The sequence below is a fragment of the Balaenoptera acutorostrata genome, chromosome 2, assembly GCF_949987535.1.
Source record: "Balaenoptera acutorostrata chromosome 2, mBalAcu1.1, whole genome shotgun sequence".
Classification (NCBI taxonomy): Eukaryota; Metazoa; Chordata; class Mammalia; order Artiodactyla; family Balaenopteridae; genus Balaenoptera; species Balaenoptera acutorostrata.
This window is the reverse complement of record NC_080065.1, coordinates 169001077-169229192: the sequence shown is the minus strand read 5'-3', so window position 1 is coordinate 169229192 and position 228116 is coordinate 169001077. Positions and strand designations below refer to the sequence as shown.

Genomic DNA, 228116 nt, shown 5'->3' with positions numbered 1-228116 from the left:
GGCCTGTGTGTTCCAGTAATGGTGGGGGTGGGGCAGGAGCCCCAACTCGTGAGGACCCCTGCTCAGACCAGCATCCTGGAGTGCAGGGAGGGAAGGAGAATGGGGGATCCATTACCACCCCCAGGGGCACCCAGGACCATCCCCCAGAGGGGAACAGAACCACCCCAAGATGACCAGTCACCTGAGAGTCCTGCAGCTTCGTGGTAGAGGCAAGCAGCTAGGAGCCCAGCACAGGTGCCCAAGGGTCGGCGCCCCTCCACCCTAACCAAACACGCGACTGGGGTGGGTTCTTTATCCCTGGTCACTCCTGGCAGCACCTGGCCTGCCTGGGTGTCCATGGCATCTTTACATGGGAGTGAGGGTCCCTGACACCCCATCCTGAGACCTTCACTTCCCAGGGACTAGGGACCCAGCCCCAAGGGGTGGGCAGGCAGGACAGGGGCAGGTGTTGTGGGTGGCACATGATGCTTCATGCCCCAGGATGGCTGCCCCCCATCCCCATGACTCCGGCGCGGGGACAAGGGTGAATGGGATGCTGGGCCCACCGAGGAGAGAAGGTGGGCTTCGCTTAACAGGGACCTAATGGGGAGCCAGAGAAGGCCATCTGGTAGGAGTCCTGGGGCCTCTCTTGGGAAGAGGCTGACCCACCAGGGTTAGGCAGTGGGGGAGCTGCTCTCTGCCCACCATCAGCCCCCGCTCCTGAGCCAGCACCAGGGCATTATGTTCCAGCCCGGTACCCGCAGCCTGGGGGCTAAGCCACATCCTCACCCCATCTATGCCCTCTACACCCAGACCTGTATCCTGTGGGAAAACCCAGGGTCTGAGCACAGACCAGTACCTGAGCTACCCAAAGTCTCAGTCAGCTCAGGCCACCAAAACAAAGACCACAGACTGGGGGACTTAAACACGGACATTTATTTTAGAGTTCTAGGGGCTGCAAGTTCGACATGAAGGTATTGGCAGGTTCCATGTTGGCTAACAGAATTTCTTTCTGGTAAACAGATGGTACATTCTCTCTGTGTCCCAACTTGGCGGAGAGAGTGAGCTCTGATGTCTCTTCCTCTTCTCATAAGGGCAATAATCCCACCATAGGGGCCAACCCCATAACTTCATCTAACCCCATTCATCATCCCCTTCCATCCCCCTCCCTGCCTGTGGTCCTCCACAGCTCACCCTCCTCTTCTGTCCTCCCTCCCTGACCTGTGATCCACCTCCATGCCTCAGCTGCTCTTAGGACCAGCCCGACTCCACTCTGCTTGCAGACAGATCCCAGGTCACCAGCTACAGCCAATGGACCCACACATCACTGTGCACTTGAAAGATGTCAGCTCTCCTGGGTGTTCTCCATCTCTGCAGAGAAGGTGCCTAGTGCCCAACCGATGTATTTTTCAACAATCCACATACTTGCTGCGCCTCATGGAAACTGCATCGTCCACCCTCATCATCCTTGGCAGGGAGAGTGGATAACATCACCCACCAGGTCATCTTGGACTATGAGTCACCCTCCTGTCAATCTGGGAGGACCACAGGCTTCAAGGGTCCTGGGCCCTATCTATCTTCTCTACCTGGCCTGAGACCCTTGTGCTAACATTCCCATGAGTAGAGTAAATGCAAAACCAAGTGGGTCCCCCAGGGTGTCTCAAATGTTATCATGTACAAGTCCTGTGTGATCATGTTAAAAGTCTGTGGTGGCAGTGCAATTGTGAAGATGAAGTTGTATATTCTGGGGAGAAAGAGGGTTTTATTTCCCTTCTGAATGTTTTAAATGCTTGACCACCTTGTGAATAACACAGATGAAGGAAATGCAAACTCCCATATGGAAAACAAACACACAATAACACTTTGCAGTGTTTCATATCAAGAGTTTATTGGATCTTCCCCAAAATGGTGTTTTTAAAATTTTACTGCAGAAAGACCTGAGGCTCAGAGAAGTTAGAATGATTTGCTTATGTTTATACAGTGACAGTGCTTATTAACCAAGTTTCTCCTGAGAATAAATGACAAACAGCCTGTAAGACCAGAGAGATGTAACAACTCAGTGTATCACCACAGCCTGCATAACATCCTGGAACAAAAAGGGGACATTAATGGGAAAGCTGATGAAATCCAAATAAAGTCTGGAGTTTGGTTTTGAAAAAATGTGTAAATGGTTAAAAATTCCTTGGCGGGGGGCTGGGGGTGGGGATGCAAAAGCAAAAAGTTTGAAGAGAGATGACCAGGTGAAAATTCTGCACGTATGTAGGTAGATAAGGGTTTTTAAATCATACTATTGCTTTTAGTGGAGAAACTTTGGAAAGAACCTAAATGCCCACCTATATTATAATGGATAAAGAAATGATTGTGTCATTGGGCAATGTGTGCTACACATCAGTTTAAAAAATGAACTGGAATTGTATCCACTGGGCTAACTCTAAAAAACATAATGTCAGTAAATAAATTAAGTAATCAAATGAAAAGAAAAAAACAATCCAAAGTCAGGAGCTCGCATTTCCCCAAGCCTCTGTTGGTTTCTGGTGTGCCCACCACCTCCCCTTGGCCACAAGAGGCTAAACCTACAGCTGGAAGCTGAGGGAGGGGGAGGAGGGGCAGGTGGAGGGTCAGAGAGGAGCTGAGGCCAGAGCTAAGCAGGGGAGAAGAATGTGCCAGAAACACAAGGGAGGGAGACCCTGCCAGGCAGGACAGCCTAGGTGAGGATCGCAGGACCTGCAGAGACCTCCCGGGGCCTTCGTCTGCCCACAGGACCTTTGGGACCCTGAGCTCAGAAGTGCAGACCCCGGAAACAGCTCCAGGATGTCCTCCCCATGGCAGGACTAGAAGGGGGCCCGGGGTTGAGGGGCCAGGAGGAAGAGAGGAACCCAAGGGATATCCTGGGCTGACTGCTGACCACCGGCTGTGCAGACCGGCAGCGGGAGAGGCTAGCGACCGGGCCTGGCTCTGCACAGGTGATGGCCTCGCTCATCAGGTGGAAGTGGGGGGCACCAAGAAGAGGGAGCTGGCTCTGGGCATACTGGACTGGACAGGCCTCTGGGAGAAGGCGTCTGTGGGCCCCCGGGGATGAGGAGAGCTGGCACTGTGAGAGGCAAGGCCAGAGCTCCAGGGGCAGCACATCCAGAGGAGAGAGACCAAAAGGGTGAGGGGCTTATCAGCACCCCATTCGTCTTCCCATCCACATGGTGGACTGTCTCCTTTTGGATCTGAGTGCACACCCCATGCCAAGGCTGGAATTGTCCTGGTCCCCACCTGGGGACCTCGTTCCAGGATGTGTGCCAGTCACCTCCAGGCCTGAGCTTAGCATCCCTGCCAGGACCACAGTGAGCCCCAAGATAGGGGACTGCTTTCTCCAGTCCAAGGACCCCAACTGCCCAGGGGCCAGGCCCACGGCAAGGTGGCTACAAAACCCAAGAGACAAGACAAGTGCTACTGAAAGGAGGTTATCGCAAAATTGCACCGTGTGCAGTGCAAGAAATGGTGAGGCCCAAACTTGGTTTCAAGAAAATGCTACACAAGAGACCACAGTTATTTGAAAGATGAAGCACCTGATTTCCTCAGCAACAGCCACAAAAGGTTGTCTCAGTGATTGATAGCTTTCCAAGATGTTAGGAGAACTGACAGCAGAGAAAACAATACAGTGGATCATGCTTGACATCATGGTCGGTGTAGGTAAGACTGGCTTTTAGTGGAGAAGCCTCGAGAATCACCAGGGAGTAAATACGTGCCCAGGGCAGGAACGGAGCCCACCATCACCCATGTTCCAAGGTCAGAAACCACAAAAGAACTGAGAAAAACATCCAGAAAACTCTCGGTAAATCGATAACTGTGGTTATCATTAGAAGTGGGGGAGTTTTAACTTGACGTACTTGTATATTATTTAAAATTTGAACACCAAGCATGTATTCCTTTGCAAGAAAAAGAAGTGAAAGACAGGACTTCCCTGGCAGTCTAGTGGTTAAGACTCTGCACTTCCACATCAGGGGGCAGGGTTCGATCCCTGGTCGGGGAACTGAGACCCCACATGCTGCGCAGTGTGGCAAAAAAAAAGAAAAAAAAAAAAGAAGTGAAAGACAAAAATGAGTTCCAGGAAACTGAGTGGCTGTGGGAGTTCCCTGGGGTGCAGGTCTCCTCACCCTCCCCTTACTGACAGCCCCCCCACAAAGGTGACTCAAGAGTAGAGCAGAGTGGACACTCCACCAAGACCACGCAAGAGACAAAGTCCAGCTGTCCCAGGGGATGGGAAATGCAGGTCCTAAATAAAGCTTTCTGTAAAGTGACACCGCAATGTTTTAATGGAAACACCAGCTTTCATTTCAACTAGGCTTAATACAGATATCCCACTTCAAAGTAAACTTTCTCCAGTAATATTTCAGGATCAAAATAAAATCTATTTGGAGCAAATAAAGTTGATTCTGCCCCCAGTAAAGTATTGACAATAGACACCAGACATGATAGATTGATAGTAAAGTCGTGATAGATATATAGTAAAGTATCGACGATAGATACCTAAAAAACTAAAATCATTTCCCTTATGTAAACAACCTAATTCAGTTTTTGAAAATAGAACCTTATTCACAATGTTATTAATGTGTGTTAATTTGCACCATAAAGATAAGAAGATCTCTGTTTTTTTCCGTATGTTGCCCTGGTCTGCTCCTCTCTGTAGTAATACACATCAGACTACTTCGTAACGTTCATACAACAACAATAAAATGTTATTACAGTGGAAAAGATCTCTGATTCCAATCCTCTCATTCTCCTAAACATAGTTCAAAACTGGGTTATCCTTTTTGTTTCCATTTCAAGACCGAAGCTTGGAACCTCCTCATTTTTATTTTTGGACGCCACTTTTTTTTTAAAAAATCATCCATTACAAACTTAGGCTGATTAATGCCAGAATTGAGAAATCTAAAGGAAATGCTACTTTCTCAAACAAAGTAAATTGTTTGCAAAATGACCAAATGAAATACAAGCTCACTTCTGTCACTATAAGATTGAATTGCAGGTGTTTGTAACAATGAAGGCTCCATGCCCATCAGGCAAAACAGAGGCCACGTCATTCAAATGCGTACATCCGGTCTACACCTGGGTACTTCTGGCCGAGGTTTAGAAGAAAAATGACATAATGCAGGGGTTATTCTGTGGTCAGAATTCTGCAAAGCTTTTATATGAAAGGAGAGACAGGGACAGATGTGGAACAGACACTCGAAGGCAGAGACGCTGGGAACCCTAATGCCCCAGGACAGACCCTTCTTAAGGAAGTGCACCTTGATTTTGCATCTGCTTCTCAGGTGCAGGCTATAAGCTCTTCTGCCCCACCAAGGCAATGCACACACATCTCTCAACACCAGTTATATACTGTCTTAGCTGAAGGCATTGGCAAAGGCCTTTTAAAATCACGCATATTTTCTGAATGCAGTCTTATATGTTTATCATCTCTAGCATATCACAAGTGTGCAGGAAAAGTGTTGGCTTAATTTTAAAATCCTACCTGAGCCAAACCCAAAGAAAGCAAAGTCACAGCCTCAGCCTCCCTCCTAAGATAGTCTGGTGGCCTCATGAGTGGAGAAATGGGCCTTCACCTGCAGGGGGGCCTGACCTTCAATCTCACTCTGAAGGCTGTCCCTCCCATGGGGAGTCAGCTGTTCCCACTCCCATTCGAACAGATGTGTGTTTGGGACAAGCAATTTGGTGGCTTTCTTCATTGGCAACCCAGGCAGGAACAAATTTAGAGATCCCTTTACTCCAGAAGGAATCTGAGAGAGCTCTGAGCCCACAGTGCAGACCTAATGGACTCTCAGAGGGGGCTGGTTTTAGACTAAATGTTGTTCCATCAATTAGGGGCAGCACAGCATGACACTGGCAGCTAAACCAGCTGCCACAGACTAAACGTTTGTGTCCCCCCAAAATTCATATGCTGAAATCTAACCTCCAGTGTGTTGATATTAGGAGGTGAGGCTTTTGGGAGGTGATTAGGTCATGAGGGTGGAGCCCTCAGGAATGCGATTAGTGTCCTTATGAAAGAGACCCCAGAGAGCTCCCTTGCCCCTTCCACCACAGGAGGACATAGTAAGAGGTTGGCTGCCTATAAACCAGGAAGCAAGCTCTCACGAGACACCAAAACTGCCAGGACTTTGATCTCAGACTTCCAGCCTCCAGAACTGTGAGAAATATATGTCTGTTGTTTATAAGCCACCCAGTCTATGGTATTTGGCTATAGCAACCCGAAATAAGACACCAACTACAGAAGCAGTTATTGGAAAGGCCACACCTGCATGCTCAAAATTGTAGTTTTCACATCCTCATGACAAAGAATTTCATAAAAAGATTCTTAATGGATTAAACAACTTTAATTTGGTAGACTCAGAGGCAATTGCTGAATCTTACTGAGAACCAAGTCCGCACAACACCAAGCCTCGTCACAGAGCTCACAGTCAGGTACTGGGCAGCTGGGTAGCTAAAACAGTTCAGGGTCTGTGGCATAATGAGAAATATATATCTGGTCTTTGTCCCTGGGTCCTGACACTGAGCTCCTATATCCCTTGGAATTTCCCAGGTGATAGGAGTGTCTTTTGTTCTAATGAGGTGACTCTTGGTGGGCTCCTGGATGGTTCCTGGATGGAGGCTGGTCACCAGAAAAATCAAGCCGTGATTAGAAGCTTGAAATCTTCAACCCCACTCCACCCCCATTCTCCAGAGAAGAAAGAGAGGCTGGAAATGGAGTTAATAATTGATCACACCTCCTTTGATCTCCTTTATTATATAATAAACCAGTAAAAATACATAGTGTTTCCTGAGTAGTTCTGTGAACCATTCTAGCAAATGACTGAACCTGAGAAGGGGGTCGTGGGAACCCTGATGTATAGCCAGTAGGTCAGAAGTGTGGGTGGCTCTGGACTTGTGATTGGCACCTGAAATGGGGGTGGCCTTGTGGGACTGAGCCCTTAACCTGTGGGGTCTGACGCTATCTCCAGGCAGTTAGTGTCAGAATTGAGTCAAATTGTTGGACATCCAGCTCGTATCCACTGAGAATGGGAGAATGGGTTGTAGTTGTTGGAAAACACCCCTGGATCCATCTACTTCTAAAATCTTAAGGGGCATTGTAATAGTAACAAGAAAACTTTACTGAGGATACACTTATTTAACACATGTGAAAAAATAATACCATAAAGTTACACGTATTGATCATGTTACTTGCACACCCACAGCCATCCTTCATATCCATTTAAAAATTCAAGTTAGTATTTCAAGATTTGATTCTGCTAACATCTGATAAAATGCTATCATACAATGGAATATTGTAAATGTTGAGCATTTGAAATAAATAGCTATTTTGCTTGCAAAATATTAGTCACCTGCAGAAATTACCTAGTGCGAAAAGGCTCTACCTCTCCCTGGGACCTCATGTCTCTGGAAGAATTCTTCTTGTGCCCTTTAAAAGATTTTGTAACCAAGACTAAAGAACCATCACAAATTTTTGCAAATAATGCTGGGAGGTTCATCGGCATCCACAGCTATGTTGAATGTCCATCCAATGTTGGAATGAGGCTGGTATTTCTCCAAAACAAGTCTACAAAGCCTAGTGGGGCTTCATAGAGAGAAGGCTCCTTTGTCATCTCCCATTTCTTACCCCATGATATTCACATCAATGCAAAACAATCCAATCGTCAGATGGCAGGGGTTTTAAGCCCCTTCCAACACCTTCAGGTTTGAGAACCACAGGCATCAGGCTTAGTTCAGAAACAAGGTTGAGAGGGTCCACTTCTGGGCTAGCAGCATGAGGAGCTCTGCAGACCCACTCCACAGCAAAACACGTATAACTGGTGAACACTAATAATAATAATAAAAAAATTATAATCTCAGAAAATTGTCCTCAGCACACACAGCAAAAGAAGAGATGTTGATTCAAGAAAATCTACTAAAACTTGGTAAGAATGATAAGAGTCTGAGGTGATTTACCCAAATGCCCCCCAGGTCTGCTTGACAGAACTCCACCTGGGGTGGGTATGGCCAAGAAGATGGGGGTCCCTCTCCCTTCAGCTCCTGATCAGGGGGTATGGTATCTTACCAAGAGGGCAGGCCACCAGCATTTCTCATTCCCTCCAGCTCCAAAGCTGAAGCAGCTAAATTCCTGGTGAGTGTGGCTGAGAGTTTGGGGGCACCCTTCCTCTATGCAGTGCCTACTCACTGAATGGAGGCATGGTAGACTGAACATATGGGGGTCCTGATTATCCCTACCCCAGATCACGCATAGAGCAGAGGTTCCACACCAGGAGAAGCATATCAAGAAGACCAGAGGCTGCCGCTGATCAGAGCATTGGCTCAGAGATTCTTCCCAGGGGAAAGGCAGTTCACAGAGGGCTCCAAAGCTTTCCACAAAGGAACTGACCTCATTTGAAACAGAGTGCAGGAATGTTCAAGCCTCAGGGTGCTCTTGAAAATAGTAGCTCCTCTTAATTAAGAGCAAAAAGCTAAACCAAGCCAGTTCACCAGAGAGAACCATGGAAAGAGACAGCTAAGAAGAACCTCCTGGGGTAAGAACAAACCTCAGAGACTGGCCTTAAAACTGAACACTAGCCAGAAGACTGTGCAGCAGTTTATGGGCATTGTTGAAAACAGCAGACCAGTTAGCCAACAATTAGTGGAGCCCAACAGCTGGGTGTGATATCAACCGAAACAGCTTAATGGAGGGATCAGGAAAGAGATAGTCAGAGAGCCCTCTGAAAATCCCTGCATCCCAGGGTGACTTTGCTTATGCTTAAATTGCACCCTCCGAGGAGTGACACCAAAGGCTTCACACTGCCGGGGAAATAGACTCACTAAAAGAGGCTAGCTGTATCACTAAGCAAATAAATATGCAAACAACTGCAAAAACAAGCCCAGAGAAAAAGTAGCGGAATCAGTATCCAGAGTTACCAAAATATATTACCTAAAACATCTGGCTTTCAACGAAAAAATTATGAGACATGCAAAGAACAGCAAAGTGACCCATACGCAGGAAAAGAAAAACAGACAACAGAAACTGTGAGAGGGACCAGATGTTGTACTTAACAAACAAAGTTTCACAGCAGCTATCATAACTGTTCAAAGAACTTAAGGAAGCCATGCTGAAAGAAGTAAAGGAAGGTTTCATGATGATGTCTCATTAAATAGAGAACAGCAGTAAAAAGATAGAAATTATAAAATGAAACACACACTAGAGGGGTCCAATGGTAGATGTCAATGGCAAAAGAAAGAATACATGAACTTGAAGATAGAGGCTGATCGAGATTATGCAATCCAAAAAACAGGGAGAATAAAGAATGAAGAAAAATAGACAATCTTAGAGAAATGTGGGACACCATTAAGTGCACTAATATACGCACAATAAAAACAACTCACCACATACAAGAGAAGCCCAATATGATTTACAGCTTATTTCTCATCAGAAACCATGACTGCTACAAGGCAGTGGAGATAGGTAGCAAAGAGCGGACTTCCTGGGTAAATCATTCTCTGCCGCCAAAACAGCGTATCAAACAAAACAGGATCTTAAAAAACGCCAAATCAGAACATTAAAGTAAATACAAGATGCTTGAAATTATGTTACTATTATTCAAATTAGTAACTATCATTAAAATTGATTTCAAATCCTGAGCAACGCTTTAGGCCACCTGCTGGGGGAATTGTAATGCTATTGGTTAAATTCTAGAAATTCTCTCATCAGTCCTGGCAGTGTTTTCACACTGTTCAAGAGGAATTCAGTTGTGATGACTAACTTGGGTGAAAGTCCAAAAATGATCCTGTACTTTGAGAGTTTCAGGAAGCAACACTGATATAAGAATTTTAAAAATTTAGGGACTTCCCTGGTAGCGCAGTGGTTAAACCCGCCTGCCAATGCAGGGGACAGGGGTTCAAGACCTGGTCCAGGAAGATCCCACATGCTGAGGAGCAACTAAGCCCATGCACCACAACTACTAAGCCTGTGCTCTAGAGCCCGCGAGCCACAACTACTGAAGCCCACGTGCCTAAAGCCCATGCTCCGCAACAAGAGAAGCCACCACAATGAGAAGCCCGCGCACTGCAATGAAGAGTAGCCCCCGCTCGCTGCAACTACAGAAAGCCCATGTGCAGCAACAGAGACCCAACGCAGCCAATAAATAAATAAATATAAATAAATAAATTTATTTATTTATTAAAAAAAGAATTTAAACAATTTAAAGTGATACAAGGATTTTAATAATATATCCTGTATCCACGAAAATAAATGTCAGGGAATGTATATGAAAAACATTTTTTTGGCCCAAAAGTATTTGCCAAACCTTTGAAAAGGCTTGTGGAATATCTTTTTGACGTGTCCAAGGAAAATGAACTTCTGGGTGCCCTTGTACTGGTGTCAGCAGTACAGTTGTGAGCCCTCCCTCCCTGTCTCATGGTTTAAAATTAGAGCCCATGGGGCTTGGGAGTCACCATGGAACTGCCTCCTGCCCCCAACAGCTGCCTTCCCTCCCTGCAAATGCTAATATTAGGGCTGTACAAATTCCTAGAGTAGAAATTAAGGGCCACAATTAACTGGGTGACTTAACTTGGCAATCTTGCCCTTTTATCATGGTTAGAAACTGGACCTTTTCACAGCCATGGCTTTGCTACAAAGTCACTCAGTTTCTTCAGCTCAACCCCCATATCTTTGGCCTTTCCAAAGAGCTTCAAGACTCCAACTTATTTTCTCCTGGGCGTTACATTCTGGGCATCAGTTCATATAACATCCTTGTCATCTCGGCCCAGGGCTGTGCTGGACATGCTCTGGACAAAGTCATTTCTAGGGCATAACACAAAGCTGTTCCAGGGCCTCCGTGTGGTCACTGTTGGACCTTCAATGGCCAGAGCCAAGGTTAACACATATAAAAGGGTCACAAGAACAGAGAAAGCTGTCCAAGCAAGAAACAGACCCTATTTTTCTAACCACTGACCCTTGGATGTGAGAGCTCAATTAGGAAGCTGTAGTAATCAAGACAAGACAGTGGCTCAAGAATAGAATAGAAGAAAAGAGAAGAATAGAGAGCCTGGAAACTGGCCTGCACACATTTAGACACTGAGATGTCCCTAACAGAGGACTGGGAAGAATTTTCTAGACAACCAGCTCTCCTCTGAAAAAAATGAAAGCGAGGGGCTTCCCTGGTGGCGCAGTGGTTGAGAATCCGCCTGCCAATGCAGGGGACATGGGTTCGAGCCCTGGTCTGGGAAGATCCCACATGCCGCGGAGCAACTAGGCCCGTGAGCCACAATTACTGAGCCTGTGCGTCTGGAGCCTGTGCTCCGCAACGAGAGAGGCCGCGACAGTGAGAGGCCCGCACACCGCGATGAAGAGTGGCCCCCGCTTGCCGCAACTAGAGAAAGCCCTTGCACAGAAACGAAGACCCAACACAGCCATAAATAAATTAAATAAATAAATAAATACATTTAAAAAAAAAAAAAAATGAAAGCGAGATCACTACTTTGCACCTATCATGGGATGAATGGTATCCCCAGAGAAAGATATGTCAAAGTCCTTACCCCCAGAATCTGTGCATGGGAGCTATTTAGAGGTAGAGTCTTTGCAGATGCAATCAAATCAAGAGGTCATTAGGATGGGCCCCAACCCAATAACTAGTATCCTTATAAGGGGAAATGTAGACACAGAGGCAAACATGCACTGAGGGAAGATGATGTAGGAACACAAAGGAAGAAGCCCTTGTGAAGACAAAGGCAGAGATTGTAGTGATACAGTCACAAGTCCAGACCTCCTGGGGCACCAGGAGCTGAAAGAGGCAGAAAGCATCCTTCCCTAGAGCCTCTGGAGGGAGCTTGACCCACTGACACTTTGATTTCGTACTTCACTAGGAGAATAAATTTCTGGTGTTTTAAAGCCACCCAATTTGTGGTAATTTATTACAGCAGCCCTAGGAAACTAATATAGTGTCATACACAAATTCAAGTGGATTAAACATGGAATTACCATATGACCCTTTAATTCCATTCCTAGGTATGTACTCAAGAAAACTGAAGCATGTCGACACAAAAACTTTCACAGCAACTATTCACAATAGCCAAAAAGTGGAAAAAACCCAAATGTCCATTAACTGATTAACTGATGAATGGATAAACAAAATGTGCTCTATCCTTACAATTGAATACTATTCAGTCATAAAAAGGAATAAAATACTGAAACATGTACAATGTGGATTAATTTTGAAAACATTATGCCCAGTTAGAGAAGGCAGACACAAAAGGCCATATACTATATGATTCCTTCATATGAAATGTTCAGAACAGGCAAATCCAGAGACAGAAAGTGGTTACCAGGGTCTGAGGGAGGAGAATGGGGAGTGACTGCGTAATGGGTAGAGTTTCCTTTTGAGGTGATGAAAATGTTTTTTGTTTTTTTTTTTAATTTATTTATTTATGGCTGTGTTGGGTCTTCGTTTCTGTGCGAGGGCTTTCTCCAGTTGTGGCAAGCGGGGGCCACTCTTCATTGCGGTGCACAGGCCTCACTATCGCGGCCTCTCTTGTTGCGGAGCACAGGCTCCAGACGCGCAGGCTCAGTAATTGTGGCTCATGGGCCCAGTTGCTCCGCGGCATGTGGGATCTTCCCAGACCAGGGCTCGAACCCCTGTCCCCTGCATTGGCAGGCAGATTCTCAACCACTGCGCCATGACGGAAGCCCCAAAATGTTTTGAATCTACATAAAGGTAATAGTTGTACAACACTGTGAATGTATTAAATGCCTCTAAATTGTATATTTTAAAATGGCTAACTTTATGTTATATGAATCTTACTTCAATTAAAAAAAATCAAGCTGAAATGAATTTAAAAACCTGACTAAAAGTCTCCACCCCAGCTCCACCATGTTGGGACTTGTGGGTCGTGTGCCGCTGCCTTGGCCTCTGAGGGCTTGCGGGGACTCAGCCCTTCAGCACCGCTACCTCAAGTCCGACTCTTACTGCGGGCCGCTTCGGCAGCGCTCCAGCCTGCCAGAGACTATGCTGCTGAAACATATCCATCGCCAAAGCAGGCGCCGCCACTGGGCGCGTCGTGGCGGTCATCGGTGCAGTGGTGGACGTCCAATTTGATGAGGGGCTGCCACGCATCCTAAATGTCCTGGAAATGCAAGGCAGGGAAACCAGGCTGGTTTTGGAGGTGGCCCAGCATTTGGGTGAGAGCACGGTAAGGACCATTGCCATAGATGGTACAGAAGGTTTGGTTAGAGGCCAGAAAGTCCTGGATTCTGCTGGACCAATCAAAATTCTTGTTGGCCCTGAGACCTTGCGTAGAATCATGAACATCATTGGAGAACCTATTGATGAGAGAGGTCCCATTGAAACCAAACAATTTGCTGCTGTTCATGCTGAGGCTCCTGAATTCATGGAGATGAGTGCTGAGCAGGAAATTCTTGCTACTGGTATCAAGGTTGTGGATCTGCTGCCTCCCTATGCCCAGGGTGGCAAAATTGGGCTCTTTGGTGGTGCTGGAGTTGGCAAGACAGTACTGATCATAGAGTTAATCAACAATGTTGCAAAAGCCCACAGTGGTTACTCTGTATTTGCTGGTGTTGGTAAGAGGACCCATGAGGGCAATGACTTATACCATGAAATGACTGAGTCTGGTGTTATCAACTTAAAAGATGCTACCTGCAAGGTCGGGCTGGTGTATGGTCAAATGAATGAACCGCCTGGTGCTCGGGCCCGGGTAGCTCTGACTGGTCTGACTGTAGCTGAATACTTCAGAGACCAAGAAGGTCAAGATGTATTGTTGTTTATTGATAACATCTTTTGCTTCACCCAGGCTGGCTCAGAGGTGTCTGCTTTATTAGGCAGAATCCCTTCTGCAGTGGGTTGTCAGCCTACCCTGGCCACTGACATGGGTACCATGTAGGAAAGAATCACCACCACCAAAAAGGGATCTATCCCCTCTGTACGGGCTATCTACGTGTCTGCTGATGGCTTGACTGACCCTGCCCCTGCCACTACCTTTGCCCATTTGGATGCTACCACTGTGCTGTCCCGTGCTATTGCTGAACTGGGCAGATATCTAGCTGTGAATCCTCTGGACTCCACCTCTCACATCATGGATCCCAACATTGTTGGCAATGAGCATTATGATGCTGCCTGTGGGGTGCAAAATATCCTACAGGACTACAGATCCCTCCAGGACATCATTGCCATCCCGGGTATGGATGAACTTTCTGAGGAAGACAAGTTAACTGTGTCCCGTGCATGGAAAATACAGCGTTTCTTGTCTCAGCCATTCCAGGAGGCTGAGGTCTTTACCGGTCATATGGGGAAGCTGGTACCCCTGAAGAAGGCCATCAAAGGATTCCAGCAGATTTTGGCAGGTGAATATGACCATCTCCCAGAACAGGCCTTCTATATGGTGGGACCCATTGAAGGAGATGTGGCAAAAGCTGATAAGCTGGCTGAGGAGCACTCGTGAGGGGGTCCTTTTGGCAAACTAAGTACTCATCCTCCGTGCTGTCCCTCTCCTTGCCCCTAATCCAAAAATCACAGTTTCCTCTGTAAGCCACATGAGAGCCTAGACTGAAGACATTGTGTTCTGTCTGAGGAGTATTTAAGGTTTACAATAAAATGTACATCCCTCAAAAAAAAAAAAAACCAACACATGAGAATTCCTTGGCGGTCCAGTGGTTAAGACTTGGCGCTTTCACTGCTGGGGCCTGGGTTTGATCCCTGGTCAGGGTGTTAAGATCCCGCAAGCTGTGTGGCGCAGCCAAAAAAAAAAAAAAACACAAAATTTTTAGAAGAAAATTGAGAACATATATATGTAAAAATTTCTTGAACAAAACGTAACACAACAGACATCCTAAAAGGAAAATAATTATTTTGACTACATTCAAATTCATGATGGGGAATTCCCTGGCAGTCTAGTGGTTAGGACTCCACACTTTCAGTGCAGTGGCCTGGGTTCAATCCCTGATCAGGGAACTAAGATCCTGCAAGCCATGCAGCATGGCCAAAATAATAACAATAAAATAAAATTCATGATGGCTGCCCAAAAGAAGATACCAAAAACAAACTTCAGAAAGGATGCCTGCCATATATGTGATTTGCAGGAATTCTTACACATGTGCGCTACAATACAGATACAAGGATGTTCAAGGTGGTACATGGCAGCAAAATATTGTCAACAAACTCAATTGCCAGGGGGGAGAATCAAATAAATTGCAGGACATACCTGGCGAACGCAGGATGCAGTCATAGAAAGAATGCAAGAGGTCCTCACCCACTGACATGGGAAGACACCAGTATCAGGGTTCTCTAGAGAGACAAAACCAACACGCACACATATATGCATCTGAGTTGGCAAACTGGAGACCCACGGGAGCCAATATTCCAGTCCAAGTCCAAGGACAGAAGACTGATGTCCAGCTCAAATAGTCAGACAAGAAGAGTTGCCTCTTCCTCCACCTGTTTGTTCTATTCAGGCCTTCAAATGATTGGATGAGGCCCACCCACACTGGGGAGGGCCATTTGCTTTATACAGTCCACCAATTCAAGGTTAACCTCATCCAGAAACACCCTCACAGACACTCCCAGAATCATGTTGGGCCAAATGTTTGGGCTCCCTGTGGCCTACTCAAGTTGACACATGAAATTAGCCTTCACAACACATGTACCCAGTGCAGAAATGTGAGTTGCGGAACATAGAGGACACAATTCCATTTAAGCTTGGAAAAGTACAACACAAAACACTGTGTGTGGGCACAAACATACAAATAAATCTATGTCTGTAAGTGCACAGAATTGTCTGAAAGTGAGCACAGATGGCTGATTATGGTGACTTTCAGGAGGGTGGAAGGGAGGACACAGGCTTTTCACTCTATGTGCTTCTGTGACATTAAATTGTATTCAACAGGCACACATCCCATTTGCAGTTAAAAAATAACAATAAGGTAAGTTTTAAAAGAGGAAAACAAAGCCAATGGGCTTTGCTCATGGAACTCCACAAGGGAGATCTTCCAGGAGATGCAGCCCTGGGCAGAGGGAGCCAAGCGTGACAAGGAGAGGGGGCCTGAACAGCAGAATCCTGGAGAACTCAGTCAGGAAGAGATGTTAGGAGGGCCAAAGCCAGGAGAAGACCCAGAGCTGCCTAAATTGGTGTTTTGTGTCCCAACTCTGAGCAGTGTGGACAGCATGCAGCCTGGCTCATGAGAACAAAGAAAACTTGTAACAACAGGAGAAGCAGCAGCCCCCCAAGTGTGCTGTGCAGGAGGCCGAGCCTGAGCAGGGCTGGGGTGAGGGTTAGGGTAAGAGCCATGGCCAGGCCAAGGTGAGGGCCACAGTGAGGGTCATGGTAAGGGTCAAGGTAAGGGCCATAGTGAGGGCCACAATGAGGGCCAAGGTGAGGGCTAAGGTGAGGGCCACAGTGATGGCCAAGGCAAGGGCTATGATGAAGATCAAGGTGAAAGCCAACTGATGGCTATGGTGAGGGTCACCAGGAGGGCCAAGGTGAAGGCCACAAGGCTGGTCCATCTGGGCTGATGGCAGAAGTAGCCTCATTGCAGTAGTGAGTGCCAGGCCTAGGGTTCAGGCATTCCCCTTCACCCTGCACTTTTCAACCTGCCTTCAGAGTTGTTTCTTTCAATGAAGTCTTAATCAGAGCTCAAATATAAAAAGCTGATCAGAGTAGAAATATTATAGTGCTGTGGTTCTCAAAGTGTGGTCCCACCAACTTGTGGGTCCCTGAAACCCTTTCAAGATACCTAGCAGTACGGACAGCTTCCATGTTGCCTCTTTCACTCTCACTCTCTCACCAGTGTGACATTGTCCCAAGGCTGCAGGACCCCAGAGCAGAGAATTCAGCTGTCCTGTATGAAGCTAGGTATTAGAGAGATTTACACACTAATAAATGCCACTCTTGTCTCTACATTTTGTTTTTTGTTGGTTTTAGAAAATACAGGGTTTTCCATTAAAAATATGTTATTTATATTAACATATAATGGGCTTATTATTATTTTAAATGAATTAATAAACATTTAAAATTTTCTCAGTTTTGATATCAATAGATTTATCACACAGGGACTAAAGCTCTTTGAGGTCTGTGGGAAAGTTTTTAGGAGTTAAAATAATTCTGAGGCTGAAAAGATCCCAGGGAATCCCTGATTGGTGCAGGACATAAGTCTAAAGCAACAGCACTAAACAAGAAAGAACACAATGGTTTTGAGCAACAGAGTTCAAGACTCACAGTTCATAAACTAATGGCTGTGGGTGCGAGTGTAGAAATAGACCCAGAGTTAACGTACATATGTGTGTGTATACATGCACACATGCATATACGTATTCTGGCCAAACAGAAAAGATTTGGGGGATGAATAACAACAAGAAAAATCTAAATAATGCTTTTCATTAGAAACACACCTAAAACATAAGGATATTAAAAAGTTCAAAGAAAAAGAACAGAAAAATACAGAAAAGGCAAATATTACCCAAAAGAAAACTGATGCAGCTATATTACCAGCAAACAAAATTGGCTTTGTGGGAAAATAGTAACTAAAGTTCAGAGGTCATTTGAAAAGGTTCAATTCAGCAGGCAGCCATAAACTTCAAAGGAAAGGCATAACATAGTTGATGTCCTCTGACCAGAATGTTAAAATTCAGCAACCATTCATTTAGATATCACCTCTAAATAACTCAAGGGCTAATAAATTTGCAATGGAAATTTTAAAATATTTAGAACCAAAATGTATCAAAAACATGGCCTGTCAAACCAATGGGATACTGTTGAGAAAGAAACAGCCTTAACAGCTTAGAGTAGAAGAAAAGAAAGGCCAAAATCTAAAAGTTAATCATCTAATTTCAGAAGCTAGGAAAAGAATCATCAAACCAACACAGAGAACATATAAGGAATGAAAGAATAATGATAAGAACAGAAATTAATGAATAAAGAGTAAAGAGAAACCAGAGAGGATAAATAAAACTACATGTTGCTTCCTTGACAAACCTTTGTCAAGACTGACCAAGAAAAGGAGATGGCACAAATAGCCCACATTAGGAATGAAACGATGGCAGAATTACAAACACTGCACAGATTGAAAAGATAAGAAGATTCAAACTGTATTACAAAGCTATAGTAATTGAAACAGCAATGGTACTGGCATTTTAAAAAAAGACCAGTGGAACAGAATCAAGAGCCCAGAAGTAAACTCTCACATCTGCAGTCAACTAATCTTTGACAAGAGCATCAAGAACACACAATAGAGAAAGGACAGTTTCTTCAATAAATGTGGTTGGGAAAACTGGACATCCACATGCAAAAGAATGAAAATGAACCACTATCTTACATCATACACAATAATTACCTCAAAATGGATTAAAGGCATAAATATAAGACCTGAAACCATAAAACTCCTAGAAGAAAGCATAGGAAAATGTCTCCTTGGTCTTAGCAATGATTTTTTGAGTGACACCTAAAGCACAAACAACAAAAGCAAAAACAAACAAGTGGGACTATATCAAACTAGAAACTGCTGTATAGCAAAGGAAACAATCAATAAATTGAAAAGACAACCTACAGAATGGGAGAAAATATTTATAAACCATATATCTGATAAGGGGTTAATATCCAAAATATATAATGAATTCACAACTCAATAGCAAAAAACCACAAACAATCTGATTAAAAACTGGCAAAGGACTTGAAGACATGTTTCCAAAGAAGACATACAGATGGCCAACAGATACATGTAAAGATGCTCAGCATCACTAATCACCACAAAAATATGAATCAAAACCACGAGATATCACCTCACACCTGTTAGAATGGCTACCATCCAACTACAAGAGATAACAAATGTTGGTGAGGATGTGGAGAAAAGGGAACCCCTGTGCACTGTTGACCAGAATGTAAATTGGTGCAGCACTGTAGAAAACAGTAGGGTGGACCCTCAAAAATTAAAAATAGAACTACCATATGATCCAGCACTTCCGCTACTGGGTATTTATCCAAAGGAAACAAAATCGACATCTCAAAGAGATATCTGCACCTCCATGTTCATTGCAGCATTATTCACAATAGCCAGGACATGGAAATTACCCAAGAGTCTACCGACTGATGAATGGATAAATAAATTTGTTATGCATATACAATGAAATACTATTCAGCCAAAAAGAAAGAAGGAAATCCCTCCATTTGTGACAAAATGAATGAAGCTGGAGGGCATCATGATACGTGAAATAAGTCAGAAAGAGAAAGACAAATACTGTATGGTATCACTTATATGTGGAATCTTAAAAAAAATTTTTTTTTAAGTTGAGCTCATAGTAACAGAGAATAGAACGGTGGTTGGTAGGTATTGTGGGGATGGAGGAAAAGGGGAGATACTGGTTAAAGTGTACAAATGTTCAGTTATAAGATTTTTTTTAATGAACAGCATGATTTTTTTAAAAAATAGGATATTTTCCAAAACTCATTGGATTGTGTATTTTAAATGGATGCAGTTTATTACATATCAACTATACTTTATTATAGATTATTTTTTAAAGCAGTATAATATTACGAACAATGTTATTACAACAATTTGAAAACTTAGATGTTATGGATAAATTCCTAGAAAACACAATCATCAATCATTTCAATTCATATCCCCCCAAAAATCAATAAACTTTAACAACCAGTCATGATTTTTTTAAAAACTTAGCAAACTAGGACTTCCAGTTATAAGAACTATCTTAACCTGAAAAGGGATATCTACCAAAAAATCTCAGCAACAATCAGACCAAGTGATAAAATCACAATGGCATCTCTCTTAAGATCAAAAATGGGGTGTGGTACCACATCTCTACCCAACTCAATCCATCATAGAAAGACATGGAAAAAGGTAGAGGTGTAGGGATTGCAAGAAAGAAACAAAATTCTCGTTCACCTCAGATTATATGATTGTCTACAGAAAAAGCCCCAAATCACTTACAGAAAAGACTCATTTGCAAATTTATTTCTATACATCTGTGAACAAAAATTTACATAAATGCAGTTTCACAAGGATACCATTTGCAACAGTATCAAAATTATTTTTAACAACACATGAATAAATTTAACGAAAGATATATAAGAACTTTAGGAAAATTATACAACTGTTGTGAAAGACATCAAAGTAGGACTAAACAAATGGAGAGATACATGATGTTCATGGATTTGAAAATTCAATAACACTAAGATGGCAGTTTCCCCAACTTGACCTACAAATTTAATGCAATGTTGAGCAAAATGCTATTGTGTGTGTGTGTGCACAAGTGTGTGTGAGCAGATTGTAAACAATCTGACTCTAAAATTCACATAAATAATCAAAGCGCCAAGAATAGCCAAGATGCTAGTAAAGCTGCAGGATGCAAAATCAACATACAGAAATTTGTTGCATTTCTATATACTAATAACAAACTATCTGAAAGAGAAATTAAGAACACAATTCCATGTACAATTGAACCAAAAAGAAAAAAATACCTGGAAATAAATTTAACCAACAAAGTGAAAGACCTGTACACTGAAAACAATAACTCACTGATGAAAACAAAGTTGAAGAAGACAACAAATAAATGGAAAGATAGTCCATGCTCACGGGTTGGAAAAAATAATATTATTAAAATACCCATACCCAAAGCAATCTATAGATTCAATGCAATCCCTATTTTTTTAAAAATCCAATGGAGTTTTTCACAGAAACAGAACAAACAATCCTAAAATTCGTATGGAACCCAAAAGACACCAAATAGCCAAAGCAATCTTTGAGAAAGAAGATCAAAGCTGGAGGCATCACACTCCCTGATTTCAAACTATAGTAAAAGCTATAGTAATCAAAACAGTAGGATAGGGCTTCCCTGGTGGCGCAGTGGTTGAGGGTCTGCCTGCCGATGCAGGGGACACGGGTTCGAGCCCTGCTCTGGGAGGATCTCACATGCCACGGAGCAACTGGGCCCGTGGGCCACAATTACTGAGCCTGCGCGTCTGGAGCCTGTGCTCCGCAACAAGAGGGGCCGCGATGGTGAGAGGCCCACGCACCGCGATGAAGAGTGGCCCCCGCTTGCCACAACTAGAGAAAGCCCTCGCACGGAAATGAAGACCCAACACAGCCATAAAAAAAATTAAAAAATAAAATAAAATAAAATAAAATAAATCAATAGGGGGAGAGGAATTCAGGTGAAAGGGGAAAAAAAACCTTTTAAAAAAAAAACAGTAGGATAAAGGCATAAAAACAGACACATAGATCAATGAAACTGTGTAGAGAGCCCAGGAATAATTAATTTATGACAAAGGAGCTGAGAATATACATGGGGAAAGGACAGTCTCTTTAGTAAATGGTGTTGGGAAAACTGGACAGCCACATGCAAAAGAATAAAACTGGACCACTGTCTTACACCATACACAGAAATTAACTCAAAATGGATTAAAGACATAAATATAAGACCTGAAACTCTTAGAATAAGACATAGGCAGTAAGCTCCTTGACACTGGATTTAGCAATGATTTTTTGGATTTGACACCAAAAGCAAAGGCAACAAAAGCAAGAATAGACAAGTGGGACGACATTGAACTAAAAAGTTTCTGCACAGCAAAGGAAACCATCAACAAAATGAAAAGGCAATCTACTGATTGGGAGAAAACATTTTCACATCATATATCTCATAAGGGATTAATATCCAAAATATATAAAGAACTCATACAACTCAATGGCAAAAACAAACAATCCAATTTAAAAGTGGGCAGAGGATCTAAATAGATATTTTTCCAAAGAAGACAGACAGATGACCAAAAAAACACATGAAAAGATGCTCAACATCACTAATCATTAGGGAAATACAAATCAAAACTACAGTGAGATATCACCTCTCACCTGTTAGAATGGCAATTATCAAAAAGACAAGAAATAACAAGTATTGGCAAAGATGTGGTGAAAACAGAATCCTTGTGCGCTGTTGGTGAGAATGTAAATCTGTGCAGTTGCTGTGGAAAACAGCATAGAGATTCCTCAAAAAATTAAAAATAGAACTACCATATATATGATCCAGCAATTCCACTTCTGGGTATTTATCTAAAGAAAATGAAAACTCCAACTCAAATATATATAATGCACCCTCATGTTCACTGCAGCATTATTCACAATAGCCAAGGTATGCAAACAACCTAAGTGTCCATCAACTGATGAATGGATAAAGAAAATGTGGTATTTATATACAATGGAATATTATTCAGCCATAAAAAAGAAAGAAATTTTACTGTTTGCAACAACATGGATAGACCCTGAGAGCATTATGCTAAGTGAGATAAGTCAGGCAGAGAAAGACAAATACTGCATGATCTCACTTATATGTGGAACCTAATTTTTAAAAAAAACAACAAGCTCATAGATACAGAGAACAGATTGGGAGTTGCCAGAGGTGGGGTGGGGGGGTGAAATAGGTGAAGGGAGTCAAAGTGTACAAACATCCAGTTATAAAATAAATAAGTCATGGGGCTATAATGTACACCATGTGACTATAGTTAATAATACTGTATTGCATATTTAAAAGTTACTAAGGAGGGACTTCCCTGGTGGCACAGTGGTTAAGAATCTGCCTGCCAATGCAGGGGACACGGGTTTGAGCCCTGGTCCGGGAAGATCCCACATGCCACAGAACAACTAAGCCCATGAGCCACAACTACTGAGCCTGTGCTCTAGAGCTCACAAGCCACAACTACTGAGCCCACATGCCTGGAGCCCGTGCTCTGCAACAAGAGAAGCCACCACAATGAGAAGCCCACGCACTGCAATGAAGAGTAGCCCCCGCTCGCTGCAACTAGAGAAAGCCCGCACACAGCAAAGAAGACCCAATGCAGCCAAACATTAATTAATTAATTAATTAATTAATTAATTAATTAAAATTTTAATAAATAAATAGAATTATCTGCTTAAAAAAAGTTGCTAAGGAAGTAGATCTTGAAAGTTCTCATTACAAGAAAAAATCTGTAACTATATATGGTGATGGATGTTAACTAGATTGTTGTAGTAATCATTTCACAATATATAAAAATATTGAATCATTATATTGTACACCTGAAACTAATATAATGTTGTATGTCAATTATACCTTAATTTAAAAAAAATAGCCAAGATGCTATCTCAAGGTCTTGGCTTGCTATAGAGACATATATGTTCTAAGAATTAACCTCAAGATGCAGTAATTAAGACAACATGGTACTAGCACAGGGATGGACAGATAGAACACTAGAATGTGTGGAGCAGAATGAAAAACCCAGAGACAGACCCACATGGGTAGACCTGTGGGGGTTACCAAGCACACTGTGGGTCAGTGGGAAAAGATGGATTGTTTGGTGAGCAGGGTTGGGACGACTGGTTACATAAACAGGAAAATATTAAAGTTAACCTCCACCTCACACCACACATCAACATCAATGCCAGGTAGATTAAAACCTAAGTGTGAAAAGTACAACAGCAGAAGTTTTAGAATCTGGTATAGGACAGCAACTTCATGACCTCAGAGTGGTGGGAATTTTTAAAGCAAGGTACGAAAAGCATGCACCCTAAAAAAAAATTGAGAAAAGTTAACTGTGTTAAAATTTAAAGCTTCTATCCTAAAAAGACATTTAAAAAGTGAGAATGTTCTGTATATGTCTATTAGGTTCATTTGTCCTAAGGTTCAAATCCAATGTTTCCTTGTTAATTTTCTGTCTGAATGATCTATCCATTGTTGAAAGTGTTGTTGTTGTTGTTATTATTATTATTATTATTATTATTATTATTATTATACAATTATTGTAATGTTGTCCATTTCTCCCTTCAGATCTGTTAGGATTTGCTTAATATATTTAGGTGCTCTGATGTTGGGTGTGTATATATTTATGATTGTATATATTCTTGATGAATTGACCACATTATCATTATAAAATGACCATCTTTGTCTCATTACCATTTTGGTTTAAAGTCTGTTTTATCTGATATAAGTATAGCTACCTGCTCTCATTTGGTTTCCATGGAGTATCTTTCCTGACCCCTTCACTTTCAGTCTGTGTGTGTGTGTGTGTGTGTGTCCTTACATCTAAAGTGAGTGTCTTATAGGCAGCATATAGTTGGGTCTCTTTTATATTCATTCAGCCACTCTATGCCTTTTGATTAGAGAATTTAATCTATTTACATTTAAAGTTTGTATTGATAGGTAAGGACTTACTGATGCCATCTTAATTGTTTTCTGGCTGTTTGTAGTTTCCTTGTTCCTTTCTTCCCATCTTACTATCTTCTTTTGTGAATTGATTTTCTATAGTAGTATGCTTAGATTCCTTTTTATTTATCTTTTGTGAATCAACTGTAGGTTTTGCTTTGTGGTTACACGAAGCTTATATAAAACATCTTTTAGATATAACGGTCTATTTTAAGCTGATAACAACACAATTTCATCCACATACAAAAGCTCTACCCTTTACTCCCCACACCACATTTTTTTTCTTGGTGTCACAATTTACTTTTTTTAATATTGTGTATCCATTAACAAATTGTTATAGCTACATCTATTTTTAACATTTCTGTCCTTTAACCTTTATTCTAGAGTTAAGTTGTTAATACAACACATTACAGCATTAGTGTATCCTAAATATGACTATATACTTACTTTCACCAATGTGTTTTACATTTTCATGTGTTCATGTTACAAATTAGAGGGAAAAAAAGAAAAAGAAAAAAAGGTTAGAGACGAGTCCCAAACTGAGAGAAAATATCTGCAAGGCATACAACTGATGATGAACTAGTATTCAAAATTCACACATAACACTTATAAAAACTAGGAGAAGATAAAGGCCCCCAGAGACAATGAACAAAGGATTGAGACACTGTACAGAAAAGAAACAATGGTGGTTGACTAGCAGAGGATGCACAATACCATTTCCAATTGGAGTATTAAATCAAGTTGAAGAAACACTGATTCTGATCCGTCAGCCCCCAACCCAGAACTCCCTTGTGGTAGGATGAACCTACCCTATAGATCCAAAATTTCCTGCATGCACTCCAGCACAGCACTTGTGGTGGGCTGCAGGAACAAAAACATATATTGTCGGGACCTCACTGGTGGTCCAGTGGTAAACAATCTGCCTTCCAATGCAGGGGAATGCGGGTTCAATCCCTGGTCAGGGAACTAAGAGCCCACATGCCATGGGGCAACTAAGCCCATGTGCCACAACTACTGAGCTCACGCACCTCAATTAGAGAGCCCACATGCCGCAACTACAGAGCCCACGCACTCTGGAGCCCACACACCACAACTAGAGAGAGAAAAGAAACCTGCACGCCACAACTAGAGAGAAGCCTGCGCAATGCAACAAAGAGCCACGTACCACAACAAAAGATACCAAGACCCTGCATATCACAACTACAACCCAACGCAGCCAAAATAAAAAATTAAAAAATTAAAAATAAACATATATTGTCTTTCTCTAATTACAGTTTCTAAACACTCTCCCTAAACTCCCCACAGTGGTAAGATCATAGACCCAGAGGCTGGCTATGTGTCCCCACCTGGGGGGTCAGGTCCATTCTAGGCGGATCATTTCCACTTCTCCTATGGAGGTGATGAAGGTCACATGGAATGCTGTCTAGGATTGTGTTGAAACCTGAATTTACACACCTGTGTTCATAGTAGCATTATTCACAATAGTCAAAAGGTGGAAGCAACCCACATGTCCATCCATGGATGAATGGATAAACAAATTGTGGTCCATCCATACAATGGTATGTTATTGAGCCTTAAAAAGGAAGGAAATTCTGACACGTGCTACAGCATGGATGAACCATGAAGACATTATGCTAAGTCAAATAAGCCAGTTACAAAAGGACAAATACTGAATGATTCCACTTACATGAGTGACTTAGAGGAGTCAAATTCATAGAGACAGAAAGTAGAAGGGTAGGTACTACAGGCTGGGGGGAATAGAGAGTTATTGTTTAACATGGACAGGTTTCAGTTTGGGAAGATGAAAAAGTTCTGCAGATGGATGGTGGTGAAGTTTACACCACAATGTAAATGTGGTTGACACTGGAATCTACACTTAAAAATGGTTTAAATGTTAATTGTTATGTTATATATATTTTACCACAATTTTTAAGTAAAAGTCTTTTTTAAAAAACTGAATTGCCATTTTTCATTGATTCCTAGAACAACTTCTTCCTGCTTTTCCAGCCTCCCTCTCCCACTGTCGTCCCCCTACCACCACGTCCCCATCCCCACCTTCGCCCACTCAGCCAGGTCAGCCGAGGATGTCTCCTGAAGGGATCCTACCTACTTGAGAGCTGACTCACAACTGGGTTCACTCCCCGACTGTTCCAGGGACTGGAAAACACCACTGAACCCTGCCCCTGCCCCTGCCCTTCCTCTCCTGCCCCCATCCCCCCCAACGCCCACCCCCCCCAATCCCCTCCTATCCTAAGTGTCCTCTCCTGCCTCCAAAATCCCACCCCTGCCACCCCAGGGCCCACCCCCTGCTCCCCAGGCAAGCCCCCATTCCCAAGTACCCGCCTGCACTGGCCCCACTCTCACCCCCATGGAGTAATGCAGTTCACTCTCTCCTGGTCCCTTACCCCACACCCAGGTTGCATCAGGGCAAAGTAAACACCAGAAGCAGCTGATGAAGAAACACGACTTCTGATATGGAGGGCGATAGGGAACAGTGGGGTCCAAGCTGCTTGGACCCCTTGGCCATGTCCACCAGTTACTTTTTGGTGACCTCCAGTCTGGTGGTGCCTATGGGGCCTCCCCCTCCCAGGCAGTGCATTCCTAGCAGAGCCCCTACCCTCCTCCCAGGTAGTCTGTTCTATGACAACTGGTGTACACATACTTGGGCTGCTCCCCAAGGGCCCCAAGGGCAGGGGGGACCTCAGAGGGGCAGCTGACAGCCTAAGCACCAAGAACAGACCAAAGCTCCACCCACTGCCCGAGCAAGCACCCTCAGGGCCCATGAGGGTGGGCACAGTGGAGCTATGTGTTCCACACCAACTTGGCAAGCAGGGGCATGGGGGCAAGACCTCGCCAGGGACACGTGATCAGGATGCAGGGACATCCCAGGAACTGTGGACCACACCTGGCCACAGCTACTGCCAGGCTGGCCCATGTGGTGTCATCTTCTTACTGAAAGCCAGTAAAACTGTGACCAGAGGGCATTGTTGGCAAAGATTCCCTAATGAGACCTTTAAAGCACTTTATTAGCACTTTAAGGACAGGAGCTCTGAGAACAGAAGATCCACCGTGGGGTGGGTGGACAGGCCCACCATGGCCACACAGAACTTTTGGGGCCAAGACTATCACCCTGCTTCACAGAACAGGTTAGTTCTCCCCAAAATGCTCTGTAGGGCTAATGCAATTCCTATCAGAACCCCAGCAAAATAGATATCAGCCAAAATCTTAAATTAACTAAAGCTAACTTAAGTCTAGAAACTATAACGGTTTGCAGAAGAGCTGCAGATCTGCAGATTTGTTCCCTGAAGCCAAATGCAGCCTGATGCTGATCTGTTGGCTGTCTCAATTCTCCAGTATCTTAGCCCTGCTTTGTGCCCCTTCCCACAACACACACACACACACACACACACACACACACACATACACACTGCCTTTCCAGAATGCTGTGACCTGCAGTCTGCTTAGTTCAACTATGCTTGTGCGTTCTTTTGCTCTCTCCCTCCCTCCCTCCCTCCCTCTCTCTCTCTCTCTCAGAACTTGGCATTTGCATCTGACTTGATTCTCCCCATAATGATTATATTTCAATGATGGCACTAGATCTGAATTTGCATCACTTGATCTCTGCCATTGGACAGAGCCTGGATGAATTACAAGGTTTGATGCTTGCTGTATTTGTACCCTTACCTACATTTTAAAAATCTACAAGTATTGGGGATTCCCTGGTGGTCCAGTGGTTAGGGCTCCATGCTTCCACTGCAGGGGGCATGGTTTCAATCCTTGGTCTGGGAACTAAGATCCCGCAAGCCACGTGGTGTGGCCAAAAAAATAAAAAATAAATTTAAAAAAATAGGGACTTTCCTAGTGGTGCAGTGGTTAAGAATCTGCCTGCCAGTGCAGGGGACATGGGTTCAATCCCTGGTCCAGGAAGATCTCACATGCCCCAGAGCAACTAAGCCTGGGCACCACAACTACTGAGCCTGCACTCTAGAGCCCGCATGCCACAACTATTGTGCCCATGTGCTACAACTACTGTAGCCCACGTGCTCTAGAGCCCACAAGTCACAACTAATGAGCCCGTGTGCTGCAACTACTGAGGCCCACGTGCCTAGAGCCCGTGCTCTGCAACAAGAGAAGCCACCACAGTGAGAAGCCTGTGCACTGCAACAAAGAATAGACCCCACCCACCACAACTAGAGAAAGCCCACACGCAGCAAGGAAGACCCAATGGAGCCAAAAAAAAAAAGCAAAACCAGCTGGGCTTACTTTCAGGAGACCCAGAGGGTTGTGGGAAATAGAGACTCCACTCTTAAAGGAAGAACATAAAATCTCACATGTGGACTTCCCTGGTGACAAGTGGTTTAGAATCCGCCTGCCAATGCAGGGGACACAGGTTCGAGCCCTGGTCTGGGAAGATCCCACATGCCGCGGAGCAACTAAGCCCATGTGCCACAACTACTGAGCCTGAGCTCTAGAGCCCGCAAGCCACAACTACTGAGCCCGCATGCTACAACTACTGAGGCCCGCGCACCTAGAGCCCGTGCTCTGCAACAAGAGAAGACACTGCAACGAGAAGCCCATGCACCACAATGAAGAGTAGCCCCCACTCTCTGCAACTAGAGAAAGCCTGCATACAGCAATGAAGATCCAACACAGCCAAATACAAACAAACAAACAAACAAAACAAAACAAAATAAACAGAGAATTCCCTGGAGGTCCAGGGGTTAGGACTCCACACTTTCACTGCCAAGGGCACAGGTTCGATCCCTGGTCTGGAAACTAAGATCCTGCAAGCCGTGTGGTGCAGCAAAAAAAACAAAAACAAACAACAAAAAAAAAATCTCAAATGCTCCAGGACCCAAGGCAGAAGCAGTCATTTGAAAGGAGCCTGGGTCACCTCACCTGCTGATCTTGGAAAGTCTCCTGGAGAGGCAGAAGGCAACTGGAGCTCACCTGGGGACACAGATAATGGAGGCACCCATTTCGGGGAGCTCCTTCTACCACAAGGACACTGGTGCTGGCAAGTGCCATCTTGGAGTCCTCCCTCTAACTCATTAGCACCAGGATCCAGCCCCCTCCACCAGGGGGTCAGCACCAATGCTGGGATGCCTCAGGCCAAGCAACTAGCTGGGCAGGAATATAGCACCATCCACTAGCAGGCAGGTGGTCTTAAGACCCCCTGAACCCACAGCTACCCTGGGACACAACCCTGCCCACCATAGGGTCCACTACCCGACCCCACACACCCCTGCAAAGGCAATAGCCCTGGGACTCCAAAGGCCCCCCAGTCAGAGACCACAGGACCCAGCTCCACTGACGAGTGGGTAGACACCAGCCCCAGGACCCCTTGGGCCCAAGTCCCGCCCACTAACTCCAGGACCCCTAAGGCCCTGCAGCCAGAAACCCTGGGACCTAGCTCCAACCACCAGTGAGCTGGCACTAGTCCCAGAACACCTGGGCTCCAGCTTCACCCACCAGAGGGATGGCACTAGCCCAAGGACCAGTCTCACACACCAGTGCGCAGACACCAGCCCCACAGCCTGCCGTGGCAGGACCCAGCCTAACCACCAACAGGCTGTAACTAGCCCCAGGAGCCCGTGGGCTCTGCCCTCACCCACCAGCAGACCAATACCAGCTCTAGTACACACTGGATCCATTAGCAAGCTGCCCAAGGATTTGGTTCCACCCACAAGCAGGCCGACTTAAGCTTCAGGACACCATGGACCCCATAGCCAGCTGTGTCAGGAACCAGCCCAGCCCACTAGCAGGACAACACAAGCTCCAAAACCACCAGCTCCCCGCAGCCAGAGACCCCAGGACCCAGCTCTGCCCTCCAGTGGGTTGGCACTAGCATCAGGACCCAGCTTTGTCCACCAATGGGCAGGCACCAACCCCAGGAACCCTCAAGCCCCAGCTCCACCCACCAGCAGGCAAAGACCAGCTCTAAGATACCCTGGACTCCTAAGCCAGCCACCCAGGATCCAACTGCATGCACCAACAGGTCAGCACCAGCTTTAGGACATTCCAGAGACTGCAGCCAGCCAAGTCAAGAAACAGCCCTACACACTGGCAGGCCAATACTAGATCCAGGAAACCTGACCCCAAAACCACCCACCCCAGAACCCAGCTGTACCTACCAGTGAGCCAGCACTAGCCTCAGAACCCTCTGGGGTTCCTCATCCAGCTGCCTGGAGACCAGGCTCTGCCAACCAGCAGCCAGCAGCCTCCTCACAGGCAGAGCCTGGCAACCAACCAGACTGGGGGCCAGCCACACTTACCAGACCACCCACACACAAGGGCCTGCCACAACAGAAGGACCCATGAAGGGGCACTCCTAGAGAATATAGCTCTGGTGACCAGAGGGGAGTGCACTGCTGGGTTGCATAGGATGTCTCCTACAAAGGGCCATGTATCCAAGGTCAGGAAACATAACCAACCTACCAGATACATCGAAATAAAAACAGCAAATTAGGCAAAATGAGGCAACAAAGGAACATGTTCCAAATGAAGGACCAAGATAAAATCCCAGAATAAGAACTAAGTGAAGTGGAGATAGGCAATCTACCCAAAAATGAGTTCAAGGTAATGATCACAAAAATGATCAAAGAACTCGGGAGAAGAATGGATGAAAAGAGTGAGAAGTTAGAAGTTTTTAACAAAGAGTTACAAAATATAAAGGACCAAACAGAGATGAAGAAAACAATAACTGAAATGAAAAATATACTAGAAGGAATCAACAGTAGATTAAACGATACAGAGGAACAGACAAGAGAGCTGGAAGATGAGTGGTGGAAATCACTAAAGCTGAAGAGAAAAAACAATAAAAAGAAATGAGGACAGTTTGAGAGACCTCTGAGACAACATCAAGCATACTAAACATTTGCCTTATAGGGGTCACAGAAGAAGAGAGAGAAAAGAGCAGAGAACATATTTGAAGACAATAGCTGAAAACTTCCCTAACCTGGAAAAGGAAACAGACATCCAGGTCCAGGAAGCACAAACAGTCCCAAACAGTATCAACCCAAAGAGAAGTACACCAAGACACACTGTAATTAAAACAGCAAAAGTTAAAGATAAAGAGAGACTATTAAAAGCAGCACGGAAAAAGCAACAAGTTATGTATAAGGAAACTCCAGGCTATTAGTTGACTTTTCAGCAGAAACTCTGCAGGCCAGAAGGGAGTAGTCCAATATATTTAAAGTGATGAAAGGGGAAAACCTACAACCAAGAATACTCTACCAGGCAAGGCTTTCATTCACATTTTATACAGAGATCAGAAGTTCTACAGATGAGCAAAAGCTAAAAGAGTTCAGCATCAACAAACCAGCTTTACAAAAAATGCTAAAGGGACTTCTCTAAATAAAAAAGAAAGGGCCACAACTAGAAACATGAGAATTGTGAAAGGAAAAACTCATTGGTAAAAGCAAATATAAAGTAACAAAATCAACCACGTATATTGGAATTCCCTGGTGGTCCAGTGGTTAGGACTCTGTGCTCTCACTGCCAAGGGCCCAGGTTCAATCCCTAGTCAGGGAACTAAGATCCTACAAGCCGTGCAGCATGGGAAAAAAATGTATAAAACTAGTATGAAGGTTAAAAGACAAAAGTAGTAAAATCATCTATACCCACAATAAGTAGTTAATGGGACACACAGAACAAAGAGGTATAAAATATGATGTCAAAAACAGTAATTGTGGGAGAGGGCAGTAAAAATGCAGGGTCTTTAGATTGCTGTATATAAACCTCATGGTAACCACAAACCAAAAATCAATAATAGATACACACACAAAAGAGAAAGGAATCCAAATATAACACTAAAGATAGTTATCAAATCCAAGGGAAGAGAACAAAAGAAGGAAGGAACAAAAAGAACTACAAAAACAACCTTCCCAAAAAATTAACAAAATGGTAATAAGTACATACCTAATTACTTTAAATGTAAATGGACTAAATGCTTCAATCAAAAGTCACAGGGTGGCTGATTGGATAGAAAAATAAGACTCATATATATGCTGCTTATAAGATACTCACTTCACAGCTAAATATACACACAGAATGAAAGTGAGGGAATGGAAAAAGGTATTCCATGCAAATCAAAATCAAAAGAAAGCCAAGATAGTAATACTTATATCAGACAAAATAGACTTTAAAACAAAGACTGTAACAGGAGACAAAGAAGGACATTACAGAATGATCAAGGGATCAATCCAAGAAAATATAATAATTATAAATATATATGCACCCAACATAGGAGCAACTAGACATAAAGCAAATATTAACAAACATAAAGGGAGAAATTGACAGTAACACAAAAATATTAAGGGACTATAACACCCAACTTACATAAATGGACAGATTATCCAGACAGAAAATCAATAAGGAAACACTAGCCTTAAGTGACACTTTAGACCAGATGAACTCAATAGACATATCTAGAACATTCCATCCAAAGGCAGCAGAATATACCTTCTCTTCAAGTGCAAAAGAAACATTCTCCAGGATAGATCACATGCTAGGCCACAAAAAAAGTCTCAGTAAACTTAAGATCACTGAAATCATATCAAGCATCTTTTCTGACCACAGTGCTATGAGACTAAAAATCAGCTATTAAAAAAACTGCAAAACAAACAAACAAAAAAATGTGGAGGCTAAACAATATGCTACTAAACAACCAATGGATCACTGAATAAATCAAAGATGAAATTAAAAAAATACCTGGAGACAAATGAAAACGAAAACACAGGGAGGGACCTTCAAGATGGCAGAATAGTAAGATGTGGGGCTTCCCTGATGGCGCAGTGGTTGAGGGTCTGCCTGCCAATGCAGTGGACACGGGTTCGAGCCCTGGTCTGGGAGGATCCCACATGCCATGGAGCAACTAGGCCCCTGAGCCACAATTACTGAGCCTGCGCTTCTGGAGCCTGTGCTCCGCAACAAGAGAGGCCATGATGATGAAAGGCCCGCGCACCACGATGAAGAGTGGCCCCCACTTGCCACAACTAGAGAAAGCCCTGGCACAAAAACGAAGACCCAACACAGCCATAAATTAATTAATTAATTAATTTAAAAAATTATATAAAAAAAAAGAAGAGTAAGATGTAGAGATCACCTTCCTCCCCACAAATACATCAAAAATACATCTACATGTGGGACAACTCCTACAGAACACCTACTGAACGCTGTCAGAAAACCTCAGACTTCCCAAAAGGCATGAAAATCCCCATGTACCTGGGTAGGGCAAAAGAAAAACAAAAAAACAGAGACAAAAGAATAGGGATGGGACATGCACCTCTGGGAGGGAGCTATGAGGGAGGAAATGTTTCCACACACTAGGACGCCCCTTCACTGGCGGAGATGGGGGGTGGGCACGGGGGAAGCTGCAGACCCTCAGAGGAGAGTGCAGCAACAGGGTTGCAGAAGGCAAGGCAGAGAGATTCCCACAGGATCAGTGCCGACCAGCACTCACCAGCCTGAGAGACTTGTCTGCTCACCTGCCGGGGTGAGTGGGGGCTGGGAGCTGAGGCTCGGGCTTCAGAGGTCAGATCCCAGGGAGAGGACTGGGGTTGGCTGTGTGAACACAGCCTGAAGGGGGCTAGTGTGCCACAGCTAGACAGAAGGGAGTCCAGGATAAAGGCTGGACCTGCCTAAGAGGCAAGAAACCATTGTTTCAGACTGTGAAAGGAGAAGGGGTTCCTTCCCCGTCTGCCCACAGAAGGCAGAGCACTGCCTAAATGAGCTCCAGAGATGGGTGTGAGCCATGGACCGCAGAGACATGTGTGAGCTGTGGACCCCAGAGACGGGCATGAAACACTAATGCTGCTTGGACCCCAGAGACAGGCATGAAACGTTAATGCTGCTGCTGCACGCACCAAGAATCCTGTGTGCAAGCACAGGTCACTATCCACACACACACATACACACACACACACCAGGAGCCTGTGAAGTCCACCAATGCCAGGGTCAACTTCCCCGGAAGAACACACAGCACGTCTCAGGCTGTTGCAATGCCACAACGGCCTCTGCCACCACAGGCTCACCCCACATTCCAATTATAACTACTGTACCCCTCCCTCCTCCCGGCCTGAATATGCAAGAGCGCCCTAATCAGCCGCTGCTTTAACTGCCTCCTGTCTGGGCGGGGAACAGATGCCTGAGGGAGAACTACACGCAGAGGTGGGGCCAAAACCAAAGTTGAACCCCAGGAGCTGTGTGAACAAAGAAGAGAAAGGGAAATTTCTCCGTGCAGCCTGAGGAGCAGCAGATTAAATCCCCACAATCAACTTGCTGTACCCTGCATCTGTGGAATACCTGAATAGACAACGAATCGTCCCAAAATTGAGGCGGTGGATTTTGGGAGCAACTGTAGACTTGGAGTTTGCTGTCTGCAACTGATTTGTTTCTGATTTTTGTTTATCTTAGTTCAGTTTTTAGCACTTGTTATCATTGGTGGATTTGTTTATTGGTTTGCTTGCTCTCTTTTTTTTATTATTTTTTTATTTTAATAATTTTATTTATTTATTTTTCTTTCTTTCTTTTTCCCTTTTCTCTGAGCCGTGTGGCTGACAGGGTCTTGGTGCTCCAGCTGGGAGTCAGGCCAGAGCCTCTGAGGTGGGAGAGCCGAGTTCAGGACTTTGGACCATCAGAGACCTCCTGGCCCCATGTAATATCAATCAGCGAGAGCTCTCCCAGAGATCTCTGTCTCAACGATAAGACCCAGCTCCCCACAATGGCCAGCAAACTCCAGTGCTGGATGCCCCATGCCAAACAACTGGCAAGACAGGGTCACAACCCCACCCATTAGCAGAGAGGCTGCCTAAAATCATACTAAGTTCACAGACACCCCAAAACACACCACTGGATGCGGCCCTGCCCAACAGAAAGACAATATCCAGTCCCACCTACCAGAACACAGGCACCAGTCCCCTCCACCAGGAAGCCTACACAAGCCACTGAAACAATCTTACCCACTGGGAGCAGACACCAAAAACAAAGGGAACTATGAACCTGCAGCCTGCGAAACGGAGACCCCGAACACAGCAAGTTAAGCAAAATGAGAAGACAGAGAAACACACAGCAGATGAAGGAGCTACAAGAACTAAAGAGCAAACAAACAATGATGAACAACAAAAAAAATGAAATTAAAAATTCTCTAGAAGGAATCAATAGCAGAATAACTGAAGCAGAACAACGGATAAGTGACCTGAAGATAAAATACTTGAAATATGCAGACATATTTGCATCACAAATCAAGCCTTGTTAAATTTAAGAAAATGGAAATTGTATCAAGTATCTTTTCCAACCACAATGCTATGAGACCAGATATCAATTACAGGGGAAAAAAACTGTAAAAAATACAAACACATGGAGGCTAAACAATATGCTACTAAATAACCCAGAGATCAATGAAGAAATCAAAGAGGAAATCAAAAAATACCTAGAAACAAATGACAAAAACATGACGACCCAAAACCTATGGGATGTAGCAAAAGCGCTTCTAAGAGGGAAGTTTATAGCAATACAATCCTACCTCAAGAAGCAAGAAACATCTCAAATAAACAACCTAACCTTACACCTAAAGCAATTACAGAAAGGAGAACCAAAAAACCCAAACGTTAGCAGAAGGAAAGCAACCATAAAGATCAGATCAGAAATAAATGAAAAAGAAATGAAGGAAATGATAGCAAAGATCAATAAAACTAAAAGCTGGTTCCTTGAGAAGATAAACAAAATTGATAAACCATTAGCCAGACTCATCAAGAAAAAAAGGGAGAAGACTCAAATCAATAGAATTAGAAATGAAAAAGGAGAAGTAACAACTGACACTGCAGAAATACAAAGGATCATGACAGATTACTACAAGCAACTATATGCCAATAAAATGGACAACCTGGAAGAAATGGACAAATTCTTAGAAAAGCACAACCTTCTGAGATTGAACCAGGAAGAAATAGAAAATATGAACAGACCAATCACAAGCACTGAAATTGAGACTGTGATTAAAAATCTTCCAACAAATAAAAGCTCAGGACCAGATGGCTTCACAGGCAAATTCTATCAAACATTTAGAAATGAGCTAACACCTATCTTTCTCAAGCTCTTCCAAAACATAGCAGAGGGAGGAACACTCCCAAACTCATTCTACAAGGCCACCATCACCCTGATACCAAAACCAGACAAAGATGTCACAAAGGGAGAAAATTACAAGCCAATATCACTGATGAACACAGATGCAAAAATCCTCAACAAAATACTAGCAAACAGAATCCAACAACAAATTAAAAGGATCATACACCATGATCAAGTGGGGTTTATCCCAGGAATGCAAGGATTCTTCAATATACGCAAATCAATCAATGTGATACACCATATTAACAAATTGAAGAATAAAAACCATATGATCATATTAATAGGTGCAGAAAAAGCTTTTGACAAAATTCAACATCGATTTATGATAAAAGCCCTCCATAAAGTAGGCATAAAGGGAACTTACCTCAACATAATAAAGGCCATATATGACAAACCCACAGCCAACATCATTCTCAATGGTGAAAAACTGGAACCACTTCCACTAAGATCAGGAACAAGACAAGGTTTCCCACTCTCACCACTATTATTCAACACAGTTTTGGAAGTTTTAGCCACAGCAATCAGAGAAGAAAGAGAAATAAAAGGAATCCAAATCGGAAAAGAAGAAGTAAAGCTGTCACTGTTTGCAGATGACATGATACTATACATAGAGAATCCTAAAGATACTATCAGAAAACTACTAGAGCTAATCAATGACTTTGGTAAAGTAGCAGGATACAAAATTAATGCACAGAAATCCCTTGCATTCATATATACTAATGATGAAAGATCTGAAAGAGAAATTAAGGAAACAGTCACATTTACCATTGCAACAAAAAGAATAAAATACCTAGGAATAAACCTACCTAAGGAGACAAAAGACCTGTATGCAGAAAACTATAAGACACTGATGAAAGAAATGAAAGATGATACAAACAGATGGAGAGATATACCATGTTCTTGGATTGGAAGAATCAACATTGTGAAAATGACTATACTACGCAAAGCAATCTACAGATTCAATACAATCCCTATCAAACTACCAATGGCATTTTTCACAGAACTAGAACAAAAAATTTCACAATTTATATGGAGCACAAAAGACTCTGAATAGCCAAAGCAATCTTGAGAAAGAAAAACAGAGCTGGAGGAATCAGGCTCCCTGACTTCAGACTATACTACAAAACTACAAAGTAATCAAGACAGTATGGTACTGGCACAAAAAGAGAAATATAGATCAATGGAACAGGATAGAAAGCCCAGAGATAAACCACGCACATATGATCACCTTATTGTTGATAAAGCAGGCAAGAATATACAATGGAGAAAAGACAGCCTCTTCAGTAAGTGGTGCTGGGAAAACTGGACAGCTACATGTAAATGAATGAAATTAGAACACTCCCTAACACCATACACAAAAATAAACTCAAAATGGATTAAAGACCTAAATGTAACGCCAGACACTATAAAACCCTTAGAGGAAAACATAGGCAAAACACTCCATGAGATAAATCACAGCAAGATCCTTTTTGATCCACGTCCTAGAGAAAGGGAAATAAAAACAAAAATAAACAAATGGGACCTAATGAAACTTAAACGCTTTTGCACAGCAAAGGAAACCATAAACAAGACAAAAAGACAACCCTCAGAATGGGAGAAAATATTTGCAAATGAAGCAACTGGCAAAGGATTAATCTCCAAAATATACAAGCAGCTCATGCAGCTTAATATCAGAAAAACAAACAACCCAATCCAAAAATGGGCTGAAGACCTAAAGAGACATTTCTCCAAAGAAGATATACAGATTGCCAACAAACACATGAAAGAATGCTCAACATCACTAATCATTAGAGAAATGCAAATCAAAACTACAATGAGATATCATCTCACACCGGTCAGAATGGCCATCATCAAAAAATCTAGAAACAATAAATGCTGGAGAGAGTGTGGAGAAAAGGGAACCCTCTTGCACTGTTGGTGGGAATGTAAATTGATACAGCCACTATGGAGAACAGTATGGAGGTTCCTTAAAAAACTAAAAATAGAACTACCATATGACCCAGCAAGTCCACTACTGGGCATGTACCCTGAAAAAACCATAATTCAAAAAGAGTCATGTACCACAATGTTCATTGCAGCACTATTTACTATAGCCAGGACATGGAAGCAACCTAAGTGTCCATGAACAGATAAATGGATAAAGAAGATGTGGCATATATATACAATGGAATATTACTCAGCCATAAAAAGAAACGAAATTGAGTTATTTGTAGTGAGGTGGATGGACTTAGAGTCTGTCATACAGAGTGAAATAAGTCAGAAAGAGGAAAACAAATATCATATCCTAACACATATATATGGAATCTAAAAAAAAAATGTTTTTGATGATCCTAGGGGCAGGACAGGAATAAAGATGCAGACATAGAGAATGCACTTGAGGACACACGGAGGGGGAAGGGTAAGCTGGGACGAAGTGAGAGAGTGGCATGGACATATATACCAAATGTAAAATAGATAGCTAGTGGGAAGCAGCTGCATAGCACAGGGAGATTAGCTCGGTGCTTTGTGACGACCTAGAGGGGTAGGAAAGGGAGGGTGGGAGGGAGACACAAGAGGGAGGGGATATGGGGATATATGTATACGTATAGCTGATTCACTTTGTTATACAACAGAAACTAACACAATATTGTAAAGCAATTATACTCCAATAAAGACGTTAAAAATATAAAAATAAAAAATAAAAAGCCTCCCCTCAAAAAAAAAAAAACCACAATGATCCAAAATCTATGGGATGCAGCAAAAACAGTTATAAGTGGGAAGTTTATAGCGATATAAGTCTACCTCAGGAAACAAGAAAAATCTCAAATAAACAACCTAACTTTACACGTAAAGGAACTAGAAAGACATAAAAAACCCAGAGTTAGTAGAAAGAAAGAAATCATAAATATCAGAGCAGAAATAAATGAAATAGAGACTAAAAAGCAATAGAAAAGATCAACAAAACTAAGAACTACTTCTTTGAAAAGATAAACAAAATTGATAAGCCTTTAGCAAGACTTAGCAAGGAAAAAGAGAGAGGACCCAAACTGATAAAATCAGATATGAAAAAGGAGAAGTTACCAACTGACACAACACAAATACAAAAGGCTCATAAGAGATTATTATAAACAAAAATACACCAATAAAATGGACAGCCTAGAAGAAAGGGACAAATCTTTGAAATGTATACTCTCCCAAGATTGCACTAGGAAGAAATACAAAATATGAACAGACCAATCTCCAGTAATGAAATTGAATCAATAATTTTTAAAAAAAAAACTCCCAAAAAACAAAAGTCTAGGAACAGATGGCATCACAGGTGAATTCTATCAAACATTTAAAGAAGAGTTAACACCTATCGCTCTGAAACTATTAGAAAAAATTGAAGAGGAAGGAGTGCTTCCAAACTCCTTCTTTTTTTTTTTTTTTTTTTTTTTTTTTTTTTAAAGTTTTACTTGATTTTTTTATTTATTTATTTATTTTATTCTTGGCTGTGTTGGGTCTTCGGTTCGTGCGAGGGCCCTCTCCAGTTGCGGCAAGCGGGGGCCACTCTTCATCGCGGTGCGGGGACCGCTCTTCATCGCGGTGCGCGGGCCTTTCTCTATCACGGCCCCTCCCGTCACGGGGCACAGGCTCCAGACGCGCAGGCTCAGCAACCGTGGCTCACGGGCCCAGCCGCTCCGCGGCATGCGGGATCCTCCCAGACCAGGGCTCGAACCCGTGTCCCCTGCATTAGCAGGCAGACTCCCAACCACTGCGCCACCAGGGAAGCCCCCCAAACTCCTTCTATGAGGCCAGTATCACTCTGATTCCAAAATCAGACAAAGATATCACACACAAAAAAAATTACAGGTCAATATCACTGATGAACACAGATTCAAAAATCCTCAACAAAATAATAGCAAACCAAATTCAACAATACATTAAAAGGATCATACACCATGATCAAGTGGGATTTACCCCAGGGATGCAAGGAAGTTTCAATATCTGCAAATCAATCAATGTCATACACCACATTAAAAAATTGAAGAATAAAAATCATACGATCATCTCAGTACATGCTGAAAAAGCTTCTGACAAAATTCAACATCCATTTATGATAAACACCCCACAAAATAGGTATAGAGGGAACATACCTCATCATAATAAAGGCCGTACATGATAAGCCAACAGGTAACATCATACTCAATGGTGAAAAGATAAAAGCATCTCCTGTAAGATCAGGAACAATACAAGGATGCCCTCTCTCACTGCTTTTATTGGAAGTTCTAGTAGTTGTGGCACCCAGGCTCAGTAGTTGTGGCTTGTGGGCTCTAGAGCACAGGCTCAGCAGTTGTGGCTCATGGACTTAGTTGCTCCATGGCAACTAATTCATCTGAGTGACTGTTTTTGTGCGAGTACCATACTGCTTTGATTATTATAACTTTATGACTAGTCTGAAGTCAGGGAGTGTGACACATCTAGCTCTGTTCTTCTTTCTTGTTTTGGCTATTCAAGGTCTTTTGTGTTTCCATACAAATTTTTAAATTAGTTGTTCTAGTATAGAACATAGTAGTAGCACATAGTAGTGGAAGTCCTAGCCAAGGCTCAAAAAAAGAAAGACAAGAAAAAAGAAATAAAAGGAATCCAAATTGGAAAGGAAGAAGTAAAACTGTCCCTGTTTGCAAATGACATGATATTATACATAGAATATCCTAAAGATGCCACCAAAAAAATACTAGAACTCATCAATGAATTTGGTAACGTTGCAGGTTACAAAATTAATATATAGAAATCAGTTGGGGACTTCCCTGGTGGTCCAGTGGTTAGGATTCTGTGCTTCCACTGCAGGGGACATAGGTTTGATCCCTGGTCGGGGAACTAAGATCCCACATGCCACATGGCATGTCCGAAAAATAGAAAAAAAACGAAAGAAATTGGGTTGCATTTCTATACATAACAATGAACTATATGAAAGAGAAATTAAGGAAACAATCCCATTTTCCATTGAATCAAAAAGAATAAAATATCTAGGAATCAAGCTACCTAAGGAGGTAAAAGACCCACACTGAGACAACTATAAGACACTGACGAAAGAAACTGAAGATGACACAAACCCATGTTCTTGGATTGGAAGAATTAATATTGTTAAGATGACCATACTACCCAAGATAGATTCAATGCAATCCCTATCAAAATTCCAATGGCGGGCTTTCCTGGTGGTGCATTGGTTGAGCATCTGCCTGCTAATGCAGGGGACACGGGTTCGAGCCCAGGTCTGGGAGGATCCCACATGCCACGGAGCAACTAGGCCCATGAGCCACAATTACTGAGCCTGCACGTCTGGAGCCTGTGTTCCGCAATAAGAGAGGCCGCAATAGTGAGAGGCCCGCGCACCGCGATGAAGAGTGGCCCCCGCTTGCCGCAACTAGAGAAAGCCCTCACACAGAAACGAAGACCCAACACAGCCATAAATAAATAAATAAATAAATAAATAAATAAGGATGATCAGTCATTATCAAAAGACAATCTATAAAATAAACCTCCAGATTTGCTGGTTTCTTTAGAAAAAAAAATTCCAATGGCATTTTTCACAGAACTAGAACAACTAATTTAAAATTTTGTATGGAAACACAAAAGACCTTGAATAGCCAAAACAAGAAAGAACAGAGCTAGAGGTGTCACACTCCCTGACTTCAGACTAGTCATAAAGTTATAATAATCAAAGCAGCATGGTACTTGCACAAAAACAGTCACTCAGATGAATTAGTTGCCATGGAGCAACTAAGTCCATGAGCCACAACTGCTGAGCCTGTGCTCTAGAGCCCGCAAGCCACAACTACTGAGCCTGGGTGCCACAACTACTGAAGCCTGTGAGCCTAGAGCTCTGCAACAAGAGAAGCCACTGCAACGAGAAGCCCACACACCACAACAAAGAGTAGCCCCACTTACAACAACTAGAGAAAGCCCACGCACAGCAACGAAGACCCAAGACTGCCAAAAATAAATTAATTAATTAATTAAAAAAGAATAGATACATGAATACGTATAACTGAATCACTTTGTTGTACACCTGAAACTAACACAACATTGTTAATCAACTATACTCCAATATATAATATTGGGTTGGCCAAAAAGTTCGTTTGGGTTTTTTCCATAATATCTTTCAAAAAAACCCAAATGAACTTTTTGGCCAACCCAATAAAAAGTTAAAAAAATGTTAGGTAATAAAGTAATAAAGAAGGTTTGATGAAAATAAAATAAAGACTCAATATTAAGATTTAAAAAAACAAAATGGACTAAAAACCTAAATGTAAGACCAGAAACCATAAATTCCTAGAAGAAATCATAGGCAGAACACTCTTTGACACAAATCATAGAAATTTTTTTTGTGATTTCTCTCTGAAGGCAAAGGAAACGAAAGCAAAAATAAACAAATGGGACCTAATTAAACTTGAAAGCTTTTGCACAGCAAAGGAAACCATTGACAAAACAAAAAGACAACCTACTGAATGGGAGAAGATATTTGCAAATGATATGACCCGTATGGGCTTAATACCCAAAACGTATAAAGAGCTCACACAACGCAATATCAAAAGAAAAACAAACACCCGATTGTAAAACGGGCAGAAGACCTGAATACACATTTTTCCAAAGAAAGCAATACAGATGGCCAACAGGTATATGAAGAGATACTCAACATCACTAATCATCAGAGAAATGTTAATCAAAACCACAATGAGATATCACCTCACACCTGTCAGAATGGCTATCATCAAAAAGATCACAAATAACAGATGTTGGTGAGGATGTGGAGAAAAGGGAACCCTTGTACACTGTTGGTGGGAATGTAAATTAGTGGCATCACTGTGGAAAACAGTATGGAGGTTCCTCAAAAAACTAAAAAGAGAACTACCATATGATCCAGCAATTCCACTCCTGGGTATATCCAAAGAAAATCAAAACCCTAATCTGAAAAGATACATGCACCCAATGTTCATAGCAGCATTATTTACAATAGCCAAGATAAGACAGCAACCTAAATGTCCATCAACGGATGAATGGATAAAGAAGATTTCATACATATATACAATGGAATATTACTCAGCCATAAAAAGAATAAATTTTTGCCATTTGCAACAATATGGATAGACCTGGAGGGTATTATATTTAGTGAAGTAAGTCAGAGAGAGAAAGACAAATACTGTATACTATCAGTTATATGTGAAATCAAAAAAATAAAGCAAATGAATATAACAAAAGAGAAACAGGTGCACAGATATGGAGAACAAACTAGTGGTTACCAGTGGGCAGAAGAAAGAGGGAGGGCAGAATACTAGTAGGGGGACTTCCCTGGTGGCACGTGGTTAAGAATCTGCCTGCCAATGCAGGGGACACGGGTTTGAGCCCTGGTCCGGGAAGATCCCACATACCACGGAGCAACTAAGCCCGTGCACCATAACTACCGAGCCTGCACTCTACAGCCTGTGAGCCACAACTACTGAGCCTGCACACCACAACTACTGAAGCCTGTGCACCCTAGAGCCCGTGCACTGGTAGAGCCTGGTACTGGTCCGTGACCTGTTAGAAATCAGGACACACAGCAGGAGGTGAGTGGCAAGCAAGCAAGCAAAGCTTCATCTGTATTTACAGCCACTCCCCATCACTCGCATTACCACCTGAGCTCTGCCTCCTGGCAGATCAGCAGGATCCTAGATTCCTAGATCCTAAATTCCTAGATTCTCATAGGAATGCAAGCCCTACTGTGAACTGCACATGCGAGGGATCTAGGTTGCACACTCCTTATGAGAATCTAATGCCTGATGATCTGAAGTGGAGTGAGACGGTGATGCTAGCGCTGGGGAGCAGCTGCAAATACAGATTATCATTAGCAGAGAGGTTTGACTGCACAGAGACCATAATAAATCAATTGCTTGCAGACTCATATCAAAACCCTATCAGTGGGACTTCCCTGGTGGCACAGTAGTTAAGAATCCACCTGCCAATGCAGGGGACACAGGTTAGATCCCTGGTCCGGGAAGATCCCACATGCCATGGAGCAACTAGGCCCGTGCACCACAACTACTGAGCCTGCACGCCACAACTACTGAAGCTCGCGCGCCATAGAGCCCGCGTGTTGAAACTACCAAGCCCACGCGCCGCAACTACTGAAGCCTGCACGCTCTAGGGCCTGCGTGCCGCAACTACTGAGCCTGCGTGCTGCAACTACTGAAGCCCGCGTGCCTAGAGCCCATGCTCTGCAACAAGAGAAGCCACTGCAATGAGAAGCCTGCGCACTGCAATGAAGAGTAGCCCCCACTCACCGCAACTAGAGAAAGCCTGCGCCCAGCAACGAAGACCCAACACAGCCTAAAATAAATTAAATTTTTTAAAAAAATTTCATCAAAAAAAAAAAACCCTATCAGTGAGTGGCAAGTGAAAACAAGCTCAGGGCTCCCACTGATTCTGCATTATGGTGAGTTCTTTAATTATTTCATTATATATTACAATGTAATAATAATAGAAATAAAGTGCACAATAAATGTAATGCACTTGAATCTTCCCAAAACCATCACCCCACCCCGGTCCGTGGAAAAATTGTCTTCCACGAAACCAGTCCCTGGTGCCAAAAATGTTGGGGACCACTGCTGTACAGCACAGGAAATACAGCCAATATTTTATAATAACTTTAAACGGAGTATAATCTATAGAAATTTTGAATCACTACGTTGTACACCTGAAACTAATATAATATTGTAAATCAACTATACCTCAGTGAAAAAAAATTTTAATAAAGTATACAGGAGGATGTGCATAGGTTATACACAAATACTACACCATTTCGTATAAGGAACTTGAGCATCCTTGGATTTTGGTATTCAAGGAGGTCCTGGAGTCAAGCCCCCCAGGACCAAGGGACAACTGTATTTCAAACCACATTCAATCCTCATTACCCTTGGTGTCTCTATTTTCAAATTCGCCTACTCCCTAAGTTTATTTGTGACCCCAAAATCAATACTCGAGGTGCTTTCGCAGTCCTTGCAGACATGCCCAGAGCAGTGAACACTCGACTCTCCCAATGCTCACGTTCCCAGCTGAGGTGGAACAAGGCGTGTACTCTGTCTTTGTGTCCCAGCTCTCAGACTGTAAACAAATGTCCTTTTCATAGTTGATTTATTACCACATTTTTTGAATTTTTGTACTTTTTGTGGATTTCACTGTTTAAAGTGGCCCCCAAGCATAGAGCTGAAGTGTTGTCTAGCGTTCCTGAGCACAAGAAGGCTGTGACATGCCTTATGGAGGAAATACATTAGATGGGCTTCATTCAGGTATAAGTTATAGTGCTGTTGGCCGTGAGTTTAATGTTAATGAACCAGCAATATATAGGTGTCTTTAAACAGAAATACATATCAAATAAAGGTATCTATTGATCAGTTGATAAAAATGTAACCAGAGGCTGGCGGGAACCTAACTCCATTCTTTCCACAGGAGCAGTGGTTCAATATTCACTAATTCAGCGTTTGCAGGGAAGTTATGGAATATAACTCCAGCAAACAATGAGAATCCACCACATCCGACAAAGGACTGGTATCGAAATATATACTCAACAGTAAAAATCAAACAACCCAATTAGAAAAGGGGCAAAATTCATGAAAAGACATGTCACCAAAGAGGATACATAGATGGCAAATAAGCACATGAAAGGAGGTTCAATACCATTAGCCATCAAGGAGACTCAAAGTAAAACTATCGTGAGATACCTCTGCATGCCTATCAGAAAATTATAAACAGTGAAAACCCCAAATGCCAACAAGGATGCAGAGAAACTGCATCTCTGGTACATTGCTGGTAGGAGTGTAAAGTGATATAGCCACTCTGGAAAAGTTGGCAGTTCCTTATAAAACTAAACATGAAACTAACATATGACCCAGCCATTGCTCTCCTGGGCATTTATCCCAGAGAAATAAAACTTGAGAAATAAAACATGAAACCGGTATATGAATGTTTATAGCAGCTTTATTTGTAATCACTCCAAACTGGAGACAACGCAAATGTCCTTGAACAGGTGGATGGTTGAACAGACTGTGGTAATTCATACCATGGAGTTGGACTGAGCCACAAAAAGGAATCAACTATTGACACAGCAGCAACCTGGACAGATCTCCAGGGAGTTATGCTGAGTGGAAAAAGTCAACACATAGAGGTTACTATAGGATGTCATTTACATAACATTTTTGAAACGACAGAATTTTAGAAATGAAGGATAGATTGGTGGTGACCAGGGGTTAGGGACAGGTCAATATGGGATAGAGGTGTTCTGTACCTTGACTCTAGTTGAGACAGAAGTCAACACGTGTACACAAATGAGCACAAAGAAAACGGTGAGATCTGAATAAGGCCAGTGGATGGTATCAGAGTCAATATCCTGGTGTGATATTGTAGCACATTTTTGCTAAAAGTTACCATGGGGAGGAACTGGGTAAAGGGTTCTGGCACCTCTCTGTATTATGTCTTACAATGGCAATGATCTCCGTAAAAATACCCATTAAACAAAACAGCCCAACACAAGGTGATGGGGTATCTGGAGCAGGTCAGGAGAGGCCGCACAAACTCAATCAAGGCCCTGGGCCAGGTGTATCTGCGAGCAGCCCTGTCCCCTGATGCTCCTGTGTCAGTCTGCACCCTCTCAGTGGTACCCCCTCTGTGCCCACGACCTCCAGGCCACCCCACACCCACCCCTACTGAACCCCTACCCCCATGAGGACAGCCACTGCAGCACCCCCCAAGTCCTACAAGTCCCGTGTGCTTTAAGATAAACCCAGTTCTGCCCACTCTGCTGGTACCCCCTCACCCATCACCCAGGGGCAGGGGCTCTCCTTCAACCCCCACTCTGCCCCAGGATAGTGCCAGGCCATGTGCAAACCCCTCGCGGGCTCTGCCTGATGTGGTCTCCTGTAATCCTGCCCCAAGATGCATTGGCCTCAACTATTTGAAGGATATTCCAGACACGCAGTAGTCTCAAGGCCTTTCCTTGCTGTGTCCTCTGTCTGGACACACTCAGCACATATGCCCCCCCAACCTCTATCCTTCATGTGCCCAGTCCCCCAATGTGCTCCATCCCCCCATGCACCCCAACCCTGTCCCATGCCCCCAGTGCACCCAGTCTCCGCATGCACCCCGACTTCACACATGCCCCATTCCTCCAATGCACCCTGACCTTGCTCTATCCCCCAAATGCTCCTAGTCTCCACATGCATGCCAACCCCACCCTCTCCTTGTCCCCCCAATGCTCCCTGACCCCACACACACTCCATCCCCCAATGTGCACCATCCCCACACTTGCTCTGTCCCCCCAACATGTCCCGACTCTGCACCCACCCTGTCCCTTAATTGCCCCAACCCTGCTCCATCTCCACCTGCACCCTAACCCCAAACAAGCCCAGTCCCCCCAATGCACTCCATACCTGCTCATGCCCCATCCTGCCAATGGCTTGGTCCCCGCCACATAACCCATCCCCACCAACAGACAGCCCATCCCCCCAATTCACCCCATCTCCGCACACACCCCATCCCATTCTCTGCTTTATTCTTGACCACAGAGCTACGGCAATCCAGTATATTTTGTATTTTACTTTTATGGTTTGTAGGCACTCAATAATTTGTTGAATGAATAGAGGAATGAATGAGTGAAATGTAGATCAGAACTCAGCAATCTCCAGATTTTTCATCAACAGGGTCCCTGCTCTCATTCATTCTCCTGACGAACTTCTTACTTTGAGAGATTTCTGAATAAAATTTATTCAGAAGTAATTCATTTTTCCCACAAACACTAAATGTGACCAAACTGAATCAATATCATTTGAAAAGAAACTGAAGACAAGGACACTGAGTTGGCTAAGTGCCCAGATCACAGAGAGTGCAAGGGGGCTCCCCCCAGGGTTGAAGAGTGGAATGCTCCCCCGGCTTCCCCTCAGCACAGCCAGGCATCTGCCCAAGATGTTTGAAATGTAAACACCAAATCTCCAGATGGAATTAGAAAGACTGACAGCACCAAATGTTGGCACGGACTAGCTGTTGGTGGGAGTGTAAAACGGACTGGTCACTGTGGGAGAATGCAGGCAGCTTCCTCCTATGTGTGGCCCACAGACCCCGCCCAAGGCGATGACTTGGGGAGTTGAAAGCCTGTGTCCACAAAGGGCTTGTTCGAGTGTGGGAATGAATGGAGATGGCCGGAGCAGAGAACGGACAGAGGCGATCTGCTCAGAGCTCGCTGCAGCAAGGGAGTGAGGGGCAGTCAGGGGTGGCCGAGCTTCCCTGTGGGAAAAGGGAAGGCCCTGGTGTGCCAACGGAGGCTGTGGGCCTGCGGAGCTGGAACGGCTGACGAGAAGTGGGGTGTCCCGTGGGACGGGTTAGGGAGCATATTTGGCTTTCTCTGGTTGGCTCCAAGTTGGAAGCAGGACAGAAGATAGGGAAGCATCAGTTATTGATCAAGTCCTGTGGTTTGGGGCTGATGGCTAATTGCAGGGGTTGTTGTTTGGCTGCCTGGACTGTTGCTAGAGATAGCAGGCTGACATCCTGCAAGTCTGACTATAACAGGCTGGCTACTGGAGATGGTGGGTTGGTTTCTCGGGCAGGTGGCCAGTGGTTGTAGGTCAGATTTCTATTTTTACAGATGGTCTGGTCATGGTTCGTATGCTCACTGCTGCTTTCCCCATAACAGCCCAAACTGCAAATATCCTGGTGGTCCCTCGATAGGAGGTGGAGAAGCTAACTGTGGTCTGTCCACTCAACCGGCACTACTCAGCAAAAAGAAGACTGCACCAGGGACACATGCATCATGGGGGAGGCTCAAAAATATGCAGAGAACAAAACCTCCCTTGGAAGTGCAGCATCATGTGATCCCACCGACATGAAGCTTTAGAGCAGGTTCAGCACATCTGTGATGGTTGGGGCATAAAGCCTGACTGGGAAGGGGCAGGAGAGAGCTACCACAATTGTATGCATTTTTCAGAATTCATCAAACAGCAGGATTTGTGCACTTCACCAAATGCTAATTTTACCTCCAAGAGGAAAAAAAAAAGAACCATAAATGATGTTGATGAAGGCGCTAGGGATGGGTGTGGCTGAGGTCGGCCACTTGCTTGGAAATGCATCAAAAATTAAGAAAGGCTAAGGGGTGGGGGGTGGCTAGAGGATTAGGGTGGGGGATTGATACCCAAAGGAAAAAGGACAGCAGAAGCTCATTGCAAATTGGGCATGTCCAAGGAGTGTTTACTGCAAAACTCTCACTTTCTAGGTGCTGGGAAAACTGCACAGCTACAGGTAAAAGAATGAAATTAGAACACTCCCTAACACCATACACAAAAATAAACTCAAAATGGATTAAAGACCTAAATGGAAGGCCAGACACTATCAAACTCTTAGAGGAAAACATAGGCAGAACATTCTATGACATAAATCACAGCAAGATCCTTTTTGACCCAGCTCCTAGACAAATGGAAATAAAAACAAAAATAAACAAATGGGACCTAAAGAAACTTAAAAGCTTTTGCACAGCAAAGGAAAACATAAACAAGACCAAAAGACAACCCTCAGAATGGGAGAAAATATTTGCAAATGAAGCAACTGCCAAAGGATTAATCTTCAAAATTTACAAGCAGCTCATGCAGCTCAATAACAAAAAAACAAACAACCCAATCCAAAAATGGGCTGAAGACCTAAATAGACATTTCTCCAAAGAAGATATACAGATTGCCAACAGACACATGAAAGAATGCTCAACATCATTAATCATTAGAGAAATGCAAATCAAAACTACAATGAGATATCATCTCACACCGGTCAGAATGGCCATCATCAAAAAATCTAGAAACAATAAATGCTGGAGAGGGTGTGGAGAAAAGGGAACAGTCTTGCACTGTTGGTGGGAATGTAAATTGATACAGCCACTATGGAGAACAGTATGGAGGTTCCTTAAAAAACTAAAAATAGAATTACCATACACCCCAGCAATCCCACTACTGGGCATATACACTGAGAAAACCACAATTCAAAAAGAGTCATGTACCAAAATGTTCATTGCAGCTCTATTTACAATAGCCAGGATATGGAAGCAACCTAAGTGTCCATCAACAGAGGAATGGATAAAGAACATGTGGCACATATATACAATGGAATATTCCTCAGCCATAAAAAGAAACAAAATTGAGTTATTTGTAGTGAGGTGGATGCACCTAGAGTCTGTCATACAGAGTGAAGTAAGTCAGAAAGAGAAAAACAAATACTGTATGCTAACACATATATATGGAATCTAAGAAAAAAAAAAAAAAAAGGTCATGAAGAACCTAGGGGTAAGACGGGAATAAAGACACAGACCTACTAGAGAATGGACTTGAGGATATGGGGAGCGGGAAGGGTAAGCTGGGACAAAGTGAGAGAGTGGCATGGACATATATACACTACCAAACGTAAATTAGATAGCTAGTGGGAAGCAGCCGCATAGCACAGGGAGATCAGCTCGGTGGTTTGTGACCACCTAGAGGGGTGGGATAGGGAGGGTGGGAGGGAGGGAGACGCAAGAGGGAAGAGATATGGGAACATATGTATATGTATAACTGATTCACTTTGTTATAAAGCGGAAACTAACACACCATTGTAAAGCAATTATACTCCAATAAAGATGTTTAAAAATAAATAAATAAAATTAAAAAAAATAAAAATAGAACTACCATACGACCCAACAATCCCACTACTGGGCATATACCCTGAGAAAACCATAATTCAAAAAGAGTCAGGGGCTTCCCTGGTGGCGCAGTGGTTGAGAATCCGCCTGCCAATGCAGGGGACACGGGTTCGAGCCCTGGTCTGGGAAGATCCCACATGCCGCGGAGCAACTGGGCCCGTGAGCCACAACTGCTAAGCCTGAGCGTCTGGAGCCTCTGCTCCGCAACAAGAGAGGCCGCGATAGTGAGAGGCCCGCGCACCGCGATGAAGAGTGGCCCCCACTCGCCGCAACTGGAGAAAGCCCTCGCACAGAAACGAAGACCCAACACAGCCAAAAATAAAAATAATAAATAAATAATAAATTAAAAAATGTAAAAAACAAAAACCAAAAAAAAAAAAAAAAAGAGTCATGTACCACAATGTTCATTGCAGCACTATTTACAATAGCCAGGACATGGAAGCAACCTAAGTGTCCATCATCGGATGAATGGATAAAGAAGATGTGGCACATATATACAATGGAATATTACTCAGCCATAAAAAGAAACGAAATTGAGTTATTTGTAGTGAGGTGGATGGACCTGGAGTCTGTCATACAGAGTGAAGTAGTCAGAAAGAGAAAAACAAATACCATATGCTAACACATACATATGGAATCGAAAAAAAAAAAAAAAAGGTTCTGAAGAACCTAGGGGCAGGACAGGAATAAAGACGCAGCTGTACAGAATGGACTTAAGGACACAGGGAGGAGGATGGGTAAGCTGGGACGAAGTGAGAGAGTGGCATGGACATATATACACTACCAAATGTAAAATAGATAGCTAGTGGGAAGCAGCCACATAGCACAGGGAGATCAGCTCGGTGCTTTGTGACCACCTAGAGGGGTCGGATAGGGAGGGTGGGAGGGAGATCCAAGAGGGAGGGGATATGGTGTTATGTGTATATGTATAGCTGATTCACTTTGTGATACAGCAGAAACTAACACACCATTGTAAAGCAATTATACTCCAATAAATATGTTAAAAAAAAAACCTCTCACTTTCTGTGTTAGATTTTTTCATAATAAAATGTTGGAGAAAGCATGTCTAAACATAAAAAGGGGAGGAGGGATCAGCGTCCACCAGCCTCCACTCAGATATGCTGGGGGCATCAGGTACAAGCTCTTGGTACAGGCCTCTTACAATGGGGTCTCCATCCCACTCAGTCTCAGCTTTCCCACTCGATAATTTTTCTCAAATCTATTTATAAATACTCCTGGAACCAGTGCCAAGAAAAGAACACAGCACAACTGGCTGAGTGCCACCCACTAGGTGTTTAGCATTCTGCCCATGCCCATAGTGAACCATTAAATCTGAAATACAAAGAGTCAAGGGGAAATCATCCCACAAGACGTATCTGGAAGATGTGTATCAAAACATTATCATCTAAAAAAGATAGAGAAAGCACAAAGAAAACATATCGAATGTCCATCTGTGGCCTAGTTGAGTGAACCAAGTGATATCCAAATACTGGAAGCCACAAAAAACATCCATGTTGATGACAGAGGGATAAGTGCTCATGAAATGTGGGGAAAAAAATACAGACGCAAAACTGACATATTAAACATAGAACGACCTCAACTACACAGAAGCAACACAGAGATAAACCCGGAAGAAAAAGGGACAAAGTAAATACATATTTTTAAATGAGAGCTTCTGGAAGATCAAGTTACCTGCAACACCAGGTGGAAAGGGGAGCATGGCAAGGAAACACAGCAGTACGGTGGGAAGAGAGGGTTTTTTTCCAGAAAAGGCTGGGCAAAAGGAGAGTGCAGACCTGGCCCCCCTGCCTCCCATGCAGCCCCCAGGATTCTCTTCCCACTCTTATTGCCCTGTTAATTAAAAATACTTGGTTTTGTTGCTCCTCTGCTTTTCAGTTTTTTACTTCTTTAATTTCTGTTTACTATTTACTTTGAGTCTATTATGTTGTTACTTTGCTAACTTCTTAAGTCAGAGGCACAACGGTTTAAACTTTTCATCTTTTTAAATAATATGACTAAAGCTATAAAGTTACCCCTAATATAAACCTACAACCAAATTTTGTTGTATTTTCATTGTCATTTCATTTCTAAGTAACTGATAATTTGTGATGACTCTTTTCTTTGACCCATGAGGTATTTGGATGTGATTTTCTTAACTTTCAAGTGATGAAGGATTTTTAGTTATCTTTTTATTGGTATCTTTTTAGGAAAAATTTGGTCAAAGGATATGATCTCTATGAAGCCAATTCTTTGAAAGTTGTGGAAACTTTAGGGTTGAGAACAAGGACATGTTCCATGTGTTTTTAATAGGAATGTGTACTCTTCAATCCCTGAGTGCAATGGTTGATAGATGCTTTAGGTCAAGCTTATTGATTCTGTTATTATCATCTTGTTTTAATGACTTGTTGATTTGCCAATTAACGAGAGAGGTTTCTGTGGTTTTTTTCTCTGACATCAAATATGTAGTGCCTTTTCCAACAACCAACTCTCCAATTCTCTGACTCCAACCAGGTGTCCAACAGTTCAACCCAATTCTGAGACTAAGTTCCTGAGTTAGCGATCAGACCCCACAGGTTCAAGGACTCAGCCCACAAGACGGCCCCCACTTCAAATGCCAATTGCCATGAGGTGCCCAGGCCACCAACACTTCTGTCCAGCTTGGCTACAAATTCAGAGGTTCCCATGACCCCCTCCTCAGATTCGATTAATTTGCTAGAGTGACTCAGAACTCAGGAAACACTTTACTTAGGTTTACTGGTTTATGACCTGAGTTCCGGATATAACTCAGAAACAGCCATATGGAAGAGATACATAGGGCAAGGTATGGGGGCTCAATTCATGGAGCGCACATGATCTCTCCAGGCACCACCCTTCCAGCACCTCCGAGGGCTCACTGGCCTGGAAGTTCATCAAATCTTGTTCCAGAGTTTTTATGGAGCTCAATCTCCAGACCCCCTCCCTCCCTGGAGGTTGGGGTGTGACTGAAAGTTCCCACCCTCTCATCACTTGGTCTTCATGGTGACTGGCCCCATTCTAAGGCCATCTATGGGCCCACCCTGTGCCACCGCATTGGCATAAACTCACTCCCAAATTAGGCATTATAAATATCAACTTTCAGGTTCAGCATTTTAGATTTATCCACATATTTACCTTCCCCCCCACCCACATTCATTCTAATCTTGCATTTCATATTCTCCCTTATGGGATTTCTTCTATGGGACTTTCCGTCTGCCTTAAAGTCATCCTTGAGAATATTTAAATTCTAAACTTTTTGTTTGTTTGTACAATTCTGCACCCAATTCCGATGTGTAGGTTCTCTCCCCACACCAGGCAAGTCTCCAATACCACCTGGGTATCCCACAATTCAACCCAATTCTGACACGATCTACCTGGAGATAGCATCAGAGCCCACAGGTTAAGGGCTCAGTCCCCCAAGACTGCCCCCTCACCACTTCAGACAGCAATCACAAGTCTACGTTATCACCTGTGCTTCTGACCAACTGGCTATAGATAGGTTTTTACAACCCTCCTTGGGTTCGACTAATTTGCTAGAGCGGCTCACAGAATAGAGAGAAACATTTTACTTAGTAGATTACTGGTTTACTATTAAAGGATATAACTCAGGAACAGCCAAATGGAAGAGATGCAAAGGGCAAGGTATGTGGGAAGGGGCATGGAACTTCCATGCCCTCTCTGGGCATGCCACTCTCCCCAAATCTCCGTGTATTCACTGACCTGGACACTCTTCAAACCCCATCTTTTTGGGGTTTTATGGAGGCTTCATTATAGAGGTATGATTGATTAAATCATTGGCTTTTGGTGACTGATTCAGGCTCCAGCCCCTCTCCCCTTCCCAGAGGTCAGCGAGTGGGATTGAAAGTTCTAACCCTCTAATCACATGGTTGATTCCTCTAGCAACCAGCCCCCATCCTTGAAGGCTTTCTAAAAGTCACCTCATTAACATAAAGTCTGGTGTGGTTGATAGGAGCTTGTTATAAATATTAACACACCTCTATCACTCTCATTACTTAGGAAATTCCAAGAATTTTAGGAGCTCTGTGCCAGGATTAAGGACAAGACCAAATACATATTTCTTACTGAAAATCACAATTATCTCAGATGAAAATGTCTTATTTCACCTCATTCATGAATGACAGCTTTGGGTATACAATTCTAGGCTGATAGTTATTTTTCTCTCAGTACATTGAAGGCATTACTCACTTTCCTTCTGGCTTCCCCTGTGGCTTTTGATAAACCAATTTTTTATTTTTAAGATTTTTCTCTCTATCTACTTTCAAGATCTTCCCTCTGTCTTTGGGATTATGGACTTTCATTAAGATGTGACGAGGTAGAGCTACAGACCCACTGGGTTTCCTGAGCCTAAGAAGTGACAACTTCCATCAATTCTGGAAAATTCTCAGCCATTATCTCTTTCCTCTGCCCCATGTTCTTTTCTCTCCTTCTGTAATTCCACTTAGATAACTATGTTATTATACTAAATCTTCTCTCCCTTCTCCCATCTCTTACTCTTTTTCATATTTCCCAATTCTTCAGAAAATACACCCATTGATTTTTTTTAAAGAAAATATTTTTATTTCTACAAGTTATCTTTGATCTGTTTATGACCTGTTTAATCGTCTTTATAGTCTCTTGCTTCTTACTAACATTTAAATGCCTTACTTTATTCCTTTAAAAATACTAAATATACTTATTGTATATGCCTGGTTACTCCAATATCTGAAAATTTGTAGGTTTGATTCTATGATTTTTCTGCTGACTCATGTTTCTTTTCGGGTTAAATTAGTGTTTCTGGGTTTTTTGGGTTTTTAACAACAAAGGTATATTCCTTAGAACTTATTCTCTGTGAAACTTGAGTTGGACAAGGGTTTGTAAAGAAAGGTTTACACTTGCATTTGCCAGGCTTCTAGAAATACTACCACCCAGTGCTACCTTTTTTTTTTTTTTTTAACTATGACATACTTTCTACAAACAAACTAAAGCAGATAGGAAAATCAGCAAAAACCTTCCCTAGTATCTGCACCAGTTCTCACAGTGATCAGTGTTTATGAAATAGGAAGCAAATGTAAAGATTAAACACTGACTGATCCCCCTCTGGGTCATGTGCACAAGAAGGCTGGCTTTAGAGCTCCTGAAAGTCAGTGCTTCCTGCAAGCTCCAGTGTTTCTGTGAAAACTGACTTGGTTGTCCAAGAAAAGAAGTACTTCTGTCATATGGCAGTCTTCTTTTAAAAGCACTGAGGTAAAACACAGAATGTGCATTTCTTTGGATCTAAACCAAATATTTTAAGGTCACAGTAACCTGGAGAACCCTGAAGACATTTACAGGACACATGATCTCCAAGCAGCATTTCACTCGGAAGCTGCCCACACTTAAAACACCATTGACCACCTCCTTTCTCATTTACTTTATGGCTGCCACATAAGGTCACATGTCGGCACAGAGGCTCATGCTCAGGCCAAGGGACTGATGTTCCATAAATACCACTGCCCAGAGAAGACACTTGGCTCCTGACTCTGGGCGTCCACAGAGGGTGAGAAGCCCTGAGTGGTTTTTTAATATACTATATTCTTTTAAAGATTTTTTTGTTTTTTGTTTTGGCTTCCCCGGGTCTCAGTTGCGGCACGTGGGATCTTCACTGCAGCATGCAAACTCTTAGCTGTGGCATGCACACGGGATCTAGTTCCCCGAACAGGGATTGAACCCAGGCCTCCTGCATTGGGAGTGCAGAGTCCTACCCACTGGACCACCAGGAAAGTCCCACCCTGAGCGCTTTTTAATTCACAGCACAGATAGTGGCAGCACCATCAGTACATGGGCCTCTGTGTCCTTTATTTATATGTCATGAAGACCTACTCCATTCTGGTCCAGTGGATGTCCTGCCTTCTTAATTTTGTTCACTCCAGGAGACTGAACCTCAGAATGGTGCTGCCCACCCAGCCTGACCACCTGCTCTCAGGTTGGGGGAATGGGAAGGGGTCAGAGCTGCCTGGCTGTGTCCTTCCCTGAGGGGAGCCTCGCCTCACTGGGCTGGCCAAGCCCTCAGAGCCCCCCATGTCTCAGTCACCTTCAATCTCCCAGTCCCTCTTTGTGCCCCATCTTCCCCTCAGGCTCCCAGTAGCTCCCCACCCCCCAGCTCCACTCTCCCCACCTCCTCCTGGAGTGACTCCTGGCTGCATCTGGCTGCAGGTTCTTGGAGGGGATACTGCTGCCACCCCAACAACAGGATGGCTCCTCTGTCACTCAGTCATCCCATCCCAGCTCTGTGGGCACTGCTCACACGCCTCACAGGGACAGGCCTGTCTGCCTTTTGCCCTGGGTCTGCAGACCACAGCTCAGAGTCACCAGGGCCCAATCTCCTCTGGACTCAGAGCTCCATCACTGTTCCAGGCCTCTGAGGCCTCTTCCCTTCTTGTCAGTCCAGCAAACTGAGAAACTCTGCTAAAATCTTTTATCTGGTGTGCACAGGGAAAGCATCTCAATGCATCTAGTTTACCCAAAACCAAGTCCCAGCACCTTCCACTCAAAATAAAAACACAGTGATCCAAAACCCATGGGATGCAGCAAAAGCAGTTCTAAGGGGTAAGTTTATAGGAATACAATCTTACCTCAGGAAACAAGAAAATAAAAAACCTAACCTTACACCTAAAGCAACTGGAGAAAGAAGAACAAACAAAACCCAGAGTTAGTAGAAGGAAGAAAATCATAAAGATAAGAGCAGAAATAAATGAAACAGAGACAAAGAAAACAATAGCAAAGATCAATGAAACTAAAAGCTGGTTCTTTGAGAAGATAAACAAAATAGATAAACCTTTAGCCAGACTCAACAAGAAAAAAAGGGAGAGGACTCAAATCGATAGCATTAGAAATGAAAATGGAGAAGTTACAATGGACACCACAGAAATACAAAGGATCCAAAGAGACTTGCAACTATACACCAATAAAATAGAAAACCTGGAAGAAATGGACAAATTCTTAGAAAGGTACAATCTCCCAAAAGTGAACCAGGAAGAAATATGAACAGACCAATCACAAGTTGAGAATCTGCCTGCCAATGCAGGGGACACGGGTTCGAGCCCTGGTCTGGGAAGATCCCACATGCCGCGGAGCACCTAGGCCCGTGAGCCACAACTACTGAGCCTGCGTGTCTGGAGACTGTGCTCCATAACGAGAGAGGCCACGATAGTGAGAGGCCCGCGCACCGCGATGAAGAGTGGTCCCCGCTTGCCGCAACTAGAGAAAGCCCTCGCACAGAAACGGAGACCCAACACAGCCATAAATAAATAAATAAATAAATAAATAAAGATATGTTCTAAAAAAAAAAAAAAAGGTACTGAATGAGGCTGGATTCAGCCCTTGAGCAGACAGCTAGAAGTCTTAGTTCCCCAGGTTGGTGGGGACTCCCTACTCCCATTTCCTTTCTCAGCCTACTGATTTAGGGTCAGGAAGAAGCATTCTCTAAGCCCTTTAGGAAGGGCCATACAATGAACAGGTGATGTTTTTGAGCCCTCCTAGGGTCTTTTCACCACTAGAAGAGCTTAAGTTTGCTGGAGAAGCTTAGCCAAGCACAAACATACATACTATGTACTATCAAAAAGCTGTATGTGCCCCCATTACCACTGGATGAGCTATGCAAACCCTTAAACACCTGAGAGCCTTGGCAGTCACCCCCACCCCTTGCAGCCAAGATCTCTCAGACTAGAAGAACCAATCATGACTTTGGAAAGCAGTGAGAAACCTCTAAGGGGACCTGTTTATTGGTACAGACATGCTTAATGCTTTCTCTCCATCAACCACTAATCCCTTTTTGGGGGAGTGAAATAATTTTATAAAGTGGCTGTCAGCTGAACACTGGATCCCTTACCTTGACATTATACCAAGTCCTGGACGATTCTTGGCTACAGCCTTTGTAGAAACTGGGGGAATCAAGAGATTTCCCTGTAAAGACATCATCTTTCACCTTTCTGCTGGACAGTAAATACTACAGTTTACAGTGCCTACCAGTTTAACGAAGGATTCAGCTACTCAATTCCTCTGCGAAACAGGTCTACATATATGCAGCTCAGTTACAACCTAGCAATAACTTCAGGGTAGAAGCTGGCTATCTCCCTACTTAAAACTTGCTTTCTCTGCTGAGGCCTTACCTCTCCCTACCTCCCAATTTCCCTCTTACACATGAGTTAATAATATCCTGATGGTTGGTTTGTAACCTCAGTAAGAATTAGAACTGATGTCATTTACTCATTTTGGAGAAAGAACTTGCCTTGAAGTCTTCTAACCTCTTTTGGTGAAGGTTTCCATTTAGGAAAAAAAGGTGCCCCTGCCTTTTTTGTATCTTATTGCTACACCAAATAAAAGTTGGGAATTCTAAGATCCCAATTCAGCTACTATCTAACCTAGGTAGGAAACTTGATTTTTACCCTTGAATGCTCTCTCCTGCCCCTCATGGATCCTTGGTCTTAATTATGATGGAAACATCTAATTCTTCCATTATTCCACGGCTTTTGCTGTGATTGTTCTGAGATTTCAGTTGAGACTTGTTTTAAAAGACATGGACAGCTAACTGGTTCATAATACATTGGAATAGCTGGATTCAAACTAGTAAGAATAAGCTGTACAGGAATTAGTGCTCAATATATATTGTATAAATTTGTTGAAATCTTAAAAAAAAAAGTACATATATACAATGGAATATTACTCGGCCATAAAAAAGAATGAAATAATGTCATTTGCAGCAACATGGATGGACCTAGAGATTGTCATACTGAGTGAAGTAAGTCAGACAGAGAAAGACAAATATCACATGATATCGCTTATACGCGGAATCTTAAAAAAAAATGGTACAAATGAACTTATTTACAAAACAGAAATAGAGTCACAGATGTAGAAAACAGACTTATGGTTACCAGGGTGGGAAGTGGTAGGGGGTGGGGGAGAGATAAATTGGGAGACTGGGATTGACATATACACACTACTATATATAAAATAGATAATAAGGACCTACTGTATAGTACAGGGAGCTCTCCTCAATACTATGTAATGACCTATATGGAAAAAGAATCTCTCAAAAAGGGTGGATGTATGTATAACTGACTGCTGTACAGCAGAAACTAACACAACATTGCAAATCAACTATACTACAATAAAAATTTTAAGTAAATAAATAAATAAACAAATAAAGAAAGTTAAGGGGAAAAAAAAAAAAAAAGAAACCAGAGTTTCACATGGGCCAATCGTGGGTCACACTTTAATAGCCACTCTGAGGCATCAGGTAGGACACCCAGTAAGCATGAGATTCACATTGCAGTGGGAAAATGGAGGTCAGTGGTTTAAGGTGGGGAAGTAAGTCATCCCCTTACTGTGAAGACATGACTACATCAGAAAACAGCAGCAAGTAAGCCAAGCAGAAACTCCTCTCTGCACCCTGGGCACTGCCGTCCCAGGGCAGCCACTCCTCCCCTGAGCTCGTGAGGGCTATGGTGGGGAGAGGGGGGCTGCCAATGCCATCGTGGGGCCGAAGCTGTGGAGATGTGCTACCCCGGCATAAAGTGGTATTGGGGCTCCCCCAGCTGGCACCCCTGAGCACAGAGGTACACTTGGGAGGGCTCAGGTGGGTGTGAGCAGTGCACGTGCCTCCACTCGCAGACGCCGCCACTCCACCTGGCCCCAGGAGATTCCCACCCTGAGACATGCCCCCAAGCCAACATGGTAAGACCATTCCCAGAGCCCACTTGCCCCTTCAGCCACCCCAGACACTGAGAAGCCTCCTTTCCAGGCCTGACCAAGCAGGCTCAGAGGGGTGCGGACAGCCCAGAGGCATCCTGGAGCATCCTGCCCTTGCCTGATGGATGAACTACCTCTAGATCTATATGGTTTGGAAATCTCATCCAGGGCCTGGTGGAAGCTGGGCCTCTGCTCAGCACAGAGGCAGGCGCAGGACTCACTTCTACCCGCCCTCAGTCCTCAGGAGGGCTCCTGATGCTCCAGTCGCAAAGCCACCAGGAGAGGACAGCCAGCCTGAGCGTAGGACCCTCCACAGGAAGCATGACGGGCTGGGAACACCTGGGCTGCAGCAGCATGCCCCACCATGCCTGCAGCTCTGGGAGGCCCACATATACTTGGGGACCCTCCCAGGGGGTGTTCTTTCAACTGGGCCACCCTAGGAAGTGGGGGCTGGCCTCCAGGGTGCAGCAGACAAACAGAGGCCCTGTACAGGGCTGCAGGGACATCCAGGGCTACTTAGTGGGTGTGGGCCACCAGTCTGGCACAGACGCAGTTAGGGCCACAAGGCCACTCGCAGAGGTTCTGATGTGGAGAGGACCCTTGATTTTCTCGGACCGCAACAGAGCCAGACCCACGTCCCCCAGGCCTGCCCTGTACTTGCCGGCTGCCTGCCCCGACTTGGTGAGCACAGAGGTGCCAGGGGCAATGCTGCCCACAGGGAGGGGGCCTGAGAGCTGTACTGGGAAGAGGCGCTTTCGGATGACACCCATGTGGTGGGTGCGAGCCGTCAGCTCCTGGCCGATGTAGCAGCCCTTGGTGAAGCTGATGCCATTCATGAAGGCCAGGTTAGACTCCAGCGGTAGGGCTACTCCTGGGGGCAGGTCGTGGACCCCCTCGGGAACGCCTGTAGAGGTAGGGAGAGGCTTGGTGAGATCTAAGGTGTCCTCCAGAGCTGGGGGCTCAACCAAGAGTGGCCGGGGGTACTGGCCTGTAGGAGTCCCACCATCTGACCCGCCACAATCCTCTGGGTCCCTCCTACACCCCGTTCTTGTCCCTCCCCATCCTCCAGGTCCCTACTCCAGCCCCCCACTCTGGTCCCTGGGTGAGCACCTTGGTCTGGCCCTCAGTACTACCCACTAAAGACGAAGACCCTACCCCTGACCCCAGATCTCTGCTCTCTCCCCTGGCTCCTCCCAGTGCCTGGGCTCACCACACAGTTTCCCCAGGGCTCTGTGTCACACCCCTCCGGTCCCTTCCCATCCCACCCTGTCCTTCCCCCCACATCCAGCACCACCCCCCTACCCCCGACCCTTCCCCAGGTCCAACCCCATGTCCATACCTTGCTGGTACCGGTGTCGGTGATAATCCTGGAGGTCCCCAAGACAGCCCCCGGGCACCAGGGCTGAGCCCTCATCCTGGGAGAGGAGCCGCCAGCCCATGCGAGCAGTCCGGGGATCACGGGTGAGGATGGTGGTGCACTCGGCCTTCTCCTGAAGCAGCACAGCCCTGCCGGCCTCCTCAGGGGCACAGGGCAGCACGGCCCACACGCGGAGCTCGGGGCATGGCTCCACGGTGACCCTCCGCCGGATCTTGTGCAGCACCAGGTGCCTCTGCAGCGCATCCAGCACTGAGCTGTCACACTCCAGGAGGAAAGTGGGCTGCTCGTGGGAGCCCTCAGGGAGCCTGCGGGGAGAGGAAGGGGTGCATGGGGGCGGGCAGGGCACACCGTGGGAAGTGCATGGAGTCAGGCCGCGGCCATACGTGGCTGTGCCTCCCAAGTGCACCTCGGTCCACCTAGTAAAGCTGCACAGCACAGCACGTGCTGGAGACCTCATGGCCACCACCCCTCCCTGCCCAGGGTGGAAACCCCAGGAAAGTCTGGCAGGTGGAGGAGAGGGCTTGGCCCAACAGGTGGGAAGCAGGGCCCTGGGACCACAGTGGTGTCCGGTGCGCAAGGTGAGGCGGAAAGGCACAGACGGCCACACTGAAGTCCAGGATTTGCCTCCTCCAGCCCTGAGAAGCCACTGAGAAGCCAAGGTTCCTAAGGCAGGGCGCACAATGGATCTCAGGAGGGATGTGGGCAGACAGGAAGAGCTGGGAGGACAGCAGACAGCTGACGCAGGTGAGATGCATGGTGAGGTCACACCCTGCCCATGCCCACCTCCCACCTCCCCTAGGGAAGCTCCGCAACCTGATCAGGGCGCCAGAACCATCCTAACCCTCACTTCAGGCAGCCCACATCCACTGGAATGACCCCAGATCCTGGTGTCATTGATGGATGGATGATGGGGCCCAGAGAGATGAGCACAGAGGAGAGGCCAGTGCACCCTCAGACATGGTGGAGGGACCCTAAATGGAGACATGCAGGACCCAGAGGAGTACATGGCTGGAGTCCTGGTTATAGATGTGGCTTGAGCAAGGACCCACAGCTGGATGGGAGCTGAGACACAGAAGCGGGTAAGACCTTCCAGGAGCACATATAAGAGAGAAAGGTCATCAGCTGGTACCCCAGACCCCTCTTCCAGAACCCATCAGCTGTGCCCCCAACCCCCTCCCCAGGCAGGAAAGGGTTAAGTGCTGCCCTGGAGCAGCCAGTCACCCCCCGAGGAAAGAGATACAGAAGCTTGCTTGGTGGGTTCACCTTACAGCACAAACGCTGTCATGTCCATGCACATAACTATCAGCCATGGGTCCAGTAAGGACAGGCACAAGCATGTGGAGAAAGCGGAACACCGCAGGCTGCAGCAGCAAGTCAGGTTAGCGCCTCACCTTCCAAACAGTCCTCAAAGAAGGTCAGAAATGAGATCAGCTGAGGGGTGGGAAAAGGATCATTTACAGACGGAATTAAAATGCCAGAAAAAAACAGAAGAGTTCAAAGGCGCTGCCTCAGATAACCACATGGAAAGAAGTTCAAAGTCACTTATCATGAAGCAAAGGCAAATTAAAATCATGATGAGATACCAGGGCACAACTATCAGAAATAAGAACATCCAAGGCAGTGAGGATGCAGAGAAGCTGGGTCATTCAGCCTTGCTGGTGGGCATGTAAATGGAACAGACATTCTGGAAAATGGTTTGCAGTCCTTTATGAAACTAAACATGCAGCTACCACACAACCCAGCCATTGTACTCCTGGGTATTTATCCTAGAAAACACCCCAGGTGTTCACATAAAACCTGTGCATGAACGTTAGAGGCAGTTTTATTCTTAACAGCCAAGAAATGAAACCAAAATATCCTTCAGTTGGTGAATGGTTAAACAAACTGTGGTCCATTCCCTCAATGGAATACTACTCAGCAGGGAAAAGGAACAGACTACTGATGAAGCCAAAGGGCATCAAGTGAGTGAAACCCAATCTCAGAAGACTCTGTTTGTACGATATTCCTGAAATGACACGATCATAAAGATGGAGAGTGAGCAGGGCTGAGGGGATGAGAAGGGCAGTATGCCCACAGAGGGCAGAAGGGAGCCTGATGGTAATGGAACAGCTCTGTCTTGATCGAGGTTACACAGCTGTGATCAAATCACAGCTGCATGCATGAGAGCACATGGAAATCTGGGAGAACCTGAGTGCGCCCTGTGGCTGGCCCATGTCCGTCCCCTGATTGTGACCCTGGACTATAGGAGGCAAGGTGATGCTACTGCAGGAACTGGGTGAAGGGTATATGGGACATCCCTGCTCATTTTTTTGTGGCTTCCTGTAAATCTATAATTATTTCGAAATAAAAAGTTAAAAAGAAAGAAGAAAAAGGAGCTGTCTCTGGAGAAGATTGGTCCATGCCGGTGAGAAGGAAGACAGCAGTCAGTCAATTTTCATCAAAAGCCTTTTAGGGCCTCCCTGGTGGCGCAGTGGTTGAGAATCTGCCTGCCAATGCAGGGGACACGGGTTCGAGCCCTGGTCTGGGAAGATCCCACATGCCCCGGAGCAACTAGGCCCGTGAGCCACAACTGCTGAGCCTGCGCGTCTGGAGCCTGTGCTCCGTAACAAGAGAGGCCGCGATAGTGAGAGGCCCGCGCACCGCGATGATGAGTGGCCCCCGCTTGCCACAACTAGAGGAAAGCCCTCGCACAGAAACGAAGACCCAACACAGCCAAAAATAAAATAATAAATAAATATAAATAAATTTTTTTTAAAAAGCCTTTTAATGTTATTAGGTTTTTTAACCATGGGCAGGTACATTTTTATTTTTTAAATCTCCGATAAAGGAAGCAGACAGAAACAGTATGAAATACTGGCAAGGGGAGGAATTGGGCATGGGTGGATAGAATGTGAGGTCGTAGGGGAGAGTAAACCTCGGAGGGAAGAGGGAGAGATGCGGGTAAAGCCATACCCAAGGAGGGAGGAGGCCCAGCATGGAGAGGGCCCCAAGAAGGGCTGGTGAAGGGACCACCAGGATGCCGGGGTAGACAGGCCCCCGGCTGATGCCCCCATCTCACTCATGCGGCGGATGTTCCACGGGATTCAAGACAAATTGGGTGGGGCAGGGCCAGGTTCTGGGCTCAGACACTTTCTGAGCTACCTGTGCAAATGGCCATGTGCCATTCAGCCCCTCAGGACCAACAAAGCTGCAATGCACCCCTGCTCCCCACCACCCCAAATCAGACGGCCTGCTGCCCCTGATGCAGCTGAGTAATGGGGGACAGGTCAGAAGAAGAAGGGGTGAAGTAGGGTGAGCCTATGCTCGGGGCAGCTTTCTTGGCCGGCATGGCCAGTGTGTGGGCTGGAGCACTCTCTGTGGGCCATCCTGGGCACTGCTGAGCGCTGAGAGCACCCCTGGGCCCAGCCCACTAGATGCAAGGAGGATCCACGCCTGAATGACAACCATAAATATCCCCAGACGTCGCAAAGTGCCCCTGAGTAGAGCTGCCAGATAAAACGCAGGATGTCCAGTCAAATTTGAATTTCAGAAAACAGTGAATAATGTCTTTAGTATATGTATTTCCCAAACACTGCATAGGTCACCTCCTAAAAAGTCACCCGTGTCTGTTTGAGATTTACCTGGGCAACCCACAATTTTATTTGCTATGCCTGGAAGCCCCTCCCAGGGGCACAACCGCAGCAGCAGGAAAAGGAAGGTCGAGGGGCACCTGCAGCCTCCCCAGCCGGCCTGGCGGGCAGGACTTGGATATAGCATGTGGTGGCAGTGCAATCCCAGGTGTCCATCCTCACCCACCCTCCTGCCCAGGAGGCAGGCTGTGTGAAAACCCAAAAAGGGAGGGTCAAGCCCACCTAACCCCTCACCCAGAACACCCAGAGTGCCCTCCTCCAGCAGCCCAATGCCCTGCACAGTACCTGACACCAAGGTACCCACCACCCCCATAAACACAGGGACCTCACTCCTCGAGTGCAGCCCTGGACCCAGCTCTGCCCAGGGCCAGGGTCTTCACACATAAACAGATCCCCTCAGGGGCACTGTAGGTACCAGGTCATGAGGCATGGGCAGGCATGGGGCACAAGGGGGCTAGCAGGTAAGGGGCACACAGGTGCACAGAGACCAGACCCAAATGCCTGTCAAGGAGTGGCGACACTCACCAGGGGCCTTGGGCTGCTGCAGGACTGGACATGGAGGACCCTGTCAGGCTGGCATGCTCCAAGTCGCCTAGGGGAACAGCCTACAGTGTGCCCATGGGGGACTGAGTACATGGAGCCCTACACGCTCCCCACGAGGCAGGAAGCAGACAATCCAGGGGCCCACAGAGCATGGCCGCAGCAGGAGGGCATTAGAGACGTGGGTTAAATGGAGGCTCAGTGGGGTTGCCATAGGAGCCGTGACGTCCTGGGCAGAGATGCACTAGCCCCACTTCCCGCCTTCCCTCTGCTGGGTACACACAGACCAGGAACCTGCCGAGACCAGACTCAGCATGGAGCCAGCTGAGATGAGCCAGGCATGGAGAGAAACAAGGGAGCAGTGGACCATCCGAATCCTCACCAGGCAACCTGGCGGGATGGCCCCCAGAGACACCCCCCCAGAAACCCGCAGACAGAGACTTCAGTGTGTCCTACAAAAGTCAGAGTAGCCCAGGACCAAAACCTGGAGCATCTCCTCTGCAGCCAGCACTTAAGGCCTCCATCATGAAGACAGAGGCCCAGGAAACAAACACATGGTCAGAATGAGGAAATATTTTCAAAACACAAAGCCTCAGCTGAGAGGATGAGGAGTCAAGCCACAGACTGGGAGAAAAGGTTTGAAAAGTCACATCTGACAAAGGACTGTCACTCAAAATATACAAAACCACTTAAAACTCAAATAAGGAAACAAACAACCTGATTAAAAATGGGCCAAAGACCTCAACAAACACCTCCCCAAAGACAGACAGGTGGCAAACAACATATGAAATGATGCTCCACGTCGTATGTCATCGGGGAAAAGCAAATTAAAAAAACAACAAGCTACCATTACACACCTATTAGAATGATCAAAATCCAGAACACTGACACCACCAAACGCTGGTGAGGTTATGGAGCAACGGAAAGCCTTCATTCATTGCTGGTGGGAATGCAAAATGGTACAGCCACTTTGGAAGATACTTTGGTGGTTTCCTACAAAACTACACATATTCTTACCTTACAATCCAGCAATCACACTCCCTGGTATTTACCTAAAGGAGATGAAGACTAACCGCCACACAGAGAAGCCTGTACACAGATGTTTATAGCACCTTTATTCATAATTGCAACAATATGGAAGCAACTGCTGAAGTCCTTCAGTAGATGGATACATAAACTGGTACATCCAAACAATGGACTATTATTCAACACTAAAATGAGCTATCAAGCCCTGAAAAGACATGGAGGACACTTAAATGTATATTACTAAGTGAAAGAAGTCAATCTGAAAAGGCTGCATACTCTAGACTATTATTCAACACTAAAATGAGCTATCAAGCCCTGAAAAGACATGGAGGACACAAATGTATATTACTAAGTGAAAGAAGTCAATCTGAAAAGGCTGCATACTCTATGATTCCAACTACGTGACATTCTGGAAAAAGTGAAACTATGGAGACAGTTCCAGGTCCAAAAAGATCCTTTCAGTGGTTGTGAGGAGTAAGGAGGAAGGGAGGGTTGAATAGGTAGAGCACAGAGGATATTTAGGGGCAGTGAAACTACCATATATATTATAATAGTACACACACATTATTAGACATTTGTCCAATTTGTCCAGCAACAGCAGTGAAACCTAATGTGAATTAAGGACTCTGAGTAATTTTGGTGTTAATGTAGGCTCGTCGATTGTAAATAACATACTACTTTGGAGGAGGAGGTTGATAACGGGGGAGACTATGCATGTGTGGGGGCAGAGAGTATATGAGAAGTCTCTGTACGTTCCCCTAAATTTTGCCATGAACCTAAAATTGGTCTAAAAAGTCTACTTTTTTTTTCTTTTTTTTTTTTTTGGCCATGCCACATGGCTTACAGGATCTCAGTTCCCTGACTAGAGATTGAACCCAGGCCACGTCAGTGAAAGTTCGGAATCCTAACCACTAGGCCACCAGGGAACTCCCTATAAAGTCTACTCTAAAAACAAAAAGCTTGTTGGTAGGAATGTAAAGTGATACAACTGCTATGGAGAACAGTTGGAGGTTCTGTAAAAAACTAAAAATAGAACTACCATATGACCCAGCAATCCCACTACTGGGCATGTACCCTGAGAAAACCATAATTCAAAAAGAGACATGCACCACAATGTTCACTGCAGCGCTATTTACAAGAGCCAGGACATGGAAGCAACCTAAATGTCCACTGACAGATGAATGGATAAAGAAGATGTGGCACATATATACAATAAAATATTACTCAGCCATAAAAAGAAACGAAATTGAGTTATCTGTAGTGAGGTGGATGGACCTAGAGTCTGTCATACAGAGTGAAGTAAGTCAGAAAGAGAAAAACAAATAATGTATGCTAACACATATATATGGAATCTTAAAAAAAAAAAAAAAAAAAAAAGGTCATGAAGAACCTAGGGGCAGGACGGGACGCAGACCTACTAGAGAATGGACTTGAGGACACAGGGAGGGGGAAGGGTAAGCTGGGACAAAGTGAGAGAGTGGCATGGACATATATACACTACCAAACGTAAAATAGATAGCTAGTGGGAAGCAGCTGCATAGCACAGGGAGATCAGCTCAGTGTTTTGTGACCACCTAGAGGGGTGGGATAGGGAGGGTGGGAGGGAGGGAGACGCAAGAGGGAAGAGATATGGGGATATTTGTATTTATACATTTATACATGTATAAAGCTGATTCACTTTGTTGTAAAGCAGAAACTAACACACCGTTGTAAAGCAATTATACTCCAATAAAGATGTTTAAAAATAAAAATAAATAAATAAATAAAATTGATTAGTTTGGGGAAAAAAAAACGAAATTGAGTTATTTGTAGTGAGGTGGATGGACCTAGAGTCTATCATACAGAGTGAAGTCAGAAAGAGAAAAATACCGTATGCTAACACATATATATGGAATCAAAAAGAATGGTACTGATGAACCTAGTGGCAGGGCAGGAATAAAGACGTAGACATAGAGAATGGACTTGAGAACATAGAGCGGGGATGGGGAAGCTGGGGCAAAGTGAGAGTAGCATCGACATATATACACTACCGAATGTAAAAATAGTTAGCTAGTGGGAAGCAGCAGCATAGCACAGGGAGATCAGCTCGGTGCTTTGCAATGACCTAGAGAGGTGGGATAAGGGTGGGAGGGAGGCTCAAGAGGGAGGGGATATGGGGATATACATATGCATATGGCTGATTCACTTTGTTGTACAACAGAAACTAACACAGTATTGTGAAGCAATTATACTCCAATAAAGATCTATTAAAAAAAACAAAAACAAAAAGCTAAAGCTTTGTCTGAGAGATGCTCCTACATCCGGACCAGGGTGCACTGAGGAAGGAATAACTCAAGGATGGGAAACTAGAAGCGTGACAGTTTAAATAAAAAATTCCACGGAGTTCCCTGGTGGTCTAGTGGTTAGGATTCCAGGCTTTCACTGCCGTGGCCTGAGTTCAATCCCCGGTCCGGGAACTGAACTCCCGCAAGCTGCACAGCATGGCCAAAAAAAAAAGAAAAATTCCAGAGAGGATGCAGAGAAAACACCAGGCAGAGAGCAAGCACGAAGAAAGCAGGAAGGTCCCAGGCTCCCAGGCGGGACAGCCAGTTGCCAGTGTGTCCCTCTCTTCAGAGAGGAGACTTCAGTGAGATCAGATGTAGGTAAAGGGCCAAGAGCAACCAGGAGGGGAAGGATCACATTCCATGAACTAACAGCAGGCATCAGACCAGAACAGAGGCATAGGGATGGGGTGGAAGGCCAGCAGGCTTGGCACCCTATGTCCCAGAGCAGAACTGCGAGAGATAAATCTGGACATTGTTTACCAAGCCCCCAGGTCCAAGAGCAGCCATCTGAGGGAGTGTTCTCATGTCTTCTCTCCTCTAACTGCTCAGGAGAAGTGGGGCCACTAACTCAGGTTGTCTCTTTCTGATGGAATGAAGACCCCACCCCACCCCTCAGGGCGGCACTCCCCACAAAGGACTTTGAGTTGGAATCTCAGAAGAGCACCTAGGGTCAGGGGGCGTCATCACAGTGCACTCCAATTCCCTCAGCACACAGAGAGCAAGTGGCACAGCGATACCCCATTCTCAGGAATTAACAGAGAGAGAAAAACAAACTCCTCTATAGGATAAATCAGGGTATACACAATGTGTGGAAAGAGCCACCACATACACGCTTGGTGACAAGAACTGCTGGCCCAGCAGCTAAGCAAAAATGCTTCAGACCTGAGGAAAAGTATGAAGAGAAAAAAAAACCCTAGAAACAAAAAAATTTTACACTGTAGAGTGACTCATGAGGATATAAATTCATTATAACAAGAATGCAGAAAGATGTAAAGGCAGACTGGAGACTCAAGTAAGAAAATTTGGGGACCAAAACAACATCATTACAACACTGATAGATTAACTGAAAATTCCTGACACAGAGGGTTTAAGATAATCAAAGAACGAAGTTTCTAAAAGAGATTAAAGCAACTACTGGGAAGGTAATAATTACATAAAACAGATAATGACAACAAACCTTTTCTGTAAAGAACCAGACTGTAAATAATTTAGGTTTGCGGCCACACGGTCTCTACCACATTATTATATTATTAATTATACTTTTGCCATTGGAAAATGAAAGTAGCCACACAGTATACAAACAAATGGGCATGCAGCATTCCAATCAAACTTCACTTATGAAAAGAGTGAGCTGGATCTGCCCAAGGGTCATACTCTACTGACCCCTGTTCCAGAGTCAAACAGCCCACCAAGTGCCCAGCAACATGACGTGAAAGAAGACTCAAAATACAACACATCGTCATAACACTTCAAGACATCAGGATGAAAAAGAGCCCCGAAGAGTGTCCAAAGAAAAAGCAGTCACACACAAAGGCTCACAAATAAAAAGGCACCAGGCTTCTTGATAGCAATGCCAGTTGTGGCTTCAATGTTTTCAGGGACGATTTTCAGCCTAGAGTTTTATGCCCAGCCAAGCTATCAGATGAAACCATTTGAAGGAGTCAAAGGTCCACCTGAAGTATCCTACCTCTCGACAAGCCACTAAAGAGCATACTCCTCCAGCAGGCAGGCACTGAGGAAGATGCAGACAAGAACCCACAATAGAAGAGGGACATTGGAGTTTCCAGGGCGGTTTCAGGCAGAGCAACGACCTGCAACTGCATGAGAGGTTCTAGAAGAACCAAGTCTGAGAAAGCTAAGCAAGTGAAAACCGAAAGCTCTATAGCTCTAAAGGCCACTGACTTGGCTTGTCCTGATAGTCATGATAAAATCAGCATAGACTCATGTAAAACACCAAACGCTAATAATCACTGAATACGGTGAGATTTTGGAGAGAAATGTGTGTACACTGGAGAACTCAGGAAGTAGTGGCACAAGCCAGTCGCGCAGAGGCTGCTCCCTGCAGTGTGGTTCCAGATGCCACGACCCCTTCTCCGTGCAGTGGGTCTGATCAGGATCAGAGGCCAGGCGCAGGGGCGCCCAGGCCCTCCCATGGGTGAATGTCGCTGGCCCATCCCTGGGTGCAGGCTCCAGCCCACCTAGGGCTGCCCTGCCCCGGTGCCCTCCCCCAGGTGCCCAACCCCAGCCCACCCTGTGTGCGGGTCCCCAAGTTCCCTACCCTGGGCGCGCCTCCCATCCTCAGGTGCCCTCCCCTGGAGGCCCACCTCGGCCCACCCTATGCACAGGTTCCCAGATGTCCCTTCCCCTGGATGCCCTGTCCTGCATGTCCTCTCCTGGATGTCCGTCCTGGGCCATTGGTAGTCCTCCCCTAGGTGCCCCGCCTCTGGGTGTCCTTAGTTCCGCCCCCTGTCCGCCCCTCCCCTGAGAGCCCTCCATGGGAGCCCATCCTCCAAACCTTCTCATGCCCGCTCCTGGGTGCCCTTCCCCTGGGTGATACCCCCTCCTCTACCCCGGTCCTCCAGAGCCTGTGCCCCAACCCGCTCTCACCCATAGAGAATGACGTCATAGAGGGTGCGTCCCTGGACATTGAGAAAGTGGGCGTAGCCCGAGCGCGCCGAAGTTGAAGCCTCGCCGGCCGCAGGACCTGGAAGCGGCAGCTCATTGGTCAGCAGACCCAGGAGAAAGGGCGCAGAGTCCGGCCCGCGCACGCGCACCAGGGCGCGCTCGCCCAGTAGGAAGCAGGTCCACGCCGCGCTGCCCGCGGGCTTACCACCCTGACAGCAGGAGCTGTGGGCCAGGCGAAGCCTCGGGGCAGCGCGCAGCCGCCAGCTCCAGGCCCGGCCGCCGCGCCCTGGAGCCGCACCCCTGAGCAGCGCTGCGGCCGCCATCTTGGGGAGGAGTGAGGCGGCGGGAAGGGGCGGCCCGGGCGGCGGCGCGGGCGGGCGCGCGCCACAACACCTTGGAGGCGGGCGAGCGGAGCGTGCGCGGGGGCGGAGGTGGGGGAGAGGGATGGAGGCGGTGCGGGCGGGCCCCAAAACAGCCCCTGGCGGCGGGCGGGCGAAGCGTGCGCGGGGGCGGGGTGTGCGCGAGCATGCGCGGGCTAGTGCCACAGCAATCCCAGGAGGCGGGCGAGCGTTGCTTGCTTGAGTGGCCAGGGTGAGGGTGGGCGGACCTTGCGCGGGGGCGAGGCCTCGGGCTGTCAGTCCCCCGCACACCTATCCTGAGCTGGCTTCTGCTCCTGCAGTTGGACTCCTCCTCGGGTCTCTGAGAAGTTTCTGCTTGCTTTATAGTGGTGAGGCGCTCATAACCTAAACTTTACCATCTTAACCATTTTTAGGTGCACATTTCAGGGGCATTAAGCGAGTTCACACTCTTTTGCAGCCATCCCCATCATCCAGAACTTTCTCATCTTCCCATACGGAAACTCCACCCCCATCAAACGCAGATCCCTGTCTACCTCCCCAGCCCCTGGGAACCCCATTCCACTCTGTCCCTATGAACCTGACTCCTCTGGGAAACTCATAGAAGTGGAGTCATGCAGTATTTGTCCTTTTGTGACTGGCTCGTGTCTACCAGGGTCCACCATGATGTAGCATGTGTCAGCGTTTTTAAGGGCTGAATGATATTCCATTGTATGTATATACCATATTTGGATTATCCATTCACCCACTGATGGACAGTTGTGTTGCTTCCACCCATTGGCTGTTTTGAATAATGCTGCTGTGAAGACGGGTGTACAACTTTGCTTTCAGTTCCTTTGTAGAACAGACACTCCTGTGTATCCTATACTCTCACACTACCCTTCACTTCTGATCACTAAATGTGTGTGTGGGGGGTTCCCCCACACCACACAATTCTGTGACACCAGCTAGGTGCCTTACAATTTAACTCAATTTTTAATCCATCTACCTGGAGATAGCATGAGATCCCATGAGACTGCCACACACACTCTCTCATACACTCACACTCTCCCCCCCCCCACTTCAGATGCAAGTCGAAGTCCAGGTTGTCACCTGTGCTTCTGACCAACCAGCTATATAGATCAGAGGTTCCAACAGCCCTCTCCTTGGGTTCAATTAATTTATTAGAGTGGCTCACAGAACTCAGAGAAACATTTTACCTACCAGATTACTGATTTGTTATGAAAGGATATAACTCAGGAACAGCCAGATGGAAGAGAGCAAAGAGCAAGGTATGTGGGAAGGGGCATGGAGCTTCCATGCGCTCTGAGCACACCACACTCTCCCCAAATCTCCATGTGTTCCCCAACCCAGAAGCTCTCCAAACCCAGTCCTTTTGGGATTTTACGGAGGCTTCGTTACCTAGATGTGATTGATTAAATTATTGGCCATTGGCTGTTGATTCAACCTCCAGCCCATCACTCCTCCCCAGAGGTCAAGGGGTGGGGCTGAAAGCTCTAACCCTCTAATCACACGGTTGTTTCTGGCAACCAGCCCCCGTCCTTAGGGGCTTTTCAAAAGTCACCTCATTAACATAAACTGGTTGACCAGAACTCCCTAGGGTTTTCCAGGCCCTTGGTCCCCTCCCAGTCGGCTTCCTGGTTGTGAGCAGCCAGGCCTGGAATGCAGTTCCACTGGCCTTTCATGGAAAAGGTCTTCCTCTGTTGGGCCTGTGTTCCTAGGGTGACCCAGCACCTCCCTGTCAGTCCTGTGAGGTCAGGGAGGAAACCATTCGAGGACAACATGGGGGGGGGGGGAGCTGCATTCCTCCAGCCTCACATCAGCCCATCCCTTGGCCAGCAGAAAACCTGCTTCCCACCAGCACAGCCTGTGGGAAGGGCCAGCAGGCTGACCCAGGGCCACCCGGAACCTTACCTGATGTTCCCAGTCCAGTGCCAAGCCCAGCCCACTTGGTCCAGCAGGGCCGCTGCTGCCACCTGGGGCTGTTTAAATGCAAATTAACTCAAATGAAGTCAAATGAAACTTTTAGCTCCTTACTGAATGGGCCACACTGAAATGTCCAGAGCCACACTCAGCTGGCGGCTGCCTCTTGAACAGAGCAGGCAACACCTCCCACCATTCTAGAGTCTGCCAACCAGCACTGCTTCAGGCTCCCTCCTCCAGGAAGGCTTCCCAGATCTCTGCACCAGCCTGGCCAGCCCGACAGCGGGGACCCCTGCATGTGGGCATGGCCTGGCTACTGCTCCTTCCCAGGTCCTCTCACTGCAGCTTCTCATGCCTACAGGTCTAGGTGGAGGGAACTGTGGACTGGCCTCAGGACGCTCCCAAGGAACCCCACTCATTGGCCTGGGTCCAGCTGGGGGCATAGGTTGCTGCTGGATCCCATCTGCATCTCCTCCCTCTGAGGCCATGGGCCCTGAAGCTGTCGGGAGGGGTGGGGATCTGAGAGCTGGAAAATCAGCAGACATGGGGGTCCCAGACCCTGTTTCCCAGCTGCTGCCAGGCCAGGGGTTGTTTCCTGTTATTCTCTCCTCATGGCCTCCTCCCTTCCCAAAGCCAGAAGAAGGAAGCTGCCCCCATTCTGGGCACCCCCCTCCCTGAAGCCCTCCACGATCTCCCTGAGCAGCCAGCGAGTTGGCTCCAGCCATGGAAACGGATGAGAATGAGACAAGGCCATTCGGTCTGATCCTTCTCCAGCCACTCCCCTGGCCTGGCCCTGCCCCTATACAGACCTGGGTGGGCCCCACACAGTCCGAGGACCCCACCAGGCAGTGAAGCAGGGATGGGGAGGCCGGGGCTCAACCCACCAGCCTGCTCCAGAGCACAGAAGATGGGGGGCGAGGGTCGATGGCTTTGCACCCCAGTTCAGCTCTCCAGCCTCATGGCCATACAGGCACTGAGAGGATTTTTTTAAGTAGTTAAGTGAGCATTAAGTGCCAAGTTTAGTGGCTGGGTTCCACCTCTGAGAGTTAACAGACTTGAGCATATTAGATACTATGTCATAGGTGGGAGATGGACACCCCGTTAGGGTATCGGGGCTCAGGCATGAGATCATGGTTATGGTGGTTCAGAACATCAAGAAATTGGTGTTAGAGGTAGGAACGTGTATGACACAGAGGTTGGCTCCCCTAGCCTGGGATGGCCAGTGACATCAGTTGGGAGGACATGACAGTAAATCCTAAGTCACTGAGGTGGATGGACCTAGAGTCTGTCGTACAGAGTGAAGTAAGTCAGAAAGAGAAAAAGAAATACTGTACGCTAACACATATATATGGAATCTAAGGGAAAAAAAAAAAGTCATGAAGAACCTAGGGGCAAGACGGGAATAAAGACACAGACCTACTAGAGAATGGACTTGAGGATACGGGGAGGGGGAAGGGTAAACTGACAAAGTGAGAGAGTGGCATGGACATATATACACTACCAAACGTAAAATAGATAGCTAGTGAGAAGCAGCCTCATAGCACAGGGAAATCAGCTTGGTGGTTTGTGACCACCTAGAGGGGTGGGATAGGGAGGGTGGGAGGGAGGGAGACGCAAGAGGGAAGAGATATGGGGATATATGTATATGTATAACTGATTCACTTTGTTATAAAGCAGAAACTAACACACCATTGTAAAGCAAATATACTCCAATAAAGATGTTAAAAAGAAAATCCTAAGTCACCCCCATCGAAAGCTCACAAAACATACAGGACCCCAGTGGTGCGTCCAGGCCCCTAAGTTCCTGAGACAGGAGGCTTATGCGTTAGGATCCCCTTCTGTGGTGACTGAGCTTTTAGTTAGGCATCTGCCTTCTAATATGGGTTGTATTGCATCCCCCCAAATTCACATTATGGAGCCCTAATGCCCAGGACCTCAGAATGGGACTGTATTTGGAGATGGGGTCTTTAAAGAGGTGATTAAGGTCAAATGAGGTCACTGGGGTGGGCCCTAATCCAATAGGACTGGTTTCCTTATAAGAAGAGGAGATGAGGACACAGACTCACACAAAGGGAAGACCATGCGAGGACACAGGGAGAAGACAGCTGTCTACACACCAAGGAGAGTGGCCTCAGGTGCTGACACCTTGGTCTCGGACTTCCAGTTTCCAGTACTATGAGAAATAGATGTCTGTTGTTTGAGCCCCCAGTCTACGGTATTTGTTACACAGGCTGAGCTGACTGAGATACCTCCCAGAATAGAGCCTCCATTTGCAGTTTTCCTCACAGCTGGGATGCCCTTTTAACAACCTCTGGCTGATGGGATGTTGATTAGTTAGGGTTCTCCAGAGAAAGAGAACCAATTCGATAGAGATTTATTATAAGGAATTGGCTCACTCAACTATGGAGGCTGAGGAGTCCCAAGGTCTGCCATCTACAAGCTAGAGACTCAGGAGAGTTCTAGCCTGAGTCTGAGCCTGAAGACAGGAGACCAGTGTGCTTGCTCAAACTGTCAGGCCGGAGTTCTCTCTTCACCTTTTTGTTCTACTCAAGCCTTCACCTGACTGGCCAAGGCCCACCCGCACTGGGGAGGGCCATCTGCTTTACTCAGTGTGCAGATTCAGTGTGAATCTCATCCAGAATCACCCTCATAGACACACCTAGAATCATGCTTGTTCTGGGCACCCCAGGGCCCAGTCAAGCTGACCCATAAATATAATCATCACTGGCAGTCTGGAGGGAGAATCACTTCTTCTTTGGGAACCTCAGTCTTTGTTCTTAAGGCCATCACCTGATTGGATGAGGGCAACCCACATTAGGGAGGATGGTCTGCTTTATCAAAGTCCACAGATTGTCAATGTTAATCTCATCTAAAAGCACACCTTCACCCCAACATCTAGATTGGTGTTGGACCAACCCACTGAGCATGGAGACTCACAGCTTGACCCACATCTGACTTCCATGTCACAGACACGCAGCAAATAGATTTCCCCAGGAGCCCCTGGGCAGTGTCCTGCTCCCACTGACGCAGCTGCCTCAAATTGTATCTAAACCAATTAGGAGTGGAGGGACTGAGATGATAGAAACTGGGCAGGCTAAATAGTATGGGGCGAATTATGGACCGATATCAGAACTGTGGTAAAAGAAGGGGGCAGTGGCTGCAGAGGCCCCAAGATCACGTGCCCCTGTGTGTGTGGGCGGGAGGGGTACTGAAGGGCTTCACACGTGGCTAGGGGGGCCAGCGGACCAAGGCCAACAGAGGCTCTCTATTCCACATGCCCTTAAAATTTGACACTGGCCCATTGAGAGGGATCCTGCAGGCCTGTGACTGCTGTGATGTGAAGCGATATGACTTTAGGGCTGGTGATAAGAGTCAGTTGGCCTTTGCTGGGTCCTCTTGGGCCGCCATGCTACAAGGAGGTGCAAACCACTTCGAAGGACCCCAGCATGAACCCCCAGCTCAATGAGTGAGGAAATCGTTGAGCCAGCCCTGGCCTCACCAGACACTCCCAGGCTGCAACTACACCAGGAGCCCAACCCGAGTTATAGAGGGTGAGATCCTAATGTTACTTTGTTCAGGAAGGGCCCAGAGAATGAGGTCCTGACCCCTTGAACTTGACCTAAAGCTCCCTCTCTGTGGATGGGGGGAGGCTTCCCGGGACACTGTCACAGTGAAATCCAGAATGTTCTTCCCCAAACACAAACCTGCCCAGGGTCTCCCTGTCTGCTGGCTTAAGGCTTCTTTTCAGGCAGATGCTGAGGGCCCATGCCCCACCTTCCACCCCTTGTGGGACCCTGTCACCATCAAGTGTGCCTCATGGCCTTGAGATGTGGGAGCACTGACCATCAGAATCGAGGCCAACCTCTGGGCCCTGCTCGGAGTGGACACCTGCCTTCCTCACCAGCCCTCTCCAGCCACTAGGGTGGTTCTGAACCCTAAAGTCTCCCACTATTCCCCACCTGGAATGCTCACTTATCTCCCTGAGGTCCTGATGTCCTCCAGGCCCTCTACTGGCTGCAGGAGGCTGCTCTCAGGGACACGGGAGGCAGGGAGGCTATGGAGGGGCCGCGGCAAGGGTGTCAGACAACAATAGTGCCTTGCAGATGTCCTTCACCAGCTCTGCCGCTCACTGCACCCAGTCACACTGATGGGAGCCAGGCACGGCTGGACAGCATGTTCCCCACCACAGAAACCCAGTATTCCTCATGACGACACTGCCAGGAGCACAGCCCCAAATGCAGGGATGCCAGTTCCATGGACTTTCTTCTCTTGGAGAGGCGAGTGGTGAGTCCCTGCTCTGGATCTGGATTGGCTTTCCTTCTGAGGCTCTGCTTCCAGCATTGACATCTGGGACTTCATGGGGGTGGGGCTTACCTGGGGGCAAGGCTCACCTTGGGGTGGGGCTCACCTGGAACCCGGGATCAGCCAGTCAGACCCCACAAAGGAAAGGGACTCAGCCTGCATTTGGCATCTGACCAGAGGCAGTCTGGGTTGGGGTTCACCCAGGCTTGGGGCTTGGCCCTGGGCCCCCAGGGAGGGTTTGCAATCTGGGAGAAGCTCTCAGGGCCTGCCTTGGGCCTGAGGGAAGCTGGGAGACAGTAGGGTGACTGAAGTCTATACCAAGGTGGCTCCTTGATGGCAGCAGCTGTTTCCCCAGCTGTGCTCACCTTTGCTCCCCACCAAAGCTACCACCGCAGGCTCTGGCCAGCATCTGGATAATGCCGGGGCCTGAGACAGGACTGCCCCTCTGTCCTTTGAGGTACCACCTTGGGTTCTAAGCATGCAGGCCTGGCTGTTCTTTGTTCTCATTCAGCCATATCCCTCCCCTCTGGGCCGAGCCTGTTGCCTGGCACAGAGTGTCACCAGTGTCTCCAAGGAGCTGCAGGGGCTCAACCTGGGCCTTGCTCCCCGGATGGCCCCTGCAAAGTGGTTTCCTCTCCCAGCCATCCTAGAGCTGAGCCATGTGTCCCCAGAGGCCAGCGGTGGACACGTACACACATGCATATATGTGTACTCACACATATGTGCACACACCACACTCCCACATACATACACAAGCACACACACACGTTCATGCGGACATTCATACACATACACATGTGGTTGTAAAGAAGAGTTAGTTTTATTTCACTCCCTTTGGAGGCTGTGTCTGAATTGGAGAGGGGGCTGGAGGGAAGAGGCTGTGGCGGGAGCCTCAGAGTGCCTTCCCCTAGCATGCGCAAAGCCGTAGCCCCTCACCACCATCCTGTTGGTCTGAGTGGCAAGGGGGGCCGATGTCGCTTCAGAACTTCAAGTATGTCCCAGAGGAAGGGGCCACGCCAGGCCAGCACAGGAGCTGGAGAGGGCATGGTCCCATCCACCCCGGGGCCCAAGCAGGGCCTGAGCCCCAGATCTGTCTGGGCAGGGAACAGGAAGCAGGGTGCAGGTCCACCTGGCACTCGAGGCAGCTCATGCTTGGGGCCTAGTGGGGGTGAGGCAGGAGGTGGTACAGACCAGGGCTGGGCGCAGGGGCCTCTGCCCACTGTGGTCTCTGTTTTCCCTTCTGTACAAGGAAGACCTGGCATTGCTTTCAGCTCTGCAAGAACCAGAACCTGGGCTAGAAGAGTGTGGGTGCTAGGAAAAGAGCCCCATTTGCTGGGCAGGGAGTGAGGACAAGCACAGTACTCCCCAAGACCCAGGCCAAGCACCCCTGGGCAGTTACACATGGGCTACTGCAGGGAAAGCGGGGCAGGAGGGGGTGGCGCTCTCTCCTGGAGGGTGGCCTTGTCCTGAGGTGGCCAGCTGGGTGGCTCTGGGAGGGTGGAAATGCCCCAGCCGCAGTCCCACCTACCCATCAGGGCTTATGGATCAGAGCTGGGGACCATTCGTGATTCCCAGGCCTACCTTCCCCACCCTATCCTGGATGAAGATGGGGCTCAGGCAGGGCGGGGCAGTGATGCAGAGCAGGCTGGTGCCCTCCGCCCCCTCCCGAGGGGGAGAGCAGCCACCTGAGGGGGAGGAGGAGGGCAGGTTGTGCTCTGCCCCTTAGGCGGTGTCCAGCCCCTAGACTTCCTCCAGAGCCCTCCACCTCGGCCCTGGTGAGGAGGGAGGAGGGACAGCAGCCAAGGCAGGCCTCAGATCCACACGGTGGTCTTACCCTCCCTGCTGCTGCTCCCACTGCCCTTCTCAGAGCCCATCCTGGGTTTGGCCCCTGGCCGGCCCTGGCCCCCGGCAGTGCCCCCCGACGTGGCACTGCCCGACCCGGAGGCAGGGGCGCCGGCCCTCGGGGGCCCCCGGGCGGTTGCTGGAAGGCCAGGGCCTGGTGGGCTGTCGAGGTCCCCAAGCGACCGCCGGTCCTGCAGCGCCTGCAGTGCCAGGTTGGCCAGGTCCTGATCGTGGGTGCGTGCGCGCTCAGCCGCGCGCACCACCAGGCTGTAGTCTGGCGGGCAGGCCAGGCCCGAAGGCGCGGCGGGCAGAGCACAGGGCTGCTGGCGAGGCATGGGGCCAGGGGTGGTGGGCAGGGGGCGGCGGCTGCGCACAGCGTCTTGCGCGCTGCCCAGGCCCAGGTGCGCCATCTCACAGAGGTTGAGCACCAGGCAGAGGCAGCTGACCACGTACATGACCAGCAGGAAGACTGTCTTCTCAGTGGGTCGTGACACGAAGCAGTCAACCACGTGCGGGCAGGGCTGGCGGCTGCACGCGAAGAAGGGCCGCACCTCGAAACCATACAGCAGGTACTGGCCCACCAGGAAGGCCACCTCGAAGGCGGCCCGCGCCACCAGCTGGGCGACGTACACACGCATTAGGCCCTCGCGCTGGATGCGCCGCCGCCCGTCATGCTGACCTGCCGGGCCTGGGACCCCAGTCGCCTTTGGGTCCCCTCCTGCGCCCTTGGCTGCACCCGCGTCCTCAGCCTCATCATCTTCGCCCAGGCCCTCGGCCGCCCCCGGCTCCTCGTCCTCTTCACCCAGGCCCAGCATGGGCTCCTCTTCGCCCAGGTCTGCGGGCTCGGGCCAGCCCGGGTGGGGCGGTGGGGGCAACGGCAGGGGTGCGCGGGGCGCGAGGCGGCCTGGTCGGCGGCGAGAGGCGCGGCGGCGCTCGTCCTGTGAGGCGCGGGCCAGGCGGTGCACGGCATAGCCCAGGTACATTACGGAGGGCGTGGAGATGACCACAATCTGGAAAACCCAGAAGCGCACGTGGGACAGGGGTGCAAAAGCGTCGTAGCAGACGTTGTCGCAGCCCGGCTGCCGCGTGTTGCACGTGAACTTGGTCTGCTCGTCGGAGTAGATGGACTCACCGCCTACCGCCGTGAGCACGATGCGGAAGACCACCAGCACCGTGAGCCATACCTTGCCCACGAACGTGGAGTGGTTGTGGATCTCTTCCAGCAGCCGCGTCAGGAAGCTCCAGCTCATGTTGGTCATAGGGGCGGGGGATGGGACCTGCAGGCCATGAGCAGGAGCTCAACCTGGGGCGAGGGTAATGGGGGCAAGGGCTGGTGGGTTGGGAGGGTGTAGAGTGGCACCTGGAGCCCCTCCAGGAGCGCCGCCCTCACCCAGGGTCCTGACCCTGCCCTAGGAGGGATCAGCAAGAGGCCGGGGCCTCTGCAGCCAGAGGATAGACCCTACAAGGACAGACGAGGGGTCGCCTTCTCTGGCTGAGCACATGCCCTGGCTCCCCCCAAAACCTGACTCTAGGTCCCTGTGGCCTGGAGCAGGGCCAGCCCTCCTGCCCTCCCCCAGCTCTCTAGGAAAGCCCGGCGCCGTGCAAGCTGTGCCCCTTACCCAGCCTCTGGGGACCTCACCCCAGGCCCTGAGAGCCACAGGGAGTCCACTGGGTGAGCTGCCTTCGTAGGGCCAACCAGAAAACGGACCAGCCTCACTCAGAGTCTGGGCCTCACCTCAGATGCCTGCTCCCACCTTGCAGCACCCGGGTTGCTGGATTCCTATTTCCAGCATGCCAGGGGCCCACCAGGGGCTGGGCCTGCAGCCTGCCTGGCCCCCCAGCTCCTCAGCCACTCCAGTCCCCCATCAGCTCACAGTTCCCCAGGCCCCTAGACCCAGTGGCCCTCAGCCCCCAGCCTCCTAGTCTAGCCTCCTCATCATCCCCTAATCCCATCCATCCCCAGACCAAACGGCTCTGTCAGCCTCCAGCCCCTGAAGCCCCCAGCCCCATCAGTTCCAGACTCCCCAACAGTGGGCCCCCCCTTCCTCCACATCCTGAACAGGGGCTCTGGTCCCTCTGTCTCCACAAAGGACCACTGCCATGCTCCTTTGCGCCCCCACCCCCACCCCCGCCACTGGTCCAGCTGTGCCAGGGGCTGAGGCCTATCCTCCAGGCTGCTCCTCCCTCTTGTTCCAGCACTCCCACGTCCTCTGCACATCCTGGCTGGGGGCGTGGGGTGAGCCCAGGTGTCCGTTCAGGGTGGCACCATGTGCAGCGAGGCCCACAGATACTGTAAGGCACACACACAACCACACTCGGGCACCTGGGACACTTGGAGACAGCCTTGTGGCCACTTCCCACGTCCCAGACCAGTGCTCCTTCTAGATCAGCTACCCCTGAGTGAGCCTGTATCTAGAAGGGGCTCAGTGGGCAGGACCACACACCCCTGTACCCCTGCACCTCTAGGGAGGGGGCTGCAGCCTCCTAATGCCCACCCTCCCTCCTCCACACCAGTACCTGCTCCTGGGTGGTTTGGAGGCAGAAGACCCTTGAGTACCTGATGCTTTTGGCCCCCTCCTTCTGGAACAGGCCTGGGAGGCAGCGTGGGCAGGTGTGGAATGGAACAACAGGGGCATTCAGGGCTCCGGGCCCTCTTTATGGAGCTGGGGCCTCTCCCGGGGCAGGGGGTGGGGGCAGGAAGAGGGGGCAGCCGGGGTTCCTGGGGAAGTGACCCTATTTCCTCACATCTGTGTGCAGCGCCCCTCTCATAGCCACACACATGCAAACACTCACAAGTGCACATGCAAATACGTTAACTCAGACACACATGTGCATACATATGTATACACACACTCACATGTGCAATGCACTCATGCACAGGCACACACATTTACAGGTACACAGACTGGCACATGCCCAGCCCTTCAGGGCCATCTTTGATATACCTCTGCCTCAAAGAGGAATGAGCATGAGGGTCTTGATGTCCTCAGCTGGCTGTGTTTCCTCAGCTCTAACTTCAGCTCTCTTTCAGGACCTGTCCCCAACCCTGACCTCAACAGTCCCACATCCCAAGAGGCTGAGGCCTATAGTCCCACCATGCAGGAACCCAGAAAAGGGATGGCAGAGCAGCCCCCACTTCTCTCCCCTCCAAGATGGAGCCCAGTGGAGAAATGGGAGGGAGGGTGGGGGCTGACCCCTTCTGCGTGGTATTTAACAACTGTCCCTCGGTGGAAAAGCCTTGGTGTAGTGTTTGCTGATTCCCGTGGCGTAAATGCTCCCACCAGGCCCATGACCAGCTCAAGGAGATACGCACGGGGGGCGGGGAGTGGGGGGTGGGGGCAGGGTTCTTGAGACCAGCTCTAGCATGGCACTGGGTGGACCCTGCCCTGGGGTGTGAAGGATGGCACTTTGCCCTGGGGGGCTGACTTGGGTGCAGTCAGAGCCGCCCCAGAGATGAGTCGTGTGGAGAAAAGAGGGTGCAGGCCCTGCAGGCTGTCAGCCGAAGGGGACAGCCTGGGCAGCAGGAAGGGTGAGTAAACCTCCTCTCTTCCTTCCCCCAGTGCCAGTGGGGGAGCTCAGGCACCCTCTGGGTGTGGAGCAGAGGCTCTGGCCCTCCAGACCCAAGGGCCCATGCCTGCGTGCTGCATACACGTGTGTGCAGGGCCTGTGTCACACACGCAGTCACGGCGAGGTCATTCCATGGTCAGGGGGCTGATGCTGACCAGCTACGGCCTGCAGGAGCCCAGGCCCTCAGTGCCATGCGCAGGGGTCCCCCAGATCCAGACTTCTGGTGCCAGCTGCTGGACCGGCACATGGATGCCAGCAGGCACAGCAAACCCCAGAAGACCAGACCCCAAAATTTCCCTCCAAAGCGGCTTCCTCTCAGATGGGCTTATCCTGGACGGCTCTCTGCCCAGCACCCTCTCCGCTTCATCAGCAAAAACCCTGAACCGGACTCCGCCGGGTCTTGCTGCTCCCTGGGCCTGCCTCGCTTCCGCTGAGCACCTTAGGAAGCCCATCGACCTGTGCTCCTGAGACTTCCCCTGACTTCGCAGTAAAATGCCAAGCGCACCTGGTCCCAACGCACCAGCACCCGCATTCCGCTCCCACATAGGCGGAAACCACCCCTGCAGGGGCTTCTGCTACGCGGCAGTCCCACGTGCGTCCACTCCCCGCCCACACTCCCGCTCCACCCCACCCCACGCTGAGCCCTGCCCCCTCGTCCTGTCTCTCCACCCGATTGCCTCTGAGGCCAGCCCACCACCCTGCTATTATAGATTGGTTTATAGATTGTTGCCCAAGGTAGAAAATGTATGAGACCCCACTGATACAAATGATACAATAACTAACTAAATGGGGGAGAAGGGAATTCTGAATAATTCATATAGTCACTGTGACCTCAAGGAGGGTGCTCTTCCAGAGAGCACAGCAAGGAGGGAGGGAGGAGTACAACCTGACAGACATCACCTCAGGCAGGTGGCCGAGGTCCCCACCTGCAGGGAGGAGCCAAGTTGAGAGCACAGACCTTGCTGCCCCGGAGGCTTCTTCCCAAACCCTCACCCCAGGTGATCATGAGATATATTGACACAAGTTCCAGGAGGGCCTTTTACAAACTACCTGACCTTCAAAATGCCAAGGGCATCAGTAACTAGGGAAGTCTGAGGGAGTCACCCCCAAGAGGGACCAAGGAGACACGAGGACAGTCACCCCTCCCCTTGGGGACCTTGGGACAGCAAAAGGACACATTGAAAAGTGAGGAATCTTTGGCTTATGGCAATGTATCAATATTGGTGCACCAGTTGTGACAAGCACATCACTGCAGAACTGGGTTTGGGGGCAAATGAGAACTCTCCCTGGTCTCTTTATAGCTTCTCTGTAAATCACAGGTGTTGTAAAATAAAAAACCTTATTTAAAATGGTTTCCTACTCCATCACTTCAAGTTCCCTCTCCCTGTCTTGTCCCATCTGGAACGTATTTCTCTGTGTCTGGAGGCTTCAAACACAGAGCTGGGAGTTTTGCTCATGACCTGTCCTGGGTCTGTGGGGTGCAAGAAGGACCCCAACACAGAGATGGGCCAGTGGGAGGCAAAGGCCAGGCCCATGGCTGCCCAGTGCTGATGGGAGGCAGCCAGTGGGAGCTTGGCTCTGGGCTGGGCCAGCAGGAGAGGAGGGTACGTGAGGGGGTGCTGGCCCCTCAGGGAACAAGGCCCTGGCATTTGCTGGGACCTTTGTTCAGAGGGAATCTCACCCAAAGCTACATGTTAGAGCAAGTGCGGGTGGGGGCCACTCAAGTGGGATCCAGGACGAGGTTTGGGGAGAAGGGGCCCAGGGGCACCTGGGTGTCAAGGTCTGGAAGGGGGCAGGCCTGGGGGTGTTCACTAAAGGGAGTGGGGTCGGGGGAGGGAGGGGTGACTGGTCAGGGTGCAGGGCACACATGGGGGATCCCCATGAAGTGGGCTAGGGTCATCTTCACCAAGAGTTGCCCAAGGAGGCACCCTATTGGGAGGAGGGTGGTAGGCAGGCACCACGGGCTCCAGTGGGCATCAGGATGACCTGTGCTGGGGTGAGCTGGGCCCTGCACACCTGGTTCTGGCACCAATGGAGTGGCTCCTGCAGGGGTGGGCAGCTGGGCTCTCCCCGCTTCAAGCCCCTTTCACCCCTGGGTCTGAACAAAGGTCCTGGGCTTGGGCGGGGGGTGGTCAGAGGCTGAGAACCAGAGATGCCCAGTGCCTCCTCCTGTAGTACAGTGAGGTCAGGGCCTGCCCAGCCATTTCCTTCCCATCCCTGGCCCAGCTTCCTCCCATGTGCCCCCTCTCATGGTGGGTGGACTTCCTTTGGCTGAGGTGGGGCTGCCTGGCTGCCCGCCCCCACTCCCCCCGGAGTGGAGTGCTCAGCTCACCCAGAGGACTGGTGGAACCCTTCCCTGGGAACCTGGGCATCTCAGGCAACCTCTTCCCCTTCCTGAGGACTCAGATTCCTGCATGCACCTGGCACTGGGTGGTCCCTCCTCTACATATGAGTACCTACAAGTAGCCCAAGGCGGACTCAGCCCTGGGAGACCTGAGGCCTTAGAGCAGGGACCAGGGCTGCTCCTGCAGTCCACCCACCTTCCAGGCTAAGGTCCCCCTCCTGCTGCTTGCCCATCCACCCACTGAAGTGCCCTGTGGGGGACAGTTCTTACTCAGAGAGTGGGGCTGCAGCACTTGCCTTGCTCAGGCCCCAGTGCTGTATGCCAGAAGAAATCTGATGTCTCTCCACCTCCACTAGCCCCCAGGCCTCCCAATGGTGGCCTCCCTCACAGCCTGGCCTTAGGATGCCCACAAAGTCTCCCCCTTGTCAGTTTCGTAGTGGTTCTGTGGGTTGTCTTCCATGTCCCTCCCTCCCTGTGCCCCTGTCCTGGATGCCCCAGTTGTGTCCTGCCTGAACCCCCTGGCCACTGAGAGGTGTGCACCCGCCCCCAACCCAAGTGCCCAAAACCCAGACCCCAGGCCTGGGGACCCTCTGCCACATCCATCCGCCCCCAGCAACTCCAGTGCACACCACAGCCTCCCACACAGTGTAGACACCAGCTAGTGGCCAGGTTCCCGTCCCAGTCCCCTACCCCCATTTCCCCTCCTGCAGGCACTCCAAGGTGGGGACACAGGCCCCACTGGGTTGGGTCCCAGGGAGCCTGGGGCTCTCAGCACAAAACCCGTATCCTCACAGGTCCTCAGGAACTTCCTGACCTGCTCCTGCCCACCTCAGAACTGACCATGTCTGGACTCCCTCCCTCTAACAAATGCATACCCACATACTTATACACGCATTTGCACGCCCACACACTTCATCCTCACGCTCAGGCACACACACAGGCACTGCTTTCTGCCTTGTACCGCTCAATGGCCTTCCTCTGGGAAGCTCCCTCCACAGCCAGAAGAGTGAGGTGTCCCCACTGCATGCTCAGTGCCCCCAATCACACAAACGCTCAGCAAATGCCAGTGGGATGATTCAATATCTGAGGCAATGGAGCCCTGCCTGGAAGCTCTGGGGAGAGTTGGTGTAAACCTGAGGTGGGAGGCCCCTGCTCCCTCCCAGGGTCTCTGGAGGTGCAGGTGCCTGGGCTGGTAACTGTTTCCCATGGTGACCTTTGGACATGGCACTCTGGGTCTGTGGAGGAACAAGGGGGCCCCCTCTCTGCTCTGCTCCAGCCTGGAATCCGGGAAGTGAGGGGCCTCCTGCAGGAGTGGAGGGTGTGGTGGGGACAGGCCTGGGGAGTGAGTCACGGTGGCGCAGCCTGGACGGCTCCTGCAGCCAGGCCAGGAACTGCTGCTACAGGGAGGCCTGGGCCGTAGAACCCTGGGCTTTGGCAGGGGGAGGTGTCAGGAGGAGCAAGGGTGTGAGGCTGAACCAGGACCCCTGCCCAAGCTCGGTGCCCCCTCAAGGACCTCCCCAGGCATTGCTGGCCAAGGGCAGGATGCTGTGCCCCTCGGACCCCATGGGGTGGCATTTTCAACCCCTCCTTCAACCCTCCACCCTGATGCGGCCCAAAACGCCGCGTTAAAGCCACTGCAGGCTCTGCCCCCACAGTGTGTGGCAGTGTCACTCTTTCGCTGCCCTGCATACCCCCTTCCTGCCCTGAACACCTGTTGTGTCCACCTGCTCCTCCAACAGCCGAGCATACCACAGGACCAGCTGCCGCCCCTCAGCCGTGCTGCCCCTTGTCGGGACCCCAGCCCAGTCCCGCTCCCCATTCTTGTCCAGCCACCCTGCACGCAATCCGCATCCAGACAACTCACATCTGTGGTGCAATGGGTGCCGCTCCTGGAGAACAGGAGTCTGTTCTGCTCTGCTAACCTCCAGGACCCAGGTCTGAGGACGCAGGACCTAGCAGGCGGCCACAAGGGTTTAGGAGGTGCCCCCGGCCACATAAAGGCTAAACCAAGAGCAGTGTGGACAGCAGGCAGGTGTACCAACTACCGCTTGTCTGCCCGTGTGGAAGAGGTGGGGCTCCCCAACCTCCCCCCAGGGCTGAATAGCCCAAGGCCCCAGCCTCTGGATACACTGCAGCTGCTTAGCTGGCAGGGGCTGGCCAGTCCCACATGGCCTGAGGGGTCCCAGCTGCCCGGGGGCCCACCCCCTTCCCCCCTTGCTCATCAGCTGGCCTGAGCAGCTTCTGGGGGAGGGCGAGGGGCAGACTTCTGCCTCTACCTCCTCCCACCCTTGAGTCTTACTGCAGCTGAATCACCACCCAGACTGATGGCCCTGTGAGGGCAGTGGGCCTGAGATGGACAGACACCCAGAATGGAGGGCCACCCAGCCAGGCTCAGCACCCGTTATCTCCTGGGGTTGGCTGTTCCAAGACAGTTGAGTCCAGGCCCCTGAGACCTTGGGCCCAGAGTGAAGAGGGTGCTGCTCAGCCCCAAAGCGCACCCCAAACCTGGTCCCCTGGTGGTACCCTACCTTCTCCAGGCCAGGAAACAAGTCCTTCTGAGCCCTTCCACCTGCTGGCCGTCTGGACACCAGCCCTCCTGAGGGTGTGCACCCGGCTAAGTCCAGGGCCCGACCCAGGGCCACCTCTCACCACCAAGCACAATGTGGGGGGAGGGCCTTGAAGGGCTCCATTGTTCCCCCTGAGGCTCGGGGTCTGAATCCCTGATTGTCCCTGGGGCTGGACGGGTCCCAGAGAGGGAACCAGTCTCTCCCAGGCTGTACAGTAGGTCAGGAGGCAGCCCAGCCCCATCTTACTTGCCCCCAGGCCTAGGGGCTGCCCAGCACCCCTCTGCCCACTGTCCGGTGTCCAGGCCCAGCTCTCGCCTGCCCTCCGCTGTGCATCTGGGCTTTTGGATGGAGCCCAGCCTTTCTATTTCTGCCCGGGCTCCCTGCCTCCTCCAGGTCTGCATCAACCATCTGTCTGGGTTCCACCGTAGGAGCATGGCCTGGGCATGGACCAGGGCTCAGGCGAGTGCCTCCTGTGCCTAGTACAACTCAGCTGCCCCGACTTCAGATGGGCAGCTTTTGGAGGTATCTTCTGAGACTCCACAGAGCCTGGAACCCTAACAGAGGCCCCCAAGTGTCTTTCCTGGGCTGGCCTCTACAGGAACATTAGGGCCGGCCAGACCCCCAGTGGGCCATGCACAAGGCCCCCAGATGCAGAGGTCCATCCTCTGTAGTCTCAGTCCCTCTTCAGGTATGCAATGTCTGTCCCTCTGCCACCATCAGCCCAGCTCAGGGACCAGGAGGAGTGGTTCATGCAGGATGAGCCCCCAGGACCTTCTGACCCCAGCCTCAATGGCAACTCAGAGAGACAGTGGGGGATGAGGCCCTGCACCCAGCTGGTGGGAGCCCTGGGCAAGTAGCATGCAGCAGCTCAGGAGCAGCCCTCTCTGGGGGCCGGCAGCCCAGAGCAGCAGCAGTCAGATGGATGCTGCTGCCCAAGGACCTCCAGGGGCTGGCCAGTTAGGGTGTGGCTGCCAAGAGCAGGGTGCGGAGGGGCGGGTCTGGAGTGGTGCACTGTGGCCCCACCCACCAGGGCCAGGAGCCAAGGGCTCAAGGACACTCTAACCCAGCAGTTCTTTATTTGGATGTTGGCCCAGCTTCCATGGGAGGGGGGTTGATAGGGTGGGGTGGGGAGGAAGCCTAGAAATGGACATGGGGAGAGGGGGTGAGAGAAAAGTCCTCCAGTCACAGTGGGGGAGTAAGGGAAGACAGGCAGCACCCCAAACCCTGGGTGCTAGCTGAGTTGAGCAGAGCCACCGCCGGAGACCCTGGCCTGCTGCAGGTGGGTGCCAGGCCCTAGGCCCCACCTGAGGAGTTATAGCCGGTGGACCTCCTCAGGAGTGACCAGTTGCTTGAGCCTTCTTTATTTCCTGCCGGGGAGAAAGGAAGAGAGGCTGGGAAAAGGAAGAGGGTCTCGCCCAGGGCCTGGGGCCGCCATATCACCTGTCCCAGCCTGTTTTCCCCGTTTGCCAGACAGAGGTCTGAGGCCCCACCTCCACCCCCAGCCCACCTCAGAGAGCGTCTCCTTCAGGACCCAGTAGGCCTTGTCCAGACTGTCGTTGACGATGATCAGGTCAAACAGGCCGGGCTCCTTGCCTGAGGGTGGGGGCAGGGTCAGTGGAGGCTGTGGTGACAGAGGTGGGGGTCCGGGGACCCTTCACGTGGACCACAGTGCTGGGTGATGGCTCCAGCCCTCCTCTGCTCCTTGCTGGATGGGACTGTTCTACTGTGGGGGTTGGAGAGGGTCCAGGGACACGGAGTGATAGGTGCCCACACTCACTGCTCTCCATGTCGGCCCGGGCAGCAGCCAGACGCTTAGCCAGGCTCTCCTCCGTCTCTGTGTTCCGCTGCCGCAGCCGCTGCTCCTGAGACGAAGTATGAAAGTCAGAAGGTCAGAGCCTCCAGGGTTGCCCCCCCGCCCTCCTCCCTCAGCCCCCACCAGGACATCCAGTGAGGGTGGCTGCACAAAGATGTAGATGGGCCGCAGGTCGGTCTTCTTGATGTTGCGCACGCCCTGCAGGTCCACATCCAGCACACAGATGCGGTTCATGGCCTGCACGGCCCGCACAGCTGCTTTGCTGGGGGATGATAGGAGGGGGGCTGCTCAGCTGTGGGCTCCTGAGGCCCTAGCAGCCCCCATGGCCTCGAAGAGCCTCAGTGCGACCATCACTGCCCATCCCTTGCTCTGGGCCTCTCTGGGGGTGCCCACAGGGGCCCAGCCTAACTGTGGCATCTGTTCCCTCTTTCTGGAAGTATTCCCTGAGCAACCCTTGCACGAGGGGGCCCTCTGCTGGTCTGCTGTAGTGGTAGGGAGGGGCACCTTCAGACCCTGGCCCAGGGCCTCTCCTTCTCCTGGCACCTGCTCCCAGGCCCCACACCACTCCATCACCCCAATCAGTCCCACCCACCAATCATGCCTCCAGAAGCTTCTGGCATCACCCCCTGGATCGTGCCCTCAGGCTAGCGATGGCGACCACCCTCCCATATCCTGCATGCTGGGGCCCTGCCTGGAGAGGGATGCCCTGGCTATGGCCCCCACAGCACTACACGGCACGCCCTTGGGCTTCCTCATCCCCTGGCCACCCTTTGCAGGCCTTGGCCCCTCACCCTAGGGTCACCACGTACCATGTGCTCCTCATCCACTGGGGGGACTGCCCCTCAGCGGGCATTGTGTGTCCCAACAGTGGCCAAATGACCCCACTTGGCAGCCCACTGCTCTTCCCATCTGCACCTGGGGCAGAGTATGCTGGGTCCTGTGGGGTCCTGGCCTCGCCCAGCTAGGTGGCTCAGGGACAGGCTATGCACAGAGGCATGCCTGGCCCTGCCTGCTTGTGTCAAGGCACTGCTTCCAGGCCTTGCAAGTCAGGTGTGAGGAGCCAGCAAAGACCCCGCTCTGGTGGGTTGTTGGGAGGGGCAGCCGCTGTTGTGCCAGGGACCCTCTCAGGCTACCCCACGGGTTGGAGGGGGGGGTGCACAGTGCAACCTGCCGACCCATGAGACCTAGGTCCTCCGAGTCCTCATTGCATACCAGTCCCTTGTGTGGCCCACTGTTCTCACAGCAGCCTGGCCAGGTAGACATAAGTAGGGCTGGGCCAGGAGCGGGTGGCCTAGAGAGCCCTGACTGTGGTTGCATCTTGACTCCTGGGGGGCTGGGTCCCTTGCCCCAACTGCCCAGACGGCCCATAGAAAGAAATCCCCCACCTGGGGCCCAGTCAAGGGGAGACCCCCTGCCCAGGGCCCACAGAGAGAGAGATACCCCTGCCTGGGCTGCCCACTCTAGGTTCCTGAGAGAACTGGAGGAAGGGAGGGCCCCAAGCATGGCCCACCTGGTCCCATACAAGTTCCCTGAGAACTCAGCATGCTCGATGAAGTCTCCGGCGGCAATGTCCCGCTGCATCACCTCCCTGGTCACAAAGTAGTAATCTGCAAAGGAGGAAGAGCTGATGGGGAGACTGAGGCCTCATGCATCACTCTGACAAATGGAGGGCTGCTCCAGTCCTGTGCTGGAGCACTGAGGCCAGCTGGCTGAGCTCACCTTTGCCGTTCTCCTCTCCTGGCCTCGGGTCCCTTGTGGTGTCTAGGAACAAGTACCAGTGACTGACTTGGGACACCTGGAGCCCCAGGCATCCCATCCCCAGGGCCTTGCCCACAGGGCCTGGCTCAGCCCATCTGAGGGTGTGGGAGAGGAGGCTCCAGGTTAGGGTCAGCAGTGCGGGGGCTTCCGCCCCACCATGTGGGAGTGTGGGGGGCTTCAGGGCATGTCAGCAGGGGTCCCCGCCCCCAGCTTCCTTGAGACCCTCCCCCACCTCCCCTGGGGCCTCACGGGACACGCTGAAGCCGAAGATACTGCTGTGTTCCTGCAGGAGTCTCTTCAGTAGGGTGCTCTTCCCAGCCCCTGAGGGTCCGCTCAGGACAACGGGCCTTGGTCCTGACATCCCTGTAGAGGGGTACAGGGGAGGCAAATATCAGGGGAGGCAAGCAAATTCCTTGCTCCCTATGGAAGTGGGCGAGGTGGCTGCAGTGCCCCCACCTCTGCCCCAAGTGAATTCACCCCAGAAATTGGGCAGAGTTGTGGGCAGTCACTCAGAGCCATGCTCAAACCCTGGCTATGCCTCCCTTTGGGCGTGCTACCTGGTAATACATGCACTGACCACAAATGTGTGGCCTCCCCAGTTGTCCACTCCTATCCCACCCTCAAGGAGCTCCTGGGATGGGCATGTCCGGGTCCCAATTCCTGTGTCTCCTGGCACCACACCCCAGAGGTGCCCTTGGTCAAGGTCAGTGGAACCCAAGCCCTGTTCTGGGAACTTCCACTGAAAAGCAAGGGGTTGACCCCAAACGACCACAGCTTCCTGATTCCCCTCTCTGATACCTGGGTCTCATGAAGCCAGCAGAAGAGCAATGGGTGCCACCCTTCCAGCTCATAGCACACGGCTCAGACACCTGCCACAGGTGAAAACGCCAAGGGCAGGAATAGTGGGGGAGCTCTGGAAGCATCAGCTTAGCCTGCTCTGTGCCCCTCGGATCATCCCAGCACCCTTCATACAGGACCTACCTTCTGCGTGGGGTGCGGCCTCCGTGCTCACCTTGGGGCTGCTCGGGATAAGCTGAGAGGAGAGTGGTAATCCTTGGCTGCTCCCCACCCTCTAAGCACTAAATCCCTCCCAGGGCAGCCAGCACCACCTGCTCAGCAGAGGGCAAAGGCCGCTCCTCACCCTAGAGATGCGCACTTGCCCACCCAGCCACGTGAGCAAGATGGGCTGAGGAAGGTCAGGTGCATCGGGAGCCTCAGAAGACAGGAATCGAGGCAGGCACTGAGTTAGGAGGCTGGGAGGCTGTGTGTTGCCCTGGTGGGAGACCCTGGGAGGGCGTGTGGTGAGCTGGCCTACCCCAGCAGGGCTCTGTCTGTGGGGTGCCTGGTAAGGTGTGGAGGAGCAGTTAGTGGCCAGCAGACCAGCGATGAGGCCCAGGAGGGACAGGCCACTCTGCTCGGGGATACCCAGTCATCTAGCACAGGGCAGCTCTCCAGCAGGGCCCCAGGTGGGCACTGCTTTCCTAATCCGCAATGAGGACAACCTGGGTAATCTGGCCAAAGCATAGCTAGCTATTCTGGGACCATCATGCCATATGCAAACACCCCGGAGAAGGAGTCGGGAAACAGATACGCTCCCCTGCTGCAGAGAGATAGAAGAAATGGACCCAGAGGAGCTCATCAATTATCTGTCACTTCTAAGTGGCCAGTTCTTAGTTCCTTTGTCTCTTCCAAGTTTCCTATTACAATAGTACACCGTTTTTATCTAGCAACGGTCCCATTGGACTCCCAACTCCTTTCTGGTGTCTTGACTTTCCCACCCAGACACAGTGCACCATACAAATGCCCACACGTGTGTGTGTCCGACTCCAAGCCCACTGCTGTTGCTGCCCAATAGAGCGCAGCCCCCTCCCTACCCTAAGGACTGGTGCATGGGAAGGTCTCATCTCTGGCTCACTGTTGGCCTTCACAAAGTTCCTTCCTTTGCAGAATGAACGTCCTGTGCGCAACCCAGCCCACCCCCCTGGGTCTGTCCTGACTTCTAGACAGTGAGTGACCAGGGTTGTGGGGAGAGCTATGTCGGGGTGGAGGAGCATAGGAGAACAGAGGAGATACCGGGGGCCAGTCGGTCCCCGAGCAAGGTTGCTGCTCCTAGAGGAGTCCTGGAAAGAGAAAGGCTATGGAGGCTGGGGTCTGCCACCACACTGCCTGGCCTCTGGACTGTGCCGAGTCACCACCGCACACACACTGCCTCCCCACCTTGCAAGCAGGGCAGCTGTGGTTGTTCAGCAGCAGAGGTCTTCCCAGGACCTGGCAGCATGTAGGCGCCACAGGAATGTGAGTTTCTCCAGGGCGGGGGCAACATCAAGTGGACACATGGCAATGCTCACAAGAGATGGACCAGAAAGCCTTCCTGGGCCTTGCTCACAGCAACAAACCCTCAACTCAGTGGATGCAGCTGGTGCCTTCTGGACCCAACTTGGGGTATCCACCTCCAGGGAGGGGAGGGCCCATCCTGCCTCTCTATGAAGAAGCCCCTCAGGAACACTATGCTCCTTTGCCATGTGTCCAACTTGAACAGGAGCCCCGCCCTCACATCCCACAGCCCCCAACTGTAAACCTGCCAGCAACACCCAGAGGCTACATGGTCTTGACCTGCCCTGTGCCTCCAGGCCAGCACACAGGCCCCTAACATGTTTCCCCGGCAGTTCCTGCCCTGTTCCCCATGCCTGCAATCATGGCCAGAGGTTGTGGTCATAAGCTCTAACATCTGGACACTGCAAACCTACACAGGGAAGACATGTCTTCAATCAGGACCAAACACTACACATGGAAGTCCCAACGCCTGAAACCCTGAAGGAGCACGTTGTGCACAAGTCTTACTCATCATCTTACCTCAAAACACTGGTTTCTATCTGGCTTTCTACGCCATGTCATGAACCCTGGGGGCATGGGCACGGCACCTGCATCCCACTGAGACCTCCCATCCCCCAGCCCAACAACCACTGGCAGTAAGCAGCAGGTATGTATGCACGCATGGGGACTGGCTGATGGCTGCAAAGTTCACTCCCTGCCTGGGTCCAAATCATCACCCTACCCTGCCAGCCCACTCCTCACAGGGTATCCTCCTGAGCCCCAACCTGCCCCTCAAGTCCAGGCCCCAGGCCTTCCCAGTGCTGGCCATCCATCGTGCCCTCCTTCAAAGGTCACACTATTGATGACAAGGGGAGGGGGCACCCACCTAGCACCATTGCCTTGAGGTGGGTGGGATCCAGAGTCCTTCCTCTTGTGGGGCTCTTCCCTGAGGTCAGTCACCTCCTCTTAGTACGAGGGCCCGAACCACAAAGACCACGTTGGAGTGGCCTAGCCCTGCAGAAGGCACGTGGGGAGTCGCTGGGTACTGGGCTCCACCCAGTGATCATGGTGATGAGAGTGCTCACTAAAGCCACCTTTGACAGGAGCACACTCAGTGTGGGACAGACCTCAAGGCCCCTCAGTCCCAGTGATCAAGTGTGCCAGATACCCCTGAGCCTGATTTTGGCCCCAGCAGCTGGTAGAACTGATTGGCAGTTAGGAATGTTCTGTATCCTCTACTCCTTGACTATTCCACAATTCTGAACCCCAGCTTCCTGGCAAGAAACTGGAAATTTCACAAGGACAGCAATAAGGATCAGGGATGCAATTTCTGTAGGAGTCGCTGGTGCAAGCCTGTGCATTCTGGAATGCTCTCTGCTGGAACCCCTCACAAGGAGCTCCTCAGGCAGCCCTGGAAGGCTTGCCTCGAGAAGCATTTCCTGCTCTCCTTCCTGCTTCCACCTGCCTTCCCGCCCTGTCCCAAGGGCTGGACATGGCCACCACCCCACTTCCCTCCCCACTCCTCCATGAGACACTAAGACAAGGTACAATCCTCTGAGGATACAGAGAAGGGAAGTCAAACCCCACCAGCCCTCTTGCAAAACACAAGCCACAAGACATGAGTTGATCTGGGTTAGGATAGCTGGTCATGCCCTATCCCCCAAACAGGCTGTGTGGGACAGGAGAACTACCCTGGCCTTGGCCTCAGGTGCTCCGTGTGTGGGACATGTCCTGGCCCAATGACCTTAAGAAACCATTTAACCTTCAAGAACCTGACTTGAAGTGGGAGAGCCACAACGCAGCCAGCGATTTTCTTCTCACTTCCTCTCCCAGCAGTGGGGTGAGACCATGCCTTCCCTGAGAGGAAGCTTGTCCTTCAAAAGTGTTGGCAAGAAGCCACACTATGGAGGACTCAGGCCTGTCGTGGCACTACACAGCTGCATCTGGATCTCTTTCCATCAAGGAGAAGAACGGGGATTCAGTCCCACATGAGATCCTCAGTTCTAGCCCTAAGGGAAGGCAGAGGGAGCATGAAAGGGAAAGGGGTCCAGGACATACAAATCATGGAGCAAGAAAAAGCCCAAGCCCTTCTGGTTGGGGCAGGGTTCACTCTCACAGAGAGGGGAACAAAGGTCAAGCACACCCAGGGTCAGCCAGGGACCAGGGGAAATCAAGGCCCAGCACGCACAGGATCAGAGAAGGACCCAGGGGGAACAGAGACCTGGTACACAGGTTCAGCCAGGGGTCAGAGCCCGACTGAAGGGCACCTGCCTCCATACCAGGGCCCCAGCAGCTCACCCTCTGTGCTTTCCCTTTTCTCCTTGAGGACTGGGGTCACTTCCTTCCACCCCCAACCACATCATAATACCTTCCTTCTTGCTCTTCCTCAAATCCTCTGAACGTGTTTCTTGGGCTATGCTAAATGTGACGCAAAAGATGGAGATCAACAGTTCAAGTGTTTAAAAAAAAAAAGTTTGGGTGTGGCTGAAGAAAAATGTACAACTTCAGAACTTGTAGAATCTGCTACTCAAATAAACTGTTGATCTTACCAGTTCCAGACAAAGGTCAAGGGCTGGATCAACGTGTTCTCAGAATCTAAAGGAAAGCCCAAGCAAACTGTACTTATCACAGGTGTGGCACCAACCCAGATCACAAGCTGGCCTGGTGTGTGCAGGCAAGTGTGTGGCATTCTCACAAGAAGAGGGCAGAGTGGGGGCTCACGTGGCAGGAAATTCAGCTTGTCAATGATAAGACAGGAAGCCACACCCAGCCCACATCCCTCCTGGTGGTGGAGGTGAAGGTTTTCCTGGGTCCCTCACAAGTCATGGTCTGGGAAGTGAAAGAGTGACAGAAAAGTCCAGAAAAGACCACATTTGGCCAGGCATGCTGCCAAGGGGCACTCACAGGGGACTCGTGCAAGGCCGACCATGAGAAGCACATCTTGGCCTCCCTCCTCCTGTCCCCGTGGGCCTCATCCCACACTGGCCAATCATCACCTGAGCTTCCACCTCCTCCACCGCTATCAAAAGACACTGATAACATGTGAGGTGGCACACCTCACTGTTCCTCCTCAAACCAGCATCTGGGTGGAGACTCACTCCCTCTCACTGCTCCCCAAAGAATGTCTAAAATCAGCAGATGGGCAGCTCCAGCAACCTAGACTTGAAGTGTCTTGCCCTGAGGGAAGCTGAACCCCAGCTACCATGCCCGCGAGGCAGGAAGGCCTGCCACCAACAACCTGCTCCTGCGTGGAATACCCATATCTGCAATGTCCAGCAGCGCTGGGCTGTGGTGCTGGCCAGGAGCCTGCAGCAGTCCCCGGGGCCCTCTTGGCTGGGAGTCCTTGGAGCAGTCAGCTCCGCCCACCTAGGACGCCGCTGCGTTTGCAATATTTGGGAACCAAACATAGCACCAAAGCTGGACCACCGGGAGGGTTTCCCAACTGTTATCTGTGCTGCTCCTCTTGAGCTCGGGGTACACTACATACTTCTACAGGCCGGGTGAGCTAATCGGGACTTCTGCGGCAACCTAAGGTCCTTCAAAACCCTGATCTCGCAGGGTTTTCGGCTCTGCTGTGTGGCCCACCTTGGAGAGGGGTGTCAGGCTGCTTCCCCTCTCTGCCCCTCCGCATCCTGCAGGGTCCACAATGGCATCCAGCATGAAGTCCTCAAGCTGCAGGGGTTTTACAAGCTGTTTGGAGCTTCCCGTGCCAGGAGAATTTCCTCCTACCTTTTGAGGACTGACACAGGGGAACCAGCTTTTAATTTGTCTAAGTAAAATAGTAACTACCAAAAGCAATGCTAAAACACAGACACACGGAATACAACTTCAAAGCGAAGGAAAGCCTCCCTGAATTTGCCTCCATGAGAAGACGCACTACCCTCTCTCCTCGTCTACCCCGCTTTGCTCGCCCCGAGACGGAACTCTGGGAACCACTGAGGACCGCCGAGGGCAATTTCGGTGGCTGGCGGGATGACAAAATTCACGAGCACAGCCTCAGGAGTCCCTCAGGCAGGTCCACGACACCGGCGCTCAGCACGGGCTCTGGCGGCCCCTCGCACGCAATCAGCGGCGGTTCCCGCCTCTTCTCCGCGGATTCATACAGCGACACGCGAGCCCGGGGCCGGACTCCCCAGGAAGGCCCTCCCGGGGCCTGCGCGCGCCCGGACCTCCGCCCCTCTGCGAGGGGCCGCCACTCACCGTCCGAGGGGACTCGGCGCAGGGCGGCCGCCGCCAGCCCGGCCAGCGGGCGCCGCAGCATGAAGGGCCGCCGCCACCGCCCGCGGGGACGTACGTCACAGAGCAGCGCCGCGCCGGCCCGGCCTCTCTCCGCCCCTCAGAGAAGCACTTCAGCGCGGCGCTGGACCCGCCTCAGCCAGCGGGCAAGTTGGTCGGAGCTGCGCCGGCCTCGCCCCGCCTTTCAAGGCCGTACGTCAGCGCCGCACGACGCTGCGCCCGCCGGATGACGTTATGGCGGTGCTGCAGGAGGACTGAAAGCTGCGTTTACAGTGATTGTGGATTGGGCTCTGGCCAGTCCCGCACCCGATTGGCCAGTGGCGGCCGGGCCGCTGGTCCTCGAGGCCGCTCCGGAGGCGGTGAGGGTGGCAAGTTGGTGCCGGAAAGGCGCCGCGTCGCGCGGGCTTGGAGGGCTTCCCCCAAGGGAGGGTCCGGGCCCCGCCGCAAGCCGCCCTCGAGGGCGAGAGAATGGGCGGGTATCGCTTGGGAGGTTTATAGCATTTCGTTGTCCTGCTGAGTCACGTCCTAAGGCGGAAGGAAGCCTGCAGATGCCCTGCCCTGACAGGGGATAGCGAGGCAAACCTTCTCATCTCGGCCGGGAGGGCTCTTTTCCTGGGGTCTGAATGTCTGATACATCAGGTCTTCTACATTTGAAACAACTGGTTTGTCACCGCGGAAACCTCAGTTTCCCTGGGACTCAAGGTTTAGTAAGCCGCGGCTGCCCTTTTGTAATCTTTACCTCGCTGGATTTTGTGAGAATGCAATGACCTTGGAAAACAAGGTATGAGCTAGTCTTCTCCGTTTACGTTGCATTCCATCCTCAGAGTGGCTTCCCTGACTCAGCAACCCACCAGGATGGGCCTGGGCCCTGCTGCAGACGTACTAAGTCAGAGTTTTGGGGAGTAGGACTGGGGCATCTCCAGGTCAAAAACGTTCCACAGGTGATTCTAATGCCAGGTCAGGGCTGGAAGCCTGATAGGTTACTGGGCAAGACTGGCACTGACCTGGTAATGTCTCGGAGACTGCTTTTTTTTTTTTTAGAAATTCACGTTCTTTTATTTATTTATTTATTTATTTATTTATGACTGTGTTGAGTCTTCGTTTCTGTGCGAGGGCTTTCTCTAGTTGCGGCAAGTGGGGACCACTCTTCATCGCGGTGCGCGGGCCTCTCACCATCGCGGCCTCTATTGTTGCGGAGCACAGGCTCCAGACGCGCAGGCTCAGTAATTGTGGCTCACGGGCCCAGTTGCTCCGCGGCATGTGGGATCCTCCCAGACCAGGGCTCGAACCCGTGTCCCCTGCATTGGCAGGCAGACTCCCAACCACTGCGCCACCAGGGAAGCCCTCGGAGACTGCTTTGTTCCTGGCTGGGATTTGGTGAGAATCAGTTAGGTGGTAAAGCCTGCCTTTTAAAAAGATCTCTCATTTCTTTGCCTAGCAGGTCACACACTGGGCCAGTGACTGACCCTGGGCCTTCACGTGCTGCAGGAGGAATGGTGGCCAAGGGCAGACTGCTTGGGTAAGCATGGACTTCCAGGCCTCTTGGGACTGCTGTAATGGGGCCACCCAAAGAATGCCAACTCAAGAGCCTTAGGCTCTGCTGCCTCAGGAAAACTTCCAGAGCCAGTGTGTTTATCTGGAGAATACATACAAGTACACGTTGAACCATATGTGTGGACACGTTAACGGTGTTGAAGGAGGAATGGAAGTGACTTGTGAGTACCTGGCACCAAACAGATGTGATGGTGGTCACTGTCCTATTCAGAGCCTGCGGGCCAGCCATGGAGAAGATCATGGCCTTCCTTCTCTTACCACCAGAACTGCCTCCCCGTCTGTGTGTTCCTCTCACTCCCTGGTCTCCCCCAAGTGAGCAGTATTGATGGAGGAGAAAATGAATGCAGGTTTTGAATTGTTTCTGTGGAATCTAGGGAGAGGGATGTGGCACCTGAAGCTGTGGGTTAGTATGAAGATGGAGAAGGGACTCTGGCTGCAGCGTTCCCAGGAGGGCCCTCATGCTGGAGAAGGTTCATGTTGGAACTGCAACTGCTGTTTGGTGGGAAAACATCCACTCTTTCTCCTCAAGGGTTGACTCCAGCCCCTTCCAGAAGCCTCCTGAGTCACCAACCCCAGGTTCTCCAGAGCGGCTGTGTCCTGGGCTCCCTGGTGCTGCTTAGGTACAGGCCCTGCCCAACTGACTGCAGGTTCCTCTGGTGCTGGAGTTTACCCACCACCTCCTTTCTCCAGTCTTGCACTTCTGGAGGCAGGGACTGGATTCATTTTGCCAAAATTTACGAGCACTTAGCTAGGGAGGGTCTGGGACTTGGTAGCAAATAAGATGCAGTTCTTGCCCCAGGCCATCAGACTAGTGGAGGAGATGGGCCCTCAGCCTGAGGTGTCAGCTGGGGAGTGCAGGGGGTGGTGGGAACCACAACCAAAGCAGAGGCTGCCGTACTGTGGCTGTGCATGGCCCATGTGCTCATGCTGGCTGCTTTGTGGAGAGAGAAGTCCTGAAAGTCTGGTGGGAGCTACTGACGTTATGTGAATATCAGGTTTTTAGAATCACTACCCGCAAAGCAGGGGAACTTAATTGGAATTGAAATGGGGACCAGGTGGGAGGCTGTTGGGAAGGTTTGCATTGATGTGACTGCCCATGCAGTGAGGGAGTTGGGAAAAGGCACATGGTGAGTGTGCAGGATGCCAGGAGAAGAAGGTCACTTCCAGAGTACCCGACAATTCCAGGAAATTCTGGCACTTGTTTGAACGCATTCTTCCTCAAACCTATGAGGAAACGGATGGACTGAGGCACAGCCTGGGGCTCTGAATTCAAGTTTGCATGAAAGCCAGCCTGGAAGGGACTTTGGGGTGGGGGGTCACAGGGAAAGGCTGGGACAGGGAAATCGAGGTCCCGAGTGGGTGAGACAAATGTAGGGTCACGTAGCTGGGTAGAGTGGGGCATGAAGAGTACCTAGCCCTTTCCTGTCACCTTGGAGCATGTGCTCTGCTGTGTGCGGGAGGGCTGAGCGCCCACCACACTCAGAAGCCAAGTGGACCAGGTGTCTCAGTCTGCTTGGGCTGACCTAGCAGAACACCACAGACCAGGCAGCTTATGAAAGCTGGAAGTCTGAGATTAGGGTGCCATCAGGGTTCTGGTGAAGTCTCTCTTCCTGGTTCAGAGATGGCTGCCTTCTTGCATATGGAGGAGAGAGTTAACTCTCTGGTCTCTTCCTCTTATAAGGGCACCAATCCTACTGGGGGGACCCCACCCTCACGACCTCATCTAATCCTAAACACCACCCAAAGGTCCCACCTCCTGACACCATCTCACGGGGGGTTAGGGCTTCGATGTGTGAATGGGGAAGGGGGCGTGGGATGGACTCAAATGGTCAGTCCACAGCACCAGCTTTGCAGTCCCCTGGAAGTCAGCTTCCCACTCAATGCTGTAGTCCAGCACCCTAGCCATGGGGCCAGGCCTCACCAGAGACACCCACCAGGGTCCTGGCTGTGGACTCTGTCCTCACCCATCTGAGAGCCTTGTGGGCTCACCCCTGCAGCCTCTTTCTGGATGTGGGGTGGAGCTACTCTGACCACGTCCTGCCCTGGTGCGGGTTGCTGTGTGCCCCCATAGGAGCTGGGCTGCGTGGCCACTCTGGTCCTGGCACCAACCGCTGACCAGCTCGTGTGTGTCTGCAGCCTGCTCTGGCAGCGTGTGGTACCAGGGGCTGCCCTTGAGAGCCACCGCCAACTGTATATGTCCTCCCGGCGGGCTGATTGCAACAGAGCCTCGCTCACTCGAGTGCACCGGCAGACCTACGCACGCCTCTACCCTGTGCTCCTGGTCAAGCAGGATGGTTCCACCATCCACATCCGCTACCGGGAGCCTCGACGGATGCTCACAGTAAGCTTCCTTCCCCGACACTCCCCTGGGGTGCAGGCCTTGGAGGACTTAGCCTGTAGAAACTGCTTCTCCAGGGGTTCATGGGGTCAGAACCCACCATCGCTGGACTGGGGAGGGAGGGCAAGTCATGGGTCAGAATTGTTTGAGGAGAGGGAGGAGGGTGACCTGGAGCTCACTCCACACACCAAGATGAGAAAGCAGTAGTGAGCTGTGTGTTCGAAAAAATATCACATCTTGGGAAAACAAGCAGAAAAAGTTTTTTAAAAAAGCTTCAAAGGGAGAGAAAACCCAACAGAACACATAAGACCTAAACTGTGTGGTAGATAACAAGGTGAAGTGGAGACCCTGGAGAACGTCCTGGTACCCTCCACCTGAGCCATGTACACATCCCTTCCTCCCCGCAGATGCCTGTGGACCTGGACTCTCTGTCCCCAGAGGAGAGACGTGCACGGTTCCGGAAACGAGAGGCCCAGGTCAAAGAGAAGGAGGAGGAGCCAGAGCTCGGTGACGACTTTGATGTGGAGCAGTACAAGCAGTTTTGGACCAAAAAGTGATGGTGCCTGGAAGCTGCTCTGACCGAGGGGGATGCTATGGAGCAGGGAGGGGCATGTGTCTTTAAACCATGTGTTCACGAAGCTGTGTCCATCTTGTCTTTCCTTTTCATGTGCCCTAGCCTGGAGGGTCTCTACAACTGAGCTGAACAGAGGGCTTAGAATCAGGTCAGTTTTGGTTTTAGGATGAGGTCCAAAGGGCATGTGATCCTTCAACAGTACCGACGTCATGGGTGCTCTTCCTACTGCAGGGAAGCCTGGCCACTGCTGTACCTGCCCCTCTGGGTCCTGGAGCCCCCTTGGTTCTAGCGCTGCCTTCAGCCTCAGGGCACCAGGGACTCTCCTGGGGGAGCACAGTGGCCACCAAGAGTAGGTGGGAGGAGCAGGGTGTCTGGGATCCAAGGACATCTGCACCTAGCCTACAGCTGGCCTGCCCTACCCCTCACCAGGGCTCCCTCAGCCCTACCCAGCACGCAGTGGGAAGGTGCTCCCCATCAAAGGGGCCAAAGGGACTGGCCGCTCCCCTTTGTTAACGCCACTGAGGTCTGCAGTGCATTGTAGCTACAATCTGCTAGGCCTTCCAGTTGACTGCTGCCTTTCTGCTCCAGGGGTTGGTTTTACCCTGGCAGCCTTCCTACAAGACCCAAGGGAGCAATTCCCAGCCTTTTTTAAAGCAGCTGACCCGGCCCAGGCCTGGGGCTGCTTCTCCTTAGGTCCTAGGGTTCAATCACAGGACCTTGGTTGTCAGGCTCCTTCTCATAAACCTGAGGGCCAGTTGTAGAGCACTGTCATATAGTAGATGGGGACGGCATTCTGTTCATGACCTGGGAGGCAGGAGCCAGCAGCCTGTGGGAGATGAACTCTGTACCTTATCTCTAGATCAGAAGGCCAACCCCTTCTGGTCCACTCACCACACCAGCACTGTGCAGCTGCACGGGGACATCCACTGCACTGCACCACCCCCCGGCCCCCACGGCGGCTGTCCACTCCAGGCCCTGCCAACCTTGCTTGCTCAAGGATGCCCCCGGCAGCCGTCAGGCAAGTGAGGGAGCCCCGAGAAAGCAGGTTCAGAGGAAGGCCAGGTGAAAGGCCTCTTCTCACTTAATTCCCTGCCAGCCCATCAGGTGAACTCACTGAGTAACCTGCAGGAGGGCAGTGTTTTGTGAAAGGACTAATACAAAGGGCATACAGAATAACACTCCTGACGCCTTGTAAATTCCTCAGAGAACGTTTGTTCACCCTACGGGTTCAATTCAGCAGGGGTTGGCTAATAGAGTGGCACCCCTCCACTCACTAGCACCGTTATCACTGAATCTAGTCTGGTTCGCTGTGGTGATAAACGGAACGCGCTTGCACTACGACTAGCTCAATTTACTTCGGATACTGAGCCATCACCTGACAGCAGCAATGACCGAAACGGTGCCGAATGAGAAGCGTCTGCCAACACTTTGTGGGTGACTGAGGCGTTCTCTGCGCTGTCTGGGGAACGAACGCGATGAGGTGTGCTTGAATGCTTCCTTGGGAACTGGACACAGCCGGTACCCCCGACGAGCGGTGCAGGCGCGACCTGACCTTGGCGGCTCCCTGTCTTTGAGGCAGCCTGCTACCTGATAGAAACCTCAAGCAGCTATAGCCGGGAAACTTAGTGCGGGTTTGCAGACGTCTCTTCAGTGCCTGCCCCTCTGCCGGCACAGCCAAGGGAACACGGCACACAATGGGAACAGTGACTCTGGGGCGTCACCCACATAACGTGACTTATAATAACGGCTGTCCTGTCATTGGGGTGCCCGGGTCCAGCCTCCGCACCTTTGCCAGTGCCACCGCTGGGGCCGCGGCAGTGCGCAAGCGCTCGGGGCCGGCACTGAGGGACAGGCGCGCCAGGGCGGGACACCTTCGGGAGGTGAGGGGGAACAGAGCGCAAGCGCACGGGTTTGGCGCGGGCGTGACGTCACAGCGTGCGACGCGTGAGTGGGAGCGGGGACCTGTGGGGCCTGGGTACCGGGAAGTCCGGAGGTAGAGGGCTGCCTGTTACCATGTTCGGCTCCAGCCGGGGCGGCGTGCGCGGCGGGCAGGACCAGTTCAGCTGGGAGGATGTGAAGACTGATAAGCAGAGGGAGAACTACCTGGGTGAGCGGGGCGCAGGGACCGGGGGCTCGTGGGCTGGGGGTGCGCCGACCCGCGGGCTGTGCCGAGCACTCGGCGTTCCGTTCCCCGCAGGCAACTCGCTGATGGCCCCGGTGGGCCGCTGGCAGAAGGGCCGTGACCTCACCTGGTACGCCAAGGACCGGGCGCACAGCGCGGGTCTGAGCCGGGAGCAGGAGCTGGCGGCTGTGAGGCAGGCGGAGCAGGAGGCGCTCATGGCAGCGCTGTGAGTGCGCCTTGAGAGCTTGGGCCGGGGTGGGGGTGGGGGGGCCGGGGGCGGGGAGGGTGTTGGTTTACCTCCGGGTGGGGGCGCGGCAGGGGCAGGGGCCGAGGCGAGGCCCGCAGCTCCCTGAAGTTCACGCGCGGCCCCCGCAGAGGCTACAAGAACGTAAGGAAGCAGCCCACCGGCCTGAGCAAGGAGGTGAGAGGTGGGCCCTCCTGGAGTGCGGGGGCGGGATTGGGAGGGGGCTGACCCCGCGCTGTGGTGAGCACTTGCATTTCCCCCCCCAACAGGACTTTGTCGAAGTCTGTAAGCGGGAAGGAGGTGACCCCGAGAAGGGAGTGGACCGGCTCCTGGGCCTGGGGAGCGCCAGGTGAGGGGCCGGAGGGTTTTTGGGGGCCCCAGAAATCGCGAGGGCGTGGCTCCTCGGGGCTCCGCACTGTCAGCCGCCCAGGTGGACGCTAGCACGGGTCGTCTGGGCGCACCACTTCTCTAGGGAGGCCTGGGGATGGGGGGCGGTCCTCGCCGTGGGTGTGTGTGTGGGGGGGGGTGTCTCACCATGGGGGGATCTCACCCACGTCCCCGTAGTGGCTCTGCAGGGCGAGTGGCGCTGTCCCGGGAAGACAAAGAGGCTGCTAAGCTGGGGCTTTCGGTGTTCACGGTAACTACCCCCAAACATCCTGGGATCCCATGGTGGGGTGGGGGGCGGTCTGAGTGTCTCTTCCTGTTGAGGGCCATGGGGGCAGACCGTCTCTCCTTGGGGATACCCTCCCAGCTTCTGGCTGGTTCTCGCCGGTCGGTATGCCGGGGCGCCCCGCACACCCCGAGTGGCTTTTCTCGGCAGCACCACCGCGTGGAGAGCAGTCGGACAGGGACCTCCCCGGCCTCGGCCAAAAAGAAGCCTCGGTCAGAGGAGAAGGTGGAGCCGGGGTAAGGCCTCCCAGGGCACAGAACTGTTTTCTCAGCATGTTGGCTGCTTCTCCAGTCAGTGAACTCCCCAGCTCCAGCCCCTTTCTTCTTTTGAGGAGCCTCTGGAGATCCTGAGCCCTGGGGCAGTCTCATGACTGCCTACCGACCCCCAGCAGGGTCAGGGGCCCTGGAGGAGGATGCTCAGACATGGGCCACTTGTGTGAGGGCCTGGGGAGCACAGGAGGGGGTCACCACCCGGCCCCAAGAGTGCAGGGGCATCCCAAAGGGAGGGCTGGAAGGAGCCATGAGATTGTCAGGTGCTGCCCTGCAGACCTTTCTGCCGTGGTTGGAATGTGTCTGTGATGCCCACCATGGTAGCCACTGGCCACACATGGTACTGAGGAGTTTCCTTTAGTGATTTGAGGTTGAAATGGCTACACATGGTCAGTGGCTACTGTGGTGGCCCCACCCCCGGCTAGACCCCCAAAACCCCAGAGGCTCCTGGCACTCCATATCACCTTTTGCAGCCCTGAAAGCCACAAGAAGAGCAGGAAAGAGAAGAAAAAGAAGAGGCGGCACAAGAAAGAGAAGAGGAGGAAAGAAAAGGAGCACGGGAGGGGGGCGGATTCCTCACAGCCCCCTGCTCCCATCCAGTAGGTACAGCTGCCTGGGGATGGAGACAGAGTGCTGGGCAGGCAGGGGCCCTCACGCCAGGTGTCCCCTGGTCTCCCTTAGGCATGACTCAGACTCCTCGACTTGCTGCAAGAGGAAGCACAGGCATGACAGTGACTGAGGCCCAGGGATCTGGAGGGCTGGCCTCTGGGGGTCACCCCAGGTCCCCAAAGAGGCTTAGTTGTGGCCAAGTATGGCTACTTCTATTCTTCTTTGTGTTGACTCATTCTTTGTACTTAAATAAACTTATTTTACGTGGAAAGTGTCTCATACTAAAGGGAAGGTTGTTGTCATGTGTCACAATAGAAAGTGATGTGTGAAAATGTGGTAAATCTCTTGAGTTCCAGCAAGACTACCTGCAAGCCCATTTGGAGGGGCACTGTCCTTTTGGAGGTGAGCATCCTGGGGTCCCATGTTGGCCTGGTCCCCTGCATCAACTTCAGGTGTACCAAGAGTCCTGGGTAATGTATGGCCAGCAGGGAGAGCAGAGGGGCCAAAGGGTGCTCAGCTGCAGGTAGGTGAGCATGCTAGAAGGGGCAGCCTGGGCATTTAGATCATGGGGAGCTGGACTTGGACTTGTACCTGGAGCCACCCTTGTCTCCCCAGGCCACCAAGGGACCTCTTAACCACTGTCTCACCCCCTCCCTCTTTGTGTGCTCCAACAGCACTGGCTCCCTCCACCCGGCCCCCCATCTCCAAGGCTGGGAGGCATACATACAACCTGGCCCTCCACAGAAAAAGTGAAAACTTAACGTCTTACAACCACATTGGAATAAAGACAAAACCCAGACTGGATTCATTATTGAGGTTCTTGTTTTGCTTCTGATTTTCAAAGAAATGAGAGCTAAAGGCAATTCTGTCTTCAGAGCACTCGGCACTGGTTTTCAACCTGTTAGAGCAGATCATTATTTATGGTGGGGCAGCCTGCCTCCTGGGGGAAAGGACAACTGGACCTTCGCCTGCCAAATGCCTGCACCCAGTGAGGGGAACGAGGGTGCCAAGAAGGGCTCCAAGTCAGAGGGACAACCCCTGCAAAAGTGGGACGGGGTCTGGCACAGGTGCACAAAGCACCCAGCCAGGCATAGGTAAATCACTGTGGCAGTGACGTGGAGCTTGGCCAGGGGTTCCCGCCCCTCCAGAGGATAAGCTGGCTGGCTTGGGGGGTACCACAGAGGGTGGATGCTGGGAAGGGTGGTGGGTTTCCTCCACATACCACCTGGCCCTAGCCTTTTGGGGATACTCCATATGGTGACCCTGCTGTCCCTTTCACAACCAAGCATTGCCAAGACTGGGACCAGGGGGCTGGACTGCCAGCATGAGACCAATGAGGTGGTCACCACAAGGGCACTGGGACATACCCACACCCACCCATGGGAAAGTGAAGCAGTGGGGGAGGGGGGGCAGGGAGACAAGGGTGGGGTGGCAAGGAAGGGATGGGCAGAGAGAGGGAACGGGGCAAGTCAGAGCAATGCTGCCCTCCCTAAGTGAGGAGGAAGCAGCTGTCCCTGCCCAGCTTCCAAGAGGCAGACTGTCAGTCAGGGGCACCCAAAAATGGGAGAGCCATGAAATAGTTAAGAGATTTTATTCTAATAGCTGTAATTACAGTGCTTGTTTGTCGAAATGAAAACTGAAAACAAGTATACAAAACAGTTGATTACTAATTGTGTATTGAAAGCAGTAAGAGGTTCCACGACACCAAATAAACCAGTTCTGAGGTTTTCCCCAAGATAAAGTTTAACAGCTCCAGCTTCTTCAGTGTTTATCAAAATACAAAAGAAAAAAGTAGAGGTTATCATTTTTCGATGGCAAATCTGACCCTTGCAGGCTGAGGGAGTGAAAGCACACGTAGACAGGGGCTCCGAGGGGCTGGGGCTCAAGGATGACCACCCGCGCTCCTGCTGGTGAGACCCCAGAGAGCCCGGAGCAGGCAAGCAAGGGGACTGCAGGGCTCCCGCTCAAACCAGAGCGTTCCAACCAAAGTGCCCATGCTGACCCAAGAAAAGGCTGGGGTTCCTCCAAGGGGCCTGAGAGCGGTGGCTGCAGCCTCCAGCCCATCTCCTGGGCAGCCACGTAAGCACAGATACAAGCACAAACGCTATGGGGTGTGGGATGACCCAAGACAGAGCAAATCACAGGGACCCTATTGTGACCATGCAGAATGGATCATAGCTGGTTCTGCCCCGTTTCACGTTCCCAACGGGAAACAGACCACTGGTGGACTGGACTCAGGCCATTACTGCAGAACCTACACTAGGCACATTTCTCCCTTCTGTGTGTTCAAGTGTTCTCCTTATCTTGTATTTGTAACTATTTTAAAAAATGCACTGAGTTTGGGTTAAAAACCAACCACCAAAATGGATCTCAACACAGATGTAAAGCCCAGAAGAGGAACATCGGGCTTTTCTGACACAGCAACTCCTGGATGACCCGTGTGCCTAAAATCCCTTCTCAGTACTGAACAGTGGGTTGATTTTCTTTTTACAATAAAAAAAGCTGAGTAATATTGCATAGGAGTACCAGAAACTGCCTCATTGGAAACAAAAACTATTTACATTAAATAAAAACCCAGTTGCAGGCTGCGTCTGCACATTTACAGCATGGTGAAGCACACTGTGACCGACCATGGAGACAGCTTCTGGCACTCACACCACAGGGGCACGTTTGCCACATGAGAGTAAAGCGAGGGTAGAAGGAGGGAGTGTGAGGGGAGGAGAGAGTACAGCTCACTTCTGGTTCCGGAGCTGATTGGACAGCCAGTCCAGTCCCTCATAGAGCCCGTCCCCGCTGGTGGCACAGGTGGCCTGAATGTACCAGTTCCTGTGGCGCAGAGAGTGCAGACCCAGCTTGTCCGTGATCTCAGCTGCATTCATGGCATTGGGGAGGTCCTAGGGGGGAGGGTAGCAAAGCGGGCGTGGGTCAAGGGGACTGCATGGAACCCTCTCCACCTGACCTGTGACCCCCGTCAGACCTCCATCGCTGAGAGGCTGGCTGCCTAACATGCACCCACCACCAGCACACAGGGTGGCTCAGTCATGCATACCTGTTTGTTAGCAAACACGAGCAGAACGGCGTCCCTGAGCTCGTCTTCTGCCAGCATCCTCATAAGCTCCTCTCGGGCCTCATTCACACGCTCTCTGTCATTGCTGTCGACCACGAAGATGAGACCTGCATAGGGAACAGTAAGCATTAGTGCAGGCACCCGGGACACCCCCAACCTCTCCCAAAGGCCACAGCCCCCCTCCTGAGGGGTTGTAATGGGGTGGCCCACCCTCACCTTGTGTGTTCTGGAAGTAGTGGCGCCACAGAGGCCGGATCTTGTCCTGGCCGCCCACGTCCCACACAGTGAAGCTGATGTTCTTGTATTCCACGGTTTCCACGTTGAAGCCTGGAGGAGACCCAGTGTGAGGCTCTCCCCAGGGCTACCACTACCCCCTAGCCTCCCGAGGCCCAGCCTCCTCACCTATAGTGGGAATGGTGGTCACGATTTCACCCAGCTTCAGTTTGTACAGGATGGTGGTCTTTCCCGCAGCATCTAGGCCCACCATGAGAATGCGCATTTCTTTTTTGCCAAAAAGGCCCTTGAAGAGGTTTGCAAAGATATTCCCCATGCTGTAGACTGGTGGGAGCAACACTGGCCAGAGAAACCTGCAGATACAAGGAGTCCTTGTGTCTCTTTCTGTGCTGCCCAGGGCCAGCAAAGAGGAGCAGCTCAGAGACAGACAGACTCACCCACAGACAGACAGATGGACATCCTATCTTTCCTGAAAACTCACAAGGCATAAGCTGATGAAATTCTGGTTCCTATCCAAAAGAAAAAAGAGTCCTGCCTGCCTGCCTCTTGAGCCCTGAAATCACCCTTAGAAGGGAGAGAATGGGAATCTTAGAACAGGGCTGACCGGATTTTGAAGCAGCTGCTGCCATTATCTCAGGAAGTGATGCCCAAGGCCTCAGGGTAACTTACCTCTAAGTCCTACAACCTGCCACTGCGGGGTGCAATGTCCAACATGCGTGGAGAGGTGTGGCTTTCAAATGAATGCTAGATTCTCCATAATCTAATACAGAGCTTTTCAAGGGGCCAGAAATAACCACTCCAAGGCCCTACCATGTCTCCCAACTGCTCCAAGTCTCAATGAAAAACAGTCCAATGTTAATAAGGCAACTAACACACAAGAAGCTAGGAGGGCCCATGGCAGAGACCAAAAGCCAACCTTTCCCAACACGCTGAGAGCTTAGCACACCCTGCAGGCAGGACCGGTGGAGTGAGAACACCTGGGCTCTAGGGCAGCACACCAGAGCATTCAGTCTAAGGGTGAGCCCACAGCAATGACCCTGGGGAGCCTGTCAGGGGACACTTTCCCAAGAGCTGTGGTCAGTGCTGTCCCAGAGAGGAGAAGGCCTGTGTGGTGCAGCAACATGCTTGTATGAGAACACATGTGCTGTGTTTGGGCTCCTGCCAGGCTCTCCTCACTCAGCAGCGCAGAAGCACTAGGATACCACTGAGCTGGCTGGACCCAAGGTCAGAGACCAGGCCCAGACACTCAGACCTGTAGGAAGGGACAAGTGACCGCAGCTGTGGGAGAGTGAGGCTCACGGAGGACGGGATCTCCTGTCCCAAAAGGCGCCCAAGGCACCAGAGCTGCCCAGGCCTGGCCTCTCCATGCTCAGTACTCGCCTCCTTCAACTGTTTTATTTCCAAACAAGGCCTTAGGAAAAAAATGGTCACTTTCTCAAATGCTTAGGAATCTGGACTTTAAAAAAAAAAAAATTAATTAATTAATGGTTGAGGTGGGTCTTTGTGGCTGTGTGCGGGCTTCTCACTTCGGTGGCTTCTCTTGTTGCAGAGCACGGGCTCTAGGCACGTGGGCTTCAGTAGTTGTGGCGCACAGGCTTAGCTGCTCCGCGGCATGTGGGATCTTCCTGGACCAGGGCTCGAACCCATGTCCCCTGCATTGGCAGGCAGATTCTTAACCACTGTGCCACCAGGGAAGCCAGAAATCTGGACTTTTGGCACTTAAGGTGAAGCCAAGCTGTGGGGAGCTGGGCAGCCTTCAACTGGGAAGAATTCTGTGTGAGTGTTGACAGAAAACCAAATGAACCACAGAGAACTTGTTCCAAGCAGGCAGGAGCTGCTTGCACCTGACCTCTGAGAGGGTGTTGGTGGAAGCCACTGTCAAGGCTTGGAAGGAGCCTTGCCCTGCATACCTGACCCCCCTAGAAGTAACAATGAGCTCCCCAGTCTTTGGACTTTGGATGGACACTGCTGCGGTCAGAGGCCAGACCCATGAAGGACACAGATATGGGCCTGCCACAGGCACGCCCCACTGCACCCCACCTGGGGGGCGGTGCCCCAGATCCCCACCATTCCTTATCACCTCTGATGACAGGCTCAGGTGGAGTCGCCAGGCCTCCACTGCAAGTTACTTTCTGCCTTAGTCATCAGTGAGTATTGAGTGACTAAGTCCATGTCCTGCTCCCTCATCCAACTTCCACCTTCTAGTTTTAGCACTCTGACATTTCCTGGCTGAATTATTGCCATGAGGACTGTCAAATGGTGATTGTCTATTGCGTCATTCCTTCCAGCTACTAGTTAGTTAGCATTCTGCTGCAAGGAACCACTTCTCCATATACTGATATAGTGTGAACTTGTGCATTCCTAGTTTACTCAGTAGGTCAGAATCACCACCCCACTGTGACTTAGATGCTCCAATGGTCCTAGAGGTGTCCAGTGGAGGCCCTTCCAGCAGGCTTCAGTGCACTTTCAACACTTTTTAATTCTTTTTGGTTTTTAATAATATTACCTAGTTATAAAATCAAAATTTAAAAATATCTTTACTATATTTCCTTTTCTGCAGACAGCCATTTTTCCTAAATATAAACGATGATAAATTATGGAAGACAGAATAAACTGAACACACATATTTATCTCAGCTTACTCCTGAAATTGTTACCAATAAAGAAATAAGTGATGACTGACTCAAAAGAGAAACGTGGGGGGAGGTGGAAAGAGGTGACAGAAGACAGCAAATTTTGGTGAGGTCTGACCCTGACGGAGTACTCATCCTCAGCTCCGCAGGAGAGCCAAGGGACCTTTTTGGAGCAACTGAACCAGGGGCCCTGACTCCGCTATCCAGGCAGAGGAGGGCATGGGGTGCGCTGTACTGGAAACAGACGGATACGGCAAAATCAACAGGGAGGCACACTGCCCTGCAGACCCTCACATGTAACCCAGAGGCCTCAAAGCAAGGACCTATGGATTCTTGCACCTGGAGGCCCTCAAACAGCCATGCCCCTATCTGCCTTTAAGAAGCCCCCAATGCAAGTGACTGAAACAAAGCATTTGGAGAGAAGACAGAAGACATTTAAAAAGAAAAAAACAATAAAAAACAAACAAAATCCCCAACCCACACACAGCCTTGGCATCAACATGGTGGGGACCTGGTGCCCACAAAACAAGAACAGGGCATTAGGACACAGAGAACAGCAAACCTCACAACCAAAGTGAAAAAAATCCACACACACACACACACACACACACACACACACAAGATTTAAAAAAGAGGAAACTGGGACTTCCCTGGTGGTCCAGTGGCTTAGGGCCCTGAGCTTCCAATGCAGGGGGCCCGGGTTCGATCCCTGATCAGGGAACTGGGTCCTGCGTGCAGCAACTAAGACCCAACGCAGCCAAATAAATAAATATTAAAAAAAAAAAAAAAAAAAAAGGCAGGGGGAAACGAGGAACAATTTAAAAGACCAACATCTACCTTGTGTATGGTGATGACTTTTTAGACACAACACCAAAGACATGATCCCATGAAAGAAATATCTGATAAACTGAGCTTCATTAAAATGACAAACTTCTGCTCTGTGAAAGACAAAACCAGACTGGGAGACTATATCTGCAAGAGATACATCTGATAAAGGACTGTCATCCAAAATATACAAAGACCACTTATAACTCAACAATAACAAATTTAAATTTAATTTTAAAATTTAAAAAATGGGCCAAAGATCTTAATGAAAACCTCATTAAAGATTTACAGAAGGCAAGTAAGCAATGAAAAGATGCTCATCATATGTCCTCAGAGAAATGCAACTTAAAACAATGAGCTATTACTGCACACCTATTAGAATGACCAAAAGCCAAAATCCAGAACACATGCTGGCAATGGCAAGAATGTGGAGCAACAGGAACTCTCCTTCATTACCCAAGGGAATGAATGCAAAATGGTACAGCTGTTCGGCAGTTTGGAGGTTTCTTACAAAACATACTCTGAACATATAATTCAGCAATCATCCTCCCAAAGGAGCTGAAAACTAACATCCACACAGACACCTGCACACTGATGTTTACAGAAGTTTTATTCATTCCAAAAAGTTTTATTCATTCCAAATTTTGCCACAATTTGGAAGCAACCATGATGTCTTTCAGTAGGTGAATGGATAAGCCTTGGTACATCCAAACAGTATAACATTATTCAACACTAAAAAGAAAGGCACTATCAAGACATGAAAAGACATGGAGGAGCATATATGTGCATTACTAAGTGAAAGAAGCCAATCTAAGAATACTACACACCTATGACTGCAACTATGTGACATTCTGGAAAAGGCAAAACTGTGGAGACAGTAAAAAGATCCTTTCAGTGGTTGTGAGGGGTTAGGTGGAAGGGAGGGATGAATAGGTGGAGCACAAAGGATTTTTAGGACAGTGAAACTATTCTGTGTGAAACTGCGATGGTAGATACGTGTCATGATGCATTTCTCCAAACCTACAGAACACACAGTATCAAGAGTGAACCCTAAGGTAAACTATGGGCTCTGGATGATGATATATCAATGTAGGTTCATCAACTGTAACAAATGCACCACTCTAGCGGGGGATATAGTGAGGAGGCTATGTAGGTATTGGAAATCTGCACGCCTTTCCCTCAATTAAGTGGTGAACCTCAAACTGTTCCCCCAAAAGAGAGACATAACCAGCACTTTCAATCTGTAATTCTGTATCAGCCAAAGGGCAGAACAGAGCTCAGAAATGCAAGGCTTCACACATGCCTTCTTCTCCAGGTTGCCACAGGCAGGGGGAGCCCCCAAGGTGATGGAGGGAGACACAGAGGCAGGCCTGAACAGCAGCCAGCCCGGGCTGCAGCAGGAAGGAGGAGAATTCCAGGAAAAGAGGAACAGTTACCTATGTGGTTTAAACGTGGGGTTTGGCAATTCTAGGGGAATTGGGAAAAACTAATGACAGGTACACAGAAAAAAACCCAAGGATGAAAATGCAAAGAAATCATTTAAGATTTCCTGAGGGAAACCATAAGCCAGTCACCACTTGACTCAGCAGTGAGCAATATTTACTCAGTCACGATACTTTGACTGTCATTGCTGGGTATTGGAAAGCTGAGGCCAGAACTTGTGGTCTCAAGGGCCAACCCTCACCGTCCAAAGCTGACACACTGAGAAACAGTATTAGCACACTATTTAGTACAGTGAGGCATGAAAGGGGCTATCCCTGGGAGGCAGGATGGAAGACTGCTGTTTGTTTATACTTGTTTTAGTGTTACGTTCCTACAAATTGACACAAAAGCCTGGACACTAAGGGGTGAAAAGGTTATGTGTACTCTCCCAACTCCCACATGGGACTGATGGAACATTCCAGGTAAACTGGGCCCAGCAGCAGGCCCACACCCGCATGTCAGCCTCAAAATGCAGTCAGTCACAGCCATGGCAGTCCAAGAGCCTCCTCCTCCTGTCACGCCCTTTTCACCACCCTCCCCTCCCCACCCCAGCGTGTCTGCCCACTCACCCCTGGCCTGCCTTGGCCGTGCAGTCTGCTGAGCCCTGATCATCAGTGTGGTCCCTGCCTTCCACACACAGTTTTTTAACTTACTCAAGTCCTGAAGCCCTAAAGGGGAAGTGGGCCATATATTTGGTGGCTGAACCTGGATGGGGATGAGCACAAACTCTAGGATTTAAGACGCTACACACAGCACTTGGTCTCTCCCACTATACAAGCATCTATCTATACCCGCCCTGCACCTGGTCCAGGGACCCTGGCAGCTCCTGACCTAACACAGTATCACAATGGAAAGGTTCCACAGTGACCACAAGAGTTGTTCCGTGGCCTCTCCACACAGGTTCTAACTTGTAGGATGCCCAGCCTAGGCCTATTTCACCCTTTCCTCCACCAGGATCCCTAGCACTAAGGTCAAAACCTGTTTTTCAGGTTCATGGTAATGATCGTGAGTATTTGTAAGCAGTGAAGACGCTGATTTTCTTAAAAGAGCACTTCCCTGCACCTACCTGAGTTTGCATCTTCGAGTTGGCTCATAAGAAGATGCAACAACAGCACGTCTCTTTCCTGAGACAGAAAGCTCTGAGCGGACACAGCCCCTTAAGAATGGTTTTTTCCTTTTTCTGGTTAGGACCAGAAACAACGATAGGGTGGCAGTTCAACATTATAGCAAAGAACAAGACACAACTGGCTGCCTACACTCCTGCATGCAAAGACCTACTAGGCTACAGGCCAAGGCCAACAAAAGGCCTCCCTGGGAAAGCCAGTGCAGGGAGGAAAAAACGTAGCATGAGTTTACACCCGTTCCACTCCAGTAAATGAATCCAGAGTGAGTGGTTTAGCTGCTGAAGAGAAATATATGTACCCACGACCTCTACCTGTGCCTGCTGCATCTCCTAACAAGCCTCAGAGGATTCAGGATAAGCAAGGGACAGCCCTCCCCTACAGAGCTGTGCAGCTTACTTCTGCAGAAGGAAAGTTTGTCACATTTTCTGAAACTGTTAGAGCTGGTTTACTTAACAAAATCTCTGTATCCATATCAAGATGACCCAAACTGTTGGGAATCAGTAGGAAGAATAAACCACTAACCTAGAGCATGTCTTGGGAAACAAAAATGTGACCCAGGGAGGCAAAAAACAAGGGTTTGGATTCTATTCTGTGCTTCAGATGTGATGGGCTGTTCTGGTCCCTCTGTAAATGAGAGATCACATGGATGAATCCCCTATTCAAATGAACAGCTAGGTGACATCAGAACTTTTTTCTTTTTGCTCTTTTTAAAAAAACTGAAGTTTATTAGGTGTAAATTACATATAGTAAAATGTACAGCTCAACAGTTCATAATGTCAGTTTTCATATCTAATTTGAGAAAAATTAACAAAGTGACGATCTTCCTGAGGAATTGATATACATTATAAAACATTTTCTTTAAGGGTTTCATTCATTCTTCAAGCAGTCAAATATGTGCTTAGATTATCAACCACTCAAAAGCCTAATTCATCCCTGACATGTAGGATTTAATTTTAAGGGGTGGGGGTCCTCTACTTTCATAGGCAATATGATCACATAATATAATCTGCTACAAACTGCTTTTTGTACATCAACTTGTAGCTCCACCCCATCAGCTAAATAAAGCCTTAAGTCATTACTCTATTAGTCCAACATTCCATTTCTGTAGCTCTAACATTTTTCTGCAATTGAGTAGAGCGTTACATGTTGTCACTTTTTCATAAAAATTATCATAAGAAGAATACTGAACGTGCCAATACTAGCGATAGGCAGATACATACACCTCACAGGCCTAACACAATTGTGATGAAGATAAGAATCAACAACACGCTCAGAAGGAAGAATATTCAGCCTGAGACACTCAAAGGATGTAATTAAGTTGACTGAACTTTTTTTTTCCTTTCAGTTTTATTCAGATATAACTGACATACTGTATTATTTTCAGGTGTACAAAATAATGACTTGGTATGTGAATATATTGTGAAATGATCACCACAAAAAGTCTAGTTAACTCCCATCACCTCACACAGTCACCCTTTTTTTCCTTGTGATGAGAACTTTTAAGATTTCCTCTCTAGCAACTTTCAAATATAAATACAGTACGGTAAACTACAGTCACCATACTGTACCTCATATTACAGGATTTATTTATCTTATGACCGGAAGTTTGTACCTTTTGACCACCTCCACCCATTTCATCTACCCTGATTCCCAACTTTCAATACAAAGAAGAAGAATAAATGAAAGAACATGCAAAAACATTCTAGAACTGTATAGTTCAGGTCTGCTTCTAAAGATGAATTCCAATGAGAGACTGTTTTTTGTTTTTCACAACAAAACTTTTAGGATGTTTTGCAGGAATCAATTAGGCACTAGACCTGGCCTCTACGCAGCAGTCCCGTTCCCAACACACCCCCCCCCCCCCAGAGGAGGATGAGTGCCAGAAATCCAGAGGCTAGTACACTAACCCTGGTCTCCAGATGCCCTGCAAGTTGCCTCCCAAAGCTGAAGGAAGGGGTTTCCGGTCAGGTCTGATTCTTAGGAGGAGCAACCAGTGAAATTCAATTTAGGTCCCTCTTGGCCAGCTTAAGATTCAAGGTGAAATCCTTAAAATGACAACAAGAAATGAGTTTCATTCATGAACGTAGCTCTTGGTCTATACTAACATGAATATCCAAGAGTCACTGTCCATTGTCTAATGGAAAAAGCATACCAACCACAAGGCAAGCGTGGAAACAGTGTAACTGCAATTAATCCTACTTAACCAATAACTACAAAATCCAAAGCATTTAACTGATGAATATATTTATTTATGTTTTGCAATTCTCCCTTATTCATAGTCTTAAAGTTTTACTTACTATTTTTTAACATAACTGTTCTCAAAGCCCATTACCAAAGATACTTACACTGACGTGAAATCTACAGATGGGAGCAAATAACCAGAGGGTCTACCCCAAATGAAAACAATATCCATGTAGGACCTCTGAACACAAATGTCACGTGGCCTCCAACTGGAGTGAAACAAAGAGTGGATTATACCCACAAGCTGAGGCCTCACTCGGATGCTACATCAGGAGCACCTCTCACAGTTCTGTGCATTCGTCCTGGTGGCAGACGCTGGCTGCTCCTTGGTATTTTCTTCTCCCAGATTTGTCCCTGGGCTCGAGGCCTTCCAGAGTAAACCTACATTCCTGGCCCCCTGTAGCTATGCAGGACCATCTGAGTATGCTAGCCCATGGGATGGGGCAACAGTGATGGAATGGCTTCCTGGTCCTGCAGACCTGGTGGTGGGCGCCTGGGCCCCCCACTGTGGTGGGTGGGGCCAGTGCCATGGACCCTAATGAGCACTTCTACTCCAGAAGTCAGGGCATATATACCCTCCATCTGACTCTAAACACACTTAAGTCTAAAGAAATTGTTACTGGAAAAAGAAATTAAAAGACTGAAAAAACAAAACCAAAAACAAATTTGCATCAACCTCACAACATTAAAATGTACAACAAATTAAACTGAAAATGGAGGAAACAAAGCAATTTATGACTAAAATGCAAAGCAGGATTAGAGAAACTACAGGCAACTCTAAACCACCCAGATACCCTGAAAAGTGTCGTACCACCAACTCCTTACTAATTCTGCACATCGGTGGTCCTTTGGAAATCAATTAGAATTGTATTTCAACCCATCCCAGTGGCAAACAGAGAACCATTGGTTTGGAACTCCTCAGCAAGTCACTCAGGCCCACATTCTGACCTTGGCTGTGCTCCCTGTCCCGTCTCCATACTGATTTTCTATGCCATGCCCACCAAACCCTTCACTCAACCTCTGAAGCCAAGTTCAGATGCCACCTTCCACCGGGAAGAGTCCTTTCCTTTTTATTGTTCTCAGCATACCCTCGACACGCTGTGGGGCTAACAGTCACCACACTCACGTAAGGAGTAGTTGTGTGATGAGCACAGCCCTGGGCACACATAAGCTCAACAGTACTCAATGAATCCAATTGACAGATGGTGAAACAGAAGTGGAACAGCGACAGTGCTCATCCTTCCAACCTCACCTCAATGGTAAATTAGTTCTGAGAGACTCTCAGCCAAGCAATGTCAAAGACTGATCCACAGTTACACTACAGCCCTCTCAGTGCAGCTAAAAGCTTCAACATGAGCATGGACACACACACACACACTCACACAGCTCCAGCTGCTGAAGTCTCAGTCCCCATGATCCTGACAGAAAGGGCAGGCACACCTGTCAAATAACACAGTCCTACGTTTCAGTTCCAGTAGTGAGAACAAGGAAGAGAAGGCAATTCAGGATTCTGATTTCTGTTGTGAAGTATATCACATTAATTTGTTTTGTCACTCTACTTCTTTAGTTATATGATCACCACAAACATGCTAAAGCCCCTATGGTTTCTGTTCTGGTGCCTTCTCAAGGAGGCCACCTGCACCCATGGTGCAGACATAGGACCCTCTCCTGGCACGAGGGTGGGGCTCTGGAGAAGCCAGTGTTGCTCAGACCCCTTTCCACACCCTTGAAGAAAAAGGGAACTGCAACCAACCATGAGCTGTCAGAGTGCCCAGTTCTTCCTCCTCAAACTTCTCAGAGTGGCAGGTGGCCCCCTGAGGCTTTTTCAGCACAAGGGGACTTTGTGATTACAATGATTAAACCAATCTCCAAAACTTGATTTTTGCCTGCAGAGAACTTTCATTTTGAAAACAAAATGTAAAAAAAACTACAGCCCCACCTCTTTTTCTGAGTGATGGGCTTCCCAGAGGACAAAGAATAGCAAAGTGCAGCAGTGGTTGAGAGCCTCTGTTAGATCCCCCTACCTCTGAAGCAAGCCCCCTGCCAGATCTGCCCTCCTGAGACCCTTGTTAGGAGCACCCAGAGGTGCACCAGCTCAGAGCACTCAGGGTAACCTCTGCCTCACTCTCCAAGCAGCTGGTCTTGCCTGGGAGGCCAATGTCCTTGTGGGAACTTCTCGTGTTTGGCCTGAACAGCCACAGCAACCTCTCAATAGGCCTCTTCTCACCTCTGCTCACATTTCAAACCCTGGGCAGCCCTGGACTCAGGGGAATTTCATTCATATACCTGCTCCTGCCATCCTCTGCCTAAAACCTCCCAGCAGTCCCCGTCACCCCCCTCAGGTGACCAGCAGTCCCATCGCACTCAGTGTCTTGCACTTTCACTCCCTAGTACTGCCCCTATCCAGCCACTCACTCCCAGATGAACGCAGTCCCCTACATGGGACCCCAGGTGAAGCTTCCTCTCACCTCCAGACTTCTCTCCTACTACCCCCTTAACACATGGGTCTCCCATCAAAATCTAATCCTCAAATATAAAGGACCCACTCTTTCCCACTTTAACCCTCTGCAACTTCCTCCCAGTTCTTCAGACCCAAACCCCGGAGACACTCACAATTCCTCTCTCTGTCCCTCTCATCCCCAAATGTGTTTACTTTACTGGCAAGTCCCATCACCTCTCCCTTTGAAAGGTGCTTCCCCATCACTATCCACCTGGTCCCGGCCACCTCATCTCTCCTCCGGCATTCCCAAAGCCTGTAGCTTCCACTCCGCAAGGTGTTCTCAATGCCAGCAAGAGGGGCCTGTTAGGAAAGGTCAGACTAAGTCAGGTTCCTTAAGAAGATCAGAGCCGACACCCCCATGGCATTTCGCAGCACCCCTGCAATCCAGAAAGGAAGCTAGCAGACAATACAACCAACATACACACCAGACTGCAAAAAACCCATGTTGCCCCAACTAAAATGTAACAGGGAAATGAAAGATGGTGTCATATAATATAAAACATGACCTTCAGTATTGGTCATGACTACACTATAAGTTCAAGGGAGGTAGTCAGAGAACCACCAAATGAAGACTGCCACAAATACACCAGCATCTCAGATACTGAGGGCCTGCTGTGTCCATGAAATGTCCCCCCACCCCCACCCCAGAAACAGAGAACAACTCTTGGTAAAGTTCTGTAAAGAACAAAATACAATCACCCTTAATTTACAAGGTAGTTTCTTTCCTGGAAAATTCAGAACATCTACTAAAACCAAACACACACACACACACACACACACACGTTGACTCTGTACATAAACAGAATTAGGTTTAAGATATAAACAGATTTTTCACCTACATGAAAGTCATGCAGAATGCATTCTTGCTGCTAAACGTACTAAATATCAGTATTGCCTCCCACCATTGAGAGAGCCCAAAATCCTCCCACAAGTTCCCAAAATACCCTTTCTGTGGGGCTACCCCTCCAAGGACCACTGGTACACACCAGCAGGCTTCTCTCCCCTCCTGTGCTCCTGGCGGGTCTCCAAAACCACTAAGTGCACTCCCACCTAGGCGCCTTTGCACTTACTGTCCCCCTGCCTGGGAGAAGCTTCTTGTCTCTCCCAAAGACCCACAGGACCCCCACTCCCTTACACCTCTCCTCAAATGGCACCTCCTCCCCTATCCTCCTGATAGGTCTGACTCAGCGCCCACTCCTTTTCCTGTGTCCTGTTGGCCTGCTTTTCCATTCCATTCACTGCCATGGCCCTGCGTCTCCACCCAGCCTTGTACTCTGCCAGTGAGGCCTCCTCTGCCCAGAGCTCACCCACCTTCCTCCACCCATCTCTCTATCTCCACCTGTCTTTCCCTACTGGCCACCTCCCTGGGCACCCAAGAGATTCACTGTCAAGAAGGAGAAAAGAATCATAAAAGAACATTTATCAGGGCCTTAAGTATGAAAAAGTAGAAAGATTAATCATACACATATGCTTTTCTGAAAAATTAGTCAGAAAAAAAAAAACCCTATCAACTCAATGATGAATTTCACACTGGTTTAAAAGTATACATGAGTGTGGTGGAATCTGAACATTCCTTTGACATTCCAGTGAGGAGGAAATCTGGGCTGTAGCGACACAGTTAACTACTCAGGGCAAACAGGTCCATCTCAGCAAAGTTCAATACCACAGGAGAGGTGTGTACACAATCTGCTTCCTAAACCTGCTCTCAGATACCTGCAACCAGTGACTAAAAATATATTTTCAGTGATCTCCCCAGGAATCTGCAAGATCTCATATCACTTTGACAAAAGAGAAATGCTAAAAGCTATAATTATTTTAAGCAAAGTTACATCACCAAAATTGACAAAAGATACAGTATTTTAAATATAAATTAATAGATTCAATCAGCTAGGAACTGCACGCTCATCTACAGATAATAGAATACTTCACAGGAAAACACACTCTTAACAGCAATTTTTAAAGACATCCTTTATTCTGAAACCTGTGATCAAAACACTGGCACATCTAACTTTGCCTTCGTTCCTACTCTTCACATATGAGTCTAGACAGAATCTTGAAATTGTTTTCTTGGCCATTTGTCCCTAAGTCAAACTGATAGGATACTTAAAAACTTCACGTTAAAAATTTCCAGGACCTCAGAGACCTAGTACTATTAAGCTTTCTGTTTAGCTCCCACATACATCACTGCAAAAATAATTTGATGTACAATACAAACTAAAAGATGCTGGCTATTTTACATATGACTTGCTCTTTGGAGACAAACTCTTCTAGCTTGCTAGCATCCCTCTGAGGAGCAAAACTTACTAAATTCTGATTAAACATTAATTAATGTTTCTAAAATATACTGTACATCTCTAACTTCTGAAAATGTGCATGGATCATAACTGGGGCTTCTGTTAATTTATGCTGTATACTAACAGTCACCCCTGTAGCCTCAGGTGTGTAAAAATGTTTGCCTCCTAAAGACAATCGCTCCCGATTGCTATGTGTGTAAAATCTGCCTGTCTTGTATGCTTTTTTCTGTCTCTTCTTTTTCAGTGAGTGATAAGTCTCACTCTTCCCTTTCTATGTGCTGATGACAGGCTGCCAAGCTCTTGTCTCCAATGTACGCAAAACCCAGGAAACATGGGTTTGTTAGGAACATGGAGGTTAGTCCCTGCAACAGATAGCTTCACCATTTCTTCCCACTCATATAAGGAAGCTTGGGTGAAAGAACTGGGTGAGGGCCTAACAGATTCTCCTAGGAATAAGGAGCTCTGATGTTTTTGTGTTAAATTCTGCCACATTTTTTCTAGCTAATCAGGCCATCTGATCCATCTGAGAATGTTGAACTACCTTCCAGAATAGTGATAGAGCTGTATAACTATAACAGATGCTATATTTTAAAGACTTTATAACAATCACAAGAGGATAAGAACCTAAGGATGAAGTACCCCCCTCACCCTGGCTCACACTCTGAAATTAACCCCACCCCCATTCTTTCACACTCACACATTCCCAAGCCCTCCTTTACCTGCCAGTAGGAAGTGTTACACCCAACCCACTACTAGGTCAAAAACGTTTCCAGAAGACCACTTCAGATGGTGCTGGGAAGACATCTCTAACACCATCCACACCAATGATGAGCAGACAGACCACAAAAGAGGTAAGTTCTTATTTAATGTTAAGATCCCAACTGAAAGGAATTTTTCATGTTTCTTTCCCAACCACCTCTGACAGATGTACATTTTATTTCCTTCATTCTCCTAATCCTACAAAGGTTGGAAGGTCAAAGGGGAGAATATCTATGGGACAATGTGTACAGAGACCAGTCATAAATGCTATGGCAAGCACAGGCTAGCTGGGTCTGAACACCAGCTCAGTAAGTGATCACAACCCTCAGGAAGGCTGCAGAAATGCTTGGGGAGCCTGAACTGTGATCAAGAGCAGATTTAAATTCATATATCTCAAGGCAACACTGAATTTGAAGAATCTGAAGGAAACTGATTTAACTCTCTCAAACCACGTTAATATACTATTTATGAACTTGCACAAAGGTTCTTCCCCTATGTTAGATTTATTCCTACAGCCATTCGACCCTGGAGATCACCTCAGTGGCTGATGGTCCATACTGAATTCTACTAAAGTAAACAGAAAAGTCCAGGTGTACCTTCCTGTAGTTTCAACCCCGTCTGATCTTTGGTAGAGGTGGCTTAGCAGGTTTGAACGCCCTTTTCACATTGTGCAAGAGGCAAAGCAAATAGCTAAACCACATGATTTAAAAACCAGAACTGTGAGAAGCAGAGAACCAGTTTTTGCTTTCTACTAACTTTCTTACAACGAGCAGACAGCATGTGAGTCAGCTATTATCCAAACCAACTATTGTAAATCTTTCTGTAGTAGCAATTTTGAATACCTGTATCTGGAGTTAACCCTCACGGGAAACAGCAGGTTTCTAATGCCCAAGTGACAAGGATTTGTTTAACAGGACATGCCCAGTGAAGAGGCACACTACGTTCTACCAGTTAACTAGAGAAAACCTTTACGGCACACTCTAACAAAGTGGCCAGATTTGTGGTAAACACATACACACTCAATTCCTCATAATTTTGGACCCAGCTAACAACACCATGCATTCAAAGTTCTTCCAGTTTTGGCTACTCTTGACAGTTTCTGAAAACTCCAAGGACGCCACACACAGCATGCGCCATGGCATCTCACACTCCTTCAGACACACACACACTGCCAGAAATGCAGGAGCAACCATGCAAACAGCCAGCAGAAAAAAACGCTGACCACTAGTTCTGAAACAAGAACTAGAGCTGACTACTCCAACACCACCTACATCAGCTACAACTACATCAACTACACAGCTCTCAACAGTGACTTCCGGGGCCACCCCAAATCGTCTGAATTGCCTCTGTCTCCTGCCAATGATTTCTTGTGCATTTTTGCTTGATTCATTTAAAACAGCAACTTGGTGTTTTGAGGAGCTCGGAAGTGCTCAGCTGATTAGCTAGTATTTTAAGGACTTTATAATTAATTGCCAAGCCTTATTAACAAAGCTACCGTTTTACCTCCCATAACCACTTGGACTGGGCAATAAGAAAGCTTTAGGACGCTCTGCTAGGGAGGCCGCCTCAACCCTGGACAGGTCGTTCCAAACGTAGGTTAAAGATTCACCAGCTCGGAAGTGTGTTCCAATCCATGCCAAAGGCACCCAGGAAGCAATCTTGGGGTTGCAGCAAGCTTGGATAAAGAGGCCCTACAGTGCCGCCAGCGCGTCCATCGGGGGCTTCCTTGGGCCGCAGGCACTCCCACTCAGACCCCAGCTCCACAGCACCCGCCCAGGAACCCGGACTCCGAATCCCGCCCCGCCTCGCCGGCTCCGTGCTCGGAACAGACAGGAATTGGGCTCAAACCCTGGCCATCGTGTGACCTTGGCCGCGTCCCGGGCTGCGGGCCTCAGTTTCCTGGTCCTCGCGACCCCGAGGCAGGAGGCCTCGCAGGCGGAGCAGGAAGCGAGACTTCCTGGAGAGCCCGCGTTGCGGGCCGGACTTCCGGGCGCCAGCCCCGGCGGCTCTGGGGGGCTTGGGGAGAGGGTTGCGCGACCGACCCCCTCCCCGGCCTCGACTCGGCTCCCGACCCAGCTCGGCCCCTACTCGACACCCATCCCAGCCTAGACCCCTGGCCCAGCACACAGCACCCACCCTGCCCTGCCCCGCCTCGGTCCCAGGCCCGGCCTCAAACCCCCAGACCGGCCCAGCCTCTCCTCAGCCCCCGGCCTCTATTCGACCCTGGCCCCTGCCGGGCCTCGGCTCCCCGCCTCTACCCACCTCACTTCGGCTCCCCGCCTCGACCCACGGCCCGGCCTCACCTCGCTCCTCGCCCGGCCCGGCCTCACCTTGGACCTGTCTCGGCTCTCACCGCCCCGGCCCAGCCTCACGCCGGGCCTCAACTCAGCCCCCGCCCCCGCCTCGGCCCGAGCCCAGCCTCACCCTCGGCGGCCGCGGCGCAGCTGCTGCTCGGAGGCAGGCGTTGGTTTCGCTCCCACAAGATGGCGGCTCTGACGGCGGCCACGTCAGTGCCTGCTGCCGCGGGGGACGCTGGGGAACGGGGCGGTCCCGCCCGCAGTCCCACCCACTCCCCCGCTGCGGCGTGCACACGCAGACTCCGGGCGGGCGGTGGGGATGAGACCGCGGACAAGCGCGGGGCTCAGGGACGACGCCTCTCTCACCGCTGCGCTTGCGCGCACCCCTCCTTCCCCCCGCCCCCAGCCTCCCTCTCCCTCAGCCCCGACAGAGTCCTCTTGCGTCTGCGCGCGCCTCCTCAGTGGTCGGCCGTGGAGGGAGCTCTCGCGTCCGTTTCGCAGATGCATTGGTTGAGTCCCGTGTGGGCCCTGCGGTCCCGGGGCGGCGGTGCCCAGGTGCCAGCTCCCCTCCCCAGCCTCAGCCCGGGTGACTGCAGTGACCCACGCAGCCCCGTGCGCGCCCGAGGAGCCGACCTGAAGAAGCAAGACCCAAGATCAAATAAAGCTGGCGTCTAGTAGCACGGACGGAGCAGGGAGCCAAGCTGGGCAGGGAACAGCGCTCCCCCGAGGTAGCCACCGAGGCGGGTTCCAGGTGACAGACGGGGGAGCCCTCTCCTCTGGGAAGCCTCCCTGAGCTGATCAGAAGGGAGAGGGGGCCTGTCGTGGTCCCTCTCCACGTTCTCCCGGCTGGGGGCCTGACTGTGGCCTCCCGCCAACCCCCAGTCCCGCACCATCCCTCCACCCCTGTGCTACTTGAACTCTCTCCCCCACTGTCCTCCTGCTGCTGTGAAGGGTCCCCAAATCAAGAGTCATTGGTGAGATTGCTGGGGGCCTCTTCCCCCAGTGCCTGCATGTTGTGGAGGGCGCAAAGCAGGCCATCACCTGGGTCTTGGCCCAGGGGCCTGCCTGGCAGAGAAAAGCCTTGAGGTGTTGTGCAGTATGCCGGCAGGCTCCTGTCATTTCTCTGCCCCTCCTCACCCACCCACTCCTCTTGGGCAGGGCCTCCTTACTGGGCTGGGGTGGCTAGGACCTCACCAGCCCTCCCCAGGGCTGCCTAGCCACCGCCCCCCCCCCCAGGCAGCCCTCCTGCCCCAAACACTGATGACCTCTTCTCCTGAGAGGCTGAGGGCCCTAGGCCCTGTGAGCCAGACCCTGCCAGTCCCGTCTCGAGACCCAGCTTCCCCCAGACCTCACTATCTACGGAAGAACTAGCCTGTGCTCTGCACCTCAGCTGCTGCACCCCCCCCCCCGCAATGCTGTAAACACATCACAATGCTCACTCAAAGTGCCCTCAGGGGTTTATATCTCCAGAGAGGGGCACAGAACCTTCTGGTGATGCTGGCTCTCTACCCCCAGAGAACTGACCCACAGCTGGACGGCTGCAAATGATTATTGTGTCCTCAGAGCTTCCTTTAAAAACAAAAAAACAGGGGGGCTTCCCTGGTGGCGCAGTGGTTGAGAATCTGCCTGCCAATGCAGGGAACACGGGTTCGAGCCCTGGTCTGGGAGGATCCCACATGCCGCGGAGCAACTGGGCCCGTGAGCCACAACTACTGAGCCTGCGCGTCTGGAGCTGGTGCTCCGCAACAAGAGAGGTCGTGATAGTGAGAGGCCCGCGCACCGCGATGAAGAGTGGCCCCCGCTCGCCGCAACTGGAGAAAGCCCTCGCACAGAAACGAAGACCCAACATAACCCCCCAAAATTAAATAAATAAATTTATAAAAAAAAAAAAAAAAAAAAAAAAAAAAAAAAAACAGGGGCTTCCCTGGTGGCACAGTGGTTGAGAATCTGCCTGCCAATGCAGGGGACACGGGTTCGAGCCCTGGTCTGGGAAGATCCCCCATGCCACAGAGCAGCTAGGCCCGTGAGCCACAGTTACTGAGCCTGCGCGTCTGGAGCCTGTGCTCCACAACAAGAGAGGCCGCGATAGTGAGAGGCCCGCACACCACGATGAAGAGAGGACCCCGCTTGCCGCGACTAGAGAAAGCCCTCGCACAGAAACGAAGATCCAACACAGCCAAGAATGAATAAATAAATAAATGTACTATTCAATTAAAAAAAACAAAAAATATAGACAGGAAGGAGCATGTGAAAGATACATGCACAGTTTAAAAATTAAGATGGGGGCTTCCCTGGTGGCGCAGTGGTTGAGAGTCTGCCTGCCAATGCAGGGGACACGGGTTCGAGCCCTGGTCTGGGAAGATCCCACATGCCGCGGAGCGACTGGGCCCGTGAGCCACAACTGCTGAGCCTGAGCGTCTGGAGCCTCTGCTCCGCAACAAGAGAGGCCGCGATAGTGACAGGCCCGCGCACCGCGATGAAGAGTGGCCCCCACTCTCCGCAACTGGAGAAAGCCCTCACACAGAAACGAAGACCCAACACAGCCAAAAATAAACATAATAAATAAATAATAAATAAAAAAGATTAAAAAAAAAATAATAAGATGGATTCCTGTGTAATCCCCAGGTTACCAAATTTACCTTCCTCCTGATTCTGTTCTCCTGGTTTGGTGCCCCCCCCCTCCCTTGGGAAAAGGAGGCATCTTCAGGCCAGACAGGTATGGGAGGCCCAGGGTGGGCACCTCAGGGGAATGATCCCTGCCCGTGGCAGGAGACCTGTTAGAGAGCCAGGAGTTGTCAGGCAGTTGCCTAGGGAAAGTGAGGCCCCAGCGCCCACCAGCACCTCCCTGCCCCCTTCCCTAGAGTCCAAGCGATGGCAACACGGGATGGACAGAACAGGGGGTGCCTACCCAGCTTTGGCCAGGAGGGGGCGAGGTGAGCTGGCTAGAGGGCTTGCCAGCATCCATGGCCACCTCCATTGTCAGGCTCAAAGCCCCCAGCCCAGATCCTCACCTTCAGCTTGACCCACGCCAGGGGCCTGGCTGGGGTCTGGCGTCAAGTTCCTCCCCTCGGGGGGTCCCTGAGTCCAAAGACAAGGTCAGACACAGGGATGCTGAATCAGAAGGCCCCCTGGGGAAGGTGGCTAGAGGGACAGAAGTACCAGCAAGAGCAAAGGGGCAGAGGCAGGAGAGAGAGGGAATAGGAAATGCCAAGACCCCAGGCCTGGCAGGTACCTCATGCAGCTTCTGTGTGTGGCACCTGTGAGGTGGACAGCATTTGCGCCAGGTTATTGGCAGTCAGAGAGGTTGCAAGCCCACCCAAGGTCACACAGCTGGGATTGAGCCCCCGGAACTCGGACCCCAGCATGCCTGTTGCCAGCACCTTCACTATTCCTCTGGCCCTACCCTGCCTCTGGAGACATTGGAGCTTCAGTACATCTGCAGGCTGCAACATTATCTTGGACTCCTCCAGTGATGGGGAGCTCACTACTTATGAAGGCACTCAAAGACCAGGACCTAATTGCAGAACTTTATCCTCTTAAAGAGTTCCCTGGATGGGGGTGGGGTGGGGATGGGAGTCCTCTGCCTACTTGCACTCCTCTACCTGCTCCTGGCTCTGTTGGGCTGGCCTCTATAGAATTCCTGAGCCCAGAGGGGACCCTGAGATAGGTTTCTGTCCAGATAGAGGTGGGGTGTGGAGAGGGCTGCACCCTTCCCTCTGCTCAGCTCAGATCCCTTCTTCTCTAGGCGCACTCTCCAAGCCCACACTCCTACATGGCCCTCCTGGTGCAGGTGCAGGGATTATCACAGCTATTCTGATGGTGTGGGTCCCAGGAGGGGACTTACACACCCTCCATGCCCATTTTCTTGCCCCACCCCTGGGCAGCTCTGCCCCTTGTCCTGGGCCTGGGCTAGAGTCTGGGGGTAGCCAGGTCATGTGGGAAGCCTGTGGTTGGCAGAGGGGTGGGCTCACCCAGAGCCACACAGCGGTCAAGGGGCAGTGTGAGGAACCCCATAGCCCAGTTCCACACATGTGAGAGGGCTGGCTCTGGGGTCTCTCTCACCTTCGGACCCTTTGAGCATACCTGCTCCTGCCTCAGTTTCCCCATCTCATGCAGGCCCCTCCCTTCCCTGCATCCTCACTATGGCCCCCTCACTCTGGCCCAGCTCACAGGGACAGGCCAGGACCATTCCCCACCCAGGGCCTTTCTCCCTTTGCCTGGGGCACTGTCTGAGAATGAGCAGTTCCTGCACGCTCACCTCAGCTCTCCTGGGCACCATGGTCCTTCCTGGAAGGCCAGCTCCACTGGGCAAGGATGTTTCTCACCTGGTTCTCGTCCTCACTCCATGCCTGGGCAGACAACAGGTGAGGTGCGTACAGGGAGCCCCGCTCAGTGAGCCTTGCACAGGGATGCCAAAAAGCACATATTTGTTTTTAGGACCCTCTGACTAACATTTAGCTTTTCCTCCCATTTTGAATATAGGTGACATTCCCAAACAGCAGTATGTGCTGGACCTATGACGTCAGCAACAGAAACCTCAAGACATTTTCATGTCGTGTCATAGATGTTGCAGGAACCATGAAATCTTGTTTCTGTTCCCTGCTCAACTGAAATTACAGAGGTTGTCAGCCTGCAGCCAGCCTTTTCATCTCTGGTGCTGGTGACAATGGTGCATGCCGTGCCCCATTCTGCACAACGCTTCATTTCCATATCTTCTGGCTTTATGGAGGTGAACGCAGTTAGAAGGACATACTGGAGGTGTGTGGTCTGGAAAGTTCTAACCACACTTAGTACGTCTTGGAAGCCATCACCCTTGTCAAGGTCATGGAAACCTGTTGCCCCTGAAGTCACATGCCACAAAAGTCTTAAAGCTTTTGATAACTGGATCTGTTTCTTTTGTGATGGTGCATCCTTTGTTTTAGGCAGTAATAAAACCTTGTTCTGAGAAGGAGCCCATGGGCTTCACCAGCCTGCTAAGGGGTCCCTGGTTGCCTACATAGCCTCCCTGCTCTAACCTCTGGATGAGGTCAGTAAGGGTGGGAGAGAGGCCCCATTTGGGGATATGTAAGACAGGCTGCAGCGCAGGGGGCCAGCAGAGATGTCTGAGCTGGAATTTGAGGGGCAGGAGGAGCCCCAGTGACTCGGGCTTTCCCTGGTGGTCCCTGCAGTGTGGCCAGGGAGGGGCTGGAGGCCAGGAAGTCAGCAAGAGGAGGTCACCAGGACCAGGCTGACCAGGGTGTGGAGCCCCAGCGCCCAGCAAGGTGGTGGGTAGGGGAGGGAGGAAGGGTGGGGCCCTCATGGGTCTGGGGGTGGGGAGACACAGATTGTGAGGGGGCACGCAACACTAGTCTCCACCTGGACCAAGCTGTTCTCTTGGGACTCACCTCCAGGTTTGAGGGGGCTGGTGTCTGTGCCTCTCTCTGGGGGCCCTTCTCCCCTTTCAATCCCCGGACAGAGGACAGCAGGAGGGAGGGACCCCACCTGGCCTGGGAGGCATCTGATGGATTCAGGGTTCCAAAAACCCTGGGAAAGGGAAAAGGTGGTCCCCGCCCATTCTGCGGTCTGGTGACAAGTTCCACAAGTTCCACAAACCTTAGTGGCTTAAAATGACAGTCCTTATATATGCCATCTTCTTGGGGGTTAGGACCTAGTGGCATCTTGGCGACATGTACTGGCATGAAGTCTTGCGTGAGGTGCAGCCAGACAGCGGCAGTGCCTGGGTTTACACCACAGGCTTTGCAGGGGGTTAGAATTGCGTCCCCCAAAATCACATCCATCCAGAATCTCCGAATGGGATCTTGTCTGGAAATGGTATCTTTGCAGTTGTAATTAGTTGAGAATCTTGAGATGAGATGACCCTGGATTAGGGCGGGCCCTGAATCCAATGACAAGTGTCTTTATAAGGAGATTTGAGACACAGACAAGGGGAGATGGCCATGTGACAACAGAGGCAGAGATTAGGGTGATGCAGCCATAAGCCAAGAGTTGCCTGGGGCATCAGGAGCTGGAAGAAGCAGGAAGGATCTGCCCCTAGAGTCTCTAGAGGGTGCACACTCTACCTACACATTGATCTCAGAGTTCTGGCCTCCAAACCTGGGAGAGAATAAATTTCTGTTTTTAGCCACCACGTTTGTGGAAATTTGTCATGGCCTCCCCAGGGCCTCATGTGGGCTGGTTCCTGGGACTGAAAGGATGGGGCCCCCTTGGACACCTCTCTTTCCTTTCACCTGCCTATCTGGGTGGTTTCTGCACACATCAGCCTGAGGGTGGCCGACTTCTTGCAAGTGGTCACCTAGCCTGCCCAGCTGGGTATGTGTCCCCCACTGGGCATGTGTCCCCTGCTGTGACCACCACACCTTGAAGTGGTTCTGGGTCTTGGGGTCAGACCAGTCCCTTCCCAGGTGCCCCCTGCCCTGCAGCCCCCAGCAGGACTAGGGGAAGGACTGGAGGCAGTCTGTGCTGATACTGAAAGACACTCCCTCACCCTGCTTCCTTCACTCATCGCTCCCAAAGCCCCGCGTCTGGAGGAAGCCAGGTGTGGAGAATGTCAGCCCTGTAGCTGCAGTTATTGCAAAACTGCCCTGAAGAAAGATGGGCAGCTGTGGGGGCGGACTCATGTGCCTGCCTGCCACCGCCTCCCCCAGCCAGCTCCAGGCCCGGGCCCAGGTGTGGATCATCCTCAGAAGAAGGAGTCAGGATTCACAGAATCTCTCAAGGACTCACGAGCATCTTGCTTGCCATCCCACTGAGCAAGGCGAGGGAGCCTGGACAACAAGCAGATTGGGGTCTGGGTTATGGAGGGCTCAGGCACCCTGGTTCCTGGCACCTAGCAAGTGGCCCTGCTCAGAAGCTGCATATGGTCCCTGTGCCCCTGAGTGAAGCTGAAAGCCCCCAGTGCCCACGGCCTTCTGCCGTCTGGCCCCCTCTCATTCTAATTTGCAGGTATCAGGCGGCTCAGCTGTGCCCAGGGTCCTGTCCCGGGGCCTTCGCGCTGACTGCTCCCTTCCAGGTGAGCTCGCTCCCTTCTTCCTTCCTCCTTCCGAGGAAGGAGGTGCTCCTCTGTACCCCCTCTCCATTTGAAGCAGCCCTCCCTGCTTCTCTCAGCCCTTCACTCCACTCTCCTCCATTGCACACAAACATATTTAATACATTTGTTTCATTGTTTTTGTCTGTCCTCCACCACCCAGCAGGGCCTTTGCAGTGGACACACCATAGATGCTCAAAGATGGGAAGGAGAGCAGGGGGGCAGCCAGCAGGGGACAGTGGCTTAGAGAGGAGCTGCCTGATCTTGGGCCACACAGACTGGATACGAGGTCACAGGCTCTGCAGGCGACATGCTGTGTCCTGCCTGGCCAAGGGCAGGCAGTGCTCACTCTTGCCATCTGAGGTGTGCCATCGTCCTTTGGAGCAAGACTGGAGCAAAGGCGGTCAGGTGGGGGCGCTCCTGCCTAGGCAACTGCTACCCTGGCTGGGAACCTCCTGTGCTTTAATTAAAACTCATCTCTCTGCCTGACCCCACTCTGCCATCACATTCTCCATTTAATTGGGACCCTTCAGAGTGGCCAAGGTTAATTAAAAAGCCCAGCCAAAGGCATCACGGTGTCGCAGCATCTGCTGCCAGGGTCTGCCCGCATGCACCCTGCCTCATACCCCAGAGGGCTGGCCTCGCACCTGCCACCCCACCTTGGGGTGCAGCTCCATGCTCCCCACTCTGGTCTCTCCAAGAGTGTGAAAATCCCTCAGGGATCCTGAGGCTCTGAAGTGGCTTGCTGTCCCCACCAAGTGAGGGCAGGCTGGCTCTGGGGACACCAGCCTGTTTGTGCCAGGTCCTGACTCCAGGCTGGGGGGCAGGGTGCTGCTTCTGGCTCCCAGGTCATGGTGGGCCGGCCCTGCCCTTTTCAGCACCCCATCCCTACCTGCAAGCCCAGCTGGGCACCTGCCCTGGGGAGCCCCCTTCTTGGGAGGGTGTCTCAAGCCTTTTCCTGCACAGGCTGCCACCCCTCCTACCTCCTACCACCCCTTGTTAGGACTGTCTGTGAAGGACAGGCCAGAGTCTCCCTGGAAGGCACCTGGCTCCCCAGGTGTGCTCAAGGGGGTGGGTGCCCTGTGAGGAAGGCCAGTGGGCAGGTAGAGGCCTGCCAGATGAGAAGCCAGGGACATCAGGATCTGGGATCTGATCCTTCAAAGGCCTGGCTCTAGAGAGGGAGACACGGATAGGCCGAGGAAGGCAAGTCCCTGACAAAAGCAGGCCTTGTTCTGCCATAGACGGGAATAAAGAAGACCTGAGTGTCTCACCACTGCCCAGAGCCTGAACATCAGGGCAACAGGCAGAGTCCAGGCCCAGAGGCCCAGCAGAGCTAGGCTGAGGGCTGGCGGAGCCTGAGCAGGTGGGCCAGGTGGTGTGAGGAGGCCCAGCATTGCTTCTGGGCCTGGAGAGAAATTATTCCTCATAACTGAACAAGGAAAATATAAAATGAACACCTCACACTGGGACAGACCCAGAGCTGGAGACTGCTGGCCATGCTGGGGTATCAGCTGGGCCGGTGCTGCTGCCTGCCAGCGTGTCAGGCCAGGCTGGGTTCGAGCTGCAGCTGGAGAGCTGCAGGGGGAGCCCTGGAGAGGCCTCTGGTCCTATTCCAGGGCCCAGGTGTGTCCTCATGTCCTTCAACCCAAGGGCCTGCTCAGGGACCCGAGGCCCTGTGGTAGGGGAAATAGGAAGTGGTCGCACCTGCTCCTGAACCTGCTGGCTGAGGAAGCATATCAGAGTGGATGGTGGCCTGTCCCACTTGTCATGTCAGCCTTGGGCTGGGTTGCAGGAGCTGGACCCTGTGGGTCAGTCCCGACTGGCTCACGGTCGAGGATCAGCCCAGGGGAGGGGCTAAACCTGGGGTCAGGAACAAAGCTCCTCTCTTTTTGTCCACCATAGGGCAGGCCGTGTGACAGGGAGAGGCAGAGAGCGGGTCTGAACCACCTGTGAGTGTGTCCTAGCCTGAGGTATCCCACCTGTGCTGTGTGCAACTCCACCTGTAGTATGCTCCCTTGTATTGTCCCCACCTGCAGCATCCACACCAGCAGGGTCCCCATTTGTACCCTCCCCACCTGTACTCTCTCCTTCCCACCTGCATCCTCCTCACTTGCAGTGTCCTTCTCACCTGCAGTGTCCCCAGCTGCACTACCCCCACCTGAGTCCCCACCACACCTGTTATCCTCGGCTACCCTGGGGCAAGCTGAGCTGAGCTGTCTGGGGGAGGAGGCCACACTGTCCTCCTACTCTGAGTGCGTGGGTGCTGGGTTGGAGCCCTACCAGCTTCCTCACACCAGCTGTGGGCTGGGGTGTCCATCCTTCCCATCTGAGAGGTTAGAACTCTCCAACCTCCACACCCCCCAGGAGGAGTTGCCAAACAAGCACTGGCAGGGCTGTGGGTCACTGGGAAGTGCCAGGGCAGCTCCCCAGTGGTCCAATGGGTGGGAGGCTTGGAGCTCAGGCGCTTAGGCACGGGTTGGGGACCAGGGAGCTGTTGCTGCACCCGCAGGGGTGTCCAGGAGCCTGGGTGAGGCCACCCATTCCCCATACCGTGGGGGACATCCATGAAAACCAGCCCTCTGGAGACAGGCAAGGGGCAGACCCAGACCCAGCTCTGAGCTGCCAGGCTGACTTCTGACCTCAGACTGACCCTGATCCTGTCCCAAGCAGCACCTGTCCTTCCTGGACACTTGCCCAGCTGGAGCTGCCTGCGCTGGATGCAGCCCTTTCCTGGTGGGCTTCCAGGGCAGGGGTGACCCAGTGTATGGATCCTGCCTGTCCTCAATGTGCCGTTGACTCTGAGAGGCTGGGACAAGGCCTGCCTCTTTCCCAGCCTCAGTTTCCCTGTTTGCAATGTGACCTGAGACCTGGGACACCTTTCCTCACGGCCACCTCCTGGGGACCCTGATATGGGAGCTGGGGTGAGGCTCTATGGTGGGCACGCACACAAGGACCCCCTGGTATCGCTGCAGAGACAGCTGATACCGACGCCACATGTTGTAAGGGTGGCCCATTGCAGGTGTCCCAACCACTCCCAAATCTCCTCCCAGATAAGGGGCATTCCCCTCAAGCATTCTGATAATCTGGCTTACTCAGACTGGCCTGCGCAAGGGCTGGAGCTGGGGAGGGTGGATCTGTTGGGAGCTGGGTCTAGAGCTGGGGAGATAGCTGAGCCCTAGGAGCTGGTCAGGGCCCCTGCAGAGGCCTGTAGCCCTGGGGATGGGCCAGCTTGGCATCAGATCCCCCCACCACCAACCCCCACATGCAACACATACACAGCTTCTCCTCTGCCTTGCATGGGCCCCTGAGGTGTGGCTGGCACTGACCTTCCATGTCCCCAGGGGACAGTGATACAGGAACCACAAAGGTTATGGCAGTGAGGTGGTGAGAAGGCTGCAGCAGAGGCCAGGGGATGCTTGAGACTGGAGGGATGGAGGCAAGGGTGAAGGAAGGTGAGAATGAACTGTAGGTGGGACCAGAAGGTATGATATGAGGTCTCAGTTTTCCTTAAGACTCTATCCTGACTAACGTGCTGAGTGCCCTTGGGCAAGTCATGTCTTGCCCAGGTCAGTTTCTCCATCCATGGATTAGAGGTCCCCCTTTAGCTCAGATTGGAACCAGTTTGTGATGGGTGCAGGCTGAGGCACTCCAACTCCAACTCATGGGCACTGGGGAGCCATGGAAGTTTCTTGAGAAGAGGAGGGGGCTGGCTTGGGGATGTGCGACCCATGTCCTCTGTTCCTGAGGTTCCTGTTCTCCGGCCCAGACCTGGGAACTAAAAGCACACTCAGGGAAGAAGCACGTGTGATCTATGGGGCTCCTTCCAAAATCCAAACATCAAACAGCCTTCCCCAGGGCTCCCGGCTTTGCCTCTCTGTAGGTTGCAGGCTGACAGGCTGGGCGAGCCAGTTGAGGTGAAATGAACCCCTGTAACCTATAGGCAGCAGAGGGAGCTAAGGCGCCTGGGAGGGCTGTTGAGCCCTGCTGGAGATTCTGCATGGGCCTGCCTGCCTCTCTGCAGTCTGGTTTTTAGGCAAGGGGCAGACAGATTGGGAAGTCCCCCTTCTCTCCCAAGACATTCCCATTGCTGTCTTGGAATTCCACCATTCAACCTCTTGCATTAAGGCCTGGGCCTCCCCACATTCCTGTCTTCAGTTCTGCAGATGGCCTCTGGGGTTGGGAGGGGGTGTGTGTGTAGAGGGTCCTGACATCTGCCATAGGGACTTGGAGAAAGTTGAAGGAGATGGAAGCCTGAGAGGAGCTTGGACAGGAGCTGTGATTGGACACAGAGCCCTGGGGAGTCTGAGGGCACTGGCGAACCTTTGGAGCTCCCCTTGGAGGGTCCTCTCTTTCACAGAAACCTCCTCCTAGAAGCCCTCCTGGATTAATGGCAATTCCTCAAGTGTTGGCCACCTCCAACTACACAAGTGCTCAGCTGGCAGGATTCTGGCCAGTGCTGGTCCACTGTTGGTGGGTGAACTAGCTGGCTCCTCACTTCAGGCCGGGCTGCAAGCATCAGGGGTTGTTGGAAACAGGCCTGCCTCCTCCTTTAAGAGTGGAGGGAAGGCCCTCCCAGCGCCAGGCCTCCATGGGCAGGAGGGCATGCCATCCCTACCAGCCCAGCGCCTCCCTCCCAGCCTGCCGTGTTTGGGTGGATGACTCTTGGTCCTTATACCATAAACACCAATTTGCAGGGCCCTGAGAGCCAAATGACTGTTTACTGTGTGCTCCAGAGACTCAAATAAAAAAAGAGAGAGGGAGAGAGAAAGAGAAAGACGTGATTGAGGAGCCAGCCTGGATCTAAACATCAATTAGCACCTTCTGACTAGCTCCTGTCCCAGCTGCCAGGCCAGGCGGTGGCGGCTCCCAGGCTGGGGCCCTCCCCAGGGCTTCCCTAGTGCCCTGGGCACCACACCCCCCGCCCCCGGTCCTGGCATCTGTAGGGATGGACTTCTCAGTAGTATAGGATGCCTAAGGGGCCCAGACTGAGGATGTCAGAGCCATAGATACGGTACCACATGCTCACCTCCTCTTGGGAGCCCTCCCAGATGACCCAGAAGATATCGAAGGGGCCATCACCCAAATCTCTGGGGCCAAGGTGAGGGGGTAAGGGGCGGTGAGGGGTGCGGCAGGTGGGAGTGCCCTCTGTTAGCTACTCCCCGTCCCCCTACTTTATGGTGGGAGAGGGAGGGAGAAAATGCGGTAGTTTTGCCTTCATAAACTCATACTGGGGAGAGAGACCTCATCCAGTAGGTCTCAGTTTACCTGTCAGTGCCTATGAACAGAAGGGCTGGCAGCACTCCCACCCCTGCAGGGCCGCTGTCTTGTTCCTCCAAGCCTTGGACATCACCCTGGGAGGTTGTCCCCAGGGACAACTTCAAGCCTCAAGTCCAGCTTCAGTCTGTTCAGTCCAGGCTGAAGCTGGACTTGAGGCTGGAGGCTGGAGGGCAGTGTGGGCGGGTAAGGTGTCCTGTTCCTGCTCAGGCCAGGAGGCCAAGGGGCTGCTGGAGAGGAAGCTGCTGACTGCCAGGATGCCTTGTCCTTGGGTGTCCCAACCAGAGGGTTTCACGAAGGGACACAGGTTTCTAACAGGGAAATGAGTCACAGGCAAGAGGGCCAAGCAGCTTAGGGAGGGACAGGGGGCTGGAGTCAGGGTAGGCCGCTGAAGGGGAGAGCTGAGGGATTGGGGCAACCCCAGGCCATCAGGCCGGACCCCAGGATGGGCTGTGTCATGTCCCCCAGACCAGACCCTCGGGACAGGGGCAAAGGCCTGGCCAGCAGGACCTTAAAGCCCATCCAGCCCAGGCTCTGCTGTAGGCAGTGAGGGCCATCACTGTGTGGGACCAGGGAACCTGGCCAGGGGTCCTCAGCCCTCTGTACCAGGCTTGGTGATCCAGAGCTGGCCCTGCACCTGTTGCTCTGGGGGTCCCAGCCCTGGAGGTTCTGGCCCAGCATAGGGGTGGGGGTATGGGGTGGTTCAGAGCATTCTTGAATTGTGTGGAAACTGAGGTCCTAGGACCCAGAAAGTGGAAGTATGGGGAGGAGGGGGGAAGGGAGGGCCTGTGGGGGCCCCAGGAGGAGGGGGCTGGCCACACACCCTCCAGGACTTCAAAGCTGCTGCCCTGGGGGTGTGAGATTTGCAGGGGGCTGGGCCAAGGGGGGCCCTGGTGGGGTGAGGCCCTACTACCTCCGGGCCTTTAATATGGTTATTCCTCTTCTATCTCAACTACCTGTGAACAGGCCCACTAGGCCCATTTCCTCCTTCTTCAGGGCTGGCGGGAGGGGCTGTAAACTCCCTGGAGAGGTGCTTCTGAGGCCCAGGCAGGCTGCCCTGTGTTCTGCCCTCCCTCTGAGTTGAGGGTAAAGGGCAGGGGCTGAGGGGCTGGACCAGGGTTCATGGGGACATGCTGATCTTGGCAGGTGAGGGGGGCCAGCTGGGCTCTAGAGGGGGCTCCGGTTAGAACATTCCACGTCAGCAAAAGGCAGGAGCAGAGAGGCCCTGGGGAGCCCCGTCATCCCACTTCCTCTGGCACTGGAGGGAAACTGAGGCCCCGGGTGAGGCTTGCTCCTGGCCAGCAGAGAGTTGAGAGTTTTGCCTCCTCATTCACACAGGCTCTTGCTAGCTCCCCTCACCCATTTACTGGGGCCTGTCCTGTGGACCTGTGGGCCTCTTCTGGTGGGGTTCTGCCTCTCTCTGCCCTGGAGCTGTGGCGATGGGGAGTGGGAGCCTGGTGCCTCACCTGGTAGAGAGCTGAGACCAGGTAGGCAGAACCTACCTCTGCATCAACTCCCAGGGTAGCTCCTTTCTTGTTTCTGGGTATCTGGGCTCTGCTCCCTTAGGAGGCTCAGCTCTGTCCCTGCTTCCTCTCTTGGCATCTCACCCTTGTGACCTTGTGGCTATGCCTCCACCCCCTGCCCAACCTGTCTTCCCTACCCTTTCATGTGAGGAGCCCCTGGCACCTGGTTCCCAGCAGGTACCAATTAGGGCAACTCCTGCCCGTACCCTAACTTAGAGGTGCTGCACCATTTGTACTGTCTGTGCACTGTGGATGTGGCCCATAGGCAGCTCGAGTGGGGCACCTGTCACCCCCCACCTCCAGGGCCTAACCCCCGTGTGGAGTGTCTGACCTGGCTCTATTGCCTGGTGGGCTGTGAGGGCTTGGGGGTCCTCCCTGCTGGTGACTCACACCCGTGGGTGAGATTGGCCACCTGCACTCCGGTCTCGGACACTGTCCTGTGAGCTTAATCACTGTCTCCCTCTTTATAGAATGTCTGCCTGCAGTCTGTCTGGACCCAGCCAACCCCTTGGGGCCCCATTTGGGAATGGCTGGTGGTCAGCTACAGTCCCGGAACAGTGGGTAACCTGGCCTGAAATGGGCCTGGTGGGGGGGAGCAGGGAGCCCCGAGCCAACAAGGCCATGGGCTTGGGGCGGGACGTTGGTGTACCAGCCCGGGGAAGCTGATGCGTGATTTGGGGTGTGAAAGCAGGGGATTTGGGGGTCCAGAGCCCTGCGTCTGTCTCTAGTCCCTTAGCCTCACTGGGCCTCTTCTGGCTCTGTCTTCAGTGGCTTGGAGCCTCCAGCAAAGGCCACTGTGGCCGGTAAGGTGGTGGGGTTGGTGTTCCCTGGGTCCTGTCTTGAGGGATGAAGCCATGTTTCCTTCTCATCACCGTGTTTCCTTCTCCTCCCTCCCTCCCTTGATGGGTTCCCACTCCATCCACCAGGAAGCCCCCCATACCCTACCACAGCTCTCTCCCAGCGCAGGGCTCTGTGTGGAGTGGATACTCTTGCCCACGCTGGGTCTGCACAGCCCTGTCCAGGACCCCTGCCCAGCCAGCCATGACTCTCTGTTGGCAGAGGGTGGCCCTTCATTCCCTGCTCTCGAGGACACCATGTGGCCCTGATGTCTAGCCACGGAGTCAGCTGAATTGGGCTTCCCTCCCTCTGCTCTCAGCAGGCACGGGCCTCCCAATTACGAGGCTCCTGTCTGTCCCCAGCCCCCTCCCTTCCAGCATATGGCTCATTCAGGGTGGCTATGCTGGGCCTGACCTTTGAGAGGGTGGGGCTAGGCCTCCCCCCCTCAGCTCCAGCATCATCTCCCCCCAGCCCCCACCTGTCCTAGCCTGTCCCTCCACCCCTGCCTCCTCAGCTTTCTCCCTCCTTGTGGGTCTGGCTGGATATCAGGGCAGGGTTCAGAGGTGGTGGTAGTAGTGGGGAGGGGGGCATGGAAGGACACAGAGAGAAGCAAGGACTCTGCTCCTGGCTTGGAGAGATGAAGGTGTGGCCTTGAGAAAGCCACTCCTTCAGCCTAAGTTTTCAGAGGCCCACCCAGCTCTGCATACCCCAAATACCCTGGATTGAGGATGTATGTAGGCAATAGCCATGGAGGGACAACGTGAGGCTTCTGCCAACAGGATGCCTCATTTTTCCTTGAGGCTCTCCCTGTCTGCCTTGGAAAGATCCCCATCCCAAGGTTCTGAGCATGATGCCAGGATTTGGCCACCCATACATTGAGAGACTGCTGAGCCCTGCCAAGACTTGCACTCCTGAGCTATGCCCTGTGGTGGAGGGGAGGCCAGGGGTCCTGTGTCAGCTCTGGCCTCTGGCCTGACGATGGACAGAGGCAGGAGGGAGCCCCTGGGAGTTCTTGGCTTCATGCAGCAGCTCTCTGCCACTGAGAGATGTCCCTCATGACCTCCCAACTGGATTCCAGCTGCATGAGCTGGACTTCTAAAGTGGCCTTTGCAGGAGGTAGAAGGAGGCCAGGCCCAGGGAGAAGCGGCTGCCTGATTTCCAGGCTTCAGGCTGGTGAGCCTCAAATTGAGGGAACATGTCTGGCCTCCCAACCAGACTGGGCTCCTAGAATGCCCCCTGGTGGACTGAGAAGGGGACCCCACACAGGGGCCATGTCCCCAAGCCCAGGGAGCATGGCCACGTAGCTGGTGCTCAAATGTGAACTGAATGAAGCATGTTGTGGATGTCTGGGGAAGTGGCTTTCAGCTGACTTGGTGGATGTCCCGCTGCACCACTGACTTGTGTGGGGTCTCCGCCCTGGGGCTGCCATGGTCCCCTGCTCACTGCACTGTATATCCCCTGCAACAGGCAGGCCTCCTTTTCCCTTTCTCTGCACTTCCATTGGGGTCTTTTGCCCTGGTCTCTAGTCTACCCCGTCTCAGACTTCAAGACCACTGGCTGTTTCCTCCTTTCTTTGGAGTGGCCATCCTTCTTCCTTCCCCTGGAATTCTGGCTCTAGAGGCCATTGCAGAGGCCCCAGGAGTCTCTGAGCTAAGCATGCCCACCTCACCTCCCATCGTGGCCCCTCCCAGAGGGTCACGACCAATCCAGGCCCCATGCCTTGCTGACCCACCACCAAAAATCCAGCACAATCCACAGGTTTGTTTGGTTGTTTCTTCTTTTCGTTTTTGTTTGTTTGTTTTTACTTTCCCCATAGTTTGAAACTCACAAGCTATGACTAAAATAACTTCTTTCATAGAAAGAAAAAGAAAACCACAATAACACATCTGTTTGTCTAGTTCCTATGTATGGTGGATATAGCAGCATCGGAAATAAAATTAAAACCAAAAATGCAAAATTCAAGGCAGAGGAAGGTCGTATCCCTAGCGAGCCGTGCAGCTTGTCCTCCCCACCCCCCGCCCCAACTGTCTCTTCCCCCTGCCTGGAGGGTAGGGCCTCGGGGACAGGGGGCTGGGCAACATTTCACAGTGGCAGAGGCTGAGGAGGAGAGGTCTTGGCATGGCAGCACCTGGCAGGAAGTCCCTGTAGGCATTGGTTGAGAGGTCCATCAGTCTCGCTCATTCCCAGACAGGATGGATGAGTCAGACGTGAGAAGGGCCAAGTCAAGCGGCCAACCAGAGGCTCCAGAACAGTGGCCAGTGGCAGGTGGGTCTGGTGCACCATAGCCACAGCAGCAGGACCTGGGGGTCTGTCCTGGCTACGAGGGGCTGGGAAGGAGACCAGTCCTCTGGGGTCTTTGGGTCCTCTGTCTGTAGCACCAGTGTGGCATCATGCCCCGACTCCAAATCTCCCAAACAACCCAACCCAAAGTGAGCCTCCAAGACAGGGTATGGAGCTGAGTACGACCTGGACAGCAGTACAGGCCAGTGGCTCCCTTCTTGCCTTCCCCTTACAAGGGGCTGTGAATGAGGGAGGTGGAGAGAGGTGCTAGGCCAAGAGGGAGGCAACAGCAAGACTGGAACAGGAGGTTTTGCTCCTTTTCTGTGGATGCGATGGGGTGCAAGTGGGAATGTGAAGACAGGGAGGAGGGAGAGCCAGGCGTAGGACTTTCTGTCAGCTGCAAAGTAGAAGGCACAGCAGACCAGGCTGAGTGGCACCTTGCTGGGGCCTGGGTGACAGCAGAACGCCACTGGAAAGAGGGCCTGGGTGTCTGATGCCCAGCACAGGGCAGCCAGGACAGAGCCAGGCCTCGTGTTCCAGGCCCTTTCTCAGCCTACTGCCGTCAGGCCCTATCTCCTTCACCCAAGCCCAGGTGGTTCTTGCAGTTCTGCACGGCAAAGGCTCTCCCTGATAGGGTTCTTGGTTGAGAGCGTTGGCAGGTATCAGACTGAGGGAGGAGTGCCACAGGCCTCCAGGCACCTGAATCATCGTAGGATGGGCCTCAGACCTTAGTGGGAGGGGTAAGGGGACAAGATGCCCCCCACAGGTTCTCCACAGCTCGTTCTGCCAGGCGATACTGCTCTACAGGACGAGGTCAGGTGGAGGGAACCATGTGGTCTTCGGAGGAAGGTAATGGCAGGCTAAATCCCCACCCCTGGAGCCCCGCCCCCAGAGAGGACCCCGCCTCCCTCCAGCAGCCCCGTCCCTGGAGTTTCACCCCAGGAAGGGCCCCACACCTGTCGGGAAGAACTCCATCCCACTCATGAGCCTCACCCCTGCCCTACCACGGAGGACCCCGCCACCCTCCAGGAGCTCCATCCCAGAGCCCCGCCCCATCCCTGGAGGAGTCCCGCCGCCGCCGCCGCCAGGAGGACCCCCAGCCCGGTGCGGCGCCCGCTACTTGCAGGTGTGCACGTCATAGACGCGCGCGCACTCCTGGCAGCTCACGTAGCAGCACCAGTGGAAAACGCAGTGGCACTTCTCCCTGCGCCGCTCGGTGCGCGCGTTGTGGCCGCGACCGCAGCACAGCAGGTCGCAGCCGTCTATGCCGTGCGAGCTCACGTTGCAGGTGCGGTCGCGCGTGCCGAAGGATCCCGTCTCGGGGTTGGGCTCACAGAAGTTGGGCGAGGCCTCGTAGTAGACCAGGTCGCGCTCTGTGGGCACCTTGAAGTAGGTGTAGCGTGGCCGCAGGGTCTCCACCCAGCCGCGCGACTCGCGGTGCTTCTCCACCACCATCTCCGAGGCGCTGTCATACTTGTCCTTGAGGAAGTCACCAATGGCACGGAAGTCGGGCTGCGACCACCAGCAGGTCTTCACCTCACAGCTGCCCGAGAGCCCATGGCACTTGCACTTGAGGTGCATGTGGCTGGCGATGGCCTGCAGGAGCGCGTGAGCGGGGGCGTCAGGGCAGGCCCTCAGTCTCCCCACCTCCCCGGAGGATGGCTGTACTCCTTGCCTGTAGTCCCCCTCCGCTCACCTGGCAAACCCAGTCCCCCCACTTGCTCCATAAAGCTCCGGGACTCCCAGGTGGAGCAGGTGCCCTCTCCCAGCACCACCCTTCCATGTGGTGCTGCAGGTTCTTGTGCCATGTGGCCCCCCTGGTAGACCCAAGATCCCTGGAGGGCAGGGCCTGGGAGGCCCCCTCCTGGGCTGGGTCTAATTCTAGGCCATCTATGTTGAGTGAAGGAAAGAAGGGGCTGTAACATGTGACATGTAAGTGCCGGGGCGCAGGAGGGAAGTCGTCCATTCTGACTGGGGAAACCCAAGACCTCCGTCTAGAGGAGATGTACATGGGCTGGGTGGCAAGGCTGGGGGCTGACCTGAGCACGGATAATGGTAGTGGCTTGAACAGGGTACCTTCAGGACCCAGGAAGCTGGTTTTATCGGATTGTAGGGGAGTTGCTGAGGATTGTGTGTCTTTCTCCTGTGGGCATCCCAACGTCAGGTTGTCGTCCCTTCTCTCTTTGGGGGAAGAAGTGGGGCTGGGGGTGAAAGGTCCCGTGGCGTAATCAGAACTAAGGCTGAACTGGCCACTATGATGGGCACTGGCCACATGTGAGGTCCTGAGATGCGGCTGGTGGTCCAAACTGAGAAGTGCTGTTAAGTGCAAACCACATGCTGGGTCACACTAAGTCCCCAGACTTCGTAAAAGAAGAGGATGTAAACTATCTCATTCAAAATTTTAATATTGATTGCATTATTGCAATAACATGTTGGCTATATTGGGTTAAATAAAATTCATTACTAAAACAAATTTCACCTGTTTCCTTTTAAAATGTGGCTACTAAAAATGGATAAATCTAAGGCCTCATGTGGGCTCTGTGTCCAGATGCTGCCTCTACACTGTCCCCCTCTGCCTGCTCTTTCTTCAACCCTTCCCTCTCATACTGGCACATTTTTAGGGGCATCTGTAATTTACATTCCCCCACCGCAGTCCAGTTCTGTCTAATCTCCATTCTCTTCTCTTTTGTGACCAAGCTTTTCCAGAGAGGAGCTGCCACTACCTCTCTCTGCCTCCTCAGTCTCTTGTTTTAGTTTTACTTTTGATCAAAGTTATATATGCACATACTTTGAAGAGTCCAAGAGTTCCTAAGACCTGTTAAGAAAAACAGGAGTTCTGCCCCCACACTCTCATTCACAGCACTTTCCTGACCACTTGAGGCAGCACCTTGTACCTCTACACCTCTAATAAGATGCTTGTCTTGTTACTTCTTGATTTTTCAGTGTTTGGCATTGTCTATGGACCTCTCACCTTGGAGGTCCCATGGGACCTCACCCCACAACTCTGATGCACACTTTTCCCAACCCCCTTCCTACTCTAAAAACTATAGCATAATTCCAGTTAGATCAAAATTTAGTGCTGACAGTATTGGGGCTGTGCTAAATGTCATACTTAGTTGAGCCACATGCCATGATAGCTTTTCCTTTTCTACAAAACGTTTTATTGTTGCTGTTTTTAATGTACTTATCACAGGTTCAGTCTCACTAACTCCTTTCGTTGTCTAAATATTCTCTTCAAGACTTTCAAACACACCAGCTGATCTATGGATTTCATCTTCTTGGAGACATCTTTTTCAAAGGCCTTCTGGTAAATTTTGTGAAATGTGCATGTCTGAAAACAAATCTTTTCTACTTAAAGTTGAAAAGATGATTTAGCTGGGTATAAAAGTCTTGGCTTAAAATATTTCCCCCTCTCAGGATTCTGAAAGCATTACACTATTTTATTCTAGCTTTCACTGTTGTTCTTAGAAACTCTGATGACATTTTGATTCCTGATCCTTTGCATGAAACCAAAGCGTGTTCTGGGAAGCTTGGAAGGCTTTTCTGTGTCATAGGCTGTGAATTTCACAGCGAGTTTTGATGTGGGTCTTCCCCTTTCTTGTGCTAACCACTTATGCAGCCTGTTTTGTCTGAACTTCTGCTCTTCAGCCCTGGGAACCTTCTTGTCTTCTTTCTTTCTTTTTTTTTTTTAAATTTATTTATCATTTATTTATTATTTATTTTTGGCTGTGTTGGGTCTTCGTTTCTGTGCGAGGGCTTTCTCTAGTTGTGGCAAGTGGGGGCCACTCTTCATCGCGATGCGCGGGCCTCTCACTATCATGGCCTCTCTTGTTGCGGAGCACAGGCTCCAGACGCGCAGGCTCAGTAATTGTGGCTCACGGGCCTAGTTGCTCCACGGCATGTGGGATCTTCCCAGACCAGGGCTCGAACCCGTGTCCCCTGCATTGGCAGGCAGATTCTCAACCACTGCGCCACCAGGGAAGCCCTTGTCTTATTTCTTTACCAAATTCCTCATCTTCATGTTCATCACTGTCTTTCCTGGACAGATCCTCCATATTTTCTATCCTTTCCTATTTTCCATTTCCTTGTCTTTTTTTTCTCTACTTTGTGGGAAGGGTGTCTCAACTATCTTCCAACCTTTCTGCTGAGAGTTTTGTTTTTGCTGTCCTATTTTTAATCTCTAAGAGCCTCTTTTACCCCCTGAATGTTCTTTTAAATTAACATCCTGTTCCAATTTTATGGATTCAGTGTTTTATCTCTCTGGGGATAGTGATGGTTTTTTGAAGTTTTCATCTCTCTTTACAATGTCTCTTTCCCATAAGTTTGGGTTTTTTTTTTCTTTATTTTGGTCTTTACCTTTGTGGTTGCTGGAGGCCTTCCTCAGATGTTCAGTGATCCTTGGCTGCCTGCTCATATTTGATAGCGGGGAGCCAAAAATCTTGTTGAAACCTCCTGTACATGGGAGGGATTCATCTATTTGGGCCCTCAGTGTTGAGTGATCTGGCCACGTTGCTTTTGGGGGAACCCCCATCTCAATATCTTCAAGTCTCTTCTCTTGGGTTGGTCTGATTCTCAGGGGAGAATCTTCCATTTTCCTGCCTAGAGTGTAATCAAGCTTCACTGTGGCACTAGGAGATTAGGAAGACAAATGTGTATGTAGACAGACTACTTTTACTTGGGCAGCCTCACCCTCAGCAGTCCAGACACCTTCTGCTTTACCCTTTTTAGGGAATAAGCCTCCAGACTTCTGCCATGGTGATGGAGGGGTACTGTCTGGATGCAAGAGGTTGGATAGAAGAGCTGGTACGTTAAAAAGTGCTTTTAAAATAGACTTTAAAATGAAAGCACAGCTCAGCATACACACTTTTTCCCCAGACCAGCAAATGACCAGTCTTTCTGTTTTCAGCCCCATATCTATCTCTACTTCTCAAGATATCTGATACTAGAAATTCCTTGGTTGATTCTCAGAGTTCTCTACTGGCTTAAGATTCAGCTTTCTTGAGTGTACTAAGATATTGAGTATTCATCTATCTGCTTTTGGCTTTCAAAATTTTGTTGCCATTGTCACCTTTTCTGTTTTCCATGTTCTCAATAGTTTATTTATGTATCTTAAAATTAATTCATTGTCATTTTAGTGGAGTTCTAGGAGAATGCAGAGGAAAATATTTGTATTTTGTTTGTCATCTTTAACTGGAAACTCCCATTCATTCTTCAGGTCTACAATTTCTATGTGATTCTTTCCCAAATCTTACATTTTAGCTTTGTGAACATAAGTAGGCATATTTTTTCTCGTAATCTGTGTCTAATAATTCCAGTATTCGAGCCTTGTTTCTGTTTCTTTTGTTGTTGTTGTTGTTTTGTTTTGTTTTGCTGATTATCACTCATTTAACAGGTTATCTTTGATTATGTGTTGAACATTGTGTTTGAAAAGTTGTTTGTAGAAAAAAATTTCAGCCTAGCATAAGGTTATCATCCTCCAAAGAGGATTTATCTGCTTTCTCCAGGTACATGGGGATACCAGCAATTTGGGACCGCCTTAATCCATTCAGTCTAGAGATTTTACTAGCCTGTACATGTGCATAAGGGCTTGTCTACTTCTGATTTTCCTTTACTCCTCAGGATCCCAGCCTAAACCGAGGAGTTTTTTCCTAGACATAGCACCTTTGGTGGGCCCCTTTCAGCTCTGTGAGGCTGCTGGAAATGCAGCTCAGCATATGCACTTTTTTCCCAGACCAGCAAATGACCCCTGGACAAAAGCTGCCCCAGACACCAGGTTCAGAATCTTGTCTTCTCCTGGACTTTGGACTGCAAATTCCTCACTATATGGTTAGTTATTTGACACTTAACAATTATTTTATGGGAAGTGTAATATACATGCAAAAGTTTATATGTCATAAGCATGGAATATGACAAAATTTCACAAATTACCAGCCTCAGAACCCCAGCTCCTCAGAAACTCCCACCATGCCCTGTTCCATCTGTTATACTCTCCCCTCTCCAGGGCATATATTCTAAGAGCATCTCCTTGACGACTAATGATATTGATCACCTTTTCACATATTTATTGGACATTTCTAGATTTTCTTCTGTGAAGTGGCTTTCCATTTTTCAGCCAACTTTTCTATTGGGTTATCAGTCTTTTTGTTCTTTTTATACTATAACTTTCATATACTTGTTGGGTGTATATATTGTGAACATCTCCTGTGTGGATTGCCTTTTCAGTTTCATGGTGGTGCCTTTTTATAAATTTTAATATAGTCCACATTATTACATTTTTCTTTCATTGTGAGTGCTTTTTTGGCCTGTTTAGGAAATCTTTGCCTACTCCAAGGTCACAGAGATGTTCTCCTATGTTTTCTTCTAAACATTCTTTGTTTAATCTTTCCCATTTGGAAATGGGAAATTGATTTTTTATATGATGTGAGGTAGGGGTCAAGATTAATTTTTTTCCACATTGTTATCCAATTGACTGAGCACCATTTATTGAAAAGACCACTTCCCCCTCTGTACTGCACTATCTTCCTTGTGATAAATCAGGTAACTTATACAGGTGAGTATTCTATACTTTTAAAGGGTACTTTTTACATTTCATCCTACATTGGTACCTGTCTTTAGCCGGAAGATTAATTTGAGTCACCTAGTTCCCTGTTGCTGGAAGTTAAATGTTCACTCTTCCGCTCTCTGCAGTGCCCTGGTTCCACTGGCCAAGGCCAGGGCCAACTCTGCTGAACACTTTTCAGTCCCTACACATATCACTTCCTATCAGTAGTTCCCCACTGAACCTCTGACTAAGTTCACTAAGCCCCCTTTTCAGAAGGGCTCACAAAGCCCTGTACAGCTTGGTCTCTGCCAGCCTTTCCATCCCCCAAATCTTTTTCTTCCTCTGTTCTCCATATTCTACCTGGACTAACTCACGTGCATGCTTTCAACTCTGAGCTACCCGGAGGCTCTCCTGGCTTCCCTTCACCTGGATAACTGCCAATTATTCTGCTTGTCTCCACTCACCACCTCTGCGAGAAGTCTTTTTTGAGACTCCAGCCTGGGTCTGACCTCTCCGCTATGTCCAGATCACCTTGTGTGTGTGCATTTCTTCATCGTAGAACTTACCACACTGTGGTGTAGGAGCCTGGCTGTCTCCCTCCCTGAATGTGCAGGAGCTCCTGCAGAGCAGGCCTTCCTCCCACCCCTCCTTCCTTGTGACCCCAGCTGCACAGGTGGACCTGCCATCCTGTGGGAATGCCCTAGACCTCGTGGAGCAACTGGGCAGCCCTATGTTTCAGACACCGCTGGGCAGGAGGTGAGCAGACCCCCAGCCTGGCCACCATATACATCCCTCCCACAGCCCACCACCCTGCCTACACCATGCCACACTCCTCAAGGGACCAGGGCACATACCCTGCTCAGAAAGCTTCTATTTCCCAGGGACCCGCAAGGGTGTAGTCTCAGGGCTCTCGGATTCACAACCCAGGATGGGGGCGGGGGCCGCGGACGTACCTGGCGCCCAGCCTCATTGTTGTGACGGTTCATGGCGGAGCGAGCGTCTGGTCGGTTCTCCCGCGCGTCTGCGAACTCCCGAGACACCATCCCGCCGAACTCGATGTCCTCACTGCAGCCGCCCCACTTCCAGCCCTCACCGGGCGAACCCTGGTGGCGGCTGCTGCAGCCGCAGATGGCAGCGGAGCCCTCGGCGCACGAGCGTGTCACAGCGAAGGCTACGCCGGCGGAGGCGATGGCGTGCACAAAGGCGGACTCCCGGGTGGCTGCGGAAAGAGGCGACGTGGTTGGCAGGACCCGGCAGGGCTGAGGTGGTGGGACTGGCGTGGGGGCGTGGCTGCCTCTTCCCGGGCTGGGTCCTGGGCACCCACAGTGGGCTAGACTCGCAGCGCGGTTAACCGCGGTACAGTAATCGGAGTCGGGGAGGCAGGACTGCGGTGGGACAGGAGCGCGTGTCTCCAAGGGAGGACCCAAGGAGAAGGGAGAGCTGCCCCAAAGAAAGTATATGGAGGGCTAAGGAGCCCAAGGCAAGATGCTGGACATAACTTGTCATGGAGAACAGCAGGGACGGCTGAAATCAGAAAGTCAGATCATAACCAGTGCTGGTGAGGATGTGGAGAAATCAGAACGCTGTACACTGCTGGCTGGAAGGAAACTGGTGCTGCCCCTTGGAAATGGGTTTGGCAGCTTCTTGAAAACATACACCTACCCTATGACCTGGTCATTCACCTCTGAGGTATTTACCCTGGAGGAAACCTGTGTCCCTGCAAAGAGCAGGAAGCAAATGTCACTGCAGCTTTATTTGTAATAGTCCCAAACTGGCAGCTCCAAAATGTCCAACAACGGGTGAATGGATGAAAAATTGTGGCATGAAATAAATAAGTCGTGGGTATGTGATGTACAGATGGCGACTAGAGTTAATAATATTGTATATTGGAAAGTTAAGAGCATAGATCTCAAAAGGTCTCATCATAAGAAAATATCTCGTAACTGTGTGGGGTAATAGATGTTAACTAAACTTATTGTGGTGATCGTTTCACAATATATACAAACATTGAATCATTATGCTGTACACCTAAACTAATATAATGTTATATGTCAATTATATTTCAATTAAAACTTGTGGCATATCCATGAAATGGAATTCTATTTAGCATACCAGAAAAGAGAGCATGGATGAATCTCAAAACAATCATGCAGATTGATTAAAAGGCGTACAAAAAAGGCTCCTTCTAGTGTACCAGCAACCCACGGTGGAGCCCCCGTGCCCAGATGTCCTGGTTGGAAGCTTCCCACAGCCCTGCCCAGGGCATGGCTCCTGGCCCACATGCTGCCCACTTGTGCCTCTTTTTCTGCCTGCACACCCTTCCCCTCTTCCACTCCGGACACCAGGTACTGAGAGGCCCAGCTGAAGGGCTGCCTCTTCTGGAACCTTCCGAAGGTCAGTGCCTCCATTTGCACCTCGCCTCCTGCTGGCCCCACATGCTTGGGTCTGGAACTGAATGCCTGCCAGGAACCGCATCCAGGCTGCCTCTGACCTGGTATTGGAGCTGCCGCCTGCATGCAGCCTTCTCTTTCTACACATGGAGAAAATGAGTCAGGGGATGTGGCACTGGTTTTCAGAATGCCAGTGGGGGATGGCTGGAGCTTGGGAAGGAAAAGCCGGTGGGGCCGAACTGGGTGAGACAGGCACGTGAGAGAGTCAAGGGAGGCCTGCCTTGGCGAGGCCAGCTGCAGGGGGTCGCTGGGTGTGGGAGGCCTAGCCTGACCCTGGTAGACAGAAGACTAAAGGAGCTGGTCTCAAAGGACAGGCAGGAAATCGACAGAGGAAAAGCAGGGGGCAGGGGTATTCTGCATGCGGAGGCCCACAAGGGCAGGGCCTCAGGTGGGGAGGGGTTGGGCTGGCAGGACCAGAGGGAAGTACAGGGCATGTGGGGGACAGCCTGGACTTTGCAGAGGCTGGACTCCCAGCCAGGCTTCCCCAGATGGGATGAATGAATGAATGCATCATGCCTCCTGAGTGTGTGCACACATTTCTTCAAGGGCACCAAGCCACGATCCGCTCCAGGTGGAGGACAAGGGCCTGGGGGTGCCCTGGGTCCCACGTGAGCTGATAGGACTCACTCCTCGACTCGCCATTCCACATGTGTGTGTGTGGGAGTAGCTGCTGTTTGCCAAGCCCTGCTGGAGAAACATCAGGGAGCAAGATGACCTCGTGGAGCTTACCTGCTGATTAGCAGGAATTTTAAAATCCTAGGTTAAAAAAAATGCTATGGGCTGTGGAGTGAGCAGGAGAGATGTAGGAACAGAGCCAACTAGGACCTTCTGTGCCAGGCAAGGGGTGTGTGCCCTGCTGTGTCCCTGAGCTCCTCGTGGGCAGAGGCCCCACTGCAGGACTGGACACTGCTAGGGCTCCAAATGGCTACAGGAGAGTTATCAAAGGGGGCTGCTGTCTCCTCACCCCACATCAGTGCCCTGGAGGCTTTTTTCCTGGGAGGGGGAGGGACAGGTGGGCTTCCCCCTGGGGAGTGAGTAGAAGTTTTGGGTTGCTCCCCACACTTCCTCCAGCTGCATGGTCTCACCTGCTCCCAGGTTTGCATCTGAGCATGTGTGTCCCAAAGCTCAGGTGGCAGAGGCAGGAAAACAGTAAGATAGAGTTCCAGCCAGCAATGTGCACACACTCAGACTCATCCATATAGCTTCGTACACATCCACATACACCTGCCACTGAAAAAAGCACATTCACTCCTATACCAAGAACACACAGTGTGAGATGTGTCTGAGGAAGTGCCCTCTGCACGAGCCTCCAGATAGCTGCCAGGCCCCACCCTGCTTTTGGTGACTCTTTCTGTGGATTTGCCAACAGTTCTGGATGGTCCTCTGCAGGCCCCGGCCAACCTGTGTACTCGCCATGTTTTGCCCAGAGCAGGCCTGGACTCTCGCTGCTTTCTGGAAACTCCCAGGTGGTAAGCACCCAGCCACAAACCCAGAAAGGGACTCCTCATTTCTCCCCTGTCAGCCTCCCACTGACAGCTTGGCTGGGGACTGCCCAAGTCTGAAGGCTGCTCTGGCCTCCCGACATGGCCCTGGCCCATCCTGCCTCTCCTGACTCTTCACCAGCCCGCAGTATCTCCCAGTTGCACCAGAAGAGGTTCCTAGTTGGGACAGGCACCTCCAGCTTCCAGCTTCCCCCACCCATCCACACACATGTAACACACACACACACACACACACACTCACTCTCTCACCCATATATGCATGTACACTCATACACAGACACACAGACACACACACAGTCTCACTCTCTCACCAATATATGTATGCACACACATCCACAGACACACACGTAGGCACACGCTCTTACACAGGTATGCACACACATGCCCACACACATGCTCACACATACTGTAGGAGGAGCGCTTTGTCCAGCACCCATCTGGCCCTGCCCAGCCCTTCTCCGGTTCTTGCCACTGTGTCCTTGCTTGACTCACACACAGGCTGACTCTGCGCCGCCTCCTGCCCTCTCAGCCCTGTCCACCACTCCCTGGCCTCCAGCCACACTCAACCCTCGTCCTTCCTTTGGGTTCTTTCCAACTGCTTCGTTGCTCATGTGCATCTGCCTTGTCCCCATCCCTGCTCTTTGAGGCACAGGCCAGGATCCTGACCCTGCAGTCTGGGTTCGGTCCACACCTGGTCCTGGAGCCCTCGGGCTCCCCAGGTACTTCAGGAGCACCCTCTTACATCCATTCTGCCTGAAACCTCCCTGAGCTGGGGGCTGTGTCCTGTTCACCTTTTGTTTCTAACCTGGAGTCCCAGCCCATCCCACAGATGGTTGTTGGGGAGTGACAGCCTGGTCAGGGGAGAGGGCACGGGCCCTGGGCTGGGGCAGGGAGTCCAGGAGGGTCTGAGCCCACCTGGGCAGGCCTCCCCCTTGGGACCTGGCTCTCTGCCCCTCCCTACTCAGCTTGTCCTTGAATGAATTCAAGACAGCTCCCCTCACTGTTTCCTTTCCCAAATGTCAGCCAGGCAGCTGCCTCCTCAAGACACTTGAAGCCCCTGCCCCGTTTTCCTTTTATAATACAACTGATTAGTTACAGGCCAGCCTGGAGTCACCTTCTGCTGACTCAAAGCACCATGAATAAACAACTGCATGGACACAGACCCCTTTCCTTCTTGCCCCTGCACTCAGAAGGGCCCCCGCCCTTATTTTGTCTTCTCAAGGACTCAGGTTGTCCCCCGCCTCCAACTCCTCAGAAGGTGGGCTCAGATCCTGATTCTCACCCTTCCAGGGCCCCGGTCTGGTATCTTCCCTCCTGCCCATGCAATGACCCTGCGTTAGGGGCTGTGAGCTGGTGGCCTGGGGGTTCCTTATCACCTCTCCCAGGGCAGGGTAGAGCCAGTATGTCCTGGGCATTCCTGGAACCCACTGTACACAACCTGCCGCCTCCCCCACTGCACCCTCTCTGGTGGCCCTTCTCAAGGCTCAGATTCTCCAAGGCTTGAATATGCTCCCCCAACTCCCTCTGAGTCTGCCCCCTGAGGGCCCAGGGCTAGCTCCTACAGGAGGATCCTGCCTCTGTCTCTGCCTCTGCTCTGCCCCCTCCTCTAGCCCCTCCTCACCTCCCCTTCTCCAGCTTCTGAGATAAGGGGAGAGAAAGCAAGCCTGGGGCTTTGCTCTGCCCTGAACAGGGCTTGGAGATCTCTGCTTATCGAGCTCAGGCAAACAGTCCAGGGCTGCCAGACACACTCGAGGGGAAGGGTGTGTGGGGGTTGGGAGGGGTGTTCCCCCTTGAACTTGGAGGAAAAAGAACTCATTCCTGCCCTGCTCTGTCACCAACTAGCTGTGTGACCCTGCACAATTCTCTTTCCTTTGGGGGCCTCAATTTCCTCTTCTGCTAAATGAAGAGAGGGCCTCCTCACAAATAAAGTCCCGAGGGCCAAGGACACCTTGGAGCCGGCCTTTAAATTGCTCATGAGGAAAAGAAGCCTTTATGAAGAGCACGAGCCAGAAAAACTTGAGGTGGTTCATTTTGGCAAAGAAAGTCCCTTTTAAAATTGAAGACACAGGTCTTTAAGTAGTTCCCCGAGATACTGATCAATCACAAAGGGAAAAACTGCATTGGAGAAATCTGACAGACCCCGCCTTACCAGAGAAATTGGGGTTGCGGTCACCAGCAACGGGACAGAAGACGGATGGATGCCACGTGCCTCCTAAGACGAGGCCGCCACCAGGACATTCCACCTCCTTTGAGACATTCTAACCAAAGAATCGTAACTTGCCATCTAATTATCAGGAAACATCAGACAAACCAAACCCAAAGGCCTAACCAAGCTCCTCCCAGTCTCAAGGGCATGAAGGGCAGGGCTGGGCTGAGGAGCCTGGGGACCTGGGATGGGATCCTAGACAGATAAGGGACATTGGTGGAAAATTGCGTGCAATCTGGGTAAAGTCTGGAGTTTAGTTAGTAGTGATGGATCTTAGTTTTGATGGATCTAGCTGGGTTTGTGTGATGTCAGCACTGGGAAGACCTAGGAAGAGATCTGGACTCCTGCCGTATTTCTATAAGTATACAATTATTTCCAAAGAAAAAGTTAAAACACATCCTGAGACTGTGCAGAAGGAAGACCCTTTGAATGCCCAGATGACATCCCACAGTGGTGGGGCTTTTAACCCAGGAATCCATGGGCAGGCTTTAGGGGGTTCATAACCCTGCCAAAATCATGAGCTGGAATTCCAGGGCATGTCTGAAAACTCATGTGTTTTTCTGGATAGATTGCTTTTATCAGATTTCCACAGGGGTTTGAACCAAGAAGGTCATGACTGACTGGCTGGAGTGGCCTCAGTTTACAGAGGAAGGGGGACAGGGCTCCCCTAAGGTCATGGGTGGGGCAGGCACAACCAGAACTCAGACCAGGGTCTGAAGCCCAGCAGCTGCCCCAGTTACAGCAAAGTTTTTAGCCACAGACAGCAGCCTTGTCAGAGATTATACAACAGAGGCAGCTAGGGAGGGGGAGAGAGAACCATCCTGCCTGTGGGAAGAGAATTGCATCTTGGAGATGAGACTGCAAATACCTCTGTCACCAGCAAAATGTCTTCTTTTGAATAGGCTATGGCAGGTCAAGAGAGGAGGAGGGGACACGGGCTATGAGACGGGGGTGCTTAAGGACCAGTGTTGCCAATTTACCAAGTTGCTGTGGTAGAGCCTGCATGAGCTTTTTGAGCTATCTCAGCCCTGCTCTGTTCCAGCCCAGGATTCTTATCCCACACTGCAATTAGGGCTTGGGAAAAGGAAGAAGAAAGGGAATCTTGTAACAAAGTCTTTCTATAAGACAAGCATCTTCCATCGAGAAAACCATCTTCCCCAGAAACTTGATGTTGTCTCATTAGCAATTATTTACTGAGTTCATGCAAAGTATCAATGATATACCCTTCCTTTCATTCTTCTACCATCTAGCCATCCATCCATCTACAATCCACCCATCCATCCATTTATTCTTCTACCATCCATCCATCCATCCACCCATCCAGGACCTGAGAGTCTATAATGAGCCATACACTAGGACTATAAAATAAGTAAGATGCAAGGCGCCCATTCTCAAGAACCAAGGTAAGAAGTCTGCAAGAAAGTGGATTGCTGCTCTCTCTGATGAAATGTCTAACAACCCAGGCTTTCTGAAAGGTTGAAGGAGCTACCTTTTCTTGCGGTAATCAAGCATAAACTGGATGACCCACTGTTAGGTGGAGGGAATCCCTGCACTGGGAAAGAGAAGGGTGAACCAGAGGAATCCCTGCATTCCTTTAGTGGGAGGCCCTGCTATTGCAAGTCATGTTCTTTGCTTTGGGCTGTGCTGAGTCACCTGCCTTTGGGAGCTTACAGTTTATGATGAAGAGAGTAAGGGGAACAAGGACACACAGTAGGCTTGGCAATGTGAGCTCTGCGGCAGGCCTGGGATGGATGGGTGGCTGAATGGATGGATGGTGGATGAGTGAATGGATGAATGAATGGGTGGGTGGTGGAGAGTGGGTGGATGGGTGAGTGGATGGACGGATGGGTGGTGGTGGACAGAGGATAGTGGGTGGATGTTGGCTGGATGATGGATTGATGGAAGGGTGGATGAATTGTGGATGGATGGAAGGGTAGAGGTAGAGTCTGGGGCAGGTGAAGGAGTACTATGTGGCAAGAGCTGGGAGTCTGGGGGAGGGCAGGGGGAGTCGCCCGGCAAGGCTGCATCATCACTGAGGCCAGCCCAGCCCTGGGTATGGGGGTTGAGCGTCACATGTGAGATGGGCTTTGGCAGTTACTTCACTTCCCTGGGTCTCAGAACTTTAGAACTAGAGGGATTTTAACAAATCTTGTCTCCAGATTTGGATTTCATAGGCTTGGCAAGTACTAGAAATTACTTGGGGACTGAAATAGGACTGCAAAATGTTGTTACTTTTTTGAGAGAATAAGACACATAAGAAATGACTATCATAATTTCAGAAAAGGACCTTTTAACATTAAAAATGGATACAGTTCCAAAGTCCTATATGCTGAAGAAAGTTCATAAAAATTATTCCAAGGGGCCTCGCCTTTCACATTTCACCATGAAGCTGGTGGTTGGCAACTACTTATTGAGCACTGACTGTGTTCTAAGTGGACAAGAAGGCTGCAGCCTCTGTCCCAGAGCTGATTTTCCCTCTGGGAGATTACCCAGAAGGCCCTTTTATCAGGGATTGATTGGAGAGCACCGCCCAGAGGCCTCCCTGCCCTGGGCCCTGCGCATCTTTTTTATAACTGCTGAGAGGACTGGTCCAGACAGAAAGAGAGGGCTCCTCTCTGCTGAGCCACCACCATGGGCCCTGCAGGCCCTCTCAGTCCCAATGATGTGTGAAGGCTCACAGTGGGTCAGCCCCCTTCCCAGGCTGCCCAACAGTGAGTACTGAGCCCAGACAGGGGTCGCAGGAGAGGCTCTTGCACCCCCCAGCAGTGGGTCCTATGACCACCAGGCTGTTTCTGTAGTTGCAGCTTTCAGGAGGTGAAGGGCCCACCTGCCCTGCTGGGCCCCATCCTTCACAGCCACAGGGAGTGAGGAGAGGCCCACCTGGTCCTCTCCTGGAAGGGGAAGGCTATGGGGGCCTGATACCAGATGAGAAGGAGGGGATGGCCGAGGGCTCCTGGGATAAGCCCTTTGGCCTGAGGGGGCGCTGGAGCGCTTTTCGGAGGATAGAGTGTGACCCCTGGCAGTGGAAGTTCCTGGAAGGGGATTGTGGTTCAAATTCGACCACTGACCAATGAGATCAAGCTCCTGGGTGTTCTGTCTGTGGAGTCCACCCAGTGGACCCTTTGAGAAGCTCTGCAGGTAACCAGGTGCCCCAGCAGTGGTCACTGCAGACCTACCAGTGGACCCAGGCCCACTGTTCTGGGTGGGGGGCATCTATATCTGTAAGGAGTCCTCTGGTGAGTCTGATGCATCCCTGAGCTGAACTCAGGCTCCATTACGGTCTCAGATTCCTAAGCCCCCTCCTCTGGAAGCTGGCCAGACCCAGGAGGTGTTTGGGAGGGAGGTCCCAGGACAGGATTCTGCAGGGAGAGGGGAGGAGTTTACTGTGGCAAGGGTGTCTCTGACACACTCCCCCCCATTAGAGGGACGTGGAGGTGGCTAACACAAAGGGTCTCAAATACTCCCCCTGCTCCGGGCTCCTGCAGTGGGCTGTGCATCTCTGGCCCGGCTCCTATGTGAAGCGAGGCCCTGGGTCACTGGGTCCTGGCTGCTATCATCTGGTGGCTGGGTGGGGATTCAGCCTGGGGCAGGGTGGGGTGTGACCTCCTCCTTGGGAACTGTAGGATCTGCCTGTCAAAGCCTCCTCCTGGCTGAGTTCTGGCCTGAGGGACAGCCCTCTCTCTCCTGGGCGTGCCTGCCCCATGGCCCCTGGAGACCTGGGGCTCCACTACTCCCCTGGGCAGTGTTGACTTTTGGGTCAGACTCCCTGCCTTGGTGCTGGGGTTGGTCAGCAGAGAGGGTGCAGCCATGAGGCAGGCTCCTTTGTCTCCATGGAGACCCTTTCCCCCCCCTCATCAGGACCATGACTGCAACCACAATCACCTGCCCAGGGTGGGGAGTCCTGGACCCCAGCCCCACCACTCTACTGCCCTGCAGGGAAGCTTCTCTCTCGCCAGGTATGTGAGGAGAATCCCCCATCCTACAGGCTTGTCCCCACTCAGCTGGGGGCCCTCTGTGAGTCTTCCCTGGCCTTCCAGGTTAGGAGTTCTTTGTGGCAGCTGCTGGTGCTCACAGCTGGACAGGACTACAGAGAGGCCAGGTCAGGGCAAATGGCTCCTGTGGGCACTGGGCCTCCACGGGAGCCTCTGTGGGGGCCTCCCTCTGCTCCTACCTGCCCACAGAGCATCGCTGGCAGGACACAGAGAGAACTCGGTGCCCTCACTCATGCCGCATCCGTAGCACACACTCAAGGGCAGCGACCACGGCTCCCCCTCAGGCACCACTCAGCCTCCTCGGGCCAGGCCTGGGCCTCTGCACACCTGGCAGGTGAGCGGCTGTAGGAGGGGGAGGATGCAGAGAGGCAGGCCCAGGGATGGCCACCCCACAAAAGACAAGCAAGTCCTGCAGTGCCTGTGCACGTGCAGAGAGGTCAGCAAATGCTCTGTGTCTGTCTCGCTGGCCCATGAAGGCCTCGAGGGCACTTTTAGAGCATTCAGAGGTTGGCACTTCTTCCCCTCCCAATGCCCCAACATGAGGGAAGGAGAGATGGGAGACTGGCCTGAGCCCCTAGCCGGCAGTTTGCTCCCTTCCCACACAGCCCACCTTCCTTGGTCTCAGAGCTGGCGGGGCGGCCAGGAGGGGGTGTCGCAATGGGCATGGCATTTGGTAATCCCGTTGGCCCGTCCTGCACAAAGCCTGGAGCCACCTGAGAGCGGAATGCAGCTTGCGCCCCACTCTAGCTGCGGCCCCTGACACCGCCCGGCCGCCAGCACGGCCGGCGTCCTGATTACCTGCTGGGGCTAATGAATCTGGCTTTGTGAGCCACTGTCACGCCGCGTTAGGCCCACAATGGCTCTCGATATTTTATATGAATTTCCTCCCTCGTCGGCGATTAGGCCATAGCAAGCCAGTCATAGCAACCGGGAGGTATGCGCAGCCCAGGGGCCTGGGGCGCGAGGGGAGCTCGCTATTCACACGCTTTAACACAGCACTCCCGAGGGCGTGTGAATCGCCAGCAGCATTTTCACTTTTCTCTTGTGCTTAATCTTGTCGTCGTCGTGGGGATATTGTTTTCTGAGCCGGGCGCGGCAGGGTGTCGCCGGGGTCTCTCCTGGCCCCTTTACACACACCCCCAACTGGGGAGAGTTAATGATATACGGGGGAGGCCGCAGAGACAGTCGGAGCTCCCCAACCACCGTGAACCGAAACACTTTCCGATGAGGGTCAGGGGTTGCAACCTGGATTCAGGGATGCCGGTTCCCTCAAGGGCCCCTTCTTCTCTCTGACCCCTCCTGAGCCCTGTGGCTTGTGCCGTCCTGGCTGTCCTGCCCTGGCCCCGTGCCTGCACGCCGGCCCTCCGCAGATCAAGCCGGGACACACAGGGAGGTGGACAGACCACCCCCTGGAGCCTGGCCAAGGGAAGGGGCTCTGCTGGGGAGGGGACAGGCCATGCTGTCCCCCCTCCTGCTCCTCCCCAGCCCAACCCCCAAGGAGAATGGGGAAGAAGGCAGGCAGACATGGGTGCTTGTCCCAGGGCACGGGCGGAGGGTTGCGAGGGGATGAGCACTGTCTGGGGAGCCAGAGAAGGCAGCAGGCACCCGGAACACACTTGTGGAGACCTTGATTGACACCCACAGACCCCGCCCCTAGGTAACCAACCAGGACTCTGACATGATGTGCTTTGAGGGGGTCAGCCAGGGCCCCCAACTCGGCTGCCCAATGGGTGAGGTCCAAGTGCAGACCCCACGGTGAGAGTCGGACCACTCCTACCAGCAGCAAGGCTCCCTCTGCCAATGGGGATGCCCCACCTGGAATGCAGATGTGCAGGCCCTGTGTCCTCCGGGTCCTGAGACCCAGAAAGGAGCTTTGGGGGCACATATGCTGGAATCAGAGGCAGGGTTGAGTGGCTCCCCCAGTCTCTTCTTTAGGGAAGCCATTGTAGCCCAGGCTTGGGGGTGCTTGGGAAAGCCACTGCCAAGGGCACTATACTGAGGGCACTAAACTAGTGGATGGACACAGGCTGAGGCCCGGTTTCTAGAGGTCACTGATGATGAAGCTGGGGGCCATGCCCCACCTGTTCACGCTGATGTGCTGGGACACCAGTGGGAGAGGCATCAAGGGTCCTGCTGTCCGCTGTGGATGACTCACTTCTTTATGGCCCTTTCCATTTGTCTAAGTTGCAAATGCCCCACCCAGCTGAGACCCAGGTCCCCCCCAAAGTCATGTGCCACCCACAAACCCACTGGCCTGGACCTTGGACCGGCTGCACCCACTGTGCTTCCCTAGGGGCGTGGCCCTGGCTGGGCTTCCTCCAGGAGTGTCTGCTAAGGCACTGAGGTCTGGGACCTGCCTTCCCTGCCTTTTGGCCTCCCCACCCCTTCACCTCACTGGGGGTCAAGAGTGGGTGTCGGCCAGCTCTCAGGGAAAGCAGGCGCTCCAGGTGTCCAGGGGCCTGCCTGGAGGGACAGATAAGCCGCAATCGTGTGCCAGCCTTCATGCACTCAAAATTCTTCAAATACTTTCTGCCTAATGCAGGTTACATGGTTCTGCTGCTGTGGAAAGTGAGGGTGGAGGGTACTTCTTCTGAGCCCGGGTTCACCTCTGTCACTCAACCCTACGTTCCTCGGTGGCAGCTTCTCAGGGGTCCACCTGGCCCACCCAGCCCCCAGCCCCAGGCCAGGCAGATGGTGGTTTGTGTGTGTGTGTGAGTGTGTGTGTGTGAGCTGGAAGCAGGAGGTATGAGCACACGCTCTTTCCCTCTTATCCTCACCCCACACGCACACACTCGCACACCTCCACACGGGGCTGGGGCCCTCTGCTCAGCTGACAGTGTTAAGCTTTGTTCAACTAGGCTGCCTCAGCAGGGGTGGTCAAGCACCCCACAGACCTTGCCACAAAGCCTGAGTGACCTCTGACACGATTAGGGTCGCCCTGACCCTAATCCAATCAGATTGATTACTGTGAGTGTGGCCCGGTGGCCAGGCGGGGGCCTCCACAATGGCCTCCCAGAGCTGGCCTCTCTCTGGGGCACCTGAAAGGCTCCTTCCTCCTGGGCCATTCAGCTCTGCGCCACAATGAATCCGGCCATTTCTCAGCCCCGTGGCAAGCGATGGGGGAGAGAGGGCTTCCTCTTTCCCATTAGACCAAGTGGTGAGGGCGTATGGGAGCTGAGATGACTTTCATCCAGCTGAAAATGGAGGAGGGAGGGAGGGACAGAGATCAGGTCGGGGGAGGGGGGACCAGAGGGAGCAAAGGGCAGAGGAAGGAGCATGGACATGCGGGAGTGGGCACAAAGGGGAGAACATGGGGGAGAGAGGACAAGAGGGGAGAGTGGACATGGGAAGGGTGGATATGGGCGGAGAGGGACTGGGACACCAAGGCCACACGAGGGTCCCAGAGGCCTGCTGGGGTCTTGGTTCCCCCTGAGAGGCTTTCAAGGAAGCGAGGGAGTGCAGAGGAAGAGGGGGAACTCCCTGGGCCCCCAGCCCAGAAGCTAGTGACTTGTCTGTTCCGTGGGACAGGCCCTGGCACCTGCAGGGCCTGTTCTCACCTGGAGAGCCCCTACAGACACCCCCGCCCCCACCACAGGCTGGCACATTCTTAGGAGTCCTGGCCCAGCCCCTTCTTTGTGCCTCAGTTTCTTTAACTTGTAACCATAGTGCTGCTCATGAGATGGGTGCTAGGATTCAGTTTACTGCTGTGTGTAAAACACTTAACACACGGCTCCAAAAGCACTGTATACATGTTTTAAAGAAAGAGAGAAAACCCTTTAAGATCCAGCTCAGACGCCCCCCTCCCCAGGGAAACCTGCCCACGTGGGCACCCTCAGGCATATGTGCTCAGCCTTCAGTCACTCACTCAGCGCATCCTTATAAAGCACCCATTCTGTGCCAGAGCAAACCTTGGTACTGCCCTATGTGCCTGCTGTGTGAACCTGCTGCGCATGGCAGGGGGCCCCACACCAGACCTGAGATCACCCTGCAGGGCTCAGCCTTTGTCCCGGTAGAGTGATGTTGAGGTTGGAGGCAGGAAACTAGGAGCTGCTCTGGAGGCCAGGAGCTGTCCCTCAGGTAGTTCCTGTGGGCTGAGAGCTAAAGATAAGAAGGATCTGGAGAGGATGAGGATTGCAAAAATGGCGGTCACAAAGACTGACCCCATTTCAGACTGTGGGGTCCAGTGAGGGGCAGGTGCAGGCAGCTCTGGACTGGCAGGGAAGGTCCATCTACAATGGCGATGTTGGAAAAGTCGCCTGGGAGAGAGCATGGTTGCTGTGGCACCCCGATGTGGGTAACACAGAAGGGAGTGTGGGCAGGGGTCAAGAGGCAGGCCTCAGGGCCTCCACAGCTGTCCTGACTAAGGTGCTTGTGTGTTTGACCATAGCTGGAAGATTGCGGGTTTGGAGCTGAGCATGACAGGATCCTATGTCTGAACGTGCAGAAAAGGGACGAAGCCTGTGGGCCTGTGAGGGTGATGCTGTGCCCCAGGGGTCTCCAAGGCAGGTTCACGTATCCCTAGGGGTGTGCAGAAAGAGGCCAGGGCCTGTAGGTCGGCATGGGTGATTCCAAGGCAACCTCACTGGCATTGCTACTTCTTCTCCCGCCTCCCCTTCTAGGACCACCCATCTCCAACTTGACCCATGAAGAGGCTCCCAGTTTTCCTGGCACATGTCCAGCCCTGCTGCCATCTATAAAGACGGGGACACCAAGCTCTGTGTAAATCAGGTGTTTCCAATTTCTTGTTTCAGAATGAAAGAGGCCCCAATTGAATCATGAGCTGACAAATTTTAAAAACGTGTTGATAATATATCACTGTGAGATTTTTGGCACAGGTAACTCAGAAAAAGTTCAAAGAATCAAGAGACATTATATCAAAACTCTCCCCTTGTATCTGTTTATTTTTCTGAAGGATGATCCTCATGCCTAGATCTTTAAATTTTAAGAACAGAATGGGCCCCGAAAGCTGTTCCTCTAAGATCAGGAGGAAATCAGGGGCACCTGTTCTGTTCACTGCTATTCACCATTTCCTGGAGGCTCCAGCCAGGGCAACTGAGCAAGAAATAAATAAATAAATAAAGAGTGTCCAGACGGGAGAAAACTGTCTCTATTAGCAAATGACATGAAAATTCTAAGGAATGCATGAAACATCTATTAGAATTGATAAACCTTCAGCAAGGTTATAGAGTATGAGATCAATATTTGAGAATCAACCATGTTGCTATACACCAGCAATGAACAATGCAAAAATGAGATTAAGAAAACAATTCCATTTATAATAGCATCAAAAAGAAAAAAATGCTTAGGAGTAAATCTAACAAAAGAAATAGAAGATTTGTATGCTGAAAACTACAAAATGTCATTGAAAGACATTAAAGACCTAAATAAATGGAAAGACATTCCATGTTTATGAATCAGAAGACTTAAAATTGTTAAGATGGCAATGTTCCTCTAAGTGATCTGCAGATTCAATGCAATCTCTAAAAAACCAAGTTTTGTTTTGTTTTTTGTTTGCAGAAATTGATGAGCTGATCCTAAAATCCCTATAAGGAGCCCCGAAAAGCTGAAACAAGCTTGGAAAAGCAGAACATAGTTGGAGGACTCACACTTCCCTGTTTTCAAACTTACTGCAGGACCACAGAAATCAAGACAGTGTGGCCTGGGCATAGGACAGACATGTGAGCCAATGGGGTAGAAGAGAGCCCAGAAATAAATCCAGATCTCCTTCTCTGGTTTCCAGGTGGGGCCTGACCCCACCTGACACAGCCTTCCTCCACCACCAGGATGACAGCCTTTCCAGGTGTACAGGCTTCTGCCTTCTTCCCGAAATCCCTGATATTTCTTCCTACTTAAGAGAGTGGGAACCCTAGACACCCCCATCAGGCTCTGGAGCCAGGAACCCAGATGGCATCATGATCCTGTCTGGGCCCTCCCGGGCGTGGTGAAATTGATGAGCACACCTCCCTGACCATGGCACAGCATGCGACCCTGCTCCACACACACACTACACACCACACACACACGTACATAAATGCACATGCGTACTACACACAAATATGCACATGCACAAACGTGAACACATACGTGTTCAAACACACAGGTACACACTCATACACACATGCACACACGTGCACACACAACCCACACATGACCCCCCACACACAATCATGCACATGTACATGCATGCACACACACACTCACACACACATGCCCCCACACTCAATGTGTCACATCACCCTGTGGCCCTAACTTCTCCCACACACGTCAGTGGCCATCCCCGCAGGAACTGATGTGTAATTACCCCAGCCAGTAGCTCTGTGAAGTTGGCTGAGTGGCAATTATTCTCCCATTTTATAGATGGGGACGCTAATGCTCCAGGAAGTGAGCTGACTTGCTGGTCAAGGTCACACGGCGTGACTCTCCCCTGCCCCTTCCTGCCCCTAGAGAATACAGGCCAACCTTGAGGGGCATGACCATGACTGACTGATGTTGGAGATCCCCGACCCTTTGAACAAACACCATCAGGCCCCACCTTCCCTTAATGCAATGCTCAGTTGCACTCTCAGGACCTCTGCCCACAGTACGCCAGCAGTCTCGGGGCCTGGTGTGTCTTCCTCCCAGACATCTTTTGTTCTTCCTTTCTCTGCATTCTGGCTCCCAAGTCTGAGCAAGGCCATTTGTTCCTCTCATACGTACAGGCCACGTGCTGGCAAGACAGACAGGGCAGCTGGGGTGGGCCTCACAATACTCATGGGGTGGTTGATGGATGTGATGGTAAAGGACTGAGGACAACGGGGAGCAAGATGTGATGCTGGGTGACGGGGATAGAGAGGGCCAGCATGGGGGATGCTGCATGACACAGGAGACAAGGTGGCATTTAGAAGGAGACTAAGGGAAATGGGCAGGGAATCACACACAAGGCAGAGAAAAGAGCAATGGCAGAGGGATCTGCAAAAACAAAGGTGGAGATAGAACTGTACTCAGTGTTTGGGAGGCAGCCAAGAGGCCAGGGGGGCTGGAGAGGGGCACAGGGAGGATGAAGAGGAGGAGGGAAAAGAAGCAGCAGGGCCAGAGGATTCGAGAGAGCTGGGAGCCCTGGAAGGCCCAAGTGAAGGAGGGGTGTGGTTGACACAGCTCTTTTGGCCTCAGGGACATTGGGAATGGGACCGAGCAGTTGTATAGGAGCCACTTTGATCATGCAGGGTGTCAGGGTGGCTGGGCTTGGTGGTAAATGGTTGGATTTAGGAATGACTCTGAAGGTACTGCTGATGGGACCTGCAATGGAGAGGAATCATGGGTGACCCCAAGTAACAGAAGGATGGGGCTGTCCTTTACAAGATGGGAAAGCAGGTGTGTGGAAGAGGTGGTACATGGCCTTGGCCATCCTGTCACCAATGCCCCTTGGGACTACAGGGCCCCCAGCAGATCTTTGCTGATGTGACCCACCCTACCTCTGTCCTAGTAGCCTTCCTTTGGCATTCTCTCTTCTTATGTCTTCTGTGGCCTACTCTTGCTACTGACAGCATGTTCAGCTGTGGCCCCTGGGGACCCACCTCAGCCATCGAATCTCTTTTGGCCCATCCTAGATTGGATGGCAGTTCCATAGGTGGCCACACCAATGAATGTCCCTCCTTAATGCTCATTTCCCAAGGTGACCTTGACATGCTATCAAGGGTGGGGTCTGTGTCCCCTACACTAAAATCTGGGTGGGTCTTTGTAACCGCCTTGACCAACAGAATGTGGCACTGCTCAGCCTTTGAGACTAGGTCTCAAAAGATGATACAAAGTGGCATCAGCAAAATGGCAGAGTGGGGGTCTTTTTCTTGTTGTTGTTGTTATCCCAGGATATTAAGGAAATCTCTGCCAAACCACTAGCTGACTCTAAGCTAAAGAAACAGACTTCAGAGAACCACACATGACATAGAATACAGTAATTAAAAATAGTTTAGAAAAGGCACTAAACAAACAAGCAACAACAACCCATAGTAACAACAACAACAGACCCTGAAGAGGAAGAAGAATCTAATTTCCTGAGTTACCATATTATAATATTCAAAAACTACACATTTCAACAAAAAATTACTAGGCATGCAAAGAAACAAGAAAGTATGGCCCATCCATAGGAAAAAGAAAATTAAATTAACAGAAACTATCCCTGAGGAAGCACAAATACTGAACATACTAGACAATGACTCTAAATCAACTGTCCTAAATGTTCTCAAAGAGATAAAGGAAACCAGGAGAAAAATGTCTCAACAAAGAGATACTATCAGTAAAGAGACAGAAATTATAAACAGCATCCAAATAAAATTTGTGGAGCTGAAAAGTACAATAACTGAAATGAAATGTTCACTTGAAGTTTTCAACAGAGTTGAGCAGACAGAAGAAAGAATCAGTGAACTTGAAGATAGTTTAACTGAAATTATACAGTCTGAGGAGAAGGAAGAAAAAAGAATGAAGAAAAATGAACAGACCTGTGGGACACCATCAAATGTAGCAACAAACACATTGTGGGAGTCCCAGAAGAAGACAATAGAGAGAAAGGAGCAGAAAGAATATGTTTAAAGAAATAATGGCCAAAAGTTCCAAATTTGATTTAAAAAAACCTCGAAGACTCAAGATACTCCCAAGAAGCTCAACAAACTTCAAGTTGGATAAACATAGAGAACTTCACACTGAGACATTTTAATCAAACTATCAAATGGTAGAGACAAAGCGAGAATCCTGAAAGCAGCAAGAAAGAAGTTACTCATCATGTAAAAAGGATCCTCAATAAGACTAACAGTCAATTTCTCATCAGAGACCAATGAGGCCAGAAGGCAGTGGGATGATATATTTAAAGTGATGAAAGAAAAACACTGTCAACCAAGAATTCTACATCTGGCAAAACTATCTTTCAAAAATGAAGGACTAACCTAGATGAAATGGAGAAATTCCTAGAAACACACAAACTACCAAAACTGACTCAAGAAGAAATAGAAAATCTGAACAGACCTATAACAAGTAAAGAGATTGAATTAGAATTAAAAACCTCCCAGCAAAGAAGAATTTCACTGGTGAATTGTACCAAACATTTAAAAAGGAGTCAACGCCAATCATTCTCAAACTCTTACCAAAAAATGGAAAAGGAGGGGACACTTCCTACCTCATTCTATGAGGTCAGCATTATCCTAATACCAAAACCAGACAAAGGCACTACAAGAAAAGAAACTATGGGCTAATATTCCTTATGAATATTGATGCAGAAGTCCTCAAAAAATACTTGCAAACTAAATCCTCCAGCATATTAGAAGGATTATATACCATGACCAAGAGGGGTTTATCCCAAGAATGCAAGGGTGGTTCAATGTATGAAAATCAACCAATAATAATATGCCACATTAATAGAATGAAAGTGAAACAACGTGATCATCTTAATTGATTCAGAAAAAGCATTTGATGTAATCTAACACCCTTTTCATGATACAAACACTCAACAGATTAGGAATAGAAGGGAATTTCCTCAACCTGATAAAGGGCAGTTATGAAAATCCCACAGCTAACATCATATACTCAATGGTGAGAGACTGAAAGCTTTCCCCCTAAGATCAGGAAGAAGACAAGGGTGCCCACTCTCACCACTCCTATTCAACATAGTACTGAAAGTGCTAGCCAGAGCAATTAGGCAAGAAAAAGAAATAAAAAGATTCCAGATTGGAAAGGAAGAAGCAAAAATGTTTCTATTCACAGATGACATGATCTCATATATAGAAAATCTTAAAGAATCCACACAAAACTCTTAGAGCTAATGAAAAAATTAAGCAAATTTGCAGAATACACTAAATAAGTGGAAGACATCTCATGTTCATGGATTAGAGGACTTAATACTGTTAAGATGGCAATACTTCTCAAAGATTCAATGCAATCTCCATAAAAAAGTGAGAGAGTGGCATGGACATATATACATTACCAAATGTAAAACCGATAGCTAGTGGGAAGCAGCCGCATGGCACAGGGAGATCAGCTCAGTGCTTTGTGACCAGCTAGAGGGGTGGGATAGGGAGGGTGGGAGGGAGGGAGATGCAAGAGGGAAGAGATATGGGGATATATGTATATGTATAGCTGATTCACTTTGTTATAAAGCAGAAACTAACACACCATTGTAAAGCAATTATACTCCAATAAAGATGTTAAAAAACAAATTCCAACAGCCTTTTTTTCAGAAATGGAAAAACCATCCTAAAATTCATATGGAATTACAAGGGATCCCAAAAAAGCCAAAACAATCTTGTAAAACAAAACTTAAGTTGGAGGACTTATACTTCCCAACTCTAAAACATACTACAAAACTACAGAAAACATAAGAGTGTGATATTGGCAGAATGACAGGCATATAGACAAATGGAATGGAATTGAAAGTCCAGAAATAAACCCAGACATCTATGAACAATTGATTTTTGACAAGAGTGCCAGGACCATTCAATGGGGGAAAGACTAGTCTTTGGAAGAGATGGTGCTGAAATAACTGGTTTCCCACGTGCAAAAGAATGAAGCTGGACCCGTACCTCTCACCATATACAAAAAATAACTAAAAACAGATCAAAGACCTAAATGTAAGAAGTAAAACTGTAAAACTCTTAGAAGAAAACACAGGTGTAAATCTTAGTAACCTTAAATTAGGTAATGCTTACTTTGATACGACATCTAAATAGGTAAATTGAATCTCACCAAAATTTATAACTTCTGTGCATCAAAGGACACTGTCACAAAAGTGAAAAGACAATCTGTACAAGGGAGAAAATATTTGCAAATTGTATTTCTGATAAGTGTCTAGTGTCTAGAATGTATAAAGAACTCTGACAAATAGACAACAAAAAAACAAACAACCCAATTAAAATTAAAAACTGGGCAAAGGACTTGCATAGACATTTCTCCAAAGAAGACATTCAGATGTCCAACAAGCCCATGAAAAGATGCTCAACATCATTAGCCATCAGGGATGTGCAAATAAAAATTACAATGAGACATCACTTTGTTTCCACTGGAAGGGCTAAAGGGGAAAAAAAGACAGAGAATAACAAACATTGGCAAAGATGTGGAGAAACTGGAACCCTCATGTGCTGCTGGTGGGGATACAAAATGGTGCAGCTGCTGTGGAAAACAGTTTGGTAATTCCTCAAAACACAGAATTACTATGGAGCAATTCCACTTCTAGGAGTATACCCAGAAGAATTGAAAACAGGTATTCAAACAGATACCTGTAAAAAATGCTCATATCAGCATTATTCACAATAGCCAAAAAAGGTTGAAAACAACTCAAATGTCCACCAACAGATGAATGGATAAACAGAAGGTGATTCACTTATAATTCCTAAGTGAATTATATTCTATAAAATAGAATATAATTCAGCCATAAAAAGGAATAAAGTGCTGAAACATGCTACAGGTGGACGAATCTTGAAAACATTTTGCTCAGTGAAAGAAGCCCTTCTCCCTCTTTCTCTCTCCTTTTCTCTCTCCCTCCCTCTCTCCCCACTTGCTGGAGGGCCCGTCCACTATATTTAAGGGAACCCAGGTCACGTGAAGAGGCTACGTGTGGGTGTTCCTGCTGACCGCAGCATTGGCCACCAGATATGTAAGAGAAACGAGGACCCGCTGAGGTGCAGAGACCAGCCTGCCTACTGCATCTGCCTACATCTGCAGATGCTGGGACATATAACACATGATTATTATTGTTTAAACTACTAAGTTTTGTGAAAGTTTGCTCTTCACCATAAGTTAACCAACACCCAGCATTCTTGATCTTCATCTCCTTCCCAAAATAACCCCCTGGTTCCATGACCCTGGATAACTTCTGCTGTGTGCCTCTGTGATCTCCAACCCTCTCCCTTTCTGTGTTTTTTGTTTCTTTTTATATTTTCTCTCTAAGACCTGCCTGAAGTCCTGGCTCCTGCAGGAAACCTGCAATGGTTAATCTTGTCCCCGTGGAACTACATAATTGCTTTTGGGAAAGGGGAAGCAGGAGGAATCTCTGCGTGACCTTACATTCTTCCCAGTGTCAGGAGCACGCTCCAGAGTGGGTGAGCATTGGAAAGGACCCGCATGGGAGATGCTTACGGTAATGAGGTCTGTGCAACACTGCCCCCCTGCTGGAAGTGCTGTTCCCACACTTGAGCATAGGTGAGACACGAAGGCAGAGAAGAATGTAGTGGCTTGTGCCCACCCTCACTGAGGGGGAAGCTGGCTTGGACCCTGCTGCACGCACATCCCTGGGCTGCCACCTCTGCCTGAAAAGACATGACGGGTGCCACATGTACCTTTGTCCAGCACAGGGCCAAAGATGGCCAGGCTGTTGTTGACAGTGGTGCAATTCCACCGGCGGCCACGGAACTGGTGTTGGCACTCCTGGATGCTGATCTTGATGCCCTCTGCCACACTGGGCATGATCTCCACGTAGTTCCGGCAGAAACGCAGCTGCTTGGGTACCAGGCCTGGGATGCTGGCGCAGAGGATGGGCTGTGTCCCCAGGGATGAGTACTGGGGCCCGACAGCCAGGGACCTGGGGGAGGAGGACAAGGGGGCCTGGTTAGTAGTGGGGGTGAACTGCTGGCCCATGAAACAGGAGCAGGAGCCAGGCCCGCCTTAGTGTGAACCTTCTTTGGAGGATGCACACAGGCCCTTTCCTTCCAAACACTTGTGCATTCCACGGCAAGATGTGCTTCTACCATCCAGGAAGCCTGTCCCTATCCTGTACCTGAGACTTTTAGCACAAAACATCATGATGTGCGCATGGATTGACAGAAAGTAAATCAAGGAAGTGGTGGAGGCCTGACACAACTGCAGGTGTCCCCCGCTCTGTTGGGGTGGAGACAGTAGCACCCTGAAACTGTTCAGGAACGCAGGGGACAGAACTCGAGGATACAGTGTGATGCTGGGTCAGCACAGGGGCTGCCCAGAGGAGGAGATGCTGGGTCTGTGGTAAGAGGGAGGAGGACCACTTCTGGAGCAGCGGTGAGATGGGGTACAGCAGTGGCTAAATCATACGGGTGAAAATCACCGCTGAACTCATACCGACCATGCCAGCTGGCTTTTGGCTATTTACCCAACAGATATAAAAGCATATGTCGGGCTTCCCTGGTGGCGCAGTGGTTGGGAGTCTGCCTGCCAATGCAGGGGACACGGGTTCGAGCCCTGGTCTGGGAGGATCCCACATGCCGCGGAGCAACTGGGCCCGTGAGCCACAACTACTGAGCCTGCGCGTCTGGAGCCTGTGCTCCACAACAAGAGAGGCCGCGATGATGAGAGGCCCGCGCACCGCGATGAAGAGTGGCCCCCACTTGCCGCAACTAGAGAAGGCCCTCGCACAGAAACAAAGACCCAACACAGCCATAAATTAAAAAAAAAATAAATAAATAAATAAAATTAAAAAAAAAAAAAAAAAGCATATGTCCACAATAAGATGTGCTCAAGAATATTCACAGGGCTGTGATCATCAGAGAAAAACTTGGAAACCACCCAAGTATGCATCCATAGAAGCGTGGATGAACAGACAGTGTTTACTCTTGCAGTGGAATTCTCCTTGGAAACAGAGGAGTGGACTACTGATGCAGAGGGCAGGGATCTCCCTGGCAGGGTGCTGAAGAGAGGCCTGACACAGTGTGGGTGACCACGATTCCTCTGATGGAGACCAAGGCCAGGCAACACTGCGGATGGGGACAGAAATCAGGGTAGTTTCCTCATTCATAGGGAGGACTGGCCTGACCTGAAGGCAGCATGAGAGAATGTTTCTCAGGCTGTGCTTTGCAAAATTGTTCCCACTCACCACACGTGCCTATGTAATTTAAATTAAGCAAAATGACAATAAATGAGAGAAATATTTGGTTTCTCGGTCACACCAGCTACACATGGCCTGTGGCTACCACATTGGATGGTTAGATATTTCAGTCACTGTGGAAGGTTCTACTGGACCATGCTGGTCTAGGGTGAAGCAAGCGCTCTGTGTTTGATGGAGGTGTTGGTTACACATGTGTTTATGTGTCCAAACGGATTGAAATGTGGTCATTTTACTATATGTGATTACACCTTGATTTAAGAGGAAGAACCACCAGGTCCTTTTTGGGGCAGAGGGGAAAGAGCTTCTCCCATCCCATGGTGACATGTTGTTATATTTGCCCATCCCGACGGATGACCCACAGTCCTGTCACCTGTGGATGCACCTGTCTTTGTAGTGGGGTGATGGGCTCTTGCTGGCAGAGCTCTGCTTGATTCCTCTGCGTCTCAGTGCTTCCTTCACCCCTGGGTGGATACTCCGTGTGAATGACTGTGTGGCCAGTGCTACTCTTCAGGGCCGGCTGTGGGAACCTGCTCCCCATCAACCGCTGATATCACAAAGGCTCTTCAGCTCTCGGAAGGGGCTGTGAAGACCCTTAGGGTGGTAGGAGAAGACCAAAGCATGGGAGGCCCCACGGATCTAGGAGGACGACTGGGAGTGGGGTGGTTCCAGGGAAACAGCCTTCCGTGCCTTCTTACCTAGTCCCCAGAGATCTGTGGACTCTCTTGGCACGGAGAGGTGCAGATGCTCTCCATGCTCACCCAGGACTTTGGCCTCTGCGCTCTCTCCTCCTCCTCAGGGAGCCGTGTCTCCTCCTCCCTCTGGGTTGTCTGGGGTGGTGTGTCCCAGGCCCCGAGTGGCCCCTCTGCCTGGCAGGATGGTCCCCGCTTATCTGGTAGCTTTCTCTGGTGGGATCCAGGTGGAAATGTCTGTTTCCCCTTCCTTTGTTTGGTGGGGAAACCAAGGCAATTGGCAGCTTTATAAACATTTCAGATGGCCCCCCCCCAGAGATTCCTCTGTTTGGCACCTCCTCTCCCCTGGGAGGGCTAAGCACCCCTGAGAAGGTGGGACAAAGGTTTCTGTGTCCCTCAGCAAGCCACGCACCTGCATTATGATGCTGACTTTCAGTAAGTCCTACTAGAGTCTAACCCAGTTCCATTCAGCTGTGGTGAGAATGATAGGACACAGGATCACTGTCTCTCAGAGGAACAAACCTACCCTCTGGAAATACACATCATATCCTAACATCTTTCCCTCTTCGTCTTCAAAATCTTCAGAGGCTGCCTTGCCTTAAGGCACAAAACCCACGCCCTTCAGGACCCGGAGATGCCTCATTGGATGACCCAGAGAGAACATTTCCTCACTGCGCAGTCCTGTTAGAATCTGGATCTGTCCAGCTCGCTCCTCTCACACCCTGTGAGCTCCCTGCTCCCGTCACACCAGCCTCCCCACGCACTTCCTGTCTCCACCCAACTCTCAGCTGGTGTGGGGCTTCGTCCCATGCATCTCCACGGCCACACGGAGTCCCTGGTATCCCCCACGGTCCCCCTGCCCTTCTGTGTGAGGGCCACCCTCTACGCCTCGCCCCGGTAGCATTTATGTACTTCTGTATTCAGTTAGCTGGTTGGGGAGAGGGCAACTTCTCCTTGAAGTCCTGAACACAGGGTTTCCATGTTTGGTGTCCTCTCATCACGTGCCCTCCTGCCCACCATTTCTGGGCAACCATGCAGCCCTCGTCCTCTGCTTGCTCTCCCTTCCTGATCAAGTGCATCTCTCAAGAATTAAAACCTGTCTTTCCCCAGGGACTGTCCATGACACCTTGCAGTCAGGTGTTCAAGTGGAGCTGAGCCTTCTTTTAATGGGTGGCCAGCCCTAGAGTCCCCGTTCCTGGGGAAGGCCCGAAGCCTCCAGACCGGACTCCTGGCCTTCTGGGTCCCTCCCACATCCATGCTCCAATATCTGACCCCCCTCCCTGGGTACACTCCCCATCCTGTCCATCCTCATGACTTGATGAGCCAAAAACCAGCCATGACCTCATGCCAGATATCACGGACGTCCCCATGCCGCTGCCTGAGTCTGTATTCCCGAGTGGCATTCAACTGTGGGGCTGGCTCATTCCCTTGCTTGTTCCTTCACTACCTGCAGAGCCTATTGGGTGCTGGGTGCCTGGCCAGGCCTGACCCTCCCCAGCTCTCTCTCACACCCACCCCACAGTCTGGGACCCCAAGGTTTTCGGAAAGGCCAGCCCTCTGCTTTCACCCAGCTGTGAGGTCTTTCCTCTCTAGCAAGTATTTTGTGATCTGAGCCTTGCTCTCCTGCACCCTGTCCTGCACAGATGGCTCTGAGTGGAGACCACAGGGGCTGCTCTGCCGCTTCTCCGGGACCCCTGGGCTGGCCTAGGTGCTTAGCTTCCTGATGGACCAGCACAGGCTGAATGCACGGATGGGAGGATGGGAGGATGGGAGGGAAGCTGGCCCTTGGACTGAGAGGTGGCATGCAGGCCAAGGTCAGCAGTCTGCTCTTGGAGGCACCCAGTGGGCAGGATGAGGATTTCAGGGTGGAGAAGATGGGCCAGCTCTGCCCACTGCAGGCTGAGGTCAGATGTCCAGGACGGGTTGGCGGTGGGCAGCGGGGAAGGTAGGCCGTGTCTAACCTGTGTGCCCACTGCCACTCTCAGCCCACGCTTTCGTGGAGAACCTCCCACCTGTAAATCAGAGGGCAGAACTCCCTGGGCCCCAGTCTCCCTTCAGAATATCATCACCTCCACTTCCTACCCAACTTACTCCAGCCAGTTTCTACACCCCTCCACCCACTGAGACATCCCATCCCGGCCCCAGTGACCACTCTGCCTATATTGGCACATGTGGCTGGCCTCCGACTGCCCTTGGCTGAGGTCGGCTATCTGTTTCCACCATGTGGTACCTCTCACAGTGACCCTGAATGTCCCCGCCTCCCACCTTTGCCCAGCATTATTCCCCCACTCCACTCGGCATTAACAGGATGTAACCTGGAAGTGGCAGCACAAGAGTTTGGGATGACATCTTCTGTAAAGAGTGGACGGGCTCATGGGGAAGGGTCATGGGAACTGAGTAGCCTTGTGAAGACAGCAGGTAGAACACAGGGCAGGAGCTGGATTGGGGGAGAATCAGGACTCTGGCTCAGGATCCTCCAGCAGCTTCTACGGCACCTCCCATAGCTCAGAGCCCATCTCTGGCTAGCCTGGTTGGTCACTCACCAGGCTCCTTCTGCCTCAGGCCAAGAAAGGGCTGCTGTGGCCAGTCCTGGAGGCCTCAACGGAGTGCCAGGCCAGAGACGTGACTGTGGGGGCCAGGCTAGTGGTTTTCAATCTATGTTCCCTGGAGCACACAGGAGCCCCAACAGAGGTGCCTCAGAGGCTGGCAGGTGAGGTGGGGCTGGGACCAACTGTCCCAGTTTGCCTGGGACTAGGGGTTTCCATTTGTAAGCAGGGATAAGCTGTCACTCCAGGCGAGGCTGCCCTGACAGGCTGCGGCTCTTCCACTCCGTGAGCCAGGGTACTTCACATCTATCTGTGCCACATTTTGATGCTCCACGTGGGATGTGATTTGTAAACGAATTTTGAACTCTAGTTAACGATGAACCAGCCAAAGTGTTCAGGGGAAGAGTGGATTGAGGGCACGTAAAACATGAGATGAATAGGTGGGTGGATAGAGGGATGGTTAGGTTTGGAATACACTGGGTCAAGTAAAATGTGAGTTGTGGGTACATAGTTGTTCTCTGTCGACGTCCTGCATCTTTTCTGGATGTTTGAACATTTCCTGATGGAACATTAGGGTAAGGTTTGACCTTCAGGGCTCTGGTCATGGAGGCTTTCTGAAGGGGCTGACTCCTGAGGTTCATGGGGTTCTCTCCTTCTTCCCTTCTGTTGCCGGCAGCCTGGCTCGAACTGGAGAAGGGACGAAGAGGGTCCGTCAGAAGGCAAATCCACTCAGCTGATTTCTTTTTACTGGCTGAATGTACTCGGAGACTCAGAACAAGTGGAAAAAGAAGGGGTCACTTAATTCAGACAGAAAGAGAAAGAAGACTCAGTCTCTCTCGGTCCTCACCAGTCCCAAGGTGCCGGTCCCCCTGCCAGATGCCAGAGGCCAGGACCCATTCTGAGTGGGGGTTGAGTTGCCCATCCCCAGAACCCCACCACCTCCCACAGAAAGCATAGAGCCTGCCCCCACCTCGGCCCCTCCCCACCTCCCTTCATGCCGCCACGCCGCAGCTCCAGGGAAAGCAGAGTGGGACTCTCAAGTTCACAGCTTCTCCCCAGGCTCATTCCAAGGTTGGGGTGCTGAGTCAGCTCCCCTACCCCTGTCTCCTCTCGGACCTCCTCCCAGTCAGGCCCCATATGACCGCCTCCGTGAGCAAGGCCAGAGTACGGGCAGCTGGCTCCCAGCCCAGATGCCACTCCAGCTGTTCTGGCCTCCACCAAGCCTGACTGGATCCCTTTCCCACCCTCTCTGGACCTGATGGCCCCTTTAGTTCCTTGAATTATTTCCAGAAAGTTTCCTCTGTTCCAGAGCTGGGCAACCAAGAGGATCTGGGTGATGCAGACCCTGCTCAAGGAGGGCAGAAAGTTGGGGGGTCCTGTCAGACACAGGAGGGCCCAGTGTGTGAGAGAAAGTGGGCAGGGAAGGGTCAAGGGGGCCCAACTCAGGTCACTGAATCTTGCTGGGCCTTGAAGGATAAATTGGTTCATAAAAAGTTCATATTAAAGATCCAAATTGTGTTCACTAACCTTATTGTGGTGATCATTTTGCAATATATACATCACTATTACATGTAAATACATCACATAATTACATTGTACACCTTAACCTTACACAATGTTATATGTCAATTATATCTCCATAAAGCTGGAAAAAATTCCAAACTGGACATATGTTATCTCCTTACCACCCCCAGGATTCAAATTTCTAATCTGAGAAGAAGGTAGTTGCCCCCAGTCAATTAATACTTGGAAAACCAAGATTTGTAACTCCTTCCTCCCATGCGCTTCCGGGAGGAAGTGGAGGGTACACTGGCCTGGGGCTGGGGGCTGGACAGGATGGTGGAGAGCAGCATCCACCAGGACTCTGGGCCCCAGACCCCAGGGGTAACCACGTACTGTGCTGTCTAAGGGTCTCGCCAGGGACCAGAGACAGCTTAGTGGGAGAGGAATGCTGTAAACTGAAAAATGCTGCAACTACAGGGCACCACCAGCTTGGTGCTCTATGCCTCCCCAGGTTCTCAGAGCACATAAAATGCAATGACACCAAATGCGACCTGGGCTCCCGAGTCAGATCCTGGAACAGAGAAAGGGCATCCATGGAGAGACTGGTGAAGTCAGCCTGTGTCCGGCTGTGCACTAGCATGGTCTCCATCCTGATAATTATGTGAGATGTGACCACTAGGGGAAGTGGGTTTGGCCGGCACAAACTCTCTGCACTATAGTCAAGTCATCATCCCAGACCAAGTGGAGAAGAAAGAAACAGTTCCAAGAAAACAAGCAGACTGACATAGGGTTACAACAGGGAACAAGCTCGTGATTCAGGGCTGTGTGTTTCTTTACTGAGCCTACATGATGGGCTGAGAGCTCAATGGCATTTTGTAATCTCTGGGCAAACTGTCATCTGAGACGAAAGTATCTGCTTTCTCCTGGTGACAGCATCTCAGAAGCCACAAATGCTGCTGCAGTTTGTCACCTCCATTCATAATTGAAGGTGAGTTCAACTGCTGTTAGTGGTGGGTACAAATAAAGATGTCATTTTCTTGTCCCAGGGGCCTGGCATCCAGAGGGGGACATCTAAGGAGCATTTGGGAGGGGACATGTGGGTTTGGGGGATGGGACAGAGGGCAGCTATGCACCCCTGGAAGGAGGTGGCTTCTCTCCTGCTCTCCCACCCACCAAGCCCAGATTCTGATGTGGCATCAAGAGTGCCCACCTTCCTGTCCAGAACTCTTAATATAGACAGATCACACTTGCTATGTCTGCAGGACCTGCAGTGGACAGCAGACATAAATCAGGGCCACCAAGCTGAGTTAATCTATCCACATGCATGCTTTCAAAGCAGAGCCTCCAGCTGGTAGCGGAAGTTGGAGACATCAGCAGCGTCTGAAGCTGGTGCTGGCTCTGAGATGAAGGGGCTGCGTTCTGAGACCAGAAAGTGGCCTCGAGGAGCTGAGAACCACCCTTGGCAGACAGCCGCAAGTACATGGGGACCGCAAGGGCCAGAATTTGACAGCTGGGTGAGATTGGGAGCACATTCTTCCCCAGACTGGTCAACACTTTGATTTTGGTCTCTAGAGACCCTGAACAGGGAACCCAGACAAGCTGCCCAGACTTCCGACCTGCAGAGCTGTGAACTCTGTGAATGCACAGGTAATGTTTGAAGCCATAACTCTGGTCATTTGTCATGCAGCGAAGACTGAATATTCCCCCATCTCCTTCCTCTGCTCATGCTGGCTCTTTTCTCTCACCCTCCAAGCTGCTCAGGCCAGAAGGAACTGAACCTCGCAAGGAGGTGTCCCCTCCATGTGTAGCCCAAGGGTCTGTCACCTTCAAGGGCTGGTTACCGCAGCCTTTAGACAGCTCTTCCCTCCCTCCCCCTCCTCTGCTTGTGTCCCCAGCACCACCCCTCCTCAGGGACCAGTGCCTCTCTCTTGGAGGCTGGTTATTTCCTCCTTCCAAGCCCCTGGTATCACTTCTGCCACCACCTGCCATTAGCCACTGCCTAGCTACTTATCTGGCCCACCTGCGTGGTCCTGGCTCTGGCCCTGCCCACTATGTGACTCTCTCCAACCTACACAACCTGGTAGGTGGAACCCCGGGGAATCTCTTGGACCAAGAAGCTGGGGCTAGAGGAAGACACCTGACCAACGTCAACGAGTTAACATGACAGGATGGGGTTTTGGCAGGTTGGCTTCCCAAGGCTCCCCCTTTCTAATATGCTATTATGCTCTTAAAATGTATTAAATGCCAGTACATACAAGGTAACATTTATGAACAATTATCTTGGTCAGTGTGGGCCACCACAGCAAAGAGTACAGGTAGGATGGCTGAAACAACACACATTCATTTCTCACAGCCCTGGAGGCTGGAAGTCTGAGATGAGGGTGCAGGCATGGTGGGGTCCTGGTTCACAGATGGCCCGCTTCTCACTGTGTCCTCACATGGCAGAGAACTCTAATGTCTTCTCCTCTTCTTTTAAGGACACTATTTCCATCATGGGGGCTCCACCTTCGTGACCTCATCTAAACCCTAATCCCCTCCCAAAGGCCCCACCTCCTAACACCATCACATTGCGGGGGTCAGGGGTTCAACCTATAAATCTTGGGGAACATGAACATGCAATCCATGACAGAGAGTAAGATAAACATCATATTAATAAACAAATCCCACACAGACACCACTAAACCCAAAGACACAGAACACTATTGGTCTCCCGGATTCAATATGACCCTGTTTCCAACACAGAACTATCATTGAAGGGCGATGTGTGTGGTGGCCCCAATCTGTCCCCTGGCTGGTCAACCTTGCCTGTTGCTTTGGACCCTTTGCACCTTGGTTTCCCCAGCTATCATGCCAGATAGCTGGGTGAGAGGTGGGTCCTCTTAAGGTGGCCCCTGGGCAGGCAACAAGTGCACCACAGAACCTGTCAGAAATGCAAGTTCCAAGGTGGTGCCCCCCTAGACCTGCTGAATCAGAAACTCGGGGCTAGTGACCTGTTTTGACAGGCCCTTCAGGGGGTTCTGATGCTTGCTGGTGTTTGAAAACCACCAATTCTGGGATCACTGAAGGTAAGTCCAGCTTTGAGTCCTGGGACTTTGAGTCCAGGGAGCCTCCCAAGGCTTCCAAACCAAACCCTTTGGTCTGGCAGTCAAGGTTTTCCTTTGGTTTCTGCTTCTGAATCCCAAGGCTTCCAGAAACTTCCAGTGCTGCTCTTTGAGAACACGAGGTCCGTTATAGAGGCAGGGGAGAGCGTGCTCAGCCAGGCTCAGGAGTGGGGCCAGGACGTGAGCCCTCGCCCTCCACAGCCCCATCTGTCTCCATGAGGCTGGCCACTTGCTTCCCTCCAGCCCAGTGTCCCAGAGCCAGCAATAAGCAGGGGCTGGACCCCACATCTCTCTTCCGGAGGTGGTGAAGATCCTAAAAAGAGCAAGGGTGGTGACAGACGAAGGAAGCAGCAATAGTGAACATTCCAGAAGTGTTGTGGTGGGAAGGGGGATGTTGAGGCAGGGCATAGACCGCCCGTTTCCAAACCCTGAGGAGGCAAACTCATGGTCTTCCGTCCAGTGTTGCTGAGAGGGGTTCTCTGGAGGGGTAACAAGCGTGGACCAGGCCTCATTAACCTCCCAGGAACCCACTCTGAACTCTCATCTGGGTGTCTGGGGCTTCAGGTTAATTTTCCAATCTCTCCCTCAGCCTCTCATATGCTTGACAGGTGTGCAAACTGGGGACCAGATGGAGATGGAAGGGGCCTGACTTAGGGCCACTCACAGGAGGGATGGTGGTGTTCAGGTGAGCGCTGGGGGTGGGAACCCCACAATGAGTCACCCCTCCTTTACCCTCAGGCCCATGTACTGGGTCACCGTGAGGTCCTGACCTTGCCTCGGGATCACCATGCATCTCCTCCTCCTCACGGCCACGGCCAATGCAGGATGTTCTAGCCAACAATGACCTCAGGGGTCGCTGGTCCTGCCCTAATGGGCAAAAGCTGTGTCCTGTGGCCTCAGGGAAAGCCAGGCAGGAGGGGGGGTGTGCTGCCATTCCCTTGGGACGGTGGTCCTGGGGGCCTGGGAACCACAGGGGCATGAAGGCCCTGCCCAGCCTGCAGGCAGAGGCCAAGAGGCCAGCCTGCCCTCACTGCACCCATTTCCTTCACCCTGCACTTGGCCACCACAATTCACCCTGCGAGGAATTTGTTCCATTTCCCTTGTTGCTGCCAACCCTGAAGTGCAGGGTGGCAACCCAGGAAACACCCACACCCCCACCTTCAGCCGCCCCCTGGCTGGGAGCTAGAATTTTAAATGCTCAATTGGATGTCACATCCGATGTCCCGAAGGCCCCTAAAAACCAGATTGTCCCAAAATGAATGCACCCTTCCCTGCCCAGATATGGGAGGACCCCCCTCTGAGCCCTGAGCTTTTACCCCAAATTCCAACTCTGGAGAGAACCTCCTTGCGGGGTCATCCATACAGCAGAAAGGGCCAATGGTCAGGCAAGCAGATTACAGTATGCTCACACCACAGGCCTGAATAACTGCTAGCACCATCGCTGAGAAGGTCCCACAAATGCAAAATGTTTAATGGGAGATGGTAAGCCTTAAAAAACAGACCACGATCTTCTCTGCACACTGTTATTATGATCATGAAAAATGTGTGAATGAAATAAGAACCTAAAATGAGGAAAATACCTGTATTCAGTTGGTAAGATGACGAACTTTTTTTTTTCCAGGTTTTTGTGAATGCTACTGTTGGTTAATTTTTTAGCAATAATTTTTTTCTGGGTGGGGGTATCATTTTCAACCCAAAGCAACCACGTGTGCAGTTTGCAAAGTGGCTCCTAGACTCCGATTCCAGCCTGTGGCCGGGGCCACGTGAGCCACGCCTGCCTCCTGAAAGCACTAATGGTTTTTCTCCCTCCTCCCTCGTTTGCTCCTGTTGAGGACTGCGCTGTTGCACTGTTGAAAGGCCAGGCGCCTTGCCAGACAGTCTTACTCAAGATAGAGCAAAGGCGCTGGCTGTGACATGCAGGGGAAGGAGGCCACTCAGGACCCAGCCTGGGCCAGCTTTGCCCCAACCTGAGCTGATGGCCTTCACTCAAGCGGATATTACCGTAAATATGCCGCGAAACCAGAGGGCAGAAGCCTCTTCTCGTGGACAGAGGCTGGGGGCAAAGGCAGGACCTGGAGCAGGCCCCCTCTCTGCCCGCCCTGCCTGGCTCCTCTGGAGGTGGATCCTCAATCAGAGAGGCTAAGTGCCTGTGCACCGTTACCTGGCAGATCTTAACGGAGTCATAGGCTCTTAGGTTTCTGGAGTCCTGGTTTGATTTCTTTTTGCAAGACCAGCAAACACAGGGTACCTGTGCACTGTGGGCACAGCTCTGCCCTTGCCTATGGCTGTGCGCATTTTGGAGGGAGAGCTGGGACTTCACAGCAATTCTCAAAGAGAGAGGGGTTCTGGGGAGAGGACAGCTTGGCTGGGCCTGGAGGGCAGGATGTGGTCACCAGCTGTATTATTCACTGAATTAACTGTTTTTGCCCTTCCTTCCTGGGCCTCAGTTTCTCCATCTGTCCAAGGAGGTGGTGGACCACATTCTATCAGAGGCTCCTGGAGGGGAAGTGAGCAATGGGCATGGCAGGTTCATTCACACCTTGGCGGGGCTGGGGCACATTCTGTCCACACGTCATCCGGGGCCACCTCTCCAGGAAGTGCTCTGTGCTCCCAGCCCTGCTAGCCGCCCTCTCTGGACCCTGCTGAAGCTTGCCACTCCTCATGCACAACCTCCCATGTCTGGGCCATGAGGGGCCACTCCCAGAGAGCAAGGCCACATCTTCTCTTGTCCTTCGAAGGCACAGATCTCTGCTCAGTCCTCATCTGGGGGCCCCTGTTCTGCGCTCTGCCTGCAGGGCCTCTGCTGAGGAGGACCCTGGTTGGTCTCATGGGTCTTCCCCTTGGTGACACATGAGGATTCCAGAGTGCCTGTCCTGTCCCAAATTGCTGTTTTCTAAGGTCAGGGCCTCCCCACAGCTGGACCAGGTTCCTGTCCTGAGACCAGAGGCCTTGAGTGTGGGGCTGGTTGCCCTGTGGGTTGATGGCTACCCAGCTTGATGGGTAGGCTCTGTCTTTTCTGGATGGAGCTGTCCAGGAGGTTCACAGGACCCAGACTCCCCCAAGGGTGCTCACCTGCCCCAAAGCCCTCCAGGTTCTGCCTTCTCTTTCTACCCACTATGGCGTCTCCAACAAAAGCCCACATGCCTCTATGCTCTCTCTCTCTCCTGCCTGGAAGACCCCTCCCCAGGAGCTGGAGCACCTGTGGCGATGGGAGGGCCCATGGGGAGGGGTCCCAAGACCTGGGTCCCTGGTGTTGGGGGCCACCTCTTCCCAGCCCCTGGGCTGCATGGCCCTGCCTGCAGTCCTCCCAGCACCCCCTCCTGCCCCAGCGGGCCGAGCCGGGATTACTGACACATACTTTGCGCAAGTCCCAGCAGGCGGGCAGAGGCTCCCGTGCCCGCGGCCATGCATTTGCCCGCTTCCCTGGGCGGCAGCGGCACGTTTTGTCGGGGATGGAATGTGGAAGCACCAAAGTGTGAGACACCTCCAGGGTGTCACCTGGAGAGGCTGGGAGGGAGACCGAGGCAGAGCTGCTCTGGTGCCTGGTGGGGACCCAGCCCCAGAGCCGGGGCTCAGTCAGGGGGGTTGTAAAAACAGTCAGCTGAGTCCTCATGTCCCCAAGCACAGGTCACCTGATAGTTTCTGTTTTCCACAGGAAAGATTCCATCCATTCATTCCTTCATTCATTTGTTCAACCAAATCTTATCTAGGAGCTACAAGGGGTGAAGGGTCAGGAGGGGAGGAAGGAGAACAAATACCCCATGGGATTTCACAACCTGGTGATATAGGTGCCGTCCTTGTGACAATTCTACAAAGGGAAGGACAGGTTCCCCTGGGATCAGGCAGCCTGGCCGGAGTCAGAGCCTTATTCTCCACCTCTTCATGTCACCCCACAGCATCCAGCCCAGCCAGGTGAGGAGTGAGGAGGCGGGTATAGTCAGATCCAGCACCAGCTGAGCGAGGCCAGGGGGAAGTGTGATGTGATGCAGGTGCACTAGGTGGGGAGGGCATGCTGCTGGGGGGTGGCGGGTAAAGGCATGCCAGGATGGGGTTATCGATTGCTGTGTAACTGTGAACCAAACTACCCCAACTGTGCCTGGTGGAGTCTAGGGGACTTACCAGGAAGACTATTAGCTGCCGTGCTGACCACGGTGGGGGTGGGGGGAGGATGTGGGCCTTGGAAACCTCGGATTCTCAGCCGCTGACGTGTCCATGGGAACCCTCCACCCAAAGCAGTCTGCTCCTTCCTCAGCCTCTGTTTCTACCCCTCCAGGGATGGGCAGCTCACCACCAACACTCTCAGACGAAGGAAGCCTTTCCTATACTGAGCCAAAATCTGCCTCTTGGGCACCTGTAGCGTCTGCTCCCAGCCTTTGCTGGGGCCACACAGAAGTCCAGTCCTCCTTCCCCAAGAGCCTCTCACACACTGAACAGCAGTGGGGTCTTCCCCTGACACTTCTCAACAGCGGGTGGATCCAGTCCTTCAACTGCACTTAAAAGGGGCAAATACAAACTCTGGCATTTGGTTCCAAAACGCAAACGGCAAGTGCTGGGTGGCGAAGCCTTGAGGGGATGTGGTCCACATGGATGATCCCGGACTTGGGCATAGCAGGGGTTGCCTACCGCGGGGGGCTTTGGCTTCTCAAACTAGCTAGAGAACTTGGTTTTGGGGTTTTTTAAATTTCTAACCCATTCTTATAGATTATATTAAAATGCTGCACAAAATAATACATAATACATTTAAAAAACCGCCATGACTGTTCCCAAACACCTATATTCAACTTCTGTTCTTATTTCTTCATGGACAACCATTCATGCATGGGCTCTGGTCTGTGGACTACGCTTTGAGTATAATTGATACTTTCATGGACAGGTGGTACATCCAAGCCCTGCTTTCCCCTGTCCTGGGCCACACCTGCAGGACGGTGACAGAGCCCCTCTGGAACAAGGCAATTCCTATTCCTGCAGGCTGGAGATTTGTAATTGGGACCCACCGTGAAAAGTGTGGTTTTACAACCCCTTCAGACTGTATTCCTCCTCAACCGTATTTATTCACCCTCTTCCCTGTCACAAAGAATTCCAGCAGGCTTGTGCAAATAAAACAAAATCATTTTTAAAAAAAATGACAAGAAGCCCAGTAAAATGCAGGGTTAGCCAGCTTGGGAGAAGCTGCCGCACCCGAGCCCCAGACAGAGTCCCAAGTGTTTAGGTGACCAAGTCAGAGAGAGCTGGATGTGAGAGGTGAGTGACGCTTTTGTGCTCTGGAAGGAGCGTGTGCCGTGGTGGGCTTTCAAGGAATCAAGATGATGGGTATTCAGCTTGGTGGTACAAAACAAGGTTTCTGACCACATATATTTTACCTACGGTTGTTTCTAACATTGCTCCTCAGGAAAAGGATGTGCATTGGTGGTTCTGTGGAGGAACATCGTTCCCAGCACCCTGAGATCCTACAACGCTGGGGGTGTCGAACTGGTGTCTGGATTTCTCTAGTTTCATAGGCTAGCCACTACCATCACCAGCCTCAGAGCTGCAGAGAGAGGCAGAGAGAGATAGAGATAGAGGCAGAGACACAGAGAGACAGAGACAGAGGTAGAGAGGGATAAATACAGACAGAGAGACAGAGACAGACAGGGACAGACAGACACACAGAGAGACAGAGAGATAGACAGAGACAGAGAGGTAGAGAGACAGAGAGAGAGACATAGAGAGAGGGACAGACAAACAGGGCAGAGTGAGAAGGAAGGACTGGAGGGAGGGACAGGGCTCCCTGGGGAGGGACTTGCAGTGGTGCAGGCTCATAGAGGCAGGGCAGCTCAGGAAGTCTTGCTTGCTTGGGCCCTGCCTGCCTGAGAAGCCTCAGAGCCTTGCTCAGCCCTCCCAGGTCCCGTGTCATCTGACACAGGCAACCTCTCACCTTGTGTAGCTGCTCACCCCTCCCTTCCTCCTCCTCCTCCTCCTCAGCCCCCACCTCACCCACCCTTCGAGGCTGTGGGACCTGGGCGTTGCCTCCAGAGCCCTTGTTCACTCTCCCTGAACCCCACGTGCACCTTCACCCCCACATAGTGGGTCCCACTGAGGGAAGCCTATGTCCCCCCCGGGACTGAGAAGACCCCTGGGCCTGAAGAACCGGTGGGGCTGGCGCCAGGGAAGGCTGTGCAGAGAGGAGGTTCTAGAAGGTGGGGGGCAGGTGACAGCTGAGCTGGCCTTCCTTGGGGTCTGGACACATTCTCAGAGCAGGGTGTCTGCGTGCACGTGAGTGTGGGGTGCAGGGGGCTAGGGAGGAGGGTGAAGAGGCAGTGAAAGGGGGGAGAACCAGAGAATGCTGCACTGGGAGCATGTCTCAGGCTACTGAGCTGGCCCAGGGGTGGGAGAAGACGAGGCGTGAACATGGGAACTTCCTGGGCCAGCTGGGGTGATGCCCACTCCAGGTGCCACTCAGTGCTGGGGAGCCCTAGGTCCAGCAGAGACTGGTGAGGAGCTGGGTGGCAGGAAGGGGCTCCTGATAGGGAAAGGGGGGCCGGGCTCTCTGGGCAGGTAAAAGCACTGCTGCTGGAGCTCTGGGGGCAGTGAGGGTATGGGGTTAGAGTGGAGGGTGGGAGGGCAGTGAGAACAGAGGCAGAAGATGGTGGGAATGGGGCATTGCAACCTGGTGGGGGAAATGAAGGGGCCTGGCCCCATGGTGAGGGGGCAGGGGAGAAAAGAGGCTGACCTCCAGGGCCCTGGCTAGGCCACGGGGGGATCACAAGATGCCATCAGCCCAGACATGGGAAGTAGGAGGCAGGTGCCCAAAGCACATCATGGAGCACAGGTGCACACTGGGTATTGTTCTTCAAGGGTTCCATGTGTTCCCCTTGACCATGATGCCTGTTCTGTGCTCACATGGATCCTTGTGATCAATTCTAATTAAATAAGAATTCAGTCTGGAAAAGGGGAGTGATGGGGAGGGGGCTAGGGCCTCCCTGTAGGTTTGCAGTACATGGCCCTGTGGGGAGCTGGCGTCTGGCCATGCTGTGCCTCTGGGGTCAGGTGCCCAGGCCTCTGTCCTGTCACCTCCCAGGTCTCTTCTCTGGATCCCACCCCCCACCCCGTTGTCTGTCACACAAGGAGCACAGACCTCTTGGAGGTCTCTGTAGCTTTCAACATTCTGGTCTTAGGGCTGTCTCTCTGTGCCTCTGCTGGGACCTGCCTTTGGACCTTGAGCATCTAGGGTGAAGGACACTTCCGAGACTGTCCTGGGGAGGCAGTTGGCTCTTCAAATTCCCACAGGATGCAGCACCACCTCCTCCTCTCCTTCCACCCTCCCACCAAGACCACACCAACTTCAAAGCCTAATTACTCCCAATTTGGGCTGTTTCCTTGTTTCTCCAGGTGAGGAAGTCCCTGTCACTTTCACTTTCATATGCGAGGAGCTGGGGGTGGGGTGGAGAGGAGTGATGAGAACAGTGGCTTTATTTTGGGGAGGGAAGGTGAAACAGAATACCAATTAGGGAGGCTGAGTGTGAAGGTGAGAAGTTATAAAGAGAGGGTCTCCCTCCAAGGCCTCACTTGGGGAAGGGAGGGAAGCGGGAGAGGGGGTTGGCAAGAGAAAGAAGGAGCCACCTGTGGGAAACTCCTTCAGGTAGGGTATGAAGATAGAAAGCCTTCCGTCTGCTATTAAACACCATTTCTTTCTCTGTGAGCCCTCCTTTTCATTATGCTCATGTTCACTGTGGAGACACCACGTCCTTCCTGTGTCCAGCTGGCCTGGGGGCAGAGGGGAGGAGGAGAGGAAACTGCTGGTCCCCAGTAAGCCCTGAGATTGTGGCCACCGAAGATGCTTCTTCCCAGGAAACAAGAGAATCACTGAATGTGAGAATCCTATGGAGAGCAAAGTGGGGGGTTCCATGGCGCCGTCTTCCCTCTGGGGCCAAAAGGTTGCTCTAGACTCTTGATTGGGTGGGTCACTGAACAGGAGGCGGTGGGAAGAAGACGCCCCTCCCCACTGATCTGGAGAATGCCGGATGCACCAAGCATGTCCCAGGATCCTTTCAAATGGAACACATACGGCCCAGGTGGAAAGGGTGACATACGTGTGTTGAGGGGAGCAAGGCCAGGGACACTCAGGGCCAAAAGGACAAAGATTCCACCGCGTAGGGTGGCCAGAGGCTGGTGACAGGGCCCTTGTTTATAGAAGAAGCGCGGGGGCGAAGGCGCTTCCACTAGCGCCCAGGAATGCGCCGGCGGGTTCTAATTAGAAGCCTGCGCGAGAGCGGGCGGCCGCGGGGCTCTCTCAGACGCGCTCCCTTGGTTCCCCCGGCGTCAGTGTCCCCGCGTCGGGAGGCACGCCCGCTGCATTCTGTGCTCCAGAAGACGACCGGGCGCTGCAGGTGCCGCGCAAGTGCGGGACCCGCGGGGGTCCCCGAAGCAAGTCCCCGCCGCCCCGCCACCTCTCCCAGGCCCTCGTACCCGCCGGTGCCTCCTTCTTGCCCCGCCCCGTCCCGCCAGGCTGCGCCTGGACCCGAGCCCCACACCTAGGGCGCCCCCGCTCCTGAACAATCTCGAAGAGAAAAATTATTATCGGATTAGATGTACTTCGGCTCACTCAGTTTCCCCCCGCCCCAACTTCCCCTCGGCGTAATTATTATAATTCCAGGCAAGCCGTCGGAGAGAGTTCCTGGCTGTGTGTGTGTGTGTGTGCGCGCGCGCGCGCATGTGTGTGTGAAGGCTTGTCTCCGATCTGGGTCTCCTCCAGCGGCGCGCCCTGGCCGCTCGGCTCCCGCATTCCCCCCAGTTGTGTTCGTCAAATGTTGGGCATCTCAAAGCGCCCCTCCCCTCTCCACTGGGGAGCTGGGGTGGCCCTTGCCTATGGGGGCTCTACCAAATTCGCTTCCCTCCTCCCCTCATGATATGAGCTGTAGACCCTCAGGACCCTTCCCTTGGTTTATCTGCACTTCCATCGCCAGATTTAGGAGGGTCTCACGGGAATGTGTCTTGTCTGGGGTGGAAGACGGAACGCCCCAGCCCTCTCAGATGTGGGTTCGCGGAGCCTCTCACTAAGGAGCCTTCAAACGCGATCCTTTCTCCCTCTTTACCTCTCCAGAAGCCCCTCCTTACCATCGCGGTCGGGACAGCGGCAGGAAGGCGCAGGAGGGCCCGGTGCTGGCCCCAATGCGCCCGCCACTCCCGGCCGGGTCCCCGCAGTCTTTACGTAACTACGCTGCTCCGAGCTGTTCGGTCTTGTCTCACTGACTTTGTTTTAAGGTGTGTGTGTGTGTGTGTGTGGGTGTGTGTGTGTGTGTGTGTGTGTGTGTGTGTGTGTGTGTAAGACATGTCCTTAAGGAAAGTCTCAGGCGGATCTCCCTCTCGCAGCTCGCCCTCCTGGCTTCTCTTGGCCTCTGGCTGCCCGAGCTTTCATGCCATCTGTGCTGTCCCACTTCCTGCCTCTCCCCAGCTCACTGCTCGCCCCGTCCGACGCCGGGAGCCCCTCTATGCCCGACGGATCAATGTCTGCGGAAACTCCGCCACCCGCGTCCCAGTCCCGGCCCGAACAGGTCGAAAGTGGCCGCCAAGGAAAACAAACCACCCTCGGAACAGGAGGGCTGGGCAGAGCGCGGGCTCTGGGCCACCGCGGGGCCCTGCCCGAGGGGACGGCGGCTGGGGGACGCACAGAGGCCGGGGAGAACGTGAGGAACGCTCACTCACCACCAGATCGGGTAGTTGCCCAGCGCTTGCTTCAGGCCGTAGAGGAATATGAAATATCCGAGCGGGGCCATCGCCGGGCGGGAGATCTCGGAGGGCCAGGAGTCCGCCCCGAGAGCGCGGGCGCCGGAGCGGGCCGGGCCCTGGGAGCTCGCGGGCGGCGGCGCTGGGCCCTCCTGCGGCCGCGGGGTGCGCGGGGTGCGCGGGTGTGCGCGGGTGTGCGCGGGTGCGCGGGCTCCGAGGGCGGCGCTGCGCCAGGTGGGCCGGCGGCCGGGCGGCGGGCCGGGGCCCGGGGCGGCGCGGGACGGCGGGGGCGGGGCAGCGCCGCGGGGGGCGCCCGCCGGGGCCTGGGCCGGGGCGGGGCAGGCAGGGGGCGGGCGGGGCCCTGGGAGCTAGCTCGGTGACGGCTGCAGCGCGGGCCCCTCCCGTGGCCGCGGGGTGCGCGGGGGTGCGCGGGTGCGCCGGCTCCAAGCTTTGCGCTGTGCCAGATGGGCAGCTGGCTTGGCGGCCGGCCGGCACCCGGGACTGCGTGGTCCGCAGGTATCCCCTCCGAGCTCCCGGGCCGCGCCCCCTCGGGGCTTATGGGCGGCTCCTTAGGTGTGGAGACCCGCGCGCCCTGCGCTCACCGTGCGACGCGCTGTCCAGCTCTCGCTCCTGCCCCTGCTCTGTCGCGCGCTCTGTCCCTTGCCCTCTAGGTGGTCGGGCTGCGCCTCCCTTTCGTCCATCTCCTTGCTCGGGGTCCGTCCGTCCGAGGCTTGTCTCCTCGAACGGCCCCTTGCTGGTCCGCTGGGAGCTGGGCCGAGGGCGAGCGGCCAGAATGGGGGCGGCCTGTCTGGGGACAGCTGCTGGGTGGGCATCTAGGGTGCAGCCACGTTTCTGAAAGTCACTATTGGGAAACAGTCCAGCTCTGTTTAGGGCCCAGGTGTTGACGGCTCCTCTTTCTCCCCCACACCCCACCAGGGAAGGGAACGGCAGTCCTGATGCTTCCGGTGCCCAAGGACAGTGTAGCCGGTTAGCGCCCTGGCTCTGGGACCACTGACCGCGGAGTCTGCCCAGGGCTGCTGGCCTCTTCAGCCAGAAGGAATTTCTGACAACTTAGGTAAGGCTTATGATTTTTGCTGATGGGGAAAGAGAAGACCAGAGAGGGAAAGTGACTTATCCAAGGTCACACAGAGTGGCTAGCCAGTTCTCCAGCTCCCAGTCCAACGCAAAGCTCTGTTTGCATATTCACCTGTAGCCCAGGGAGAAAGGAGCCAGGGTTATTTGGGGGAGAGGAGGATCCAAGTCCAGATGTCTTCCCAACTTCCCTTCCCTCCCCCACCTTGTGCATTAGCAGGAGACCCAGTCAGTCTCAGTGATCGTGAAGAAAGGGTAGCAGGAATCCATGTCACCGTTTCGCAACTGAGGGGAGCAGAACCGTGAATAAAAATCCCAACTCCAAGCTCTTCTATGATGTCTCTTTTCAAGTGGACCATCTGCTCCTCCACAGCCCCTGAGCCTTGCCTTACCATATGACCTGCAGAATGTGGGGGCCCGATGGAGGGGCCACTGGCCGGCATGTGGCTGCTTCTTGGGGCAGGGGGTGACTCAGCAACCCTCCAGGTTTAGCACTGGCTGGAGAACAAGAGGCAGGCCGTACCCCACGGCATGCTGCCCCCATCCATCTTGGTTTTCCCATCTGTAAAGGGAGCCTGTGGGGTCCTGTGGACTCTGGACCAGGGGTCACCTCGGTGACTGCATCAGGGGCTCCTTCCCAGATGTGGAGCGAAAGCCATTCTCTTTCAAGGAATGTTCCCTTTTCTCTGCACTGCCAATGGGATCCAGTTGAGTCTATGCATGCCTGGTCCTTCTACCCCTCCTCTGAGTCACTGTGCCCCCTCATCCGAAGAGGGAAGGAGGGAAGAATTCTGGAATGAGGCAGGGTGGGTAGTTAGCTCTCTTCCTCTGGACTTCCCCTCTCTCTCAGTGAAAATCCCACCCAATTATCGCATTACTGGGGACATGGGCTGTGGGAGTGGGGTGGGGGCCAATCCCAGTGCAGCAGGCTCACACCCCCGCCCTCCCAACTGTGGGGCCCTGGGATTAGAGCTGTTATGAGGAGCCCCCAAGAGGCTGCTGGCTCCTCACACACAAACGGGGGTGGCTGTGCCCTACCGAAGGACCGAAGGACCGGCTGTCCCGCTGTGATGGGCTCTGCAGAGAATGGAGCAGGTGGGCGCTGCCTCCTCAGTCCTCCCTCCTGCCACCTCACTTGCCAGGCCCCTCCTTTCTTCCTTTTGCTGCTTGCTTCTTCCTCATTTGGCCCCTGCCCTCTGCCTATACTAGGTGGTAGGGAGGGAGAGTAAGCTGGGCACCCTGAGCTTGGGGAAGCCTCCCATGGTGCAGGGAGAGAGAGGGAGAGCTGAGAACTGCCCCATCCCGCTCCCACGTGAAGACTTCCAGTTCTTTAGAGTTCCTTGAAAAATGTGCATCACAGCGTTCCTTTGGGAGAGCTGCAACCCGGGCAAGCTGCATGATGGCACTGGTCTGGAAGCTTCCAGAGCTGGCCCTTTCCACCTGGTGATCTTGCAGGGCACTCTTCCTTTGCCCCCATCCTGTGGTCTTTTTGAAAGCTTTGACCTCAAACAACCCATGTGAGTGCATAGAAGAGGGGGAGCAGGGATCTCCAGATGGGTGGCAGAACCTCGGAGGGAAGGCTGGAGAGTAGTGCCACCTGAGTCTGGATGGCAGGGGCCACCAGCCCTCCACAGACCCTGTGAAACTTACATAGAAGTTATGGCATGGGGGAATGGGCGTCCCACCCCATTTTCTGGGCATGATAGAAGCTCCCTGAGTCTGTTTCCCAGACGCCCAGGAGCATGGGGATGGGGACCATCCCCAGGTTGGGGTAGAGAGAATGCAGGTGCAGAAGGAGGATGTTTCTATCATAACTGAGTGAGTGGGATTCTTTCCTGCTCCCTGATGTTCAGCTGGAAATTCTGCAACCTGACTTAAGGATAGAGGCAACCTTGTGGTGTGGCATGCCTTTGCTCCACACAGCTGCTCACCCTGGCCGTGGAGTCTGGGCTCCCTCCCTGAAGGTGAAGGGGAGGATGCCTTCCTGGCAGCGCCCTCTGCTGTCACACAGAGGGAGCTTCCATGACTGACCCATGGTCACAGGTCTAATTCAACATTCTGAAGAATTTATGGATGCCCCTGGAGAAAAGATCTTTTTTTGCCTCACCATAGGTCTTCCAGAGGCCCCTTGGGGCTGTGTTCCTTCCAGAATAGTCCTGGAGGGGAAGGAAGGTATGGTCCCAGGAGCTTTGGAGGCCCCTGCTGGGAGGTGGAGGAGGGAGGGCAAGGACCTGGTGTGGAGGAAAGAGGCCAGATGAGAGGGCACTTCGCTTTCTGAGGTAGTGAGCCGTCATCTGTGGTAGCATTTGAATCCCTGCCTGGTAAGTATCAGGTAGTGGTCCTTCCTGTACTGGGGAAAGGGCAGCCAGACTTTCAGACACTAACTGCCTAATCATTCATTCACTTCCTTCTTTTCTAAAAAGTTGAGGGGAGGCAGGAAAGGCTCTGGGTAGCCAGTGGCTGGAAGCCGAGGAGCCCGGCAGCTGTCACCTCAGAGGGGCCACAGGCAGACAGGATGAAGGTCTAGGGTCAGAAGAGCGGGTGCTCTTCTTACCTCCAGGCCCATTTGGTTCTAAGCCCCTTCTGGAAGCTTCCCTGACCTGCCTTGGGGGCTGTCATTCCTGGAACACCTGCTCTTCAGGGGTGGGGTGCTTGTACTCAGAGGCAGACTTTCTGTCCATGCTCTGTCATTTTTTTCACAGTGCCCCAGGCCAAAAGAAATGCCTAATAGTTTTGTGTAGCAAGTAATTAGGTCCAAATAATGTATTAATTAGTAGCTCTTGGGAAAAGAAATTTTTATAAGTTAAAAGAAAAAATACTATTTTTGTTTTATTCTCACATAACTGCAGTTACTTACCAATGGGAAGTGTGTGCCTGCAGCCCCAGGGAGGACAGCTTACTTCCTGTTCTTCAGCAGTTTTCACTTGGTACTTGTTTTTTAATCACAGCAAAAGCCAGAAACTCAGCTTCACAAAGGAATGTGCCACCATCCAAGCTGAAACAGAACTGCCTGGAGCCAGTAGGTGTCTGTCCTACAGAGAGGACCATATCGCCATGTGTTCCTTGAACATTTAAAATATCCTGCAGTACCCTGGGAATTTGCTGTGGCACCCCAGGGTGCCTTGGCACAAAGTTTGGGAACCATGATTCTTGGGTGGGCCTGAGATGCATGGGTCATCTTGGCTTTTCTGCCTCCCCCATCCCTTTCTTTGCTGCAGGTGCACCTCTTCATGTGTCCTACCTGTGTCTAATCCTGCTGTGTGTTCATTGGCTCTTACTATTGTCCACATCTTTCCATCTTAGTCTGTAGTTTTGTTGGTGTTCTAAGAGCCTCTCCTCTCCAGTTCAGATCCCTGGTGAAATTTTCACCTCCTCTTGTCTCTCTGGAAGGTTCTCCTTGTAAAGGCAGGCTGTTGGATCAGATGACTTCCCCGGTGCTCTTTGAGACGGTGACAACACCACATGCCCTGGGTGCCCAGGGCTCTGCCCAGTGATGTGGGGCCATGGTCTCACCCAGCACCCCCTGGAAGCATCTGTCTCTGCATTCTGGGCAAGGAGGCTCAGTGAGGGTTATGATACAACTCTCCCTGGGTCCCCAGAGGGAGTCAAGGCAGGATTGGGGTCTCAGTCTCTCTGAGACTTGTGTATCTGGAGATAATGTGTTCCTCATAAGAGTAAGTCCCTCCAAGATTTGAATACTGGTGGCGGGACTCATAATTCTGAAGGCTGTGTGGCAGGAGCCTGAAAAGCTTATGGCTGGGATGGAGAGGGCATGCAGGGAGGCATGTGTCCACAGGAGAGCAAACTTGGTCTGTGTCTGCTCATCTTTCTGAGCTGACTCCTGTGGATGAAGGGTGAGGTACCTGGTGGGCTGGGTTCCCTGCCCTCTGGAGTCCCTGGAGAGAGCATTTGCAGAGGTTTGAGGAAGTCCCTTTGAGAACAAATCCATCTGTCTCAAGATACCATCCCATAGCTGGCTCTCCCCTCACATGGTTACCTCTTCTCAGTTCCCCTGAGAGTTCCATTTCGATTTTGATCAGAGGCTCTTATTCATGGAAGTGACTGGAACCTTAGGTCAGCCCACTCTTTGCACAGAGAAAGTAGGCTCAGGCTGAGCAGCAGAGAGTGAGGATGAATGCACCCTGGTTTCTAGATCTCATACCCCAGGGATTCTTCACGCCTTTCAGGACATCTGCTCCTGGATCACCAAGCGCCCAGCCTCTGGATGTCATATGGGAAGCTATCATCAAAGGCTTGTGGGGCAAATATCCCCCATAATCCAGTCTCCAGTGTGCAGCCCTACCTCATGTGTCTTTCTGTGCTAGCACCCTAACCTTCCATCCCCTCCACTTAGGACTTGGAGCACAAGAGACATGGCTGGTCCTATTCTGGTTGCAGGTTGTATTATTCTTTTTGGTTTTTTTTTGGCCACACCGTGCGGCTTGTGGGATCTTAGTTCCCCCACCAGGCATTGAACCCGAGCCACTTCAGTGAAAGCACCGAGTCCTAACCATTGGACCGCCAGGGAATTCCCAGGCTGCATGATTCTTGAGCCTGCTCTCCTCAGATGGACAGAGGTGGCCTGATGTTGTGGGAATTGTGGATCTCTGTGTGGGGAATGAAGGGAGGATGGAATCCAAGAGTCATGGAAGTAGGGCTACTGAGTTTTCTAACTTCTTAAGTAGCCACGTGGTGAATTCTGCTTAAAGGAATGAATGAACTCTCTAAATGCTGGCATCACTCAGTCGTAGAATCATGGGGCCCAGAGCAGCTGAATAAGTAGAGCCGTCAGATCTTGGCATCATTTGATTCTCAAAGCAGGAAACCACAGATGGAGTCTTAGAACCGTAAGAAAAAAGAATTTTAAAATCAACATCGTGGAATTTCTGGACTCCTAGACTCTCATCACAACAATTAGGATCTGTAGATTAATTGTCCCAGAATCTTGGCTTCCTGTGGGGCCTAGAATCCTGACTCTGAGGCCTCGCTCACCTGTGAAAAGAGAGTGTTATATTATCCCAGCCATTCTTTTTTATTTTTTTAATTTATTTTTATTTTTATATTTATTTTTGGCTGTGTTGGATCTCCTTTGCTGCGTGAGGGCTTTCTCTAGCTGCGGAGAGTGGGGGCTACTCTTCGTTGTGGTGCGCGGGCTTCTCATTGTGGTGGCTTCTCTTGCGGCGGAGCACGGGCTCTCGGGCGTGTGGGCTTCAGTAGTTGTGGCTCGCGTGCTCTAGAGTTCAGGCTCAGTAGTTGTGGCACATGGGCTTAGTTGCTCCATGGAATGTGGGATCTTCCTGGACCAGGGCTCGAGCCCGTGTCCCTGCATTGGCAGGTGGATTCTTAACCACTGGGCCACCAGGGAAGTCCTATCCCAGCCATTCTAACGTGCTAAGTTTTGCTGTGACAGCCTCCTTGTGGTGCCCTTAGAGTTTGAGGGGCCACCTGCCGAAATTCCGCTTCTAGGACAATACTGCCACCGTGTGGAGATGTTGAATGAGGTGGCATGGATGGGACACCTGGGGCCACTCCTAGGTCCCTCACCTGCAGTCAGTGCCCAGCTGGGCTCAGCTGTGGGTGGAACAAGCCTCAGCACCTCCCCAGCCTTTGGCGTTCCCAAGTCTTGAGTGCAGATGATACTCCTCCTGGTAATGGCAGTGACCACAGTCCCGGCTGGTCTGCATTAGGCAAGCTGGGTGATCACGTGGTCCCAGAACCACTTGAGAAGCGGTGTTACCATCCTCAGGACGTGAGTCAGAGCTGAGGCCTGGAGGGGTTGAGCGCAAGATCCACGGGGCTGGCATTCAGAGGGTTAGGGTTAGGGACTGGACGCCTCCTATGCAGCATCCTTCCCGCCTCCCTGTCGCCCAGGCTCACGGTCCGCAACTCCCTCTGCGCTCGATTGCCCTCTCCTTTGGTGCACTGAACCCTCAGCATAACCTTCGGTGCCTCCACCAGTGATGGTGGGGGAAGAATATGCACCATCAGCTGCCATCTCCCTGGACTGAGCGAGGCTGGGGTGTTACCTTCCCACACCTCAAGGTCGTGGTCAGTGGGTCAGGAAAGGTGAGGCGTGATCATGGGAGGGAGGGGCAGGGGGGCTGAGGCTGTCCAAGGTCTCCTCTGACCACTCCCTTCCCCTCTTGCTGTTCTCTGGCTCCAATGAGACTTGACAATGTGTTTCCTACGAGGCCATCAGCCTCTTGGTGGGCCTTTTCCCTACCTCCCTTCTCTGCAGAGCCTTTCCACCAGGCATCCCCACCTCCCCCTACCAGTGCAGCTCCTTCTGCCTGCTCTCAATAGGTATCCCTCCTCTCTCATGTTGTCCAGAGGGTTGTACTGGGAAATTGAGGCCATCAGCGTTCCCCATATGACCTGCTGTGTGGCTTCCATCTCTCCTGCCTCAGAGGATGAAATTTCCACCAGCCCAGTTCGTCCAGAAGATTCAGCAGACATTTGTTCTCATTGTCTCCAGGCTCTTCTCTCTCCTAAATCTTCCACCTGCCCTCTAGACCAGCTCTTTCCTCTTAGTCTAGGAGATAGATGCTATTTTAAATGATATTGTTTCTTTCAATTTCCATTTCCATTATTTGTTGCTAGTACGTAGAAATACCATTGATTTGAGTTCATTGATCTTGTATCCTTCCTAAACTCACTTGTTAGTTCCAAGTGTGGTTTTTTTCATAGATTCTGTAGGATTTTCTCCATAGACATGGTGTTGTTTGTGAATAAAGACATTTTTACTCTTCCTTTCAATTCCAGATACCTTTCAGCTCTTGCTTGCCTTGTTGCGTTGGCCAGAAACTCTAAGACAATTTTGAATAAAAGTGGTGAGAGTAGATATCCTTGCTTTGTTCTTGATAATGGCGAACAGGCCCACAGTGTTTCATTTAAGTATGATGTTAATGGTAGGTTTTTCATAGATGCCCTTTATCAGGTTGCGGAAGTTCCCTTGTGTTCCTAGCTTGCTGAAAGTTTTTATCCAAATGTCAGAATTTGTCAATTGATTTTTCTGCATCTATTGAGACAATTATATGATTTTTATTTTTCAGTCTGTTATTTTACTGAGTTATATTAATTGATGTTCAAATGTCAAACCAACCTTGCATTTCTGGGATAAATCTCACTTGGTCATGATTTATTGTCCTCTTTACATATTGTTCAACTGGATATGCTAAAACTTAATTAAGAATTTTTGCATTTACGTACATGAGGGATATTGGTCTGATATTTTCTTTTTTTTATAATATCTTCTTCTGATTTTGCCATCAGGATAATGCTGGCCTCATAGGCTACTCATGAGTGTTCCCAAATCTAATTATCTAGAAGAATTTGTGGAATATTGCTATTATTTCTTTCTTGAATGATTGGTAGGATTCACCAATGCAGCCTTCTGTGCCTAAAGTGTTCTCAGGAAGAAAAGTTTTCTATAGGAAGGTTTGTAACTATCCATTTAATTTCTTTAATAAATGTAGGGCTATTTTGGTTACCTATTTCTTGTTGAGTGAGCTTTGATAGTCTGTCTTTTCAGGAATTTGTTCATTTCATAGAAGTTGTTAAATTTATTGGCGTATAGATGTTAATAATATTTTTTATTTTTAATATCTGTAGTATCTGTAGAGATGTAACCTTTCTAATTCTTGGTATTATTAATTTCTCTCTCTTTTTCCTTATAAATCTGGCTAGAGTGATCTTTTCAAAGACCCCATGGTTTGAACCTACCTGTGATCTCTTCCTAAATTTCTGTGGGTTTTGGATTTGTTTCACCTCCACAAATGTATAAGACAATTCTAATAATAAATAATAAACAAATCTGTGTCCTAACTTCAGGGACTCCAATTATACAAGTATTAGGCTGCCTGAAGTTCTCCCACAACTCACTGATTTTCTGTTCGTATTTTCAGCCTTTTCTTCTATTCTATGTCTTCTAGTTCACTAATATTCTTTTCTGCCATGTCTGATCTGCCATCAATCCCATCCAGTGTATGTGTCATCTCAAATATTGTAGTCTTCAACTTTAGAAGTGTCATTACCCTCCTATATTCCTTGTCTCTACATAACCTGTTCAGTTTTTCCTCTACCTTCACAAATATGTGAAATCTCTACAGTCATTGTGTTGATGTGCTTATCTACTATTTTTCTCATCTGCCTCATCTGTGTCTATTTCTATTGCTTGATTGCTTTTTCTCTTCATTACGGGTCATTTTTCTGCTTACTTGCAGGTCTGGTAATTTTCAATTGAGAGTCAGACATTGTGAATTTTAGCTTATTTTGCTGAATACTTTTGTATTCTTATAAAAATTCTTCAGCTTTATTCTGAATACAGTTAAGTTACTCGAAAACTTCTTCTGAGGCTTTCTTTTAAGCTTTGTTTGTCAGGACCTGAGCAGGATTTAGTCTAGGGCTAACTTTTCCCTAGCACTGAGGCAGTGTACTTCTGATGACTCTATTTGATGTCCTCTGAATTATGAGGCTTTTCCAGTCTGGCTGTTGGGAACATAAACTTTTGCTGACCTGTGTGAGCTATGGAGATTATTTCTCTGATTCTTTCAGGTGGTTCCTTCTCTGGCTTTGAGTATTTTCATCACATGTATGTGCTGATCAGCAGTCATGGATGACTTGAAGGAGCCCTCTGCAACTCTGAAGAACACTCTCCATGCAGCTCTCTCCTCTCCAGTGCTCTGTGTTGTGAACTCCATCCAATCTGGATTCTTAGACTCCCGACTCTGTATCCTCAGCTCAGGAAGACCCCAGGCTCCTTCTGGGTCCTTCTCCCTACCTCAACGTGGACTCTCCCCAGACAGTTAACTGAACAATTGTAGAGCTGACCTTGCTTGCTTTCCCTCTTTTAGGGATCACTGTCCTGCACTGTTTTCACATTCACTGTCTGTTGTTTTATGTATTTTGCCCATTTCTTTTCTCTTTTATTCTTTGTTGCTGTTGTTTTAGATAGGAGGGTAAATCCATTCCCTGTTACTCCATGGAAGCAAAAATCCTGATGTTATTCATTCATTTAAATTTTTGTTCTGCTAGTGGGTGTGAAGTGGTAGCTCACTGTAGTTTTACTCTGCATTTTTCTAATAACATTTGTATATCTTCTTACTTTGAAGTATCTGTTTGAGTGTTTAACACACTGTTTTATTATGTTGTCTTTTTACTTTTGATTTGTAGGCGTTCTTTATACAGCCTGGATGCAAGACCTTTGTCACATATGTATATTGTGAACATTTTTTATCTCAGTCTGTTGCTTTGCATTTTTATTGTCTCAAAATTGTCTTTAGATGAACAGAAGTTTTTATTTTTTTAAATTAATTCTTATTGGAGTATAGTTGCTTTACAATGTTGTGTTTGTTTCTTCTGTACAGCAAAGTGACATATAAATAAATACATACATATATATATATATATATATATATATATATATATATATATATATATATATATATATAATGTCTCCACTCTTTTTTAGGTTTCCTTCCCATTTAGGTCACTGCAGAGCATTGAGTAGGGTTCCCTGTGCTATACAGTAGGTATTCATTATGTATCTATTTTATATATAGTAGTGTATATATGTAATCCCAATCTCCCAGTTTATCCCACTCCCTTCCCCCCTTGCTAACCATAAGTTTGTTTTCTACCTCTGTGACTCCATTTCTGCTTTGCAAATAAGTTCATCTGTACCATTTTTCTAGATTCCACATGTAAGTGATATTATATATTTGTTTTTCTCTTTCTGACTTATTTCACTCTGTATGTCAATCTCTAGATCCATCCATATTGCTACAAATGGCATTATTTCTTTCCTTTTTTATGGCTGAGTAATATTCCATTGTATACATGTACCACATCTTCTTTATCCATTCCTCTGTTGATGGACATTTAGGTTGTTTCCATGTCCTGGCTATTGTAAAGAGTGCTGCAGTAAACATTGGGATCCATGCATCCTTTTGAATTATGGTTTTCTCCAGATATATGCCCAGGAGTGGAATTGCTGGATCATATGGTAGCTCTATTTTTAGCTTTTTACGGAAACTCCATACTGTTCTCCATAGTGGCTGTACCAATTTACATTCCCATGAACTGTGTAGGAGGGCACCCTTTTCTCCACATCCTCTCCAATATTTGTTGTTTGTAGATTTTTTGAAGATGGCCATTCTGACCAGTGTGAGATGATACCTCATTGTAGTTTTGATTTGCATTTCTTTAATAATTAGTGATGTTGAGCATCTTTGCATGTTTGATGGCCATCTGTATGTCTTCTTTGGAGAAATGTCTATTTAGGTCTTCTGCCCATTTTTTGATTGGGTTGTTTGTTTTTTTTTGATATTGAGCTGCATGGGCTGTTTGTATAATTTGGAGATTAATCCTTTATCAGTTGCTTCGTTTGCAAATATTTTCTCCCATTCTGAGTGTTGTCTTTTTGCCTTGTTTATGGTTTCCTTTGCTGTGCAAATGCTTTTCAGTTTAATTAGGTCCCATTTGTTTATTTTTGTTTTTATTTTCGTTACTCTAGGAGGTGGATTGAAAAAGATCTTGCTGCAATTTATGTCAAAGAGTGTTCTGCTTATGTTTTCTTTAAGAGTTTTACAGTATGTGGCCTTACAAGTAGGTCTTTAATCCATTTTGAGTTTATTTTTGTGTATGGTGTTAGGGAGTGTTCTAATTTCATTCTTTTACATGTAGCTGTCCAGTTTTCCCAGCACCGCTTATCAAAGAGACTGTCTTTTCTCCATTGTATATTCTTGCCTCCTTTGTCATAGATTAGGTGGCCATATGTGCATAGGTTTATCTCTGGGCTTCCTATCCTGTTCCATTGGTCTATATTTCTGTTTTTGTGCCAGTACCATACTGTTTTGATTACTGTCACTTTGTAGTGTCATCTGAACAAGGGAGCCTAATTCCTCCAGCTCCGTTCTTCTTTCTCAAGATTGCTTTGGCTACTCGGGGTCATTTGTGTTTTCATAAAGATTGCAAAATTTTTTGTTCTAGTTCTGTGAAAAGTGCCATTGGTAATTTCATAGGGATTGCACTGAATCTGTAGATTGCTTTGGGGAGTATATTGGTTCTTCTAATCCAAGAACATTGTATATCTCTCCATCTGTTTGTGTCATTTTTGATTTCTTTCATCAGTATCTTATGGTTTTCTGAGTACAGGGCTTTTGCCTCCTTAGGTAGGTTTATTCCTAGGTATTTTATTCTTTTTGATGATATGGTAAATGGGACTGTTTCTTTAATTTCTCTTTCTGATCTTTCATTGTTAGTGTATAGAAATGCAAGAGATTTCTGTGCATTAATTTTGTATCCTGCAACTTTACCAAATTCATTGATGAGCTCTAGTAGTTTTCTGGTAGCATCTTTAGGATTTTTTATGTATAACATCATGTCATATGAAAACTGTGACAGTTTTACTTCTTCTTTTCCAATTTGGATTCCTTTTATTTCTTTTTATTCTCTGATAGCCATGGCTAGGACTTCCAAAAGTATGTTGAATAAAAGTGACAAGAGTGGATATCCTCATCTTGTTCCTCATCTTAGAGGAAATGCTTTCAGCTTTTCACCATTGAGTATGATGTTCGCTGTGGGTTTGTCGTATATGGCCTTTATTACATTGAGGTAGTTTCCCTTTAAGCCGACTTTCTGGAGAGTTTTTATCATAAATTGGTGTTGAAATTTGTCAAAAGCTTTTTCTGCATCTATTGAGATGATCAGATTTTTTTATTCTTCAGTTTGTTAATGTGGTGAATCACATTGATTGATTTGTGTATATTGAAGAATCCTTGCATCCCTGGGATAAATCCCACTTGATCAGTGTGTATGATCCTTTTAATGTGTTGTTGAACTCAGTTTGCTAGTATTTTGTTGAGAATTTTTGCATGTTCATCAGTGATATTGGCCTGTAATTTTCTTTTTTCATGATATCTTTGTCTGGTTTTTGTATCAGGGTGATGGTGGCGTCATAGAATGAGCTTGAGAGTGTTCCTTCCTCTGCAATTTTTTGGAAGAGTTTCAGAAGGATAGGTGTTAACTCTTTTCTAAATGTTTGGTAGACTTCTCCTGTGAAGACATCTGGTCCTGGACTTTTTATTGTTGGGAGTTTTAAAATCACAGTTTCAATTTCAGTACTTTTGATTGGTCTGTTCATTTTTTCTATTTCTTCCTGGCTCAGTATTGGAAGGTTGTACCTTTCTAGGAATTTGCCCATTTCTTCTAGGTTGTCCATTTTATTGGTTTATAGTTGCTTATAGTAGTCTCTTATGATCCTTTGTATTTCTGTGGTGTCCATTGTAACTTCTCCTTTTTCATTTTAATTTTATTGATTTACGTTCTCTCCCTTTTTTTCTTGATGAGTCTGGCTAAATGTTTATCAATTTTTTTTTTATCTTCTCAAAGAACCAGCTTTTAGTTTCATTGATCTTTGCTAATGTTTTTTTCATCTCTATTTCATTTATTTCTGCTCTGGTTTTTATGATTTTTTTCCTTCTACTAAGTTTGGGTTTTGTTTGTTCTTCTTTCTCTAGTTGTTTTAGGTGTAAGACTAGGTTGTTTATTTGAGATTTTTCTTGTTTCTTGAGGTAAGATTGTATTGCTATAAACTTCCCTCTTAGAATTGCTTTTGCTGCATTCCACAGGTTTTGTTTTTATTTTTTAATTTTTTAAATTATTGTTTTGTTTGATTTTTTTGGCTGCTTTGGGTCTTTGTTGCTACATGTGGGCTTTCTCTAGTTGTGGTGAGCAGGGGCTACTCTTCAGTGCAGCGCACGGGCTTCTCATTGTGGTGGCTTCCCTTGTTGTGGAGCGTGGGCTCTAGGAGTGCAGGCTTCTGTAGTTGCAGCCTGCAGGCTCAGTAGTTGTGGTGCGCGGGCTGTAGAGCTCACAGGCTCTAGAGCGCAGGTTCAGTAGTTGTGGTGCACAGGCTTAGTTGCTCCACAGCATGTGGGATCTTCCTGGACCAGGGATCGAACCTGTGTCCCCTGCATTGGCAGGTGATACTTAACCACTGCTCCACCAGGGAAGTCCCTGCCTTCCATAGATTTTGGATCAACGTGTTTTCATTGTCATTTGTCTCTAGATATTTTTTTGATTTCCTCTTTGATTTCTTCAGTGATCCATTGGTTGTTTAGTAGCACAGTGTTTAGCCTCCATGTGTTTGTGCTTTTTACAGTTTTTTCCCTGTAATTGATTTCTTTTTTCTTTTTTCTAAAAACTTATTTATTTTATTTATATATTTTTGGCTGCATTGGGTCTTCATTGTTGTGCATGGGCTTTCTCTAGTTGCGGCGAGAAGGGGCTACTCTTTGTTGTGGTGCACGGGCTTCTCATTGTGGTGGTTTCTCTTGTTGTGGAGCATGAGCTCTAGGTGCGCAGGCTTCAGTAGTTGTGGCCTGAACGTTCAGTAGTTGTGGCCCACAGGCTCTAGAGTGCAGGCTCAGTAGTTGTGGCACATGGGCTTTGTTTCTCCATGGCATGTGGGATCTTCCTGGACCAGGGCTCAAACCCATGTCCCCTGCATTGGTAGGTGGATTCTTAACCATTGCACCACCAGGGAAGTCCCCCTGTAATTGATTTCTAATCTCATAGCATTGTGGTTGGAAAAGATGCTTGATATGATTTCAGTTTTCTTAAATTTACCGAGGCTTGATTTGTGACCCAAGATGTGATCTATCCTTGAGAATGTTCCATGTGCACTTGAGAAGAAAGTGTATTCTGCTTCTTTTGGATGGAATGTCCTATAAATATCAATTAAGTCTATCTGGTCTAATGTGTCATTTAAGGCTTGGGTTTCCTTATTAACTTTCTGTCTGGATGATCTGTCTGTTGGTATAAGTGGGATGTTAAAGTCCCCCACTATTATTGTGTTACTGTCAATTTCCCCTTTGATGGATGTTAGCATTTGCCTTATATATTGAGGTGTTCCTATGTTGGGTGCATATATATTTACAACTGTTATATCTTCTTCTTGGATTGATCCCTTGATCATTACGTAGTGACCTTCCTTGTCTCTTTGAAGTCTTTATTTTAAAGTCTGTTTTATCTGAAATGAGTATTGTTACTCCAGTTTTCTTTTGATTTCCCTTTGCATGGAACATCTTTTTCCATCCCCTCACTTTCAGTCTGTATGTGTCCCTAGGTCTGAAGTGGGTCTCCTGTAGACAACATATATATGGGTCTTGTATTTGTATCCATTCAACAGTCCATGTCTTTTGGTTGGAGCATTTAATCCATTTACATTTAAGGTAATTATCAATATGTATGTTCCTATTACCATTTTCTTAATTATTTTGGGTTTGTTTATGTAGGTATTTTTTCTTCACTTCCTCTTTTATTCTCTTCTCTTGTGTTTCCTGCCTAGAGGAGTTCCTTTAGCATTTGTTATAACACTGGTTTAGTGGTGCTGAATTCTTTTAGCTTTTGCTTGTCTGTAAAGCTTTTGATTTCTCCATCGAGTCTGAATGAGATCCTTGCTGGGTAGAGTATTCTTGGTTGTAGGTTTTTCCCTTTCATCACTTGAAATATATCTTGCCACTTCCTTCTGACCTGCAGAGTTTCTGCTGAAAAATCAGCTGATAACTTTATGGGGATTCCCTTGTATGTCATTTGTTGCTTTTCCCTTGATGTTTTTAATAGTTTTTCTTTGTATTTAATTTTTTAGTTTGATTAATATGTATCTCAGTGTGTTCCTCCTTGGGTTTATCCTGTATGGGACTCTCTGTGCTTCCTGGACTTGGCTGATTATTTCCTTTCCCATGTTAGGGAAGTTTTTGACAATAATCTCTTCAAATATTTTCTCAGGCCCTTTCTCTTTCTCTTCTTCTTCTGGGGCCCCTATAATTCGATGTTGGTTCATGTAATGTTGTCCCAGAGGTCTCTGAGTCTGTCCTCATTTCTTTTCATTCTTTTTTCTTTATTCTGCTCTGTGACAGTTATTTTCACCATTCTATCTGCCAGCTCACTTATCTATCCTTCTGCCTCAGTTATTCTGCTATTGATTCCTTCTAGAGTATTCTTCATTTCAGTTATTGTATTGTTCATCTCTGTTTGTTTGTTCTTTAGTTCTTCTAGGTCTTTTTTAAACACTTCTTGCAACTTCTCAATCTGTGTCTTCATTCTTTTTCCAAAATCTTGGATCATCTTTACCATCATTATTCTGAATTCTTTTTCAGGTGGATTGCCTGTCATTTAGTTGTTCTTGTAGGTTTTTATCTTGCTCCTTCATCTGCAACAGGTTTCTCTGTCTTCTCATTTTGTCTGTCTTATTGTGTTTGTGGTTTCCTTTCTGCAGGCTGCAGTATCATAGCTCCTCTTGCTTCTGGTGGGGGCTCCTCTCTGCCCCCTGGTGGTTGAGGTGGATATTGAGAGGGGCCTCCCCTTTGCTCTGTGGTTGTCACTGCCCTATCATGGGCATGGTGTGTTCCCTAGTTGTTGAAGTAGAGGCGCCGAGATCTGTTTCTTAGCTGTGTTTCTGATCTGTGGTGTGAGGTGGGTGGGATCGGAGCACTCCCACTTGGAGAGAAGCCTCTGAGTATTCCTTGTCTGGGGCTGTTCACCTGTGAGTGTGCTCTGTTGTGTCCCCTTTTGCCTGTTATGTGAGCTCACAAAGTACACTGTTGTTGGCACTGCTCTCGGTCCCACCTTAACCATGGGTACGCTGGCAAATGGCCCTGGTGACTCTCAGGTGTTGTTTTCACCAGGCCACTGGTGCAGATCCCCTGAGGTCTGGTCCCAGGACTGCAGTAGTCATGCACCTGGACCCGCTGTGGGAGCTGTGGAGGCAGCTCAGACTCTGGCCTGGCCCAACCCTCACATGTACATGCCCACAAAGCCCATTGCTGCTAAAGCCAGATCCGTCTCAGCTGCATGAGCATCTGTTGTGTGTTCGGATGTTCCACTGGCACTGAATTTAGCAGCAGAGGTGTAACTCCGTGGTTCACATAGCCGTGAGGAGAGATTTCAGCTCTTCTTCCTTAGCTGCACAGCCCCTGGAGTGCAGGTGTGGTTTCATCCCCACCTCTGCGTGTGTTCCTCCCACCAGTGTCTGCTCCTGAGGCTGCCCCGGAGTGCATGTGCACGCACAGATCAGCAGGGGTGGAAGTGTTGATGGGTGTGGCCACTGGGGCTGGCCGGAGGAGGCTTTGGTGGGGGCCGTGTATGGGTCACTGGGACCAGCGTGGCCCAAGGAGGCTTTGGCAGGGACTATGCTTGGGCCCTTCTGGGCCTGCGCTGCTGGAGGAGGCTTTAGCTTGAGGGGCGGGTGAGCCCACTCAGGTGGGCTCCTCTCCTAGGGCCTGTGGAGGCAGGGGCTGGCAGGTGGGGAAGGGGGGCTGCAATGGTGGCCCCACCCCTTGCACACCATGCAACAATGGTGCCTTGCTTCTATGGTGGCCCAGGCTTCTTCTGCAAACTTTCCCAGTTGTGGAGCTCCTTACTCTTGTCCCTTCAGGCTGTCTCTTCACAGCCAACAGCTGTCACCTCCCTGGGTCTGCCTTGCAAACCCCCCATGTTTCAGCAGAAGATGCAGAAATAGTACAGAGGATTCTCACGTACCCTTCACCAAACTTCCTCTAGTGATAATCTGTTATATAAATATAGATCATTATCAAAATCAGGATACTGACATTGGCATAATTCAGTTTCCTAGGCTGCCGACCTTATCTGGATTCTACCAGGTTTTACAGGCACTCACTTTGTGTGTGTGTGTGCGTGCGCACGTGCACGTATGTTTTTATGAAATTTTATCACGTGTGTAGAACCACCATCACAATCATATGGAATTACTTCATCACCACAAACAACTCCTTCTGTGTCTCATTTCACCCATAACCCGCGGCAACCACTGATGTCTTCTCCATCTCCATAATGTCTTTTGGAGAATATCATATAAATGGAATCATATGGTATGTGAACCTTTGAGACTGCCTTCTTTCACTCAGCATATTGCTTTTGAGCTTCATCCAAGTTGTTGAATTTACAATAGTTCATTCCTTTTTTATCACTGAGGAGTATTCCACTGTATGGAGACACCATGGTTTGTTTGCCTGTTCTCCTGTCCCAAGGGACATTTGGGTCCTTTGCAGTGTTTGGTAATCATGAATACAACTGCTATAAGCATTAGTGTTTCGTTTATCTAGGGTAAATTGTACACGTTTTTGTGTGAACAAAGATTTATTTCTCTTGGTAGTAAATACCTAGGAACAGGGATAAGTGTATATTTGACTTTATAAGAAATCGCCAAACTGTTTTCCAGAGTGGCTGCACTATTTTGCATTCCACCAGCAACATGAGTTCCAGTTGTTCCACATTCTTGCTAGCATTTTGCATTTTATTGTCATTGTTTTTTATTTTAGCCATTTTAATAGGTGTGTAATGACAGTTCACTGTGGTTTTCATGTACATTTCCCAATGGCTAATACTAGTGAGTATCTTTTCATGGACCAATTTGGCTTCTATACATCCTCTCTGGTGATGTGTCAGTTCAAATCTCTTACCAATTAAAAAATGTTTTTATTTAAAAGTAATCATAGATTCACAAATATAGTACATAAAGTGTGCCCTTTTTTTCTGTTTCTCTCCATGGATATTTTTACATAATTATAGTACAATATCAAAGGCAGGGAATTGGCATTGATATGATGTTTGTGTGTAGTTTTCCATTTCATCTACCTGTGTAGATTCCTGGAACTACTGCTGCAATCAAGATACAGAGCTCCTCCATTACCCCACAACTCTCTCTTGTGCAGCCTATTTATAGTCCCATCTACCCCTCCCCCCAAACTCCTACCCTCATACCACTAATCTGTTCTCTAGCTCTATAACTTTGTCATTTCAAGCATGTTACATACATGGAATCATACAGCATGTGACCTTTGAAATTGGCTTTTTCACTGTCCTTGAGATCCATTTAAGTTGTTGTGTGGACCAATAGTTTTTTTAAGTATTACAATAAATGGTTGTACTAAAGTTTGTTTAACCATTCATCTACTGAGGGATATTTTGGTTGTTTGGGATTTTGGGCTATTACAAATAAACTAGGCCATTTCCATTTAGTGTAATTATTGATATGTTGTGGCTATGTCTGCCATTTTATTTTTTGTTTTCTGTGTGTTTCCTCTGTTTCTGTTTTCTTTTTCATACATTCCTGTTGGTTACCTGAAAAATTTTTTAGAGTTCCATTTTGGTTTTTCTACTGTGCTTTTGAGTATATCTCTTTGTCTAGCTTTTTAAATGGTTGGTTTAGGTATTATATTTTATACAACATCATAGTCTGCTGATGTAGACTGTGATATGATGTTTTTATCAATTCAAGTAGAGTTTAGAAACTTACTTCCCTTTACATCCTTCATTTATAATACAATTGTCTTAAACATTTCCTCTCTAAACTTTTAGAACCACACCAAAAAATGTTATAATTTTCGTTTAAACTATCAGCACAATTTAGAAAACTCAAGAAGGGGAGAAAATCCTATTATAGGATCCATATTTTCACTCTTTCTTCTTTCTTAATGTTCCATGATTCATTCTTTCACCATTTCCTTTCTGTTGCATGATTTAACCACCCTTTTAGGGTAGGTCTACTGGGGACAAATTCTCATTTCTTTTCTCTGAGAATGTTTTTATTTCCCCTTAATTATTGAAGGATTTTTTTTTTTTTGCTAGATATGGAATTCTGGGTTGACAATTCTTTTCTCTCAGCACTTGAAAAATGTTGTGCCACTCCCTCCTGGCATTCATGGTTTCTGATGAGAAATACATTATAATTAGAATGGTTTTCCCCTTATCAGTAAGGATTCACTTTTCTCCTGCTGCTTTCAAGACTTTTTCCTTGTCTTTACGTTTTCAGAAGTTTTACTATGATGTGTCCTGGAATGCCTTCTTTGGGTTGATCATGCTTGGGATTTGCTCAGCTTCTCAAATCTGTAGGTTTATGTCGTTTACCAACTTTGGGAAATTTTTCTCAGCTTTGCCCTCTTTCTCCTCTCCTTCCAGGAACCCAATGACACAAATAGATCTTTTGTTATAGTCCCACAGTTTCCTTGGTTCTGCTCATTTTTTTCACAGTCTGTTTTCTTTCTGTTATTCAGATTGGGTGGTTTCTAACATTCTATCTTCAAGTTCACTGATTCTTTTCACTTAGAATTGTGGTTGAGCCCATCCACTGAGTTTTTTAAATTACATTTTTAGTTCTAAAATTTCCATTTGGTTATTCTTTTTCTTAATTAATTAATTAATTAATTTTGGCTGTGTTGGTTCTTCATTGCCGCATGCGGGCTTTCTCTAGTTGCATGAGCGGGGGCTACTCTTCATTGAGGTGTGCAGGCTTCTCATTGAGGTGGCTTCTCTTGTTGTGGAGCACGAGCTCTAGGCATGCAGGCTTCAGTTGTTGTGGCATGAGGGCTCAGTAGTTGTGGCTTGCAGGCTCTAAAGCGTAGGCTCAGCTCAGTAGTTGTGGCGCACGGGCTTAGTTGCTCCGTGGGAGCTTCCCGGACCGGGGATCAAACCCGTGTCCCCTGCATTGACAGGCGGTTTCTTAACCACTGCACCACCAGGGAAGTCCCTGGTTATTTTTTATATCTTCTGCTTCTCTGCTGAGAATTTCTATATTTTCATTTATTTCAAGTGCATTTGTAATTGCTTGTTGAAGCATTTTTCTGATGGCTTCTTTAAATTCCTTGTCAGATAAATTCAACACCTCTGTCATCTTGGTGTCAGTATCTGTTGATTGTCTCTGTCATTCAGGTTGAGATTTTACTGGGTGTTGGTACCATGAATGTAGGGTATTACATTTAAGTCTGTTTTAGCAGGCCTCCTCTGATACTGATCAGTGGAGAAGGAGAGGCACTGCTTTATTACTGCCAGTGTATGGCTCCTCACCAGGCTTCCACCAACACCATAAGGATGAGGTAGGAGCCTGTTACCCCTGGAAGGTGGTGTTCACCTGGCTTCCCATCGAGGGCCTTCTCTCACACCACCCTGGTGGGTGGGAGAGAGAGTGTCACTATGTCTGGGTGACGAGGAGGTCAAGGGTCCCACCTTGATGGCAGGGGTGTGGTGGGCATGTTTTCTCCCATGGTGTCTGGCTGGGATTGGGCAATTACCATCTAAAATGTCTTATCTTGTTAAGGTGTCTTTTCTTGGTCCTCTTGCTAGAGATAAGCAGATTTTCTTAGGGCTTTTTTGGTATGCACCCTTTGTTGTGTCTGGGTTTCTGGCTTCTCCAGCACCCAGGCCGGGATCTGGGAGGCAAAAAGAAAACCATGAGACCCACTTCTGCATCTTTTCTCAGATCCCAAGGCCACAGGTGGGCTGTCTTCTCTCCACCTCTCAAGTCTTCTTGTCTCACTTGATTCTTTTGGAACTAATTTCCTGTTCATGATTCATGTTATCTCCTTAGGTAATGGCATCACGCTACTTTTGCTTCAGATGGTGAATGGTGTCCAGTGACCTTTATCCTGAGATGGCTGGCATTTTCAGCTCTTTGTCCTCTGGTGGTTCCAGCTTTCTGCTGAGTAGTGTGAGTTGAGAAGGGCCAGAGGCAGACGTGGTCTGGGTCAATTCATGATTTTAAGAAGATGGCATAGGATGAGCTCCAGAACAAAGGGTCCAGACCCCCAAAAGCCACTGTGAACCATTTGCACTTGCTATCATTCCATGCTCTGGTGGCATGGAAGGCACCTGACACTCAGGGAAACACAGGACTGGAAGAAGCTGCCTCTACCTGCCTAGAGATGTAATCTGGTTTTAATCCTCCCCCTCCACCCCCCGCAGGGCTTTTGCATGACCCTGGGATTAGTTTATCTATGGACAGAAGAACCAAGGAATGGGATCCATGACTGATCTCTGTGTCCAAGGGACAGATTTAGGTGGTGGGAGAAAACAAGATCAGAACATTCAAAGTGCTCCTCCTACCTGCTGATAAAGACTGGTAGGTAAAGACCACCAGGGGCACCCTTGTAATGAAGCCACATTGAGTGCATTGACTTGCCAAGGAGGCCTCATGCCAAGGGGAGTCTCGAAGTGTCCTAGGGAGGAGGAGGGGCCTTTTAAAGGGTCTGGTGTTGTGCTGAGTGATTCTGAGAGGGTCTGGGAGATCAGAGTCAGCTCTGGGCTGTGTGCTGTCAGCAACTGGGGCTCCCAGTGGTATTTGTGGGGGTGGGGCAGGATAGGGGCTGGAGGGAAGGAGAGGTTAGCGAGTAATGGCCACTTGGGAATGGATGGCACTGTCTGGGGAGAAATGTTGCTCAAATGGCCTTCACCTGCTGGAACCCATAAGTTGAGATTGATGTAGAAAGTCATGTCGGAAGAAACCCCTTGATCTAAGCTTTGTAACAGTTGAGTTAGTTAGTTTTCTTTTGCCACATAACAAATTAGCACGGGGTCAGCACTTAAGACTCATGTATCATCTCAGTCTGTAGATCGAATCTGGATGCAGTGTGGCCTCTGAGCAGGGTCTCACCAAGCTGAAACCAAAGGGTGGGCAGGCTGTGTTCTCAATTGGGGGTTGGACCAGGAAAAGAGCTACCCCAACATCTGTGGGTCATTGGCAGAACCTGTGTTCTTGTGGTTCTAGGGCTGAGGTCCCTGTTGTCTCACTGCTGTTGGCTGGGGACTGCTTTCAGCAGCTAAGGATCATTCTCATCTTCTGGGCCTCCCTGGGCCCCCTCACACCTCCAAGCTCTGTGACCTCAGAGAGGACCAGTCCCATCTACAGGGTCACCTGATTAGGTCAGGCCTACCTAGATACTCAGCCTTTTCAAAGCCAACTGGTCAGAAACATGACCCCATCACAATCATGGATTCATTCCCACTCAAGGGTTGGGGCTTATGCAAGGTGTGAACACCTGTGGGTGGGAATCTTGGGGGGCACCCTAGAACCCTGCCTGCCACACCAGGTTGGGAAACCAACACTGCTTGTCCATGTCAGAGTGATCCATGGGGCTCCTATCTCTCAAGAAAGAATGGGTGGGCTTCCCTGGTGGCGCAGTGGTTGAGAATCTGCTTGCCAATGCAGGGGACACGGGTTCGAGCCCTGGTCTGGGAAGATCCCACATGCCGCGGAGCAACTGGGCCCGTGAGCCACAACTACTGAGCCTGCGTGTCTGGAGCCTGTGGTCTGCAACAAAAGAGGCCGCGACAGTGAGAGGCCCATGCACCGCGATGAAGAGTGGCCCCCGCTCGCCACAACAGGAGAAAGCCCTTGCACAGCAATGAAGACCCAACACAGCCAAAAATAAATAAATAAAATTAAAAAAAAAAAAAAAAGAAAGAAAGAATGGGCTGTGTGACTCTCACCAGCGTGGTTTCAGATAGCAAAATATATAATATAATTGTCTATGAGTTTGGGGACAAGGCTTCTCAAAGCAAGTCCTTATGCTGATGGACATGCAGTGTCCACAGGCTCACAATGGCCTTTCCCTGCCACCTTGGACTTGCTTCCACCAAGTGCCAGTCCAGAGCTGTTTGCAGGTGTCCAAGGTGCTGGTGAGGGTTCTGTAGCTGCTATGCAGTTTGTTGTTGATTGCTTTGTTGCAGATGTCCTAGGTCCCTGGAATACAGGGCTGAATTTGTAAGATGGGGGATGCAGCTTGTTCTAACTTGCCAGTATGACAGGAATCTCAAATCTGTTCCCTTAAATGCCTTTGATACGCTGATGATCACCTTCCCTCAATTCTAACCTTGATGTCGATAATCAACTTGACACCTCACACTTACTGTGTCCCTGAACCTGCTGGTCCCTTAGTCCTCCCATCTGAGCTGACAGCAGCCCACCATTGGAGCTGTCTGGCTCTTCTTGTCCTCGCACACCCACAGGAGTGTTGAGAGGCCTGTCAGCTCTCCCTGCAGGGATAGCCAGAGCCTGCCCCACCACTATCAGCTCTCTGATCTAAGCACGTGCTTCTCTCACCTGGTTCCTTCTTCTGTTTGCCCCATAGTCTGATCTTAGCGCAGCAGCCCGAGGGACCCTGCCTTGGGCTCCAGACTTGTGTGACCACTTGCTCAGTGCAAGACCCTGCATGATCTTCTTTCCTGGTGTCTGTTACACTCACTGTCACCCCCATCCCCGGCCCTCACTCACTGACCTCCAGGCATCTCAGCTTGCTTTGGTCAGACAGGAAAACCACAGTGGGGAGCTCAGCTGTCCAGGATGGGCCTCACTTTGGCCTGGTTGAGGAAGACCCTGAAGTTAACAGAAGGCCCATCACAAGTCACCTGGGCCCTGGGCCCCCAGAAGCCCGGTTATGTCAAAGGTGACTCAGATAGCAGCAGTCTCCACCTGTTGCTGATCCTGGTAAAAAATCATGACATAGAGAAGATAGATGCCAATTCCTCATCTCTAACCTTTCTTACCCTGCCAGGCCATGCTATGTAACAGAGAATCGCAGAATTTCAGTTCAAACACCAGCCCTCATACCTTACAGGTGGACAAACTGAGACCTGGGAAGGTTAAGACTTGCCTGCAGATGTAGCAGAGTGGTATGCCCTGGACAGGACCCTCCATCCCGCCCTGTCCCCCTCCTCCATTCTCATCCCACATGGTCCCTGCTCTCATCTCCACTTCCTCCCTTGGATTAGGGACACCCTGATGGCCTCATTTTACTTTCATCACCTCTTTAAATGTCTTGCCTCCAAATACAGCCACTCTGACGTCCCGAGGGTTGGTGCACCCACATTTGAATGGCGAGTGGGGAGGGACACAATTTAGCCCATAACAGCTTCCCTGGACTCCAGCTGTCTTCTCAGTCGGGGGTCTGCTGGACCCCAACCTATACTACACTCTGCAAACCCAGGCTTACCCATCTGTTTTCTTTCCTTCAAAAATTTGTTGTAATCCCTCATCGGCTTCTCTGGATAACTTTGTTCCATGGGCCTCATGTCTTTTTATTCATTTATTATCATTTTAGTGAGGTCTTAGGAGGAAGAAGAAATCAATATGTGGGATCAACAGCCCTCTTCTGTTTCTTTTTTTAATTTTTTAATTTTTTAATTTTTTTAACAAAGATTGCTTTTTTAAAAAATTTGTATATTTAGGGCTTCCCTGGTGGTGCAGTGGTTGAGAAACCGCCTGTCAGTGCAGGGGACACGGGTTCGATCCCTGGTCCGGGAAGATCCCACATGCCGCGGAGCAACTAAGCCCATGCGCCACAACTGCTGAGCCTGCACTCTAGAGCCCGCGAGCCACAACTACTGAGTCCACATGCCACAGCCACTGAAGCCCGCATGCCTAGAGCCCGTGCTCCGCAACGAGAAGCCACTACAATGAGTAGCCCCCACTCGCCGCAACCAGAGAAAAACCCGCGTGCAGCAACAAAGACCCAACGCGGCCAGAAACAATAAATAAATAAAATAAAATCATAAAATAAATAAATTTATTAAAAAAAATTTTGTATATTTATTTATCTATGGCTGTGTTGGGTCTTCGTTTCTGTGCGAGGGCTTTCTCTAGTTGTGGCAAGCGGGGGCCACTCTTCATCGCGGTGCGTGGGGCCTCTCACTATCGCGGCCTCTCTTGTTGTGGAGCACAGGCTCCAGACGCGCAGGCTCAGTAATCGTGGCTCACGGGCCCAGTTGCTCCGCGGCATGTGGGATCTTCCCAGACCAGGGCTCGAACCTGTGTCCCCTGCATTGGCAGGCAGATTCTCAACCACTGCGCCACCAGGGAAGCCCCTCTTTTTTTAAATTAATTAATTTTTATTGGAGTATAGTTGCTTTACAATGTTGTGCTAGTTTCTACTGTACGGCAGAGTGAATCAGCTATACATATTCACATATCCCCTCTTTTTTGGATTTCCTTCCCATTTAGGTCACCACAGAGCACTGTGTAGAGTTCTCTGAGCTATACAGTAGGTTCTCATTAGTTACCTATTTATTTATTTATTTTGATAAATTTATTTATTTTTAAAATTTATTTTTGGCTGCACTGGGTCTTCGTTACTGCGCATGGGCTTTCTGTAGTTGTGGCGAGCGGGGGCTACTTTTCATTGCGGTGCGTGGGCTTCTCATTGCAGTGGCTTCTCTTGTTGCAGAGCATGGGCTCTAGGTGCGCAGGCTTCAGTAGTTGTGGCACACGGGCTCAGTAGTTGTGACTTACGGGCTCTAGAGTGCAGGCTCAGTAGTTGTGGCGCATGGGCTTAGTTGCTCCATGGCATGTGAGATCTTCCTGGACCAGGGCTCGAACCCGTGTTCCCTGCATTGGCAGGCGGATTCTTAACCACTGCACCACCAGGGAAGTCCCAGTTATCTATTTTATACATAGTATCAATGGTGTATATATATCAATCCCAATCTCTCAATTCATCTCACCCCCCCTTTACCCCCTTGGTGTCCATACATTTGTTCTCTATGTCTGTGTCTCTATTTCTGTTTTGCAAATAAGATCATCTATACCATTTTTCTAGATTCCACATATATGCATTAATATATGCTATTTGTTTTTCTCTTTCTGACTTACTTCACTCTGTGTGACAGTCTCTAGGTCCATCCACCTCACTACAAATAGTGCAATTTTGTTCTTTTTATGGCTGAGTAATATTCCATTGTATATATGTGCCACATCTTCTTTATCCATTCATCTGTCAATGGACAGTTAGGTTGCTTCCATGCCCTGGCTATTGTAAATAGTGCTGCAATAAACATTGGGGTGTATGTGTCTTTTTGAACTATGGTTGTCTCTGGGTATATGCCCACTAGTGGGTCATATGGTAGTTCTATTTTTAGTTTTTTAAGGAACCTCCATACTGTTTTCCATAGTGGCTGTATCAATTTACATTCCCACCAACAGTGCAAGAGTGTCTCCTTTTCTCCACACCCTCTCCAGAATTTATTGTTTGTAGATTTTTAAATGATGGTCATTCTGACCAGTGTGAGGTGATACCTCATTGTAGTATTGATTTGCATTTCTCTAATAATTAGTGATGTTGAACATCTTTTCATGTGTTTGTTGGCCATCTGTATGTCTTCTTTGGAGAAATGTCTATTTAGGTCTTCTGCCCATTTTTTGATTGGGTTGTTTGTTTTTTTGATATTGAGCTGCATGAGCTGCTTGTAAATTTAAGAGATTAATCCTTTGTCAGTTGCTTCATTTGCAAATATTTTCTCCCATTCTGAGGTTTGTCTTTTCATCTTGTTTATGTTTTTCTTTGCTGTGCACAAGCTTATAAGTTTCATTAGGTCCCATTTGTTTATTTTTGTTTTTATTTCCATTTCTCTAGGAGGTGGGTCAAAAAGAATCTTGCTGTGATTTATGTCATAGAATGTTCTGCCTAAGATTTCCTCTAAGAGTTTTATAGTGTCTGGCCTTACATTCAGGTCTTTGATCCATTTTGAGTTTATTCTTGTGTATGGTGTCATTCCTTTACATGTTGCTGCCCAGTTTTCCCAGCACCACTCATTGAAGAGGCTGTCTTTTCTCCATTGTATATTCTTGCACTTCTTTGTCATAGATTAGGTGACCATATGTGCGTGGGTTTATCTTCCTATCCTGTTCCATTGGTCTATATTTCTGTTTTTGTGCCAGTACCATACTGTCTTGATTACTGTAGCTTTGTAGTATAGTCTGAAGTCCAGGAGCCTGATTCCTCCAGCTCCGTTCTTCTTTCTCAAGATTGCTTTGGCTAGTCAGGGTCTTTTGTGTTTCCATACAAATTGTAAAATTTTCTGTTCTAGTTCTGTGAAAAATTCCATTGGTAATTTGATAGGGATTGCATTGAATCTGTAGATTGCTTTGAGTAGTATAGTCATTTTGACAATATTGATTCTTTCAGTCAAAAAACATGGTATATCTCTCCATCTGTTTGTGTCATCTTTGATTTCTTTCATCAGCATCTTATAGTTTTCTGTGTGCAGGTCTATTGTCTCCTTAGGTAGGTTTATTCCTAGGTATTTTATTATTTTTGTTGCAATGGTAAATGGGAGTGTTTCCTTAATTTATTTTTCTGACTTTTCATTGTTAGTGTATAGGAATGAAAGGGATTTCTGTGTATTAATTTTGTATCCTGCAACTTTACTAAATTCATTGATTAGCTCTAGTAGTTTTCTGGTGGCATCTTTAGGATTTTCTATGTATAGTATCATGTCATCTGCAAACAGTGACAGTTTTACTTTTTCTTTTCCAATTTGGATTCCTTTTATTTCTTTTTCTTCTCTGATTACCTTGGTTAGGACTTTCAAGACTATGTTCAATAATAGTGTCGAGAGTGGACACCCTTGTCTTGTTCCTGATCTTAGAGGAAATGCTTTCAGCATTTCACCATTGAGAATAATGTTTTCTGTGGCTTTGTCATACATGGTCTTTATTATGTTGAGGTAGTGTCCCCCTATGCCCACTTTCTGGAGAGTTTTTATCATAAATGTATGTTGAATTTTGTCAAAAGCTTTTTCTGCATCTATTGAGATGATCGTATGGTTTTTCTCCTTCAATTTGTTAATATGGTATATCACATTGATTGATTTGCATATACTGAAGAATCCTTGCATCCCTGGGATAAATCCCACTTGGTCATGGTTTATCATGCTTTTAATGTGCTTTTGGATTTGGTTTGCTAGTATTTTGTTGAGGATTTTTGCATCTATATTCATCAGTGATATTGGCCTATAATTTTTTTTTGTGTGATATTTTGGTTTTGGCATCAGTGTAATGGTGGCCTCGTAGAATGAGTTGGAAGTTTTCCTCCCTCTGCAGTTTTTTGGAAGAGTTTGATATGGATAGGTGTTAACTCTTCTGTAAATGTTTGATAGAATTTGTCTATGAAGCCATCTGGTCCTGGACTTTTGTTCGTTGGAAGATTTTAAATCACGGTTTCAGTTTCAGTTGTGATTGGTCTGTTCATATTTTCTGTTCTCTCCCGGTTCAGTCTTGGAAGGTTGTACTTTTCTAAGAATTTGTCCATTTCTTCCAGGTTATCAATTTTATTGGCATATAGTTGCTTGTAGTAGTCTCTTATGATCCTTTGTATTTCTGTGGTGTCTGTTTTAACTTCTCTGTCATTTCTAATTTTATTGATTTGAGTCATCACCCTTTTTTTCTTGATGAGTCTGGCTAAAGGTTTATCAATTTTGGTTATCTTCTCAAAGAACCAGCTCTTAGTTTTATTGATCCTTGCTACTGTTTTCTTCATCTCTATTTCATTTATTTCTGCTCTGATTTTTACGATTTCTTTCCTTCTGCTAACTTTGGGGGTTTTTTGGTTCTTCTTTCTCTAGTTGTTTTATATGTAAGGTTAGGATGTTTATTTGAGATTTTTCTTGTTTCTTGTGGTAGGATTGTATTGCTATAAACTTCCCTCTTAGAACTTATTTTGCTGCATCCCATAGGTTTTGGTTCATCGTGTTTCTGTTGCCAATTGTTTCTAGGTATTTATTGATTTCCCCTTTGATTTCTTCAGTGATCTCTTGGTTATTTAGTAGCATATTGTTTAGCCTACATGTGTTTATGCTTTTCACAGTTTTTTTTTCCTGTAATTGATTTCTAATCTCATAGCATTGTGGTTGGAAAAGATGCTTGATACAATTTCAATTTTTTAAAATTTCCTGAGGCTGGATTTGTGACCAAAGATGTGATCTATCCTGGAGAATGTTCTGTGTGCACTTGAGAAGAAAGTGTATTCTGCTTCTTTCAGATGGAATGTCCCATAAATATCAGTTAAGTCTATCTGTTCTAATGTGTCATTTAAGGCTTGGGTTTCCTTATTTATTTCTGTCTGGATGATCTGTCTGTTGGTATAAGTGGGATGTTAAAGTCCCCCACTGTTATTGTGTTACTCTTGATTTTCCCTTTGATGGCTGTTAGCATTTGCCATAGGTGCTCCTATGTTTGGTGCATATATATTTACAACTGTTATATCTTCTTCTTGGTTTGATCCGTTGATCATTATGTAGTGACCTTCCTTGTCACTTTGAAGTCTTTATGTTAAAGTCTATTTTGTCTGAAATGAGTATTGTTACTCCAGTTTTCTTTTGATTTCCATTTTCATGGAATATCTTTTTCCATCCCCTCACTTTCAGTCTGTATTTGTCCCTAGGTCTGAAGTGGGTGTCTTGTAGACAGCATATATATGGGTCTTGTATTTGTATCCATTCAGCCAGTCTGTGTCTTTTGGTTAGAGCACTTAATCCATTTACATTCAAGGTAATTATCAATATGTATATTCCTATTACCATCTTCTTAATTATTTTGGGTTTGTTTCTGTAGGTCTTTTTTCTTCTCTTGTGTTTCCTGCCTAGAGAAGTTCCTTTAGCATTTGTTGTAAAGCTGGTTTAGTGGTGCTGAATTTGCTTAGCTTTTGCTTGTCTCTAAAGCTTTTGATTTCTCCATTGAATCTCAATGAGGGCCTTGCTGGGTAGAGTAATCTTTGCTGTAGGTTTTTCCCTTTCATCATTTTAAATATATCTTGTCACTCCCTTCTGGCCTGCAGAATTTCTGCTGAAAAATCAGCTGATAACCTCATGGGGATTCCCTTGTATGTTACTTGTTGCTTTTCCCTTGCTGCTTTCAATATTTCAATATTTTTTATTTGTATTTAATTTGTTAGTTTGATTAATACGTGTCTTGGTGTGTTTCTCCTTGGGTTTATCCTGTATGGGACTCTCTGTGCTTCCTGGACTTGGGTGGCTGTTTTCTTTCCCATGTTAGGGAACTTTTCAACTATAATCTCTTCAAATATTTTCTCAGACCTTTTCTTTTTCTCTTCTCTTTCTGGGACCCCTATAATTCGAATGTTGGTGCAGTTAACTTTGTCCCAGAGGTCTCTGAGACTGCCCTCATTTCTTTTCATTCTTTTTTCTTTATTCTGCTCTGTGGCAGTTATTTCCACCATTCTATCTTCCAGCTCACTTATCCTTTCTTTTGCCTGAGTTATTCTGGTATTGATTCCTTCTAGTGCATTTTTCATTTCAGTTATTTTGTTGTTCATCACTGTTTGTTTGTTCTTTATTTCTTCTAGGTCCTTGTTAAACATTTCTTGTATTTTCTCGATCCATGCCTCCAATCTATTTCCAAGATTTTGGATCATCTTTACTATCATTACTCTGAATTCTTTTTCAGGTGGATTGCCTATTTCCTCTTCATTTATTTGGTCTTGTAGGTTTTTATCTTGCTCCTTCACCTGCAACATATTTCTCTGTCTTCTCATTTTGTCCAACTTAGTGTGTTTGAGGTCTCCTTTCCACAGGCTGCAGGGTCATTGTTCTTCCTGCTTCTAGTGTCTGCCCCCGGTGGGTGAGCTTGGTCTAGTGGCTTGTGTAGGCTTACTGGTGGGAGGGACCGGTACCTGTGCTCTTGTGGGTGGAGCTGGATCTTGTCCTTCTGATGGGCAAGGCCACGTCAGGTGATATGTTTTGGGGTGTCTGTGAGCTTAGTATGGCTTTAGGCAGCCTGTCTGCTGATGGGTGGGTTTGTGTTCCTGTCTTGCTTGTTGTTTGGTGTGAGGCGTCCAGCACTGGAGCCTGAAGGCAGTTGGGTAGGGCCAGATCTTGGAGTCAAGATGGAGACTTCCTTGGGAGCTCTTGCTGATTAATATTTCCCAGGGCTGGGAATTCTCTGACGATCCAGCATCCTGGACTCTGCACTCCCATCCCAGAGCCTCAGGCCCAACCACCCGCTGGGGAACCAAGACCCTGCAAGCCACACGGTGTGGCAAAAAAAAAAAAAGGGAAGGGGAAGAAAACAGACTAACGAAACCCAAGACTAATAGCAAAGACAAAGACAAAAAATAGTAACAACAGTTTAAAAAAAAGAAAAAAAAAAAGAAAAGAAACCAAATGGACAGACAAATAAAACCCAAGACAAATGTTAAAAGCAAAACCAAACAAACAAAAACAAAAACTAACAAGGAAACACACACATACAAAATAAACAAAAACAAAAACAAAGAAAACAAAGAACCAGAGGACAACCAAAGAAAAGAATGCCAAAATAAAATCAAACAATTAAAAACAAAACTAACAAAAAACAAAAAACTAGAAACAAAATAAAAGCAGAATGCAAACTAAAAAAAAAGCAAAGATAAAACAGATGCACAAAAATGATAAAAAAATATTAAAAACAAAACTTAACAAAACAAGGAAAAAACACAAAACAGTGAAAAAGTAAAGTAAAAATAGAAAAATTTAAAAATAACAATAAAAATTAAAACCATTAAAACTTTTTATATTAAAAAATAAAAATAAAATAATAATAAGAACAGAACAAAAGATTAAAAATATTAGTAATAATAATATTTTCCTGGGGTCTCAGCTGTCAGTGTCCTTTCCCCCACCATGAGTCACAACCAACCTCCGCCTTCCCAGGAGGCCCTCTAATACCTCTAGGTAGGTCTCTGGACCCACTGTGGGCACTGTGGGGGCAGCTCAGACTCTGACCTGGCCCAACTCTCGCATGTACTTACCCCCATAGACCGGTCTCTGTTGTGGGAACACTGGTTGTCCATTCAGATAGTCCATAAATGCAGGGTTTACCAAGCTGATCGTGGGAATTTAATCCATGGCTTGCGCAGCTGCACAGAAAGATTTTCGTTCCTCTTCCTTAGCTGCCCCGCCCCTGCAGCTCAGCTGTGGTTTTAGCCCCACCTCTGTGTGTGGGTCTGCCCTGGTGAGGACAGGACACAGAGGTGGCATGACTGCTGGGGTCACGGGAGCCCCAGTGGCAACAGGTGCGTTGGTGGGTGGGGGGTTGACGGCTGCAAGAGATCCATCTGGACGGTGAGGAGGTCTGCGGGGAAACTGGTAGCTATGGGTGCAAGAGATCCAGCCCTGGTGGGAACCTTTCCTAGCACCGGCAGCTGTTGTGAGAGGATCAGCCCTGGCGAAAGCCTTACCTAATGCCTGGCAGCAGGCACGAGAAGGCCAGCCCTGGTAGGGGCTTTTCCTGGCGTCTGGCAGCAGGCGTGTGTGTGCCAGCCTTTGCAGGGACATTTCCTAGTGCCCAGGAGCAGGTGCGAGAAGGCCAGCCCTAGTAGGGGTTTTTCCTAGTGCCTGGCAGCAGGCACATGTGTGCCAGCCTTGGTGGAGGCCTTTCCTAGTGCCGAGCAGCAGGCATGAGAAGGCCAGCCCTGGAAGGGGCTTTTCCTAGCACCTGGAGGCAGGCACGTGTGTGCCAGCCTTGGCGGGGGCCCTTTCTTAGTGCCTGGTGGGGGCAGAGGCTGGCACGTGGGAAGAGAGAGGCTGCAATGGTGGCTCCACCCCCTGGACATCACTCAACAGTGTCACCTTGCTTCTGTGTCAGTCTGGATTTCCTCCATAAGCATTCCCGTTTCTGGATTACCTCCCTCCTGTCCCCTCAGGCTGTCTCCTCACAGCCAATGGCAGTCTTCTCCCTGGGTTTGCTCTCCAATCTCCACATTCCAGCTCCCAGCCCTCACACACTGGCAGACACACATCCCGGTCTGGGCCACAGGGCTGTGGCATGAACCATCTGTGTAGGTCACACTCTGTCCTGTCTGCCACAGACCGGCTGTTTCACCCTCCTCTGACAGCTTCAGACGCTCCTTCTGTCCCAACTGATTTCCCTGTTGATGAGGGGGCTTCCCCGGATGTGGGAACCTCTCCTCTTCCTCAGCTCCCCACCAGGGGCACAGGTCCCATCCCACTTCCTCTCCTCTTCTTTTCCCCTTCTTCTTTCTTTCATCCTATCCGGTTACGAAGGGATCTTTCCTGTCCTTTCCAGTGTCCACGGTCTTCTGCTAGTGTTCAGCCAGTGCTCTGCGTGAATTGTTCCATCTGTAGGTGTATTCCTGATGCATCTGTGAAGAGAGATAAACTCCACATCCTCCTATTCCTCCGCCATTTTGAAAAACCATCCAACAGCCATCTTTAACCAAAAATTTTCTTGTATCTTTAAGCAGTTAAAAATTCCTGGAAACAGATCTCCTCTGGAAGACATTTATAATGTTTGTAATTTTGTACTATTAAAAATGATGCTTTGGGGGCTTCCCTGGTGGCACAGTGGTTGGGAATCCACCTGCCAATGCAGGGGACACGGGTTCGAGCCCTGGTCTGGGAAGATTCCACATGCCGCGGAGCAACTAGGCCCGTGAGCCACAATTGCTGAGCCTGCGCGTCTGGAGCCTGTGCTCCACAACAAGAGAGGCCGCGGCAGTGAGAGGCCTGTGCACCGTGATGAGGAGTGGCCCCCGCTCACCGCAACTGGAGAAAGCCCTCGCACAGAAACAAAGACCCAACACAGCCAAAAATAAATATAAATAAATAAATAAATAAAAATTTTTTAAAAAATGATGCTTTGATCCCTATCCCTTCCCAGAATGTTTGTGCATCTCTGTTCCTTTTCTAGCATAAAAGCCCAGAGGCTGGGTCAAAGTTTTGACAATGTTAAAACTTTTCAGATATATTGCCAGGTGGCCTAAAAATGTGCATCATTTTACCAATGTTTTCTACTTATGCTTACAAAAATCATTCTAACCCTTCAATGGAAAGGTGTCCTATATTTTCATTATTTTAAAGTCTCTTTGATCCCTCTGAAAATTTTTTATGGCAAAGTTAGGGTGTGACTTTCTTTTTCAAATAGTTCATTAGTTCTTGTTAAATCAGTTTGCAACCCTGCTGGACATTTATGCTTCCTTCCCTCCTCACACTGGGCTTAGGGCTGGCCCTGGCATTTGGGAGGGACACAGACAGGGTTGGACCAGCTTCTGGGCCTGGACTCCCAAGGATGACTGCTGTTTCCTGGCAGCCCTACTATGACACCAGCAGCCTCCCTCACTGACACTGAAATAGCACCTTTACCAGCCACCAAGTTAACTGGCATCTCAGGAAGTCTTTGTCATCAAACTGTAGGGTCTGAGAAGAGACGTAAACTGTTCAGAGATGCGTTCATATTCATGACAAAGATTTGACCTCGTGCAGTTTTGGAGATGGTTACACAGTCTCTATGAAGCTGTTCATTTGGAAGTCCATGTAGGCAGGAGGGAATGGAGACAGATGGAGGTGTCTTAGCAGGATGTGCTATTGCCCTTTGTACTGTGGTAAGCACACCCTGGCCAATCCAGGAGGTCCAGCATGAGCTGGAGGGCCTCACTGACCACAGGGGAGCACCCAGGCCTGGCACCCACCCCTTGGGCACAAAAGCACGTAGCTCTCCTCCACTTACTCTTTCCAAATCCCACACAAAATGTTCCTGGGGGGTCCAGGCTTCCTGAATCTGCAGGAAGAAGCCATGGGAAATGCACGTCCAACCTGGCAAATGGTGATATTTGGCAGTCAGGGCTCCAAGAGATGAAGCGGCAGCTAGCAGAGTCTGGAACCTGTTGCTGAGCCTAACAGCCATCCCTATGGCCTCAGAGGAACCTGAAAATGTTGGGGTGAGTTCCTAATTCTGGGGCCAGGCACTGGGGAACATGCTGACCACCAGGGGAGGCCAGTGAGCCCCATGGAACAGGAGCACCTTTCAGGGCATCTTACCTGGTCACCTGACTGAATACGGTGGTCTTGGTGTCAGAACTCCACCCAGGCCTGGATGGGAGAGTGAGGCTGTTCCCTGGGGGGATAGGAATGCATGGGCTCAAGGGGCCAGGAAGAGCCTGGATGCAGGATTCGTGCTCCCTAGCTCCAACAGGGAGACTGCAGCCTGGGCGGGAGTCCCAGCCACGAGGATGGGACTTCAAAAATGGGACACTGGCCCTGCACCTGGCATACTCCAGTATAACCCCTAAGTGCAAATAGCTCCCCTTCCACCGAGTCCCAACCTGTGGTCCAGGTGGAATGGTGTCTCAGTCTTAGCACCTTCCCCTTTTCTCTGCTGGCCCTACAGCAGAGAGTGTGAGAGTTAAAACTTTTGGGAGTGTCTCTGGAGTGGCACTGTCCCTGTTAGCTGTGGTTAAACCAAGGGAGGAAAAGAGACCATTCAGAAAACTGGTTTGGAGTAGATTATAGAAATGAAATCTTTTCTCCAAATAGGGGATAGATTATTTCTGCTTTAATTAAAAATT

At 49.8% G+C, this 228116-nt stretch overlaps 7 protein-coding genes and 1 pseudogene across 19 annotated transcripts; 3 read left to right on the top strand and 5 right to left on the bottom strand.

Moving 5' to 3' along the window:
• The first annotated feature begins 12854 nt into the window (after window positions 1–12854).
• On the top strand, window positions 12855–14466 carry LOC102999580 (ATP synthase subunit beta, mitochondrial-like; annotated as a pseudogene).
• Window positions 14467–59816: 45350 nt separating this feature from the next.
• Window positions 59817–72630, bottom strand: IBA57 (iron-sulfur cluster assembly factor IBA57). 2 transcript variants are annotated; one of them, XM_007169943.2, is made up of 3 exons: window positions 72240–72630; window positions 62075–62418; window positions 59817–61639 (listed from the first exon to the last, which is right to left on the bottom strand). In XM_007169943.2, exons 1-3 carry the CDS (start codon window positions 72578–72580, stop codon window positions 61248–61250), a joined length of 1077 nt encoding a protein of 358 aa, XP_007170005.2. In that variant the 5' UTR covers window positions 72581–72630; the 3' UTR covers window positions 59817–61247. The 2 variants fall into 2 exon arrangements, with proteins under 2 accessions (XP_007170005.2, XP_057394318.1); XM_057538335.1 differs by lacking the exon at window positions 72240–72630 and adding an exon at window positions 72148–72206.
• Window positions 72631–79689: 7059 nt separating this feature from the next.
• Window positions 79690–90065, bottom strand: GJC2 (gap junction protein gamma 2). Of its 2 annotated transcripts, XM_057540640.1 has the most exons (3): window positions 89120–90065; window positions 88456–88543; window positions 79690–81957 (listed from the first exon to the last, which is right to left on the bottom strand). In XM_057540640.1, exon 3 carries the CDS (start codon window positions 81937–81939, stop codon window positions 80650–80652), a length of 1290 nt encoding a protein of 429 aa, XP_057396623.1. In that variant the 5' UTR covers window positions 81940–81957; window positions 88456–88543; window positions 89120–90065; the 3' UTR covers window positions 79690–80649. The 2 variants fall into 2 exon arrangements, with proteins under 2 accessions (XP_057396623.1, XP_057396622.1); XM_057540639.1 differs by having other exon boundaries at window positions 88456–90065.
• Window positions 90066–90205: 140 nt separating this feature from the next.
• GUK1 (guanylate kinase 1) lies at window positions 90206–99459 on the bottom strand. 3 transcript variants are annotated; one of them, XM_057540642.1, is made up of 9 exons: window positions 99243–99374; window positions 95929–96056; window positions 92979–93092; window positions 92691–92732; window positions 92482–92578; window positions 91095–91233; window positions 90936–91020; window positions 90666–90751; window positions 90206–90525 (listed from the first exon to the last, which is right to left on the bottom strand). In XM_057540642.1, exons 2-9 carry the CDS (start codon window positions 95936–95938, stop codon window positions 90490–90492), a joined length of 609 nt encoding a protein of 202 aa, XP_057396625.1. In that variant the 5' UTR covers window positions 95939–96056; window positions 99243–99374; the 3' UTR covers window positions 90206–90489. The 3 variants fall into 3 exon arrangements, with proteins under 3 accessions (XP_057396625.1, XP_057396624.1, XP_007169961.1); XM_057540641.1 differs by lacking the exon at window positions 95929–96056 and having other exon boundaries at window positions 99243–99459; XM_007169899.3 differs by lacking the exons at window positions 95929–96056; window positions 99243–99374 and adding an exon at window positions 98628–98776.
• Window positions 99460–99485: 26 nt separating this feature from the next.
• MRPL55 (mitochondrial ribosomal protein L55) lies at window positions 99486–103808 on the top strand. Of its 5 annotated transcripts, none has more exons than XM_028163453.2 (4): window positions 99486–99637; window positions 100720–100797; window positions 102969–103173; window positions 103578–103808. In XM_028163453.2, the coding sequence occupies exons 2-4, from the start codon at window positions 100772–100774 to the stop codon at window positions 103725–103727; spliced, it is 381 nt and encodes a 126-aa protein (XP_028019254.2). In that variant the 5' UTR covers window positions 99486–99637; window positions 100720–100771; the 3' UTR covers window positions 103728–103808. The 5 variants fall into 5 exon arrangements, with proteins under 5 accessions (XP_028019254.2, XP_007169960.2, XP_057396627.1 ...); XM_007169898.2 differs by having other exon boundaries at window positions 99500–99637; window positions 100717–100797; XM_057540644.1 differs by lacking the exon at window positions 99486–99637 and adding an exon at window positions 99759–100059.
• Window positions 103809–105669: 1861 nt separating this feature from the next.
• C2H1orf35 (chromosome 2 C1orf35 homolog) lies at window positions 105670–107948 on the top strand. Of its 2 annotated transcripts, none has more exons than XM_057540850.1 (8): window positions 105670–105851; window positions 105942–106092; window positions 106242–106287; window positions 106380–106459; window positions 106675–106747; window positions 106931–107016; window positions 107523–107652; window positions 107731–107948. In XM_057540850.1, exons 1-7 carry the CDS (start codon window positions 105758–105760, stop codon window positions 107650–107652), a joined length of 660 nt encoding a protein of 219 aa, XP_057396833.1. In that variant the 5' UTR covers window positions 105670–105757; the 3' UTR covers window positions 107731–107948. The 2 variants fall into 2 exon arrangements, with proteins under 2 accessions (XP_057396833.1, XP_057396832.1); XM_057540849.1 differs by having other exon boundaries at window positions 107523–107648; window positions 107731–107947.
• A 1285-nt stretch (window positions 107949–109233) lies between these two features.
• On the bottom strand, window positions 109234–127391 carry ARF1 (ADP ribosylation factor 1). Of its 4 annotated transcripts, none has more exons than XM_057540831.1 (5): window positions 127241–127391; window positions 111128–111312; window positions 110942–111052; window positions 110708–110832; window positions 109234–110552 (listed from the first exon to the last, which is right to left on the bottom strand). In XM_057540831.1, the coding sequence occupies exons 2-5, from the start codon at window positions 111273–111275 to the stop codon at window positions 110391–110393; spliced, it is 546 nt and encodes a 181-aa protein (XP_057396814.1). In that variant the 5' UTR covers window positions 111276–111312; window positions 127241–127391; the 3' UTR covers window positions 109234–110390. The 4 variants fall into 4 exon arrangements, with proteins under 4 accessions (XP_057396814.1, XP_057396815.1, XP_057396817.1 ...); XM_057540832.1 differs by having other exon boundaries at window positions 127147–127257; XM_057540834.1 differs by lacking the exon at window positions 127241–127391 and adding an exon at window positions 127120–127141.
• A 17776-nt stretch (window positions 127392–145167) lies between these two features.
• On the bottom strand, window positions 145168–192146 carry WNT3A (Wnt family member 3A). Its single transcript, XM_007169894.1, has 4 exons — window positions 192076–192146; window positions 173039–173280; window positions 151546–151811; window positions 145168–145647 (listed from the first exon to the last, which is right to left on the bottom strand). Exons 1-4 carry the CDS (start codon window positions 192144–192146, stop codon window positions 145168–145170), a joined length of 1059 nt encoding a protein of 352 aa, XP_007169956.1.
• Between the last annotated feature and the right edge of the window lie 35970 nt (window positions 192147–228116).

What these genes read in the sequence shown, in the direction of transcription:
- IBA57 (XM_007169943.2), bottom strand. Translation starts at nt 72,580, where the DNA reads ATGGCGGCCGCAGCGCTGCTCAGGGGTGCGGCTCCAGGGCGCGGCGGC. An exon ending in TATGACGTCATTCTCTATGG is followed by an intron (nt 62,419 to 72,239) that starts GTGAGAGCGGGT and finishes CTCTCCCCGCAG; the next exon opens with GCTCCCTGAGGGCTCCCACG. An exon ending in CCGACACCGGTACCAGCAAG is followed by an intron (nt 61,640 to 62,074) that starts GTATGGACATGG and finishes CTACCTCTACAG; the next exon opens with GCGTTCCCGAGGGGGTCCAC.
- GJC2 (XM_057540639.1), bottom strand. Translation starts at nt 88,587, where the DNA reads ATGTGGCCGGGGGCACCTCCTAAACCCTTGTGGCCGCCTGCTAGGTCC. An exon ending in GCACCCATTGCACCACAGAT is followed by an intron (nt 81,958 to 88,455) that starts GTGAGTTGTCTG and finishes CATGGCCTGCAG; the next exon opens with GTCCCATCCCCCGCCCCTAT.
- GUK1 (XM_057540641.1), bottom strand. Translation starts at nt 99,303, where the DNA reads ATGCTGCGGCGCCCGCTGGCCGGGCTGGCGGCGGCCGCCCTGCGCCGA. An exon ending in GCGCCGAGTCCCCTCGGACG is followed by an intron (nt 93,093 to 99,242) that starts GTGAGTGGCGGC and finishes ACCCCTCTACAG; the next exon opens with GGATGTCAGGACCAAGGCCC. An exon ending in GGGAACTTGTATGGGACCAG is followed by an intron (nt 91,234 to 92,481) that starts GTGGGCCATGCT and finishes ATCATCCCCCAG; the next exon opens with CAAAGCAGCTGTGCGGGCCG.
- MRPL55 (XM_057540643.1), top strand. Translation starts at nt 101,307, where the DNA reads ATGTTGGAACTGCAACTGCTGTTTGGTGGGAAAACATCCACTCTTTCT. An exon ending in GGCTCCCTGGTGCTGCTTAG is followed by an intron (nt 101,453 to 102,968) that starts GTACAGGCCCTG and finishes GTGTGTCTGCAG; the next exon opens with CCTGCTCTGGCAGCGTGTGG. An exon ending in AGCCTCGACGGATGCTCACA is followed by an intron (nt 103,174 to 103,577) that starts GTAAGCTTCCTT and finishes TCCTCCCCGCAG; the next exon opens with ATGCCTGTGGACCTGGACTC.
- C2H1orf35 (XM_057540849.1), top strand. Translation starts at nt 105,758, where the DNA reads ATGTTCGGCTCCAGCCGGGGCGGCGTGCGCGGCGGGCAGGACCAGTTC. An exon ending in GAGGCGCTCATGGCAGCGCT is followed by an intron (nt 106,093 to 106,241) that starts GTGAGTGCGCCT and finishes CGGCCCCCGCAG; the next exon opens with AGGCTACAAGAACGTAAGGA. An exon ending in TGGGGCTTTCGGTGTTCACG is followed by an intron (nt 106,748 to 106,930) that starts GTAACTACCCCC and finishes TTTTCTCGGCAG; the next exon opens with CACCACCGCGTGGAGAGCAG.
- ARF1 (XM_057540831.1), bottom strand. Translation starts at nt 111,275, where the DNA reads ATGGGGAATATCTTTGCAAACCTCTTCAAGGGCCTTTTTGGCAAAAAA. An exon ending in CTACTTCCAGAACACACAAG is followed by an intron (nt 110,833 to 110,941) that starts GTGAGGGTGGGC and finishes TTCCCTATGCAG; the next exon opens with GTCTCATCTTCGTGGTCGAC. An exon ending in TCGTGTTTGCTAACAAACAG is followed by an intron (nt 110,553 to 110,707) that starts GTATGCATGACT and finishes CCTCCCCCCTAG; the next exon opens with GACCTCCCCAATGCCATGAA.
- WNT3A (XM_007169894.1), bottom strand. Translation starts at nt 192,146, where the DNA reads ATGGCCCCGCTCGGATATTTCATATTCCTCTACGGCCTGAAGCAAGCG. An exon ending in GGCAACTACCCGATCTGGTG is followed by an intron (nt 173,281 to 192,075) that starts GTGAGTGAGCGT and finishes CTCCTCCCCCAG; the next exon opens with GTCCCTGGCTGTCGGGCCCC. An exon ending in ACAATGAGGCTGGGCGCCAG is followed by an intron (nt 145,648 to 151,545) that starts GTACGTCCGCGG and finishes GCGCTCCTGCAG; the next exon opens with GCCATCGCCAGCCACATGCA.